General features: G+C 43.5%; 14 protein-coding genes across 17 annotated transcripts; 6 read left to right on the top strand and 8 right to left on the bottom strand.

Annotated features, from left to right (window-relative positions):
- Positions 1 to 1,555: 1,555 nt before the first annotated feature.
- LOC119387389 (DENN domain-containing protein Crag) lies at positions 1,556 to 28,474 on the bottom strand (the record flags this gene model as incomplete). The annotated part of the gene is given in 20 exon segments (XM_037654763.2): positions 1,556 to 1,700; positions 2,363 to 2,403; positions 4,941 to 5,165; positions 7,575 to 7,762; positions 7,994 to 8,135; positions 8,215 to 8,379; positions 9,194 to 9,236; positions 12,727 to 12,808; positions 13,439 to 13,532; positions 14,373 to 14,517; positions 14,622 to 14,677; positions 14,739 to 14,805; positions 15,967 to 16,211; positions 17,991 to 18,160; positions 19,023 to 19,092; positions 19,528 to 19,584; positions 21,891 to 22,077; positions 22,758 to 23,212; positions 27,303 to 27,421; positions 28,221 to 28,474. Coding segments are annotated over 18 exon segments (2,421 nt in total), but the record flags the coding sequence as incomplete, so codon positions are not given.
- Positions 28,475 to 28,548: 74 nt separating this feature from the next.
- LOC119387390 (angiogenic factor with G patch and FHA domains 1-like) lies at positions 28,549 to 42,953 on the top strand. The gene is given in 10 exon segments (XM_037654764.2): positions 28,549 to 28,965; positions 28,968 to 29,146; positions 31,412 to 31,531; positions 31,815 to 31,943; positions 34,104 to 34,388; positions 35,734 to 35,835; positions 37,947 to 38,165; positions 39,486 to 39,601; positions 41,943 to 42,042; positions 42,641 to 42,953. Coding segments are annotated over 10 exon segments (1,602 nt in total). The 5' UTR covers positions 28,549 to 28,775; the 3' UTR covers positions 42,803 to 42,953.
- Positions 42,954 to 47,644: 4,691 nt separating this feature from the next.
- On the bottom strand, positions 47,645 to 61,752 carry LOC119387388 (vacuolar protein sorting-associated protein 45). Its single transcript, XM_037654762.2, has 13 exons — positions 61,297 to 61,752; positions 59,366 to 59,564; positions 57,614 to 57,762; positions 56,516 to 56,653; positions 55,321 to 55,431; positions 53,303 to 53,437; positions 53,126 to 53,236; positions 52,101 to 52,268; positions 51,467 to 51,625; positions 50,482 to 50,589; positions 49,859 to 49,974; positions 48,844 to 48,990; positions 47,645 to 47,996 (listed from the first exon to the last, which is right to left on the bottom strand). The coding sequence occupies exons 1-13, from the start codon at positions 61,387 to 61,389 to the stop codon at positions 47,936 to 47,938; spliced, it is 1,695 nt and encodes a 564-aa protein (XP_037510690.1). The 5' UTR covers positions 61,390 to 61,752; the 3' UTR covers positions 47,645 to 47,935.
- A 1,382-nt stretch (positions 61,753 to 63,134) lies between these two features.
- Positions 63,135 to 72,878, top strand: LOC119387387 (metaxin-1). The gene is made up of 9 exons (XM_037654761.2): positions 63,135 to 63,368; positions 63,468 to 63,528; positions 63,740 to 63,819; positions 63,888 to 63,980; positions 65,507 to 65,686; positions 65,910 to 65,986; positions 66,941 to 67,092; positions 68,969 to 69,105; positions 69,962 to 72,878. Exons 1-9 carry the CDS (start codon positions 63,300 to 63,302, stop codon positions 70,031 to 70,033), a joined length of 921 nt encoding a protein of 306 aa, XP_037510689.1. The 5' UTR covers positions 63,135 to 63,299; the 3' UTR covers positions 70,034 to 72,878.
- A 3,354-nt stretch (positions 72,879 to 76,232) lies between these two features.
- On the bottom strand, positions 76,233 to 87,092 carry LOC119387386 (uncharacterized). Its single transcript, XM_049414164.1, has 6 exons — positions 87,088 to 87,092; positions 86,420 to 86,631; positions 83,939 to 84,238; positions 81,917 to 82,058; positions 79,718 to 79,911; positions 76,233 to 78,682 (listed from the first exon to the last, which is right to left on the bottom strand). The coding sequence occupies exons 1-6, from the start codon at positions 87,090 to 87,092 to the stop codon at positions 78,576 to 78,578; spliced, it is 960 nt and encodes a 319-aa protein (XP_049270121.1). The 3' UTR covers positions 76,233 to 78,575.
- Positions 87,093 to 88,513: 1,421 nt separating this feature from the next.
- On the top strand, positions 88,514 to 90,080 carry LOC119387384 (EKC/KEOPS complex subunit TPRKB). The gene is made up of 2 exons (XM_037654756.2): positions 88,514 to 88,563; positions 89,524 to 90,080. Exons 1-2 carry the CDS (start codon positions 88,515 to 88,517, stop codon positions 90,054 to 90,056), a joined length of 582 nt encoding a protein of 193 aa, XP_037510684.1. The 5' UTR covers position 88,514; the 3' UTR covers positions 90,057 to 90,080.
- Positions 89,971 to 99,705, bottom strand: LOC119387383 (BTB/POZ domain-containing protein 2). The gene is made up of 6 exons (XM_049413499.1): positions 99,206 to 99,705; positions 98,832 to 98,951; positions 97,251 to 97,391; positions 95,991 to 96,898; positions 94,771 to 95,005; positions 89,971 to 92,908 (listed from the first exon to the last, which is right to left on the bottom strand). The coding sequence occupies exons 2-6, from the start codon at positions 98,907 to 98,909 to the stop codon at positions 92,750 to 92,752; spliced, it is 1,521 nt and encodes a 506-aa protein (XP_049269456.1). The 5' UTR covers positions 98,910 to 98,951; positions 99,206 to 99,705; the 3' UTR covers positions 89,971 to 92,749.
- Positions 99,706 to 101,904: 2,199 nt separating this feature from the next.
- LOC119387381 (Golgi phosphoprotein 3 homolog sauron) lies at positions 101,905 to 109,986 on the bottom strand. The gene is made up of 3 exons (XM_037654752.2): positions 109,657 to 109,986; positions 105,421 to 105,667; positions 101,905 to 103,177 (listed from the first exon to the last, which is right to left on the bottom strand). Exons 1-3 carry the CDS (start codon positions 109,831 to 109,833, stop codon positions 102,753 to 102,755), a joined length of 849 nt encoding a protein of 282 aa, XP_037510680.1. The 5' UTR covers positions 109,834 to 109,986; the 3' UTR covers positions 101,905 to 102,752.
- Positions 109,987 to 110,221: 235 nt separating this feature from the next.
- Positions 110,222 to 117,591, top strand: LOC119387377 (tRNA (adenine(37)-N6)-methyltransferase). The gene is made up of 5 exons (XM_037654749.2): positions 110,222 to 110,450; positions 110,549 to 110,664; positions 111,082 to 111,271; positions 113,245 to 113,420; positions 117,077 to 117,591. The coding sequence occupies exons 1-5, from the start codon at positions 110,371 to 110,373 to the stop codon at positions 117,550 to 117,552; spliced, it is 1,038 nt and encodes a 345-aa protein (XP_037510677.1). The 5' UTR covers positions 110,222 to 110,370; the 3' UTR covers positions 117,553 to 117,591.
- A 1,976-nt stretch (positions 117,592 to 119,567) lies between these two features.
- LOC119387380 (heterogeneous nuclear ribonucleoprotein 27C) lies at positions 119,568 to 134,313 on the bottom strand. 2 transcript variants are annotated; one of them, XM_049413506.1, is made up of 11 exons: positions 134,119 to 134,313; positions 130,866 to 130,906; positions 128,679 to 128,842; positions 127,271 to 127,339; positions 126,635 to 126,751; positions 126,501 to 126,549; positions 125,683 to 125,765; positions 123,912 to 124,076; positions 120,986 to 121,064; positions 120,552 to 120,638; positions 119,568 to 119,755 (listed from the first exon to the last, which is right to left on the bottom strand). In XM_049413506.1, exons 1-11 carry the CDS (start codon positions 134,145 to 134,147, stop codon positions 119,670 to 119,672), a joined length of 969 nt encoding a protein of 322 aa, XP_049269463.1. In that variant the 5' UTR covers positions 134,148 to 134,313; the 3' UTR covers positions 119,568 to 119,669. The 2 variants fall into 2 exon arrangements, with proteins under 2 accessions (XP_049269463.1, XP_037510679.1); XM_037654751.2 differs by having other exon boundaries at positions 120,986 to 121,069; positions 123,920 to 124,076.
- Positions 134,314 to 134,815: 502 nt separating this feature from the next.
- On the bottom strand, positions 134,816 to 135,918 carry LOC119387382 (uncharacterized). The gene has a single exon (XM_037654753.2). The coding sequence runs from the start codon at positions 135,737 to 135,739 to the stop codon at positions 134,978 to 134,980; it is 762 nt and encodes a 253-aa protein (XP_037510681.1). The 5' UTR covers positions 135,740 to 135,918; the 3' UTR covers positions 134,816 to 134,977.
- A 623-nt stretch (positions 135,919 to 136,541) lies between these two features.
- LOC119387379 (probable electron transfer flavoprotein subunit alpha, mitochondrial) lies at positions 136,542 to 151,113 on the top strand. Its single transcript, XM_037654750.2, has 9 exons — positions 136,542 to 136,770; positions 137,116 to 137,268; positions 139,824 to 139,905; positions 143,744 to 143,826; positions 147,837 to 147,936; positions 148,084 to 148,194; positions 148,413 to 148,517; positions 149,145 to 149,296; positions 150,915 to 151,113. Exons 1-9 carry the CDS (start codon positions 136,561 to 136,563, stop codon positions 151,107 to 151,109), a joined length of 1,191 nt encoding a protein of 396 aa, XP_037510678.1. The 5' UTR covers positions 136,542 to 136,560; the 3' UTR covers positions 151,110 to 151,113.
- Positions 151,114 to 153,547: 2,434 nt separating this feature from the next.
- On the bottom strand, positions 153,548 to 168,797 carry LOC119387376 (asparagine--tRNA ligase, cytoplasmic). 2 transcript variants are annotated; one of them, XM_037654747.2, is made up of 14 exons: positions 168,551 to 168,797; positions 166,392 to 166,477; positions 166,261 to 166,323; positions 165,927 to 166,109; positions 163,104 to 163,253; positions 162,314 to 162,400; positions 161,801 to 161,887; positions 161,129 to 161,185; positions 160,143 to 160,298; positions 158,364 to 158,485; positions 157,711 to 157,846; positions 155,535 to 155,696; positions 154,918 to 155,001; positions 153,548 to 153,849 (listed from the first exon to the last, which is right to left on the bottom strand). In XM_037654747.2, exons 1-14 carry the CDS (start codon positions 168,588 to 168,590, stop codon positions 153,586 to 153,588), a joined length of 1,677 nt encoding a protein of 558 aa, XP_037510675.1. In that variant the 5' UTR covers positions 168,591 to 168,797; the 3' UTR covers positions 153,548 to 153,585. The 2 variants fall into 2 exon arrangements, with proteins under 2 accessions (XP_037510675.1, XP_037510676.1); XM_037654748.2 differs by having other exon boundaries at positions 168,560 to 168,732.
- A 3,040-nt stretch (positions 168,798 to 171,837) lies between these two features.
- LOC119387375 (uncharacterized) lies at positions 171,838 to 208,426 on the top strand. 2 transcript variants are annotated; one of them, XM_037654745.2, is made up of 8 exons: positions 171,838 to 172,313; positions 174,586 to 174,765; positions 175,356 to 175,522; positions 179,185 to 179,324; positions 186,739 to 186,880; positions 187,835 to 187,923; positions 189,960 to 190,060; positions 197,758 to 208,426. In XM_037654745.2, exons 1-8 carry the CDS (start codon positions 172,281 to 172,283, stop codon positions 197,899 to 197,901), a joined length of 996 nt encoding a protein of 331 aa, XP_037510673.1. In that variant the 5' UTR covers positions 171,838 to 172,280; the 3' UTR covers positions 197,902 to 208,426. The 2 variants fall into 2 exon arrangements, with proteins under 2 accessions (XP_037510673.1, XP_037510674.1); XM_037654746.2 differs by having other exon boundaries at positions 191,231 to 208,426.
- Positions 208,427 to 214,735: the final 6,309 nt, after the last annotated feature.

Genomic DNA, 214,735 nt, shown 5'->3' with positions numbered 1-214,735 from the left:
CGCTAAATCCAATTTGTGTTATCAACAAGGACATCAATTTCTTTCATCGCATTGATCATATTGATTAGGCAGGGCAGAACACTAAAGGCATGCATATTTCCATAACGATGTCTGTCGAAATCAACATAAAGTAAATGCAAAATGCATAACATCTAAAAATTTCCAGCAGGAATCGTCTCAGCGAGTTTTCAGCCGAGGGTAAATACTAGAGCTGTGCGAATAGCAAAATTCTGGGTGCGAAGCGAATTCGAATATTGAAGTGTGAGTGCGAATCGAATCGAATATTTTTCTAATATTTCTCGAATATTTCTAGAATATTTTTCGAATACTTCAAAGCGAAATTGCAGAAAAAAAAGTTGGAGAGGATTCCTAAGCATATTCTTATGAGGTAGCAACATGAAAGTGTTTCTTTTCGGTAGGTTGATGAAGCACTGGCGGAGTGGTGTTTCGTAGTTGTCTTATCAAGAATGAGGCAATGTAGAGCCCGAATTCTATTTATGTACATGATTTGGTACAACCAAAGTGTTGCCGACAACACTTTACACATGATAGGCAAAGATGCCATTTCCTCAGCCTCTCCTCCTTTTTCAACTTCTGTGGAAGCCCAACTGATGTGGCGGACAAGGGTGCACTCCCTTCAAGTCCAAGTTCTAAATCTGCCTCGTAGACGTCGATATATAAGAACATCTGAAATTTTGGATGCTAAAATGCTACGGCTTCCGATTTTTCGGACTTCCTGCCCAAATTTCAGGTCCAAAACAGCATTAATTGAGGCCCCACCTCCGCCACATCTTTCATCTCCATGTTGGAACCAGCGTTTTCTTGAGTTATTACATTTGCGACCGTAGCGAAGCTTGAAAGGCAGCTTTGCCGCAATGCGGGGGTGTGATGAGGTGAAGCATATTGAAAAATCTAGGGACCACTTTCAATCGGACGTTGACTGTACCTTGGCAAAGTTCGACCATAACGGAGCTTTAAAATGCAGCTTTGCCGCAATACCGGGCTGTGATGAGGTGAAGCATATTGAAAATCTAGTCTTGGCAAAGTTTGACCGTAACGGAGCTTGAAAGGCAGCTTTGCCGCAATACGAGAGTGTAATGAGGTGAAGCATATTGGAAATCTGGAGGGGTCACTTTCAATCGGACGTTGACCGTATTTGTTTTTGGGAAGTTTGAATAGTTCGAATAGTAAAATTCCAGTGCGAATCGAATCGAATAGCAAACACTATTCGAAAAATATTCGGAATTTCGAATATTCGCACACCCCTAGCAAATACCTAATGACTAAATCGCCCTAATAAATGTTTAGTCATTGGTGTTTTTTTAAAAGCAACACGCTTGCTGTCTTCCCTCAAATTTTATTTTTACAGTACCATATAAGATCTTACTTTCGCCACAGCACAAACCCAATACCACAAGAAAGGCCAGGTAAAAGACTCGCAGGTATTGCTGTATATTAGTCTGAGACTATACGACACAAAAGGGCAAAAAGTAGCAATATCAGGGTGACATGCAGTTGCACAATGGAAGATACATGATCACAAGGAAGAGCTAACCTCATCAGGAGCTGGTAACTTCAATTGCTGCATGCGCTGCAGCACTTCATCAGCTACACGTAGGGCCTTTGCTTTGGATGCAAAGGTCTTGGTGTAGGCCGGTAGATGCATGAACCAGACACTATAGCTTGTGCCAGCAAGACACCTGTAACAACACATATGGACCAATAAAGTAAACAATGAAAAACACGTGAAACATCTCGGAAACATGCTCAAGGCGCGTCGCACGGGCTAGTTGGTTATGATCCATGAGACTGTTTGGCGTAGCGCACACCCACAAGGACGTGTGTGTGTGCGCGAAACTACGTGTGTGTGTGTGTCCTTCTTTGTCCTTGTGGGTGTGCGCTACGCCAAACAGTCTCTGGGAAACATATTTGGGCCTAACTAAGCAAACACAGCAGAGTAGAAAACAATGTAGAGCGGAGGCTGCTCACACAGCTGGCTATTGGAGTTCTTCCATTCCAAGAAGAACGTCTCATGCATCCAAAACTGTGTCCCAGCGTGGAAAAGTTCGGTATCCCTGTTGCATTTAGTGAGGGCCTTCACAATGCTTGTGAACCTTGAAATAGTTTAACAAGAGTCTGCTACGTATATCCATAAATCTGGCATATCAGTGTCCTCTATAAAACAAGGTTCGGCTGTATACAAGTAAAAACAAGCCTCATTTGTTACCACAACCCTGTCAGGATTTACACTAGTGGGTCAAAGAATATGAAATGTCAAAAAACACTTGCCTCGCTCGCGTATTAACATATTCATGAGCATGAACTAGAAAAATAAGAAGGTGAAAAGATAGCTTAAACTTACTTAGCCCAGCTAACAGGACATTCAGCTTGTATCCGGGCAGCCTGCAAGTATCGTTAAAATTATTTTCATCCAACACCACTCCATAGCAAAATACAGTGCAGACCACTTATGACGTAACCGCATATAGTGCAGGACCGGTTATAATGCGGTCTTTTTCGACTCCCGTTTACCCTCCCATAGAACCGCATGTATACGCATACCGCTTATTGTGCAATCCCCCAAGACGAAATACCGTTTATAATGCGGTTGCGGGAAAATATTTCTGACAAACGCGGTAGCGAGTGCGGTTCTCAAAGGAGGTACGCCGCTGGGGAGGGAGCGAGCGCTGTGCGGGTTCGCCGAGTGGGGAAGGATGGTGGTTGCCTAGGCGACGGAGTAGCCTTTGCACCGGCGGCGGCAAGGCTCCGCGGCCGCTAGCCGGCAGCGCGTTCCGCGTGGAACGTATGATCGCGTCCTCATCAAGTGCGCTTTAAAGTAAGTTTGCTGGCGGGAAAAGCGTCGTCGTTATCACACTTGCTACAGATATCGCGTTTGCTACCTCGTCCGCAAATTGAAAAGTTTTGCGGCTTCATGATGCGAGCTTTCGCCTTTTCTGCTAGTGTGCGGACTTAAACGAGCTTGGCGGGCTTTTGTCGCCGTTGATCTCCCGGCCGCGAACACAAACTTCGTATCACGTGCGCTGTTCTTGGGTTAGTGCTTGAGTGCGATCTTTTCGACGTCCGATCTTCATGCTGTCTTGGGCAAACTTACCGCGACAACATGCTGAACCGCAGGCTAGGCCTAATCAGCGTTGGTTGCTTTTCGGTAGCGGTCACGGGCGATAAAAGTTGCGGTTTGGTGCGGAATCAACGAAACTTTTTGCGATGGCTGCACTTGAAGGGAAGAGAATCATATCGTTAATGAAAACGAGGGCGTGGTTGGCACATGCAACTCTCGAATGGTGGTTCCGGATTCAATTGCAATGTCTTGGACATCGCGTGCGCGCCCGTGAAATCGAACGATCGGTACCGCTCAGCACGTGAAATTTCGGTCGCGATTCGACATGGTTTCTGTGTAATGCGCATACCTCGAAGTGGCCTGAAACGTAGTCGGCGAATTTCCGCGATGGCGCTTTGTTTTGTTTGCTTTTTTTCCCCCGTGTTCATTTCGTTGGCAATGCGGGTCTTTGGCGGTTAATTTTTGAACATTCGGAGATTTATGTGGTTGTAAGCGCCCCAAATCGCATATGTCGATTATCGGACACGCGAGGCTACGTGCTCAACACGTTTTGTGCAAGTGCAGCCTTTGAAGAAGGTTGTTTTGGTTATAGTGCGGTACCGCTTATAGTGCGGATATTCGCGACTCCGGCGACTTACGTTATAAGCAGTCTATACTGTACTGCTAAAGTACCTGTGAGCACTATCACTGAAGCTTGTCACATGAATGCATGTGAAAACCACGTGAATGCATGTGGGCTCACATCCAGCAAGCCATAACACAAGATATGCTTTTACTTTTTAAAGGTAAACATTAACATATTTCTTTATAATTAAAGAAACTGTTCTTTTCTTCCCACTGTATGACAAATTGAATTCCATCTGTTTATCACTGACATATCCTTGACACACCATACAATATTGGAAAGATCTGTCTCCAGGTGTTTAAATCTAATTCACCCAAACTCATATGTTCAAAGAACAAAGTTGCACTAAGTGAGAAAAATGACAAAAACTCAAGGAAGAACTGGTAGAGCCACTGTAAACAATATGGTGCCAGCTACCATCATGCAAGATATTCCTTCCGTGATCAGTCAACTGTAGTCAGGCTTGGGCATGTGCAGATATTCGAGCTCTTCAAAAATTTGAACGAATATCACAGCATTCAAATTCACTTCAACACGAATTTAAAATTTACGAAATTTCGAAGTATTCAAAATGGACGAATAGTCATTTTACAGCAGGTAGCCCGCCTGAAAAAGTGGTTTCACTGCAGTGTGGGCGCGCTATGCAGTGAAACCACCCAATCAGGATGAAAACCACACTGCCGCGAAGCCACCCTTCATGGTTAACAATAATATCTGGGGTTTTACTTCCAAAACCATGATATGATTAGGAGAGATGCCGTAGTGGTGGGCTCCGGAAATTTCGACCATCTGGTGTTCTTAAACGTGCACTGACATAATACACGGGCCTCTAGCATCTCGCCTCCACTGAAATGAGACTGCTGCGGCCAGGATCAAACACACGGCCTTCGGGCCAGCAGTCGAGCACCACAACCACTGCTCCACCATGGCGGACACCCTTCATAGATAATGCCCCAAAGCACCACTGGCGCTGCAAGATGCCATAGTAGAAACCTGTTAAATAATTTTGACCACTTAAAGTTCTTAATGATGCAATTCGTTTGATGTACATGGACATTTTTTGCATTTCGCTACCATCCAAACGATGAAATGAACGCGCCTATGCCAAGAATCAAATCCGCAACACCATGCTCACCAGCAGAACGTAACTATCACTTAGCCATTGCAGCATGTTCCTATACATAAATCACACCAATTAGATTGTACGGACAAGTTTTGCATGGCTGCTGAACTCACTCGTAGGGCAGATTTGACCTCTTGCTTCGTGCGTCGAGCAACGGGACTCGCAGATGGTTGGCACTCAGGCACCACTCGCAGCAGTGACATAGCGGGCTGCCGGTGGAACAGGGCTGGGTTGAGAGCCCCAAATGTACCAGGGCTCCCATTCAGGCCATCCACCAGTGGTGGTTCGGGTGCTGAGATGAACACTGTGTGCTCGTGGCTCTGCATGGATCCTGCCACCTGAATTTGGGCAGAAAGGGAATATTTTTAGCCACTGGCAATGGGTGACATCAAGAGAACCTAACAATTTTCATCATCATCACTAACCACAACTGTTCAATGTTCGCTAACACTTATATGTACAGACTGAAGGCAATATCAAGAGCACAACTTATAACTTTTATATAAATACCAGTATATTCCGAGCAAAAGGAAGATGACACACACAGATGAGGGTGAGGAAAGTTATGAACAGTGCTTACAATGCTGTTATACTTTCACTTGCGGTTCTTTTTGTGAAACAGTAACACCTGCGACTTTTCTGTGTGTCATTTGTGCACTGACAAGAAATCATTTGCCAGAAGAATCTACGGATGATTCCACAACAATTTTATGCACTAGTTTTGTCGCCCTTCTATGCTTTAAGTCTTCTCTTACTACCCCCTTGCATCTGTATGCCACACTAATCTCCACTAGGAGGAGCTGGATGGCGCATCGAGCACGCGGGCGTGAAGCCACCGGAAGAGAGCTTTTCTCTTCTTTTTTAAAGAAATACCTGCATAAAGCGCAGTAAACTGTACGAATCGACCGGAAAAGTCGTCAGGGAAGACATTTCACGCGTAAGTACCTCAAAGTTGCATTACTTTTTATGCATTTTGTACGTTGCAGCACTCCGCCGTATTCGGACGGTGTCGGCAAGGCGTCTGTCATCTTTCGTGTAGCGTTCGTCGGCGTCTAAAGTGAGGCGTAATCGCAGAGTTTGAAAAAATAAAAAATAAAAACGATCATAACAACAGCTGCCAACCGAGAATATTTGAATTGCGCGACTGAGACGGACAAAAGACGCCAGCTTCCGGGACAAACAGGGGACCTTCCGGTGGCTTCACAAGCGCCCGCCTCGCAGAGCGGGGATGCGCCGTCCAGCCTTTTTAATGGAGGTCAGTGGTATGCCACTCCTATCATCTACTATCGTATATACCTGTACTAGTCTTGGAGTCAAGATGATGCAGCACGAAAAGCAGCAATTCATTTTTAAGCAAATTCGTTCTTTATTTCTTAAAATTAGTTCTCGGCACAAAATCTCCAGCAAATGCTTCAGGTACTGGCTGAATTCAATTATACATTTACAACCAGGGTCGGATCCAGGTGCCTACTTTGGTGGGGGTGGTTCGTTCCTTCATCCGATAAAGGGAGGAGGGGGGAGGTGGAGGGAGGTACACAATATTCTCCTTCCCCCTTTTGGGTAGCGGTAGCCGAGGCAACCTGACAAAGGAGGTGTACGACAGGCACTGCAGGGAAGGGGTGGGAGCGGGAAGGGAGGGGAGGGGGCTAACACAGGCTTTGGGGGGGGGGGATCACCCCTACCGCCCCCCCTCTGGATCCGCCACTGTTTACAACATGCCCAGTTAAGTTACTAATTGTTGAAATTGCATAAAATGTAAATGTATCACACAAGTACCATATTTACTCGAATCTAACGCGCACCTTTTTTTCGGTAAAACGAGTCCAAAAATCGCATGCGCGTTAGAATAGAGTACCGAAAGAAAAAAAAGAAATTCGGTTATCATATTGCCATCGGCATTTCAAAATGGCCGCCTCCTACGCGCCCCGGCCATTGTTTCAGAGTTTCAGTTCGTACGTGTGCTGAGGAGCTCGTCATCCCGTTCTGCGTTCGCATCGACGGCGTGGAAGTGCCGACTACAAATACTCGACGAGTGCACCACGATGCCGCATTTAAAGGAAAAGTTATTACGTGTGCAGAGACGGACGGAAAGCGGGCCGCATCGCGGTCGTTCGGAGTTCCCGAAACGTGCGGGCGAGACTGGCGAAAACAGAAGCGGAAGATTTTTTACAGCAAAGCTTCACGAAAAGGTTTCAGTGGACCAAAGCAGGGCCGGTTTCCCGAAATCGAAGAGCGTTTACAGCGACAAGGTGTTGTCCGACAGCGACGAGGACTGATCCATTACGCGACTCGTATCGCCGCCGTAGTGGTGACAGTTTAGCGGCAAGGACCGCTGTTTGACTTTGTGTTTTATTTTTTGAAACTTTAGTTCTTTAAAACCCAAATACTTGTTCTTCGGAATGTGCGAAGGTTGACTCCTACGGACTTTTTTTTTTTGTTCTTTTCTCTTACGGAAAATGGGTGCGCGTTACAATCGATGTTTTACTTTTTTTTTTTGGGTCGTGGAAAACTGGTGCATGTTACAATCGAGGGCGCGGTAGAATCGAGTAAATACGGTATTGATATCTGCTGCTATTAAATTTGATCAGTGGAAATTAATACTCTATCCTGAACCCTTCATTCAAGTAATCAGACAAGTCTTTGCTGATACAGGCAATAGCATTTGTAACAATCTCCCATGCAGATTCAACAAAGGCACAAAACTTAAGAGCCATAGCTGCAACTCTGACGAGTTCATAAACACACACCTCCAAAAGCAGATGCTCTGCAGATTCACCAGCAGCATCAACCCTTTCTGTACATTCATCGAAGAAAGCCAAGCTGACATCTTTGTCCGAGACAAATGAGCGCTCTTCGATGAAACGGGTGAACATCTGAGTGTGCATCATCAGTTGATAGAAGCGATGGTACGCTCGATCTCTGCTTTTCAGGAATCCTGAAATAATTTGGGAAGTTGGAAATTAGGACGCTGTCTATGGTAAAGTATAATAAGCATGCACACCCTAAGCAATTCGAGCAAAGAGCACCCACTGCTAACATCAGAGAAATTTATACTTGATCTAAAACTGCACTTGGGTACTGCGGCTGATACACACAGTAACGATGCCCGTGAGTTCGCAAGTCACACTGCAGTACATTTCTGAGCACCGATAATTAATGAGCTTACCATTGATGTCAAACAGTGAATTTGGGTCAGTGACACCTGGCTTTGGAGCTGTGGTGATGGGTCGCAGGTAAGAACCAAAGTCTTTCAGAATGGCTGCCATAAACCGTAAGAACGCCTCTTGGATTTCCAGCTCCAAACGACGCTGTGGACAGATGCGGTAACCGTTAGTGTGTCATTACAAGGCTAAAATAAATCACTGTGCAAGCTTTCATAAGCCATACCTCCTTCCTGTGAAGTCCAATTTCACGGTCAAAAGGCCCCAGGGCACCACCAGCTGCAGTCGGGTTCTGTGCAGCCGCAGCCGCGATGCTGGCAACATTGCTTTCATACATGCAAACCTTCTCATACAACGATTGTAGGTTTCCACGTAATGTCCTTGCTGCTTTCTGCACAAGACAAAAGCAAACATATTGTTCTAGCATTTCACTGCTACCCTGTTCAAATTCCCAAAGATGGGGTTTACATAAGGCAGGTGAGGAGGGAAAAAAAAAGTAAGAAATATGAATGTGTGTGCATCAATATGATTAGGTTCACAAATAAATAATAGTGCAAGCACTCAATGCGTTTTTAACATCATCTGCATTTTACAATGCAACGTACAAACACGGAAGTCTGTTCCTCAGTCTAATGCACCACTTACAGTGAAAAAATGTTTAAAAGCATGTTTGAAAACTATTTACGTACAAACTTGCACAAACCAGTTCAGTCCCCCTCACCAAATTAAGAAAAGTAAATTCTCCACCATAGCATATATTGCATGCTCCCTAAAACAAAGGCAATATCGTCCGAACTAGGCCATCACTGATGTTACTCAGATGCCAGCTGTCAATGCAGATGTCAGGCTACACAAATACACAGTCTTGCTACTTATTTCTGCATTCATCTAGGTACATAAATTACAACTAAAGACACAAAATTGACGTAAGCAATTCAATGAAGAAACACCAACATTTAGACAAATAGAAAAATTAAATTTTCGAGGATGAATATCTTTCCCAGGTCACTTTCCACGAAATAAGATGCATTGACAGCACCTATAGCACATATTATTGCCTACTAACAATGCACTGCCAGTTAATTTATCGCCAGCCATTCAAGCTATGCCATATCAACACTAGTGAGTGTGGCTATATAACTTTTTTTTTAATCCCCAAAACAAACTTGAAAAGCGAAGTGAGAAAGGACGAGTCAGCTACATACCTTGGGTAGAAGCTTTAGGGTGAGAAAACTTTTTTCTTCATTACTGGAAAAGGCAGACATCAAATTTCTGTCAAGTTTTGAGCAGGACACAAGGTCGGTTTATTGATTCAGTTTAATGCTCGCAAGCAAAACCTTCATGTGACAGCGATGCCACGGAGGAGAGCTGCTGATCAGATTCCAATGGTTGGAGCTCTTCATAACATGAACCTAAACCCAAGTACTCAAGCGCGTTTGCATTCTGCCACCTTACCACCTTCAATCTCGTAAATGCGTTACAAATTTTGGGATAACTGCTTGAGGCTTTTTCATTGGTGATTAGTATTTCAAAGATGGACCGGAATTGCTGTAAAAATACTGAAGAATTCAATGTGAGAACTTTTGTAGGCTTTATTATAAAAGTTAAGGGGACATGCGGGTTAGTATATCTACTGTTCCAAAAATAAAAATTAAAGTCGACACTCTACTGGAAATGCGTTAAAATTGCGTCTAAAGAGCACAAGGTGGCTGTTAATCTTGACCGAAAGTGTGACGTCTTCTAGCGCATCGCGGCCGATACCGCGTGGCCGCTCACCATTGGGGATCGCATGAGGAGATCTTCAAATAACCACGGCTTCCCGTGCTGCAGAAGCGCAAGAAATAATAAAGAAGGCGTGCTTTTGCCACGCTTTTCGAGCGCTGCGACTGGCTTTTAAATCACATGGTATGAATCGGGGACCGCCATTGGCCGCGCACGCCTTGGGTGTTGTGAAGCCTGCTTGTAGGGTCAGTGTTTGATCGAGCTGTGCAGCTGAACGTTTCTCTCGCGTATATATTTTTATCATGGATGAAGAGAGCCGTAGCAAGTGCAGTCACCAGCCAGTGAAGTATCGCTCGGTGAACAAATTTCGAGGACGCCGGCACAAATCGAAGCCAAACACTCGCCGAACGGCAAGTGCATCTGCTGCCGCGAGGCCTAGCGACGGTGACGGCGATGCTTCGGAGTTTGCCGCGGCGTTCGAGTATGTCAGTGCCTCTCAAGGAGAAGATCAGACTCTTCGACGACGAAGAAAGATCACGGTAGAAAGAGTCTTCCTTGATCGCTGACATAACAGCACTGAACATCCTCTTGATCGGTGCAGTGTGTCCAACGTGTCACCGTTCCGGGATATGCGTCCGGGAACTAGCTTACAAACGCAAAGGCGTCGTTTCTGGAACTGCAATGCGTGAACAGCGAGTGCCCCGAAAGTATTCTTTCGATGACGTATACATTGCGGCGAGTTGCTTCGAGCGAGGAAGCCAGCATAGGGGTGGCGAGTGACGGACCGATCGCAAGCAGAACCTACGGCAGCGGGAGCTCGCGCAATAGCTACTCTGCTCGAAAGAGCTGTGAAGGAGAAACTTATGGCGCTGGCTCATTTTAGTGGCAGTGGCTACTAGAAGAACAATTTACCTCCTTTGTGTGCAATTTTGATCAGATTTCGTTACATCTTTCGTAAATAAACATCCAATTTTATCTTTAAACTTCGTTTTTCTCAAAACACACTTTTTGGCAACTTTTTCAACGTGCCCCTCTTGTTTTTGATACTTCTGGTGCTCAGATCTGCATAAAATTTTGCCCAAATTTTCTCTAATGTGTGAAGAGTGCAGTTATCTCCTCGAAATCTCAATATTGTGTTATGCATATTAGAAAGTTTGCAAGTAAACATTTACTGGGGTCTGGGTAATATGGACTTCCCCATGTTTGAATTTTTCACGTCTAGTAAATATTTGATATGCACTTTCTGGATAGTTTTCGGCACTCTACAGTTCAATTGGAGCAATATAAGCCATCAATTGTCAAAATATATAGAAGTTTAAGGATCGAAATAGGGGGGCTACAAGGCCTATGTTTTACACATTTGTCATGGTGCAGAACAAAAAGTATGTAACTTACAAGAACACTAATTATACATTTGAAATCAGCATAAAAATCTCTACAAATACCCCAAGTTTCATTGCTCTAAGATGAATATTAAAAAAAAAAGTGTTTTCGAGCCGAATCTCCCCTTAATGATCTGAAAGCAAGCACATCGGAGATTTTGATGGCATGACAAGTAAAATACCACTTTTCTTTAATATCTACCATTCTCACTTGAATGGTTCTGCATTATTGCGAGTTGCATGCTTTGAGACGTAAAAAATCTGTAAATCTTGCAGTCTTTCATAGCATATTTCAATACAGCAAAAGCTTGTTGACTCACACCTCCCTAATTTGAATCTTGTGATAATTAAACTGTGCCGGGCCAATCTGGCCAAGCTCCATAGAACTTCATGTATTAAAAAGTTCATTGATTCATGTGCAAACCGGGTCTGCTGCCACGGATGATTCGAACTGCATGCCACTTTATTGCTTTTTCGTGATGTAAAAATGTAAAAGCCGCACTTTCAGTGGTGCCTTATTACATAGTCAGTAATGTGCTGTGAACGTCACTGAATGTGAAGTGCCATCAAGGCTAATGTACAATGGAAATTAGAAAAAGAAGCTGTGCCTTCAACTGTAACTTTCACTGGCTAGAGTGCAGTCAGTTCTTATTGCGCAAACAATGAAATGGAGCGCTCTGCCATCCTGATCTAATTTCTCTCTAAATTAAAGTGCTTGCAGAAATAAAGAGGGAAAAAAAAACACAAATTAAGGGGGGACACTGGTCTTTCAAGATGTAAAATCATGAAAAAAAAGCAGTTTTTTTTAAAACAGCATTTTTGTAACATACAGCCATTGCCACAAGTACTGACCAAGTTTCTTGCACCTTGGATTGATATTTCGGCCACAGCATCAATTTGTACCACAAAAACAGGCTATTTTCTAAATGAAAAAAAAAAAGCACAAAAATGGAGCCCTTGATGCTATGAGGCTGTTGAATGATGTATGCTGCAGCAGTACTCATGCAGGTTATATCCCTGCTGGCTACTAATATCTAACAAAAAAAAATTTAACATTTAGTGTTGCATGAGGTTCAAAATCGACATTATTTGCTTTTCTGCATTTTCTCAAAACCTGAGTTTTTGACTCTTTGCAACCTTTCGGGAGTGGTCTTTCAGTAATCAAAGCACCTAGAATTGTAATTCTTGTTGCACTACTGAGCTACATGAGTATTGCACACAGGGGTATCAGCAGATTTTTGTATTTCAGTTTTAATGTTTTTTTAATTGTCTGTGCATTAAACAACTAACTAGCCACATCTTGAACAGAAAGCTTTGATATGCTGTATAATTCTTAATAGTTTGCACATCAAAAAAGTATTCCTACCCCTGTGACGCTTATGTTTCCTAGTATCCGGCTATGTGCCTAAAGCAAGATTTTGATGAGTAGTTCTTGCTCCATTGTTCCCGAAAAACAATGCTAATTGATTTTAGTTAACTTAGGAACTAATGGACATATTTGAAGAATAATTGCATATTTGGAATCAGCAAAGAAAACTAAACAAGACTGTGCAGTTTCATTAAATTTGGTAAAGGGAATCTTGATGATTTTTAAAAACCCACTTCCCCCCTTAAGGCCAGAACGAAACACTCACATGAAGATGGTGTTGGTATCGAGATCAATGCAGGCCACTTCGAGTGGGGGCTCATACATGTCAAAGTACCTTGAATCCACGCCTGTGCAATGAAACAAGGTTGCATTGACTTGCGCAGATGCTGACGAAATCGTCTTTGATACAGCACTTTTCAAACATAGTCTACGTTTGTAGAAAACAGCAAAATCTAATCTGATGTGACGATCATTCGCTGAGGTCATCTTTTACTGCACACTGCATAAACCTACACGACATGGCACTAAGGCTAACAGCAAAATAAAGCATGCCTGACTACAGCTCTTCAAGCATCAGCGTCTCTCCTTGGTTTAGCCAAACAGTGTGCGCTGTGTACGAAATCTTTGAGAAGTTGAACAAAAGCAAGCTGAGATTATTGCCTTTAATCCCAAGTTAAGCCCCCCCCCCCAAAAAAAATATAAAGAAATTTATTATTCTTTAATTAGTTTAAATGTCTTTCAAAGAGAACACGAAGTTACCAGATGCACGCTACACCTGTGGCTGACCAAATTATATAAGCCCAGCATCTCAGGTCCTCATTTATAAGGCACAACAATACTCACAGAACATGAATAGCAAGCGTGAATGTGAAAACGGAGCGCTAGTTCGATTGGACAATTGGACAAAGTTCAAAGCTGAAGACACCTGCAGCAAAATTTTAAGACAATTCTGTGTTGCTGTCTTTGAGCAAACTCACCAACAATAAAGGGCAGTGGAGCACTAAGTACATCAGAGAGGCCCAATGGACACAGTGGGATGTAAGGGCACTGCCAATGGAATGGGAACATCAACTGCAAGGAGGCGAGAATGGGATCAGTGCTACTTAACAAAACAAAAACAAGTGATACTAAAGCTTTATTACGAACTTACTACATATGGAGTATTAATGAAAGAATCATAGGCAGATCAGCTAAGCATACTAAGACGGTCTTTTAATGAGCCTCTCCTTCAAGAGAAAAAAGATAAATTGAGGATGTCCTACAAACTAAGCTGTAGATGATAAAGGCAACATAAGAGGACAATAATAACTCAAACGTGTTTAAAAATGTGTGAAAAGAATAGCAGCTACAATAACAATGCAGTTTCAGCAGCTCCGATGGCAATAACGACATATGAGGGGGAACAGTCAATTTAAAATAAAATTGTGCTGTAATGTAGTCACATTGATGTCAATTTTTGTGAGGCAGAACATCTACAGCAATAAACTTTATAAATACCAGACAAAAGAAAGCAACTAGCTATCTATTCTCTATTTAGATTCTAGCTTTTTACAAGGTAGCAAATGCATATGACGCTTAATCAATGGCCTCACATACTGATAATGCAAGACACGTGCAGAAAAGGCATCAACAAACCGTTCAACATGTACATACTTTGGAGCTACTAATATAGTACTCTTAAACCGCAGTTTTGGCCGCGTCTGGTGTTTCAATGTCACTACAATGTGACAAATCACAGGAAAACATTCAATTCGTTCTCATATACCTTTGATCAACACACATCATGTCTACAACTAACATCTCTTTACCCCCCTTTCAAACAGATCATCATCCATAATTGAACAAACGTGGTATAACTGCTGAAATACCATTGGTAGAAATGCAGAGAACGGTATACAACGAAGTGCCTACCGCCACCAAAGCTTCTGCCACACTGGTAAGCACATCTGGCCGCAAGGAGTGAAACAGCATCTTCTGCTCAGTCAACGCCAAAAGCAGAACACATAAGCAGTTGTCGGGTGCTAGTGTCTTCAAAAACTCCCTGAAGGATGCACCACTGCAAAACGGAAGGGGAGGGGGTGCAAGACATTCAGTTTACGCAAGGCACCGTTAATGCGACAAAAATTCTAGGCAACCAAAGCGGCAAACCCAGTGCCCTACCTGAGTGGGAGCGGTGTGTCTTCCAGTTGGGACAACGATATATGATCATCTTCCAGCTGAAAACACAGAGCAGTGGCTTGTTATGTTAACCGAGGTTGGACTGTACCGATACCTCACCTGTATCCATATCCTCGGTCGTTGTACAGAAGGAAATGGGATATCCAACATGAAATGAGAGATGTACCTGTGGTAAAGGATAGAAGTGACTTTATGCATCGTCAATTTTTCTGGAAGCAACTAAAAGCATGAAACAGTTCCTCACTTCAAAGTTATCAGCATGTGTTACTTCCCATGTTTTACTTCTTATGCATTATTCTTCAAGTTTCTCATCATGTGACAACTGTTTTAGCATTAAAAAAAAGTCACAGTTTCGGCGGAATGGCGAAGCAATGAATGCGATAGCAACAAATTGGAATGTAAAGCGAAGAACGGAAAGCAGCTTGAAATTTCCGGTGCGTTGCTCACGCGCAAAAGACGCATGAAAAGAACACACACAGGACAAGCGCGAACTATCAAGTGTCACAGCTCAACAATTAAAGCACACTGCTTAAACATAAAGAAGCACACACGAAACGAACGCACAGGTATACACAGGACAAGTGCAAACTAACAACTGTCACAATTGTGACTTATTTCTGTTTGAACAGAGCACTCCTTTCGCAAATGCAAATGCGCCCGCTGCAGCAAGCAAAGTGACCTTCGTACACTCTGTAACTTCAGTGTGGACATCGCGGATCAAGCACAAGACATACTAACCCCCCCTCCCAACATATACGCGACATGACGGCGCCGGTGACGACAAAAACCAGCAGAGTGTGTCCATATAATTGCTATCGCAATAAAAAAAAAATGTGACACAGCAGCACGTGGCAACAGGCCAATATTCCGTTGCAGCTAGCTTGAAGCTTTCCCCCTTAGGAACCAGCATACACATGCTTTTATTTAGCAAGGTGCAAACCATTGCGGACCACTGTGGCATCTGTCATGACTACACACTTTTCTCAAATTGTTGTACCCGCTGCTTCATTTTGTGCACTTTATTGATGTGAGCAAACTGATTCAAAAGCATTCAAAAGTAGTTTTGGGAACACAAAAGCTGCTAATACTATGCACAACACAGGCAAGCAGTTTAACTTTGCATACCAAGTTTTAATACACTCGGACCTCATTTATTGAATGCACATGTGTGTCTGGCGTTACAGCATCAGTAAATATTCAATACACAATAAGAGCAGAGACACCATAAGTCCTCGTGTCAGTGAAGTAAACTGAACTTCCCAGTTAAGAAAGCACTAGATTTCATTTTTTGGTAACTCCCTTCACAGACAGCTTATGAAGTACTGACCTTTCCACTGAAACTCGGGGGTTCTTGACAAACGACAGCCGGTAGAGGAAGCGTAGGAACTTTTCAAAGGTGCGAAAGAAGGGCCAGTGTGAAAGCAAACAGATGGATTTGTTGGCTGAGAAGACCTCCTCTTCAGTTGGCTGGGGCTGGCCTGACCTGTTACTGCTGCTCAGCTGGGCTTTCTGAGCATCAGTCAGCTGCTCCTCGGGAAAACGCTCGTAGAAAGTGATGGACGCACCATACACCTGCACACACACATGAACGTATAAAGGACAATACTGTAGGCCATTGAAAATACAAAGCAAACAGTACAGCAGATGCAACAAAGCCTTTAGAATTGGAGCCTTTCATGGAGAGTCCTGTGGTTAGGAAAATGGCGATTCAGTATAACGCTAAAATTAAACCTTTTGCAGAAGGATATTTACAGCTCCTCAATGAATTACTATTTCAAATGCCTGGCCATGCGCCTGATTTCCCCAAATGAATATTAGTAAATGTAATTCATATCTGTTTTTCAAATAAAATTTCAAACATCAAAACGCAGTACACAGTTGAAGACACAACAATAAAAACAGTCTCAGAGTGCAATTACTTCAGGGTGTACTTTACACCGAAACTTAAATGGGACGTACACATGCAACATATGATATCTAAAGCAAGAAAAGTGTTTTTTATTTGTGGAAATTTCAAATCAGCGTCCAAAGATGATACTATACTATACTTTCTATACACTATACTTTCTATACGTCAGATCTATCCTGGATTACGCCTCTATGATTTGGGACCCTTATCAAGACTATGGCACAAGTAACAGAAAAACTTCAAAATCAGGCTGCACGATTCGTCTCCAGTATTATGACTCTTTTCAGAGGGTCACTGAGTTAAAAGCATTGCTGGGCTGGGAAACGTTAACCACACGAAGAAAAAACTCCAATTCTTTCACCGTATCTTTTATAAACAAACCGGCATCGACCGCCGCACCTACCTGACAGAACCATCCTAGGTCTCAACTCAGCACAACCACTCCAAGAAGGTGAGCACATAGTTCTAATACAAACCATTTTTCCAAATCTTTTCCCACAAACTGTACGAAATTGGAACTTGTTACTGGAAGAATATGTTTCTCTATCTGATAATCAGGATTTTTATTCCCGACTAATTTACGATAATGTATTATTGTCCTAGTTTTGTTTGAGCTTTCTGTTACCTTTGAAAATGTTAACTTATTGTCTTTTTCACCTTGTTTAACTCGATGTTAACCTTGTTTTATATATTTTTGTTGCTTATTACTGTAAAACATGTAGCACATAGTACTAAAACTGTCTCCCCTACAATAATGCCTACGAGGCAATGCATGTATTCTGTAAATAAATAAGTAAATAAATGCCAAGAGCTGAGAGACTACTTTCAATTCACCATCTGAGGTGCAGCATTATGCCTTACTGTGGGAATATGTACTCTTTGAAGTAAAAAAGTTTTAATTTCCCTTTCTTTCTTAGTAGGCTATTATTGTCGACCCAATATTTAATGGACAAAGTCTCACTTTCCCTAACTAACAAAAAATATAATTAGTTACACCATATGTTAGAGGGGCCATGGTCACTTAACTGACAATCATTCAGAGCTGTCTATAATGCTGCTGTGACCCTGAGAAACAATAAATAAAAATGCATCCCCCCCACCACTTTGTTTTAGGAATCTCCCAAATTTCAATATCTCCACGTTGCCAAGTATGTATATGTGAATGTTTCACTCCAACACAAGTTGGTATGTTGCCCTGACTCGCATTTCTGATAACTTCCAATAGTTCCAACAAACTCCAGAGATCCCTTCAAATTTGAATTATCGAGAGCCTATTGTACTTCTCATTCCTCAGCCAACCATGCAGACACCGAAAGCGTCATCAACAGAAACAGCCACTTCTTCCCATTTGCTCATGAGTGAATGGCGTATTGTGCACTTGCTCAGATTCTTTCTTGTCAACAGATGATGCCAGCTATCATGAGTGGTAACAACCCTCGTACCTTGTCTGCAGAACCAAGGGTTAGCACAAAGGTGGAAAATGTTGGCCTGGGCTGACTGGCTTTCTTGGGCCAGGCCTCGATGGTGGCACCCATGGGAAGGCAGAAGAGAGCCACTTGTTCAGGCAAGGGGAAGCTGGCATAGTCTTCCCGTGGGAAACGCTCCAGCACAGCTAAAAGAAAAGAAACGGGTACCGAAACAATGAACAAGCAGGGCCTTTGCTAGTTTCTATGAAATAAATGAAATTCTGGTTTTGATATTGTTAACCGGGCAATATTATCACAGTTTACAACAGCGTTCAAGGGACTGCATTGTAATGGAGTCCCAATTATGCTTACAGAATAATCATGCAGTGAATGAATAACTTAATCAAGTGGTTATTGAAATGCATCAGTAATATTCTGCAACTCAAACACCTTTACAAAAAATGCCAGGCCTGCGCGCAACACAGCACAGTCACAGTGAAAGCTGGAAGAGCGGCCTTTCTAGAGCCTGTTCTAAACTCCCTTAGGACAACTAATACAAGTAAACATGCAAGGTACCCACTAAGGCATATATATCCTAATTTTTGTGAAGTAGGGCAGCACCCACTATGCCATTATTCATCTTTCTGTGGATAAGCAATGTAGCCGCTACACATCTGTAAGGCATCATGTGCACTTTGTTGATGCTGCATGTGGCTGATGACTTGGCCACTGACCGCTTTGCCGGTTTCTCTCTATTCAATCATACATTGGAAGAATGCAGCGCGATTTTGACGAAGGAGACAGATAAACACAGACGAGCGCCTCTTCATCAAAATCGAGCACCTGTCTACGTCAAAATCGCTCTGCATTCGTCCAAAGTATGTACTAACTCGTCCAAGTCACTCGTCCAAGTCAAAGTATTATTCAATCATAAAGCCTTCCATGCCTAACGCTAAATGCAGACCATCAGGTGCAATATTTGTGACTGGAGGCTGTGAACAGAGCACAACGCTGGGAGAAATGACAATAAAAGATTTTTAACTGGTTGCGAGAAAACAAATGGCTTACCTGGCTCGTAGCAAATGAGACTAGGCCTATTCATAGACTTCTTGTAACAAAGAAAAACATCTGAGCCAACCTGCAAGTATGAGAACATGAACACTTTATTATAGGATGTGTTGACAATTCTTTCTGTTGCGTCTTATTTTAAAATGAACTGTGAAAGTTGCGTGGAAATGAAGCAGCCCAAGGGGGCTGTGATAGTTGGCCACACAACTACTCTAATGCAGAGGCTCTTAAACTAAATATTTAGCTTTTGAGGACCCCTTTTAGGTGCACAATGTAAGTTAGCATATACAATAGTATTACCCTACAATTTATTGCAAACAGTGCCACCACAATTCCCCTCCCACTGAGGGGAAGCACCTCGCTGTAATTCATCCTCCCATAGATATAGAGTAAAAACTGTAGGACCGTTGCATGTTCTGCACCGTTCTAATGGAGAAGAAAGGTTTACCTATGAAAAAAAAAAAAAGGAAAGAAACGAATCAATTAGGAAATTTGATGCACTCACCATGCCTTTATTAAGATTGCGATCAATCTTGCAGTATGCATGGGGAGGCGTCTCACCCTGAAATTAAAGGAGGAAATTATTGCCCACCAAGTAACTACAATATTGATGCTGCACTTTAAAAAATATCCAGCAACTGCTATAAAACTGCGATACAACAAGCATCCCGTTAACCATATTTCTCTTGAAGTAAAATGCGTGACATTAGCACTGTAATTGTTCCTTCATCCAATTTCGATGTGGTCCTTGTCCCATACAACTACACTTTGCTGCAAGCAATAACCTGCATCCTTTTTGCATGAGGTCATCATAGCTTGATTCCAAAACAGTAAGTTTATTTGCTACATTCAAATCTGTTCCATCTTTTTCAATGCATATTAAATGTTTCTCCCAAAACTTCTAAGTGTCACTTTCACACTTTGGAACAGTGCTTATTCGTGTTGCTATCACACATCAGTAGCAATAAATAAACAGAACAGTTACGCATGGAGCTCCTCCAACAAAACCAACAAGTCATCTTAGCCAAAATAAACAAGTCTGCAAAGCGGTGTCCCTAACAATAGATACCAGCAGAAACTTTCTATAAGCACACTTACATAAAAAATTTACTCATTTTTGCTCAAGATATACCCTATTTCCACACGCATAATTTGCTCTTGGATTAAACTCATAAGCTCAATCACAATCCTGACAATATATATGCATTGTTAGATTACGACCTCTGAAGCATGGTACAGCCTCGTAGCAATAGCTACTCAATTAGCATGCAATTCGTACGTCCTGATGCAGCTTACATCTCTTGTGCTGGTTGCTGGAACTGAATATTTGAGGGCTCAATGAAATTACATAAAAGGCAAATGATGATTTCTCTCTTTTACTTAAACTATATATAAATGACAAACAGGGCTTTAAACAGTCATATACTCATCAAGAAATAGTTCATTACGTTTGGCTACAAGACAACCCTATCAAGATTACATTTGAAGTATGAAAGCGATTTGTTCTGGTTTGGTCTGTGTCTGCCTACTCTTGTCAATTATAGGTAGGATGCAGAGCATTAATCATCGAGCTTGAAGCACTTTATCACCAATGTGATGTTAAAGCCTTGCAAAGAATTTTTTGTTTGCTTCATCGTTTTTGTTACGGTATTTTCGTGTTCTAGATGTCTCCTATATTTTATTAATCTTTAAAGGTGTACTGACACAATACAATAGCTTGAAGGCGAGATAAGTTGTCGGATAGATTTGTGTAGACATGCAAACATCATATACAAAATATTTATTTATTTATTTATTTATTTATTTATTTATTTATTTATTTATTTATTTTATTTTCAATACTGCTAGTCTCACATGGAGACCAAGGCAGGTGGGCTTAATGATACAACGTGACCATGCAACGGAATAGAGCACATTGCAAAGTACAGTTGTGTATTCATACATAGAAATGGGATACGGTACATGTGCCTAAGAATGTATCGTATGCATTTAAATCGTAGTTATCTCTAATACAACATTAGTATTACAACCTAACAATCAAACTTAATACAATCTAATACAACATAAAGAAAATTCGCTAAGAAAGAAAACAAGAAAGAAATAAAGAAAACAACGAAAGAACAATTTTGCATATACATGAAACTTTTTTTTTGTGGTTATTGCTTATTTTCTATCTCGTCACAAAAGGTTGATGGTGATTCAATGTTTGCTATTGTTGGGTCAAGGCGGTTCCACTCCCTAACAGCAGTAAGGAAAAAGGTATATCTAAATGTGTCAGAGTTGCAAAGTATTCAGCTAGCAATTATTGTGTTTGTTACGTGACATCCGGGACGTAGAGATGGATAATATAGTTAATATAGTATAATATATGATATAGATGGATAATTAACGGACATTATAGCCTAGAACATATTTAAAATCAATGAGTCGCCTCAGTCGGTTTCCTAAAACAGTATCAAGTTCGAAGCTTTTGCTTTGCATAGAAAGGCAGCTCTGATGCACCCGGATAGCTCACTAATAAGCTCTCAGTATGTCTTTATAATTAGTGGCAAACTGAGGCATGTAAATAACATGAACCTAACTTACTAGCTGAAGTTTCTTAACGAATCTTACCAAGGTAATTTACAAGGTACTTGTGGCGTGCATAATTTTGCATAACAACACAAACGACCTAGTAGAACTCATGAAAACATACAATGATTTACAAAAAAATGCCAATATATGTACTGAGTAGTCTTCAAAATGCCGCTAAAATTTCAAAGAAGGCATAGTTGTAGTCCAATTTATGGAAAATTTGCTAAACTGAGCGAATTTCTCGCTAAGTTAGCAACAGTGCTGATCAGCTGGTACTAAGAACAGAGCGCTTGCCTTGTTGGCGAGAATGACGCAAAGGTCGGTGACAACCAGCTGATTGCATGGGGCATTTTCAGAGGCTCTGCGAAAAGTGAGGAATGTTCGAGAGCCACTGTTGTTGACATTGGCTGGCCTCCCATAAGGTGTCTTCTTGAGAATCTCACTGTCAGCCATGACACGCTGCTTGTTTTCGTACAGGACCCTGCTCAAATGCATAGAATCATAAATAGAAAGCAATGAGCTTGTGGGTTTGATTCCCAGCTGCAATGGTCACACTCCAATACAATAGGCAGAGTGTACAAATGCACTTGGAGCCCCAGGAAGCCTAAATTAGTTTGAAGTCAACCACAACAGCATGTCAAGCATTGCAAGTAGGCAGGCTCTGGGAGGATGCAGCTGACACAGGACAAGAGAGATTGAGAATAGTATCTGGTAGACTCTTCTGTTCTGCCTAAGTGGGCTCGAATAAGCTGGTGATAATGATTATGAGCAAGCGTGTACATAGTTGCCCGATTACAGAAAACAGCTCGTTGCAATTTTCGGTGAAGTGTGCAAAACAAATTTTCGTTAGTAGTTATCTGCATTAGTAACAACTTGATGGGGGCTAGTTGCTTCATAATTATGGCAGAGGAAGAATCAGTGCAATTTGAACAAGGACAACAAAGGAACAAAGACCTTGTGCTTGTCCCGTGGTCTCCGTTTCTTTGTTGTCTTGGTTCAAATCGCGCTGTTTCATCGTCTGCTCTAGTTATCTGCATCCAGTGCCTTTTGGGCGAATGCCAATAACACAGAAACGTTGCAGTTATACCAAATGCTAATTAGTTGTTTCCAAACTTCACAATACGAATGAAACAGTACACGAGGAAGGAGCTAACAGCTCACCCGATGTCCACAAGTGGAGGCTTGTCCCTGCCCCGGCGGTAGCAGAGGTATATGCTGGGACTCCTGAGGCTGCCGTGGTTTAGGTCGGCCGGGAATCCCATCGGAGTCTGCTCGATGCATTCGAATCCGGGCGGCGGTGTCTCGCCCTCGGTGCGCACTATCACGGCAATGTCTGTCACGGGCATGGACACGTAGCTTGCCCCAGATGACTGCATCGCTACGCAGTCCTCTTCCAGGGGCCGCGGGTTGGCAGGAAGCCCAGCCACCACAAAGTAGTCTGCCACACGCTTCTCCTCCATGGCGTCTTGCAACCTCGTCTCTTATGTGCTATGACTTCAGGTGGCAGGCAGCAAGCTGCGCAAAGTCTTACTTCTCCTTTCAGGCAATAATGTCATTTCCAGGCGTCGAAAAGTTTTTGATTTCAATGACTTGCAAGCAGCTCCACGTCAGTTTCACTGCAAACCATGAACAAAGAGCACGAGTAAGGTTTTTCCTTGAGACACAGATTTTTTATAATTGCCTCATTTTCTATGGTTCAGCCATCTGCCAGCAAAAAAAGAAGCTGCGAAGTTTTCAGCAGCTACTGCTAAATTTTGTCTACAATTTCTCCTCAAGTTCTGTAAACAATGTACCATACGGAGCAAGCTTTGAATAAAGGGCAAACATGGTAACATTCAAATGCACCCTCCTCGCAAAAAACAAGTAACTTTCTGCAAAAAAAAAAAAAAAAAGCTAGGCCCTGCCTTCAAGAAAACTAAATTTTTTTTTACAATCATGTATTGTATAACTACTACACTTCCTGCCCTCTCCCAAGGGGCTTCTATTGCATTACACAATGCGTGACTGAAGTCTACTCATCTTCCCTTTCACTGTAGCATAAACAGTCTTCTTAACTTGAAAGAGCGTATGCTTGGGCATGTTGGTAATTCATGCTTCACTCTCAGTGCTGCGTCCGCGTCGCTTTTCGTCCATATTCATTTGTGCGCTAAAAAAAGTGAAATATGAAGTTCTCTTAAGATCTTGCCATAGATATACAAGGGTGGTAAAAAGTTCCCACGCCACTACCCCATTTAATGCTATGGAAGCATGGCCTGGGAACTTTTGACCACCCCTGTACGTCACCAGAGAAGGGTTGTTCGTTTTGAAAACCAGACGCGGGCTTGAGTAAAAATGTAAAAAAGAAAAGAATCCCTCAATTTTGTACAGTGGCTATAATCAACCATCCCCAAACTGCCGTTTCTGGTTATCAATCCATGTTGGGGCATCTTACACAGCAGTGATGAGCAACAGGGCACTAACTGTAAGTACATTTTGCGCAGTCAATGTTTCTAGCGTGACGCAAGATGGACGATGCAGCGAGAAACCCAACTCTGAGGGCAACATGCAAATATGGCCATAAAGCTGGAATATAATCACAGGACTATTCCAGGCATAATTCTGGTTACAGGTGCTCTTCAGGCATGGTGGAAGCAAAGATTCGGAGGAACTGTCACGCAACACAATTGAAGCCAAGGGAAACAGGTATCCACCCAGCTCATGATGCCACGTCATAACATGCATTCAGTGCAGTTAAGGTTACGACAGTGCAGCTGCACAAACATACTCGGTCAATATGATGCACCTCAGATGTACCATGTGTCTGGACAATACTGCTAGGAAAAGAGGCTTCACAGAGCATTCATTTGGCAGGACTGGGTGCACGATGCAGTGTTTTCTACTAGTTTATTCTTCCTTCATATCTTCAGCTGTGTGCCAGCATAAACAAAACCTGACATGGCCATAGGAAAAGAGTAGCCCAGAGGCTACATACTTATTCATGGCACTACACATATATTTACTCTAAATTACCTGCTTCAGGAGCAACTGCAGCATGACAGATGGTGAAGAAGTGGTGAGTAAAATCTAATACTTTAGTAGAAACACTATCATGAATGTGACCCTTCAAAATAAACACAAGCCCAGTCCCACACAATGAAGACAAAATTTCCAAAGAGGTGGAGATGATAAAACTCAAATTATTAAGCTCCAGAACTCTCATAAGACACTCTTTCAAAATAAAGTTTCCTGTTCTGAAATATGAATGCTCCCTAAAGACTGCATGCTTTAGCTGCCCTAGACAGCTGGTTGTTGTAGGCAGCAATAAGACAATGCTTGATACATACAATCCTGACCGTTTATCATTTCAAGTGTTCCATCACGCAGCTTATCACTTCATGCCATATGAGAGTTGAAGTTGTTTTTTCCAAGATGAAATATGCACAAGTCAGACAGTTTTATCAATAGTTGCATGTTATTACTCTCTGATAAAACAAAATTTTTTCAACACCATTCACTAAGGTGGATACCCATTCACTAAGGTGTGCAGGGGTAACACAAGAAATTGGCACATTTGCTATTTATAATGACCTTTTAGGTCTGCAGGAAATGGTACTGTGACCAAAAGCATCTGTAAAGCCAATCTGAGTGTAGCTGAGATCACCAGAGCCTAAAGCATTTTGAAATAATGCATTCACGCAAACTGACCTCACTGTACCAGTTACGTTCACATATAAGGTAAAGAGTTAAAGTTTTCACTCACACAATGGCTATTCCATGCTTTGAAGTCACTTCTAAAAGTAAACTAGTCACTACCACCCCAAAGGAGACAGCCATACAAATAGAGTGATGTTCCAACTTGGCAAACTGAAATCAGCTGGACCAGTAAATGTGGGACTCTTGCTCAAATGTCCTATAATGTACAAAAATGCTTCATATGACACATCAATACACTTACATATGCCACCGAGTCTACCAGGTGCCGAAATTCATTCATATGTTGTCGCTAAGTATGTGTGCTCCATGTAAGAAGCAGTGATACGACCCTGAATTGTTTGCGATTAATGTGACATTGAACAAATTTATTTCATAAATTACATTTCTGATATATCTGCCCTTCTGTGTAAAGAGGGGGGTGGTTAATTTTTTTTTTTAATTAAGCGGTCCACACCTTTTTTTTTTCATATTTCTAAAAAAAAAAAAGCCATGGTGCCTATGATGTGGTGTCACCAAGACACCTCCCATTCAGCAGCAATTTCCCTAACTTACGGTCATTTTCATGCAAGAAATGTCTACAGAAGTTGCCAGACTGAGTTTCTGTTGGATGTCCAAATGTAATGTAGTCTCTTTTTATTACTGATAAAGAATTGTTTTGCTTCTAAGACATGATATACCTTTGGCAACACAGGGAGCTTTTGGTTAAATTGTAAAGTACACTGCTGCCCCCTGCATTCCATTCTGGCATCCTTTCAGGCCTATCGAGGCTTTGTTCATAGCAGCGACAAAAAAGGGCAATATAACAATCTAGACAGGCTAATATTTCTGTTGGCGTCCATTTAACATCAGTGTATCATTGTAAAAAGTACCATTTCTGTTGTTGATTGTTGTGCCCTACAGTGGTGTCCTGTGCAATCTGTGAATGAATAGCCCAACTTCCATTTTCAGTAGCAAAGCCATGAGGAGAAACACGAAAGAAAAACTGCATCAATTGCTTAATTTAAAGCACACTTGCATAGAAAAGTAACAAACCTCTCCCTATTTCTTCTGGTTTTGATCCCCATTTTTACATCACCTAGGAAAGATGTCATTGTTTCCAGTTGAGGAGGTTCTCAAAGCACATCAGTACACTTTTTAACTAGAAGGAACGGTAACTGCTCCATAAAATGACATCCAGTTGCGGTTTGAAGAAAGCCATGATTCTGTTACTTTGGCTTATGACAATACACGTCAAAGCTTACAAACAGTCCACAAAACAAATGGCAAAATAACAGAGAAAGACTCGCTGTAGTGACCTCAAAAACTTCAAAGTAAAAAAGAAACACTAAACACATGTGAATGACGTCCAGCTGTTTCAGTCTGTATTTTGGCTGCCATCTTTTATGCATGTGCATTGCCCTCTTGCCATTCTCGCAAAAACAAACTCAATGCTGAACATTTCTACGGTATGCCAGAAACTGGAGGACTAAGCAACCAAACCGACCACACCCACCTGTCATCTCATCATGCCGTAATTTCTTGAATTAATGTTCATTCTTTCCCTGCTATTAACTTTCTCTTACGTACAAGTTCTGTATGGGTACATCACGTACCCATACAGAACATATGTACCAAAAGATAGTGCTTCAGACCAGAAAAGCAAGCAAAATATCCACAGTTGCGTAATCTCTTCTGAAAAGCTAGTTGCTGTTCTCATAGACCCAAACATTCCTCTGATTCATGAACTTCAACACACTGGCGATGCTTCGCAACTTAGTGAGGCCAGCAGTTAATAGGTGTAATCGCACAAGCCCCATGAATCCTTACACCAGAATAAAAAATATATAGTTAGGTTAGTGTAAAAATACCAGCACCGCCAATAAACTTCTCCACCGTTTTAGCACATTCACTTATAGAATCATTAATCTTCATGAATCCTCTAGAAATGTCTAGTTGAACATCTCACATTTTAACATATATTTAGCATTTATGGCCACGTGGCCGTAAATAATTAAGAAAATGCAGTATGCTCACAGATGAAGCGTTCCTCTGCCTTCTTTCGTATTAGAAACATCCATCAGGCTGTGTTTCTCTCGCAGAGGCATCTTGTCGTTCATTCAGGGAACCTCCATGCTGGCTTATCGGCGGCGGTCCTGCACAGATTTCAAACGCAGGCTTCAAGCGCTGAACCGGTTCGGCGCACTTGGTCGAGCATAGTTGCGAATCGTATCCAGCAGAGATACGAGTATGCGTTTGTTCAAAACATGATCAATACCCTACCTTTATCTCTAAAGAATGCCCACAATATTTGTGCGCGCAGCGACAACAGGCGTGTTCCGTACGAACGTCAAACGCTTCGGTGATGCAAGAGATGGGCGCGTACACAACGTAAATCCCGACGGTACGCAAAGCACACTAGCTAAAATGAACCCGCGTTGTTCGCAACACGCGGTACATAGCAAAAGCTAAACGACACCGCTCAGGTGTTCTATAAATTACATTTAAGTAACCACTTAAGCGTAATCGAATTAAAAACCAAAGGAACGCACTAAATTTAGGTGAAGAAAGGCGCACAGATCATTAAAAGCTCACAAGTGAGCATCGGACGTGCAGTACTTTCGTTACGCTGAACAACGAAACCGGGACCTCTGAACTTGAGTACCCGCACTTGTACGAAGGCTTTTGAAGAGAAAGAAACACACTCAATCAACGAGTCGAAGATCAAGATAGAGGAGTACGACACATGCCGCCCCTTAGATGACATCGCTGTTGACAAATATTGTAGCCGTGCAGTGACCCTTTGACTCGGACTGGCAACGAAGTGTTATCGGGTGGACTGTCATCTACGCACTTTAAGGCTCTGATCAAGGTCTCTATGTAAAGGCAATTTACGCGAATGTCATCCTTGCGTTCGTACAGACGCCGAAAATAAGCCTCGCATTTCTCGCTTACTTGTGTTTGCATGCTTATCCGCACCTCACGGGCACGACGCAAGAGCACATCTGAGAGGCCAGAAAAGGAGCTTGTACCTCGTAAGGTCACTGAAGACAGTTCAGCGGTTATATATACGGGGCCTTTACTCTGATTTTTTTATACGCACAGGATCTCACGAGTATCACCGCACAGGGCATGAGTCATTCAAAATTCACCTTGCGCACACATGCCTGCCATGTTTGTTGAGTTCCGCTGTGCCTTCAAAGGTTTCCGGTTTTCGGCTTCGGCTACTAATCGCACGTAGCGCGTTGGCGCTGCTAGACTTCGTCTCTGGCAGCGCTGGCAGCACCACGGCACCACAGCCGCCGACGCCGCTTCTCGGCTACGCCATGTGTCATTTGCGCGTATTTTAAGCAAAGATAGTGTTGATTGCCCTGCATGCTGCAATCATCTCGTTATTAACTGTGCCGCTGCAGCTTTTTGCTCGAGCTGCTGTACCCACACGTCGTGCGCGCTACCGACTAAACTGACTTCACTGCGTCGGTACGAAGTGTGCGTAACCAGAACGTGAAAATGGTCCAGACAGAGTGCGTCGACCATTTCTTGGAGAAGATAAGCAACTTGGAACGTCAACTGTCCATCAAAGAGCACATAACCAAGCTGGAAAGCCACATGTCGCTGATCAAGGACTTTCACGACACTGCCACACGGATCGAAACTGATGTGCGCTGGGTGCTGGGGCAGCTTGTCATTATGCTCACTGATGTAAAATAAGTGCCGGACAGGAGGACGGAAAGGACGCGGTGTTGCTCGACCTATCAATGTTGACCAAGAGCAGTGCCGGCGACCGCTGCTGTCCGTGCCAGTGTCATTCAAAGAACGAAACGATACCGTCAAATAGTGGTGATGGCACCCAAGACTGGAAACCACCGGAGGGTTCAAATGTGAGGGGCTATTAACTAGCTAACGTGACTGAGTTTCTGAAAAAGCTCAATCTATGTGCGTGCTGCGTAATACGAATGCTATCATACGCTGTTGAACGAATAATTGCCCCGGCTGTCAAAATGCGACAGCTCTTTTAACACTACCGCATTGTTGAGCTCTAATTTGCAGCCACGCTGATTGATGTGCGTGTGCAATGGTCTGGTATTTTTAAGTATGGTGTTAGATAACCCATACAAGAGTTATGCTTGATTGGAGCTTAGTGGGGCTGTTTTTCGCATTGGAAGAACATCAACTTTATTGTGAAGTGAATTACAACGTGAATCTCATAGACAGATCACTAGTGCTCTTTCTAAAACTAATACACAAGGGTGTGAGATGTTTGCATAGTGGTGGATTACTCCAAGACTTATAGCTATGTTCGGATGATGTAATTACTTGGACGCTCTATGTATACCCTAATCCCATGAAACATAAGACCTCTATAAAACGTCTTTAAAACGTTTAAAACCTCTATAAACCTCTATAAATCGTTTCATAGACGTTTCGTGGGATGCCACCTAATCACACGTGCAGTAATGGAAGCAACATTTTGTTTTCTGGAGCAGAAAAAATGCTGGTTTGGAGCAGCTATTGGTGTTTTCGGAGCAGATGGCAAAATATTCTGAACCACTCCTGGAGTATGAAGCATCATTGAAGCATTCCATAAATATTAATATTTGGTATTAAACATTGCCCGTACAATAATCACTGCAAATTTCAAGGAACAAATAACTAAGCGGATGGATGGTCATTGAATACTAAGATGAGCTATATAGTTAAAATACCAGTGCTGGCAGCAGAAATGATATAAAGCAATAAAGTTGAGCACCAAATTATAAAAGTAACCACAATCACATATAACTGCCGTCAAAGCAGCAGTTTATAATTGGTACGAGATCAAAGCAATCTATTTTCAGATTTCACCAAAATGGCCTGCATTGAAAATTTAAAAAAAGATAGAAAGCTGAATGAGCTATACACTTCAGATGCCAGTTCTCGTGGAATAAATGAGGCTGGTAAAGTGATAAATGCAATCAACCACACATCACAGTTGTCACTGCAGCAGTTAGTAATCAGTATGATATCGAACTAATCTGGCACACTTGTCAGGTACAAACATACAGCTAAATCGAATATATATCGTGCCAGTACTTGTGGCATTGTCATTGTGATAGTATGCAGCTAGTATATAATCTGCATACTAGCATACTAGGATGATCGTATACAGCTTGTTCTTGGTTTCATTTAGGCTTGCTGGATGGTCATGTGGCTAAAGTTCATTGTTTTCAGTTTCCCAGCACCATTTCGGAGCAGTTCCTAACAAAAATTACACTTTGGAGCAGCATGGAGCAGCATTTCTCGTTTGGAGCAATTGGAGCAGCACTTGCAAGTGCAAACAGTTAGACGTCGCCCCACCTCACAGTTATTTCATGCGCCGACTGGCTTTACTCATGACAGATTTCTCTCTATCTAGGCTTACAAACTTTCACTCCTGTGGTTAGCTGGATAAAGCTTGTACAGCAGCTAAAGAGAAAAAGGAAATGCAGGGAAGTAAGCCTGGTGCATATGTGATTTGCTACCCTACACATGTGTACAGTTTGAAGTATGAAAAGGGGGAAAGAACACTGAATGTGACATTTTATACAGAGTGCACACTGACACCACAATCGTTCATGATCTACATAAGATCTTGTTAGACGAAAAACTCATAGCGCAAAAGGAACAAGGACGACACAAGAACACAGGACTGGCGCTAGCTTCCAGTGTCCTGTGTTCTCGTGTCATCCCCTTGGCCATCAAATGGCCCTTGCGCCAATAAACAACTCGTGTCGTCCTTGTTACTTTTGCACTACATTTTTTTCATTTAAAGTCATGAATCAACTCGCCCAACAAAACATTTTATAGAGGATGGTTGCCAAATTTGCGGGAATGGTTCTTAGTGTGAAGCCACACAACACTGGGAAGTGACTTCGATGTTGATCGCCCCTTGTACAAATCATCAACTTGAATGGATGTGGAAACAACGCTTTTGAATTTGTAGCAGACAGTTGCATAAGATCATCAGGCTGCTAAGCAATTATTTCCACGACAGCACCAAACGTTCGGCAATATCATCCTTCAGAAAAGGAAAATGTGCATATTACAGTGGCATTGCTAATACCACATTAGCCATGAGCAACATTATGCAGATTTAAGTGTCTTGCTGTGTTTCTGTTAATACGCAGGTCACAGTAGCAGACTTGGTGAAGGCAGCAGCACAGGAGGCAGTTGACTCTTCAGACTATGTTTTCAATGAAGAATATCAGATGTACTACAGTGTCTCAACTGGTTGCTACTATGATCCAGTAAGTCTTCTGACAACACCTACTGCATAATAATGCTTGATTTGTACACTGCTTGTTGATGATGACGACGATGTTGTAGGTTGCTGGTGGACTGTTTATTGACACGTGTTTCAAGATGTTTACTTCTGTGTCTGCTGGCATATGGTGCTTTAAAGGTGCAGAAACATGAATAAAGTCTTTTACACATGCTTGTTTCACACGGTATTACGTGTTTTGTCCGTGCCTTCTCAAACTTCCCAGAGAACTTAACATGTAAATATGTTTCTTTTTTTTTTCTCCACAGTCAACACAGCTTCTTTATGAGCCAACTTCAGGAACATACTACCGCTATAATGCAGACACGGGAAGCTATGAAGTGCATTCTCAAGTACAGCCCCACAAGGCACGCAAAGTTAAGAAACCAAAACGCAAGGTGGGTTGGTTTTACTCTATTTATATCGTTCTTATGTTCAGAGACCAGAAGCTATATGCTCACCAGTGCTGATGTGCAGTTTGTTTGTTTTTCATTCTGAACCACCAAGATGAATTGAGGTACTAAACTTGGGCTGGATTTGCTTGTCACTGACAGTTTTTAATTTGGTAAACCAGCTTGTACTAGTACATGGATACTGTGCAGACACACTGGTGTAGACCACGACCTACTGTACTCCTGACCTGCCCAGATGTTCCCTCTCCAGCGCCCACGTTCTAGTTCATACCTCCTGCCGCTAGGGACGTAACCTGCGAGCGTTGTGGCGCTAGTCAGCACCTGTTCGCTGACGTCAGCTTTAGCGCTCGTGGTGATGTTTCGCCAGCGCAGAGTGCTCATATCGTGTAATTATTGTGCATAAATGCAAAATACTTCAGAAATAAAAATGTGGAAAGTGAATTAGAACGTTTTTCTTTGCATTTAAAAGGACACAGCCGTCCTACACTATGCAAGTCTAAGGCTTCTCACGTTAGTCAACCAGTGCGCAGTAAATATTTAACCGCACTGAATAGCTTACTTGACCCTCGGTCTAAGTTTGCAGAAACAGTCACATAATGCCGGCAGTTCGTCACACAATACAGGCGTTTTTACTCCAGCGCCGTCCAAACGGCCGCAGAGTAGCAGACGAACAGGTTATAGGAAGCGCCACCTACGGCGAGTGGTTGAACGAGAGCGGGTACGCGCGCTCCCATAGGACCCTCGCTATCTGGGCAGGTCAGGAGTACAGTAGGTCGTGGTGTAGACGAGAACGGCATGTAAGGTACATCTGAAGACTCATACGGAAGTGCACTAGCAGCTGACTTTTGTAACATTCCATGTGTTTATATGGCTAACTACCACAAAACCACGATAATTACCGCTAAGTTTGGGAACTGCTTTCTTCTTATTTTTTTGACAACAAAAGATAAATGTCACACATGGAACCATCATTCCATGATTATTACCAGCGCACACAGAACCCTCATTGGCTATGGCTTTTTCTTCTTTAACATCTTGTATGTGAAATTTAAAAAGTGGCATTCATCCATTTGTAGCATGAAGCTACAGGGAAACCCATACAGGTTTCTCTGAAAGGGAGCTTCTCAATGTAAGAAAAATTTGTCCTGGTCTGGTGTCCACGACCGGGACGACTTACAGTCCAACCTGACTTGCATAAGCATGTGTGTCAGGTTAGACTGACTATAGGCTTTCCACTAACCGGTTGACTTTGCTCATATAGTGGCAGCATGATCAAGCATGGGAATATTTATGAGTATAAACTACCATTATTTAATCATAAGCATACGTTATTAATGCTTGCACATTTATGGTAGGGAATAAGTTGCCACTCAAACATCGTGAATTCATTATACATACAGCCTTCATTTTAAAAATGTTTCCAAAATTTTGTACGGGCTAAACAGATAGCAAAGAGAACTTGCTGCTTTTACTATTTTATGTTAGTGCTATGACATATGGCCTTGCACACGCAAGATGCTGTGTGCTTGGTTGGTTATGCACAACCATGACACTGTCATGCTCACATATGACAACAGCACGACTTTCAAATGCACATTGCACATGCTGCTACACTCCTATAACAAGGCTTCTGATTAGATAAAGTATACCCTTGCAATTTTTTAATAATATCACGCGAGCGTTGACCCCTGAGACATATAGCACCTAATATAGGTGAGAAGTAGTGAGAATTTCTACATGACGTGCAAACGCAGAGAGCACACTCGTGCGCGAGCGCCGTCTGCTACACTGTTTGCTTAGAGAAGCATATGCACTATATCAGCCTTTCCTGTGCGATCATGTGTTCAGAAAGCCAGTGTGACGCTGATCGTCATATCGCTGATCTTGTTGCTTTTCGCTGATATTATGAACTGCCGTATCCTGGGGTCGACGCTGGTGCGATATTGTTTAAAAAATTCCAAGGTTGTACATCTGACAATGCACTTATGGCTTGCAACTACTGTTATTTATTATTTTACATTAGTTGTACAGTGTGGAGTGGCAGTTACTTTCTGACAGTTAAACAACAGTATAACCAAGTGTGAAAAGAAACAGCAAGTAAGTCGGTATTGTAGGCCACTGCAGAATACCTACTGCTTCCAACAGCGCAAGAAGCTCGAGCTGAAAGACGAGTTAGCCGGGGAGCTGTCTATGGAAGAAGGGGAGGTTGAAGACAGCTGCAGCGACGAGACTGCCAGTACAACCGACGAGAGCAGCAGTGCAGGCGAGGAAGATCCTGCCAGCCAGCACCCTCCGTGCATTCGCCTAGTACTGAAGGAGCCACAGGACCTGGTGCAGCATAGGCTGTACCTGGTGACACTTCCAGGTGGCACCTTGGGAACCCACACTGATCACGCACTCTGTCTTCCCAATGTGGACAGCGTAGATGAGGCATGAATACCTATTGTTTGAGATAACCTCAGAATTTATTTGTTTTTGTATGGTCACACTAGTCCTCTGCAGCAAGTTCCATGATGGTGGTGTTGACAGTGAAGCCTCCATTTTAGTACATTGCAATGGAAAAACCCCAGTTGACTTATTTACTGCCTACTTATTACTAGTAGAGTAGCTCTTAAAGGGTTTTGCTTCTAATCAGTTGAATAAAAATAGTAGGGTATAGGAGAGAAGGTTACTCAATCCTGGTTAAAAAAGGTGTATAGTTCTTTCAACTATTAGTAAAATTGCATTGTGAATTCCTTTCTTTTATTCATTTCTTGTTTCACTTTTCTTCCTAGATAAACAGCAAAAAAAATTAAAAAAGAAGGCTGTATTCCCCCCCTTCAGGTAATGAAGGATGAGAATCTGACGACATTCCGGGAATCATAAACACGTGGTCATGTAGGATGAAAACTGGGGAGGGGCGAAGCATGTAGGGAAGGGTGTTTCAGCTCCACTAATTTGAAACCTGGGGGTGAAGCATGCAGATTGCGCCGGTGTTTCCCACAGCAACAGATGGACAGTCACTACAGCAGACGACACGCCGAGACCCTCCCTAAAACTGGGGGCTTCGATGATACACAGAAACCCGCAGTTCGCTTTTAGTTAACGCACACGCTGGGAATCTTTACTGTTCAACTACACACAAGAGAAATCTCCCACCGGCACTACGTTGCAGGTCAAGATCCAGTGCCTATATATATGGGGTAGCTGGTGAACGGTTGTGCAGCGCGAGCAGTCAGTATTTTCAAACAAGAAACTCGCTAGCAGACGCTGCCTGCGTCGGCGTTGTCTCTCACGGGCGAGGGCGCATTCTCGTTCCTTGCCAAGTGGTAGTTCAGCGTTCATTGCTGAAAGAGTGTTTCCGTAGTCAATGCACACCATTCGCTCTGTCTCGCCACACGGCGAGTGCTAAGGCGGTGGCGCCCTCTCTTGCACTCAAGCAAATGGACCGTCACGACAGCAGATGACGATGCACGCTGACACGCCAAGATCCTAAGGTGCTTCGCCCCTAAAACCCGCAGTAATACTTCCTGAAAGTAAGGACCATGAAATCAGAAGCCATGTCAGAATTATATTACATCTGGCTATCTTTGATGCACATATGCACAGCCTGAAAAGTATGTTAACCTACAGTTTGCAAAGGCTGTCAAAGGCTCTCTTGCCACAGACACTTCATTTCACCTGTTTGCTTGCAACACATGTAATAGTCAGCTGGTGCCTTCACTTTCCTTGGAAACTTGTTGAAAGGCATTTACAGTAGATTTCAGTGGCCTAAAACAGCCATTTTGTATTCCAGAATCATGCAGAGCTACGTTATTCCGAGGATCAAGGGGGCTACCTTCTGAAAGACCTTCAAAGCCAGGCCGGAACTTCACTGAATGGCATTCCATTAGAGCAGGTTTGTTTAGAGAAAGCTTGTTATATAAAAAAAGAAACAAACAAAGAAAGCCTAGTAAGCCAGTTTGTTATGCGTAATATAGAAACGGTGCCAAACGCAAAGTGTGAAGAAGAGATGGCAGTAAGCTGGCTTAAGGCTGAAGTCTTCTTTAGTTAAACGAACAATGTATAGTAACTGTAAAATATGAATAAAAAAAAGAAACTTGATTCGTTTGAGCTACACTCACAGAAAAGATTGAGTAAAAAGGGCGTCTTTTTGTCCCACAACAATAATCGTCATCTGGCTTGCTTGCGTTTCCTTTCTTGAAAACACTGTGCTGGCCACTTTCTTACCATGAATGCTATGCCGCAATGATAGCGCACATGCCGTTTGTGACCACGAAGTGCCGGGCGCACGGCGATAATGCAAGGAAAGGAAGGCAAAATAAATGACGATTATTGTTGTGGGACAAAAAGACACCCTTTTTACTCGGTCTTTTCTGTGAGTGCATGGTGCTGGCATAGTGCTGTGAATTCCATGGACTTATCCAACTAACAAATATCTTGGTCACAAGTGAGAACAGTCCTGAATGCTTTTTCGAAGCAGAGGTAGTGAAATTATAACTTTCTTACTTTGGCCATGTCATGCAAGCTAGCAGTTCAACGGAACAGATTTAATGATAGGCAAACTTGAAGTAACATGAAAGGAGGCCGCTGACACACAAGATGGTGATGTGGTATTCTGGGGGCCACAGGGAAATGTCTGGATGAGCTTAAAGAACGTGTATTAAATGTGTCTCACAGGCAGTCAATACTCTTAGTGTCACCAGGAGTTGCATGTGAATAGATGGCACTAAACAACAAAAACTCATGAATGAAACTCAGCAAGTTATGGCTAACTAATCTGTTTACTTTTGTTTCTGCCATGTCGAGTTTATTGAATGACTACATGCCCGTGTCTATTCTTACCTCTGGCAAAAAACAAAAATTGGCCGCGTATCTGCGTGCTCCGCTGCAAATGCCGTGTAAAGATGATAGAGGAGGCGCGTCTACGCTGCGTTATAGTTACTGTATATGCCAACTTTGGGTAGCAGGGTTGCGCATAGGTCTGGCTAGCAACCGTGGCTATGTCGCGAAGACTCACTCCGTTTTTGCAGGCGACATGCCTACCGGGTCACCGGTCGACATGTTTGGCGTGTCGAAGACCGGTGATTTACTTTAATGTGAATGACTAGTGTCAATCCCGTTCGCTGCAGCGGCACCATCGAGAAATACAAAACATGGCCCCAGCGTCAGCTTCTCCGCAATGCATGTTTGCTAGCGGCGTTTGGAAGACAGATGCGCAACTCTGCTACCAAAAGTTAGCATATGCAGTAACTCTAGCTGCGTGAGATATGGAAGCCATCTGGCAATACATCGGGAAACATGAGCTTGTGTAGAGGGCTTCCTTCCTCCGTGGCAGAGGGCGTTCGTCGGCGCACATAGCATGGTATTTTCAGCGCAGCCGCAGCTTAAGAAACTAGGGTCTTTAGAATTATGCATCTATGTATTTTCTATTAAAGGAACACACCATCTAATACTTACCTAGTGATGTTGCGCCTCAGATATGCGTAATATTTACTTTTTGATCGACAACGTTCACAAGTATGAACAGCCGTACCAGTTCAAGATGGGTGGGCGGTAAGCAAGTGGTTCAACTTTGGTTGGGTGGCTGAATCGGGTGACGGACAGACAGACAGACCAAAATTTCTGCGTTTAAGTTCCCCAAGAAAGACTATCGTCTTTAAAAAAACTTAAAGGCTGACTTGCCAAAACGTTTTCGTATGAGTACTTCTCAGGTGTTCTCTACAGTCTTCAGTAAGCTATCCACTTGCAAATAACTCATTCTGGGGTGTCATTTAACAAATTGGCAATTACTTCATTAAACCAAAATAATGTAATTAAAAGAAATTCTGATGACTAAGATACACAGCTTGAAGTGAGGTGAGACTGCTTGCATTTGCTTACAGTTGTGCATTACTTCTTTAAAAAAAATGATCTCTTTCATTTGAGGCAACCTTTATAGTGTCATTACAGTGTCATAAAGAAAAGTCATGACATTGTAACTCGACATGTCCGTCTGTGTTGTGGCAGGGCCAAGAGTCACTGGTGCAACATATGGACCGGCTTCAGTTGGGATCTGTTCAGCTGGAAGCACACATCCACAAAGGCCACAACACATGCACTCGCTGTGAACCAGGACTCATGGACTCACCCTCGGGAGATCAGGAGTCGCAGAGTGCCCCGCCGCCCAGTTCCGAGGCCATACGCCGAGCGAATGTAAAGAAGATGAAAGCTAAATACGGTCTCAAGGTAATTTTCACGGTTGCTAATACCAGGGAGTCACCAGTATGTGCAAGTGATGTATTTGTGATTCATTGATAAGTGTTTGTACGTTGTGAAGGAACTGCTTTCTTGCTCACTCTGTGCGTGTAGAGGTATTTAGACAGGACTGAAAAGGCACTAAGCATGGATAGTGTAACAAGAGTTTCACCACCACCTATACTGGGAGAACGCATGGAAGAAGAGGAGAACGACGCAGGGCACGAACTGTGATCTGCTCGATCCCTGGACTCTCGCATCCATCATCTCTTGTAAATAAACGCATCTCACCGTAACAATATCATATAATTATACACTTGATCACAATATACGTAGAGAGGACAGGTTGATGAATACCTATCTGTAGTTTTTTGTGTCATGTGCAGTGCTATTAATAGTGGCCAGTTTTTCCTTGTCTTTGTTTCAACTTTCTGGGACTACCACGATCAAAGATCACAGTAGTTCTCGGCAGTGGACTGCAAATTTACTGTAGGCAAGAATAAGCACTGTGAAGGTTAGGGCAGATATTAATTGGTGCCTTCCAGCTAACTTGCGTGCATCTAATACCATTTCATTGTCCATGTGCATGCACTAGCTAAGAGCCAGCATGCTTGAGAGAGCCTTTGAAGCAGTGTATTCATAACAACAAACTTATACTAAAGATCTCTTACTTTTTAAGTTTTTCATTTTTAATGCAATTGCATTCCTTCCTGCAGTAAAATGTGCATTCTTAAATGATTGACAGCATTTTTTTGTGCATTGAACATTTAACAATACCCTGTGGTCAGGTTCTGGCTTGTATTTCGATCGTGGTGCAAAAGAACTAGGTTTCCATGTTTTTACACATCTGAACTACACATATCTACTTATTTAAAAAATCAGTGCCTACCTACTTCATTCATATCTTAAGCATGAGGAGATGAGTATTTCACTGCACAGCTGCTACTTGGGTATAAGTTCACAAAAGCTGCATATGTACAATAGTCTAAACTGAAGTGTACAGAAATGTTACACTTTCAGCAGCGTTAACATGGTGTGCCTTTTTTTTACGTTTCTTGCGCATTCTGGCTGATAGTCTATTTTGTTTTTCAAGAATAGAAGGCTATTACCATTGGCTGAAATTCCAAAATCAGCACTTTGTAATGGTTACGAAGTAATGTGTTCACTTTTTCTAAAGACCACGGAGCATCATATTAGTAAGCAGGTGAGAAAACGACATCATGATCACAATTGAAAGTGTGCTTGTTTTTTGCTGTGAATGTATGTCATTGTAAGTCAGTGGATGTGTTTCTTTTTAATGCTGATTTGCAGGGCATGGAGCACATCGTTCCACCAAAAGGTTATCATGACCGTGCTCAGCAACGCAGAGAAGTAGTTGGAAGCAACTTCCCTCATGAACGGGACTCTGAGCCAGCCAGTGTAGACAAGTACAGTCATTTCTTTTCAAACTTTGCTTATCATTAAGGATGTGTGCTGTACTATCGGGGTAAAATGAAACTCGAACAGCGGCAAGCATTAGAAATGGTATAGTGCGTGCCGTCCAGTCATCACCATTGACAGGTGCACAGAATGCCGGTTTCACAGCACTGCGTATGTCAATGGTGATGACTGGACGGTGCACACTATACCATTGCTTATGCTGCCGCTGTTCGCTTTTCGCTTGATGCCGATAGTACACCCACTAACATGGGCACTGCACCATCTTGCTCAGGCCCCTGGATTGTTTTTTCGGTTATTTGTAGGGGTGTGCGAATATTCGAAATTTCGAATATTTTTCGAATAGTGTTTGCTATTTGATTCGATTCGCACTGAAATTTTACTATTCGAACTATTCGAACTTCCCAAAGACAAATGCAGTCAACGTCCGGTTGAAAGTGACCCCTTCAGATTTTCAATATGCTTCACCTCATTACACTCTCGTATTGCGGCAAAGCTGCCTTTCAAGCTCCGTTACGGTCGAACTTAGCTAAGAGACAGTCAACGTCCGTTTTGGAAGTGGTCCCTAGATTTTCAATATGCTTCACCTCATCACCCCTGTATTGCGGCAAAGCTGCCTTTCAAGCTCCGTTACGGTCGAACTTTGCCAAGACGCACTCAACATCCGATTAAAAGTGGTCCCTAAATTTTCAATATGCTTCACCTCATTACACCCCGGTATTGCGGCAAAGCTGCCTTTCAAGCTCCGTTACGGTCGAACTTGGTCAAGAGACAGTCAACGTCTGATTGGAAGTGGTCCCTAGATTTTCAATATGCTTCACCTCCTCACACCCCCGTATTGCGACAAAGCTGCCTTTCAAGCTCCGCTGCGGTCGCAAATGTATTAACTCAAGAAAACGCTGGTTCCAATATGGAGATGAAAGACGTGGCAGAGTTGGAGGCTCAATTAATGCTGTTTTGGACCTGAAATTTGGGCAGGAAGTCCGAAAAATCGGACGCCGAAGCTTTTTAGCATCCAAAATTTCAGATGTTCTTATATATCGACGTCTACGAGGCAGATTTGGAACTCCGGACTTGAAGGGAGCACACCCTTGTCTGCCACATCAGTTTGGGCTTCCACAGAACTTGAAAGAGGAGGAGAGGCTGAGGACATGGCATCTCTGCCTATCACGTGTAAAGTGTTGTCGGCAACACTTTGGTTGCACCAAATCATTACATAAATACAATTCGGCCTCTACATTGCCTCATTCTTGATAAGAAAGGACAACTATGAAATATAACCCCATCAGCGCTTCATCAACCTAGCAAAAAGAAACACTTTCATGTTGCTATCTCACAAGAACATACTTAGGGATTCTCTGCAACTTGCAACTTTTTCTGTAATTTCACTTCGAATTATTCGAAAAATGTTTGAGAAATATTCGAAAATTATTCGAAAATTATTCGATTCGATTCGCACTCAATCTTTATTATTCGAATTCGCTTCGCACCCAAAATTTTGCTATTCGCACAGCTCTAGTTATTTGATGTCTAGACGTTAATTTCATGGCAACTCAACAGCAATAGACAGCCTCTGAATAAAATCAACTCTGTTAATTTGAGTTTCTGAAAAGAAAAGCTTTTATGAATTAAATTTTTCAGTTAGGCAATGCTTAGAAGTTGGTTACACACGTGTCACACACAGAGCATTTTTGGTTGGGATTGGATATCTCTACTGCGATTTGCTCCCTCTGTTTGCAGTGAGGAGTTAATCGTGATTCTAAGTGCGCCATGTGACACCTGTATTACATGAAGAAGCAGTTACAGTAGGGCACCTTTGGGCACTTTGATAGGTGTCATTGTGTGCATGCTTTACTTTTCATTTTGTTTGACAGTGACAGAAAAATTTACAAGCTTGTTTTGCTGCTCTGCTTACTTCAAACCCTATCTGGGAAAGTGCAGCGCCTTAGGGAAAAGGGGTGCTATTTGGGAGCAGGGGAACACAGGCGAAGGTCAGCAAGTCTCGGGGGAGTGGTCGAATGTTGACGCGATGACAGCTGCTCTGAAGAGTGTTTTTGATGCATTTGGAAGTGGTCTTTATGCAACAGTAAATATTGTAAACTAAAACCATTGCCCTCCTCAACAGGAGCATCAAATGACGACATGACAGCCTCTAAGAAAAAAAAAACAGATTTCTAAGTTCCCTATGTTTGTGAATGAGACGATTGATGTTAAGTTACCGTTTACCTAGATGGCCATTATTCTGGTTGGGTGTGTGCCAGACAGTGTGCATTGATTCCAGAGGTATTGACAAAGTATGTGCATTTAATATTGACGCATACCTTTGTGCAGACCACTGCAAGAAGACAACGTAGGCTTCAAGCTGCTCCAAAAAATGGGCTGGAAAGAAGGTGCCGGCTTGGGAAAGCAGCAACAGGGAGCCACTGCACCTGTGAGCTTTCTTAAATTTTTCCGTGGGTTGTAGTTGGGGGTGCGGTTTATATGCAGGGGCAGGTTATGCGCGAAAAGACACGGAATGTCTTTTATTGCAGGACTTACGTTGGGTTTTCTTGCACCACAGCAACAAAGGATATGCTGAGCCAGTTTCTTGCAGGAGTTTGAAGCAAGTTCACCTTGTCGATCGTGTTCAGTATGACTTACAACAGAGGAGGGCGTGACCAAGCTAGCTCCGAGATAGCGCATGGCTTCCCACTTTTCCTTATGGCAACAACTAAAATGCTTTTCGCTTGTTATGGATCACCCCCAAATGAGGAAACGGCATTGAGTTGTGGAAATAAGGGTAGGTTGAAGCCGAGCGAAGTCTTGGAGCTCATTCTGGCATACACTCCCATGTTGCAAGTCATATTGAGCAGGATAGTACATGGCCAGACTCCCAACAAGCATGCTTTCATTGAAAGTGCTTATTAACGGGCAGACAGTAAAATATGTTTCAGTGATGGGACGATTACTACCGAAAATGTCACTGCCCTTCTACGCTTGAGAAAATGCAAACTTCGGCACATTGCTTAGGAATAACATTTCAATTGCAGATCGAGGTGAAGTCCACAAACACTCGCAAAGGATTGGGCCACAGTGGCCCCAAAATGGAAGACCAGCGATCCCAAATTCTCAGCAAGACACGGGAGCGCTATCAGGCCATTACCGGAAAGGAAGCGACCACCGGATCAAGTCCAAAACGAGAAAATACTTGATGTGCCTTATCAGCATGCATCATCTGTTGTTCCCATCATCATTTGTTTTATTATTACCGTTTTCCTGGTAAGGGTGAGGGGTCTGTACATAACATACACCCCTGCAGTTATAGATTTTTTAATGTAAGATTGGATGAAAGTGACTTAGCATATGATAGGATGCAAATAAATGTTGTGGTGGAAAATGTTTATATGGTTGGTCTGTTATGTTTGCCTATAGTAGTAATTTCTTTTAATACATACTCTGAAGCGGTTAATCCTAAAGTTCTTTTTTTTTTTTCTCACAAATCACCACATGTGCATGCATTTATGAAGTATGGCAGTGTGTCTAGCCTCAACTGTAACACTTCTGGCTACCAATCTTGCGAACCTTTACAGGCAAGTTCCAGTAGAAACAGAAATGCTGCCAGGCTTAGCAGATAACGAAAGTGATCAATCAGTTTACTGACGAATACTAATCAACCAGTCTTGTAAATATATATTTTACAAGACTGCTTCATTATCATAATTCTAACTGCACCGAGACAGTAATGGCTAGCACAGCGTACAAGTTGTGAAACACCAATTTCATGGATAAACATAAAATGTTTGTCGCGTGGAAGCATTATTATAAATTTTATTGAGTGAGGATGTGTCTTACGAGCAATGAAATGCAGTGGGTTTTAAACTAAGCATGTAAACTCATATCTTGTTATAACGAACTATCGGTTGTAACGAAGTAAATGAAGAATAGTCTTGTCATAGCTACAGTGTTACAAGTAAATGTTTATAACAAACTTTCGGATATAACGAAGTTATTTTTGTGGCAGATGCGACTGTTATAATGAGGTTTGAGTGTAGTTGCAGTGAACGCACAAGCTGCAACAAATATTCGTTACTGGGAAACGGAGCAGCCACTTCCAAGTGATGTGAACTATCGGTTATACTAGTTATCCACTCTAATGCACGAATAATGCAAAACGGCAGACGTGGAGCACAGAGGAAAGGTGAACCATTCTAATTGCACGTATTTTCCTGTTCCAAGGAGGCACTGACATGTGTCAACCAGCCCACACCAACGCAATCTGGTCAGAACAATATACTCAGTGTGAGCTTCCTGAAATGTGGAAATATGCAAGGGCATGCTTTATTGGTGTTTTTACCACACCTCCTTATGTAGCAGTACAGCCCCTCTGCAAATGATGATGATAAAAATAAGATAACTGCACGCAATTTGTTAACATGTCCAGATGCTGTTCTGGTGTATAGTATATTAACAAGTATGGTGGCCACTCTTACCGTGCTCATAGGGATGCAGATGCATCTTGCCCTCGCAAGCTGAACCTTTCCTGTGTTAGGAAGTGCAACGAGAGGGTGACGCTAGAAAGTACATGTCCTTTCTATGACAGCCAACCGCCTCGCACGTGGGTCGTTAGGCTTGCTTTTCTATGTATGGAAAATAAGCCACTGGGTTGCAAGTGTAAATTCTATAAACCGTTTAAGGGGAGACACTGGTCTCGAAACGAAAAGTTTTATTATTGGAGATATTGTAATGAAATTGGGTGTGTATATGTATTTCTTCCTCCTGTTTTCAAAAATATAATTAGTTTTCATGTACTTCAATTAGTTATCAAATTGTGAGAGCATAAGTGAAATCTAATTAGGTAATTTCTTACGGGTCATTAAGACACTTTCCCTCAGTATTTTTAGGTTCTGTTTAAGATGCAGCTGTAGCCAAAGACCTGCCATGTGGAGCTATGCTATTTATATTGTCACTGAGATATATCATCATATAAGAACTTTCAATTGTATTGACATTGTGTAATCTTGAAATGCAATTAGCTCACATTATTGTTCACAAAATTTCATATGTTCATCTTAGCCACAAAAAAATAGCATAGCTCCACAGTCCTATTTCTTACGAATTCAACGGTATAAAATTTATCAAAATTACCTTACAAAAACATAATGAAAGATCCGTAAGGCTGGTCAAGTTGGCAAAAAATGTGAAGCTGAGAAAATCGCGTTTGAAGATTGACACGCACTGTATAAATTTCTAAAAGGAACCTTTAACCATAAATTTTATTCACATGTTTCCCCATCTGTTTCCCTTCAAAACAAAACAGAAAGTGTCTTGTTCCACCCAAGGAATCATATCTAAAAAATTTTCCAATGTGCAAAGCATGATCAAAACCCCACCATGACAAGCGGCTGGGGGGTTCTGGAAAAGCCATGGGGTATGAGGCTCAAGCGACTGGCTGCTCATGTCTTTTCAGTCTTTAGGAAGAACCTTCTAGATGTTAGGCAGCATGTTACCCTGGGTAATAGGTTGCTATGCTTGAGAGAATACCTTCAAAGTAGTCCAGGACTGTAATCTTCAGTTGCAACCCGTTTTGTGTCTCCTTGCAAGAGTCTTTTTGTGTTGGTGCTCTTCAGATGAGTTGCATTTGCCTTGCGTAAACGCAGAGAGTCTTTTTCTAGGCTTCGTCGAACAAGGCAATCCCCAGCAATATAGCCCAAACTTGCAGCAATGGACTCGTTGGTTGCCCTTCTTCCTTGGTTGTAGATGGCAACAGCCTCAGCGGCAGCTCGCTTCACACTTCCAGCGAAGCGTTCCCATTCTTTGAAGTTTGGGTCCAGATGACCGAATGAAGACTCTCACTCGCGTTCTGGGTCTTCCCTTCACAGCACCGTGCCAGCAGGCTCTCATCACTGAGCCTCGCAAAGACTGGCTCCAGAGCAGCCCCAACACAAGCCGGCAGGGCATTCTTGTGTGAAGGTGGACTCTCCCCATTGGCCAAGGCTCTATTGTACTTGCACCAAGAGCTAGCACCCTCGGGGCACTTTGAGTGCTTTGGTGCATCATCTGTCGATGTCATGTGCAGCAGTGTAGCTTCGACTGCCCTCTTCATAGCTGGCACGTCATTGATATTGCTCCTCAGGGCATATCCGTAGTAATTCGCGATCTTCTTGATCTTCTCTTGTGTGAGCTTTCCTCTACCCCCAAGAGACTCACCCTGAGCCTTCTTTTTGTCCACAAGGTTCCGTAAAGCTGCACCCATTCGCTTGTGGACATGGTTGATGCAGTCCTTTTTGTCTATTTGGATAAAGCCGTACACCTCGGCTTCGGACAAGGCATGAAAAGTGCGGCTGTCTCCATCAGAGAGCACAGTCGTGTAGCGCAGACCATGCTTGGCCCAGGACCTCTGAAACATGGTCAGCGCAGCCTCTACTTCCATGCGGCCAGAGTTGCATTCGATGTTTCGTTGGCACTCGTGGGTTGCCAGCCAGTCGGTGTACCCTTCGTCTTGCGGCTGTGGTCCCAGGGCACAGCCGAGACAAAAGTTTGAGTAAACAACATGGTCAATTACAAGGCCAGCGTAGAGCTCAATGATGCAGCCCACACCTATGTGTGAGCTCCGACCTCGCGTCATCCATGAGCCGTCGAACACAACATCGATGTTCCCTATGGGGTTCAGGAAGTCTGTATACAGCTCTTTTATTACTGCCACACTAGCAGCTTCACTTTCAGTCGCTGTGTTTTCGCAGGCTTTCACTAAACTTTTTAGGTGTCCCTGAAACGTCTTGTGGTGCAAGCCTCGGTGCGAAAGGTTCATACACGCACAAAAGTCCGAAAGGGCAGTAACACCTTTGCCTATCATCTGTATCCCCTTCATGGCCCTCATGTTGACTTCGAAGGGAGTGATGGTGGCAGTTCCGCTCACTCTCGGAGAAGAAAATTGCTTCTTCTCGAAATCACAACTGCTGCAAGAAAAAATAAGCTTTACCGCAAGGCCGTACTCCTTGTCCGTTGCCTTCCTCACGCTGAGACTTTTTGCGTCGCATTTGTCGCACTTCGCTTGTGCAAAAAAGTTATTCAAAACTTTCATATCGACGAGCAAAAAATCGGTCCCGGCGTCACCGGTCTGGCACTCCGCGCTTACTCCAAGAAGGTCGAACTTGCGCTGGGTAGCCGACTTTCCAGACAGAACGGTCTTCGTTTGCGCCGATCTCTCAACTCGCTGCGCCTGCTCCGCCGTTGAGTAGTACGCGGCATCAACCCGAAGTGTTTCGCTAGTCGAACTTGGTCCCACGGTGTCGTCAGTTGAAGTTCCCGGCAGGTCCAAAGGGTCCGGCCGCGACTCCAACTCCGCTGCCGACGGTGCACTTGTAGCCGGCGCCTTCTTGTTGCAAGCCCGTTTTTTACGGCTTCCAAAAGCTCGTTGCGTCGATGGTTTCAGACGAGAGTCTCCAGGCATCTCGATCGCGTGGAAAAACTACCGGCACAAAGTAGAGACACGGTCCGTCGAGAAACACGCACGATCGCAAAAGCAGGCGCACACAAACGGACAGCCACGGCGGAGAACCAAACACAAAGAAAAAAAAAATGACGTGTCGGTCGCGCCAGCCAATGGAGACTCGGAAAGGCGCGCTTGAAAAGCGCGCCGCGTGAGAGCCAATCAGTGGCCTGGAAACGACCTTCAGAAAACCCGCGACGGCGGCCGTTCTGCTTGAGCGACGCCATTTTGAGATGGCGCAAAATGTGCACAAAGAAAACAGCTTCAAATGGCCCGCTGCAACGCTCATGGCGCGCGCGGGAAGTTCGAACAAATTTCGTCCTTTTGGGGACATTTTAGTGCTGCCGGGGTGCTTTGAAAGCCGATTTTATCGCGTTTCCCGACCGAATTTAGCGTTAGCAATTTGAGAGTAGGTGCTCAGAAGTACAAACGCCTCGAAAATAAGCTTTGCGAAAAATCGATTTTTTGACCATTTTTGACCGTTCCAAGACCCGCGTCTCCCCTTAAACTATATTAACAAGTCAAATCTCAGAGTTTTAGCTCATGTACTCAAGAATGAGAACGGTTCTTATTTATACAATATTTAATTGTACGCACTTGCACACAACAAGAACTTTACAATATTCACACGTTTAACAAAGTTGCTCTTGGTGTCAAAAAGACTCCTCTTTTAACGAGTGCCGGTTGGGGGGCGCTGCCACACTCAGTTTCTTCGCGTCCATAGCGGTACTTCAGACCACTTCCTAATACACAAAGAATATCTCTCCAGGTCCAAATTCAAGTCCTTCTTGTGAAACGCCATACACTAATGCCAGTTAGACAAGAGTACATACTTTCAAAACATGGAATGTCAATGTTACAGACGTCTTCCCGACCTCGTATATTCACTAGATGCAGCTCGAAGTTCGTCCAGGAAGCTAAGAAAAGACAAAAAAGAGCACATGGTTGCAACCACCGATAATTGTAATAAAAAATATTATGCCTCTCACAAAAACTTCCGATTCCATCATAACGTCACGTTGCTTTTAGGGCTGCACGCAAACAAAAACACTGCAAACCAGCTATACGTGGCAAAACCACACAACTAAGCTCTTTTCTTTGCTGTTCTTTTAGTTCTAGAGATACTATTATGCACGGTATTACTGTGAGCCAAATGCTACTAATAACCCAGTTCAGCAGTGCAGTAATGATGCTGTGGCAAATGCACGTCAAAAGAATTTTCGTGCACACACAAGCCAGCCTTGGTTTATTTTCGTTCTCCTGCATACCCAACAGTGTGCTTGTTCTATGGATACTGCCAGTGGAGAGGAAATATTTAAAAAAGAAAGGAATTGCATGCATGAAAGTAGCATCTAGGTTCACATTATTTAACGAGTCCAATCACTGTCTTCATCTGCAGGCACATGGCTTACTACTGAGTGAGAGAGAACCTGAATCACCTCTGCAGATTTCTAACTGACATGCATGATTGCTATGTCACTTTGGTGTCAGCCTCTCATGACCTAATGTATAAAGGCATAGTTAACTTCACAACTACAATATGCAATAGCTTGTATGTTGCACCGCGCATGATGCCCGGAACATCACGCCTACAGTACTTCTGCTAGTGCTTCAAACATAGTGATATGCCGAAGCTAGCTTTGTTGAGTGATCTATATAACTATGATGCTACTTAAACCGGCGAGCATCCTATCGGCAACCTCTCGTTCGAAGCAGGTGACACTAACGTCTTAAATGAAAGCATTCTTTAAAGAACTTCCTTACCTAGAGAAGTTGTGGATACACGTTCCCCCCAACATGATACGAACTGTAGAGTTTGCTACATTGAGCTTGTATATGGAAAGGGATTCCTCGTATGTCACCCCACCGGCAATGAACACCGTTATGTCTTGGTAGCGTAGAATGCTGCCGCTGTAAAGCAAAAAAAAGACGTTTGAGTTCATACCTCGTGACAGTAACTTTCACAAAGCTCAAAATACAATGAGCAGGTAGTCGCAACAAGGAGAAAAACACTAAAAATGGAAACAGGGTGTCTTATCTGAGAACTTGAGATTCACTCCACTCAGAACAGCATACCCCCAGCAATTTACATACAGGCACATGCAAAGCCACTCAGCAGGAACACTAATGCATGCATGTGCAATATCTATTCATTCTAGCAGAGCAAGTCAGAATGCTGCCCTAGCTTTACTGTACAGCCAACTAGTGGAGTGCGAGGATGAGTCCACTTGATTTCTTTGATGTTTTAAGACAAGCTGACTGAGCATCACTCGTGACGACAGGAGACGGGCACATTTGTAAAATGACGGGAGGTCAACACAGTTCTTTGTAATGCCCTAGCAGGTAAAATGCGAATGGAGAAGGCCATTAGACACTCGCCCAAAACCATCTAACGTCATGATTGTTGCTTGCATGTGCTTCATGGGAAACTAGAGGTGTACGAAGGCACATCACATTATACTGACAGTGAATACTTTGTCTGGAAAGCAAGATGCAAATGTTTTCAATCAATACTATGTCACACATTTGACTTTCCAAGCTTGAGGTAAATCTCATCATCCGTTAATTTTAAGTTTGCTCCAAAAAAAACTGTCTTCTCATGATTCTGCAAGAATACATTCCTAAACAGTAGCTCTGTGTGCATATCTACATAAGTAACGTACTGGACCCAGAACATTTAACATCAACAAAGTATGTAAGCACTTTTGGTTTACAAAGATGTGCTGGCATTGCTTAAACCAATTTATTTTTTCTGTATAATTAGTTGTTCCAATCTCACCTGTCAGACGGTGCATAGGCTTGAGGATAAGCATTGTCTCTTAGCCGACCTCTCAACAAGTCTTCCAGTATGTCGTAGACAAGTGGCACATGTTGTGTGTAGATGTTTTCCACACCCTAAGAAAGACATTTTAAACATTGTTTAGCAAGATCCAACTCTGGGCTGCAATCGAAACATGCAAAAGTTCACTATTAACCCCTAGAGGGTCAGTTGGTTAAAGCAGTATGATAATGGGCCATTTTTTTTGTAACTTTAGATGCTTAAATAAGATCGATATAACACAGAAACACGGCAGCATATCTTGTACAGAAAAGAATGTATGTTTATTTCCAGACACGATTCACCCACTTCCCTTCTTGAAACTTTGTAAGAAGACCGTGTACTGTTCTAAATGAGAGTAGTAAAAGTTTCACCACTGCTTCACAGTTGACGTCCGGGGTGATTGACTGTGACGTAGTTCCACTCGCAACATAAAAACGCAACAGTAACAACAGTCTCGCTCAACGTAAGACTAGTACGTTTCTCCCAGCCTATTAAGTGCTTTTCATTATGAGCAATCATAGGCCTAAACATCTTCAAACATGAAAAACACACTTACTATACAAAATATAAAAAGAACTAACCTTTAGACCTTTGATGACTTTTTTTGTAAAGGCGCGAACATTATCAGCGCTGAACTTATCATTAGGCTGGAGCTTGCGTTCTTGAAAGTCAAGTGCTGCTGGTATCATCTGAAAAATATATTACTGATTAAAATAAAATAAAATGTAGTTTGCTGCACTTAATCTCCCCAGTGCAAGTATCTCACGACAATGAAGTGATGATAATGAGCCTGACAACTAAAATGTACCGAATTACAATACAAACTGCACAAGGCACACAAGCCAGCTCTAAACCCATTCTTTATGCCTGAATCTTCAACAATAAGCTGAAAGAAAGAAAAAAATAAAGAAAACATGCATAAGAAAATGGGAAATCTTACTGGTTTATTTCTTTTTCTCATGTGCCACAGATTTAGTGCTTCAGAAAGACATCACATGAACACGAGAAAACAGTGCTACCTAGGTTGAATAACTTCACCATAATGCAGTCCAATTTACTCAATAGGCTTTCACACTAAATAATGGTAACATAAACCAATTCAAAAATTATGATGATCATCACAGTGCCACATTGTAGTGGTGGCAGTGAAGGGTGAGAAATTATTTCCAAATGTATTTAAAAAAAAGAGTTTAACTCATTATTGAATGAAGCTGTACCTAAAAATACAAGAAACACACAAGCCAAAATGTAGTAATACACAATGCAATGTTATGTAATTAATTTACAATTACAATGCTAAGTAATTTACAACAATATATTGCCATAGCACACACAAAATGACTAGACAAGACCCTTTTTAGAAGAGCAACAGCATTAAAAAATCATGAACACAGTAGATGAATCTTGTAAAGCGATAACTTAGTAACAGTGATGCTACTGAGAAAGCCAGCAGTAAAAAAGATAAGAGGTAAAATAAGATGTGTGCATGACAATATATTTTTCTTTTTTTTTGCCACTTCCACTTAAATATTACCAGTACACGTGGTCACTGACTTTGATACTCACTCGTAAAAGGGTTTCAGAGATGCCTCTGTTTTTCATGAGATGCACCAGACCACTGAGGTCACTGCTGCTATGTTTATCGAAGTGCAAGGCATACAAAATGACCAGCCGAAGGCAGTCAATGTCACGGACTTTGCTGCTGCCAATCAAACTTCGTACCCGCTGCAATAAACAATACAGAACAAAACAAAAGACTGTTAATCTAGTACTTGGTTTTGGAGGAACACTACAGACATGCATTTATTAATCAATTTGGTCTGTCTGCTAAAGTATACTTTCAGAAGTAGTATTTTAGCTAGTTTTTGAGTAAGACGACTTTTGCCAGCAAGAAAATGAAGGTCAAAGTTCTATTTTTAAAAGTTTTGCACTGAAACTCTAGTAAAAGAAAACACAGACAAGCCAAACTTTTGGGGTTCAAGAGAGGTGCAAAGCTGAACCAAGAAAAACACCACTAAGTTGTACATGCTGGCCCTGTTACTGCCAAATACCGTAATAAAATATGTAGGAAGGAACACGGGGTTCTATATTTATATCTATGTTCCTTCAAACTTATTTCATCAAGCTGCTAGAACAAATATTAACGTTCCCTAGACTGAAACAAAGAACACAAATTCTTACAGAGTTGCTAAGAACTCACCTTGAGAAGATCCGAGTGGTCCCTGGTGGCCACAATTTCTTGCTCTACCTCGGACACCTCCAGTAGGCTGTGTGCACCGACTAGACGGGACAGTTCACCAACCAATGTGACGTGTTTGGCCACCGTCCCTTGAATCTTCTTGAACTGAGGGTAATGCTCCACAAATGCCTGTGCAGTAGGGCAGAAAGCACCACCTTGATGAACTCATGTTTTTTTTTTTCCACCACTACAGTACTATCTTATCTTTTCAGAAGTTTCAACACAGGACTGCTGTTATCTGCAATCATTATTACACTAATAAAGCACCTCCGACACTCAGACTTGACCTCAAGGGATTACAGCTACACAGAAATGCACCCAAGTTTCCTGTCATGCACTCGATTTATATTTCCATTTTTAAGACATGACTGAGCACACAAAATTGCACCCCCTCTAAAGGAAGCACATCTGTATTCATTCGATGACATTTGGCAAGACTCTCCTGCACAGCTCAGTCATACAGTGGTTGAGCTTGTCACACACTTAAGGGTTCAAGAAAATGAAAGCAAATTTGGGTACAGAATGTTTTCAATATAAAGCAAAATGTTTTGTGGAGCTGGCAATCTCGCACAATACAATGTGTTATATTCATGCAAATATGGCACATCTGCGGTGTGCAAGTTCAAGCTAGCTCGTCATATAACTGCCACTTTTACCTGTCTGCAATGATTGTTAATAATCCAATTGTCGCATCGCTGTTATTTGCAGACATTGTGTGCATGCATTTGTCTAGGCTACCACACAAAGGTCTAAAACCTGGTTTAAATTCAAGCTAAACAAATACCTAGTAGTATTTGTATAACTACTTACATTAGACTCACATTTAATGCCTACATCTTTTAATCATGTCATTGTCAATGTTGTGGGGGACTTTAATCTAAACATTTAACGCTCAATGCGTAAGAACTAAAATTTCAGAAAACAGTGAGTCTGCAGGCATGCAGCTCTAGAGTTATCGACTGTTGAAAACTTTGCATTCCACATACCTTCATGTCAGCTATAGACTCGACTTTCTCATGACTTTTTGTCTTGGCTTGGAACTCTTCCATGAGGTCCTTGATGTTGGAACCAATCTCACCAAAGTTCTTGTACATATTCTGCACAAAGAATGATCTATGTTTAAAACATATGCTGTCCTGTACTAAACACTGCAGAAAGCTTACGTTGCTGTAGAACTCATCATTATCTTCTGACAGTACCATGTCCTGCAAGTCTCGTGAGAGGCCAGGAACTTGAGAAAGGTTGACTCGGTTGTTTTGGATCTTTAGCAGCTCATGAACCATTGCCTGATATGTCCACTGAAAAAAAAGAATTTCACATGGTAACACCTCGTTTTTCAATTAGAAGCAATTCACATAATGTTTGACATCAAAAGTGACCCAGTGACAGAAAATCCAAAAGCAAAATCTTAATGTGGTGATCATTGTTGTTAAGATACTTTAAGCTATGAATCGGCAAAGGGTGCCATATTTTCACGATTCCAGTGCGCCCCCTACTGCAGCATGCAGGCAATTTTACATTCAGAAAATTGAAGAAAATAATAACATAATCCCGATTTCACTTTTCAGTAGGGGTGTGCGAATATTCGAAATTTCGAATAATTTTCGAATAGTGTTTGCTATTCGATTCGATTCGCACTGGAATTTTACTATTCGAACTTCCCAAAAACAAATACAGTCAACGTCCGATTAAAACTGATCCCTTCAGATTTTCAATATGCTTCACCTCATTACACTCTCGTATTGCGGCAAAGCTGCCTTTCAAGGTCCGTTACGGTCGAACTTTGCCAAGAACGTCCGATTGGAAGTGGGTCCTAGATTTTCAATATGCTTCACCTCATCACACCCTTGTATTGCGGCAAAGCTGCCTTTCAAGCTCCGTAGCGGTCGAATTTTGCCAAGAGACAGTCAACGTCCGATTAAAAGTGGTCCCTAGATTTTCAATATGCTTCACCTCATCACACCCCAGTATTGCGGCAAAGGTTCCCTTCAAGCTCCGTTCCGGTCGAACTTTGCCAAGAGACAACGTCCGATTGGAAGTGGTCCCGAGAGTTTTAATATGCTTCACCTCATCACACCCCGGCATTGCGGCAAAGCTGCCTTTCACGCTCTGCTACGGTCGCAAATGTATTAACTCGAGAAAACGCTGGTTCCAACATGGAGACGAAAGATGTGGCAGAGGTGGGGGCTCAATTAATGCTGTTTTAGACCTGAAATTTGGGCAGGAAGTCCGAAAAATTGGAAGCCGAAGCTTTTTAGCATCCAAAATTTCAGATGTTCTTATATATCGACGTCTACGAGGCAGATTTGGAACTCCAGACTTGAAGGGAGCACACCCTTGTCCGCCACATCAGTTGGGCTTCCACAGAAGTTGAAAGAGGAGGAGAGGCTGAGGAAATGTCATCTCTGCCTATCACGTGTAAAGTGTTGTCGGCAACACTTTGGTTGCACCAAATCATGTAAATAAATAGAATTTGGCCTCTACATTGCCTCATTCTTGATAAGACAACTATGAAACACCACGGCACCAGTACTTCATCAACCTAGCGAAAAGAAACACTTTCACGTTGCTATCTCATAAGAATATGCTAAGGAATCCTCTCTAACTTTTTTTATGCAATTTAGCTTCGAAGTATTCGAAAAATATTCTAGAAATATTCGAGAAATATTCGAAAAATATTCTATTCGATTCGCACTCACACTTCAATATTCGAATTCGCTTTGCACCCAAAATTTTGCTATTCGCACAGCTCTACTTTTCAGCCCAATTCCAAAGGGCACACAAATTTGAAGTCTACATTTAGCAAAAAAAGATGTGCACTAGAATTACGCAAATATGGTACACTGATTTTGTCTGTTTCCTGGGCCAAACCACAGAGTATCTTAAAAAACAGACATGTTTCTATGAGCCATGGAAATTGCTTGAGTGTGAGATCCAATTGAACATAAAATATTAAAAAAAAGACATACAAGTCCTTGTGCTTTTGCACATAAAGTGTCACTGAATGGTCAGTAGGACATTACATATGCAGACCAAGGGTGCCATAAAGCAGAACTCTTTTTCTGTCTTTTATGTCTGAGGTGGGTTCGGGAAAAATTAACAAATCAGACTGCAGCAGCTTTTTTATTTATCTTCAGTGGCAACCTTGCGTGCAGTATTAAAATGTTTAACTACAGCTTACCTGATTTAGAAGTGGTGTCACTACATCACTTCTACGGTCCAAGATTAGCAGTAATGGGGGCACCTCTGGTTTCCTGAAGTCAAAGAGCTTCGCTTCTCTTTTCATCCATTGCTGCAGATTAGATAATGTTGAAATGAAGGATGAAACATGCTGCGCCTATTAAGACGTTGATCGATGGCGAGTGATATAAAAACAAGATAACAAAAGCATAGGAGCCTATAAAGAAACAGTTCACTATAAAGGAACAGACGAGTACAGTCAGCTAATTGAAATACTCATAACTTGTCACCATCAGCAATTACTGCATGCAACTAGTACATGAAGATAAATACAAGAATTTGTTTAGTTACAGCCAGTAACACAAGTTCTAAGTAATGTATTTGTTAATGTTAAAAACAATTAGAGCAAACATCACACTGCACTGAGCTACAAGAAATTTGTATGGCCATGCTCTTAACATTTTGGTGTATTGTAGACTTCACGAATGCGCCCTGTATAAAGCATTAATGTTAAAGCATGCTATTTTCAGAACATCAATAACAACACAAAAGTGTCATTATCAATGTTCCGTACTTATTAACATTGTTTGATGCTTCACTGTGCCAAAACAGTGCACAAATCTATTTCGTTATACCAAGGGCACAAACCTATTTCGTTATACATGCACTTCAACTGAAGCAAGAAATGGTAATGAAAAAAGTTTGTTACATCATAAACTTCTTCATAGCACTGAGGCTTGACTGTATTAGGTTTCAGTCATGTCCTAGGTTTCAGAAATGTGTCACACCGCTCATCTGCTAGTAAATATATGATTGACTTGTTCCTTCAATGACTATGTCATACCTTGTGACATAAAGGTATGAAGCTTAAATGTTCCATGAAATTACATGACCTGCATAGTTCATATTTACGAAACAGCACCAAGAAGTAAGAGAAAAACATAAAGGAGCTTTTTGGTACCGTTTCGTACATATGAATCCTTACCAACTAGCCCAATTGTCAGTCCTACTAAACTGCATAGTTCATTTATGCGTTAAGCATTAGTTTTTGGTCTTGAATGCAAAAAGTAAGAGGTATCCGCATCCTATGTATGGTAGCCTGTTATGTACGAACTAGAATATGGCGAGTAACCCCCGGAATATGATAGTAAGATGGCGCAGTTGGAATGGTGAGTAACACTGGAAACTGTCCTTACCGAGACGCCTTCAGCTAGCCGCCGAGCTGGCTCCGAGTTGCACTGATAGCGCACCACTGGAGCCTTGCGCAGGCTGAGAAGCAGCGCCACCAGACCCTGAACGCTCCTCTCAAAGGCAGCCGTACTCCAGCGCTGACCCTGGATACATGGGGACAATTATTCAGACAGTCTGAAACATCCCCTCGCTTCACAACTACCGGCACATGCTGTGCTACTGTAGCACGAATCAAAGGGAGATATTTCACATGTAATAAGAGACAAGAGAAAGAATTAATGAGACAGTGGATACACAGCAAGAAAAATGAATGGAACTCATGGGATTGATCTTTTTGCAGGTTACAACCATATGGAGCAAGAGACAAAGCAAAGCATTGTGTGCAATGCAGAAGATATGGACCAGCTTCTGTCTGCGGCTAATTATCCTTTCGTCACGTTCTGGTTCATTTTTCATCATTACATTTACATTAAACATAACTATTAACCTACCCACACACTTTTTGAAGCTCCACTGTCTGTTGTCTCCATATGATGTAGCTATCAGATTTAGGACAGATTTAGAAATATGCATTTTATAACACCACATGCGAAACAAATGCTGAGGGAAAAGAAAAAACATGTGACGCCATAAGCTAGATGAGACAATAAAATTAAGCAGCCTCTCGTCTGATTTCACTCAGCAAGGGAAGCAGTTCATGTTTTTATTTGCTTACTACTTTTATCGTTCCAAACGACAAGATCTTATTTTGTGACAAGGGTGTCATTTTCACCAACGTTACAGCACTCATGTTACATTTCTGAAGCATGCATCACATGGAACATGGCAAGCACACTACACACAAACGAAGCATGCGTATATTTGCCTAAAAGTGTACACAAGAGTGCGCATAGAAATGTTGTTCCAGAAACAAGGAACAAAAAGAAAGTAGCATTTTCTCAATAGACGAGGTACTGCATAAACTAGTACATACTTCTCGACAAGACACTCAATCTTGCAGAGAAATGGAGATGAAATCATCATAATATTCCACTGTTGAGCAACCATATATGTATCTTTGCATAGAACCCTTTTTGACCGTCGTATCAAAAACAGACCCTCACCTGAAAGCAGCCAGTCAGGTTGAATGAAAATAGGTGAGGTGCCAAGGCCACATAGTCCCCAAAGAACTCCTTGACTTCCTGTATACACTCCTGGTCATCAGCCTCCGCAAGCTCCTTGATGTCACTGCGGTTAACTGTGTTGCTAAAATCTGCAAATCAGGGACATCAGGATGCACCTTTACATAAACCCACTAAAGATCCTTCTTTCGGTTTTCACTGGAGGGCGTGCACCATCTTTCTTTCTTTCTTTCTTTATTGGCTTATTTAGAACAATATTGACATTGTCCTAGGGGACACGGCTAAAGGCAAACATTGCCTGACTGGGCTGTGCCACCCATACAGCAGCAGCGGCAGAGACGACATTTGCAAACCAAATCATACATGAAAATCAATTACTACACTTGTTTTACACAGATTAGATGTACAATTCATCAAAATTTAAGGCAATAAACAAAAAGAAACAAAAACATCAACGTTATACAGTTTCATAGGTACTTATTGAGCACGACAAAAGTAGAAGCGCATACATATACAAAAAAATGCTCATATAACCATCGAAAAAAAAAAAAGATGAATGGAAGGCAACCAAGAACAACCTGATAGAGCTCCCGAGCCAGATGCAGGACAAAAAAAAAAGCCATTGATGCGGAATAATAGTCTTCTTAGGTTAACTTTAGCTTTAGTCCTCTGAAATTAATAATTCTCTTATCGTTTTTTTTTATGTTTGCTTTGAGGAGATCTGTAGTTAAGATCTTATGACACAAGAGTTTATTTTACTCTTCAAAGTAAGCATTGGATCTGTAGGAAAAAATATTTCAAAAGGAGAAATCAATCTATCTCAGCGAAAAGTTTATTAACATCCCTAAGTATAATTGAGCTTAGGGAACTTGCAAACATCATGAATGTGGTGTGACAGTCCTGAACTGCAAAACTGTGCACTGCTCCTTAGCAATAAGAACACCAACTGTTGAGAGCTTGCATATAGCCAGAGAACTTGATCTAGTTCTTACAAAATGATGAATGCACTCACAATAATGTTTGCATGAAGCAGCACACAGAACAGAATAAGGCAGAGAAAACGTAAGTAACAAAGGTACTTGCAGCAAGTTTCTTGAATTGTGCTTTCTCCCTTTAGTTCATTTCCATGTACTGCTTCACATGCAAGGTTTTGATGATTAATCGCCAACTTGCTCAACTGTCAACATTGATGAGCACTTCTAAAAAGTTCACACTTCTGGATCGTGGTCATGCCATTGATAAAACTGATGTGCCAGTAATGTCCATTTATAAAAGTAAACTTGTAGAAGGTAAGGGTAAAGCAGTGCCAATGTTTGGGTGAGCAAGATTTATGTAGCTGAAACTATTAGTCATAACTATCATGCCTTCATGCTCAATTTTACTCCTTCAGTTGGTCACTGTTTCACTTCTAAATGAATGGTTGGCTTGTTAACCTTTATTTCCAATTAAAGACGCTTAGTTCCTTCTGTCTACGAGCATCATCAGTGGGGCATTTTTCAAGGAATTGTGAACTTCTATGGAAGTGATGAAAATTAAGAGCCTTTAAAAAGAACGAATAAGGGTAGGTAAAAAATATGTATTTACATGGATGCCCTCAAGCAGAACCAGCACATGCTGCATTGATATTGCCGAATACATTGTACGCTTTAAACGAGTTACGTATATTATGAGCATGCCATAACTCAAGAAACAACACAGAAAAGACTGCTCTACGTCCACACGTGTTTGACTCACAGATGTAGTATTGACCGTAACGAGGATTTCTGAGTTCTTGGACGAGCAGCTCCACATTCTCCCGAATCGGCCGCAGGAATGCAATGCATTTCATATGCTTCATCGCTTCAGTGCCAGCGCACACGTCGATTCTCTCAAAGAGGTAGACTTCTTTGAGCAGCATTTCTGACTGGGCATATACCACGCTCACAGTGGTCGTCTGAAAAAATCCAACATGCAAGGCAGGTGTTGCATGGTATAAATAGCACTAAATATACAACAATGCCGTTAGACCTACAACTCAATTTTCTGTCTCAGTACACAGTGGTCCAGTATAAAAAGAAACAAGTGACTTGTGTACCACACTAAGATATCCTTGCCTTTTGCAATGAAATGTTAGTACTATCATATTCACATGACACATAGTTAACTCAAGAGCTACATGGCAGATGGTAGGTTCCAGCTCATTTACAATGTGTTCATTTACACAGTGCTAAGACACAAGATACAAATGCCAGATTGGATGAGAGGTTCTGTGTAGGGTATATAAAATACCATATTACTTATGCTCCTTAGTATTTTCAGAATGTGACCTGCTAGAATGTGACCTGCAGAATGTGACCCAGCTCACTCAGTGGCAAATAGGTCCAAATATGTGTCACTTTGCATGTAATAATATGTCACATTTGGCAACATAAATGTAATTGAATTAATTTAGATAGAGTCAAATGACACATACCTATATATTGCCCTCACACATGACATACTACTACTAATATTTTGCAGAAATGCATGCAGTAAGAGAGGCCTTTCTACCCTTCCCAGCATTGCCTCTCAAGCATGAGATGGAATATAGACGTGTTCCATACCAAAAATAATGCCCCTCTGAGAAAGTCACACCAGCGTGACAAATGCGAACGTGGAGAGATAAATGCGCTTTCTAATTTGTTTGGGCATGTTTGCATTTTGTTGCTTCTTCTAAAACTATAGAAACCATAATATTGCGCCACTGATAGCCAACGCCATAGTATTTTCTTTTTATAAGTCACCTCATTTCACTAAGTAGCTGTCCTAGAGGTTAGCCAATATATCTTAGTTTCCTAAAAAACCAAATAAATGCCTATTGCACTAGTTTTTCAACTAACTTTAAACATTCATGCAACTATATAGTACAATGTGTAGCAATGGCAATTTTTCACTCAAATAGATGTCCTTACCACTGCGTTGCGAACGTGTTTGCATGCTGTCTATGGAACAAGTGTTTACTGTTACTGCTCCTAAGGTTACAAATCAGCTGGTCAGTATAAATGACTTGGCAGCCTTGGTTACATGTCGAATGAAAACTGTCTAAAGGGTGTCTTAAGTACACACCAACGATGATAATGGGTAAAACGTGAATGATACGGTTACTTTATTATCTCCAGTATGGATATGACAATAACCATAAAATATGTTCGATGGCTGTCTGATTACTCAACATTACCATTGTGCTTCTACTACCTTAAAACATGCCCCGGATATCATGTAGGAGAACAAGCTGAAGGCATGCATGAAAGTAGTTGTTAGGCAAATAGAACTATATCCACATATATCCAATAGGTAACAACATTTTAGCAAAGGCGCAGAACAGTAGATCTAGAAACAATGAAATGTCTTTGAACTGCCAATGACATAGGATGTCTTTTCCTCACAACAGGTGCACGCCTAGGTATCTTTTTTTTTTTTTTTGCGTCTGACCTTTTACGAACACAAATTAGCACATATGTGCCAACTGTTCGCTACTGCACTTACAGTAAGCAAGTTAGCCCCACGATTAATATGCTAAAGCCGGTATTAATATGCAGCGATTTGCATAGAACGCCCCTTCGAGACCGTTTTACACGGTGCATGCACCTCCACAACACAGCAATATTTAAACACGATTAACCAGTTCAAATAGATGGCTAGCTTACGGTTTCTTTGTCCATCATCAACACTTTCATTCCCGGCCCACTTTCTTCTATCATCTTGTCAATGTAGAGTCGAATTGCGGCGACGGCACTCATCTTGACGTTTCGTAACCGGCTGAGTGTTCAAGCCGGTTCGTTAAGTATGAAATATTACACAGTGTACAGAAACTCCAGTGGCATGTGGAGACACTGGTATCGTTCGGCGTTTCGAAGGTTCCGACTTGTCTTCATGAAGACGTGACAAAACCAAACGCTCGACGGCACGCAAGCACAACCGAAACTGCGACGTGTGGTGCACTGAGAAACGCCCTGCACCGCCTGCTCATTCAGATTCGCATCTGTGCGTCTTGAGAACTACTAGGAAGCTACTAGGAAGCCGTTATAGCTGCTTAACGACAGGAAAACAACTTTCGCCGAGTGAAACAGCTTCAGTGCGTACAGTACCGAAGTGATTAGGTGGAGCCATAGAGTTTCATACAATAACCTAGAGAGGAAACTGGCGCTGCGATCGTTCAACCACCATGGGAATGATGGGAAGTACAGGCTTCGGTATGGATAGCGTTAGCTAGCGAACTGTCTACGGATCTTTTTCTACAGTTTCAGTTTCGTTCTTCGCGAGGTGTGGGTAGTGGGGTGCGTTTCAAAGCACTCAAGCAGCGCCTTTGTTGTTCAAAGAGGCTGAAGACCGCTAGATATCTTAATTTGCTGTTTCGTTGCAGCTTTACAGGTTGTATATGACAGTTTTAGTAAAGCGTCGTGCACTCACCGCTGCGCATAGATGTAGCGTCCCATGCCAGTGAAGGAAATTGCTTAGAGTTCACGTTTTTCGATGAGCGCTACTTGTCGAAACTCTTTCAAATCGACTGCAAAACGACGGCAAAGCTTAGTAGACGTGCCGTCACGCTCCTCTGACTTGACTTCGCAACAAAACGAGAGATGCGTTAGATGCAGACCACTTGGACAGACGCACCTGGCATCGCAGCAGACGATACGTTAAGTGTTTGTCACTCAATACAGTACTGTTATTTCCATAAATAGATAATGCGTACTTTAGAGGGAAAAACAAGCGTGTTTGTTTTCAAGTGTCGTAAAAAAATAATTCATTATTTGGTGATGCCAAATCTGGAGCGCATTTGCAGAGCAATGTATACACTGGTGCTTGAATTTGTCCAGGTTTCACTTCCATCTCACCGTCAAGCGATCTTTTTGTAACAAGTTTTACGTGCAAAAGAACGAAGCAAGTTTTAAGTGGAAATAATGTTATATCGCTTTGTTTTACACTCGGCAAACAAGCGTCACGAATCTCAAGAACGAAAGCCATCCGAAGCAGATCCGAAGCCTGTACTTCCCATCATTCCCATGGTGGTTGAAGCGCCGCTCAAGGAACCCGCGTAGACACTAGCGCCAGATTCCCCTCTAGGTATTATTGTAAGAAACTCTATGGGTGGAGCCATTGCTGTTTACATATGTATTACAATGTTGATGTTTTAAATAGCAATCTTATGCAAAATGAAAGTGTTACTTCGTACGTATTCGTGTTTTGTCTCCTCTGCCTAAGTATGAAAGTATTTAGCTTGAGAGAAAGCTTTATTTGTGTATCACGCTTCACGCACAGGCGCCATGCTCACGCACGGTTATCTCCGAGTCTTAGACTCTTAGCTACAAATCTCAAAGGTCATGTTTTTGTGTACTGCAGTTTTGGAAGAAGTACGTCACGGCCGCCATATTTTAGACATTTTACTAGCCATGTTACTAGCATCTCGTGCTGCTCTTCCGTCCAGCGACCGTAACGGTATCGAGGTCAGCACAAACATACGCACGCACTGCACGCACTCCGGCCACTCCGACTGCTCCGACGATATGTGTTGCCGAACCTCGGGCGGTGTTGTTGAGCGGCGTGCTATCGTGTCCAATTCTAGTACACAAACGGAATTATGAAAACGTGTGCCTTTGCTTACTATATCGGTACGGTTACTCGCGCCTAAGTTACTCACGTAGCCGATCCGATGGAGGTGTACATTTGGAAAGGTGACTGGGGCCTGCCCAGCATCGACACAGCGTGCTTGGAAGTTCTGGTAATTCATTTCGCGGCTGTCCCCGGTCGCAATTCACGTTCGCTCTATGTGCGGGAATTTTGATGACCACAATACGTTACTTTGTTCATTTCTGCATAGGCGTACGCGAAGTTTTCTGGGGCGCCGGTGAAAACCAGAGAAGTTCGTCGACCCTGGTTCGGTACGTAAGCACTACAGGCTAAACTGCTTTACGTGCGCTAAAAACAGCAGCGCTGGTTTCCGCCGCCGTTGTCAAAATCTATAAAGTTCTGTTCCGGAAATTTTCGATTTGCTGGCTCCAGCAGCCGAAAAGTTCCCGCTTGCAAACGTTCTTTAAAACAAATTTTCAACTAGCTGTTTGATCATTATGCAATGGCACAATATTTTTACAGGATCGTTGCCGGTGATGCGACATGGGCCCGAGACGAAGCTCACCAAGTTTCAAGATGTCGTGGCCTACCTCCGAAAACAGGCAAGGAAGCATGAAATATTGATTGCAGAGCATAGTTCATTTATTAATTGTTTTCATTTTCGTTGCAGAATTACAGCGCGGATGTAAAGCTGACACCACAGCAAGCTTCAGATGCAAAGGCTTACATTGCCATGCTAAGACAAAAACTCAAGCCCGCTTTGGTACGTGTAAACTATTCCTTGCAATGTGAAGAGTTTGCATGCGAGGTAAATTTTGTCCGACACTGTTCGTATGCCTTCATGCATGGATCGGTGACATCATAGGCGAGACTTCACTAAGAATAGTGGACAGGGTTCGAAAAAAAAAAGAAAGAACCTGCTGAATTGCAATAAGGTACGCATTTGGGCTGTGTGGTTCATGATTAACTGTAGAAACAGCGCTAAAAGACGGGACGAGGAAAGGACACAAACCACGGCGCAAGTGCTCACCAGCTGTTCAATCAGTGACACACCCGCAAAAAAAAGTAGTGGTCATACCTTATGTGCACAAGGTGGCACATAATCTCAAGAAAGTGGTCAGCAGGGCAGGCGTTAGACTGTTGTTTTCTGCCAAAAATAAGCTTGGTAGCCTGTGTCAGCAAGTAAATCGAGAGACCAAGATGAAAAGATGCAGCAAGAAGCATCGCCAAAAGTACGTTTAATGTTGCGATAGTATTGTGTATAAGATACCTCTTTCTTGCGGCCGTTACTATGTTGGTCAAACGGGGCGGTGTGCTAATGACCGCATGCGCGAGCATGCGAATAACGTGCGTAAACAAGCCAGAGATAGTCAATTGTCGCTTCACTGTAATGAATGTGCATCTTTTAAAGATTCGATTTTCCTGTCGAAGTACCATGATGAACGGGCGCGTGTCATTTCTGAAGCGTACCATATCTATAACGGCGGAGAGGCATGTGTCAGCCTCCCCTCGATCTCCCTCCTTCCGAAGGAGTTAACTTTTCTGTCCGATTGAGTATTTTTTGGCCTCTGCGCAGGCTAATCTTTTTTCTTTCTTTTTTCTTTGTTTATTTGCTTTTTGTTTCCTTGAGATTGTGGCGGAGTATATATATGCAGACTGGAAGAATAAAACACATTTGGTTGTTAATCAGCGCCGTGGTTTGTGTCCTTTCTTTGTCCCATCTTTTAGCGCTGTTTCTACAGTTAACTGCTGAATTCCATGCAGAGCTGCTTTGGACACCATGTAATCTAGTAAAGCTTCTTGACCGAGTTGGTCTATACATACAGGACTCTGTAGCACAAAGGAACATGGACAGAGGAAAAGACAGGACACTACGAGTGCTCATGGTGTCCTGTCCTTTCCTCTGTCCCATGTTCCTTTGAACTACGATGAATTCTGTAACATGTAATGTGTTTGGCTAAGCTGGATCGGGCCCAGTGACTGTGCACACACAGTCACATTTTATTGCTTTTATGGCTGCACTAACCAAGGCCAACCACTAGCTCGCACACGTCGTTGAAGTTCATTTACTTGGGAGTGCTAACTGTCAATGGCACACAGACTGAAAACATACAATAGATCACACACAGTCTTTTTTTTTTCTTTCAATGTACCTCTTAGTGCTTTGTTGTAAAGTCACTTTAGGAATGTCTATTGGAACCTTCTTTGCCTCTGAAGTAGAAAAGAAAGGCAGTGTACATCTTGAAGTTTCCTGATGGCTTCAGAAGCTAATGCTTTCTTCTGTTCCAGCTCTACCAATGGTGGGTCGATGCACAGAACTATGTGGAGCTCACAAGGCCCTGGTATGCAAAGGCTCTCGGCTTTCCCTTCAACTACGTAATCCCTGGACAGATGCAGCGTGCTGCCGCTGCTGTTCTAGACTCAAAACTGCAAGGCTTTGACCTCGAAGGCGACCAGGCACAGATTGCGGTATGTGTACATTGCTTAAATGTCGGCTTTATATAGACCGAGTGATAGTGTTATTCATGGCGAAATGCGAGCTTCTCAGTGATGGAAACAACCATTCTATAAAGGTAGAACTACCTTTTTAAGTAACCTAGAAAAGTTGTGCCGAAAGACATGATGAGACTCTGAGGTTAGCTTTGTCATTGAAGCGTTCATATTTTTAATGGCTGCAAACAATTTTTCACAGCTTTTCAAGGAAGCGCAGGAGTGCATGACGACGCTGTCGCAGCGGCTTGGAAAAGAACAGTTCTTCTTTGGCCAGAGGTGAGTGATCTACTGGTCAATTCAGCATAAAAAAAGTTGCCAAGTTACTTCACAAGTACTATTACATATCTTGTTGTTTCCAATACCCGTTGGTTTTCAGTGTTGGAAAACAAAAGCTTTTATCAGCAAGGGCCTGTAGTAGCTGCGCTATGTGAGAAATTAAATTTGTAAAAAGAAAGGAAAGACGGCATGCTATTTTATGCTACAGTGTATTTCAGAACTATGCTCCTGTATCGGAATCAAAAGGTCAAGAATGATGGGATCTGCGAGAATGCTTTTGTTTCCACAGCATGTGCACAAAACGGAATCAAGATATGCAGCCCGCACTAGGGTATGCAACTAACACAATTTTGCACTGTTTCGCTATGTGCAGGCACATTGTGTGCTGGTATTCAGTGTTTCTACAGAGGAGCAACTCCGTACGCATGCAGACTGTACATTTTGCCTCATTATGGTTGCATAACAGCTCTGCGACATGCGAAAAGACTCGGGAGTAAATGAAACCATAGTCACATGCAACTACCTTTCTAGCAGTTCTACCATTAGAAACGCTGCAAGAAAACCAGGAGGTTTGTGACAGAGTTAAAAAGACGCTGGAGAGTAACAAAGTCATAATGATTTGTACAACTTGTATTTAGTTTCACACCAATACCTGTGTGCTGGTACATCAGTGTGACATTGCAAATTTGTGTTTTATTTTTATTTTTTACATGCTTGGGCGACTGTGTCTCATTCAATGTTTTCACTGCTTCCCAAGTTTGGTCTTTAGCTGTTTTTGCATTTTAGGAACCACAAGAAAATTACCTTACTTTTGTCTCAGCCGTATTTTCCTGTGATTTGGGAGATTTTTTGTGTCGGTGTCACCGATTGTGATCTGCTAGCTTTTGGTGTGAAGAGCATACTTCCTTTGCAAGCTAGCAAGTGCATTGCCCAACTGTGCCGACACCATTTCAGCCCCACTTCCTTGGACGCCATTGTGTTTGCCCACCTGGCTCCTTTGCTGCGTGCACCATTTCCAAACTGCGCCTTGCAGAACCACCTCAAGGCGTGTGACAACTTGGCGGCATTCGTTACCAGAATTACGCAGCGATACTTCTCTGTCAAGGGTGAGTTCTTCTGCGTCATTCAAGTCACATTAAGTTGACAAGCTTAGCAGATGCTACATTTGCACAAATTTAAGGTGCAGAAGGTTCAGCCACTTTGCATCTGAGCCATTGAAGAATGTCAACCTTAGAGACTGTGCGTATTTTCTAAATTAACTTTTTATAAACTCCGAAAAATGCTAGGTCACACAGCATAGTATATGGCTTGTTGTAGCAGAGCAAAGTTATTAAAAGGACGAGACCTCTTTGCCAAGTTGCATTGTCTCTGAGCAGAAATCTGTTTTACAAGCATTTGCAAGCACCACTTATTTTTTATGCCATTAGCTGTAGGCTTGTGCGAATAGTAAATTTTAGGTCTGAAGCGAATAGTGATTTGGTCGAAGCGAATTTTGAAGTGAATTCGAATAGTTTATATCACATATTATAAAGGAAAATGAGCATATTTGTCATGACCCAACTACATTGGGTGCCCCCAATGTAGTTGGGGGCACCCCTATGGGTGCCCCCAACCCAATAACATTGGGTGCCATGTGCCAATTCCTGATCCCGATTTAGCCGCAAGTCCGCTGAAACGATGGCCCTTAGGAGCCACAAGGCAATGCAGTGTAGCGATACTAATGAGTGACAAGTGAAGCATCCCAGCCTCGCTGCTGCGAGCGCAAGAAAAAAAACTAAACAAAAGGCGGTCTCGTGGTCAGCTGAAATGTGCGCCTGCGGAAAAGACGTGCTTCACTGCAACACAGCGGTGACACGCGGGCAGCATGACGCATGCTTCTTTCAACGTCAGCGCGTCATGATTTACCCATTCTTTCTGGGAAAGTAGAGAAATTAGTAAAGGGCGGTCTGACGGAAATCGCGATGTATGCGAACCTCCGATTGGCGGTTGTTCCGGCAATTTGCGCACTTGCACTGCTGGCGGAGTACTTGCCGGGAACGCCTACTTCGAAAACTCAGTTCAAAAACTTCAATGATCATCTTTTCCACCAAGAACACATCGCGAATTCCGTCACACTGGTCATTATTAAATTCTTTATTTCACCAGAAAGAATGGGCGAACGGTCGCATCATGAAGCGCTCACGCCGCGAGGGCAGGTGGCATGCTGCCTGCGTGTCACCACTGTGTCGCAGCGAAGCACGTCTTTTCCGCAGGCGCACATTTCAGTTGACCACGAGACCGTTTTTTTTCCCTCTTTCTTTCTTTTTTTCTTGAAATGGCAGCAGCGAGGCCCGCCGTTTCGCCGGTTTAGCGGCAAAATTGGCACCAGGTATTGCTGGAAGACATAACCCTTGTAGCCGCAACCTAGCAGGCACAGCAAACGACCACCTCTGATTACTTCCAGTAATTCAAAGTTCCTTGCATCCCGCTTTTTTGTATGTTTAGGTAATTCGAAAACCCGCTTAATTAGATTTTTCACAGTCCCAGTGACTTTGAATTAACGAGGTTTTACTGTGTTCATTTAAACTTGAAATGGGGCTTCGCGGCAGTGCGGATTTCTCCTGAAAAGGTGTATTCACGGTACAGCACATTTCCACTGCAGTGAAACCACCTTTACAGGGGGTTATATGCGGTTAATGTGTCTATTTGTTCATTTCGAATACTTCGAAATTTCCTCGAATTTAAATTCGTTTCGAAGCGAATTCGAATACTGTAATATTCGTTCGAATATTCGAAGAACTCGAGTATTCGCACAAGCCTAGAACTTAGCTGGAGTTAATTTTCCTGTGTGTGTGTTTTCCTTTCTTCATATGTTGTCCCATACATTAAAGTTGGTTCCCACATTACTCTACGCATTCAGGTTCAGTACCTTATGATATTCAGTACAGTTCCTACCTTACACCATATGGTTACATGAAGGGATGTACCTGTTTCGTTTTGCAGATACTGGCAGTGGAGACTCGGGGGCTTCAAAGGTGTCATCAGAGGAGTTCTCCTTCTCATGGCTCAACTCACTGATATCAGTTGGTGTGGCCACAGTCGCCATGGTTTCATATGCTCTGCTATCAGGGCTTGTGCAAGTAAGTACAAGACACATCCGTAAGCTCAAAAGATGCATGAACTGCGTTTTTGTTGAACGTTGGGTATCAGGTAGTGTCTACATTACTGAAAAGGTTACAGCCATCTTATGCTTAAATGTAAATGCTGAAGTGATGCAACCACAGTAGTCATGAATTAGTTTCCATTGCTTTAACTGTCATACCACGCATGATATTTGTTTCTTTTCCCTTTGGATCTGTGGGGCATACTTCACACTGCATACCGCTGTGTGACATACGACAAAAAGGGGCCATGCACAACATGGCCTCTGAAACAGCTTGAACATCTCTATTGTTACAGATGCACGAGTGGCTTTACCCAAAAAAAGGAAAATCGTCAAAGTAGACATGACAAAAGCAAAAAAAAAAAAAATTGTGCCCATAATATGCACGCAAGCACTAAGAACGAAAGCATAGACTGGTTAGTTTCGATATGTTCATTAGACATGATGGGCTTACCAATTGAAGCAAGAATTAAGTGAAATAATAGATTACTCCCGAAGGCTGCTGCTGTGAGGGCCGGTAAGGTTTTTCATAACCTTAGCTTTACATTTATGTGTGCCATGTATAGCACTTACTGCAGTTAACTTTTTACTACTTCGCCATTCTTGTTCCATCATAATCGTGTGAACTTTGCTCTCAGTAAATGTTACGTTTTTTTTTGTCTTAGAATATCCCAACCACACGTTCCATGCATGGCTTAGAAATATATATGCCGACACCGGCATTTCTGCGAAACGAGCTCTCTAACGCGATCGTGTTAATATGGTGCCAGCCTTTTGCGAGCTTATTGGCAGCAAACTCTTGCTAGCGCTTAATTATTTGGGACTTTTTTCAGGTCGAGTACACGGAAGAAGAGCCACCGCCCATGGACAGTAGGGACAAGACAACAAAGCGTGCTTCAGAATGACAGTGTTTAGAGACAGTGCATCGCGTAGTACTATGGTGTCTAACCCTGTGCAGGACTGTGGTGCAGGGTTGCATAGTATGAATGACTTTTCAAGCATCGGTTCACCTCACTGCCTGACTGACAGCGACGACTTGCAATGCTTCTGAAGAGACGTTGCTGCACACAAGTGACGTGATAATTTGTGTGTGTGCCTGCGGCACTCATTTGCCTTGGAACTGTGCCCAAAAAGTGTGCGTTTGTTTGACCAGCAGAAGCACATCAGCTAGAGGAATTTGCGAATGCCAACAACAACAGTGCAAGAAACTTTGTTAGTGTTTGAAGAGTGTAGATGTAGGTAACAAGAAGCACAGAAGGAAAGATGACTAACAGTGTAAACTGTGGGGGGGAGGCTAGCTGAAATAGGTATGATGTTTGTTTCACATTCATCAAGCGACAGTAACGCATTCTTGCGATTGTGCCAGAATGATGCATCCTTTCAGCATGAAGGCATGCGATGAGCTAGTCCTTGCATGTACAGGCACCTAGCTATATCCATCGTAAAGGTCTGTTGTTAAATCGCCGCTTGATGGGTAGAGGAAGTCACCCAATTTTAGAAACAATGTTTCATTCGTATTTACGGCAAGCGCCACTTGGTGTTTTAGAACACACCGGAATATTTGACCATGGGCTGAGATTTTGTAATGTATATATCCTCTGGAGAACATACCAAGCCCCAGAAGTTGGACCTATACCTATAGAGCAAAATAAAAAGAACTACCGAGCGTTGCTTTGTTACAACATGAAAAAAATATTTTTATCACAAGACAAGACAAGCTGGTAGAACTTATGTCTTGCCTTAGCACAATGAAAAAAAAAAGAAATTGGGGGGGGGGGGGGGAGGCAGGTAGGGTGAATGCTCTGCACAACACTTTTGCTGCTGTGTATAAGCCAAACATCATTTTACTGTGTTACCATGCATGCAGTGGCAATTTGACAAGCTGAAAAAGTAGTGTGCTTTCACTGGTTTTACATGTTACAGTGGCAGCTGCATACTCAATCATGGGATTTAATATTTCAGTGCCACTGGTACATATTTATCAACAATGCATGCAGAAATTCTGTAGTCTGCTTGATACCATATTGTTCTTCATTATTCTTTGTTGGAGTAGGGCACCGAGCGCTTTTTTTTTTAGCTAGGTAAAGAACCCCAGCTGTTGGAAATTTCCAGAGACCTCTATTATGGCGTGCCTCATAATCATATGGTGGTTTTGGCACATCAAACCCCAGCAATTGTTATATTCTAATTAAAGCAATATGGTAGCAGTTTCAACGGAATTCATTTTTGAGAATTCGCTAGCAAATATACAATGTGGATTGGGCATATTAAGGAGTTATATGTTGTATTAGTCAACAGCATACACGGTGAACTTTCATTTATAATGAATTCATTAAAAGTGCAAAATGCTCCAAGTTTTATTGAGATAAACTCAAAGGGGCAGCTGTAGTGATGCGCAAAATTCATCCTAATGCAGCTCAAGTGAATAGAATATGTATGTGACCATGGAAAAAAAAAGCCTTTTATGCACTGTGTGGTAGCGTTCTTATTTATGTTACAATAAAAAAGAAATGGATACAAATAGTGTGTAGACTTCTATGAGGTGCTTCAAATGTTTTACTTCTCTCACCTTGTGCAAAATATCCTGTTAAACTACATCCACATCAGCAGCACTCAAGTGTGTTGCTAAGTAAACGGATGGTTTGTGTTTCCAATCACTTTAAGCGTGCAAATTGACGTAATCACACATGTTCAATCGCTTATCTGTGTTTTTATTTCAGACTGCCGTGACATGTCCTAATTTCTTTTCAATATTTTTTTTTCCTGTTTCTACTGCACCTACTTTGTGGTAAATCAGTTCTGCAGAAGCCCCCAAAGTGTAGGAAAGTTAATGAAAGGGAAATACGATCATTTGTCTATTCATAACATGAGGCTACAGAGAAAATCCATATGGATTTCTGTATATGCATACGTATCTCTGTTTTACGAGTGGATGGATGACAACTTTTCCCTGTCGTAGACCCACTTTGTGCATTTAGTCTGATCTAACGCAACTGAAATTGGTACCATGCTGTCACAATTTGCAAGTGATCCCTTGGAATGTGCCTCTTGTCTCAGACATCTGATCCGGCATCAGAATGTGATGAAATAGTAAGACGTATAGTTGTAGTACTATAGCAGTGAGACTTAGGCTTTTTGCATCGACCTGAGTGGAACATGGGAAAGCAGAGAATTCTTGGCACTCCTTCATGCAGTTCTATGGAGTTTTTTCATTGGCCTGTAGCTCTGGCCCTATTTATGGGCAAATGTCAAAGTACACTCACAAGTTGGTATAAAGCATCCACTGACTACGAGTCCTTCTTGGATGACTTTGCCAAGTGTTCAACTTGTAAGTCCTCAGAGTCTGTCGATAGTAATAAATTAACATTCTCGTACTGTTGGCTAATCGTACAACTTGGCATATAGGTCTAGTGTAGTCCTGTCTAAGACACACTATTGCACAAGTAGGGACCATGTCATTTTATTTCAAATAAAGTGACCTTGGTGTAATGAGGGTTCGTTGCATTTCTGCTTATAGACTAGACTATGAATTGCTGCTTTGGAGTGTTGACAAGTCAAATAGCAATAAATGTACTTACGATAGGCCACTGAACTTTTTCACCAGCAGTTAGGCTTCAGTTCACATGGCAACATTCAGTTCTACAGTAGTTTACTTTTAATTAATCATTTTAATTTACATTTGCATGACTAAGTCAGTGCAGTTCCAAATGTGACAAGTGCAGCTGGGCATGCACCACTCATTCTTTTTTTTTTATTTTTGCAAATAGCAATTTCATGAGAGCTAATAAAGCAAATGAACATGTCCATGAATCTGCGAGCATTTGAAACGATTCTTGCATGACATAGAGAAATTTGCTGGTGTGTGAGGAATTAAACTATGCACCTTCAAAAGGGCCCTTCGACACGAATTAAGCATGTCGTTTTCACCACTTCTGGTACTGTGGAATATGGCAATACCGCAGTGCAAGTGGGAATGCTGAAAACAAAAATGTTATAATTTACATGAATGGGAAGCCCATCTTCTGCTCCAAGTACAGCGACACATGACAGCAATTTTTGCCATTGGAAGTCTCGTTTTGTCATGTCGCAGTGACTCGTGCTGTATGTTCCGAATGGCTTGAGAAGCCAAGTCGTGCGCGACATTCGTGTGGTTCCGGCTAAGCCACAGTAGTGTGCACTAAAAAAAAAATAAAACCGGTCTTTATACTTTACCAGATACAAAAGGATTTCCGTTTTTAAATATCATATTTCAAAAGCAATTTCAACGCGACGCTAGGTGCGCTGTGCAATGGCCACCATGATGTGAGACTTCTGGTAGCTCTCTTACAAGAGGTGTGCGGCGGTTAGAAACAGCCAGTGGCGACATTGGCATAGTGAAGTGCGGAAAGGAAGAGTTTGGATCCCCACACAACAATTGTGATTGCTTCTGGTTGTAGATGCTGAGACTCTGCAACCAGAAGCACAACGTCTTTAAATACTAGCAGTCGCCAGGAAAGAATGTCACACCGCTCTGCTACCCTTGCCACTGTGCAGTTTCTTGCTGCTGTGGTAGAATGTGCTATCTTCAGGATTGGTACACGAAAAATGCTAAGGAAGCTACAAGAAAATGCGGTTAGTTCCCTATCCTAATACTAAACGTATTGATTCTATCTCATGCTAAATGCACTGAAATTTATCTTTTCCAGGAGGGGTCGGGGGGAAGGGGGGGCTTTTGCACAGTTGATGCAAGGCCAGAGATGATTGTAGAAAGAGTGGATGCTTGGACTTGCTGGTACTGCGTTTCTGAAACCATACACAGAGACAGAAATGAACACAACAGTGCCCTCTTGCATTCTTGGAGAGCATTTGTATTCATCTTTAATGACAGAAATTTTGACGATGGCTCTTGTCTGTACAGTACAACATCACGGAAAAAAAGATATGCTACATCACACAACATTACAGACTAAACAGACGCAAATACCCTCCACCACGCGACAAATTAAACAAAAGACAGGCCGTAACTTGGAGATTACTACAAACAGACACTTACCCCAGCCCGGCGATCCTGCGCATCTGTTATCCAAGCTTATACCCAACGGACGCGTGTAAAGCGTGCGGGGAAAGAGCCACACTGCGGCACATGCTTTGGGAATGTGCCGGGAGAGCTAATGTCGCTGCCGCCACTCACTTCGCGACGCATGTTAGGCAGGGACGAACTGCTACCACCGCACGAGGGCAGGGGCCGACCGCCGCCGCGGCTGTGGTCACTGCTGCGGATCGGCTGCGTCGGCGTCGCTGCCGCTGGGAGGCGGCACTCACCAGTGACAAGCTGACCGACCAACTTTGGGCCGTCCGGCACGCCGAGGATGCTGCCCGGGTCCAAGGGCTTCAAGCCGTCACCTGACGTCATCAACATCGACGGAGAGTGGGACGGGACAGGGGTTAATCCCCTCTTCCCCCGCCTCGCCCAGGCTTTCAATAAAGTTTATTCACTCACTCCCTATCCAAGGCAAGGATGGACAGCTGTAGCCAGAATTGTCACGTCTACTGACATGGGCTAAATACAAAAGCTTGAAAGATGACAGTCGGAGAGTACATGCATGCTCCTCAATAATTCCAGGCAGAAGAAAGCACGACAGTTTGCGAGAAGTGGCCCAGCAAAGGAAAAGAGCCATGGGAGAACTCCTGTTAACTATTGTTTGCAGGAACTGAGTCTTTCAGTATGCAATGTGGTGTGCAATTCAGTGATGGTTACCCACAGACAGTGAGACGCTAATGCCATGTGACGTTTAAATGTAGTAGTACTCTGCTGGTGTTGCCAGTTGATATTACATAAATATTAGGGGTGTGCGAATATTCGAAATTTCGAATATTTTTCGAATAGTGTTTGCTATTCGATTCGACTCGCACTGGACTTTTACTATTCGAACTTCCCAAAAACAAATACAGTCAAGGTCCGATTGAAAGTGACCCCTTCAGATTTTCAATATGCTTCACCTCATTACACTCTCGTATTGCGGCAAAGCTGCCTTTCAAGCTCCGTTACGGTCGAACTTTGCCAAGACACGTCAACGTCCGATTGAAAGTGGTCCCTAGATTTTCAATATGCTTCACCTCATCACACCCCGATATTGCGGCAAAGCTGCCTTTCAAGATCCGTTACGGTCGAACTTTGCCAAGAGACCGATTGGAAATGGTCCCTAGATTTTCAATATGCTTCACGTCATCACACCCCGGTATTGTGGCAAAGCTGCCTTTCAAGCTCTGCTACAGTCGCAAATGTACTAACTCGTAAATGTACTAACTCGTAACTCCTACAGTCGTAAATGTACTAATATTTCTAGAATATTTCTAGAAAAATATTCTAGAAATATTCGAAAAATATTCGATTCGATTCGCACTCACACTTCAATATTCGAATTCGCTTCGCACCCAAAATTTTGCTATTCGCACAGCTCTAATAAATATGCAAAAATACTTTTCACTGCATTATTGTTCATGCTACAGGCAGAATATGCATACCGTCAGTCTTTGGATGCCGAGTTCTTAAACAAAGATCACTCGCTCTGGAGAGGAGTACGCTAGTAAAAAGGCATGTAGCAACAAAAATACTTTTTTTTTAATTTGTCACCAGTAATATATGTTCTAAAACTTCCTTTACGGTCATCTGCACAAGATGACCGTATGTATGCTTTATAAAAGCATTTTTTAAATTTCCACTTTAAAGATGGATATTAGGACTGTGCTCATTCATAAATTATAATCACAAGTTACATTCTTTCAAGTACTTCTGATATATATGACTAGATGCCTACAGCAGATTTATGATGCCTGATATGCACAGTGTTCACGGAACGAAATGCGACAGTTTGGGGCTAAGCAATGCATGTACTTTTCGTTTTCGCAGCCTTCAGTTAGTGTCGCATTAATGTAATACAGCCTCACACATTAAAACCAGAGCCAACGTCATCTTCGGTGGTCAGATTCATAGCAACATGGCACGGTTATCTCGAGCAATCACCCATAACACCTGTTATAATTGAAGTCTTGAAGTTGCGTTTCATTTCGTGAGCACGGTAACCACTTCACTGTTTCAGATGAAAACCCTCTGTACCAACAAGAGTTCAAACAATGTTTGGTATGGGTATATTTGTGATATCTGGAGCTACAACAACGCCAGCAAATGTGATTCGAAGTGGGTTCGGCCAATATGTCACCAAAGAAACGCCATGCTATTGTCGTGTGCCCACGACTTGGATGACAGCAAGGAAGTGTTGCATGTAGCGCGACATCCAAAATCAAACTTTGTTGTGCTCATCACTACGTCACCTGCAGCTTAGCATCAAACACTGGAAGCGTGAACGTTATAGAAACCACATTGCTTGTCACATGGCAGCATTGTCTGTCACATGGCAACATGACATAGCATTTATCCAGTGAGCAGGTTAACACTTTCGTGACCGCGGAAAAATCGGTTGTTTTTGGCTAGTCCAGGAAGTATATTTTTCCTGCCACAGAATATAACTGATGCTAACGTGTAGGGTATCAAATGATAGAGGAAAAATTGGTCTTTCCAACAGTATTAATTCCAAACAACGAATTTATTTCGAATTCAATAAAAAAATTATCAAACAAAGAAAAATACATCAGAAAGAAAGAGGGATTCATAAAAACATCAATGCTACTCTGCAATGGTTCAACATTTGAAAAAATCGAAATATACATTTTGAACGCAAAACCCTCGTAGAATAATAGTGGAAATATAAGCTCTGTAAGTGCACAGATAATTTACATAAATACAAGAATATAGGCACTAGTGCCCATCATGCCACCGCGCGATGCAGGTTCTCGACGCGGTGAAACAAAGGCTGGCTGCGCATGTTTTGGGAAAAAAAATTTTATTTCTGTTCAACTTTTCTAGCACAGTTTGCAGTTCTGGTATTTTTTCAATTTTCCTGTGTATTTGTTGAAATGAACAGTGTAGTTTGTTCCAAATCTGCAAAAATCCATAATTGTACCTTCATTCGACCTCTTTCTTGCTCATATACTGCCGGATACCATACCGACCTTCACATTTCACCATTTTCTCATCCACTGAAAGGTTCCGAAGGGGTTAAAAGATAGCGTAGAAAAATCGTTCATGTGTTGCAATAGAGAAGACACGGGGTGAAGATTCTCATGGGATGCGACGGTCGTCTTCTTCAGATCAGAGACACTCAAAAACCTTGAACCTTTTCCGTTGCATCACTGACGGTGGACGAAGGCCTGGAAATATGTGTCGTCGACACCAACACCAATGCAAGCGCTGGACTTCAACGATTACCATGTACACATGGAGTGAAACGAACTTGCTCATCTTCTCTTCAGTAACCTCCCTCCATAGATCCGTCCCTCTCACTGTATGCGAACTTTTCGAAAGTATGCATCCACGCATACTTATCTGTGTGGTTGCATATCTCTCTGACGACTTCTGCGGTAAAAAACAACACGAAGAGGACGCCGCGAAGCACACCGGAGCGTTGGGTCAAAGTGTGCTCCACGCCGTCTTCGCGAAGAGAACTGCGCTCTTTCTGCAGCTGGCGCTAAATGCTCCCGCCCGAACGAAGTTAACACCTTGCAGATAATAGCTGTTATTTTTAGAACACACCGGATACGTTTACATCGACGCGCGGCAGCGATAAAACGACCCGAGGAGAAGACGAAACTTACGGCGGATAGCTGCTGATGTTCCGGGGAGGTTTGACGCACTTTCGCCGTCCGTACTGAAGCCTGGCGAATCGAAGTCGTCTTCTGTGTCTGTGGTGCTACCATCATCCAGAGATTACCGCTCATATTAATCGGAATCCGTCAAAATTCGCTGTTTCTGTGGAGCACCTGCGAGCAGCGTCGACGCGAAGTCCGAAACAACGAGCGCTCACCTACTCGACTGCGAACGAGCTTTAAAAATCTCCCCGCGGTGGAAAAAACAAACTCGCAAACAAAAATGATAGAAAACATGTTATTTTATGCTTTGTATTGCGTTAGCTGTCCAGAACCGCTCAGAGAGTGCCAAAACTTGATCTTGATCGATGGGAATAGGCGTGGTCACGAAAGTGTTAATCATGAGGGTTGCGTGCATGGCTTAGTACAGTGTGTACTGCCACCTATCAATATGCATGAAGACTGTTTATAAGAATGCATCTTGCGTGCCTAGAAGCTTCACAAGTGCCTGAAATGTCTGCCTGAGTATCTGCTACGATTATTTCTTAGATCTCAAAGCACTGCTGAATAATATTTTAAAAAAAAAACATCACCTTGTTTCATGAAATCTAAAACAACTTAAAGTAAGACAAGATTAAAAGACGATATAAAAAAAGGAAAGCTGTACTTCTTGGCACTGTACGACCTATATACAACACTCACAGTTTACTTACATTATTTACACTGGTCACTTTCTTTTACATATATATACATTTTGGCTATTGGCTATTGGAAGGCAGTTAGATCAAGCACATTCTCACGACGCAAGTCACGCAGGCTCCAGAAAAGCAGCTCTTCACCAGGCAATGCATCCCATGCAAACCAGTGCCACCCTGCACAGTTTACAAAGCATCACTATGATTCTCAAGCACTGCTGAATTTGAAATATTTTGCCTATCTACACACATTTCCACAGGGGTACAATGAAATTCACTTTGGGGCCAAACTTTTATAAACAAGTAATGATTCAGGCAATGTTGACAAAGCTGATCAGCTAGTAATTGCCTAATTTTTTTTATTAATCATCCCAAATATCACTTAATCATACCACACACGCACTTCGTGTTTTATTTGGACACAGCACAAATATCCCGCCACCATAGGTTGGCAAAAAATGTGGAGCTTACTCAGACTAACTCATGAAATATATTTTGCCCTTCGGGCTCACTCGGACTCGAAATCATCAAAATTTTCCTCAACCGGACTCACTAAGACTCAGACTAACTAAAATTTTTCTCTACCAGACTCTGAGTAAGTCGAATCATGAGTGAGTTTGCCGACCTACGCCTGCCACGGCTACTGCGAACTTCCATGTACCACAAGCACTAGCTGATCTTGGAGTCAATATGTCAACAGCCACACTGGTTCTCAGTGTTTCGAATTCTGCTTTATTTTTGGTGAACAGCAGTGGCAGCGCTTCTTCCAATTCTGATATCAGAAATGCTTCTTGTCGTAATACATCCATCTGAATTTTAATTGTTAAATCATCTATAGAGGCTGCCCTTCATCTACACCACTTGAAATTACCAAGCTTTTATTAAGTGGTCCAGTATCTAACTGCAGTTGGCTTTTAAAAAATGTACAGTGCTTGCAGAATGAAAGTTGTTTTACAGGAACCAGCATTGGCACCTGTATTTTCTTCTTTGGTGTTTTCCAGCTCACCGAATGCGTTTTCACAGCGAGTGTGGTGCTTTTGGTGTTGTGAAATGGTAATACTAATTTACCTATATGAGAGAAATCTTTCTCTTTTTTTTTCAATGACCCTTTAAAGTTTCACATCAGAACTTCTTTGACAGGATCCTGTTGCACGCAGATGCTCTGTTCCCACAATGCCTCCGAATTGTAACAGTAATAAATGCAGAATTCACCTGTACATACAGCCTCGTTAGGTGCAGCCGGCTCGGATTCTGGATCGGCCAGCTTGCCCACCATGAATATGTTGATCCAGTGGTATCCCTCGGATGCTCGCACTGTCTCCACCACTGAGCAAACACGTGGCTCGACAAGATCGAGGCCAGTCTCCTCCTTTGCAGCACGTACGGCTGCTGCCTCCCAAGACTCACTGGAACGTTAAAAAATGTGCACAGTAGGAGCTCCCATTTGGCAAAAATGGTGCGATAAGACACAAGAGAATGTGTGCACAGCATATAGTAGCATGTGTCCGTTTTTCTCCCAACCAAGGTCTAATTGTGCTGTTTCTTTCAATACCAAGGGAGTACAGCGAGTGTAACCTCATTCATTCAAATTCCTGAGGGAACAGAAATCTCTTGGAATAAAATGGAACTTGAGCTAAAGACAGTCCCTTTGAATAGAATGCCCGATGTCCTATGTGGTAGTGCATGCTAGTGTGGAACAGTGCTCTTGGGGATGTGCATAGGCGTGTGCAGGATTCTCCAATACGGGGGGCTAAGTTCCACCACAGCGCCCCCTTGTTGGTCCAGTACAAAAGAAAATGAGCTCTGTAATGGATGCGAAAATGAAGCTGAAGCAATGTCACACTTCTCCCAAAGGCCTGCGATAGCTCCATGGCTATCCAGGGTAAAGATGGGAAGTATACAGTTTTTTTAATGCAACATCAGGGCTCTTTGGTCGTCATTAACATAAAAAAACATGTGTAGCCATAACCTTGCACTTTAAAAAATGATGCAAGAAATCCGACTGAGTAAAGGTATGGGGCAGAATCGGCGCCCTCCATTAGATGATTAGAGGGGGCGGCCCTGCACCCCTCGTGTGCATGACTATGGGGATGGGCACAGCCTGCACTGTATTCATGTACGTCTGATGCAGGCGTGGAAACGACAAGTTGATGAGAGGTAGACGTGGCAATGCACAAAGGGAGAGGGGGAGGGCATAAACTAGAAGAGGCAAAGGGTGGGGGGGAGCATTGTAGAGGATAGTGTGAGTCAGCCCGTACATGCATACTTCATTTGGCAACAGTCATGATGGCTGAGCACATGTAGGCGGCCGGCACTACCTATTTTGCAGCTGAAGGTCACAGGTTTGGTCCCTGCCGGTGGCAAGTTATCTTTTCGTCCACTTTACTTTCTTCACATTTACATCATAATTACTACAAATAACATCCCCTATACTTTCCTTGGCTTTCTTGTCTGTTAGTTCTAATTAATGTTGTGTCTAGCAAAGAAAAATGAGCCCTTAAAATTCCTTTTCTTTCGTTTACTATTGTAAGGATAACATGACCCTACCAAGTTAAAATATCTTGTTCAACCATCATGCTAGGTATGCACAACACTTTCATGTTTCAGAAGTATCGAAAACTTCTAAATGCCCTTTTTAATAGGCTCTGTGACATTTCTGGAACATAAATAAATAAATTTGTCTAGCTGCTATAAATTTCTCTCACAGATATCAGAGGTAAGTAATTACTGTACATGTAATCAATAACGGCATTAATTTCACTGATAGCATTAGTAAGTGCTAGTGTGAGCAGGTGTAAACATGATATCAACTTTTTCTAAAACATGCACAAACATGCAAGTAATGAAACACTGTACCAAGTCTCATGTGACATACAAACACCATCATCGAACTACAGTAGACTCTCAGTAAACGGAAATCTCTTAAACGGAACTGCTGCTTAAATGGAACAACTGCCTCTGACATGATTGGTTTCGTACTTGTATTCTGCACTCCTGTTCATCTCTCAATAAATGGAACTCCTGTTAAATGGAACACATTTTCCTGGTCCCTTCAGGTTCCGTTTAATGAGAGTCTACTGTACTCTAATAATTGTTGTAAGCATACATATACTATTCGTTACCGAGTGACATCAGCTAGCCGAAATTAATTTAGGCTGACTTCATTAAATATACAGTACATATACGTGGTCATACGTTATGTATGAACACCGTTACATACAAACACATTTGATTGCTACATTGAGGTTCAAACGTACTGATACACTCTCCTACACCATAGCTCTTAATACGTATGCAAATATAGATGTTGCCTTGAGCAACAGCAGATGCACACTATGTATGTGAAACATATGCGCTCAGAGCACAAGCAGATTTGTCAGCTGGCCAATGCACAGAGGTGCTAAGACATACCCAAAGTGTAAGAAGTCCCCAGGAACCATGTAGAGACCCCTTGCCCATGAGCATCTGGTGCGCAAGCCAAGCAGGGTGTGGCCTGGATGTTTCCTGCTTATCAAAAGGACTTCCACACGGACCTTGGGCTCTTTAGATGTGCCTGTTACAATGCAAGAATGAACAGGGTTACAGTATATTCCAGTCACATTTTGATCACTTATAACAAGTTTGCAGACCAAAATACTAGCAATTCGGATCGAGTTCTTTAACCACATAACAGTCAAGAGAGGAGCTTTGTTCTGAGGCAGGCATGCTGAATCTTTATTACTCACACATTTCTAAATAACTTAATTATGAGGTTTTGAAGGGGTAAAACTGCATTCTATGAGCCACACCACAAAGAGACTCCAAGTTAGTTTCGATTATCTGAGCTTCTTTAACGTACACATAAGTGTAAGCACGTCACTGAAGATTTGGCATCGAAAAAAAAAAATTTTTTTTAATTGAATCCACTAAACTAGTTATTGAGTAGAAGTGTGTTTATGTGAGCTATGGTATTCTACCCAAACACTTTTCCATTCATCACATTCTTAATAATTTGTCATTACACATGAAAACAAAAGTCTTGAGTTTATGCATTCTGCAAATGGGGCCCTGCATGTTTACGAGAGCAGCAAACACCAACTCATTCCCCAGAAATGTTTGTATGACTTATTACAAGAGTTGTGGGTATCTTAGCAGTACTATACTCAAATGTGTCATATTTTTTAATGAAAATAATAAACTTCCTTGACTTTAATAACTGGAGTAAAGTTAACGTCACAATGCAGCACCTTAGCTATGATAAATGGTATAGTGTGAGGCACCATATAAATTTTTGGCATTTCGCATTGTGCTGAAACAAAATTGGTGCTTTTACACTCCCCAGCAATAATACACGGCAGCACTAGCCAGGAAATGATCCCATGACCTTACTCAGGAGCAGGAAATCATAGGCATGTTTCTTTTTTTTTTTCTGTTCACGAAATGAAAAACGAAACTGAAGACATTACTCGTATAGCATCACAACACACTCAAAGCTAGATAGACAGACAAATGCATCCAACAAGCCACGGAGCTGCAGCATTGGAAAGCTCTACTTTTGTTTTGTGGCAGCTGAGCACCAATACACCACCACACTTATTGCAGGAACCAGCCAGCCCATGGACACAGGCATACTGATGCTGGCCATGGTGTAAGCATACATACAGGTCTATGCAGGCTTTAGGTGGGGACACAGCTTATGTGCGAGGTGAAATAGGCCAGACAAAGTAGCTACCACATGCATCTATCGGAGCACCACCTGCAGCGCCTGTCATCTGCAAGACGATGCAACTTCAAGAAAAAAAAAAAGGTTCTCTCCCATTGCTTTAAGAATAATAATAATAATAATAATTCTTGAAGTTTAAGGTGCCAAAACCATGGTATGATTATGAGGCACACTGTAGTGGGGACACTCTGGATTAATTTTGACCACCTGGGGTTCTTTAAAGTGCACCTAAAGCGAGGCACTTGGGTGTTCTTTGCACTTTGCTCACATCAAAATGCGGCTGCCATGGCCTGGAAACGAACCCGCACCCTCAAGCTCAGCAGCATGACATCATTGCTTTAGCAGCCAGCACTGTGAGGGAAATCTGAATTCAATAATAACAGCCATGTGGATCAATTTCAGATTTCCCTGTTGTTGTGGCAACAGTAGGTGAAACCTTTTGTCTTGAAGTTGCATCACAGGAGCTGCCAACAGTGGTCCAATGAGAACAAGCCATTACTGCTTTACCTGGCCAATCAGACCTCCTGAGTGTCCTCACCTATGGACAACGTGGTGGCGGCTGAGGGATTGGTGAGGATAGTGATTGTTGAGTCCGGCACCGAACCTCTATCGTGAGCGGGTGAAACTGTCCTCGTCGCCACCACGATAACGGCAACGCTATGTAGACTTTTGTTAACTACTGCCTATCGCTGGGCAAAAGGAGTTACACAAAAAAGAAATATCACATGTACCTTCATCCTGGTTCAGCTTCACAAACGGACTGAGAGCACTGACGAGCTGCTGCTGCTTCTCAGGTGGCAAAATTTTAACTTGACGGATCACACCGTCCACAATGCCATCGCTGCATTTCTCCAGGGCCTTCAGTTGCCGGTCCTTCTCAGCCAGCTGGCTCTTAAGCTCAGCGCAGAGAGCTACATAGTGACGCAGTGAGTCAGCCAATGGCGGTGCTGGTGCCAGAGGTGCTGGTGGTAATGCCACTGATGCTGGTGGCAATTCAGGCGATGAAACAGTGTATGCGTGGTCCACTCTCACTGTACAGATCGTGTCAAACCGTCAAAAGAACTGAATCAACAAAAGTATTACACCATAGTGTACATACAAACATGCATAAATGCAAGAGAAAAGCAATGTTAGCAACGATTTACATACCCACAAGAAACTCAGTGTTTTAGTTTATGGTGGTGCAATGTGATGATGAAGGATACAGCATCCCAGAGTGTAACTTAAGGGGAGATGCGGGTCGAAAAACGCGAGTTTTCTAAAAAATTATCGATTTTTTGTTTTCACCTGTTTTGTTAAGATTAGTACCTCTACTGTTCTGGAAAAAAAAAATCAATGTCGAGACTCAACTGGAAATGCTTTAAAATTGCGTCTAAAGAGCACAAGGTGGCTGTCAAAAGGCCGAAAGTGTGACATCTTCGAGCACCTTGCCGCTGATAATGGGCCGCTCGCCATTGTCGACCGCATGAGGCGAAGAGCCGAGCCTCACTCTTCAAATAGCGACGGTTTCCCGCGCTTCTGCAGCGCAAGAAATAATAAAGAGAAGCACGCTTTTGCCGCCTTTTTCGAGCGCCGCGACTGGCTTTAAATCACGTGGTACGGATTGGGAGCCGCCGTTGGCCGCTGCGCGCGTGTGTGCTGTGAAGCCTACTTGCAGGATCCGTGTCTCGTCGAGCAGCGCAGCTGAACAGCGCTTTTCTCGAGTGCTTATCCGTTATCGATGAAGAAAGCCGTAGGAAGCGCTGTCACCGGCCTGTCAAGTTTCACGCGGCGCACAAATTTCGAGGACGCCGGCGCAAATCAAAGCCGAACACTCAAACCACGACCTGCTGCCGCAAGGCGTAGTGGCAGTGACACCGATGCGTCCGACGAGTTTGCCACGGCATTCGAATATGTGAGCGCCTCCCAGGAAAAGATCGGACTCTTCGAAGACGAAGAAAAATCACAGGACGACGAGTCTTCGTTGATTGCTGATATGACAGCACTGAACATGTTGGTTTAATCGAGGGCACTCCAGTTTTGAACGTGTTCTGGAAGAGCTTGGCGTGCTCCTGCCTCATGATTTGGTTGCTCTTGGCACATCACGGGACAGCACACGCCAGAAAAAAAATGTCTCAAAAACTAACAGGAGAAGCAAGGGCTCGTCGGCGTGCGCTGAAGAAAAAATCTCTTGTCGAAGAGTCAGCCTGAAAGAGCCGTGAGGGCGAAACCTATGGTGCTGGCGCGTTTTAATGGCAGTGGCCACTACAAGGAGGATTGTTCTTTCTTGTGTACAAATTTTGTCGCATTCGCTGACATCTTTGATAAATAAACATGCAATTTGGACTTTAAAACTCGTTTTTCTCAAAACACAAATTTTGCCATTTTTGTCAAAATGTGCCCCTCCTTTTTCGGGTACTTCTGGTGCTCAGATCTGCATGAAATTTTTTTCAATTTTTTTCCAAAGTATGAGAAATGCAATTATCTTGTTCACGTTTCAATACTCTTATTATATAATAAAAAAAAGTCATGTAAACTTTTACTAGGGTAGGAGAAATATGAACTTTCCACGTTAAAATTTTTCACGTCTAGTACATATTTTGTATGAACTTCTTAATTAGTTATTTGCATTCCACACTTTATTTGAAACATTATGAACTATCAATTGTAAAAAATTATTGAAGTTTAGGTCTGAAAAGAGGGGGGGCAAGAGGCTTAAGTTTTTCACTTTGTCATGTTGCAGAACTAAAAGTATGCAACTTGCAAGAAAACTAATTATATATTTGAAATCAGCATAAAAAGTTCTATAATCAACTCAAGTTTCATTGCTCTAGGGTGAATATTAAAGAAAAAGTGTCTTCGAGTAGCATCTCCCCTTAATAGTTAAACTCTTTATTGGATGAACTTGTGTAAGCATTACAGAAAAGATGCACTGAGCATATAAAGACCATGCAAGCAGTTTCTATGTTCTGCTCTCACAGTTTAGTTATAGTAGGTGAAGGCACAATGCAGCTCTAGTTTGCAATATTATGCAGAATCTATTGTGTTTCTATTTGAAAGTGACAGTGCAAATGCGTGACCTCCTTGAAAGCATTTCACAAATAAGTGGCTTATTTATATGTACTTATTTGGATTAATATTTTTTTTAAATGTTCTTGTTACTAAAGGTTTCACTAAGTGCATAATGAAACATAGCATACTATATGTATATATACATACATGCTAGTACTTACCGGCTGCCTCTTTAGGCTCAAAGTCTTCTAGCCTGCGAACATCTTTGCCGAACAGTGTTGGAACAGCATTCCAGATTAGGCGCTGATAGGTGTGTGCATTCATGAACTGCGAGTCATGAAAATGAAGCTGGCACATCACTTTGGTGTACAGGCTCTTTTCAGAGTGGCCCTTGAGGTCCTGACGATCACAGTTTGCCAGCCACTGGTTGCGTCTGCATGCAATAGGAAAGGCATGTGACCATAGGCGTGCGCACAGGGGGGGTGGCCGCCCCCCCTAATCACCTAAGAGGGGGGCACAAAATCTGATCCGTACATTGACCCTTCTAGTCACCTAAGAAGGGGGGGGGGGGCAAAATCTGCCCCATACATTGACTTAGTAGGGTGCGGGGCGCTGCGATGAACTTTGCCCCCCCTAATGGGGAACCCTGCGCACGCCTATGCATGTGACACATCCGCTATTATCAGAGTCCGATGTGAAACTCATTCCACTAGCTGCTTTGTGCACTCTTGATATATATTTGAATAATATTGTAGGCATAACGTTGCATGTGCTCTATGTAGGACAGAGGGGATCCAAAGATGAAGGAGATATGTTTCAATTCTGGTGGCTTGAACAGGCTATTTCGCTATCCTGCACGACATATTCTTGTCTCCTGTTCACGTTGTACCGCATCACTGGTGGAGGTGCGGGGTGCCACGTCTACAGGAAACAAGAACAATATGCTAACGACACTAAAAGCAGGTACTAAGTATCAAACATGGGTAGGGTTACATACACTAGCTGGCATTAAGGAAGAAGCACAGGTGATCACATATATCACGTTTTTCAAATAAAAAACAAAAGTAAAAATTGACCTAAGGGCATATTTTAACTCTGTAATCGTACCATGAAAGGATGACGTGAAAAAATGTTGTCATAGACAGCTCTGGTAAAAATCGGCCATTTGTTTCGAATTAATGTCATTTCATAATGTCATTTCCACATGTGCAGTTCATGAGATATAGAAGGGACAGATGGTGCCATTTGCGTAAATATGTAATCCTACGAGTTAAAATATCAGTAAAAAAGGAACAAGGCGGTTAAGTATAGTGTGGACTCGCCTTTGTTGATCTGAAGGGAGGCGGAAATAGCGCACACGTCTTCGCTCTCCGATGCTCGGGCAACCTGGCACTATGCATTTGTGGTTATTTTGAGGCTTGCCAATTTGATCAGCCAGTAATGCCTTGTGCTTCAAGATGCTTGTCATCGCTGTGAATAGTGCAAGGAATACAAAATGAGCCAATGAATTAAGGGCGACCATAGTAGCCATTGTGACATCGATCGTCACGTCTATACAGTTATGAAAATGGAACACGTTTCATTTCAAGACAGGCGTGATGCACGGTCCAACTATGGTTGCATATAGCCAAGCAAAAGTCGCGTAATGCTTCGTGGAAACAGTAAGTGCAAACATTTAGCACTTTTAGTAGGCGCAACGAAAAGACAGCGGACACAGAATGCTAAACTAGAGTGCACTTGCGTGCATGGTCAATAATAATAATCCGAAGGTGGAGGGAAATGTTTAATGCACCGTGTACCGATCTGTCCGGCGACAAATTTGGAAGTGATGCAACAAGTTGCTAGCCAAAGTGCTGGCGTCTCTTTGGTGAGCTTAAATGAATTCAGAAGTCGGGCAGCCGTAGAGAAGTTCCACAGCAGCCGACCGGACAAGATGACGATAGCAGAACGAGCTGCCAGCTTCACTGGTCTATGAAAATAGATGTGCATTTTGTGATGCTGCTGTTGTGGCCGCAGCACCTGGCTCCCGTATCGCACTTCGTCAGTGTTCAGAGATTGGCTCACGTTATCAATGCCATTAGCCGACTGTGAACTTAAAAACTAGCATTGGGTCGAGCAAAAGTTCTTGCAGCCTGCACTGTACCTGTACTATTCTTGTCCCCTGTACTGTACTGGTACTGTAGCAGAAGACAAGACATACATACGTGCGTTTGAGGCTTCGAACTTGTCTTGGACCTAAACGTATTTTTGTATATCGCTTAACAGCGACTTTGCACGGCTCGTTTTTAGGCTTCAATATAGACGTATTTTTATCCGATGAGCGCTGGCGGAGCAGACGAAGGAGGCTCGGAGGAGAGCCAAGAAAGTAAGCGAATGTTTTTCATCGGCGAGACAGACGCTAGTGTTACAGTGCTACACGTCTAAGTGTTATACAAACCATCAACGTACGCTTTTTAAACACGCGGTAACCCAAGTGCCCAAGGCCTCTCATTTACAGTTCCCAAGCAGCATCTCAGAATTTTTATTGAAAAGAAATGTCACAAAGCGACAACTTATGTTCAGTGTTATCAGAATTAACGTTTCGCACTACATCGAGTACTACTTCCCACCTGTTGCCTGGTGTACGCGGCCTGAATAAGTGACGCAAGGAACTTGTTCTTTGCTGCACATAGCACGCGACTGGTTACATTCTCAGCAACAAATAAAGTATCGGCCCTTTCTAGGGCATTATGTTTCGTACCTTCATATTGCTTAAACAGAGCGTGAGCGCAGCAACCAGTGTGCTTTCGCACTGGTCATACATGTGGTTGGTAACTTAGCATGGCATATCGAGTAAACTAGCAAATCTGCGCAACTATTGCGCATACAAATAGTGGTGCGTTATTAGCATCTTGCGGTTTTTCATGTGCTTCACGAGCGCACATATGCTGAACGCCAAAACACTGGCAGTTTGAAGCACTGCCGGAGTTTCCCGATTATGACGTATGTATACGTTACGTACTACACTTTCCATTTAGCTAAATTTCTATAGACGCTGGAAGAGTAGTTTTTGTGCAGCAAACATGTGTTGTCTTTGCTAATCTCGTTTTGCTGAAATTTTCAGCGCTACCGAGTCATACATCTGAGAACATTTACAAACAAAAAAGCTTGATATTCTTGCCGCTTCGGCATTAAAAATGTATCTTGAGCGTTGTCATGTAAAAAAATGGAAAGCTCAAATATTTTGTAAACCATTTGTAGGCACTTATAAACAGCAGGTTCGCTCTAATGTCTAGATTTTGCATGCCCTGCTAGTAGACTTGCACAATCATGGCGCATTTTCCAGCTTGCAGCGCAATGGAGTTTGTCATGCGCGACCGGGAAGGCAAAAGCGCGGCGTCGATCCTGCTATTTGGCAACGTGGCCAACTGCGGCGAACTCAGACAGCTTGTATTGAGTGGCAGCCTGCAAGTCTGTCTCATCAGGGCATCCCTTGTGGCAGACATTTTCCAAGTGCAGTGCGCAGTCGCAAAGGCACTGGCAAATCAATCCAATGGGCGCATGAAAACAAGAAGCTTGCTCTCCGAGATTCTCTACGTTCTGGGACCCACTGGCAGCATCGGCGACTCGCTACGCCAGATGGGTGCGCAGGATGCCGACTCCACGATTGTGGTGGTGCGCCTCGATGACCCGGGAGACTGCCACCTGAAAACACTCACGGAACGCATCAAGGGCCACCAACTGCCCATGGACAGCATTCCACAGTTCACAGACACTCAGGCACTCGCAAAACTGTTCAAGGTGACCGAGAAGGAACTCACCGTGGGCACCTTACTGGATGCCGTAGTGACACGAATAGCTCTAAAGGACACAGTGTAGGTGTTGGGTTTAATAAAGTATGGTGTACATTTCAGGAAACAAGCATATTGGACTTTATTATTATTTTTTGGAACAAAGAAGGGAAAACCTTACAATATGTACAGGAGACTAGATGAACAGTGTACAAGTGAACAATTGATACATAGATGCAAATGGTAATGAGGTTCCACTTTTAGGCATGTGCCGGAGTGCTTATGCTGCAGAATTCCTGCCAGACTCTACAACATTCCCCACATATTTGTTGGACACAGCCAACAGAGTGTATGAAATTTTGTTACACAGCACAAAACATTATGGCAAAATTCGCCAGGACCATCTTTAGAGATTCACCCACTGCACATAGCAGCGCAACTGTCAGTTGAGTTAAACTGGTCAGTAGTATTTTTCGAGTTCATCCATAAACAACTTCATGAACATTAATGCAATTATAAATGCATGCATGGGATGATGGTAACAAATGCCAGCACAGATTTCCCATGTCTACTATGCCCAGTGGTAGGAGTGTGCAAATATGCAAATTATTTTAAACTATATAATAAGCATTAACTTCATTTGCTTCTCAAAAGAAACTTTTTGTCACAAACATTCCACGTCAATAAAAGATAAGAAGCGAATGCATTTTGAGTTAAAGCACCATACATTCACGAGCGCCCAAATACCATTCTAAATTACACGATGCTGTTTGTTGACTCTAATGTGCTAATATTAGTCAAAATATAAAATGCTGCTTGAAACTTTACAATTCACTTAGAGATTCCGGGATCTTTATTCATGGTGTGAAATATTTAAAGCTTCACTTGTGCTTAGCAAGCATAGAACATAGCAAGGTAAACTATGATTGATTGACCTTTAAGGCTACCAAGGCACACCTCAAAGGGCCCCTCACCATGTTTCGGAATCGAAAAGCATAGCAGATCACTTGCTGAGGATCATGTCTAGAGTTCTGCCGATATTATCATTACTGTTTTACAAATGGTAACACCCTCACTATAATGGCGCCTTGGAGCTATGAATAAAGCGTAAATAAAATAAATAAAGTATTAAACATTTGCACATTACAAAAATGGTCGAAATGTCAAACGGAAGGCCACATACCCTTCCTTTTCAAGGAGCTTTGTGTCGATCCGAAAAATACCACACGCAACAGGCACTGCTTGGAACGTTACTAGCCATGGCAGTCAAACTCTACTATATATCGAACTAAGGCTACGTCAAACAAAAATAGCCAGAACTCTTCATACATCATACAGCGCATAATGCCCCAAGAAGTTGGCTTTCCCTCACAAAAGGTTGGCTTTTCCTCACACAAAGGGACTTTCCCGGTCGTAACTACTGCTTGCCATCACATGCTTTCTCCCATGATTCTTCATTGTCGCCTCGTTCGCTTCTTTGAGATTCTTCGCTCCCTTAGCGCGATGGTAGCCATGAAATGAAAAACCTGCTGTTATACTCAAAGTTGGCGATAATCAATGCAGTCGAATGCGGAGGAATTAAGTCTAACCTTGCCGTTGCATACAAAATCGGCTTGTTCTTCAGTCGTACTGTGCTCAGCATGACTGAAGAACATGGCGGACAAGAGGCTTCCGATGCCCGACGAGTATGCACAGCTACGTAGCATGATATTGATGCACCGTTTGAATCAATACCATATTTTCTCACGTATTATTCGCCCCTGCATATAATCCGCACCCCAACTACAAACCGCAGAAAAATAAAAACTTAGAAAAAAATCCTTGCATATTGCCATGAAGCCACTTTCCTTGCAATAGCGTGAAGCAGTGCCGTGAGGCAATCTTGCGCACCAAAATTCGCATAGAAAATATGGTAAATTCTTAAAAAGTTTTATATCGAATTATACGATATATCGAACTAATTCTCGTATTTTTGACAGTTCAGTGCGGGTTTGACTGTACATTACTTCGGTTCATAATCCAATGCGGAGCGCACTATGTCACCACTTAAAGCATCACAAAGCAAAACAGTGGCTCTCCTTTTAGTAACATGCTAGAAAGACAATTTTTTCTAGCTCCTCCTATAATAAACTAATTTAAAAAATTATTCTGGTTCAAAGCTCCTTAGAGAACTTCAAGTGTGTCAACAAAACGTGGAATAAGTTGGTGAGGGGCCCTTTAAAGTAAGTTAAAAGGAAATGATTAAGAAGGGAGCAGAGGGGTTTGAGGCCATCCAGTTTAGGAACCAGCATAAGTATTTCCTATTTGAAAAATATTTTTAAACAAGTGAGAACTATGCGAAGGTATTGTTATACCCAACTCTATACCACAACTATAGAATAATTGCATTTGTTTCGTTTTTGAAGACCATAGTTCACAGATTCCTACCAACAGGCATTCTGTCCTACCGCACATGACAATACTTGGTACTCCAAACTTCTTATACACAACTCTTGAGAGGTGGGAAGAAATGCCATCGCATTTTAAGGGCACTAATGATACTGCTACTGCTACATAAATCAACATCTAAGCACACCCACGCATGGTAACACGGGTAATTCCAATTCCACATATGCAGATCATTCCTACCACAACCAAGGTATATGCGCATTTAGCTCAGGTAACGGTGAGGCTTTCACGCAATTTTCCGTTTACAGTCCTCAGGGACAGGTTACGCTAGAGCGCTGCTTTTCAGTCTGTCTTAAATGCACCGGCACAGCAGAGCCATTTCGGCCAGACGCACTATGTGAAGAAGATGATCTCTGGAATCTGGCCATCTTCAACAGAGGTGCCATTATTGTTTCCAGCGGCATAGGTGAACTGGAACGTAACCTTGCTCCCACGCGGGCAGTCGAGTGTTACCTTGCGCAAGCCCTTTGTTCCGTAGTGAGAGTCTGGTCCCTGTGGGGAGACAAAAGTTGCCCTGTAATTAGCCTAATTACCTTAAACATTATGAAAACATCACACCGCTCTTCATAAATGCGAGGGCTGCAAGAAAAGAAAATCGTTGACATAATCGTGCTTTCGCAAAGCTCATTAGACAGATTTTGTGCTCATATACAATTCCGAGTGTTAGCCTAGCACTCATAGCGCTCAGCTATAGTGTCATGCCAAGATGCATCCATCTGAACATTAAATAATGGTCAAAGGCAGAGGTCTGGTGCAAATATGCGCGGTTTGGAAGAAACTGAATGAACTCTAGCAATCAAGAACAACCAAACTTCTGCTGCTTGCTCTCTTTCCTTGATGATGAGATCACAGATGAAAAGGCGTAGAGTTTCAGTAAGGCCATCATCGTGACATTGCAGTCTTGTACCACTGTCACACAGGCAAATTTAGTGCTATTTCGAGCGACTGCCCTTCGCCGCTGGTGTCATTTGGAGGCTGCCATACAGAAACGTTTAGTGATGGGCTGGCACTCACTCAGGCTTTCATGGATAAAGCAGTGGGCAATAGTATCTGCACCAACACCATGCAAGACAAACCCTCCCTTCCACGTAGGGGATGCAAGTGAACAACTGCTAATAGAGATGGTGATCCGCAGTTCATCGTTTGCCTCAGTGATCATGGCAGCAAAGAAATGCGACAAATATGGCTATCTGTTTATCAAGAGGTCGGAAATGACTACTTTTCCATTTCATTTTGCTTTCTTTGCTCTTTTTTTTTTTATCCCACACTGATCGTTGGGAGTGGTATCCGCTCATTTAGGTCCAACCTAAACCAAGCATTTCCAACCAAGCATTTTCCAACCAAGCATTTCCAACCAAGCATTTTTCCAACCAAGCATTTTCCAACCAAGCATTTTCAGCATGCTGAACAGTACAAATTGAAGGCATATCCAGTGCAGATGGATTTTTGTGATAAAATAAAAGGTGGAAGTCTAAAGCCTAGCATTTAGAGATTATGCTGACAATTAGATGAAATATTTAAACTAACTTCTTTAAAAACAACACCTAATTAAGGAAAAAGAAAGCCAGAACTATGATCTGATTAGGAGGCACAACAGAGCAGTGTACACCAGACTAACTTTGATAACATGAGGTTTTTTAAGGTGCACACAATGCATTGTATATGAACTACACTGCGTTCCACACACATCAAAACTTGGCCACCATGGCCAGGATTGAACCCATGACCTCATGCTGGGCACTGCAACGCCATATTCACTGAGCTACCATGGTGGGTATGCTCACAGCAAAGAATAGCTATGCCTAAAGGGGTATTCACACGAGGGAGAAATCGGCGGGGGACACGGGGGGATTGCGGATCACGTGACCACGTCGTCACGGATTAATGAGTGGGCGCGACCCCCCCGCGACTCCTCGGAGGAGACGGGGACCTTTTTTCCGATCCCCCGGTGGTGGGGGATATGGCGGAATTTCGGGCTCTTGTTTGGCCACATTGTTGCACTTGCTCCTGCAGAGAGCGGCAGTGGGTGTCCAGTCTGCAGCTGGGGTCATCTGCACCTCGTCGTCAGCAGCTCGTCAAACGGGTGGTACAAGCCACCAGAGTAGTCTAGTAACACTGGTCTCCCCCTCCGTTCGCCTCGTCCGTGTGAGCGGGGCACATTTGTGGAGACTTCTCCTCGCGAGCTGACATCACTAGGCTCTGCCTTTATCCCCCAAGGATATGTCCCCCGTCTGAATACCCCTTTACGTGCACCACACTTTTGAAAGTGCTAACGCTATGTCAGTTGTGCCAAACATATCCCCTAGAGCAAGACAGCAACAAAAAGAAACAAAGAAGTGCAAGTATTTACTCACCTTGAGCGTGGCACAAGCTGTGTAGTTGACATTAGGAGCCACTTCCACTGGGCTCTTGAAGAGCACACGAAATCTGGCTGGTGATCCGTCACTGTTAAAGCTTGTGTCGTGCGATCCAAGCACTTGGCCGGAGCCTGTCTGAACGAGCTGAATGTTGACATCATAGTCCGAAGGGCCATGAATAGACCCGTATAAACCATAGCCCAGCACAAAGATCTTCCTGTCCACAGCAAACCTGAGAGAAGGGAAGGCAAACATGATATGGCTCAAAGGTCCGTGTACTTTGCAAGCAACTCGAAAAGCCAAAAAAGTTCTCCACACAAAGAATTATATCTCAATTCAGATTGTTAGGATTTTATATTCTTCTGGACCAACAGGACTGAATTTGGCTGAATTTTGCTGAATTTTCTGTGCTAGTTGACTGATCACAGCACTTTTATCCTCAATCGATCAGTGCACCATGTGCCGCCTGTACCGCATTCTTCTGTTTAACATTTTGCAAAACCCAGTCTATAAAAGTTCACAGTTCTCTCCCTTTACTACTTTAGAACTGGACATGCAGGCATGCCACAAATTCTTGAAAGTACACATAGTGCAGCACTAGTTGATTAGTGACATATAGACAAAAATGCCCGATACTTTATTACAACAGTCGGTTTAGCTTGCTTAAGGAAGCCACTTGCGAGTTCAATGTCTCAATGATTGTTATAATCTGGCAAAGGCTCATAACATGTGAGCCTTATTTTTTTATGACCATCTCTTCAAATGCAGCTTATGATGAAAATGACAAATTGATGAGTGCCAGGTTGAGATTAGAGTGCAGTACTACCATAATATACATAATAATTGTTGGGGTTTTACGTCTCAAAACCAGAATATGTCTATAGGGACACCGGAGTGGAGGGGCTCCGCAAATTTCGACCCACTGGGGTTCTTAACGTGCGCCTAAATTTAAGTACACGGGCCTCTAGCATTTCGTCTCCATCGACACACGGCACAAACGGGATTCGATCCCACGACCTTCGGGTCAGCAGTCGAGTACCATAACCACCAGTCCACTACGGCTGGTGCAGTACTGCCACGACACAGATATTATTGCGATAACAAAAATAAACTATCCTCCAAAATCCAACATGCACGCTCATTAAAAAACAAACAAGAATTGAAGAAATGCTGACAACCTAATATTTGCATGCTTAGCTGAAAAAAGTGAAGCTCACCGGATACGATCGGATGTTCCAGAGTAGCCCCAACGGCTCTCAGTCTGCTGAAACCGTGCCACCACCTGTTCTTTGCCCAAAATACAGCAGCGAGGGCTGTCTGGAAATGACACCGGGGGCTTTGGGTTCACCGTAAGGTGTAGGAACAGTGAGACCAGCTCCTTGTCTGTCAGTAAGCCACTCTGCGCTGGTCCCAGTGCAAACTCCTCGATGCTCATGAGCGGAAAGCGCACCAGGAACAAGGCTCGTCCAAGAGCAGCACGCTTGTTGTCAGCAGTGACGGGACGTCCCATGCGCACACACTCCGCCTCCGCCCAGCGCAGAGCAGCGGCAAACAGTTTCACCTCCCGTATACGGAGTGTATCTCGCTCAAGCACAGCACACAGGGTGTCCCGGTCAATGTCCACAAAGCCTTCTGCTGCGAGGGCTTCCGCTGTGCTCTTGTCGATAGTGTCGAGACAGAGCGCAGCCAGCTGAGGCTCGTCAAATAGCCGTGCCTGTGCTAGAAGCAGAAAGGCGTTGTCACTGCTCAGCTGTCGTTGAAGGAAGTCGACACAGGCCTTCTCGAGAGCCGGCACTGCATACTTCTTAGCCGTGTAGAGTGTGGTCATGACAGTCTCGGCACCAATCTGTACTTTATCAGAGTACAGGAACTTGAGCAACGCCAAGAAAGCAGCGGGTTCCACGTCAGGAAGCTCCACCTCTTCCGCATTTGTCGCCAAAGCCCCGTTAAACATTGCGTCAAAAACAGCGCTTCCCACGGACAGCACAAACTTGTGGGCGGGTAACCGTTGCTGCTGTGCACCTCGGCCAACCAGGAAGCGGACATCACTGAGAATTTCCTTGTTGAAGAGAAAAGACAGCCGCTCCTGCACGGTGCTTCTTGAAGCTTGCCAGTTGAATGGCACCTGTGTAGGTGAAGAAAAAATGAGATTTACAGTTATTGTAATTGTGATCTTCCTCAACTCCCTATTGCAAAATGCAATGTTCATAAAATAACATGTTGGGTACACCCATACCCAGCACGACAAACAATTTCAATCCCAACTAAACAATATGATTGTTAGCTTTACAATTCACAATTTCAGTACTCGGCTTTCACAACATTGAACCATTGATTGTAATGCCTGAGAAGTAGATGGAATAACTTGGTTGCTATTTGAATTCCACATTCATGTATGTAATGCACCTCTATCAATGAAAAAGTGTTTCAAAGTTATGGCATAGCTATGGGATACCTGACACGAACTTGGCACTTACTTGACTACTATTTGATGCAATGGATGCCAGTGGATCATCTGTGCGTGCTCGCACACCATTGGTTGTGAGACACTGTGATGCATCACTGCCTCGACGATTCATTGGTGGTGAGGCATTCGCAGGGCTCTGAAATGATTTTCCCTGTGAAGGGAGAAAATCGTGAAACAAAGGACCCCATTATTAGTTCTTGAAATCAGCACTGAACTACATGAATGTATCCAACAAAATTCAAGTGAAATGATCGTTTGCACAATGATTATTAAAATAAAGAAAGCACCTATAGTCGGTTGCAACCTAAGAATAAATACAACCTCCTCCCCCAGAGCTGCCACAGGCCTGCCATTCATGTTTGCAAGAGAGTCATTCTAGGTGGTTTCTGCTCTAACTGTAAGTACTTTGTGCTATTTATGTAAACACTGTGCATATTAAGACTTAAAAGTGCGTTGTCCCTGCTTAAAATATTACATTTGGCTGAGCACTGATGTTGGAATCTTTGCTGAAATCCGGCAGAAAGTTTAAGTTTTCGACTGAAAACCGGAGATACGAACATGTGTTTGTGTAGGAAAATCGCCTACCTGTAGTAAGCAACTGGTGCTTGACATCAGGGAAATTAGAAAAAATGTGACAAGATAGGCTACCTACGCAAATTCTCTCTGGGTAGTACATTGAGGGCGGTGGACGGAGCTTGCATTTATTCTTAGGTTGTGACCAACTATAGACAAGTACACGTCTGCAAAGTTCTAGAGCTTCCACGGTGCAAATGGAGTTGTTTTTTACTCACAGTTTTCAAGCATTAAAATATTTATGGTGGTTACCCATCAATTTGTGAAACCAACACTGACATTGCAATTTTAACCTGCCACCTGTCGCCTCACCGATTCGCCAGAAAGCTGAACATAAGCTAGTTTCTTCAAGGGCCTGTTTTCACCCCTGAAGGAACGTGCCATATAGCTGTACCTAAAGCTTGTTCCTTCATGGTGTTGGTGTTCTTGTAACTTGTAACTTGTTCTTGAAGGAAAGCACCAGAAAGCTGAAGTTAAGCTAGTCCCTTCATGGTGCCCCAGCAACTGAAGGAAAGCACCAGAAAGCTGAACCCAAAGCTAGTTCCTTCATGGTGTCCCTTCCCACCTGAAGAAATCACCTCCACCCTCAACACTCTCCCAGCTCTCCTTGCACCCTCAGGGGAATAATCCTGGCGTCACACCTGCTATGAGGTGACAATACACGTGCAGATTTTATGCCAAGGTTTCATATGTTTGATCAGATATCGGTAACTGGAACACATTGCTGGGCTGTTTTAAACGCCAGAATGGAGGACAGGACATTGACAGGCGCACATTGCCGGAGATTTCATCTAGTGCTTTCACACACACACACACACACACACACACACACACACACACACACACACACACACACACACACACACACACACACACACACATATATATATATATATATATATATATATATATATATATCAGCAGCGGCAGCGAACGACCGACAGACTGGTACCAAAATGTGATGCGTGACTTGACAAAGCAAGTCTGGCCTTAAAAAACAAGATCGAAACTGGCGTACCTGGACCGCCTGGGTAGCCGGTGCATCACTTTCGTTGGACGACAAGTTGCTGGGAGTGTCCTCTTCAGTACCAGCCATAATGCGGGTCCTGTACGCGAGCTGAACGGCTTTTCTTCCCCCCTACACGGATAAAGTACAAAAATGATGTCGCAGGCATACAATTACCCACCGTATCAAATGCACGTACGCCAACTGCTAACGCAATAAATTTTTCTGTGCTTTAGCAGTATCGCAAGGAGTAGCGCCTGGCATTTACAAGAAGGTGATGCATATGAAAAAGCACTAACTACTTGCGGGGTTCAGCACAAATTTCACCGCAATCAGAGTGCCACATATGCGTAGTGTGCGTAGCACGGGGCTGAGGATACTCACACAATCTACAGTTTTCCCAGCTTGAACGACAGTGGTGACAAACGATGCCAGGCAGTCACAGCATTTGCACGATGCGCGGCTAAACTGGTTCTCCGCGAGACTTCATTTTCCACCTAAAGGGAGGCGGACGTCGGGCGAAGTGACTGCAAACTCTTATGTAAACAGTAGCTTACACAGTAAGAAACTGATTTCTGCGCGTAAAACCAATACGGCAATATAACTGCGGATTCGGAACGAATCCACGAATCCTCGCTACGCTGCGGGAATCAGCTGTGCCTGGCTGTGCGCTGCTGCAGCTGCTGCTTCAACATGTAGATCGGTAGCACAAGATGCAGTGGATGCCGCGGATGCGAGTGATGCGACTGAAAGGATGATGTTAGCTCATAAGTGGAAGCAGGTTTTGTATAGAACATAAATATGCACCGCACAGTAAAAGCTTTCTCCAATGATTACATGCAGAGACGACGCACGAAACGCCAGTTAATCGCCTTTAAGATCGGAATTATTCGTGCCAATCACGGAGGACACACACTGCTGCCGTGATTGCGCCGCGTGCCGTTAGGTGAAAAGCACGACTCTGAAGCATCTGAAGCACCAAAGAAAGTTGTTCTAGTTTATCCAGTCGCACTAAGGCGATACATCCATAGCTGCCAAAGTTTGCACGTGTTTCATTTTTGTTCATATATACACGCATTATCGACGCCTTCGGCCTTATCCTTATCGCTCCGTGTGATTGTTTTCGTGCTGCTGCCGTGAGCAGAGTAACCTTTTTCGTCACCGTTTCAGCATTTGGTGCACGTTGAAGGTGATAAATTGTCATACTAGAACGGTGAACCTGCTACGACGTCTCAGATTCCGTGGCCGTCGGCTCTCGAGGTGCGCGACGTTGAGTGTCCACGTTCCGTTTCTGAAATTCCGTATTTGAAGCTTGTCCTGTAGCCGACATGCTCGCTAACGTCCAGAAATTGCGCTTGTGCGGGAGTACTTTGAAACGTACTTCTGGGTCTGTTCGGTTACATCACAAGGAGGCCGAACCTGAGCCAGTGAAAGCGCCTCCCGAACATACAAGCACTACTGACGAGAAAAGCGACGCAAGTTCATCCGACAAGGATCCGTTTGCCCGTTTTCCCGATAACACCAACCCGCAGACCGGTGAAGTCGGTGGCCCCACCGGGCCCGAGCCAACTCGGTACGGAGATTGGGAGCGGAAAGGAAGAGTGTCGGACTTCTAGCACACTGTAAAGCGAGACAGAGGTGGAACGTATAAAACTGCAAAGTACGCTGTAAAGTTGAAACTATTGTGTCCGTGTCCTTTCATCACCATCCTGGCTGCGCCCACTGCAGGGCAAAGGCCTCTCCCATGTTTCGCCAATCAACCCGGTCCTGTGCTTGCTGCGGCCACATTATCACCGCAAACGTATTAATCTCATCTACCCACCTAACTTATCTCCTGCCTCCCTCTCGCGTGCTTGCCTTTTCTTGGAATCAAGTCTGTTACACTTCATGACCAGCGGTTATCTTGCCTACGCTCTACATGCCCACGTCCATTTCTTGATTTCAACTAAGATGTCCTTAACATCCGTTTGTTCCCTGAATCATGAATGGTAGTTTACCACTATCCCTCAAGAGAAACGTGTATATATATAAAAGTGCATCTTACCAGTAATTACCAACAGAGCAGAAACCTGGAGGCTTACCAAGGGGGTTCAACTTAAATTCAACACAGTAAATTCAACACAGTAAGCCATGGAAAGGAAACAAGAAGAGAGCAGAGTGGGTCTGTGTCCTTTACATGCCGTTGTCTTCATGTGGTACTTGTGGTGGCGATTTGTTTAGTCTGGGCAATTGTTCTTGCGAACCAGTCTGTCAGTTGCTGCGCCTGAGTGCCCCTTTCTAAGTAGAGTGTTTCACCATGGATCACTCAACCCACACTCACGAAAAAATAGGAATGCCAAACACTCAGTCATGCACCATTCACGTTGAGGAACCCTCCTTTTCAGGACAAGAGTTGATTCCCAGCCACAGCAGCTGAAGTTCAATGGGGGCGAAATGCACAAACACTCGCGTATACCTACATTTAGGTCAAATTATAGATGGCAGAGTTTTCCATGCCGAAATCACGAGATGACTATGTGTGCACACTGTAAGCGATTGCTCCAGATTAATTTTGACCACTGAGGGTTCTTTAACGTGCACCTAAGTCTCGGTGCACATGTGTTCTTGCATTTCACCTCCATCGAAATGTAGCCGCTTGCTTGCTTGCTTGTGCCTTTTTTCTTGGCTCCTACCCACTTTGGGGGATCAGCCGTGAAACCGGCGGTTAATATAAGGAAAAAAATTGTGAATTAAGACCAAGGATAAGGAATAAATCGGTTGCCTAGGTTATAAACAAAAATTGAAGAATGACTTGTTTATATAGCCATAAAGATAAGCTATAACACAATGCTATGAAATACAATCAACTAGTGGGAGGAATTCCAAAGTACCAAATTTTGATTGGGAATAACACTGTGGCCGAGAACCGAATTCACGTCATCTTTTAAGGGCAACACATTTAGGCCACATTAAAGAACACAAGGCTGTCAAAGTAATCTATGGTGTGCCTCATTTTGGGATGTAAAACCACAGTATTAAAACCCCATTTTTATCGTGCTGTCCAGAAGCCTCCTTTTGTCAGCCTATGAAACAAACTGGACATTCAGTTGAGAGCAGCATGTTTATTTACAATCAGAACGACAGGAGAGCCACCTTTTACCAAAAGAATACAGCAGAAGAAAAAAAGATTGTTCCCAGCTGGCATTGAGCTACTGCAGAAGCCGCCAAGCTGACGGCAAGAGCCGCGCCCACAGGAGTGAAAGAAAAAGAAAGGCCCAGCTATGTACAAGGACAGACCTTCTGCAACGTGCAGCACAAAGCACACCAGGGGTCTTTTGCAGTTTCAGGCAGCTGGAGCTCTGGATTAGCACAAAGGTTGCCTCCCGCGCTCCCTTGGGGAAAAGAAAAAAAGTCTGGTCCAGTGCTTGGGGAAAAAGCTTCGGGGGCAGGAACTTGGGGTGGGCAGACATCGCTCCACCAGGGGCTACCCAACCTAGTTTCGAGCATTCAGTTTTGCAGTACACTATGGCGCTGTGAGTAGAAACAAGAGCAGTGGCAAAGAATACCGTACACAGACGCTGCTCTCGTCTCCCTTTTTTTAATGAAATAGTGACCGCGAGTTAACGCAGAAACGGCACCTAAATCTAACTGCCACTAATAGTAACAATGGCAAGACACCACATTCAGTGTCCGTAGTTTTGCAAACGTGTTGCAGATTTTCGCTCTGCTTGTTAAGATTTTCCAGCAACAGCAGCACCAACGTGTATGAGAACCGAAAGCTCGCAGCTCCTGCCACTACTCACTCCCCCAAGGGCTGGGCCTGCTCCAAAGAGAGGCATATGACCAGAGGCACTCGGTAGAGCTGGAAGTGTGCCCACGAAGGGCACTCCACCAGCCCGTTATCTTTCCCCTCTATCCTCCTCCAAGGTGCGGGGTGGTCGGGTCGTGGCTGCATCACTTGACAAAAGCGGCAAAGACACCCCACATGACCTCGTTGGCGTTGGGCTTGGCGGCCTCGGCCTCCATGTCGAGCTCAAGCAGCTCGCGCACCCGGCGCATGGCCAGCTCGTAGTCGTCGTCTGAGAGTGGAGCAAACGCATTCTCCAGCACGTCCGAGGCGTGCGCTAGCACCAACAGTGCCAACAGCCGCCGGTCCATGCGCTGGGGGTCGTTGACCCAACGGCTCAGCACTGCCTCCTGCACACGGCGCACTAGCTTGCCCTTGGACGTCTGGTCCACCAGTGGGTGTGTGGTCATGTCGAAAAGCAGAAAGTTTTGCTTCTCGGTGGTCAGGACTCCCTTTTCCACCAGGTTCTTGGCCAAGCGCTCGCGGACGTTGCGTAGCTGGTAACGCAGCTTTAGAGGATTCCACGTCTCCCCTGTATAAAAGCAAACCAAAAAATGTCGCTTGCACGCCGATTGCCTTAAAGGGGTCATGAAGCACCCCTTGGGCTTGTTGAAAAAACACAACCTGCAGAAAGCTGACACGGCTATGAACTGCTCTGCAAAATATTACAGTCGTGCGTGCCGCGTAAAGGCCACAAGCGGAGCGCGAAGTTGCCGTTTCCTCAGGCGCCCTCTTTTCAAACAGAGGCCGGTTCTCACTCCCGTCGGTGGGCGGGGCATCTGCACGTTGACGTCGCGGAGACATAGCATGCTTATTGGCCAATAGCCGGATGAGATGCGCTTCTTGCCACGGGGTGCCGCCACTTGCCCGCGCCGCACTCCTCAGTCTGCTAACTTTACACAGTAGCCGCACTCGCGCGTGCGAATCACAGCGGGAGAGCGATCACGTTTCATGACGCGCGCTGACGTAACTTCTTACCCCCGTGCCATCCCTCCCTGTCTAGCTTCCAGTGCGCTCGTCGGCACGAGAAGAGAGAGAAAGCTCTGAGAGCGTGCGCCAAACCCCCGTAACTCTGCTGATTCTTGACGGATTCGAGAAATTTTTGCGGCAATCGATTCGGGAGGCAGTAAACTCCGATACTAAGGTCATTAGATCACTACTTGGAAAAGTGGTTCATGACCCCTTTAAAGGAGTACTGACACAATTTTGATACATTGCAAAAGGGACATTTTTCGTTTCCTTGGTATGCAATGCCAACGCTATCCACACACCGGAGTCGGAGAACATGTGCAAAATATTTTAATTTGACTGACGTTTTCATCGGTGAGCATCTGCAAGCCAGCCCCACTGCAATGAACATTATCCCGATGAGTCAAGGCAGTTTCCCCGAGTTTGCGAGTTCTGCGTCCTGCGTGCAGCCTAAATCGCAGAAATCACTGTCAGGGTCACTGGACGACAATTCACTCATAATTGTTTATGTGCACCACAAGCAGATGACGGATTTGCCGCTAGTATGTCGCGAGTTTCTGTATCCCCGTGACGTCACTTTGCTATGAAACGTCACTGAGAAGCCGCCCCCTCGATATCGAAACCGAAAGTGTCTTTTTAAGGTAGCGGTAATTAAAATATATACAATGCATTCCCAGGCACCACAATACTCATTTTACGTTTCTCGACACCAGTATTTTTATTTAAAGCAACAATCCGAAAATTTTTTAAATTCGTGTCAGTACTCCTTTAATTCCACAATAATGATTATATCAAATGACTGAAACAAGTTTGTGAACCTCCACTGCAGTGAAAAATGCACTGCTGAGAAACACTACGATACTGTTTACAACAAAACACAATCTTTCGTAAGACAGCCGGCATATGTGCCGCACTGTTGTAACTTAATACTTCTTGTAAGTATTTCTTTACAGACTGGTGTACAATGGTCACATTAGCAGTGACAATCAGGAATGTAGCCAGGATATTATTTCAAACGAGTGGGAAGGGAGTGGGGGCTCAGCCCCCTTTATATATGTGTGTGTGTGTTTCTACATGTGCAAACTATACGTATATATATACACACACATACATATATACACTCATACTGAACCCCTTTATCTGGCCACGGTGACAGCATTTAGAACAACATCACTGCATACATTGTCTAAATAGATGCAGACCGTCAAACAGCAACCTTTGATTGACTTCTGCAGTGCTTCTGTTCTGCATCTCACCTTGTCTTACCTGCTACAGTCGGTGCATACATAGATCTGAAAACATGGCTTCTTGCCCCCTTTCACATTAATCAACACATGGATGGAGATGGCGTGGCAAAATACACTTGTCTGCTTTAAGCAGCGGCATGTGTTTGAAATGAATCCGAAATAGTCAGATAAACAAGTGATTTGCAAGTAGTGTGGGCTAAGAACAGAACTAGACTGAAAATCTCTGAACTTGTATCCTACAAAGGGCTCGACAAAATATAAAAGAAAGTGGGCCATTTGACTATATGTTCAGACAGCAATGTGACTGCACTGCATGCAGTTCCTGGACCAGGCCAAACGCTTACTTGTTTCAAAGCTTGCTTTTCAAGTAAAGGAGTTGGTCCCAATTACAGAATTCTGCTGCTATTCGGTAGAAGGTGTACTTATTTTTTTTTTTAAACGAAACATGACAAGCCAATGCGAAATGCATGCCCCAACAACTTGCCATCAGCAAACAGAGGAGACTCGTTTCTTTTCAGTGTGCAAGACATTTTACAAAATGTAGGAAGCACCCTCGTACCACTGAGGTAATCTATCCAGGCCTGCAGGGTCTCAGGGGGTCGAGTCTCTTTGAGGTGGCGCAGTGCCTCATCCAGAAGGACGTCGCCTGTAGGTGTGTCCGAGCGTAGCAGCACTTTGCGCAGCAGCAGCGACCGGCGCCGCACCCCGCATCGCTCCAGCTCGATGCGGCCTCGCAATGCCAGCTCTACCAGGATGCAACCTCGCAGCCCCGACGAAATGCAGTCATTCCAAAAGGATGTGTAGCCCTGCATGTGCCAACGACCTCTGTAAGGTCAGAAGCTCACCACGACATACAGTAGAACTGGTTTATTAAAACTTGTCAATATGTATCTGAGTAGGTGTCAACAATTAAACAGATTTAACACAAGTACATGCCTGTTTAATGCAAGATAAATCAAGAGTATATGTTTGCAGCCACGGGCGTAGCCAGGGGGGGGGTTGGGGGGTTCAAACCACCCCCCGAAATTTTTCAGTTTTGCTTGCGTATATATACACGCACACATACAAACGCACGCACAAACATACATAAAGTATGCTTGAACCCCCCCCCCCGAAAAAAATTTCTGGCTACGCCCCTGTTTGCAGCAATTTCAGAACAGTGTGAAGGAAACCTTTGCACCCTCTGTCACAGGAAGATGAAACAGCTGCTGTCAAGAGGACACTGTGTGGAATTGTTGTGCCCTTCAAGGAACGGGCAGTACGCCACTGTTCCTTTAGATGAGGAAACCCATCGTTTTTCTTTCCTTCTTTTTTATATACAGGTACTGTGTGGAACATGTAAGCAATGCACCAAAACTGACATTATAATTACGACTGGTTGATTTAAAAGCAACATGCAAGCTTACGACAGATGCCATAGCAAAAGACCATAGTAGGTAAACTATGTGAAAGCCAGTTAGCTCATACAGGGCTCAGTTTTTTTTTTATTTGACATTATATATAGTACCCCCATTTTCACATGCATTGTTTCTTTTCATGCGAAAGATCTGCTTACAGCATCTGATTGGTATTTCATTAGAATGACACTAGCAGCTGCAATGTCTTGACAATTCTTCCAATCCAACAAAATCCAACATGATCAAAGTTGACCACTATGTTCAGCTTGGTCCCCTTCGACACCCTCTTTCCAGAGTTTTCCTTTACAGACCAGAAATTTATTCAATAAAAAGGATGTGGAATGTTGGCAATGCAAGCTCTTTCACTGCCATTTAAATTTATGGAACTAAAAGAATAAACTAAAAGAATAAAAAAGGTGCTGTGCTTCAGAGATAAGTAAGCAAGTTCAAGCATTTCCAGGTCGATTTCAGTTTTTACAAACTACCACATTACTAGACAGCAATGCAAGCAGCTGTATTGGTGGTGCCATCTTGTGGTATAGATTTCTAAATTTCAACAGTGAAACTGAAACTGGGTGTGCGCGTGTGGAGCGCAAACTTTGTCCTGTGGCGCTGCAAGCGCCTGCCCCTCTGTGTGTGTGTGTGTGGAGCGCACAACTTTTTTTGTCCTGTGGTGCTGCGAGCACCTGCCCTGTACCAAAAGTGATCAGGAACACCTACTTACTTACTTACTATCCAGAGGGGGCACAGACCTGCTGCTGTATTTGCCAAGTGTGTTCTATTTAGTTGCTGGCATGGTATCTGTTAACATGCAGCCGTTTTTTCTTGTTCCTTTAAACAAGGACGCACATAAAACACAATATTTTTAAAGTACCGGTGTTTGACAAAGCATCACAGGGCATTGCTGTTAGCACTGTTACAGCATTCCACATTTTCGAGAATCCAGTATTTCACAAATGGCAACACACAGACATGCCAACTTCACTTAAAGGACAACACAATGCCAGTCTATGCTCGGGGAGTATCTTTTTTTTTTTTTTGTAATACCTACTTCAACATTTTTCGGCCTAAAAGGTTAACTATGCAGGGCAAACTTTGCCTTTACTTATTTTGCACACAGACTACAGTGGCAGGAAAATTTTGAAATGTCAAACACTGACAGCATATTCAAGCTGTTTTCACAGGACGTCAGCACTCAGACACTGCTGGGTTGAGAGATTCCTTAGAATACAATCCTCGAATATCATAATGCGCTTAGTTGTTCCCAGGCAGATGCTGCTCGTATTCGCTATGGCATGGAAGCTGATTGGGCACATCTAAAGTAGTTATGGCCATGGGTCTCTCATGCCTGCCTTCTTTCCAGCTTAAAAGTAGTTTATAAGAATCATCTCATGGTAGGCATTCCAGAAGTCAGAACTACATATCTGACTCAAATATTTTTTGAGCATCTTACTAAGTTTATGTTTACTAGCAGACTTAAAATTAATGCAGTGAACTCATTAGTGGGTCAGCTTAGATGCAGAAGGACATTGCCACCAACGCTAATTCTGCATATGTGTAGTCACTGGCATTTTAACAACCTCTGAATTATTTTCTTACTTTAACATAATGTTATTTTCAAGAAAAAGTGTGTACTGCAATGTACATTAGCTATGAATACTGAACACGGACAGCACGTTGTGTTAAAAGGCCCTGTGGCGGTGTGCGAAGCAAAACAAGCAAGCCTGGCTGAAAAATGAAAGCAGAAAGAAAAGTCATCAGAAAGAATGTATACATACACCTAAACTGAAGGCTTAAAGGCAACCTACAACTGCTTTAAAGTCACTGGCAATGTAGATTGCAAAAAGCACACAAGGAATACCAAAGCTACTCTTTGTGAGCAATGTAGCAACCCTTTTGCAGTGCAAATAAGCAATTATGGTAAACAATATCATGCAAATAGTGTCGTAAAACAATGCAAGGTTCAACAAAAATGCCAGTAAGTTGTGGCACAAGGTTACACAAACTCCAAAGTTTGTGGAATAGTGTAAGAGAAAAACATGTTGGTTGACAACCTTGAGTAAGAATTGCCTGTGTGCTGTAAAGCCTTTCAGTTGATTCTATTCCGCTTTTATCAGCCAGCACTCATGACCAGGCAATCCTGGCGATAACGCCAGCAATGGAGGGTCCCCTGAGCAGTTTTCACCAGAATTCACGACGGAGGCTAGTCAACAGATCCCACACGTCGACCCTGCACTAGCCTATTCAGCTTTTCAAGACCAACTAATAGATTCCTTACACTTTACAAGTACAGCAAAATTTACAGAAGGGCTGTCATTGCCTTCGTGACACTGTTCAACTTCATTAAAGCAAAGTTGATTTAGCGATTAATGGCTTATACCGCTTAGTAAGCAAGTTCCACTTACACGATATGAAATCAGACTCTGAAACCGTATTCTCGAATAAATATGACGTGCTACGACGTTAGTATTCTTGGAAAACATCCATCCAGAGAGAAAACTCGCTGCTACCCACGCTATTCATACGTAAGTATACGTTTTGTACGCGCTCGGCTGCAAGAGCGCTATGTTTATGCTGAATTCGCGAGCGGCAACGACGAAAGCACTAAGCATAACGGCATCGCAGTCGATCGTCAAGTGCCGGTTCTGGTAAGGCTGGGTATAAGGACGTGGGCAGCGCGGCATTCCCCACGTAATACGAAACGCCGCTACAGGTACGCCGCACGAGCGAGATTGCGGCTGTCACGAATGCCTGCGCCGCTTACTCGTCTCCACACACCGCCAGACTTCAACGAAGTCTGCCAATCGCAGCGTGGAAGAAACGACACGGCGGCAACACGCGTGACACGAGCTTGAAAAAAAAAAAAAAAAAAAAAGTCGCAGCTGCGGGGCATGGAGAAAAGTCCAAGCAGCTGGCAGAAGAAAACAGGTGGACGACGACAGGCCCTCAGAAGCACCATTTTTCGTTCACGAGAAAGCCCGACGGACGTCACTCGCGTTCGCTACTCGGTTCCCGCTTGCGTGAAAATGCGGATCAAAAGGTTAGGTCACGTGAATTCGTGCAACAGAACCCGCAGGCTATGCGGGATGAAGCCTTTCCGGATTAAACGAAAGCTGCAACAAGCTGTTTGCGAGGCAACGGAGCTGACACACGTTAAACCACATTTCGAGCGGCACCGAAACGACTAAGCTCGGGCACAAAAGGGGCCAAAGCGTCCGCAATCTCTACGTAACCATCCCGGCGACCCTGACATGAGGGCGGCTGCAGAGAGCGCTGCGCGAGGTTCCGTTGTGAAAGCTTTAGGCAAAACGAGCCACCGGAAGGAGGCCCCGCCACTGTAATCGTTTTACATTCGACTGTCCAAAGGCAGAGTGCAGTAGCAGCGTGTAATTACTTGCCTCTTTCTCTTTAAGCCCCAAAAGAAGCACTTCTTCCATCAGCGTTAGGCGAGTTTCCTTTGAATCGACATCGTCCTCGCTCTCTGGTCGGTTCACAGGTTCGTCCACGTCTTTGCTCCGACCGTCCGGGTTCGAACAAGCGTTCTTCCTTTGAACGAGTCCCTCTTTACGTAGCATTGTCCCTGGTCGGTGCGAAACCGCTCAGAAAGTGGACATACACGGTCCTTCCCTTATAAGCGGGGTTTCACTTGCCAACGCGTTCTGCACAAACACATAGCACACACTCCCAATCACGTATCCAAGAAAAAATACTGAGCAGCAGCAATGGCGGACAATGACGTCAAGAATCACTGCTTGCCACCGCCTAGTAAAAGGTCTCGTATCAACAAAGAAAAAGAAAATGAGGCATTTGAAGTTCCGACATTTACGAGCAAATTGAATGAACGTTTTTCTCTCATTTTACGCATCTATGAACAACAAACTGTGGATTATAACAGGACAGTCAGCATAACATTTATTTGCCGCGCTGATGAATGGCGTCGCCGAAACCGAAAGTCGCGAAGCTCGTCATCGCCGCATGTGGCAAACCCGGCACGCCAAGCTGTTTCTCGTGGTTCACACTACAGTTCACGCTTGAAGTTTGATCTTTCGGACGTTTGGTCAACGCTCAAGGTAGCAGTCGCACGGAGTGACGCCCCTCTCCGCACAGTAATCATGCCGCTGGCAGCGTTGTCATCCGTGGAAGAGCTACAGCAGCAGTTAACGATATGTAGAAACGAAATAGCCAATTTGCGGTAAGTGATATTTTGTATACCGTTTTGATCATTGATTGATACTATACATGATAATGGATATTGTTGCTGAATCTATTTGTCGTGCCGCTTTATTACAGGACCAAACTGCGGGCGATGAGCGCGCAGTTTAACCGACAGTGCAAAGAAATTTTGCAGGCGTTAGAAGTTCGAAGTGGAAACGTCGAAACGATACCTAACCATCCTCGAGACTGCGGTACGCATTCGTGCTTATTTTTCTGGCACTTATTTGCGGATTCGCGTGGTACTGTTCCCTGCGACGACAGATAAATATGAGATAACTTGAGCGCGATGCAACAAAGGCTTGCCAAAATGTATGCGCGATGTTTATGATGTTGAGAACAGGGGCAGTGGAGATATATGAAGCTTGTTGCACTTGCAGTAATTAATTTGTATGGGCGGATTGTAGGTGAGCTCATAGAAGCCGTGACTGCAACAATTTTCGTTACTATTGTCATCTTTGTGACGTGATTTTTGTGTGTTCTAAGGCCAGCACATGTTGAATTCAAACGTCTTCTGACGGTCGTCTCATATGTCATGCTGTGACTTCGCCTTAATGGCAGACAACTCCAACACCTTACAATACCGTCACAGCTGGTCAATCCTTTTCCAGAATCGCCAAAGAGCAACAGTTTCACGTTCCAGCCTATAGGATACGTTCAGACGGCATTCCCCTTCAAGAATGGAACACCTCGTCAAGGCTGCATTTGTCCCGAAAGCCAGGCAGTTCTGACATTAGACAAACGAGTTTTCACATGCCCTGAACATAGCCTGGAGGGGCTCGACAAGTTTTCCCATGTATGGTGAGTGCAGTTGGTGTCATAGTGCTTTACATAATAGGCTTGCTTTTTTAAACTCTTTGTTTAAACTTGTGAAAAGCCTCGGCTTAGACCACCCTACTTGCAGCATTGACAGAGTATTCCACAGTCTGCATTTCAAAGCACTGTCAAATTCGAAGAATAAGTGAAACTGGCATGTTTTCGCATACCCAGGGAACTTGTGAGGTGATGCACACGAGCGCGTTGAGGCTGGATTATTTGTGCATTCAATTCCCATGTCTATGGCTTAACCAAAACTCGCACGCACCTGCTCACACTTTTTATGTAGCATCCGTAACTAACTGCTCGAAGTGAAATAGGAGGAAATGAGACATTGTTCCATTGCACAACTCGTTCAGCATGAGCCAACTAGTACACAGCAGAGTATTTTAACATTTTTTAGGCACTTTTTTAGCTATTCAGCACTATCCTTGCACCAGTAGTCTTGCAATGCTGGTTGGCACAAGAGAAGGCTGCATCTGCATGTCAGTGGATTCTGGAAGGTGTACCCCCTTCGTTTTATTTGTCATCTTCCAAACATTGCAAGATTGGCTCAGTCGTAGCTTGTACATATATAGCTGGAGGAATCCACCAGCCATTGAGAGTTGTATACATACGAGTAGTGACGATTATGTCCAGGCTTGCCTTGACAGCGAGGCATATCGTCAAGCAAGCTTGTGTGCCAGGGAAGCCCTCGTTCAATCCTGACATTGGACAGACTTTCTATTGAAAGGACTAAAGGCAAGAAAAGATATGCACCTATCTAACTATGTAATCACTTACTGCACAGTGCCTGGTACAATGCAAGAAAATCTTCACGTTAATATAACCGAAAATATTATCTTTATTGTCAAAAAGTGTGGTGGAATGCACAGCAAATATTTCAGTGGTTTAAGCTAGCAAAACGGGTTTAGAATGAAGCACGAATTTCTAATACAAAGACCTACATATCAACTGCACACAAGACCGATTACGGTTAGCTTCTTTTATAGTTCTAGTATATTATTGATTGACCCAGCACGGTGGTCTGGTGCAGTGGTTCTCAAACGGGGGTCTGCGAAGCCATTTTTGGGAGTCCGCGAAACCCATCCTCAAAAAAAAAAAAAAAAAAAAAAAAAGCTTTTTTTTTTTGGAGGCACCGCACACTACGTACAGTGACAGCAGCCTCTTTGGATTTTTGGTACGATTCACAGCATAACCCCATTGCCTTGTGGCGGAGCTGACATGTTTCCCCATCTCTATGAGATGGCTGTAAAGCTTTTGTTTCAATTTTCTACGATATATGTACGCGAGCATGCTTTTCCCAGGCTTGCATGTTTGAAGAGCAAACACAGACAGCTAGAAACAGGTTGAATGTGTTTGCAGGCCGCACAGCTTATTAACAGGCTGTTGAGATCGAATTGGTGTCAGTTGGAACATTCTTTGCCAGAGAGAAACAAAAGGCACCTATTTCATGCTGCATGTTGTTAACTTGTGACCCCCCCCCTCCCCTTATCTCACTGCAAGGGGTCCCTCATCACTGCCACCATTCCACTAGGGGTCCCTGAAACATCCATGGCTGAGAACCACTGGTCTAGTGGTTATGGTGTTTGACTGCTGACCCAAAGGTCGCGGGATCTAATCCTGGCCACGGTGGCCGCACTTTCGATGGGGGCGAAAATGCTTGAGGCTCGTGTACTTAGATTTAGGTGCACATTAAAGAACAAGAGATGGTTCAAATTTCCGGAGCCCTCCACTACGGCGTCTCTCATAATCATTTTGTGGTCTTGGGACGTAAAACCCCAACAATTATATTACTATTATATTACTATTATATTAGCATTGATTGGGAGGGGCAAATGATGCTTATTTCTGCAGCCCATAGGGGAGCAAGGCACAGAGTCGCATAGTCATAATTGTGCATAGTGTGCCTGTACTGCGTAATAGCTTTCTCTCTCTCTTTTGTGTTCTTTGCGTAGGCTGCTGTCAGTGTTTGACCGCAATACCAGGAAGGAAGGCTCGGGGGAGTTTGCATACAAAAGCAAAGTTCAGCCACCCCGCCTAGGTGGCCAGACCTGGGGTGTCCTTGCCAGCCGTTCCCCACATCGACCCTGTCCCGTGGGGCTGACGTTAGCACGGTTGCATTCAGTCCAAGGTGCAGCCAGAGACTTTTACAACTCATTATGATTTATGTATATGGTGTTGTTCACTTCAGCATGTTTACCATTGTTGGATATCACAAGAAGCTGTAGTGACAATGCAAAAGCAAAATCTGGTTTTAATGGAGGATGTGACAGGATTCAGAAAGACTTTAGTCATCTGTCTTGTCTTATCTACTGCACATGATCCTGTGCTGCAATTGGAGAGATTGCGACTGGCTCGGATCATGCCCCGCTGTGCTGTAGCGAACCAGTTTTTTGTCTCTGTAACCAGCCTTTTATAATGCTCTCTCTCTGAGCTGCAAGGGGTTTTCAACGTGCATCTAAGTGCATGAGCATGCTGAGTTTCATTCCCTTTGAAATGTGGCCATCATGGTAGCACGTCAAGCATAATCATAGTATAGCGAGTAAATATCATTGTGCTGGTCCTCACGATACATTTGTATTTACAAATTTACCTACCGCATTTCCTAAAAAAAAATTGCATATAATGCGAGCGGTTGGCAGCATTTGTGCAAACCATTTTTGCTAAAAAAAAAGGGGGGGGGGGGGGGCTTGATAAATTGCTTCTCCGCTACACTAAGAAGCTGCCAGCTCCTTGGCTTCAAGAATATGCTAATGATTATCGACCCAGTTATGTAGGCCTGTAACAGTGTTTCAGTGTGATTACATTTCCAAGACTTCCAAGAAAAGTATGCATAATATATACATACAGATGGCAGTCTTGGATAAAAAGGTAGCCAGCAGAATGTTTAAGCCAGCGAGGGAAGACTGAGCCCTAAAGCACAGAGTAATGTGTGTAAATTTGCTATCCCTGCACATTCCAGTTATGCATAATATTTGCAGTACAATTTTGATGCCAGGTGATTGTGTGTGTTCTAAAGTGTTGTGTTGGCATGCATATAGTGCGTAAATGGCTTTGCTTCAAGTGGAAAACCACTGTACATGTCGCGCCACACTGTCGTACCTGTATTTGTACTATTGCACCCAGTACGAGCTACGACATGCCCACGCTTTGCTATGCGTTTGTATCAAAAACAATGTGCAAAAACTATGTAGGAAGGGGGAAAGTGGCATAGCAATCTGTGCACTATTTGCAAAACAATATATTGGGCAGTCAGCACACAAAGAGGCACCTTAGATAATGGCAAGCAGACCATGGAAAAAGAGTAGCTAGGAGTGTACATTACATCATGGCAGCCGACCTTTGCAAGCAATCTTTCTGTGCAGCTATCCCCTTCACATTTTCCATCACACGATTGGCCTAGCACGTGGCCTCTGAATGTACAGGGTTCACCACATCTCAGGTGAACATGTGATTTGTAGAGCTGTGCGAATAGCAAAATTTTGGGTGCGAAGCGAATTCGAATATTGAAGTGCGAGTGCGAATAGAATATTTTTCGAATATTTCTTGAATACTTCGAAGCGAAATTGCAAAAAAAAAAAAAGTTGGAGAGGATTCCTAAGCATATACTTACGAGATAGCAACATGAAAGTGCTTCTTTTCGCTAGGTTGAAGCGTAATGTAGAGGCCAAATTGTATTTATGTACATGATTTGGTGCAACCAAAGTGTTGCAAAGATACCATGGTAGGCAAAGATGCCATTTCCTCAGCCTCTCCTCCTTTTTCAACTTCTGTGGAGGCCCAACTGATATGGCGGGCAAGGGTGTGCTCCCTTCAAGTCCGGAGTTCCAAATCTGCCTCGTAGACATCGACATGCAAGGACATCTGAAATATCATGGTGTCAATAAAGTTTCTGCGAGGTCTTCAATACTAACAAGGTTGCACCTTAGATGTGGATGACCCTGTACGTACTTGTTGGGGATGTTTCAGTTACAGTATATTTTTTATTGATGCACAATTGATCACTTGCCGTAACTCTGCCGGCAGAACAGAAATTGACTTACTGCATGCTCATACATGACAATTGCATGTTGGGCCAATATGTTCGGCTTCAGTTGTGTTGTGCAGTGTTGTCATCCTGCGTTCGGATAATGGCTGTATGCTTATGGAGCAGCAGGCAGCGAGAATATCATCCTTCACCATAACAGTTCGTTTTCAAGTTGGACAAAGCTCTCCTTTCAGTTCACTTGGGCTTTTACAAGAATCTTATTTGAAGCCATGGCAATGCGCTGCTTTTTTCCTGCAGTCTGTCTCGTGCAGTTTGCTTTGTCCCGTTTAAGTTCATTTCCCACAATACTTTTACTCAAATAGCCCATTTTGCCGTTGCTTGTTCAGCAAGACTATCACCTAGTTTTTTTGTTTTTCTTGTCAGTCCGACTTGCATGAGTGCTTTAAAGGAAATCGTGGTTTCTATACCTGGCAAAACGACAAACAGCCACATTGCCAAAATATCAATTTTCTATGGCCCTTGGTCATTACTTCAAACAAGTACCACGAGTCAAAAACAACTCCCATCTTTTTTTTTTTTTATGTGATAAGTATATGCTGTGGACTTGCAACGAGGGCCTTGTGGTAGCCACTGCGTTGCCTATTCGTTTCCCTTCTCCTTGAAAACCTGCCTTTGTACCCCTGCTCAAGCCCAGGAATGGAAGTGCAGCCTCTCTCCACTCGAAACATCATTAAGAACAAACTATTTTGGAATTATGTATTTGTTACTTCTCTCAAATAACATTGGACGAACTGCTGTGTCCTTCCACCATCGGCACTTGCAGCAGTTGTCGAATTTTCAGACCAGGACTGGGTGCACTGATGTCCATGGGCAGTAGTGTTCCTGGAACTATGCATGCTTTCTCGAATGCAGCCTCTTCGAGGTTTGGCAAAATACAATGAAGCTACAGTTCAGTCCTATTACGTGCTCTGTGTTGTTTTCTTGTCGGTGTTTAAGAGTGCTACAGCAGCAGGTTAAAAATAAAGATTCCAAGCTTCAGAAAAAAAATACACAGCAATTTGTGCTGTTAAGAGATGTGACATGCCCCCATTAGGCTATGCTGATTATGGTATGCAAGTTTTTGTAAGGCATCAAATGAGTCTTCTGGAAACGAGATTTGTCATATCATTTATTCAAGATGGCTTTATAGGTCAAACACTGATCTAGACTTAGCCACGACCACAGTAGAAAGCTAGTTTCGAGCTCATCACAAGACAAACATTAGCAGTGCCATTTTTCACTGCATTCATATTAGATTGGCACATTAGAGGCAGAACTGTAAGCTGCTGATATTGCTAAGGAAGGTTTGGCAACATTTGCACTCTTATGGCACTATTAAACCATAGACTTTCTACCAAACTTATGCTGATACAATAACAGCCTTATGGCCAAAATAAAATGAACGAGTTTTGTTTATGTCAAGTAGGCGTGGCTACTAGATTAAGCATCAATTGCATGAATTGTGCAAATCTGCCAAAACAGAAGCACTTGCTGCAATTTAAACGGCTCAAACAAAGGATAATGCATAGCAGCCACTAAAGTTGACCTCATCTTGTAGCATGCTGCAAGACTTGATAGCTGAAATTCTGCAGCACTCAAGTTTGCCCAAAAATTATCCTTGAAGACTCTCAGTGACCAAGAGTTGTCAGAATAACGCGGAGTCTGCAGTTTAATACTGTGAATAGCCTCAACACTATGCAAAGTTTGTTTGTGGTGGACGTTAGCCTGCATGAAGCTGGTATTGTCTTTCAACCACACAGGTTCTGCACTGCACCTTTCTGGAGTGGACCTCGTGGACGGGACACCGATCCTCGACATTAAGCCCTACTTGCCTCAGTACGATAGCCCCCAGCAGGAGACCTCGGACGAGACGCCAGACATTCGATGGGCCCACTGGATCGAGGAGGCCACCAAACTGGCAGTTGACTTTACCCCGAAGGCCAGAGAGCAGCTTTCCCATTTTCACGGGTGCAACAGCCACCCCGCTTCAGAATCGCACTGCTGTTGGTGTTTGCAGCATTTTGAGGATTCGCACGCTGCAGCCAGAGCGCTGGAATGCCTTCTGAAGGCTGATCCACGTTCCATCCATCGCAAGGACAACTGTGCGGACAGGCTGTACTACTGTGTATTGGACAGCATCCATGTTACTGCATGGTTTGATGAAGGACGAGCAGAGGTGCTGAAAGTAAGACCTCGTGCAGAAGAGGAAGGAGGGGAGCTTGCTGGCACCTGTTAGCTACCCAAGACAAGTTATTAAAAAGCTGCTAAATTTAAAGGTTAGTAGTTATTAGCACACACCTCATCATGTTAATGCAAAGAGGCAGGTGTGCATTGCAACAAACTTTTAAGGGTGCTATACTACTGCCCTAGAAACTGCAGTAGAACTTCCTTTACATGAAAGCCAACTTGTCAACAGTGCCAATTTTCTCAGTGGTTCTCGCAAGGCTCTGCACCCTCACGAGGCCTGGTACATAAACTTACTCCCTTCAGCAAAAATGTGGCAGAATTGGCATACTACCGCATTATGCCATATGCTACAGAAAAGCCATTCTTAAGTAGCCACACGTTCCAGTGACTTTCCATTCAATATATTAGTAATCAAGTTGCGTCAGATGCACCGACAAAAACAGTTTCCGACCCCATTTGTATTGCATGGGCCACCACAAATCGCAATTTTTACTGCTTCCCCAATTGTTTTCCCCAAGTTTTTGGAGTTGCACTGTATGCCTGACAAGGTTTTGGAGCACGAATAAAGAGGAAAGTATTGTATACACACTAGTGCAATGTTAATGGAAAGTTGCAAAAACAACCCTCTCCTCCAACCACTACACACCTGAAGTCTGGGCTACGTGGAGCAGCACAGAGTTCTCATGCTCCAAAAGCTTTTATCGCAGGTAGAATAATTTCCCTTTAAGTGAAACAACCGTCCAACGCACTGCTAATACCGTGCCCAAGAAAAGCAGGAAAGCTTGCAGCAGGGAGTGCAACAGAACCATGCTTTTTGCCTCGTACATGTGAGCTTTTGGAAAGGGCAGGCAGTGGCGCAAACTTACCTGGGTGGTGGGTGTTCTTTTGCCTGGGAACTTGCCACCAGGCTCATGTTTTCCCGGATTCAAAGATTTCGCCTGCAGACACTTTCTCAGAGCAGCAGGACACAAACTTCCATAAGGCCAGTAGATGTCAAGGACAGTGCAGTCGGCAACATGCCAACTGAAGTGTTGGTTTCACGATTTCACTGTACCACAACAGCTGTGCTAAAGCTGTGCAATGATTGCTGCAAGAACAGTATTTTTATTCGATTTAACTAACCTAATGAAGGCTATTAGTTTTTCTATGTTATGGCCAGTCAGTGACATCTACAATCTTATGTGAAGCTTGCACTTACCTACATCAGGCAAATGAACATCCAAACTTCGAAGTCGTAAATGTTCTCCACAGCAACAGCATTTCACACCTTGCAGGTTCATTGGTGCACAAACTCTGGCCCCTCACCCCACAAGGGAATATACCACATTTCAGCACTTATAACCTGCCCCTGCACTTCACCTGAATTCACAGTCGCAATTGCAGTATTGCACCGAAGGAATAACTGCAAGATCCAAGATGGATAGGTGGGCTATTTTGGTATTGCATTGTTTTGTAAGGCACCTAGGGCCCGATAGATGACAAACGAATAGTATCAAAAGATATACGCTCATGGATAAGTCACGAGTGAAAACTCTCGTCCGATACTCTTCGGCAAGTCTTTCCTGCACCCTCGGTTGCTTACAGAAAGATTGAGACCTTCCTGTGCAATGCAACGTTTGGAAACAATTTTGTCCTTTACATGTTCAGTCACCACCACCTTCGCTGCTACTTTGAAGAGTGATTTGGCGTCGGTGCACCGAGCAGGAGTATGAGAATGTTGAATCGAGATGCTGCTTTACGACAAACAGTTGCAGTGAAGTTGCGCTTCAAGGTAAAATGAGTACATAACCCACATCAGTGCTTGGCAATTCTGTGTGAATTACATGTGCAAAAATGTGGTATGCGTAATCGGGAGCACCTCTTGGATGTTTTTGGGCAGGAGACACCATAAGTCATGAAGGTTGCTTTACAGCACACAACACATTCAAGGAACCCTGCTCGCCAGTAAGGGAGAATCACTGGGCAGTGAAGATGGGGCACTGCTGTGCCATGAGAAATGGCTTCACAGTCACAAATGACACAATGAAAATGAGTCTGAACGAGTCTGTAGGCAAGTGAGTGTATAAAAAATCCAGGGTGATGAGGTGGATCTTATTGAGAGGACGAAAAAAAAAAAAAAGACAAGGGGGAGGCGTGAGGAATGTACACTCGCTGGTGCCTTCAGATTCACCTCCGGTACGGGTGGTACGAGCCGTCAGCTTGGCCAACAGTAGCCCCTGCCATGCCATTGGTACTGGCTGCATTGTAGCCACCTGCAAAGCACCAGATATTGCAATGTGGTTAGACCATTCCATTTCTCAAAGCAGGCAGAACCCTTGTCACACAGGCAGCTAGAGCAAGTTCACGAGGAAGCTATCACTCGTCACAGTCAGCCACAAGAATGCAGTTTCAAGTGCTGCTACATTCAAGCAAAGTGCAAGCAGAGAGAGTTATACAGCTTTGTTGTCTGATGGACGATTCATTTGTTAGACTGATGTCTGACCGGCATAAATCTAAATCACCTCCAATAAATTTCTCACATTTCAAGTAAACGCGCGCATTGAGTTCAGTTTGCAGTCACCATCAACAATGCCAAACGCGCAGCACTACAAGCCGCAGACGCCCACGAATTCCAAGAAACAACCCTTGTCCTCTCTGGGCCTTTTGGTATCCCCAGCATTGGCCGTAACCTCACCATTCGCGCCCACAAAAACGTGCTCGCTTCTCTTCCTCCTCACACAGTGAGAAGGAGCACTCAGCCACATGAAGAGACAAGCCAACGGACAGAGTGTAGCGAAGGAAAGAGCTAAACTAGCATGGGCCACTTTTGGATTATTAAATGCGTGTAACTGTGCTATTACGGCACTGTTTGGAGAAATTCTCTCGGCTTACATGTTTGTTGAAGACTCATGCACCAACTGCAACACCACAACTAAACCTTGACTTCAAGGTTAAGGGGCCCCAAGGATTGTTTGCTATTATAAAAAGGCGATGTACTACGGCGAGACTACTTATTTTTATATTTTGCATCTCTTCATATTTACAAAATGAGAGATAAAATGCACTTACCGGTAGCTGCTGGGGTTGCGGTGTATCCTTCAGTGTAGTTGGTGCGCATGGGTCCATAGCTGGAGGGCTGCTGCTGTCCATACGATCCTAAAAATCAAGAATAAGACACTGTACCACAGCTGGTAGCCACACACTATGTGCTGTGGTCACCAAGCTAAACACGACTGACGGGAACAAGTGTGTACTGCGTCTCCTGCACAGCTGATAAAGCCAAGGTTTTATGGAGGCAGGCTTATCATATTCACTGTATAATCCATTTGAACATTACATACTGGATATGAAAGAATTTACATGTTCAGTCAAGATACACCGGCTAAACTTTACTATGACCAATTAACAACCACCTTCAAACCTGCGAAGAGAAGTTTTTCTGTGTGCATAACGCACACAAAAGCACTGGGAGCGCTGCAAATGAAAGATAACGGAGAACCTACCATAACCACTGTAGGACTGGTCACCGGCTCCTCCATAGCCATAATTGCTCTGGTTGTTTCCCCAGCTGTTGTAGCCACCGTAGCCTGCATTTAAATTAGATATTAGCTTCAACATTATACAGTCGAACCCGGTTATAACGAACTCGAAAGTGTCGCGAAAAGTGGTCGTTATATCAGTAGTTCGTTGTATGTGGACTCGTCCTTAAAAACGTGCGCTTAGCGGCCAAGCCGTTTTTTTTTCTTTGTGCACTTTTATTAAAGTTCTAACAATCCCTTCGGTGACAAGCTAAGCCTTTTCGCGTCGTGAAGCGACACCCGCTGCGTGCTCACGAGTGAATTAACTGCCTTTGCAATGAGCTGACACCGTTTCACCGAAGCGCGGTACCGCGACGTGGAGCCGATCATCCCTGGCTAGTTGCGTGCAGCGCGTCGCCTACTCGGCTCGCGGAGTCGCTGCCGGGCCGCTTGCTGTATGCCGTATGGGCGCGTTTGTACATTCTCGCTTGCTTCACTCCGGACCGTGCACGGGTGCGGCGACTAGCCCCTTCGTTCAACGCGGCGAAAACAAGCATTTTCCAAGCAACGCGCACTCTACGTCTCCGCGATGCTCTCGCGGCCCTGCACGACGACGCGCGGCGCACTTGAGTTGTCACCTAGTCAAACACGCAGTATACGCTCGCTGTCAGTGCATCGACGTTTCTCGGTGCCCGCGCCGCTCAACAACAGCGAGCTACTTTCGTTTCTACAAAGCGACGCGCACTTTAAAGCGGTCTCGCACGACGCGGCGGCGGCGAACTTGCGAACGGCAGCATAACTAAGCATGGCGCGCTCATACCGCCGTCAATCCGCAGTGTACGGCGTACGCCACACGCGCAGCCGAGCAGATATCTACAGATGACCGTGATAAGGTTGTCAGCTATAAGGCATAATGGCACGTTCATCGACGGCCGCCACCTCACCTTCGCTCTTTTCTGATGCTCATCCGCGAAGGCATCGCCGCAGTCGCGCGGAAGTCGTAATCACCGATCGACCGGTCTCTGCTGTTACCGAAAAGACTGATGACTTTTCGCGGCACGTTGTGGCTTCGACGAGTTTAGGGACGCAGTGAACCTTTTTGCGATGGAAAGTTATCGAGGTTATCACTTCTTGCATTAATGCCTTCTCGCGTTCCAAGGCATTGTTTGGTTCATCGCAGGCGGTCGTAGCTGCAGAGAACGGCGTCAGGAAAGGTTACTGTGCGAAAGCTGACATCAAGGCTTCGTGCTGCCTACTATTTTTTTTCCCTCACTGCCATTCTACCACTGAAGAAACGCCTGGAAAGTGAGCGATGTCGCTCGCAGCGTCCGAAATCTGCGTGCGGTGCTCGCCGATCTGGGTATCTTAGTCGCGAGTAAACTGGAGCGGGGCACACGCGAGCGCGCGCCCCTGCACGCTTCAGAAGGCCTGTTTTAACTTTTTTTCGCTTCGTATGCACCATATTTTTACTGCGACCGTGTCTGAAGTGTTCATTGTAAAAGTAGGAGGCTTTGAAAAATGTTCGCTATATCTGGATGCAGCTTCAATGGTTAGCATAGGAAAATCGTAAGTGCACCCAAATATGGTCGTTATAACCGATAGATCGTTATATGTGGGATCGTTATAAGTGGGTTCGACTGTACTATGAAGCAGAACAGTGCAAAAAAAGAGGAGACAAGTCAGGCAAGGCCTTCTGACTGATGGCATTCCTTGAAACATCTAAAAAACAATTTCTGCAACACGGCTAACAACAAAAACTAATTTTATTTGCTGAATTTGTAGGTAATCGGACCCATAAAACCACACAAACAACACGTCTAAATGGCCAGAAACTGTCCAGGTTTGCAGCTTTCAACTTCCCACAGTACTTCTAATGTCCATGGCATTTGTTATGCAGGAATTGCTGAAAATATATGCAACACTACCAACTTGCAGAAGCAATACATACAAAGCATCCATGATGCAGGTGCACCTAAATTAATGCCAGCCTTTCCCCTTTACTGCTCCCAAGACTAGTCTTGGGAATCACACTGCTGTCGCTGGCACGTGCCTCTGAGCTCCCTGAACTGTCCGAATTAACTAAGTACAACGAAATATGCCCGAATTAACGACTTTCGTGCCATAGCCTTACGTACCTTTCCGACGGGACCAGTCAGCGTCCGAATTAATTAAATTTCCGAATTAACAAGGTCTTACTCTATGGACCCACCGAAGTCACGCTGCACTGGTAGCTCTTGGTCGCTTCACCGGTTTGGCTACCGGCACCGTTCGTGCATTCGCATGATTTGCAGCGGCGCAGAAACACATCACCGTTGTTCGTGCATTTGCATGATTTGCAGCGGCGCAGAAACACATTCAGAAAAGCCAATCTTTTCCGTATTGCAAGCAATTCATTTCAGCCAGGGAACATTACGAATTCATATCACATCGAAATTCATACCAGCCGTGATCATATCACCCGGGGTTTACTGCATACTCAACTTGAAGGTCACAATGTAGTCCGATCCCATAATTGATAGTGTAAGTTTATCAGAAAACGACTTCATATCTCCTACAGTTTCCCCTGGGATTGTGCCAAATTGTAGCACACCAATTCGTTTCATGCTAATGATGCGTCGTCTCCGCAACAGTGCTCATAGTTTGGGTAAAAGCAACGAATATTCATTTATTAATTGCGATGTGAACGAGCAAATCTGCAAGCACTGCCCTTTGAATTGGGAGCGTAGTGAAAGCATGGCAACTGTATACATCGATGCCTTTATGTAGTGCGAGTGGAGAAACAACTGCGGGACAGCTTGACGGGGCAACGGGTGGGTCGCGCAACCTTGTCAATCGCCAACAAAAAGGCACTACAACTTGGGTGCTACAGAGTCCGCAATAAATAAATACTACAAAATGTACAGGCGAGCAGTGCCTCACCCTGGTAGCCGGTGTTCATGTTGCTGCCTGCCCCGTTGGACGAACCCCAACCCCACTGTTGCTGCTGCTGCTGTCCTCCCCAGCCACCACCTCCACCAGGGCGGCCACCCTTGTTGGCCATCCTGCTTTCCTTGGGCTCTGCCCGCTTGCACTCAACCTGTGAAGAAAGTCGGGTACTTAGTGCGAGCTGTGGTAACCATTGTAGAGAAGATACCATACAATGCAAACACCCACAGTACTTAAACCCCCTCTCTAGTTGGAAACTTATTGCAAAACTGTTCAAATTTAGCATTCCTTTGTAACTACAGCATAAAGTGTATTCTGGACATGTGGAATAGCTTAAGGGGGGACATGGCTTGTGGAGACCAAAAAATCATCAAAGAAAAAAGTGTTTTTTTTTTATTACATTATTGAGATATACAGCTATTATTTCGCATGTAAAGCCTAAGATAAGGCTTATAAGATAAGTATTTCATCTGCAGTTTAGATCTGCGCAATGAGTACGAGCTGAACGTTAAATGTTTTTGGGTCATTTATTTAGCTTGTCTCATGATCTAGAATAGCAAGAGCTGTAATTACATTTTTGACATAAAGCCCAAGCTGTATATCACAAAGTCCTGAGAGCAGAATTCTCATTTTCTGCTCAGATTTTTAGGGGCGAAGCTCCTCTTAGTCTAACCTTGTCACGTCTCCGTTGTCCGGCGTAACCACCTTTGCAAACTGCCCACTACTTCGTCTTTGCAAACATCCCACTACGACCCATCACCGATCCTTTGCAAACTGCCCACTACTTCGTCTTTGCAAACATCCCACTACGATCCATCACCGATCCATTACTTCGCCGACCATAAAGCCGTTATAATGAAGGGGGAACGGAAGCCACCTTTGCAAACTGCCCACTAGTTCGTCTTTGCAAACATCCCACTACGACCCATCACCGATCCATCACTTCACTGACCATAAAGCCGTTATAATGAAGGGGGAACAGAAGCCACGTCTAGCTACCACTTACGATTAATAAAATTTCTTGTATAAATATATGCAGTGTTTGTCGCGTCTGATGATGTACTGGGCTATCGCTTTGATTACTGCTGGGCAAAACCACTGAAGATTTCACAATTCAGGAGCTTCGCCCAAGCTCTTCATCATTCACCCGTGGATATGCTGTGAATTTTTTAAAACTTGATTTTGTTTTTTCTTTACGGTATTCGTGGTACAAACATTGAATTTTGATCATCTGCAGAATGACTAGATATGATTTGATCTAAAAACTGTTTGCAGCGTTGCACTTATTGCATATAGTAGTATCTAACTATCTGATAATATGCACTTTCTGCTGAATGGCTTTTTCCCTATTGTCTCCGGAAACAATAGAGAGGCAGCTTTGTGTATCTCGTAAACCAGTTTACTTACAAGAAAAATTATTTGAAATCAGCATGAAAAACCAAACAAGGATAATTAGTTTCATCAGGTTTGGACATAAGATACAGCAAATATCTCCACACGCCATGTCCCCCCTTAACGCACATTTAAATTACATCTGCACAAGTCCTACTGTGTGCCCTTTTCATCGAAACTCGACAACCCTGACCTGGAATCAACACAACAACCATCATCTAGTGCTGAAAACCACGAAGATTACTGAGAGCACACTAATGTGCAACATATTACCAACAACAAAACAGAGTAAAATCTAGTCTTTTTTTTCATGGTCACAATTTCAATAGCAACACTACTAACATGATTTACTCTTCATAACATACCTGCTTTCCACTGATCTCAACGTAGCGCCGCCCAGTCAACTGGTTGACTGCATCTTCCGTCTCAAAGGACACGAAGCCAAAGCCTGCAAACAGATAGGCAAGTCAACAAAGTGATGTGCATCCACTGGCGGCAAGTATCAATGCCAGACCCTCCTCGCGATTGTAAGCCTTTCAATTTTCCTGTTCAAAGAGGTCATTGTGGGCAAACAGTGCACCTTATGCAAGGTAGACAGTTACCCTTTTGGGGCCAGCGAACGCTGGCCCTACAAATGAGTGCCTCCTGGGAGTTGAGGGTGAGGTGTCGCGACATTTTCCCAATTGTCACAGGAGAAAAAAGGCAGGGCTGCTTTTTGGACAGGCACTGACCAGGCATTGCTTTGACTGGGCACTGCTTTTGGCCAGGCTCGGGCAGCTGCCGGTCCGACCACACTCGGGGCAGCAGACTTGCCGGTCACCCGGTCTTTCCCCCCCACACGCACAAGATGGAGGAAAAGAAAATAAGAGGGGGGATGATGGGCCTATCAGCAAAGCTAACTATAGTCATATCCTAGGATTAATTAATCTCCTTATTGACTACAGTCTCACGCCATTAGCGCCAGGGGGCAGTCCATCCATCAAGAATGCATTTTGCAGGAGTTGAAGGTGGCCGCACATTTTCTCAGGCGCTTGCTCGCACACTGAAACAAATCGTTTGGGGCACGCACCCTCCTGCAAAACCAGAACAACAGCACTGTCTGGCTCCCTCAAGAGCGTCTTCATCTTCACCATAGCCGCCTAGAAAAAGAGGTCAAAGCCTCGCGATGTGCGAACCGACTCACCTCGAGAACGACGCTGCTCCTGGTCATACATGATAAGAACTTCTGTCACCTGCAAGGCCACAAGGCACAAGCTAAGCATTCAGCACAGAAAAACTCATTCACGAATAGAAGTTAGATAGCGCGCTGAAACTTACTTTCCCATATTCGGAGAAGAAGGCATGCAAGTCTGTTTCTGTCACAGTGGCAGGAAGGCCGCCAACAAATATCTTAGTTGTGCTGCCTTTACCACCACCACCACCACGGGGACCACCCTGTCAAAATACAAGAACAACTTACAACAAGCACATGGCAATAAATACAATGAGACCAGCATCTACACAGCAACACAGAATTAGCAGGATGTAGCGTGGTGGCATTCTCGGCGGCGTTTTTCATTTCCGCACAATTCCATGTGAATAGAAGAACCAGAGCCACCACTGTCCGTGGATGACTGCTTTTTTAAATAATAACTGTTGGGGTTGAACGTACCAAAACCACAATTTGATTATGAGAGACGCAGTAGTGGACGGCTCCGGAAATTTTGACCATCTGGTGTTCTTTAATGTGCACCTAAATCTAAGTACACGGGTCTCAAGCATTTGAGCCTCCACCGAAGCGTTCCCAGCTATGTGTCAACTGAGCAAAGTACACCGATCTAGGCGTTGCGCCACTTGCTGCCGACGCATCCACAGCCATCCACAACGGGCTGCAAGGAATCTCGCGAAATAAAGCCCAAAAATGCCGCCCAAGAATACCACCACCGAAAGTTGTCAGCACAGACTGCAGCTCACCCTGGCCCCAGGACCACCTCCTCCACCAGGACGGCTGGCGCTACGAGGATTACACGATTTGGGATCCACCTGGGAAAAGGAGCTTTGTGAAAATGTGTCCTATACTGTACAGCGCATGGAAAGCTAACTGTGGAAGCTCCTAAGGGCACATCAAAGGGGAACTGACACGAAAATTTTCAGTTGTCTTTATAGATCAAATGAAAGACCAAGTCCTGAAGAGCCCAGAAAATGTACTGGTATATGTTAGTGCACTCTGAAAAATTACAGGGGGACGTGGCAATGGGAATGGTAAACTTGGTCAAAATGTTCAATTTTTCTTTTTTTTTTTTTTTTGCTATCATCCAACCACCTTTTACATCATGATGAAATATTAGAATAAAATAGGCAGTAGAAGTTGCAAAAAACTGAGAAAATAGGACATTAGAAAATGCAAATCTTGCAGCTTTCCCTTGGCACAGTGCTGCCATCTTGGCGTCGTCATGAAGAGGAGAGATTGCAGTTCAAGGTAGCCGCAATGCTGCATTTTTCCAATGAAAAATAAGACCAGCTCCCTTCCGAGTTCCGTTTTATTAGCTTTGAGCTCCGTTTTCTCAGCTTTTATTTTTTATGCAATTGCCGTCAGTCATTCCAGTGCCATTTCACAACAAATATAACCATTCCGTTTTTCGCACTTAGATCCTGAAACTTCGGCGAGTCCCGTAATGCTGTCCATGTTTGTCTGCACATCATACAGATTTTTATAATTGACATTTAATATTTACAGGCAATTTCAAAATTTTTGTGTGTGCTCATTTGAATATCAAAAATAAACCAATAGCTCAATGGCACAGAATGAGCCCTGGTGAATATCCTTATGCAAAAATTTTCACGAACTTGTGTCTAATTCACATTGGGATGACAATGAGAGTCTATTAAGTGTTTTAACTCAAAAACTACAACAGATATCTCCCCCCAAAACAGATGTCAGTTTTGTTATCAGCATAACCAATTGCGACATTTCATCCCTTTATCCCAGTAAATAACAAATATTCATTGCCACGTCCCCCCTTAATTATGTCTATACAAGCTACTTTCAGCTTCGCGCTTGCAGAGAGCAGCCTCTTGCCTACAGAATTGTATCACGGAGTAAACTTCGCTTCGAAAATTCGTGTCAGTACCCCTTTAAGCGATAAGCATCAGTGAAACAATGACAGCACCGAGATACAATAAACTTATTAAGCTCCCCCAAGTTTACATACGAACTTGTGATATTCATGCTATCTGGGAAAATTAGTTTTGGATGAACAGAAAAGTTAAAAGAAACATAAAAAAACTGACTGACTAGATCTAGCACATGGCTGGCACCTGACAGATACAGGAGATAACATACAGGGCTCCCGCACACAGCAATAAAAGGGAAAACACTGACCGTTCGTCCATCCAGCTGGTGCGGTCCTCCCGCCAGCACAGTGGCCACACAACTGGGGTCACGGAAAGTGACGAAGCCAAAGCCACGAGACCGGCCTGTCTCATTGCACATCACCACACTGTCCACCACTTCGCCGAAACGGCTGAAGTAGTTGAGCAGGCTCTCTGGAGGAAGAAGTGCAAAGCGCCATAGTTTGCAACCAAACGTATTTTAGTCATCCTTTAGAACTTGTAAGGAACCGAAACTGAGCTCACAGAATATGAGTCAGATAAAGACTGCCAAAACACAAATACCAGTTCACAAAGCTCGTAAAATTTCATTAGTTTCACTTCCCATGTGAATATCAGCGACAAAGATGGTACAGATGGGTTAACATTTTAACACATTAAAGGGGCCATGACACGGTCGCCCAAAGATTTGTGGTTTTCAGCGAAAACGAGAAGTAGAGGGTCTATTATGCCTATACAGATTTCAAAAGTGGGCCGTAAAAGAATATTTCAGTGCAAAACAAGTCCTAGAAGTCGCCTGCTGTAAACCCCGCCCACCGCCGGCGACTGCCATTTTGCCATGGCGCGTGTGACGTCATGTGCAGCACGGAACGAAGCCGTCGTCTTCTACCAAAATGTCAGCCGCTGCGAATCGTTCAATTTCAGTGCCAAGCTCAAGCAAGTTAAAATATCTCGATATCACGTGCAGCTGACCACGGAACAATATCGTTCGCCGCAATGCAGACGCTTGCACAGGTAGTTGCTTGTTACGTCACGGCTCGCGAGTGCACCAATGTTGCCAGACTCTCAGGCCGCTCGCGTGTTTATAAAAATATTTGATTATAAATTAAGTGCTCGACCAAATGCGCTAAAATTTCGCGAGCTTATTTGTGAATGCCCGAGGATTAATCCACGTAACACAGATTATGATCGAAAATCGGGTGTCATGGATCCTTTAAGCATATGGCAACTGGCAACGCTTGCTCACTGAAGCAAAATAGGTTATGAAATAACTGTTGAAGAATAAAATGCTCAGTTTTTACACGTATAAATAAGAAAATATGGGGTCTTAATATTCCAAAACCACGACATGATTGTGAGGCATGGCATAGCAGGGGGACAATTAATTTTTCACCTGGTAGCCTAACGTACATCTATACCGAAGCCCATGGAAACTTTTACATTACCCCCGCCCCCCATAGAGAACTTACAGCTTATGGGGCAGATTTCAGATTTCTACAGAAACAAATAAATAAGCGCAATCCACCAGCACAGCACTTGCTTAATTTTTATAAACGTGTATGGAAACACAGCATATGGTCTCACTGGCAGGAAACCAAGTGCTGACACAGCTGCACAGATGAAGAACCTAACAGCTGTCGCATATCAGACAGGTCTCATACCCGAGCTAGAACAGCCAGCAAACAGCGAGGATTGTACAGGTTGTCCAATACAGAACCCTCCTCTGTACGTTTGTAGATCCCCATTTGCAACTTTGTTATGTGCAACAAACAGAAACCAAAATGCACTAACACTAGTTACATGGGCACAAACATTTGCATTACGTTTAAGGTGATGTAGTCACCATGAATCTCAATATGCTAAAGGATTTTATTTTTACAATCAGCAGTTCCACTCCAGAATATGTAATCATCATGGCGAATGTTGCTGCACTTAAATTCACTAAGGTGAATTGGCATTCTCCCGCAGCACCATCTAAATTAAATGTCGCCGGTGAAGCCAGTAATCGAACTTGATATTGTACTCAGCTGTATGTCAGCAGTATTGACAAACTCACAATGCCACAAATCAAAGCCTCAAAAGCTGGAGATAAGATCTCAAGTTTTGCATACTACTTACAGTATATTCCAAGTTTTTCTTGGAAGAAAGGTACAAATATGACAACCAATAACTACTAAAATAGAATAGCATTGCAACACGAATTAATATTGGTGTGGCACAATGTACTTTGTCATTGAGCCCAAACTGGACTGAATTTATTGGACACTATTGGCTCCTTTGCACAGCCTACAGAAGGAAGCTAATCATAACAAAACCATGAGAGACTAAGCAGGCTCAGTAGCGACAGAAAGAGCAGTGGGACATCAAGTACAAGGTTAAAAGAATTACAATGCACGGATCATGTTCTTCTCAAACATTTAGACAATTTATGCTAACTCTAAAACAGAAGAAGAATTACCTTGTGTGGTTTCCCAACTGAGGCCCCCAACAAATATTTTCCTGAAAATAAGAACAAATAAGCACAAATGTCACAGTATGGCCACAACATGGAGCAACAAGGTACAAAAACGATATCTTGGCATAGTACTTTAAGAACTGCAATGTCATCATGACAACAATATAAAACAAAAAGTTTCATGAATTGCAATGAGAACTTGAAGGACGCTTGAACTTTGCATTTAAGAGTGCAACGTGATAGTGCAATCGGGCCCTGTTCGCATCACCTCATTCGCTTGCGATGCTCCGCTTTTGGGTGGACACCTCAATCGTGTCACGAGGAAAGTAACGCTCTGTGTGCAGGACATTGGGCATTGAAACTCTCCTAAGGTGCCTACTGCAAGTAATGTTGCAAAGTGCCCACCATGCGTCTGTAAGGGAACACAAGCACCTACGCAACTGCACACTTTGTTGATGTTGTGGCCGATTATGGCTGGGCTCTTGGTAATGGGTAAGCCTTTGTACCACCCACTCGTGCAGTTCAGATGGTGTGATGCCTCATGAAATTCTACACTTATGCCACGCAATATTACATCTGGAAACGAGACTCCTTTCCCTAGAGACGCCTATAAAGGATTTCTTCCCGAAGCAGCTTCAAGCGCTGACATGACTTTGCGGTAGAACATCCGACTGCCACTCAGAACGCCTGGGTTCGATTCCAGCTCAAACCTCTGATTTTTATACTATGCATCTATCATGATTTTTCGCTCACGGACAACACCACTGACACAGGCACTGGAATTTCTGCGACACGGGCTCTTTAACACTCCCGTGTTACTATGTCCAACAAGATACTTTTAATATGCAGTTAGCTGCATTTACTGTAATGGTGTTCCCGATTTTATTGTACTTAAATAGCAACTCCTCACTTTCCAAGGAGTACGAAATACCTTACTAATGATGAGCCATCACAACACAGCTAACAAAAAAGCACAGATGGTGCGATGACATGCACAAAGTTCATCACATAAGGCCATGCTATACACTATGAACTCAAACCACAAATTTTGCTGTCAGGGAAGTAGGTATATTGTGCTACCCTGTAGTCTGTTCAGTGGTCAACATGATCTGCTACTACGGTATAACTATGTTCTGGGGAACGAACTTATGCTCTAAGAAGAGGTTCATATATCAAGTAATTCAAGATACCCAAACTCACCAAAGGCAAAATCAAAAAGCCTTTGTAACGTGCTTATTATGTACGGATTTATCTCCAGCAGAGTAAGAGAGAAGGAAGGATGAAAGCTAAGACATGCAGAGTAGCCCATAATTTTTTTGCCTCTACCTAGGGAGATTTTCTCAGCACAGTCACTGATAACAGCATCACCAATATTCAGATTTACACCTGCTCTAGTTCACGCATGGACAAAGGATATCCCCCCTCCCCCCACTTCCATAATGCACTCAAAATGCATGCAAATTTATGGCATTGGCAGCAGCCCAGCTTGTTATTTCTTTTACAACAGTATCAGACAACGTTTCACATGTTCCATTACAAGGAGAATACAAATGCCAACAAAGGCACTGAGAATTACATTGCATAGCTGTGCCTTATACCTTAATGCCATCAGTCATGGAGCAGGCATAATTAATGTTATTTGTCTTCATTTAATGCATTTTATACGACTCATTACACCAAGAAATTTATATTATCACAATAGCTTGCACAGTGGCGTGCACTTTAATGATACCTGTCATAGTCACTCGAGTCTACAATAACGCAGAAACACAAAGTGCTGTCAACAGCTATGCATGTCAGGCCGTCGCTGAGGCAGCCAAAACACGATAAGCTCCGTTATTTCTTTGATTTTAAGATAGACAGTTGTTAGTGAAAACAACCCTAAGCTGACCATACTAGCTGCAGTTCGTGCACTATTGTAATATTAAGGGTAGCTGAAGCTGTAGATGCATACTCATCAAATTAGCACTAAGGTTGTTTTAGAGGCCAGCTGCCTTTTAGCTGACTAATTACATTTAATTTTTACATATGGAAGCATCGCCGAAAATAATGTTCTTAAGACGCTTAAGCCATTAACCATTTACTGATAATTTTTAGTGCCGATTTATTTGGTTCGCTATGTCTGGGATCTACTGTACATTTAACACAATAGTAAGGCAATGCACATGGTTAAAGCCTGCATATCTGAGACTGTAATTAAATTGAGAAAATAAAACTAAACGAAGTAGCCTATCACGTAAACCTTGCCATACTTTGTAAACGGTTTAAGACATGCTAACCAAGATAAAAAAAAAAGTGCAAAAAAGCTGAGTGCCACCTGCCAATAGTGAATTGGGTAAAACAAGGTTCAACGACACTTTTCTATCACACCAGCTGCAACTTCGAAGCGCTAAACATGTGGCCACCCCGCATCGTGCATTTTATGAGCCATATAACGACGTTCGCGCCGTGAAAACGCCTCCTGTATTAGTACTACGCCACATCTCGCGGCTAAATTCATTAACCAGTCGATATTCGACAATTCTTACACGATTAGACATTTACTTGAGGTCTCTAATTAATCCATGGTTGTAATGATTCCCGAAATTCTAATTTGTAATAGACGCATTCATTACTGTAATAATTCCTCAACCTGTATTCGCACCTTCGTTGCAAAGAACGCAATCAACGGCCTGGTCGACAAAGATAATACGCGAGTTTGGTATGCGGTGAGTGACCGAAGCCGGTATGATGGCGAACCGCGACAGCCAACGATACGATGGCCAAGCGGTCAGGCGCTCCGTATCAAACATACTTCGCGAACGAGGCTTCGCGCTTCGTACACTCTGACGCAGGCTAATCGAGCCCAGTGGCGGAGAAAAGCTGGAAGCGAGACTCGAGATTATCATCAGACAGCGCACGACTCGTGCAGCTGAATCAACAAGCAGGCATTGGGAGGGTTTCCTGTTGACGAGGAAAGCTCCCGCCAAGCGGCATCCCGCGGCTTCACACCAAAGACCGCGTTCGGCACCATCTTACGAACGATGACGCCGCGCTATTCGAACACTTCGCAAGCGCGCTCTAAATCTTGAATCGTACTCTAAACGAGGCGTTTACGACAAACCCAAGGCGCAATGCGCCACAAAGGGCCCCGAGCGCTGGCACCAATCATGTAACGCCAACACCATGGGCGCTGCTAGGGAAGATAGGCCATGGAATGGCCGCCGCTCGCCGCGCTGACTAATGCCGATCGACATTTGAAAATAAAAGTGCTCACCCTTGCTCCTCGTTATCCCGGCGGGCCATTTTGGGGCTTTTGTGAATAACAGGCTCGGAACTCTAGTTGCTCTCAAATACTGCTACTTCACCCCAGCACCCAACTTGCGACACGTTCGGTCCAAACAACGAAGAGGAACAAAAGAAACTATCGAAGTAAAAAATGTCAGCAGCGTCGGCGCGTGCGCACACAGTGTTGCCCGACCAACAGGTCATTTCTGCTGGTCCGTCACGGTGCGTCCTATATTAGAACGATTTGCCAGTGTCTTTTGAGTTCGCACGAAAACTGCCCATATCATGCACCTGCCCTACGAAGCGATGCTATTCGTAGGTATCTGCGTTGCCAGGCAAAGCTCTTAATGTGTTCATGAAATTTTGTCTGATGACGTGCTCTGCAGCAGCAGAGAAGGCACAATGATGTCCTCTGCCGAGGTTGAAGCGACAACAGTTGATCAAATACCTCGTTTCTGAATACGAAGCACAGTTCCATGCTATATCAAAGTGTTTGGCGTTTGCTTTCTTATAGCAATTTACGCTGCGTACTCTCTTTCACTTTTATACATTTTAAACATCAAGATCACATCGGGCGCGTTGCACGCGAATCCAACTGTCAGAGCCGTGAGTTCATGCATAGAGTTTCCTAATAATTAGAAAACTCTATGCGCGCATGCATTCAGCAGACAACAAAACACACTGTGTCACTGCACACTAAATAAAAAACAAAATTTATTATTAAGAAAAAACTGCGATCAGTTTGGGCAACATAGACTTCATTTAAAATGGAATCGAATGAAGTCGGCATAAAGAAAAAATATTTTCTTTTCCTTCTTTTTCATTTTCACACACGTCGCGCTGAACGCCTAGGCAGACTTCTTCGCACATGACAGTGTTTTCTCTACTTGAACCATGGTGTCCTCTGGAGATTTCACCGAGTGTCCCACGGTCCTGGGGTCTTCGTAAATTTCATAATCGTTGCCACCCTCAGTGGTTTTGTCCCCAAAAAAGTGTATGGTCTTGTAGCCGTCTCGAACAAGCTGGTCGAGGCAGTAGGTCTTGTCCCAGCCGTGCGGGAAAACGTCGAAGCTGATCTGTCCTCCAATGGAGCACTTTAGGTTGTAGTCGGCAAAGTTGTCAAGCAGGGCCTTCACGAATTTCGTCCTGACGCCGTGCTCCTTGTCGTACGCTTCGAAGGCGTTTCGTTCGCTGAGACTGCAATTGCGCCCGATAGGCGACACGTTGAGCATTCCCGTGCGAAACTCGACGAAAGTTCCGCGCTTCTGGGGCAAAGTCAAGTCGGCCACGTAGCGTAGGCAGAAGTTGATCACCTTCTGCAGCTTATCTTCCCCCATGAAGTTGAGCATGCTCTGCTTTCCGATCAGTTTACCGTTCTTGTGTGTGACCAAGCCGTTCTCCGAAAACACGTATTCAAATTCGGATATGGCATGTGGACCCCCCATTTGCTCTTCTATCTTCGCTAGGTCCGAACCACCGACCAGAGCGACGGCAACTTCTTGCTTCAGTGTTTGGAGAAACCCGTACATTTCGTTGGTGATAACTTGCCTGCTCTTAGTCAAGGTTCCGTCCACGTCAAAGAGGAATATTGTTCCCGGCAGCTTGCCCATCCTTTTAGAAGTTGATGGGTTGATGCTCTTGTTAACTCAATGTTATAATAGAGTGCTCCACTACGTGTAGAGGAAGGAAGCCAGGCACCGCACACAGTAAACAGCGCATAGACTGCACTCGAGCGAGATTGCAGTTTCGTGTTCCGTCGCAACACGAGCCACGTCAAATGCACCGCTACGAAACCAACGAAACCGACTCGAGCTGCGGCTTGCAGCCGGCTAGCCATGCGCGCCGCCCCGACAGGGCCGCCAACAAAAGAACTCTGGGAAATATATGCAAGTTTTATCAGGACCAGTGACGTTCTATCAGTAATTCAGGCACGATGAAAGGAATCGCACGTTGCGAGAGCGCAAGCTTAGTTCAAGACACTTCGCAAGCAAATCCCGCGAATGCCAATGCACAGTGTGTTGGAGAAGCAACATGAAAACAAAGTCTTCTCAGCAGCTTAAGCTTTGTTTTTGCTTCCGTTTTTCTGGGTTGTAGGAGTTGTAACAGTTGTTCTGGGGTTGTAGTCAACCCATTCTAAAAACCATACTAAAAACGGTGGCTGCAGTTTGGTTGCAGTGGTTGCAGCGCGATTCTGCGCATTGTTGACATTACCTATTCTCAGCAACACATGGGCCAAGATCTTTCAAGCATGCAGTGTACAATAGCACAAAAAAAAGAGGGGGTACCGCCAAATATTGACGCTACCGACTGGTGCTACGGTTGCTACTTGGTTGCTACGGTGCTGAATTAAAAAAAAAAAAAAACTAAAATGCAGTATGAAAGGCAGCACACCTAGCGGCCGTCAATGTCAATCTCCTGAGTGTCATCGTCGATGGGCTGTCATAGATGCAAAGAGGCCAGCTTGATCCTACCTTCGCCCATTGCCCATACACTCAGGCGCGCTGGCACGCTGCTTGCTGGCAGCGGCGTAGTTTCATCTCTGAAAACCTTCGCAGGGCGTGACTGCAAACTATTTACACAGGACTGCACAAGAAGGACGATGCTGTCGCTCAGGCACATCCACAGAGCAGGCCTCCTTCAGGTAATAACCCGGAAACGTCTATCCCGGATTTATTGGAGGTCGACAAGCTTTCCGCAAGGAGAGGATAGCGTACGCGTAGATAAGCGCTGTGGGCAAGAAAAACGCACGTGAGGAAAACTAGTTTAGTGTTCGCTAATGATCTGTGCCGAGCCATGCAGGCGCTGGGTCGTTCTTACCATGACTTTGTGTGTGCTAAACAGCACTGGGCGAAACGGTAGATTTCAGATTTCCCGAATTCGCGTTGTGTGACTTTCGTCAGCGCTCTGAAGATGTTCGATTATTCATGTGCGCTCTTTCCTTTACGAGATGCTAGCTAAAACGTACGTCCGTAAACTCTCGCCGCAGGCCTTCTCTACAGCGTGCCGTCACAACAGCACGCTCGTCATTGCTGACCACAGCGGGGGCCAGATGCTGCCGTCGACATTGAATGCCATAGCCGCGGCCAAAAAGATCGGCGGTGAGGTCGCGTGCCTCGTCATTGGAAAGGATGTGTCTGGTGTACGTATGTGTTCACTGTTGACTTACGGTTTGAAACATTCGTGTTTCCGCGATCATTTGTGTAAAGAATGAAAACGAGCTTCAGGATCCTATGCTCTTGTCAAAGGACCTTGACAATACATGCGATACGTGGTATACGAGAAGGCTGCAGCGCAGGTTACATCAAACTTAAGATGATACGTTGACACGTATTATCACTTCTCAGCTGTATACTTCTAGGTGTTTCTCATTTAATAAAGGCGAAAGTTTTGTGTTTCATGTTATCCAAAGGTGTATCACTGGATTCTTAGTAATGGTGTTTGAATAATTAAATATTGTAATCGAATGCGAATATTCGAGGAAAACTAGCACCAAACATTGAATCACCAATACTTTATTTTCTTAGTTTCTAAACAGAGTGGTGTATAACTATAATGAAGAGTGCTTTGAAAAAAAAAAAAAAAAAAAAAAAAAAATATATATATATATATATATATATATATATATATATATATATATATACACACACACAGACACACACACACACACATGCATGTGATGCCATCAACAGCTATATGCTAGCTCAACTTAGGAACAGGACCTTCAGCTATCCAGTGTACGGTGGCAATCGAAATAATGAACGTTTTAGAAAGATGGTGGAACAGGGCAAATTGCAGGGTGCTTAGCCTAAAATCAGATGGCAAATTCACAGGCTGCATAAAGGTGAGGCATTACTATTGTATGACCAGAAATTATTGAGCAGAATTTATCTGAATAGTGTTTGTTGTCTAAGAATCAGTGCCTCTATGCTGCAGCTGTGCTTTTCTTGCCACTTATATGGAACACTACCCCTTTCACCATTATTTTTTGCTAGTAGTTTTTGTTAATCTCCCATATTTTAGCAGAAGTGAATTTCCGTAAATTTATTATAATTATTTGTCCAATAAAGTGAAAATAAAATGAGAAGACATTAGGAATTCAGAGCGTTACAAACTAAGGTAGGCCAAGGCCGATTACAGCCTGCTGCCCTTCATTTCCGGTATCTCGGAGAAAGTACTGGCGGCATGAGGATATCTCGGTGCTGATAGCAAATAAGCAGATAATGCCCATTCAGACTCGTAGATTGATAGCCTGCTTGTCCCTCCTGTACAACTTTCCTTTCAAGAAGATTGACATAATGACAGTGTCCTTGCCAAAGCAATCAATATGTAGAAAAACACATCACACTCCGAGCCACGCATTAAAACCAGTCTTTGCTTGAACAGTTGCTTTGCGGAATAGTTTCTTTTCAAGAACAATATCAGACCTGAACAATCTTCCAGAGCTCACCATTCATGCAGTCGATTTACAGCAAGGTCTCAAACAATACCTGTCATTAAATGTTTGGTATTATTGATGCGTTTGCTGCTGTGCTCTGTCTGTATGCTCAATAGTGATACACGTGTGTTGTGTAAAGTGTATTAAAAACTGGCCAGCATGGTTAGTGCCATGTGTGTCCTGTTTTGTTGTATTTCTTCATGCACTGATTAGTAGCTCACTTATGAATCTGTGAATTCTTATCCCACGTGCTGATGTTAACGTTTGTGTGTTTACTATTTCCCTCCTGCTATGGCCAGTAACCTTGGCCTGAAGTGTATTGAATAAAAAAATATCTCGGGCACCATCATTGGCTAGTTTACGCACAAAAGAAAGGCGGGAAAAAAAATCATAAATTGAACATACGGCTTCAATGACAAAAGAGTTCCTAACGCAAGCTCCCCACCTGCTGTCTGTAATCGAGAGAGCTAGTGTAGGGACTACTGAGCAAAGAATGGCGTATAGAAACACAAGTGGCAAAGCCTACAGATATAAAGCTTGGTGCAGTGCCAGTCGGGATTGTCACCAATATACATCCCTCATTTGTTGCACCAGCGCCACCCAACTCAAACCCATGGCCTCTCTGCACTCTCAAAGGAAGAAGCATTCGCATGCACAAATACACACACAGAAGGTCACATTAAATTTGATTGAAGGTACACAAACTTGGTGTTTCTAGTAGGCACACTGCAGCTGCAGTGAAAAAGCTGGTAGTGCTTTGATGTGAAAGAAAAAAGAAAAGAACTTTGCATGGTAGTCCATCTTATTAATTTTGCAAGACACCTGTGCATCATAGCGATTGATATAGGAGTTGGTGTGCTTTCTACACTGCAGTACTCCTTTATACTCATCTGGTGGTGTCCTCTGCAGTACAAAAAAGAATGTTTGCATCACAGAAGCACAGGCATACGAAATATGACTTTGTATAACTCGCATATGTGGAATTACAAGGTGACCTGTGAAACACAAACAATAGAGTCTCAAGGAACAGATGAAAGTTTTTTTTCTTTTTTGTCAATTAGGCAGCTGCCTTGAAGCATTTGTGCACAGAGCTTTCACACTAAACTATGTGGCCAGTCTATTGATTTCTTTGATGAATTTGGCTGTTTAAAATTTTAAGCAGGCGGTGACAACTCTGAAATCTGTCACAGCTCAGTCTGCTGTTGTCTCCAACAAATTGGAAGCGTGTTCTTTGCTCTTTGACTTGCACTACAATGCAGGTTGCAGCTCAAGTTGGGAAAGCTGAAGGGCTTCAGAAACTCCTCTTGGCCGATAACGCCGCCTTTGACGGCCTTTTACCAGGTCAGCAACTAATTCCTCTCTTGGCACTTGGCAGTCCAAAGCGGGCTGTTAAATGTTCATAAAAAAATTTTTTTTTTGTCTTGCACATCCTTCCCGTACCATTTTTTTCTTTTCTGTGGAAGTGGTTTAAAGACCAACTGCAGTGAAATCTTAGACTGCATAAAAAGCCTACTTTGCAATAGTTTAGATACAGCAGAGCACCGCGCAATATTTTACGTTTTAAAATACAGGTGAAAGAGTTAAAATTTGTTCTGAAATATATTTTTATTTATTTATTTATTTATTTATTTATTTATTTTTACATACTGCAGCCTCAATGAGGCTATTGCAGGTGTGGGAAAAGAAAACAAAACAATAACAGCAAATCAACATTCATGAACATGCTTCCAGAAATTCTTTGAGTGGTAAGCAACACGCACTTCCGGGCAACAAATTCCAGGCTTCTATAGTTGCAGGAAAAAAGCTATATTTGAACATGTCAGTGCGGGTGAAAAAAGTTGTAATGTTAAGGGTGTGGTCGCTCCGCGTAGATAAAGGTCTGGAGAACTTAAGATAACTGTCTAGAGTGTCAAGGCGGGGAGAATTGATTAGATTGTAAAGAAATTTCAGGCATTCAACGTGGCGACGCCTCACAAGTGTAGTGAGACCTAGTTGAGGAAGAAAATTCGACGGAGAAAAATCCCTGTCATATCTTTTGCATACAAAGCGCACAGCTCTTTTTTGAATGGATTCTAGTTTTTTAATGTCACATTTCTTATGTGGGTTCCACACCACGCAACCATATTCGAGGATGGGACGAATGATAGCTTTGTAGGTAAGCAGTTTGGTTTCTTGAGGAGCAAGATGGAGCGTACAATGTAAATCCGTTTCTTATACCGATACTGAGAAAAAAAAAATGCTGCAATTTTTGCTGTTCTCCTGAAGTGATGCATGACAATGCACGACCTAGAGCATGTGTGTTTTTTGGCATGACCTCCAGCCAACGTTTTTAGATTATTTCAGTTTGCAAACTAGCTTCGAGAGGCGGCCAGGTTTTGTCGCCGTCGCGAGAGGTGGCGCTGGCGTAGCGTTGAGATCGGTTGAGATGCAGTGCGAAGGGCGACGCTTGCTTCAGCCGCGTGCTTTTGCTGCGTTGTTGGTGCTCGCGCTTTAATCACTCAAATATTCTGTTCCACCAAGGCATGAGCTCTTTGCTGTGATCGTGCGTACGTATTTGAGTAGATACCGCGAAGTGTAAGCGCCGATTCTCGACATGCCGAGGTGCAGCGCGCCGTGTTGTTCGGGGTACGCTTCGGCTCCGGCAAGTCCCGTACCGCGACATTTCTTCATGGGAGCTTTTTATATGTTTAGAGGCATTGAAACCAAGTTGTTTTCAGTTCAGCTGCAAAGGAACTGGGTCTGTTTCGACACTTTTTGAACACTTCTTGGCGCACTTCGGGACTGTGATGGGACAAAATAAGTGTCGGTTGTCCCGTTCACAAGGACACCACTGGTGCAATAATATCTGGGGTATTTACGTGCCAAAACTACGATCGATATGATAATGAAGCACGTCGTTGTATTTCCTCCGGAAATTTAGGCCATCAGGTGTTTAACGTGCAGTGGCTTCGCACGTCACACGGTCCTCTAGCACATCCATCGAAATGCGATCGCAGCGTCTAGGATTGAACCCGCGACTTTCGGGTCAGCCGTCGAGCACCATAATTACCACTGCACCACCGAGGCGGACCACCATTGCTGCAGAGCATTTTGCTGCCAAAGATGCTTGCAAAAGCCTAAGGTCTTCAGAAAAGGTCGCATCCGCAAAAAAGAAATTAAAGCTAATGTGAAGGCTTCCCGTACAGTTCCGTCATCGTAACGAGCTTGAACCGACGTAGCGGTTGCGGGGTGTGTGAATAGTGATTTTTGAGGCCGAATGGAATAGTGACAGAAGCGAATAGAATTTAACAAGGTATACTTTTTAAATAAGCCATGAATTTATGAAACAGCCGGTCTTAATTAGAACAAATGTAAATTGATGTTCACGTCCTCGTATTCATATCTTCATTCATTCATTAATTTTGTCGGTATGTTTATTATCGGTATGAATATCCAACTAGCCCAGTCAGCTACCTTAGTAGCTCGGCAAGTTTCAGGAAATTTTATTGAGCCAATGAGGTGAAAATTTATTTATTTATTTATTTTGCTCAAAGGTCTCAAAACTAGACATTACATGAGAAGCAATACCAGAAAGAAAGGTCGGTTAGGACGATGGCATATAGAAGGGCATTCCATTTTTTTTTAAGTATACAGTAGGCCCTTCACGGCCCGTGTGAGTGGGTACATAAATACATGAAAGTATATACACTGCCGAAAATTCATGTTGAAAATTCAGGTTTCGCCCATACTCCTATACAGCTTTGCTGTAAAAGAAGGTCAATACGTATTAGAATGGGCGCATGCTATAGGTACACAGCATTTGTAGGCGTATGGCGGGAGGAAGGCACTGGAATGACAGTTATCAGGATGACAGTTATCGTACTTTTGCGCCAATTTTGGCCTTACTTCATTGCAGCTTACATTTTGAAATATTCATAAAATATTCGGGCTTACAAATGACAGCTATTCGATTCGATGATAGAATCGAAGAAGGCACTGTTCCATTTGAATATCGAAATTTTCGAATACTCGCACACACCCGTGAATATGTCACTGCAAATAATGTACCTGTTGCATTCTGTTTCACGAAATCGGATGAAAATGACAAGACTTGTTTTTCTGGCTTTCTTGCTGGTTTTTGATTTGGTATAGGCTTTTCAACAGCAGACGTAATACGTATTCAGGTGATTTTGGAATATGATTGAGCATTACGGGAGCCTAAGATGATTTGCGCATATTCTGGCGAGAAATTAATGCCGGTTACAACGGGAAACGGAATGAAGTTAAGCGCACTGTGCAGTGCTGCCTTATCTTTAACTTTTCATGTCCTGTCTTACATGCTGCTTGTTTCTTGTTATAATGCTCAGATACAAATAAAACGCGTGTTTTACTCAAGCCAAGTGAAATGAGAGCGACTACCACATCGAGTTAATCGTTGTGGTAGTAGCTTGTCGATCCCTTTCAATCAGTAGAGCAGTAGCAGACGACGCGCCGAGACCAATCCTAACTAAAGTCCCTTTAATCCTAACGCGACCGCAGCGCCCCCGCCTGGTTGGCGATCGCGGCGAGCCGCTCTGCGCCACTGGAAAGCCGCGCTCTTTGCCAACTGAAATAATCTATAACGTTGCCTCCAGCGTAAGTAGGCATTGAAACATCTTGGAGGTGGCAAGCCTGAATATATATCATTGCAACAATTACCGTGTGCACACATCGTCTGCTTAAGTACTATTTAAAGGCTGCTAAAAATAAATACTATATAGCAATTCCAACTGTGCCCTCTTGCCAAGATTGGTTCCGTGGTTTGTACAAATTGCTCACAGTTATTTTATGCAAAATGATATTTCGTTGCAGTTGGCCTTTAAAGCTTTATGAGGTGGTACAAAAACTGTTTTAACTGTTATTATTACATACATTTTCTGTTCTCTCTTTTTTCAAATGCTTAATAGCAGCCCATGTGTATGCATGTTGCAAAGGCCATTTGTTCACTATTGCAACTCTCACAACATTCATAAAGGTAGTTGCATTTCAGCATGTGGTAAACGCCTTTTGCTTAGTTCAAAATCTGTTAGTGTATGGAAACAAAGACTGTCTTTGTATTCTGTCACATGTAATATCTTTGGAAATGTAAAAGTCTAAATCTCGCCAGTGCGTCGTTGTAGTGGTGTGGCACGCTGCTTATATGGGCCTGTGATCTTTGCAGAACGTCTCACACCTGTAGTGCTGGCCACATGCAAACAGTTCAACTTTACCCACTTGATCGGTGCATCGACGGCATTTTCAAAAGCAAGTTTTTTCTCTTTCATATTCTTCATTGCATTGGAATTGTACTACCGAGTTCACAGAGTTTACATGCGAGGTAGAAATGTAGCGCTAGTATTCATTTACATCACAGCAATGGCACTTTAACCAGCACCAGAATTGTGAGTACCAGCATTGGCCTGATTTATCTGATGGCTTATTACTAGAGCTGTGCGAATAGCAAAATTTTGGGTGCGAAGCGAATTCGAATAATAAAGATTGAGTGCGAATCGAATAATTTTCGAATAATTTTCGAATATTTCTCAAACATTTTTCGAATACTTCGAAGTGAAATTACATACAAAAGTTGCAGAGAATCCCTAAGTATGTTCTCATGAGATAGCAACATGAAAGTGTTTCTTTTTGCTAGGTTGATGAATCGCTGGCACGGGGTGGTGTTTCATAGTTGTCTTATCAACAATGAGGCAATGTAGAGACCAAATTGTATTTATGTACATGATTTGGTGCAACCAAAGTGTTGCCGACAACACTTTACACGTGATAGGCAAAGATGCCATTTCCTCAGCCTCTCCTCCTCTTTCAACTTCTGTGGAAGCCCAACTGATGTGGTGGACAAGGGTGTGCTCCCTTCAAGTGCGGGGTTCCAAATCTGCCTCGTAGATGTTGATATATAAGAACATCTGAAAGTTTGGATGCTAAAAATCTTTGGCGTCCGATTTTTCGGACTTCCTGCCCAAATTTCAGGTCCAAAACAGCATTAATTGAGCCCCCGCCTCTGCCACATCTTTCATCTCCATGTTGGAACCAGCGTTTTCTTGAGTTAATAGATTTGCCACCGTAGCAGAGCTTGAAAGGCAGCTTTGCCGCAATGCCGGGGTGTGATGAGGTGAAGCATATTGAAAATCTAGGGACCACTTCCAATCGGACGTTGACTGTCTCTCGGCAAAGTTCGACCGTAACGGAGCTTGAAAGGCAGCTTTGCCGCAATACCGGTGTGTTGAAGTGAAGCATATCGCAAATCTAGGGACCACTTTTAATCGGACGTTGACTGTGTATTGGCAAAGTTCGACCGTAACGGAGCTTGAAAGGCAGCTTTGCCGCAATACGAGAGTGTAATGAGGTGAAGCTTATTGAAAATCTGAAGGGGTCACTTTCAATCAGACGTTGACTGTATTTGTTTTTGGGAAGTTCGAATAGTTCGAATAGTAATATTCCAGTGCGAATCGAATCGAATAGCAAACACTATTCGAAAAATATTCGAAATTTCGAATATTCGCACACCCCTACTTATTACCAGTGTCACATGGGCACTTTCAATAGTGATGAGGGCTAATCCGGACAATGATTGCTGCTACACGGTCAAAACTAATAGAGATCGAGTTCGGTGCTGACATCAGCCAAATTACAATGCACAAATTGTGATTGTATTGATTCTGATCTGGCCTGATTGCGATTAAAAGTGACTGTGAAGAAGCAGCTGAATTGGATCAAGTGTATCCGAATCAGCCCTGATCATGATCAGAAGTGACACCGGTATAATACATACATATTTGTAATATGACTTCGACTTTAGAGATGTACCTTTTTGTGCGTGGTGTAGGGAAGAGACGGAAAAATGTGTTCTATGTTGCCTGCTTGGTGAAGAAAATTCAGAATTACAGATGTCCCTCGCAGTGCAACTTACTCTGAAGTTGCCGGTTTACAAGTTTTGTTTCTGTAAACTGGTCTCATCTGGTACTTCACGAGGATGCTGTGTCAAGAGTATGTTACAAATTAATGTGCACGGGAAATCCTGCAAAACATTGCTAGGATGACGTAAAGCTACTAAGCTGTGTGAAAATTGTATGCAAAACCAGCATAAAATATAGCTCACAGAGCAGGCCCCCCCCCCCATATTTTGGTAAACTAGGTGTTTTTACCAATAATAAATAATAAAAATAGGTGTTTTTCTAAAAAAAGTCAAGGTTTTCAGCATGGGCGTCGGCAGGATTTTGTCTTGGGGGGGTGCAAACCCGTGTTGCATCGCGATTGGGGAAAGGGTGTCATTGGCTGGGGGCAAGTGCTGGTGTAGCTTGAGGGGGGCAAGTGCCCAACCCCCCCACCGACGCCCATGGTTATCAGTAGGCTTGTGCGAATAGTAAATTTTAGGTCCGAAGCGAATTCGAAATGAATTCGAATAGTTTATATCACATATTATAAAGGAAAATGAGCATATTTGTCATGACCCAGCTAACCAGCGCAATATTTTTAAAGTTGAAACAAGGCATATGCATGTCATTCTTTTTGGTTCAAAGGGAAGTGGAAGCAACTTTGAATAGAAGCAGGATTTGACTTTCGGTAGAATGCAAGTGATAACCTGTAAAATATGTTGCGTTTTAAAATTTACTATACTTAGAGCATATAAGCCGGTATAACAAGCTTTTAAACTTAGAAAAATGATGACTCGATGTGAGGGTAATACAGTAAAACCTCATTAATTCGAACTGTTATTTCGAAATCCGGCATAACTAGAAGGATTTCTGCGGCCCCATATTTTGCAATGTAAATTTAAGTGGATAATTTGAAGCGGCAGTGAGTACCAGCCCGGTTAATTCCAAAACATTGGGTGCCATGGTGCCAATTCCCGATCCCGATTTAGCCGCAAATCCGCAGAAACGATGGCCTTTAGGAGCTACAAGGCAATGCAATGTAGCGATACTAATGAGTGACAAGTGAAGCATCCCAGCCTCGCTGCTGCCAGCGTAAGAAAAAAACAAAACAAAAGACTGTCTCGTGGTCAACCGAAATGTGCGCCAGCGGAAAAGAGGACGTGCTTCACTGCAACACAGCGGTGACACGTGGGCAGCATGACGCATGCTTCTCTCAACGTCAGTGCGTCATGATTTACCCATTCTTTCTGGGAAAATAGAGAAATTAATAAAGGGCGGTCTGACGGAATTCACGATGTATGCGAACCTCCGATTGGCGGTTGTTCCGGCAATTTGCGCACTTGCACTACTGGCGGAGTACTTGCCCGCAACGCCTACTTCGGAAACTCAGTTCGAAAACTTCAATGATCATCTTTTCCACCCAGAACACATCGCAAATTCCGTCACACTAGTTATTATTAAATTCTTTATTTTACCAGAAAGAATGGGCGAATGGTCGCATCATGACTCCTTGACGCTGCGAGGCGCAGGTGACATGCCCGCGTGTCACCACTGTGTTGCAGCAAAGCACGTTGCAGCAAAGCAGTTGACCACCGAGACCGTTTTTTTTTTCCCTTTTTTTTTTCTTGCGCTGGCAGCAGCGAGGCCAACCGTTTCCCCGGTTTAATGGAAAAATTGGGGCCAGGTATTGCTGGAAAACATAACCCTTGTAGCCGCTAACTAGCAGGCACAGCAAACGACCACCTCTGATTACCTCCAGTAATTCAAAGTTCCTTGCATCCCGCTTTTTGTATGTTTGGTTAATTCGAAAACCCGCTTAATTAGATTTTTCACAGTCCCAGTGACTTTGAATTAACAAGGTTTTACTGTATGTTCATTTAACCTTGAAGTGGGGCTTCGCGGCAGTGCGGATTTCTTCTGGAAATGTGTATTCACGGTACAGCACACCTCCACTGCAGTGAAACCACCTTTACAGGGGGTTACATGCGGTTTGTCGTATATGTCTATTCGTTCATTTCGAATACTTCGAAATTTCCTAGAATTTAAATTCGTTTCGAAGCGAATTCGAATACTGTAATATTCGTAGTTTTCGAATATTCGCACAAGCCTAGGTTTCAGCAAGTGCCCCCCCCCCCCCCCGAAAAAAATTCCTGGCTACGGGCCTGTCACAGCGTCTAGAAACAGAATCATCATTGCAGTATGCAATGCAATGCTAATTCACAGTCAGTGTAAGCCTATTGAGGGGTGCTAAATGACCCTCTCAAAGAGCATCCAAAGAGAAAAATTGTGTTCTTCAGATGTGATTTAGTGTCTGTTTTCATCATGCTCTAAAGTTTTGAACTGCATAGTAGCTGGGCTACTTCTAATGCAAAAATTCGATTTCAGGGTCTTCTGCCCAGGGTAGCCTCCAAACTCGATGTGTCTCCTGTTTCCGATGTGCTCGACATCAAGTCCCCCGACACCTTTGTTCGTTCCATCTATGCAGGCAAGGTCTTCAGTGCTTATTGAAAGTTTGCTGTGTGAAATCACTATCTATAATCACAGTGTATCTGGAGAGCTGCTCATGCTATGTGCATCATAATGTAACCTCTATTAAATTGTACTGCTATTCAGACTGCTAATTTATTCACAGGTAATGCTATTCAAACGATCAAAGCTAAGGATCCAGTGAAAGTTCTACTTGTTCGAGGGACCTGTTTTGACGCTGTTGGTGTTGGCGGCTCTGGTGTCTCGCCTGAAAACGGTAAGTCTGGGCTGGGGCATATGAGAAAGTAACCCTGTGAGTTAAAGAAAAGAGAAAACCTTGTTGTGTAGTTCACAATAGGAGACATGCTGTCATTAGTAAAATATGTCGTGTGGCCAAGTCCATGGCTTAGGTAACTTGGCAGTCTTTTTGTGTATGGGGATTTCCTTTCTAAACCGTTCTGTTTTGATGGTCACTCTGATTGTTTTGTCGTGCAGCACCGACGGCCGAGTTTGACACCAGCAAGTCTTCTTTTGAGGGGCAGGAACTGAGCAAGAGTGAACGGCCAGAGCTGACCAGTGCCAAGAAGGTCATCTCCGGAGGTGATGATTTTGTCACATCAAACAGTTTTACTGTTATACTGTGGCCGTACTGCATATCTATGACGTGTAGTGGCAATAACCTGCAGTCTGAGTAGCAGAATGGATTCCAAGGAGAGAGAACTAGTAGCTATTTACAGAGCTGCGATAAGGTTTGTCGGTGAAATTGAGATGTTCAAACACACATGTATACATATGTGTAGAAAGAAGTGAGGTACAGTACTCACGGATTCAAATGAGACATAAAATGTTTTAGTATAACTAGTGGTATTCGCAATTGGTGGAGATAACCACGTCACGTTGCAATGAATCTGGTCTCTAGATGTTATGTTGGCTCTGATCTACGTGTTCGAATCAAATTACGCCGATCTGACCCGAATTGAAGACGGTGGAGACGGAAGTATGTGCGTTAGTTAGCCCTAAATTATCCTATTTCAATCCGTGAGTACTGTACAGTTGGTACAGCAAAGAATTCGACAGCCTTTGAAGGTCCTTTTATCCTGCTATGTGTCCTGCTATGCTATGAGGCCGGGTATGAATGCAGATGATCAGGTCCAGCTTGCTTTGTATCCGCTTGATTTTGATGTGAATTACAAGTTTTCACATCACTGCAAATGTTCTCCAACCTAGGACGAGGCATGAAGAGTGGAGATAACTTCAAGATGCTCTATGATCTTGCTGACAAAATTGGAGCAGCTGTTGGTGCATCTCGAGCTGCTGTGGATGCTGGTTTTGTGCCAAATGACCTGCAGGTTGGGCAGACGGGCAAGATTGTCGCTCCGGTGAGTTGAATAAGCATTTGTGTGAGGAATGGCCTCTCTCTTTCTCTTATAATTAAGATGGCTAGGTGCAGGTGTACTTACTATGAATAGGGGCATTGCCTAATGCCACGTGCGTTGAAACTGGAACAGTTTATTTTGTACTCTGCTAAGGGGCTCTGAACAGCTATTGATCCGAAATCACAATGTATTTGTTGCCTTGCACTTCATTGTGCAGCTGCTTGTTCGTACACGTACACATTGTGCCAGTAATGAGTGTCTTCATCAGTACTGGCAGATTCGTATTATGCTGCATAATATACAAGAAGGTGCTTGAAGTATGACATCAGTAAAACATGCAAGCTTTGCATTCTTGTCATCTTTGCCTTGCCAATAACCGGCCACAGTAAGTAGGCTTATGTCAATTTTCACCGCCTAGAGACCACAGGTTTTACTTTAAATTCATATTTCACTGAGAAGGGCAGCAGGTTGGGTTAGTTGGTTTTCCAGACTGAGTGCAAGAAACAAGATGGGAAGACTAGAAAAAAAAAGAAATGAAGACAGGTGCTTGTCCTTGCCTTTCTTCTAGTCCTGCCATCTTGTCTCATGCTGAATCACTTAGTCATACTTGACTCAAGTGTCGTGCTGCATGTGTGAGAGGCATTGATGAAACTCTCATACAAAAGTGCAAGTAACCCATTAGTAATAACAATCTGCAGGCCAACATGCATGTACAGTCGAACCCACTTAAAACGATACCGGTTTTAACAACGTATTGGTTATAACAATGAGAAGCTGCTGCACCGTCAACTTTTCTATGTTTTCTATGGTGAAATAACCCGCTTACAGCAATGCCTGCATGCCGCATTATCTGTTATAACAATGCACTCTGGCTGTTGGGTGTCCATGCTGAAAGGTAACGGAACGGGAAATCCTTGAAAAGAAAGAAGAAAACGAGAAATGCAAGCTGCTGAACCCCAGCCCACAACCCCAACATCCCCCAGCACCCCTTCAGATTCACGGTATGCTTGACTGACCGCATAGCGTTGTGGCATTGCGGCAAAGCTGACTTGAAATCTGCTATGGCGTAGCAGCGGTGGCTTCTGCACTTTCGGACGTGCAATTTGAGTATAAAGTTGAGGCTTCAAAGAGTTTCAGCGTCCGAAACTTCAGAAGTTGTCATACATTGGCTCTATGGGGCTTGTGGCGGTCCCATGAAAGCGTCCGAATTTTCAAGCATGTCCGAAAAATCGGCAGGTTTGTCATCCTCATCACTGATGTTTGTTGGCACATCCCATCCGATGTTATAGCTTCCTCACTACAGCCTGCTGTCCCCTTATTTTGCTTTTTTTCATGCAACCAGTTTATAGCAATTATCGGTTATAACAATGAAATTTTCGTGGCACTTGAGTATAGTTGTAAGTGGGTTCGACTGTATATGAATTCATTACAGAACTACATCAATAAAGTTTAGGCCACTAAAGGAGCAACCTTGTCTTGATTGCCAGAGCTCCTGCAGAGCATAGGGATTGGTAGCACAGCAACTTAAACCTCATAACAAATGAGCCAATTGTGTTACGCTCTGTGGTCATTTTTGCTTGAAGTGTGGCCTTCATAAGCCTGTTTTTGATGGCCATTGCAGGAGCTCTATGTGGCAGTGGGCATCTCTGGTGCCATTCAGCACCTTGCTGGCATGAAGGACTCAAAGACCATCGTAGCCATCAACAAGGACCCCGAGGCGCCAATCTTTCAAGTGGCCGACCTCGGCCTCGTAGCGGATCTCTTCAAGGCTATTCCGGAGATGCTCAGCAAGATAGACAACTACGTCACCAAGTGATAATGGCTACACCGTAACTAATAAACACATTTTCCACATACGAGTCGAGAACTCAGCATTGCGAAAGGCCAGTTTGTCGGAGCTTCGTTCTAGGCCAGTGGGGTCGTGGCAGCACATGATGCGAAAGGGACCAGGCACGGTAAATGGAGCAATGAAAGCAGACTGTTCCTTTAGCCTTTTAAGTCCCCTCGTTCCTTTATAACATGCCAGTCGTCAGAAATGAAGCTCATTGCGCAGTTAGGTATGCAGCCAAACTGTGTGGGCATGTGGCGAAATAGATAAGTGTGATATTCAGCATTTCGTTGCATATTTTTGTGTTCGAATTACCACGTATGCTACAAGCAGTTGTAAAAAAGAGAAAGTGCATGTGTGCACGTAGCCGTCTGCGAAACAAATGTTTATGTACGTGGTTGTTTGATGAAAGTAAATCGTTTTCTATTGCACAAATAAAACGTTGTATAACTGAAACGTACAAAAACTGTTTCTTGATTTCTGTGGCTAGAGGTGGTTGTCCCTAATTGCTTCAGCCAAGACATTCCTCGTAGTTCCTTGCTAAGGCCGGAGAAGCTACAGACTATTGAGAAAGATTTGCTCGGCAGTCTGCAGCAGTAAGTAAACATTGACAGCATCCACGATGTAACATGTGGATGAGGCCAACAGGAAATGAAGTAGAGGAAAACGTAAGTGAAATTGGAAGCTAAACAGTTTGACAATTACTACCTGTCTAGCTGGGCTAATTATTTGATATTGTCTCCAATCAAAAGGTGGATTTGTTGCTTGACAACCATCTGGCCTGCCTGAATAAACCATGCCTAATCGGCTCATTTAAAGGGACGACACTAAAGCCAAATACTAGGTTGTTGTGGATTGTTGAAATAGCGTTACAGAAACATTGTAGTGCTTGTTTCATGACAAGGAAACGTTTAGTTTGAAAGAAAATCATGTTTTAACGGTCCTCGTACCGTTAACGCAATTCAAACAACCAGTCTTCAAGGATGGGCTTGTGACGTAGCAATTGCCATGCCTGCCCCTTACTGCCCGACAACCGGCGCAGTGCAAAAACGAAACTCTTCGGCCAGCCGTGTCATTCTCGTGAATCAAACTGAAAAGCACAAACTGCATTTTATTCCATCTTGAATTGCACTGCAATGTCCTTTTTTATCATGGGTAGCTTGGGTACTAGTGATTAATTGTACTGAGGTCCTTCTACGTCATCGGGCTATAGTACAAGAATGTCCCACTGGTGGTGCAAATTGTCCTATACTTATATTAATTTCTTATTTACTAAAGCACTGCTGAGCATAATGTTGACATTTTAGATGGTCTGAAGTGCTGACCTTTCACTCAGACATAAATTGTTATTTGCCTTTGGTGTCCCTTTAATGATGATGAAATAGTTTTTCCTACCTAGAATGGTTAATGTTAAAGAGCAGCCTGCCCAGCGCACTTGTCCATGGCCTTCAGGATGAAAATAAAAGGAAACTGTGCTATGGCATGGCAATAGCCTACCACCACCAAAAGATATGCCGCCAGCCGCTAGTCTCTGCGTGCATTTCTGATTTCATGGCAAGTTCTACTGTTGGAGACAAAGACAACATGTGCATAGCTGTAGATGGTCGTGTCCATTGTGGGAGCTTGCTCCTGTTGCAATAAAAAAGCTTGCAGCCACACTTGCTGAAGCCTGCCAACATTTTTTTATGTTTATCGCGTTGAAAGGCATTAACTTTGTAACTATACAACCCACAGCACGGCCCACTGACTTAGTTGGGAAGCTGCTTTTTGGGACCGAAAAGGGTAAAAAAATTTATTTTTCATAAACGTTATTTTTGGGTTTTGCCATTACTGATGCATAAGCTCACCAATTTTTATGCAACCAAGATTATTATTTTAGCCATAACAGCCTTTTATATCGCACCAGCACCCGATGGCATATTGTTTTTTGCTGTTTTTCCCGTTTTGTTTTTTCGTAACCTTACAAACTTCTGAGATGCTTTTCTCAGCTTAGGCAAACTTAAATTTGATGTTTCTGTCATACTGAAAAGCTGAGTGTTTAGTGAGTGCTATAGGGTGCTAAATGTTACTTTGGGAAGTTTAAGAAGTGATTTTCTCAGTCATTCAAATAATTTCGAAGCTTCATACCTTTTTCTCTGAGAAAACTAGAACCACAAAAATCAATCTTGCTGCACTCTTTGGCGTGTGCAGAATTCAATGACATTTAAATCGGCAAGACCTTTGCAGCCAGTGACCAAATGATGTTTCGTTAATAATTAATTTTAAATTAAATCGCATAGTCTATACAAAAATACATAATCACTGACGTTTTCATCCTAGCTTAAATAATATAGAATTTTATGTCTAAAAACCATTTCCCGCCTTAGGAACATCTAAGATTAAATGTGGAATTTAAGGTAAAATTTTTAGCAGGAAAGTTGAAGTCAGGAAATAAGCCATTCTTTTATGCAACCCGTGTGCGAAATCAGGGCTTGCAGCGGCCCACAAAACGTGGGTAGAGGCAAACGTCTCTGATGTGGTTGCGCTTGAGCACCCAGGTGAGGAAGCGTTCGAATCCCAGGCCATAGCCACCGTGTGGGCAGGTACCGTACCGCCGCTGGTCCGTGTACCAATAGTAGTGACTTGCATCGATGCCTTCTCGCTGGTATCCCTTGAGCAGCTCATCGTAGTTCCAGATCCTCATAGAGCCACCCACAATCTCACCAACGCCAGGCATTAATAGGTCAACCTGCAACATAAGGAGGTGGGGGTAACAACTTGTTAGCACAAATTTTCAACGAATAGTATGAGATGCGTGAAGATCACTAGTATTAGTATATGTTTCAGTTGCTTCTGCCGATGATTGAAACATGACAATTTGAAGCATCTACAATTCTATTGGTCACACCGATATATACAATTCTACCAGTGACTGATATATCAATATACCGGTCACACCGATGTTCTGAAATCGTTCAGCTTCCTTCAATATATTGAGCTTTGCACCGCTGTGTGTTTCAGCACCACAATAACTTCTTGTGTCATAAGTATTTGTGCCAACACAACAGCACTGTTTTGGCAGATGACATCAAACAAGGCATTTAATCTGAAGAGAACTGCAAGATATGGAAGGAAAATGAACGAGGTAAATCTTGAAATATGGATGAGCTCATGCAGCAAGGGTCTTATTTGTGCTCCATAATGATAAATTTGCTTCAAGAAGCTCCACTGCACGACATTAGAGTGCACCAAGGTATACTAATACATAAGAAGTAATGAATGTGCAGTGAAGTGGACTACCCAAGGCCTACATCTCTCATATTGAATTACATACCAAAATATTAAACTATTTTGTGATACCCTTTAGATTTAACATACGCGAGTCTGACTGCACCATGTTTTAGTTAGTAAGCAGATGTTTAATGCAGTTTGGGTGAAACTGCAACATCGTTTTAGTGACTTTCGATAATTTTTTCTAGATGGTAGTTATACAGTTGTGTTTTTATTCCAAAGTGTATGAATGAGGTTATACCTTTCACATTTCCATAACTGCACAGCAGCACACATATAAAGGCAGCAGGAGTCAAAACAATAAAAGCAGCGCAGAATTTAGTTATAAGCCGATTGGTCTGGATCTCTAGGACAGTCAGTTTCTCATGTGGTGCCCCTGAAAAAATAGTGGCTTTCCTTTTTTTTTATGTGCTGTGAAACTACTCACTCAACCTACTATTACATGAGGTAATACAATACCCTTGAAGACAGATAGTTTGCACTTAGTTTTCTAGCAGGCTTACACTAAGGCAGATGGGACACATACCGACTCTGTCAAACGAGGGTCATCAGCACACCGCTGCATGTAGAAGGACTTTATCTCCGCAGGGAAGCGGCACAGAAGGATCGGCTGCAAGAAAACAGAGAATAACACTGAGCTCGCATCTTAACAGATAAGTTTTTAATCACATGCAAAGAAATAGCACTAGTACAATTATGTTCAATATGGAGTGGAAGAGTGTTTAGAACTGGCATATTTCTTTCAATAAGGAAACTGGAAGGGGTGTGCACCTCGTATAATTCTTGCAAAGTGAGATAAGACAAGTAGTTGAAAAGCTTTTAGTCCATACATTTTTTATGTCCCATCTGTTCTAGCACACAATAAACAAAAACACAGAAGAGACGACAGGACAAGGCCCTTTCCGATGACTGAAAGATTTTTTTTATTCGGTTATTTTATTGTAATAATATAATACTTGCTAGAGTTTTATGAGCAAAAACCAAGATATGATTACGAGGCACATCGTAGTGGGGGAGTCTGCGTTGATTTCGATGAAGTTTTACTAACTCTTGAATTTGAATTTTGACTAAATCTAAGCACACAGGCTCTCTTTGCAATTCGTCCCATCGAAATGCAGGACAAGGATCTTGGCAACAGCTTACCTTGTTGATCTTGTCTGTCATCTGGCGCTCTGGAAGCTCTGGAATGTCCTCACCGAACTCATAGAATGAGCCATCTTCTTTGGTGATGTTATTTTCACGCAGGTACTTTATTGCATCTGAGTACTGTAGCCTCATGAACGGTCGCTCTGGAACAGCAAACTCCTGCAACCGACAAAGTACAAATTTCAGTGCAAGATGATAGCAAAAGTCCAACACTGCATGGTGCATTCAAAGGAAAAACCTAGTTGGTGTTGCACTGATTACAAAATAAGATTTCCAGAGTAGCCTTTCCTTAGTAAGGCGAAAACATTAGATGCCCCATCAAACGTGAAAATTGGCCGGCGTCCCGCATCGGCAGCGTGAACACGAGTGATGCAAAAAATCATCACTAGTGATGACATCACAGATTGCCAAAATTTGTGACGTCATCACATGACATCAATGCTTGGTCGCAGTTGGGTTGATCCCGGAGGAAGTGCAAAATGAGGTGAGGTGCAGAAAGCTAAAATGTAGAGCTGTGCGAATAGCAAAATTTTGGGTGCGAAGCGAATTCGAATAATAAAGATTGAGTGCGAATCGAATCGAATAATTTCGAATAATTTTCGAATATTTCTCAAACATTTTTCGAATATTTCGAAGTGAAATTACAGAAAAAGTTGCAGAGAATCCCTAAGTATGTTCTTGTGAGATAGCAACATGAAAGTCTTTCTTTTCGCTAGGTTGATGAAGCGCTGGTGGGGTCATATTTCGTAGTTGTCTTTCTTATCAAGAATGAGGCAATGTAGAGGCCGAATTGTATTTATGTATATGATTTGGTGCAACCAAAGTGTTGCCGACAGCACTTTACACGTGATAGGCAGAGATGCCATTTCCTCAGCCTCTCCTCCTCTTTCAACTTCTGTGGAAGGCCAACTGATGTGGCAGACAAGGGTGTGCTCCCTTCAAGTCCGGAGTTCCAAATCTGCCTCGTAGACGTCGATGTATAAGAACATCTGAAATTTTGGATTCTAAAAAGCTTCGGCGTCCGATTTTGCGGACTTCCTGCCCAAATTTCAGGTCCAAAACAGCATTAATTGAGCCCCCAACTCTGCCACATCTTTCATCTCCATATTGGAACCAGCGTTTTCTTGAGTTAATACATTTGCGACCGTAACGGAGCTTGAAAGGCAGCTTTGCCGCAGTACGGGGGTGTGAGGAGGTGAAGCATATTAAAAATCTTGGGACCGCTTCCAAACGGACGTTGACTGTCTCTTGGCTAAGTTCGACCGTAACGGACCTTGAAAGGCAGCTTTGCCGCAATGCGGGGGTGTGAGGAGGTGAAGCATATTGAAAATCTAGGGACCACTTCCAATCGGACGTTGACTGTCTCTTGCCTAAGTTCGACCGTAACGGAGCTTGAAAGGCAGCTTTGCCGCAGTACGGGGGTGTGAGGAGGTGAAGCATATTAAAAATCTTGGGACCGCTTCCAAACGGACGTTGACTGTCTCTTGGCTAAGTTCGACCGTAACGGACCATGAAAGGCAGCTTTGCCGCAATACGGGGGTGTGATGAGGTGAAGCATATGGAAAATCTAGGGACCACTTCCAACCGGACTTTGTCTCTTGGCTAAGTTCGACCGTAACGGAGCTTGAAAGGCAGCTTTGCCGCAATACGAGAGTGTAATGAGGTGAAACATATTGAAAATCTGAAGGGGTCACTTTCAACCGGACGTTGACTGCATTTGTCTTTGGGCAGTTCGAATAGTTCGAATAGTAAAATTTCAGTGCGAATCGAATCGAATAGCAAACACTATTCGAAAAATATTCGAAATTTCGAATATTCGCACACCCCTACTAAAATGCCTCCGATCCTGGAGGCATTGCGAAACCACGTTAGTTGCAGAAAGTTTTCCGAGGAGGGCACGGAGGGTTGAATACATTAACTTGGAAGAAAAAAAAGAAGATGGCATTCGCCTTGGAGTCGACTGAGGCGGATGCATAAGGAACCATGTGAGTTTCTAAGCATCTGTTTGATGCACAACATCTTCTTGTGTGTTCCGCGGTAATCATGCATAGGACACGTCCTTATTCATCCTTTTCGATGCAACATTTGGCACCAACAAAAACAAGGTACAGCTGCCCAATTAAATTTTTTCTTTACAACAGAAATGAACTGATATCAGAGACAACTGACTCACAGGGTTGAGCTCGAGTACAATGGGAGCAACGTGAGATTTGAGGATGCGTTCGCACACGCCCACCACCAAATCTTCTATCTTGTCCATGAACTCGTCAAAGGTCAGGAAGGGGCACTCTGCCTCAATGTGCGTAAACCTGCAAAGCACGCCCTGGGTCAGCAACTAAGCCATCTGCAACACTACCATCACCACTCCCTCCCCAATACACACACACACGCACACACACAAAAACACTAAACAACATTTGCCAGGTTGCAATAGTACAACAATTAACCAAGTGTATTACAAATATTAGCAAAAAAACATGCCTTATAGAATGAGTAATAATAATAATAACGATAAAGGCTTTTATGCACAAAAGCTGCAGAGAGTTTTATATATTTCCATGCTTGGCTGTGCACAGTGAGCACATGGGAGTTGACGGCTAAGCAAAAGCCTTTTGTTTAAAGGCAGCTTTTCAAGAACCCTGTCCACAACAGTGAGCTATGAGAGTGCTGTAGATCAATTAAGACCACTCGGGTTTTAACATGCATACGGATCTGAAAAAATACGCAAGTGCTTAACAAAAAGATGCAGAACACAGAGAATGCTTTGCAACATGCCTGAGTGTTCACCATGCATCAGCAAAAAAAAAAAAAAAGGGAGAGACATACTCGGACAAATGTCGCCGTGTCCTAGACTGCTCTGCACGATAGGACTGTGCCACACAGAAGACATCTCCAAGAGCAGGCACAACTGTTTCCAGATACAACTGCGAGGACTGTGTCAGATAGGCCTGTAACGAATGAAAGAACAACAATGGTATATAAAGTCCTTAGTAATATAACATGACAAGCTTTTTCAGAAGCTTGACAATACATGTCAGTCATTCGGTACAGCTAAAATCCTCTAAGGACTTCTTTCAGAGGAAAGTGCTAACAGCGCTCTTCCTATGCAGTTAATTATCTATCAACACTAACAGAACAGCATGAGTAACAAGGAAAAGCGATCCAAGTTTTTCTTTAAAAAAATATTGCTAGAGTTTTGCTTTTTGAAGCAGTTTTCATGGTTTGACGCAGTAGTGTTCTACTGAAGAGAAAATCAATATGAACACATTGCAGACTAGATTTCAATAGAATCACCTTGTTAAGCACCATTGTTATACTTTGATATATGGGTGAGTTGATCACTGGAGACAGAAGTGCTAGTTGGTTATATATACAGTGTTTCAGCCATTATGCAAAAAGTTAAAAAAAGAAATAATGTATAGTATAAGCCAAATTCGCCGCTTTTGAATGGCAAGCTTGAGAGAAGGTTGCTTACTCGCAATAACTGTCTGATGGCATTGGCATTCTGTGTGCACAGGTGTATAGTCGCACGGTATTTTTCTTATTTCACAAGCTTTCTGTATTTACTAAAAAAGCTATACACGATGTGTACCTTGATGGAAGCATCTGGCTTTGATGTGGGTTTAGTTTCATGTAAACAGTGGCGTAAATCCAGTTAAATCACAAGGGGGGACACACATCTTGCCATAGCGGCCATTTTTAAAAAGTTTTTATTTATATAAATGCTAAAATCATGCTTTGAAATAAAATTAAAAAAAAAAAAAACGAGCATGGGTTCCCAGTACATGTAATCGCACTGTTCTATTGAGTCTTCTCCGAAAGCGGTCAAGCGGCAGTTGCGATTTCATTAGTCTCACATAGCTGAAGGGTATTGAACACCAGGGCTACACACACTACAAAATAAACACGCATTAGCAAAAAAAGTTGATTGCACTATACTTAACTCTCAAGCAATTCAAATATATGGCGTTTGAAAGATAAATCTCAAAGGGGGACAATGCAAGGGGTGTCCCCCCCCAGCCTGAACACTAGGGGGGTTAGGACCCCACTGACCCCCCCCCCCCCGTGATTTACGCAAGTGCACGTAAAATTACTTATAAGTAAATAACTGGATGTCCAGTATTAAGGAATAACCGATGGTTTCTCATCAATAATTTTACAATGCAGACTTAGTTTAATTTTTATAAAATGATTCATCTGCTTTCTTTTTCCTTTAACTTTGAGGATGATATGTGGGACACCCTACATACGTTCTTTCCAAAATACACTCTACAGTTGTGAGTAGGTACTGATCTGGTGTTCTTGTCTCTATGTCTTTTGATGCTGCAAATAGGTGCGTTAGTTATATCAAAAGTACCACCAATACTTGTTTATTTTTAGTTTTGTGAACCTAAAACTAAGCGGAACACACACAGGTAGGCATACATACCAGTGGGTTTTTTTTTTCTTCTAAAGTCATGAACCAACTCGCCCAACAAAACCTTTTAGTAGGCATACAAAAGAACAGAAGCAGGGAGAGGGGCTTTGGGGACACAAGCTCGCGTGGATGTGCTGCTCTTAACGCCCTCTGTTGTCATACAATGATAGTGCACGCAGTATACCTACCTGTTCACCGAAGTAGTCGAATGCAAACAGTGTCGAGCCTCCTTCAACCTGCGTCTGCACCATGGTTGGTGGGATGACCTCAACGTAGTGGTTGCTGAGGAAGTAGTCCCGGAAGCAGTGCATCACAGCAGACTTGGCAGTCATTATCTTAGACAGCTGCAAATGAAGAGCAAAGGAATGGACAGGGCTCCCATGTAAATACCACGGTTCATTGATAAACAAGCAGGCAGCCATCCTGGCTGAAGGCCCTTACTGCGTAGCTGCACCCCCTGTCAAACAAGCAAATTTAGTGCCTCCTTGAGCGAGTACACATCGCTATTGCTTTGATTTGCAAGGTAGCACATGGAAAAGCTTAGTTAAGCTCGATGTAGAACAACTGTGATTGTAAAACGCAGTTGCAGACTTTTAAAGTGAGTAGCCTCAATGACAGTGCTTTTGACATTTTCAAAAATATCGATGAACTGTCGGCTATAATTCTGAAACTGATATTCCAGAAATGTTCTAAGCATCCCGGCTTACCAGCCTTGTCCTTCCTCTGCCAACAAAATCCATGCCATTTTTTTTGTGTGCTGACACCTTGCCACTGCTTTCTGAAGTGCAGTGCATCGCTTGGGTGTCCGATGCAGTGTTGTGTAGTCCTCGTTCATGACAGCTGATCGTGTTGACGTTATATGTGCGTTGCAAATATTGGCCGAACAAATGAGTGTACAACAGCTGGTTGATTTACCAATCGACACTGGCATTGAGACATCGATTCCAACATGAGGTCAGCATGCCATTAATGGCACTGAGCAGAGGGCATTTACTTTTCAGTAGGGCAGGTATCAACATGACCGACAGACTGAAAAATGAGCCAATTAAAGGTTGAAGGTAAAAAATGCTGCCAAAGCTTTTGACTACCACACTGATGAGTGATTGAGTGGGTGAATAAACATTATTACAAGAAGAAAACATATATTTGTAATTATGACATTCTTGCTGCTTACCGTGTCTCCCCGCAGTGCAAGGTGGCGGTTTTCAAGCAGAATGTCAATGTGAGACTCCTGGGGTAAGAGAAATAAAAAGTGCGTCACTGAGATCAGACAGAGAAAAAAAGAAAGCTACTTTTGAGAATTACAGTTAAAGGTCAACAACATCAAAATTTCACTAAGCAAGGGTAGTGCATGCTATTGAAGTACCCTTGGCAAAGCCTCGGAGCTGATTGTCACTTAATCTTTTTATTAATAGCCTCTAAATAGCACAAAAGACAAACAATGCATGCATCTGGTGACACAAATAAATGCAAATACTAGGTCACTGCCTCCTAGATGTTCCAGTGTGCTAAAGCTACCACAGCTACCTCAGCTAAATGTGACTCATCTATTTTTACCTATAACACTTAAAAGTTTGACTCAAAAGTTTGACTTAAAAGTGACTCATCTATTTTTACCTATAACACTAGACTACCTGAAACTAGGCATTTTTGCACAGTTCAAACTTTTGTTCGAGTTGGTTAGGTTAGCATCATTATACGCTGTAAGAGTTATACGACAGCACTTATTCCAAGTGCCATATTTACATGTAAACCCTTCTTCACTGAATTGACAATCCTGAAGTATCCAGTCAACTAATAATTTTGTTTGTGCACCAATCACTCTTATTTACAGCTGCATAAATACCTTGTTGAGAACATCGTCCAGGCCTCCAGCCGGAGCATCTCCGACAAGTTCCCAATAGTCAACATGAAGTTCATGGCCACCGGGTGCCTGCAAGACATGATCAGAAAGCAATATGTCTACACAAAACGACAACTTAAACAATATTTATCTTAAATACTGTCTATGTGGATCTAAAGTACTAATACGAATTACGGATTAACAGCTAGTACATGTAAACAATGCAAGAAAAGTCATTTTTTTACAAAGTGCAATGGTATGCCTGCTGCTCTCTACAATTTGGACTTACAATCGCTTAAGCCAGAGTGCGATTAAACAGACAAACATATGCCAAAATAAAGCAGCTTTTAAAGTAGAATAACACTGAAGCAACAATTCATATTTTACTATGATAGGATGCATTGCTCTTCTTGGTCTGACCACAATGCGAGCACTGCTTGCCTAACTATAAAACACATCTTTGATTCGAAGCCAGGTGCTGGGCAAAGGCACTGTGTACAGTCATTAGAGACTTACCGTTTTGCCTTCAAGAACAGCACGAAGCTCTCCGTAAAGATGGACGGACGACTCCGTAGATAACATAAGTGCTTCGTACGTGTGGCACTGGAAGATACAAGCGTGTAGCTCGCAAAAATGCACATAACTTGAAAAAATGAAACACAAGTAGGTGCCATAACAGCCAACGAATCACTGGAAGATTTCGATAATAGATACACTTTAAGCTTTATGTTACAAAATTTTGAATTATGAAAAATGCCTGGTTCCAGATAGCGTAGACCAAAGCAGCTTCCATGGAAAATCAGCCCTGCAGCTTCGTTAAAATAACTTCTGTAGATACTACTCGCTTATAGCTAAACTAGCCAGAGTGAAAATTTGTTCTAATGGTTTTTAATTTAGACAAGAAAAACACCCCAGAGGAATGGGCAAAAACATTTTATTATTATTATTATTATTATTATTATTATTATTATTATTATTATTATTATTATTATTATTATTATTATTGCTTTCACTGTTGCTGAACGCTGTGAAAAGAAAAGGGCACAAGGGAACTGACGACTGTAGCCGGGTTTTTATTGGGTCCTTTTCCCACTACGTATTGTTATCCTTACAGCTGTTGTGACCGCCAGGATAAGCTGCACAATTGCGGCAGTACAAGCAACATACTGCTTTGTGTGGTACAATTGAAGTGTACGTATAAATATGTATAGCGAAAGCTCATTAGTTTATCATTCAGCATGCATACTAGTTCTCTGTTTTTGAGATCTTTGTGCAGCAGTCTGTGGCACATGCAGGAATGACGTACCAGCTGGTCTGTGAGGATGCATTGGAGAAAGCCCGTGCCATCCCGCAACAGGATGAACATGAGCGAGCGGCCCTGCCTTCGCAGGTGGTGGACCCAGCCATACAGGTGCACACGTTTGCCCCGATGGCCTTTGGCTTCACGGATCTTAATCTGTGAAGAACCAATAAACCAAAGACGGTCATTGCTCGACGTCGACAGAATAGCTAACTTTGTTGTTAGCTGTTAACGAGAACTCACACACACACACACAGTTTGCATTAAGCGAAGTGGCGTAGTTTCAAACCACTAGTCCTAAATTCAGCCAAACAAAGTTTGTGCTTCGTTTCTATAAAGGAAGACACTGTATCAATGTATATCATTAAAGTGAGTACTCTTTGGAAGTTTCGTAATGAAAGTGATGACTTAGTCACAGAGACAATTAGAAATAAGTAATCTCTTGGTTCTTGCTTAATCCAAACTTCCTACAATGAATGATCGTTACAATTCACCAGACCTGCTCTGGGGCATAGGAGGGGCACCTATGGCAACCTCATTAGCCATTTCACTTAAAACTATGCTATGAAGGTTAGACAATGAGTTAAAAACCGAAAACACAAATACCGTTTACAACTGAACATTTAATGTTTGAAAGATGACATATGTATATACACAGTGAACATTTGATGAAATAGGATCATTGGACACAGATATGTCTACGTCACAAAGTGGCACCTAAATATTTCAGCTCACAATCAGCAAGAGATACTGAAGGTTCACTTATACACCACCGTGTATCGTTAATCTTGAAAGCCTCGAACAACTCGCGCGTGCACCGGTCCTTGTGACGAAACAAAATCTTAGTTTTATTCACAAGCGGTTGGCACAACTCGTTGCTGCCCACTTTCCACTCCCTACAGTGTTTGGACACGTGCGAGTAGACATCTGTAGAACAATTCCTAAGATGCTCTTTCAGCCGAATATTTATACACCTCCCCGTTTGTCCCATGTACACCTGCCCACAAGAAAAAGGAAATTCATAAACTACTGCACAGGCGCATGGGACAAACCTGGACCTATGTTCAATGCTGCAAATAAAAGGGCTGTAATTAGGTGTTTTGTCAATGGCATTCATTACCCTGGCACACAATCGCGACATTTTCTGAGGCACCGAAAACACAACATTCACACCGTAGCGCTGCGCTACGTTCTTCAAATTATGAGCTACCTTATACTGATATGGGATAACCGCAAAGCCCCCACCGTCGCTGGCGCGATTTCGGGGTGGCGTGTCCTGTTTTCCTCGTCTTTGAGCTTTTAGCGCAGTTTTAGTCGTCATTATGAATTTAAACCAACTAGCCCGACTTGGTGCTCTACCGTTTACAAAAACCAGTGACAAAGAGCTACCGACTAAACTTAAATTAGTTTCAATGTCCCAAAGCAAATTTCAGGCCAAAAGAGAAGCCAGATGAATTTTGATGACCAGGGTTTCTTTTGATTATGCACTAAAAACAACAAATATAAGAAGAAGCGAGCGAGCTCGCCGACGACTTTTAAATGCGCTCGTCGCGCTCCTAGCGCCATCTCGCTGGTAATGAAGAAACGCTTATGAGCGTCGGCCATCTCTGAGTCCGTACAGCGGCAAAGGGTGTGTATATAACGCTCGCCGTTAGCTATGCGGAGGACCTGTGTTCCGTGGCGTAGTGGCTAGCGCCACTCGCTGCGGAGCAAGAGGTCCCTGGTTCGATTCCGCGCTTCGGAAGCATTTTTCTGAATTATTTTTCTTTGGGGCTTTTATATATATATACATACTTATACATATACGGTGCATGACGGCGACGGGGGCGGACATTTTCCAGCCGAGACTGTCCATATAATTGCTATCGCAATAAAAAAAACATACAACAGCACTTTCACATTTCACCTCCATTGCTATGTGGCAACCATGACCAGGAATAAAATGTTTGACCTCACGCTCGGCAACAAAATGCTACAGCCACCAAGGTGGTTGAAAAAAATACAAAACCATGCAAACACAAGGATGCCAATAGCATTACTCCTTTTTCATCAATGTCAAATAGCATTCAGGAAGCGCATTTTTTTTTTGTCCTACAAATTAATATGATATCCAGGAAATAATACCATAACCAAATCCTAAAGCCCCAAAACATGGCACGACATCAAAACACACAACTTGGAGACAAACCACAAGGCGTTGAGGTACCATAGCAGAAGCCCCAAATGGAACTAACTCGTTATTCTGACATTTTATTAAAACAATAAAACAGAAATGAAAGGAAGGGATCATGCTAGATAAAATCCTCTATTTTCTTGAAATGAGCTAATTTCTGGTATACCCTGAGCTGTTTGATTGCTCGAAATCCAGTGACTGCCTCTCATAACATGCTTGTTGATGACTTTCTATTTTAGTTTCTTTGTACTGCTGTAGTGCACAGCATTGATCAAAATAGTGTAATTTGGCTCCTTTCTTTCCATCTCCTCTAGATTGCTAGTGCGCTATTCTTGCGAGTCTTATCTGTCTGACTGATGAAAGAGACTATTCAAGCCATATGTCAGCTCTTGCACTTGAGCAATGCATGGTATTCTTAATACACTAGTGCCACCATTACTTTGTCGACAAAATTAGATTGGAGACTGAGTCATTTCCATGCTTCTTGTTGCTTACTGTCTGCAATAGCTATGTAATGGGGTTTCTCATCTATGGAACTTACTAGTGCTACAGCACTATATGCAGATGTTAGAGAGTTAGAAACAGAACATCAGCCATACAAACTTATATGGTGTAATAAAGAAAAACAATCCTAGATGAGAATCAATACTACTTACCTTGACTGGGTCCGGTAAAGATGGATCAAGCTGTATTTTCACTTTCTTGGCTTCTTCAATGTTCTTCTCACGCCGTGCCTCATCTTCCGCTTCCCTCTGAGTTCGCTCGGTGTTTTTATATTGTTCCCGAGCCCAGATCTTCCGCACCTTTTTAATCTGAGACTGAGACACTAGGGTCCACTTCTGAAAAAGAAAACAGAACGAAGAGGGCGCAAATTTTACTTGTTTCCACATGCAATGGGGTGCAGCGTATAGGGGACCATGGTAGCCTTGTATACTTGATCAAGATCATGCAATATCTCTGTCAAGGCATGAGCTTGGAAGCCATGCTTACCTCTCCATCTTTGCCGTCCCCATAGAACCCAGGGAAGGGCTCTTCAGCAGCTATCCTCATTGCCTGCATGAACAATATTTTTGTAAGAATAACTGCGCTTACAGTTTATTACAGGGAGCAAGAACACACACCTGTAGCAAACTCTTGACTGGCTTCAGCTCACTGCCATCACCCGTTTCATCGTTGCCATGTGCTTCAGATATATACAGTGGCTTTTCTGCAAGGTCAAAACATGTGCACTTCAGCTTATTGTGGATTATATAAAACAAATGCCTACCAAAATTACTGGTCGTAGCACCACCGAAAAATTGTGAGATGGAGGACCAAGCCGTAATTTTAGAGCAAGCAGCAAACCAGAGCACTTTGCTGTACACACTGCTAGATATGGCTGTTAAATGGGTCTTTGACGACGATCAATTTGGATAAAACATAGATGTGGCGATGCACTCAAGAAACACATGGCCAGCAAGACACAGATTGAGTGATTGAGATTGCAACATTTGACCTTCAATAAATTTTAACTCTTTTAGGCCTTTTTAAAGCCAGTCAGAAAAGGACACCATGAAGGAATTTTCAGTGGTTGGCTGCCCGAAATAAGTCTTAAAAAAAAAGTCCTACAGACCACATTTTCACAGGTTTCTAGCGGCAACCCAGCGACAAAGAGCAAAGGCATAACATGAGCGTGGACTTATTCGAATGTTTTATTCGAAATAAAGCTTTTTGGCAGTGGACCGTATTGCTGTAAATTTTTTTCGAATTTCACAAGAAAATGTACCTTGGGAATAATATCAAAGTAACAAAATCCTCTACTCAAATCCTTTTTTCATGCAATACACTGTAACTTATGTGAAATACATTTCTGAAGCATCTTGTACAGCTGCTGTTGCAATTTATATTGCACACGATAGGACATTGATAGAAGAGAGGCCCAGTACTAGTTTTAGATTCATACAAAGGCACCTCAAGAAGTCCAATTTCCATGCAGGTTGTACTGGGCGACATTGAATAGCTGCAGTACCAAGAATGACGTCAAGAACTTGGTCAACGATGCCATGAGTACCAGCATATGCAAACACTGATTTAAAAATGTTTATATTTCTGAAACCTGCTTTCTTTTCATGATTCTTCTTGATTGGTGCCTGTTCAGTCCTCAATCATGGTCATGTGTCGTCTGTGTATGTGTTACCCACCTTGTTTTCAGCTTCTACCTGCTTTTGTTTTTTTTCGTGATATGTTGCTGTTCCAAAGACTCTGCTGCTATTCATTCTTCATTATCCATTAATATATTACTTGTCATTCATGGCAAATCTTTCACTGACATGTATCTGCTGAACGCATTGCAGATGTGTTCAATTTGGTGTGTTACAATTAGTGAAACAAAACCTAAGAAATCATTCGAGTTCAGCAGCTGCCATGCACATGGAATTTTTTAACACAAGCAAGGCACTAAACCATGAATATATAACTGGATCAATACGTAATGGCTCCGCTATACTGAAAGATGTCCATATGACAGGCATACAAATTGCTTCCTCGCATTCATCAGTGAATACTTGCTTTCTCACAAGGAAAGTGGCTCTTTGGAATAAAACTTTCCAAAAAACTACTTAGCTAGCCACAATTGTTACACGTATACATTTTCTGACTTGTTTGCATCATGTTCAACTTTGAATTCGTTTCCTTGTCAATTATTTGTTTCTACATATGTATGTAAAGCAGTTGACGGTTGTAGTACACACAGCCCTCACTCCACGTTTATCGTAACGTATGTATGCAGAGAATCCACGCGACATGCGACTTCATCCAAGTGTTCCCGAATGTATGCCTGATCAATTGCGCTAATGTGATAAACAATTGAAAACGATAAAATGGTGACGTTGGCAGTCTGCAACTGCGCCTAGAAATGCGAATTACATTTTGATCGGCAATGTTGGGTCGCCACAACACTGAACTATGACTGGTGTTACGTCCACTTTGCTTGGCTAAAAAATTTGGCGCGTAACCAGGCACGTGTGTTCGACGACAATGCGAAAGCCACCACTGCTTCTCTCCATCCGAAAGTACCAGCCCTTGAACCACGCGACAGTGATCCAAGACGGGCATACGGCTATTCAGAGTAAAGCTGGTGAAATAAGTCTCTTTACGGCTGAAAGCAAATGTGCCTTTAGGCTACTTCGTTCTGCTGCTAGACGTGAGAAAACGCACATCAATATGTACTAGTTAGCAGCGCACGATGCCGGTAGTTTGCCATGACAGCACGTAGTGTGGCACGATGAACTTCGTAACTCACTCGACTCACTCTCCTCTGTCTGTTGGGTGCCGCCACTCATGTTGTGCGTTAGAAGCTTGTCTATAAACTCCGAAAAGTGGATTTGATCACGAATAAATCGTCCACCTGTAGCGGACCAAACACCAGATTTGGGCTTTCTTTCACTGACTGCAACAGGCTAACAGGCACCGAGAAAGGTGATGCAAGGAGTGGAACAGTTGGGGCGAGTGAATGGAGAAAAGATGTGTTGACAACCCTGTAGTAACCTGCGCAACTCTGCGAGCACATTACAACGTTATTACTGTATCACTGTATTTTGAAATTATAAGTGGCTCAAAAGTAAAACACGTGATGAAAGCTGCACACTTATTTGTCGTGTTTAGAGCTCAGACGCTTGCTTCGTCTGGCCACAAGTAACTAAAAAAAAGTTTTTGTTGTTGTTACTAGGTGGCGCTACAAATCGCGCGGTATTTTTGAAACGAGGGTATAAGGTCGTATTTTGCAAGGATTGTGTTCTATGATTCTATGTATATCACCCTTTATGTGGGCCTTGCCGGCAGCGTGGTTGCGACTCCATTCAAATCAATGACGTAGTGTAAATAAAGTTCGTCACTCGTGACCGTTCGTGAGCCCGTGCACGGGATTACATGCGCATGCATGCACGAATTAAGGCACTTTGTAAGAGGACAGAGAGAGAGAGAGAGAGAAACACGCTCATTTTCGCGTGCACATTACCTTTGGTGCAGCCACAAATATTTTCAAGCGTCAACGTTTCACAGTAGTACATACCAACGCGCACATGTTTATATATAAGCGCGGTGTCGCATCACTAAGAGAAGCATACCAGTTAGGCTTCAGAGGCGCTCCATTAACCATTAATTTTCAAGAGACGAGGGGAAGCTGTGAAGCACACAGAATAAATCATTGCTGAGATCGAAGTTTGAAGTTCAACTTCGCCAACTGATCCATGTACAGAATAAACTCAGAGAAGTAGACGGGAATGGGACAACGAGCGCCCGATTTTGACAAGACTACGGCATTGCGGGTTGTGGGTTGGCGGAGGGTTAAGGGGGCAGTGTGGAAGCGGGCACCTTGCATAATGCGCCGTGTCCTTGCTGGAGGAATCCTAGCAAATAAGATGCCAGATAAGAACATCAAGGATGATGATGATGATGTTTATCGTTTCACCGAAAGGTCTGAAAGAGCTTGACAGCTATAGGACCAAGAAGCCGTCCTGCAAACACGTGCTACAGTTTCTCTTGGTTCGACAACATTGAAACTGCACTAATTTATAAATTTTTAAAAGAAATTCGTTAAAAAGAAAAGCGCGTTTCTTGCAAATTTGTGACAGTACAGACAGTTACCCGTCTCAGAAATGCTCTGTTGCCGTGATCAAGGGCTCAAGGATGGAAGAGGGGCCAATAATTAAACTGCCAACAAGTGCATTGCGAAAATTACACATTTCTTTTTTTTTTTTCGCCTAAAGTTGCTTCAGTGGAAGCGAACGCAGTGCCACCGAGCGTGTGGCTTGCGCGTCTTCAGCTTAAGAGTTAATGAGGGAACACAACCAGAGCTTAAAGTCAGAGGGGGGGGGGGGGGGCAAGCCCCCCCCCCCCCTCCATTATTTAAGGAGGGGCTCGGCCCTTCCTCCGCAGGTCAATTGTATAGCTTTGCGGCACCCATTTAACAAGCGCCGGGGCTGATTTTTTGCCAAGAGTGCCTTGTGCGGGGAAATTATAACTCTCCAATTTTCCGAATAATGATTTAATCGCGATTATTCGGTTGATGTGGTGCGTGAAAAATAGGAAAAGTGCTATCGTCGTACTGCTGCATGTATTTCTCCGAGACACTGCATACGACGGGTCACACCGCGTGTTCGACTAAGCTTCTTGGCACGGCATACGGTTTCATGAGGCACCTGAACGCGAAGCTACCTGCTCGTGAATCTGTGAAGGTTCACCTTGGTGTCTATAGGATACCACTCAATATTCATACAGAGTAGCATGTAAGCGCCTTTATATACGCCGGCAGTACACACACACACACACACACACACACACACACACACACACACACACACACACACACACACACACACACACACACACACACACACACACACACACACACACACACACACACACACACACACACACACACACACACACACACACACACACACACACACACACACACACACACACACACACACACACACACACACACACACACAGGCCGTCGCCCTATGAGCCCCCCCGCTCCCCCCCACCCCCTCTAATGAAAGGAGTCTTTAAGCCCTGAAAACAACCCTTTCCTATTCAATCAGGAAAATTCGACCTCAAGCCACCTCTTGAATTACAATGAGAACGTCGATCAGCAGAAGGTTTGAAGGTATACGTTATACTTTCGGTGAAAAGGACAGTATAGGTAATGAAGGGCACCCCCCAACCCCCGAAAGCGGACACACAAAAACCGATACATGCACAAAGAAGTATTGTCATCTTACCGACTGGCGTACTAAGCGGTATGCGGGCTTCTCCTGCACATAATTCTTCAGACAGTGAAGCAAACGTTCAAGTGTTAACTAGTTAAGGTTGAGTATAGCTCACCTTTTTTCACGATTAACTTCAGCGCTACTAGATGAATTATGTTTAATTACAAACCATACATAACTAGGTGTACACACAAGAAAAACTACCATTCACCCGACTTTCGTTTACTACTCGAAGTGTGGGCTTCTCCTGCATTATAACACGTACGCAGTGAAGCAAGCTTTCAAGTTGACATTCGAGTTATATATTCGCGACTCGCGAACATGTATATATCATGAATATAAAGTAACTTTATCCACCAATTAACTTCAGTGACACTGGCCAAAATGTTTAATAATAACACCTAGCTTTATTTATTGGTACACGTCTATTAAAACTTACTTCTACTCATATTTTAATGACTGTTCACCTAGAGCGCTTTGAACTTCAACAAAGAAAGCGCTAAAATCATTTGATGATCAAGCGAACCTCAAAACAAGCATTGTCGCTATCAACAGAAGCACACAATAAACATAAAAAAATGAAGAACAATTTATGAACCGGGAATGTAACCAGCGGGCCTGCATATAATACAAATGCACAGGACAAATTGCTAGCTTCACGACGTCGTTAGTGAGGCATGAGTGCCTGACATTTTACGCCCGCAGTGCAGGATTGGCTAGTACACAAGCCATTTTCTAAAGACGCATGGTTTTCGGTTCCGGGTTCCTGCTGTGGGCGCCTGGGAACAGCCGCAGACTGTGCTGGCAACCACGGGCTACTGTTTATGATGCTCGCCGCCCGTTCCCGTTGCTGCGACGATGTAACGAAACCGAAGGCATCGCTGCTCTTCGCAACAGTTGCAGCCTTTGCAGAAACTCTGCCCTCCTCGTTTGTGAGCGAGTGCTGTGACGGCGTCGTAAAAATTGCCCTTCGCTCGAAGATGGCGCCAGGGAATGCTTCTTCGTGTCTATTTAGGCTTCCCACATTAGCCGACGACGGACTATTTGAGGTGCAGTGGTAGGGCTGGCTTCCGTCGATTTTCGGCGCCTGTTGTGCTTTGCGGGTCCTTCGAGTCGTCAAACATCGGAGCCACCGGATCCGAAGAATGGCTCTGGAGAATTTTCGGACTCCCCCGGGACCCGCATAAATGAAAAGGCGGCGTTACTGGCTTTTGTCCAAAACAGACTGCCCCCCCTCCCACCCCTTTGTCGTGAAAAATGCTTTCCACTCGCAATGGCTCTGATACCAAGGTAAGTGCCAAAACGTTTTGTTACGTGTGTAGTTGTAGACTCCCATGTGCACCGGCGCGTACGAAACCAATTCAGGCACGCTAGCTTCAAACGTCGATATCGTGTGCCCTTCAACGGTTGACGTTCCTTGGCGCAGTTCAGTGGCTTGCTTTCTTGCGATTTTGCTCGCAATGAACAGGTACTCTAACATCTAGAAAGGCTTTTTTATTGACTAAGCAAAACGTTATGTTTGTAACCGAAAAGGATAGGCAGATTTTTTTTGTACCCATATGATCGTTAATTTAGATATACATTGATTAAATTACTGCGTGCTCACTCTAGTATGTGCACTTTGAATGTTGTTTATCCAATATTTACGCGCATACCGTTAATTACACTTGTATAAGCATCCCACGACGCACAACTGCGATATCTCAAGTGGATGCGACTGAAGTAACTCGAAAATAACGGAATGTCCGAGTGATTTTGAAAGGGAAAAATCAAAACAAAAAAACTAACGTCATTACGATATTTTTCTCGTGAGCAGTAAGATAGGTAACACTTTCGTGACCGCGAAAATGTCTGTTGTTTCTGGGTAGTCCAGGAAATATTTTTTTCCTGCCACAGAAATTAATTGATGCTACAGTGCAGGGTATCAAATGATAGAGGAAGAATTGTTATTTCCAACAGTTTAATTTGAAACAACAGATTTATTTTGAATATTATCAAAAAATTATTCAAAGAAATATATAACAAGAAAAAAATTAAAAATATAACAAGAAGAAAAAAAATCATAAAAACATCAATGCTACTCTGCACAGGGTAAAAAAAAAATCGAAATAAATGTTTTGAATACAAGGCCCTAATATAATAATATTGCAAATATAAGCTCTGTAAGTACAAGATTTAGTTACATACATACAAAAATATAAGCACTAGTACCTATCATGCCACCGTGCAAAGTAGTTTCTCAATGCTGTGAGACAAAGGTTGGCTGCACATGTTTTGCATAAAACATTTCTTTGCTGCTTAACTTTCCTTTCCTAGTAGCAGTTCTAGTATTTTTCAATTTTTTTTTTGGTTAGTGCTGGGGACCCTGAGGCGCCTTCCCGTGTATACATTGATTTGAACAGTGTACCCCGTTTCCAAATCTGCCAAAACCCATAATTTGCATCCTCATTTGACTACTTTGTCCCTCATATGTACTGCGGAATACCAGACTGACCTTTTGATTTCACCATTTTCTCATTCACGGAAATGTTCCGACACGTTTGAAAAAGTAGCGCAAACGAATCGTTCATGTGTTGCGGTAGAGAAGACACGCGGTGAAACTTCCCATGGGATGTGATGTTGGTCTTCTCTAGATCAGAAACTCCCAAGAAGGCAAGCAACGGCTTGAACCTTTTCCGTGGCATCACTGACGGTAAAAGAAGGCCTGGAAAAGAAGGCCGGGACTTGGACGATTCCCGTGTACACCAGAAGTCTGACGAACTTGCGCATCTCCTCCTCAGTGACCTTCCTCCAGGATCCGTCCCACTAACTGTGCCTTGGTTTTTCGAAAATATGCATCCACGCATACTTGTCATTGTTAGCATACTAACGATGTTAATAGGCACGGTCACGAAAATGTTAAAAAAAAAAAAACTGAGTTTTAATGTGTATCAATCTCTCGCGAACATTAATGTGTGTGACCTATGTGTGGTGAAAAACCGATGAATATTGGTATGGTAGAAAATACAAGTTCTCACAATTGTAGTGACTTGTTGGCAAATAATGGCTGGAAAATAATAATAATGAGTTCATGTGTGTGTGGCCATAACTGCTGCTTTCTTTTAATCAAAACTCGGCCCATTCAGTGCACGTTAAAGAACATCATGTGGTCGAAATTTCCGCAGCGCTCCACTACAGCGTGCCTCATAATCATATTGTGGTTTTGGCGTGTGAGGCCTCAGATATTACTAAAACTCGGCCCATGCTGCTCGTTTTCTGCTTAGAAATAAAGGAGGTTACAGTGGGCCAGGAAATTGAAATGAAATGTCAATAAGTACTACAATCGGCTTAATGTTTGGTGAGTCATGAAGTTTTGGATCCCTTTCATAAAAGCCAGATAAGTGATTCATTGACTGTGCTCTTCTTAACTGCCACTACTTACTGCCCCAACTTTGTCAATACAGCACTGATGTCACCTTGCATTGCAAACCGTCATCTTGACATTGAGAGGATGTTCGTCTAACTGTGAGCAACCAGCAAGCACTGCCTGTGGTCATTGTGTGATGTACTCCTGTGGGTGCAGGGTGCCATGAATCAGGAGCTGTCCATAGCACCCGTGTCTTGCCATCGCTGCTTCCTGGCCAAGTCTTCCAGGGACCATGTTGTTGTGGTGCCCTCTGGTGGAGCCAACCAGGAATACCATCGATTGATCCCTGCCCTTTTTCGGGATGTGTCTACCATTTCTACAAAGTCACTGCTCAAGGTAAATCTTTCCTGCTAGGCTCCAAGCCTCTTTCTTTCTTCCTCTCACATCACATGATGAAAAGGAAGCTGCCATGACCTTGCAAAAGATCGTAACATGCTTTGCATGTTGGTTGCCTAAAAGAAAATATGAAAGAAAGTGAGTAGTAACAACTCCTTACTCTGGGTGCCTATACTGAAGTTTTAACTACAAATAGAGTCATTGTCTCGACGCCTTTTATTCGGCAGAGCCGCCTGGCCAACACTCAGAACGAAGATGACGCTCACAGTGATCATGAATACATCCAGGTGAAGAGGATGAAGGAAGAATGTTGTGAATATTGTGCTCACAAGAATTTTAATTTGTGTAATGCTCTTCTGTCATGGTTCTGCAATATGTGTAATTGCCATAAGCAGAATATGCTATTGATTTGGTAGTTGCATACTTTGCGGTGCTCATCTGTATTTCCTTCTCGTGCAAGTCTTGCTGCAGCTCACTTTATTTCCAAAACACATTCCCTCAGTGACCACTGCTTTTGTCACCCTTTCTCTTCTACTTCCCTCTTCCTGTCCTTCCTCCTCTCCTTTTCTCATGGTGAATACGGTACTCAGCTTGTTCAAGAGCTGTCCAACTCACTGACGGAGCACAGCCTACTGATGCGCCTTGTGGGAACGCCCAAGGATGGCCTCCTTCACCGGAGCCGTATGTCCGCTCTGCAGTGCCGCTGCTGCCAGATGGCACACTGCCTGAAGGCACACTTTGTGGACATCTTCCGCGGGTGCGCTCTTTCTTCCTTTTCTCTTTTCTCACTCCTCCATTATAACCAGCGCTCCATGTTTTCGGATAAATCCGAAAAAGTCTGATAAACACTCGCCGGTAGAACTTTGGCAATTCGGATTTATCCGATAAGCTCCGATTTTAAAATGGCATTTTCAACGTTCAAAGGGCATTTTCAAAGCTGAGAATCATCAATCGAGAGGAGCGCACCTCCATCAGGGGCAGAACCTCGTAAAGTAGACTTGTGTCTATTACAACAAGCTTGAAGGTTGCCATACGAACAAACATAGGTGTTTTGTATTCAAGCATTTGTATGTATATGTGTTGGAGCGTTCAAACCTTCCAGACATCTAAAATACACTTAGTGTGTTCACATGTTTTCGTGATCTGTTATCATTTCATCTAAGATTTCTCTTAGATTTATTATTACTATTATTATTCGTCGAAGAATAATGATAATAATAGGTCCTTTATTTTTCATCAGGAAGATGGAGGCTGGGAGAAAAAGCTGAGAAGCAGCTTGACTAGCTCCTCCCCCCCGTCACCCAGAAGTACACTTCGGCGAGTTTACAGCAGTGCACATCAACAGCCTTATTAAAGGGACACTAAAGAGAAACAATGAATTGGTTTAGATTGATAAAGTGTGCTCGGAGAACTCTTGTGTAGTTTATTTCACCACCATAGGTTTATTATTAGAGGAGAAAACCAAGTTCAAAGTTTCATTTTTAAATTTCGCGCCGAACTTTGTAATTCGTGACATAAAAGACTTCAAAGAGCATTTAACATATTTTGGCGCCACTGGCTCAACGAAATTTCCACACACTCGTTATGTCAAGTCTCTGGCCCCCTCAGAGGACAATGTACTTCGATTTAACCGATTAGGAACTACGTAGGGCCAAGCAGGCGCCGTCAAAAATATGTGATGTCACGGGAAATGGTGCGGGAATTCTAAGGTGGTGTCGCCACCTGTATTTTCTTTTTGCACGTTTTCTCGCTTATTAAACGTCTTCTCGCAGCAAGCGTGGTGTTTTTGGTATCGTGGAAGACTACTTTACTAATGTGAGAAAAATCGTTTTATTCTTTAGTGTCCCTTTAACAGGGTAAATGAACAGGAAGTGAGGAAAAATGAAAGCATAGAGAAACAGGATTATCAGAAACAATGCAATGCATTTTCAATGGAAATAAGATTAATAAGGAGACATTGCAACAACTTATAATGCAATATTAAATAACAAATTTCAGAGAATTGGATATTTACGAGAAATAAACTCCGATAAACACCAAATTTCCCCCAAAATAATAAACTCCGAAAACGCGAAGCCCTAATTGTAACAAAGCTACTGCCCTTTGATTCATGTTTGTTGTTACCTGCTGCAAACATCTCTTTCTGTCTTTGGAAAATGTTGCAGCGCATAGGATTATTAGTTCCACCAATAAAACTTTGATGGGGTGATGAGAATAAAGGTGACCATTCGATTGACTAAGTTTTCAATGTTGACCCGTCACGGTGGTCTAGTGGTTTTGGTACTCAACTGCTGTCCTGAAGGTCACGGGATCAAATCTCAGCCGCGGCAGCTGCATTTTCGATGGAGGCAAATATGCTCGAGGCCCGTGTACTTAGATTTAGGTGCACGTTAAAGAACCCCAGGTGGTTGAAATTTCCGGAGCCCTCCACTGTCACGTCTCTCATAATCATATTGTGGTTTTGGGACATTAAACCCCAACAATTATAAGCTCTCGTCCCCTGTATAGGTACAGTCACGCTCACTACGACTTGCAACACGCGAGTGTGTGGCCTCACAAGCTCAAAGATTCTGCATGGCTTCAACTTGCCCTCATTTGCACAACCGAAGGATATTTTATTATTTGGCATCATCCCCGAGCCAGAAAATAACGTTTAGTTGTGAAAACAATGGCTACTGGAAGCCATGGGTAGTGTTGGAGCTCGCGAGGCCATGTGCTGCCGTGTTGCAAGTCATATTGAGCGAAACAGTACATCAAGCAGAGGCTGGGGGGGAGCGGGAGGGCAATAGAATACATGGTGCTATAAGTAATTACAGTTGTTAATACTGCCCCCAAATCTAAATTACATAGGCATAAAGCACACATTGTTTATAGTAATTACACATGACAATTTATTCTCAGAGCTCAATTCTTTCTTTTTTTAATTGCAGTTTCATATTATGGTTCTGTATTGAAAAAAAAAAACAATGCTTGACAAACACGAAATTTAACAAAATAGCCAGTACAAATATCACGAAATAGAGAAGGCCTAATTGGCTGAATTGTATCCATGTATGATGATTCATGAATAAGGCTGCACATTAATAAATGTCGTATGAATATTTGAGTGCAACTTTGTCATTGCCTTACATTAGTCCTTGCCACATGTCATCTAATTCTCCCTTTCCCATCCTTTTGTTCCTATCTTCAACTTCTATTTCTATTTGTGCCTTGCTAAAGAGTACGTCGGTGTTGTGCCCTTTCAGTGGCAGTTGTTGGCCTGCTCCCCCCCATTTCCCTTTCGGCCCTTTGTGTATGTGTGTTTTCATATAAAATTATAGTAATAAATATAATAGAAATGTTTCTTGTCTTAGCCATATTGTGGACACCTTAATGACGGAGTGTGTTTTCATGGTATGTAAAACCCTTAGTGAGAATTTTCGTGAAAATGAATGGATGTGAAAGGAAGGAGGTTGTTTGGCTGTTGAAATTTCATTTTTATGACATCACAAATCATCTGGTCCAATTTTCTGTTTGGTATAGGGTAGTCATCATAGGCATACGCAGGGCTCCCCTTCAGGGGGGGCAAAGGTTCATTGCAGCCCCGCCCCCTTATTAAGTCAATGTATGGGGCAGACTTTGTGCCCCCCTCCCCTCGTGCACACACCTATGGTAGTCATATTGTTTACTATAACAGACAAGTTAATTGTGGTCCTGTGTAATGCTTTCGTACAGGTCGAGCACAAGACTCAACCTTACGGTTATGGGCATGGACCTTTCACAGAACGTTGGTGTGGACATGTGGGCTTCCAATGGACTCGGCTGTGGCCGTTAGGGATGATGCAAAACCATTAGACACCAATGCTTAGCACCTATATATCCCGCGAATCTAGCTGAGCACTGTTCGCTGATACCTCAAAGACATATGCATGTGTAGTAAGCAGCACAGATTCATCCAGTGGCTGCTCAGATGTTCCCAACATTATGTATATTGTATATGACTTCTCCACTCTTGTGTCACCTTTTCACAACGTTTTGAATTCTGGCACTCCCTTCGTGTGGGTTGGTTACTCCATCACTGCCTCTGAAAATTGAAATCATGTCCTCACCTCAAGCCCAATCCTTTGTCACTATGATGAGACCGCACAGCCATCCTTCACATTGACACCTGTGGACACGGTATCAGCGCAGTTCTTCTACAACGCAATAGTGCAGCTGGAGAACGAGCCATTGTGTACACTATACAGATGCACGCTATACATTGTGTAGAATATTATATAGAAATGAAAAGAGTAAGGTGCACCAAAACTGCTAACAATGTTACTGTTGTGTTCCCTAAGGTTTGCCGATCATGTCCCCCTGATTTTGAAATTGGGCCGCTACAGGGCAGGGTTGGCACGCTCGTCAGTTTATTTTGATCTCTGTCTCATGGTCCTTCAGAATGGAGACCTTGTCGCAGCCTGACATTGTGGAGCTGGGCAAGTCTCTGCGCATCTACATGGCTTGCCTGCACTCCATGGAACAAGAGCTTCTCCAGACTGCCCACCTGTTCCAGCTGTTCCCTTTGCACCCCACCCCAGGTAAGTAAAGTGTGTTTCTCACCTGACTTGCTACCTTTCTAGGGAAAAAACAAAATCGTAGTTCCGATGGCTGTTATGAAATGCCTACTGCTACACTCTGAAGCAATCACTTTTTGATGTAATACGCTGCATTATAAATTCATTAAAGGGTATGGGGGTGCTTTCAACCGCTGTAACGTCGTTTTCGCCTCATGGCACACGTGTGTCTGGCGGATTAGTCGTAGTTAGCGGGGTTAGTTTTGCCACCGAGTGAGAGATGGTGCTGTGGTCATGTGGCGGCGCTGCTTGATGGGAAGAGAGGTTAAGCTGGCACTTGAGGAAAGGCGCTTGCTCTCTTTTTGGGTTTGGCGCGACCCTGCGGAAAGCCCGTAGGGACAATTCCGCGGCTTAGTCCCACGGGCTCCTGGGGTGAGTCGAACGTCAGTGACGCTGCATTCATGGTACAATATATGTGTTATGCTGCTTGTGTGCATTTTCTGTGCGTTGTATTGGCAATATATTGGATTATTTGGCACGTTACTAGTTGTTTCTAAGATTTGGCTGGGGAGCTCGCCGTTGTAAAAACAGTTAATAAATGCCACGTGTTCGTTTGCACGACGGTGTGTACTGTGTCCATTTGTTCCGAGAGTGGCGAGTCTACCAAGATCCCACAAGGGAAAGGTAGTGTCTGATGTCAATGTAGCATGAAGCAAGCTCATGATTTTTTCTTCATCCTTTTGGATTTCCACAAGTTCATTTGGTCATTCAATGTCTACGCTCTCTCACTTGCATTTCCTTAGCTCTCATTGTGCCATCTGCTTAGCACAATGGCTAGTTGAGGTGATAGGGCAACTTCTCTAAAGCAGTTGCAGTGCCAGGGTCAAACCAGAAGAGTTTTTATTTGTTCATGAAGCTTTTCTATTGTGGAAGACAATTACGTTTTTTTTGTAGCCTCATGCTACTTTCACGTCATTTTCCAATACTTCTACAGAGAGTCAACAACAGACAGCAATGTGAACAGTTGTCATCATAAGTCTCTTTCTAATTTTGTTGAAGCCAGCAAAAAATATAAGCATTTCAAAGATGGTGCCCAAGGTAAAGAAGAGTCTCCACGGCCATGGCATCAGTCCAACGCTGAAGAAAAACAGCCCTGCTTTCTTATGGGCTTAAAATGAGCTATGTTTGCTTTTCACAGGCTCAAAAGTGCTGTGAGCACAATATTCACAACATGCTTCCTTCATTCTCTTCACCTGTACGTAATCATCATCACTGTGAGCGTCATCTTCGTTCTGAGCGTTGGTCAGGCGGCTCTGCTGAATAAAAGGCATCGAGACCGCGACTGTGCTGCGGTCTTTCAGAGTGGTGGAGGCTGCTTTCGATCCCCAAGTTCTCTACGGTGTCGAGTTCCCATGGAGCTTCATTCGGGTCGCCGCTTGCTCCGCCTATCAGCTGTCATGGCCCAAGACACGCTGCCTGGACCATCCGGCATCCCCGCCCAGCCACCCGCCCCCGCATGGACCGTCACCGCCCGGCAGCGGGACCCACCTATCTTCTCCGGTCTCCCACGCGACGATGTCGAAGTATGGCTGAAGGAGTACGACAAGACCAGTGTGTATAACCACTGGGACAATCCTCAAAAACTTCGCCACGTCGCATTCTATCTGTCAGACGTAGCGAAAATGTGGTTTTTTTAACCACGAGGACATCTTTGCTGATTGGCCTACCTTCGCCCAACAAATCCGGAGAATTTTCAGGACACCCAACATTCATTCTGAAGTCTCGAAGAGAAAGCTCGACGGACGGGTACAACACCCAGGGGAGAAGTACACTTCGTACATCGAAGACGTCCTTTCCCTTTGCCGCTGCGTGGACTTTGCTATGACGGAGGCTGATCGTGTTCGACACATCCTCAAAGGGATAGGCCACGTCGCGTTCAACCCTCTGGCCGTCAAAAACCCCAGCACCGTCGAGGATGTCATCACGACTTGCCAACATCTTGACGAACTACAAGCCATCCGTTTGCACCCAGACACCTGTGACAGCCGACCTTCCTTGGATTCGGATTTGCATACGCTGATTCGCACTCTGATTCGCGAAGAGCTTCAAGCGCAAGGACTGTCCTGTCCGCCCGCCCCTCAGTCTCACTCCTCGGCTACTAGTCTGCGCGACATCATCAAAGAGGAGCTGTCCTCAATGGCTTGTGCTATCTCGCCTGACACTCCGACGCCACCAACTCCGCCCGCGACGTATGCGCAAATTGCTGCCATGCAACCTGCCTTGGTTCAGTGCGTGCATCCTGTGCCTGCTCAGACCAACTTAGCAGCATTTGCGCCACGCTCACCTGTCCCACCTGCTCCTGCATTTTACACCCTCTGGCGCTCATCTCGCCCAATATGTTATTATTGTGGCATTCGAGGCCACATCTCATGATTTTGTCGCAAGCGCCAGCAGGACGAATGCCGCGGCTACGATATTTACGAAAGGGATTCGACGTCCTCTCCTAACCAGTACGAGCGCCGCGCTTCAACACGTTCCTTCTCCCCGTCCTCTCCCGACGCACCTCGAACCTACCGTCCAGGACGCCGCCGCTCCCCTTCCCCTCTGCGCTGCTGAACATCGCCTCTACAGCCGGTCACCCATACCTCTGAATACCGCTCGGAAAACTAGGTGGTGCAGTTTTTGGAGGGAAAGCTGCATCGCTCGGACAAACACCAAAACCTCCAGAGGGCCCGGCCAATTTGTTATTAGTGTATGCTGAAGGGGTGCCTGTTCAAGCATTGGTGGACACTGGAGCCGCTATTTCTGTTATTCATGCTGATTTGTGTCATCGTCTACGTAAGGTTACTACACCTTATACTGGCACTCCCTTACGTAGCGCAAATGAGTTTACGATACGGCCGTCAGCACAGTGCACCGTTCATGTTTTCATTGATAAGATCCGGCACCATATTCAATTCGCCGTGTTGACTTCCTGTGCTTATATGCTAATTTTGGGTTGGGACTTTCTGATGATTCTGCCTTCATCTCTTGTCGACAACGCCTCGTACACATGTGAGAGACTGATGATACCGACGAGGAATATTGGTCACACCACCATTTATGAACCGTCCAAGATTCCGTGGTGCCACCTGGCCACGAACAAGTTCTCACGGTTGTTTCAGATATCATTGACCATGGTGATGTTCTAGTCGCTCCATCAGCCCGTTGTCTCTCCAAGGGAATTGCACTAGCGTCGAGTCTTCTTTGCTTCACCAACGGCACCGCCTGTCTCGCTGTAGTCAACGTCACAAATGAGCCGATTCTGCTTCCTAAAGGCTCTGTTGTAGTTTGCGGCGTGGACACACAACCTCTCTCTATAGTGGCTACGAATAGTACTGATGCGCCGCAACCACGCTCACTTACACATACTACTCCTGCTACGGCTCTCGCCAATGCAATCAGCACGGATCTGACTCCGCCGCAAGCAGATGAACTACTAGCGCTGTTGTCGAAGCATAAATCTTCCTTCGACATACATTCCCCTATTCTAGGACAGACTTCGGTGGCAGCTCATCGCATACACACTGATGGAACTTCTATTTTCCGCCGCCCACCATACCGTGTATCTACTAGTGAACGCGAGATCATCGACAGGCACGTTACCAATATGCTCAAGCAAAATATCATCCACCCCTCCGCAAGCCCTTGGTCCTCACATGTCGTTCTCGTGCGCAAGAAAGACGGCTCGGTGCGATTCTGCGTTGACTACTGTGCCTTGAACAAAATAACCAGAAAAGACGTATATCCCTTGCCTCGCATTGATGATGCCTTAGATTCGTTGCAAGGAGCGGAATATTTTTCAAGCCTTGACCTGCGCTCCGGTTACTGGCAAATTCCCATGCACGAGGATAATAAGGAGAAAAGTGCCTTTGCCACACCTGACGGGCTTTGCGAATTTAACGTCATGCCTTTTGGGCTCTGTAATGTGCCAGCAACCTTTGAACAAATGATGGACACTGTACTGCGGGCCCTTAAGTGGAAGACATGCTTATGGTACCTTGATGACGTAGTCATATTTTCTTCGAACAACACTTGCAGCGCTTGGACGAAGTTCTGACGTGTTTCGCAGTTGCTGGTCTCCAGCCGAATACCAAAAAGTGCCACTTTGCAAGCAAAACCATTAAAGTACTAGGACATCTCGTTAGCAAAGAGGGAATTCGGCCTGACCTCGACAAGATTGCCGCCGTTCTTCGCTTCCCGACACCTCACCGTTCCAAAGAGCTCCGCAGCTTTCTTGTCCTCGCCTCTTACTTCCGGCGCTTCATACGCGACTTCGCCACCATTGCCGCACCGTTTCACCAACTCCTTTCCTCGGGAACTTCATATGTATGGTCGGACGAGTGCCAAATGGCTTTTCACACATTGAAACGTGCCCTCACGTCTGAGCCAGTGCTTTGTCATTTCGATGACACTGCGCCCACTCTCCTCCATACTGATGCCAGTGGTCATGGAGTCAGCGCTGTTCTTTTGCAACGACACGAAAGTTCGGGAGAATGTGTGATCGCGTACGCAAGTCGGACCCTGACATCTGCTGAGAAAAACTACACGATCACTGAGCGGGAGTGTCTCGCCGTTGTCTGGGCCATTCAGAAATTTCGACCTTATGTCCACGGCCGCCACTTTACCGTTGTGACTGACCACCACGCTCTGTGCTGGCTGTCGACGTTAAAGAATTTGTCTGGACGCCTCGGTCGCTGGATACTTCGTCTTCAAGAATATGACTTTGACGTCGCGTACAAATCCGGCAAGAAACATAACGATGCAGATGCCCTCAGCCGCTGTACGTTACCTCCATCGTCAGACATAACCGGCCTGTCGCCATCCGTGAGCGACCCCGTCCACGAGTCTTAAGCAGTTCTTTCACTCGCTGCTCTCAATGTGCTTCCTTCTTTCCGCAATGAGACGTTTGCGTCTCACCAACGCAGCGACGTTTACTGCCACTCCATTATGCAATGCCTTCATGGCTCTTCGCGTCCTCCTAACGCCCACGTCCGTCGCCAGTTGCAGAACTTCAAGATTGAGAACTCAATCCTATACCGCTATATCTTCCACCCCGAAGGGCAGCGTTGGGTTCCCATCGCTCCTCGCTCACTTATAGCACAGATATTGGCAGCATTTCACGACGACCCCAAGGTTGGTCATCTCGGCTTTCACAAAACCTATGAACGCATCCGCAGTCGCTTTGCTTGGCCTGGACTCTCCACCTGCGTAGCGCGATACGTTGCTTCATGCTCGCTCTGCCAGCGCCGCAAACGACCCACTTCATCTCCCGCGGGACCCCTACAACCTCTTCCATGTCCTGACGCTCCATTCGAGGTCATTGGGATCAACCTCTACGGACCACTGCCAATATCAGCAAGCGGTAAGCGATGGATTATCACAGTAGAACACTTGACAAGGTACGCCGAAACAGCTGCACTCCCTTCCGGATCAGTAAAGGACATTGCCATCTTCTTCCTGGAAGCTATCTTTTTGCGACATGGTGCGCCGCGTGTGCTTTTGAGTGACCGCGGCAAGGCGTTTCTGTCGAAACTACTCGAGGACATTCTCCATGCCTGTAACACCATCCATAAGACGACTTCCAGCTACCATCCCCAGACTAATGGCCTCACAGAGCGCTTTCATTGAACTCTCTCCGATATGATCTCCGTATATATCAACGCAGACCACACAAACTGGGATACCATCTTGCCATTTGTAACCTTCGCATACAATACCACTACGCAGCGCACCACGGGCTACTCACTCTTCTTTCTTATCTACGGCCATCAACCGACATCTCCCCTAGACGTCTCTTTTTTTGATGTCCCCGTAGGGTCGTCGGTGTCGTCGCGTGAGCACTTAATTTCTCGCCTTGTCGCTTCTCGCCACCGCGCCCGCCTCAATACCGAGGCGAGTCAACAGGATCGGAAGGCTCGCTACGATGACTTTCACTGCGTCGTTCACTTCAATCCCGGAGATGAAGTATTGCTGTTGACCCCTACGCGAGTTCCTGGCCTATGTGATAAGTTTCAGCCACGTTTTATCGGCCCTTACGCTATCGTCAAGCAAACTTCTCCCGTGAACTATCGGGTAACTCCCGTTGTCATGCCTTCCGACAGCCGTTGCCAAGGCACAGAGGTTGTCCATGTTTTCCGCTTAAAACCATTCCTACGACGTACACAACCCTCATAAACAGCGGCCAGGTTGGCTGCTTCAGTGCGAGGGGAAATTAGTTTGAGCACAATATTCACAACATGCTTCCTTCATTCTCTTCACCTGTATGTAATCATCATCACTGTGAGCGTCATCTTCGTTCTGAGCGTTGGTCAGGCGGCTCTGCTGAATAAAAGACGTCGAGACCACGACTGTGCTGCGGTCTTTCAGTGCAAAGTATTGAGGTGCAGTAATATGAATCTACCATCAATATGTTTACCTTAGATTTTCATGGGGAGGTAGTGTATGCAATAACTTGTGAAGCTGTTGCAGAATATGAGGGTTGTACCAAAAGTAAGCTTCCCATATTTTTTACAAATGGAAAACATTGTTTATTGTTAATAATTTATACATCGTTGAAAAGCCTACACTTTTGTCTATTTTTCAGCATCGCTCCATTGTTTTCGACACACTTTTCAAGACGGTGCTCCAGCTTTTGTACTCCTAAATCGAAGAAGCCTCCCATCAAACTGTTGAGGAAGCGTGTGACCTCTGCTTGGGCTTCATCGTCGCTCTTAAAGCGTTTGCGACCTAAGCTAGTGTTCCTTTACCTTGGGGAAGAGGTTCTTTCATTTGTGCCGTGGGAAGCTCCAGGATTGCGTTCAACAAGTTCACGGAGAGTGACCCTCCGATCTTTCAGCAGCTCACTGTTGATCTTCTGGACAATCGCATCCGAAACCACCGGTCTTCCCCTTCGTTCTTCATCGTGAACTTCCGTGCGACCCTCAGCAAAAGCCCTGCGCCATTTGCAGACGTGCTGAACGGACGTGCACTCTTCACCATAAACATCAGTCAGTTGCCGATGAATCTCCATGGGCAGTAACTTCCTTGCGTGGAGAAAACAGATTACTGCTCGAACCTCGCACTTGGTGGGAACGGCAATCAACACTTCCATCTCTGACGGCTGCAAAGTGAACACTGTGCGATGTAGCGGTTCGCGGACGGGAGGGCTCGAGAGAGGGGGAACCACTGCGCACGGCACTGTTGTCGGATTTAGCCTAGCGCCTTCCCTCGAGGCTGTAGCTCAGTGGGAACCTTACTTTTGGTACAACCCTCGTATATGGGGGGAAATTGTCCGAGAGGCAGCACATTGTCAATAAAAGCATAATTCAAGGTGGTTGTCACATCGCTGATTGTCACACTGCGTGTGCTACTGATGATATCCTAACATTCCTGGCACGGTTGCGATTTCTCGTTGCAGATGGTTCGGTGAAAGCTCAGTTCGTGCACACGGGGACCACTGGTGGCATGGAGCAGATGTTCAGCGCTGTCTGCGAGTCCCTGATGTTGTCCACGGCTGACAAGTACCGGCAAGAACGAGATAGCTGGAAGCAGCTGGCAAAGTGAGCACTTAATTGAGTGTGTTTATCATTTGTTGAACTGTAGCGCGCATAATAAATGACAGTGTAACAAACAAATGCTGGTTTAATGCCGGTGTGCTCTGTTTTTCTGTGCACGCTGCAATTGCAAAACGAACTATTACCAGTGCACCCAACTTTCATTTCTATTGCAGTTGTGTTCATCATTAGCATTGCATTCAGTTCGTATTCAGTGGCTTACTTAATTGGAGGAAACTTTTTACTGCATACAGTTGAGAAAGCCAGAGTCAAAACTGCAAGGTTCATTAATTGGAAAGAACACTAATAGTACACGTTTAGGGGCTAGTTGGTGCATTCTTTCAGAAAGGAAGGATTGAGCAAAAAACACAGCACATAGACAGAAACGATGACACCTGTGAAAATTTGCAACTGTTTTATTCACATCTTAGGCGAGTGAACGTATAGGACACAGAGAAGGCAGAAACCAGAAAGGAGGTACCCCACATGCGCAGAGCAAACTGCAAGAAGGAAATAGGCGATTAAAACCTGTAGTTTAGCACATTGCATGTAAAAACGCACACTCACTTTGATTAATAGCAATCGAGGGGGACTTATACATTCACTGCTGCTTCTATCAATATGTCAATATCAATATATCGGTACCTTCTTTCTGATGTTCCTTTCTGATAGAAAGACACCCTGTAACAAGTACTCTGTGGTAGCCTGGTTCGGTCATATATTCCAGCAGAATGCATTAACAGTATAAATGACGTGCATTCATGAGGTTGCATGATGCGACTAGGAACAGTCTTTGTCCAAAATATTGTAATTAGTGCCATGAACATATCCTCCCTAGCTTTGTAATCTTTCCAGCGCTATCACAGCTGGTGCTTTCTCTTATTTGCCTGCACTGGAGAGGCTTTATCTAGTTACATTGTGTGGTGTACCATTGCAAAATTTTGACGTTCTTGTACCCAGGCTTACTATGGACATACGTGCACTCAGTGATTCGTTGCATACGGATGCGGTTTTAGGATCCATGGTTGACTACGTCATCTTTAATCCAGGTGCGTCGTGTTTTTCTCATGTAACCTTTCGATTCTTTATCTTGGGGAATCTGTGATTGCCTTGCTTTGAACAGCTATGTATATGTACTTTTGTGATAGTTTGTTTTAGGTTGTCTGAGCTAAACAACCTTCTTGGAACGTTTTTGTGTTTGGATGTGCTTAATTTATGGCTCCCTTAAAGGCTTGAAGGCAATACATAAGGCAGTAGTTTAGTTACAAGAGAATATTGTGGTCTTATACACCAACCCTCTTTAACGTTTTATTTACAGTGTAATCATTGCTCATCATAGCATCATTATTGACACATGAGAGTTATCTAGATCTTTTTCTTTAACCCAGTAATCAATTCACAAACGCAATATAAATTCTTAGCACTTTTGAGCGTAGAATCTCATAGCGTTGGCACACTATAGCCAGTGTAGCCTTTTTGGCCATTAAACACTGCCAACAATAAAATAATAATAACAAGAGAATTGTTTAACGTTCATGAAAGAAAACGTCAACTATGCTTGAGAAATATGAGGTGGTGGAAGCATATGAATACTATTTGTTTATTATGCTGGTACTGAAATAAAAAAGATAGAGAAACAAGCTGAAAAGAAAAAGAATAAGAAAATTAAAAGTAATGAAAAAAACACGGGAAGTTTTCACAAAGTCGCGCAAAGCTTGGTACAGCGAAGCTAGTCGAACTTTCTCGCCGCCTCCCTGGCATTTTCTCGTCGAGTGTAGTCGGGATCGGCTCATCACCGCCTATTCGCGGATGCTTCCCCGACCAAGTAGGCTGCATCGGCCCATTGCCGCTGTTGCTGTTGTCGTCAACCGACATGTCTCCCTTCGAGATGCGACTTCCTCCTTGCAAGTGCACACTTTCTTAGGACGCCCCATGATTGTCTGGGCACGATCGGGCGCAGCCATTTATAGCTGCGCCCAAAGCTGTGACGTGGCTGCAGCTGCTAGGTAACATGATGCGAGGCTAGGCTATGCACTGCAGAGCGAAAGTTGTGCGCGATGTCTCTGTTTGTGGGTGTGACTTAGCTAATGTGCATGCGTGGCTTGGCGAAGTTATGGCAGGTGTTGCCCAGCTGCGGCGTGGCTGGTTGCTAGGCAACACGAGACGAGGTTTTTGAGTCACAACAGACATTTTACGCCGAGCTGAACAGCTTTGCTGTTAACAGTGGTAACATCCGTTTGATTATGAAAAGAAAGAGTGCTAGAAGAGTTGAAATGTGTGCTGACAGCAGGCTGTGTTGGGTTTGACCTGATGAGAGCAAATACTATTCTCTTGTGAATGATGATGATGGACAGTTGTTGCAATTGGAAAAAGGCACAGTTTGCACATAAGGTTGTGCTATGGGAAAAGGCATCCCACAGGGCTCTCGCTGCTGGAAACGAAAAAAATGGCCATTGCCGATATGCATCTATGCACACGCACTGTGTAGGTGATCATGATCGAGGCAAGATAATGACTTTGGCAGTCTCTCCTGTCCTCCTGCTTCTGAAGCCCCCGAATGTCTTGATTGCAAATTGCAAAGGAAAGGGTGCAATAAGCAAAGGTGAACAATAAAACAATGGGAACGAAGAGACGGCAGATCATCAATGTGATCTCGTGCATTCACTTAAGGATTCATGCAACATAAACAAAAATGTAACATTTTTCACATCTAGAGGGAAATGAAAGTGTTCTCATGTTCTCAACTTGGCTGTAGTGAAAAAAATGAGCCATACTTGAAAGGTCACCACTGTTTGTGTAATTTCACAGTAATCATCATTATGAAGCAATTAAATATTAATACATGCATTCTTTAAGCTTGGTTGATCAAATGCACTAGGATTTTTGGCTCGGCTGCACTTACCAACTGGGACTGTGCAAGTATCGTTGGCTAACAGTGATAGCCAATCATGCATCGATGAAGTTCCTTTTACCTATTTGTGTACGAATCCAGGCTGCTGCTGAGAGTGCAAAAACTAGACAATGAAACCCAGGTTTGCTTATCACGCGATAGTGTCTGTGAGCAAGGAATGCCTTGGCTTTCCAGATGACAAACTGTCCAAGGCTCACCAACCCAGTGAAATGGCACAGTCCAGCAACCTGAGGCTGCTTGGGCCTGCCTCTGCCACCAGTTCTGAAGAGAACCTGGTGAGCTTGTTCCCAGTAATCTGCTTCATAAAATAATTAATTTTTTTTCCACTTTTGAAAAAAGCAAAGCATGTTGGTCCTTATTTATTGGCTTGTCCTTGTTGGGCAGGAATTATTTAACTGAGATTACACTGTGTTGCCAGCAGAGGATCATAGCTGCACTTCAAAGTATATTATAGCATCACAAATTGACACTAAGCCATAAATTGGAGTACCTTCTATCGTGTTAGGAAAAAAGAACAGCAAAGAATTGATGGTATTGAGAGCACCAAGAGCTATACTACTCTTATCTTGCACATCCTCTTGGTCATAGAGTTTCCTATAGATACACTAGAGAGAACTGTGGTGCTAGTGTTTATGGGACCTGCAACGCATGGCGCTTCAGTCAGCATGGGAATGATGGGTAGTACACGGATATTTCTAAACTTCGTTCTTTCGGCTCCGTTTGGCTCCGCGTCACCTGCATTCGCTTTGTCGCAAGACGAAGGTGAGCTAAAGTCAGCAGTTCCACTTCATCACTTTAACCTTTTTAGGCTCATCAATTCAAATCTGGTCACGAAGTTCACAACACTCCATTCTTTTATCCGAAAAGAACGCCAAAACACAGCAATAAACAAAGCCACAAGTGCGTTCGAAGCCATAAGCACAAAGATTAGGCAAATCCGTGTGCTACCCATCATTCCCATGGTGGCTGAACAATCGCAACGCCAGAGTTCCCTCTAGGTAATTCTAGGAAACTCTGTGCTTCTGGTGACCGCGCATACCTATAATTTTAATTGATTTTATCGTGACCTTCAGATGACCTTGTTCACTTTCTAAAAGAGGAGGCTTTGATCAATCAATATACCTAATCATAATTTCATGCAGAAAGGACAATGCTAGCAGCATAACGATGAGTTTCAGAAAGGATGTTTCTGATAGATTACATTCCTTAATGTTACTCCTTTCTGAATGCTGCCTTAGTGCAGCTCTTTAGCCATTCCCGTAGCACTGTCAATCTTTCGTTATATTGCAGTCCCATCCTTTCGATGAGAACCACCCAACCGAGATTAGCACCATTCTAATAGGATTTAGTGTGTCCAGGTTAGCAGCCAAGTAATTAATCCATTTCTCTTGGCACACCTCTTTGGCACCTTCCACCTTTTTACCCGAACCTTTGCGAACGAGCAGGTGGCCAAGAAGAAGCGTCCCTGCCAGCTAGCCTGCCTTGTCGCGTTCATCTTGCTCATCGTCTGCGTCGCTGTGGCTGCCATCGTCTTCTTTCTCGTCTTCTCGTAGCCTTGACTGTGGCGTCGCAGCTCTTGCTGGCACCTGCCCACTGAGCCCATCCTCGTCCTCCTTCAAACTCTCTTCAACTGCACCTTCAGAAACATTGTTCCATTTTCCTCACATTGCTCACTTAAGCTGTTCCGTCAAAGCGTACTTCCCTGTGTGGGCATTGTGTGCAGGCCTCCTTCCCGAGGCACCTTTGTAGATACTAGACGTGCGCACGTGCGTGTGGCATTGCTGCAGAAGCGCAACGAGAGATCATTGTGGAGAATGGTGAACGGAGGCACTTGTGTGTCTCTGTGCTTACTTCTCATCATCACTGAGCCTTCTTTCTTCTTCTGTTTGTACAAAGGACATCTGCTCAACAGAAACTCGGTCGGTAAGAGGAAAGTCTTGTCCACATTAAAGCTGACCCTAAATACAGCTTGACTGATGTGACATGGAAATGATAGAAAAAAAGTGGCTTCTACCTTTTTCTCTTCTGCCTCCGTGTTAGTTGGTGTATTGTATATGCATATATATAAAGGAAGCCAGCTTTTCTTTTATTTCACTTCATTACAACGGTACCTATGCTCAGGCAATTCTCAGGAGTGCTAGTTCATTTCTATATAAGCTTCTGTATTGTTTGCTTTGTTCCCAGTATTTACAATGCAATAGTTTGCTGGAGAAAAGAAGTTCGAGGCCTGTATACAGAAAGAAAAAGCATGCATTTTCAGGACACACAGGAGAGGTTTAGTATCCATACATTTTGTGCCAGATTGCATAAGTTGTATGCTTAAATATCAGAGCAGCGTTTATTTTTATACATATTTTTTTTCTTTAGAGGTGTCTTATTGACATGGAGACCTGTGACCTGATTTTTTGTTGAGCAGGGGTACACTATGTGTTACCTTAATTCACTACTACTGCTTAACAAATTATTTAAAAAGAAACATAAAGGAATGTAGATGACAGAGAGAGATAACACTAACTTACAATATTTTCTTAGCTTGCCCTCTTTCTCAGAGCTTTCACGCACTATGACCTCCTGTTTGTGCCATATACTATGTGCTCTGCAGGTATCAATTCGCTGTTCTTTCAATATGGATGGCCCTTTGACCTTCAGGGGGATGAAGACACCACGCTAGTGATAGCGTAAGGCTGGAGGTTACGAAATATGTCTATACTGCTCCATGAGGATATATGCTTTGGAAGGGGCACAGTGAAAGTGCATAAGCTTGAGCAGGGAGGTTAAATTTCACGTACATATTTATATAATGTAGTCACCTTTACTGATGTATACCCACATCGGTCTGTTTTAAACGTGTTTAAGAGTCGCGTTTCTTCGCTACCATGCTCATTCTTGGTAATGGTTCAGGTATAACATTTGCTGCGGTGCTCGCAGAGCGCACTTCTGCTAGCTTAGGGCTATTGTTAGCCTTTGTAGCTGCACGATGTTCCTCAGAGCGATCAGCCTCAGTTATCACTACCTTCTAAACTTGTGGTATTAGCCCCGAGAAGTTGGAGTGGCGCCGCCTGGCGGGAGGCTTGGATGACGTCACGGCAAGGACTCTTCGACGCCCGCCGAGACGCGCCGGGATATCACGCGCTTGCTTCGTGCGCTGTGCCGCTGTTTACGTTCGCTTTTTGCCTGTCTCAAGAACAGCATCGATAATGTTCCTAGTAAAACGGCAAAAAGTTATATGCATTTTTTCTTCACAGTCCCCAACGGTGCCCGCGCGCCGTCGTGCACACTTTGAAAGCGGTGACCAGGTTTGTTGTTGTGCCGCGCTGCTAACTTCGGGGATGGGTCTAATTCCCAACCACAGCAGCCGCATTCTGACGGGTGTGAAAAGCAACATTCATATACTTAGATACAGGAACACGTTAAAGAATTCGAGGCGGTCAAAATTAATCTGCAGCGTGTCCCACAATCATATCGTGGTCTTGACATGCAAGACACCTTATTCACATTATTAGGTTGCGTTGTTCACGGGTGATTCCTTTAAAAAATATGATGGCTTCGCCTCCACAAGTGTTATTTGCATCGGACGCATCCGCGATTGGCGGACAGCGTTCTTGCCGGTGTGCCAAGCCCCGCGCACGATTAGGAAAGCGCATGCAGTATTGAGCTTCGCAAAATATCTCGAAAGCGCTCGCCCGAGAATACTGCCGCAGTTGTGTTTGTTTTTCTTCTGTACTCGCTCACTCGTGATGTTGTTTAGTTTCACGTCTTTCTCGCAATAATTTCAGAGCTTCAGAGCTTCGCAAAATGTCTCGAAAGCGCTCGCCCGAGAACACTGCCGCAGTTTTGTTTGTTTTTCTTCTGTACTCGCTCACTCATCATGTTGTTTAGTTTCACGTCTTTCTCGCAATAATTTCGGGGCTTCATTTCACAACATAAAAAAGTTGAGGTTAATTGCGGAAACTCCTTATTGCTGTCAGATTGTGTATTCATGCAGCATCGTAGCAACGGCGCTGTTACACTTGTATAAGTACTATAGTTTAGATATCCAGCTCAGGAATTATTATTTTTTTTGCATTTGATATACTCCTGAGCATCATGAACCTTTATGTGGACATGACGTGCGAGACCATTAATTGACTCATTAATGTGAAGGACGTTCAATTAATACGTGGGCCACATTACTGAGAGTGCCATCGAAACAGTTCAAAACGCTCATTTCGACTTTCAGGTGTTTGTTTTGCAGACGATTGTTATCAACAGTGCTCCCACGAGAATTTGACATTACCGCTCATGACCCGGCGGTTGATCGGACGAACAGTTCATGCAAATCAGGGTACACGGCCACATAATCCCAGACGAGTGTTGAGAAGAAATGCTTACATAATCCAAGTATACTAACACCTCAGAATTTCCGAAACCATTGTGTGCATGGCAGTATTATTTTGTTTAATTTCCCGGATGTATTAAGTGATTATTTACGATAGACAGATTCATCTAAAGTCTTCTGTAGCAGAAAGTGCAATTCTGTCAAATCATCTAGATAATCTGCAAAGGCATACATAACTTGTACGATAAGCCGCAATGTAGTTAGTGAATTGAAAACGTCCTAATTTAATTTGTAATCTTCGGGACGTGTGTTCTAACCGTGGAGTCTACGCCAAGTTGTAATGAAGTTAGAACCATTAGCGTAAATTTTTTTAGCACCGATGTCTTGGAGCACGCGGTGAAAACAACGAATGTCTTGCTCTCGTGCATCACCATTTTCACGGTGAAGCTTCCGTTCGGACGGAAATTCGCCCATTATAAGCTATATTATCCAGACTTCCTACAGCTTACTAAACTTTCGCTAGTAGTGTAAACTCCTACCTTCTCCCTTGGGAGATTTGCATTGCAAGAATGAGCAGTAATCACCACCGTATCGCGAAAGAGCGGGTACGTGGCGGGCGCGGCGGGTGCAGAAAAAGGCAATCCTCGGCCGTGGCGCAAGCGAGCCCTTGCCGTGACGTCAGATCGCCGCGACTGCCGCGCCGCCAGTGTTCGTTCTCGGGGCTAATAGTCTATGATCTCATGTTGAACGGACACATCAAGCTGGCAGCTCCAAAGCATAGACGATAGGCTTACCTCTTTCTAGCAGATGTACTTTGTATGGTCACTGTAGGCACATAGGGGCAGGGGCAGTGCTTTGCCTTTGTAGTGCCTGGTTAATACTTCAAGGAGGAGCTGCTGCTTCTTAAAATGTCTCAATTTCCGTAAAATAAAAGGACATCAGCTCATAACTCCCACATCTTTGGACATTAAGTATGGCTGGGAATAATGCTTGCTTGCAGTAAAAAAGGTTAGGAAGCTGGTGGTTGGCAGCATACCACTTTTATGGCCTGATTGCGGGCTGTTATGGTGAGTTTATTTAAACAAGTCAAAAGCCAGTTGTTTAATTGGTGTTGTCTGGATATACCAGGCCCTTGTTTCAGCTGATGAGGACCATGAAGACACGTTCGCAAGCTTTCTTGTTGCGTGTTTCTTGGTACTCGTACTCTGCATGCTTATGATGAGACTAATGTGATAGCTGTGGAGATAGCTCACTTTGAATGCACACTTAATTTTAATAGCGATGTTGTAAGGCAATATAATTTTTTAAATAGTTGTGATAAAAATAGGGCTACTTGTAGAATCCAATGTGAACAAAAAGTTATAATGGTTAATCTCTTTTTCTTTTTTTGCACATAGATGCTTCTTGTCAGCATAATGTTACAATAAACAAGCAAACATTTCATGCGCTGTGGAATCATTACCCTTCTTAGGTGAGATGAGAAAATTTATTGTAATGTATGACACACACATTTTTCTTTGTTATGAGTGTTTGTATTTAAGGGCCACGCTGCTCATTGAAGTAGGAAGTAACATTGAAAACTTCATTAGCATTTCATTTGAATGCTGTGTACGAAAAGGTATGGAGTCCAGTGCTGGATCATACACCCCAAGCTAATGAACCTGCCTATGTTCGGTTCCTTGTGATATACATGATACTATGTGTTGCTACAAAGTATTTTTCTTCCATGGCCGCGCACGCAATGTTGGTGGCCTTGTTGGCTAGTGTAGTTTTAGAGGAGTGGGCAGCTGTCGTTCATGTTGCTCACTGAGGCACCCATTGTGTCGCAAGGCTTGTCCTACTTCTGCTGTTTTGCATTGTTATCTTGGCAATCTGTTTATGTGGAGTCGGTTCTGTTGTTGAAGCGCCAAAGTCTGTGTACCTGCTGTTTCGAGAACAGTGTCCTCCATGATTTTAGTGCTCTCTTCCATCAAGATTGTTTGTCTTTTGTGGAAGTGTGAGCTGGAGTGAGATCAGCCGCTTCTTATTAGCACACGACACTGTCTCGAGGACTTTGTGTCATCGGTTTCCTCTCCTAGCGTCAGTCTTGCTTTACTGGTATTTCTCCTCAGACACTTTCCTGTGTCGTCAAGAAAGGCTTGTACATAAAGAGCTGTATAGCAGTTGTAGGCATTATTATAGTGTGCATATAGCATACAGTCTTCCTTCATAAAATAGAACCTGTACAATAGTACATACAAATATTATACATATATATTATGTATATTGGTATGTATATACATGGTGTTTTCTTTTTTTTCTTTTTGCAATTCACCTACCACTGAAGTTGAGTGACAGCTGCACAAATGTATCGTTAGCGGCAATATACTATTCCTGGGCATGTCAGAACATGAAGGAAGTGGGCGTGACTGTTTCACTAGATCACTTCATTTTCAATCATCACTCATGCATTCTGGCCATCACTTGATGCTGCCGTCATTAAAAAAACTGTACCTAACAGATAACGCTGCTTTTCAGTATGTACTACGTCCTAGATGTAATATGTACGCTTCATAGAATATTAGAGTGGCCTGAAGGAAGGTGAATGTTTGTGGAGGCGCTAAAACAAAAAGACAAGTGCCAGTATGGTGACTTTTTTTTTGTGCATTCCTCAGGTTATTCATCATTCTTGCATCATTTCAATGTTAATATTCATTTTACCAACGTTTCTTCTTGGAGCCACAGCAGTGCAGGAAAACTTTCACGCTTCAATGTGTGAAAATAGTTAAAATGCGACTGGGGCCCATATTGCATTATAAATGGTATTGACTGCAGATAGTGACTTCACTTTTTTTTATGTTTAGTAAGGCTTCGCATGCCTTGTCATTTTTTAACAAAGTCCCGTGGCAGTAAAAGTGCAACAAATGTGAGAGTTGTTCGCCAGTTTTCGTTTGCACACCCAAAGCTAACTGAAAGTTCTATAAAAAGGTACATGTGTGCAAACGTTAGAACACCAAAAATTTATGTAATAAATAATGAAGTCCTTTATGATGAAGCAGCAGCATTGCATTCAAATGCTAGGAAAGTTTGTCATAGCGGCCAGTTGATTTTTTGGGCATGCATGTGATTATAGAGTTCCAACTAGTGCGGCAGTGCTATAAAGTTAACTTAATTACAGTAAAGAAAAGTAATTCATTGCCTTTTACAATGCCGGAAGCATGGAAAGCTTATCAACTAGAGTTTTGCTCAATCTTGCGCTTTAGTGCAATAATATCATCTACTTTACATTTCGAGATAGCTGCGCATTTTCTGTTAGCCCAATGCCATCTGCTCGATGTTTGTTGCACTGTTACTGCTAGTGTGAATGTTGGCATTCTACTGATTATGCCGTGTTGCATGAACTCGATTTGCATCTTTTTGCTGCACGCAAACTTCCTTCATTGAGGTCTGTAAGCAACCAGCAAACTTTTTGAAAGCATAGGCATGCCATGGAAATTGCTGAATGATTGAGTGCGTACTTATGTCAGAGATCCCACCTCTGAGATGATCACCGATAGCACAATAAGCCTACAATAACTGGCGTGATTTCCGGTGACGCGTACTGTAGCACTAAAAGTGTGCTGTAGTGATAGCTGTTGTGAGCTGGCAAGCCTGCCCTCATAAAACTTTATGCAGGCTTACCAGGCTTGGATGTTACCTATGAAAACAGCCGCACAAAATGCATTTGATGTTGCCAATCAAGCTCAAAAGCTTACTTGTGGAGTGAGCCACTTTCATGCTTCTACCTATGACCACACCATTCCTACCATCCGACTATAGTGGGAACCTTGCTGCCTGACAGCAATTTTTATCAGTTGTGACATGAGGCATTACTTGATCAAAATTTGTCTCATCGTATGATAATAAGCTGTGCTTAAATAAGTGTATGCATATGTATCAGATTAGAGTATTCGTGTCACTGAGGCTCTAATTGTAAGAGATGTTGAGTAGTATTTCAATGCATACTTTTTCTTACCTCTTAGTGCAAGAATTTCTCATTTCTGTTTTTGCTTCTGATGAAAGTATCGAGTGGATAGGCTCGTCATGGCAACATGCACCACAGGGATTGTTATGATCATTTTAACTTGAAAGCCTCCATTGTTGAAAACCTCCTTTAAAAAAGTTTCCCGCAATACACAATAGAAATTGAAATTGAGCATCAACATTATACTTGTGCTGCTGCCGTTTGCTTTTTGTGGCAGCTCCAATGAACAACCAAGGGCTTTAGATGCATGAAGAGACCTCAGGTATGACACAGGCATCTGGGGCGGTATTCCGAGATCACATTCAGCGACGGTGTCACATTGCATGGCATAGAGTCTGACGTGTTCAATGACGGAATCAACTACTTGCCCATAATGTTGTCATTGCACTGGCCGTTGGCGTTGTCGAACTTCTCGCAACACAAGAGTGAGCACACTGTACGAGTGCAGAACGGCTTGAGTTTGGCATTTTCGAGTGAATACTCGCTTTTATGCCATGGCTAAGCTTGGCTCTGGCTGCTCAAGGTATAAAAAGTGTTAAAAATGCTTTTAACGTCCTTTTGTGTTGTTGTGTAAAGTGCAGTATAATTTTTGAAGAACGCACGCTTGCGCTAAATGTATCTTCATTTAGAGTTTAGAACGGCATATTCACAGAAGTCAGCCAAAATGCTTTGCACATCTGCCATGGAAGAATACTAGAAATTGTCATCTATGTCACTGAAATGCTAGCCTTAACCACCAACCAATGTTGATAAGGTGAGCTCGTTTACTCCAGGCATGTCAAGAGCACTGCAGAGCACCGCGACATAAAATTGGCGTCGCTGGAACTACTAGATGGCACCGTCAGTTTTTCTGTTTTTGTCACCAGCCACTCAGTGCGCATCTAAAGGGACTGTTTAGCGATGTCTCCAAAAGCGATCATCTCAGAATACAGTCACCTGATGTGTTACTCTGAAATTTGCCATTACATCTGCATGAGCATAACATGACAGCTACTATAATGTGGGAGCTGACTTTTTGGTGTTTCAGAAATAATTGAATGACTTGATGCAGCATGTGACAGCCACCATCAAGGCTTAAAAATAATATTGATAAAAGTTTGCTTACTTCATATATACCACAAGTATAGCAAGTTAACGTCACCTGGCTGACCATGCTATGCTGCATTTTGCGAAACTTTGTGGTTGATTACATTGAAAAGTCTGTTTATGTAGGTGTATTCTTGGGCTGGCTTTTTTAATCAGAGCTTCATATGCCTGGTCATTGGACTTGGTGCATTGAAAAAACAATAAGAAGTGTTACCTTGTTGTATTTTAGCATAATTTGTAATGTAGTGTCTTAGCATAATTAGCATAATTTGAAATGTAGTGTTTTATGTTTGAAATTGCCAGGTAAGAAAAGGACCAGAAGAGGGACATCGACGAAATAGTGGTAACTCATAAGTAAAAAGCTGCAGTGCTAAATGGCTGGGGACAGAGGAAAAGAGAAGCACGACAAGCGCTTGCATTTTTTCCTCTGTCCTCGTCCTTCTAGCACTTGTCAATTGTGAAAAGGTAAAGCATTTTAATTATTTACAGTTTATGCAAATACAGTTTGTAGGGAGTATTTATGTAATGTCATGTGTACAATATTATTGTCCTATTCGCAGCTTCCAGTGGGCTGCTTCAGATGACATGGGGTTTTTAATAGTTCTGACTGTTCAACAATATGGTGTCCTCCATTGTGTCATGCATGCCTCCTATATTGTTATGATATAGTCTCTGCCTTGCAACATTGGGCTGCATCTAAGGCTTTAGACAGTCATATTTATCCTTGTCATTTGAATTAAGTCGCTGTGGTTACCCAGAAGTCACTTCCCCAACCTTTGCTTCAGGCACTGAATGCTCCATTGTGAAATTTTATCAACAGTAATGCTTCAAAATCTCAAGAAAGATGTCTTGTGTACAGAGACAGTCGTGTACCCTATCCAGCATCTGGCATGCCCATCAACTGGTCAGGAAAGGTAGGTTACATGTTACGGTTAGTCAACCCTCTCCTTTCGTAACAGATCTGTGTGAGTAAAAACAAAACACCCTGTATATATATATATACATGCATAAGACACTACTTTAAATACAGCACTTTACTTAAAGCGCTCGCTCAGTGGAACTACTGTTCAAAGTATCTAAACAATGTCTTGTTTTAGGCATAAGCTCCAGTGGGCACCGATTCCGTTGTCTTTCCTTTTGTTTTTCTGGTGCCTTTTGGCTGCTAGTGGTTTGATCGCATTGCGAGAGTCTGTGATATAATTTTGAATGTGGCAGCTAGTCCCGAGTGCTCACAGCCAGCTCCTTGAAACGGTAGTGTTTCAGAATTTTCCTCTGTCACTGTGTTTTTTTCTGCTACTGCATTTTCTCGATTTGACTCTGCCATCCAACACGCAACTCATTGTTGAAAAAAGTGAATTCTTGCACACACAGCATGTTCACCTGCCATCAAGGCATCTTGAGTTTCTTTTGGTCACGTTGCCTCAAGTGTCCCCAGGAAGACTTTGTATTGTCAGTCTTTTTTCAGCGTTCCATTGGCTAGTAACATCACTCATACCACATTGTGTGTGAACAGTGTTTTCATCTTTAATACATAGCTAAAACCGTTTCTTTATTTTTCACTCTTTAAAGTTAAGTATTGTGAGGCACTTGGAATATTTGTACCACTCAAACATTCACCAAGCTATATTCATTTGAGGCTGAGCAAAAGAGTGCCATCACATTTTTCACTATGTATGCGTGGTAATGCGTACAGTGATACTGCACCTAGCATTCTCACTTATGTTGTATGTTCTCATGTCTTGTTGACTTGCGAGCCTTGTTGCGGTTAGACCACTGCTGAATACCCCTCATACATTCCACAGAATGTGTTGGATTGCACACGTTTTGTATGCACAGTTCATGACAGGTTTTTTTTTTTTTTCACCTTTGACAACACTATTTAAGCATGCACACGTTTAAGCGAGATTAACTCAGTTCTTGGTTGTGCAATGAAACATTCAGTTTGCATGTGCCTAGACGAGCGACGACACAATTCCACATTCCATTTGTCAGTTTCCTTATTAAAGCTTCTTGGCATGTTTCATCATGTTGCACTGAGCTTTTAAGGAATGCATGCTCGGTGTGACGATGTGGAAAATGCAATAGCAAGTTGCCTAGATGGCTGCGCTGCTTTCGCAGTTAGACAGCATTGCGTGTGCATGCGTGCTTCCGTATGTGTGTGAACGTGCTTTTGTCCCAATAGCATGCCATACGTGAGTACTAGTGTTTTTTTCAGGAGAGGCTTGGAAGATGCTGCCTATGTGAAAGCTATGTTAACTGCCTGTGTTTCGTCATACATGCATTCTTTCTTGTTACCTCCGAGTGAGGATGTACTTGTAACACCATTAACACAGTGTTGTCCACTCTATGTGTGAAGAAATGTATGTGCCTTACTTACGAATGAATTCATTCACTCTCTGTGCAACTCTGGGGTAAGCTGTTTTTGAGTCATGATTGAAGCATTGACCCAAGTGCTTCTTATTGTGTAGCTTGCACATGTAACTCTACACTGCTAGCCCTTCTGTCTTATTAACACTGCTACTCCCTGCAGCAATCTCTAGTGTCGCCACGCTGTAGAACGGCTGTGCATGTGCACTGCAGTTCCACATGTAATGCATTTGAACCACTCTGTAGGTAGGTAGTGTTGGCTTTATATAGCAGCCAGAGTACAGACACAGCATTTAAAGAAAAAAGAAAGAAGCCTCTGTTTTGTGGGTTGTTTGTTTCTTCACATTGTTCTGGTGTTACGAATTTTTCTTGGAAAGTGTGGCAGACCTGGTTGAAATTTTTCAAAGCTTATGCCGAGGAACACTTGCACGCTGTTGTGGAACTCGGCTGCACATTATGTGGCCAGGCTTCAGCACAATGCATTTGGTTGCTGTTAAGAAAGAACGCTGATCACTGTAATCTGTGAGGCAGAAAGTAACTGTTTGACTTCTTGCTGAGGCATTGTCTTTCCGATAAGGTAGCAGTCCTTTGTTACATGCTCAGTGCTGTTTACCCGTATTGCTCATTGGGACACGTTCATGCTTATGAACAATCCTGGATGCGATAATTCACCAGGGGCATGTGTTGCCCATCTATAGAAATGGTAGTGTCTTCTAAGAATCATGCTTTTTTATTATTACCTTGTTACACAAGCTGCTTTGTTGTACGTCATCAAAAACTTGGAAAAACGAACAAAAACAGTGTTAATACAATTGAGTATAGCAATATGATTATTGCGTATAATAAATGTATGAGGTCTTGGTTGGGCAGACGTTTATTTGGCCCGAAGACCCGGCAGCGAACAGGCACGGTGAACCCACAATGATGATGATGATAATGTAAAGATGAAGAAGATGTGTATCATAAATGCCCACAATATGAACAATTTTGGGAAATTGGATATTTGTTAACAGCGGCATGGTTAAGATATATTTCTTAGTTTAATTTTGCGATATTGCTGGAATGTACTACTAAAGCACTCTGGGATCCCCAAGTGAACTGGTCTTTGAATTTATTAATCATGCTTTCTCCCTGGCTATGGAATCAACTTTGCTACTTTTGTCATGTCCACTTTTGAGGAAATGGGCTTGCGTCAATAAAGTGAGGAGGATGCCTTCCTAGATCTGGTTGATAATTCCGAGAAAAATGGAATGGATGCTTGTTTGGTCGCGCAGCTGCAATACGGATGAAGTCATTGATAGTTTGAGAAATGGAAATTGCAACCGTCAGGCATCACCTAATATTTTTTACCGTCTGCCTAGCGCCTTATTTCAAGAGAAAAAAAAAGTGGCAGAATTGTTACTTTTGAAGCATCTCAACCCTCAGTGTTAAGTGATTAAAAGTCGTGTTGTATTCTCGTTTGCTTAGTCTCTTGATTAGCAATGTCTGGGTAAGAACAAAAAGTGAAATATTCTCAGGCTTAATTTAATGACACAGTAGTCATTAATAGCCAGCAGTCAACCTGGGAGCTCAACATATTGTTCCCAGTCAGTTATGTTCTTCAGCACTTGCCATGGCATTTTGTTATATCAAAAACATGTGTTAAACTTTTTCTGAAATCACTTTGAAAACGAGGGATTAATTGATTTCTTATTAAATGTTATTCAGTCATGGACACTTGCTCAGCACTTTTATGGCATATGCGTAAGGCTGTATAAGACTGGCGTGATGAGCTGGCGTGATGAACTGTTGCTATGTGGGAATGCTTACTTGTTACAAAGAAAAATGGACAGCGGTACACAGCCACAGCATAGAGCCTTTTGAGGCAGGCACACGTATGTTAGGGTTAGCACATGGCTGTAAAGATGAGTGTAGCAACCGGGGAACACAGAAGATTTGTATGGCCTGAAACACCTGTTACTTGTGTGGACACCACTAATTCGTCATTACTGCATGTGCATCATGACCCTAAGTGTCACTGGCTAATCCAGCACTTGGTCTTTGCCATGTGCTTGTCATGATGTTGAGTGTTTCAGGCTTCAATGAGATGAGGTTTCACATTAGGACTAGTGGTCAGAGTATCTGAGGCTTCTGATGTTGGCATGATTGTTGTACATAGTTTAAGAATATCCTTCAAAAACAAGCCCCATACCAACTTCTGATAGAGTGTACTCAAATCTCTTTTGTTCGTCTGTTGGGTGTTGGCCTGTGTTTTTTAATTGTTTTAATTATTAATTATTTAACTACTTTTAATTAATTTTTATTAGTTTAACATTTGTGTCTTCACAGGCTTTTCATGAACTGTCATAAATACTGCTATACTAATGCAAAAGTGGTGTTGTGCTTTTATAATTTGACTTTAGTGAACTTACCTCATGCCATGCAATATCAAGTAAGTTATTAAAATTTCGTTAAAACATAATGAGCCTGCACATTTTGTGTCTCTGTGCATGGTATCTCTATTCTTGAACATTATTTTGTCTTTTTAGCAAGGCTAATTAACTGTGCAGGCTTTTGCTAAAATAACTTATATGGGTAACTTATAGTTGCATCATATAAGCTTCACTAGTTTCTGTGTATTTTGGGTTATGTGAGTTGTAAAAAAAAGCAAAGAGCCATTCTTTGCTATAAAATATAATAGTTGTATTACTTGATAGTTAACCTGTAAGATATGAGAAACACTTGTTATCAACACATCACCTTGTTTGTAACCTCATCATTTGGCAAATATATTTATACAGAGCCATTTCTTACATGTGGTTCCTGGGTGCAGTTTGAGTGTGCCATCTCATTATTTATGTCTCAGGAAAAAGAAAGTCAGGAACATGCTGATGTGTTTTCACTGCATACATGATTCAGAGTGCTGGAAAGATGAAGTTTGCTCCACCAATACAGATAACATGTGGTCACTTGTGATATTCATAAGCGCTATGTTATATAACTGCATATTAAGAACAGAAGCTTGAAAATTAAATGAAAGTGTGGCAGTGTCATTTTATAGAACGGCTCAATTTCAAATAGTGGTTTATTTGAAGCTTTGACTCCAGAATACTGCAGGTATCTTTTCAAAACACTTCCGCTTTATGAGATGTCTTTGTAACCTTGTTGACATTGTTACCAAGCTGATCAGTTGTAACTTTTCAAGCCCTTGTTATGTACATGCCCCTCATATTTTCAGATAGCAGCATTTACTTCTCTTCTTGCAACTGGTCATGTGTGACAGCTAATGCAGGAATCTGTGAGACACTCCTTTCATTTTCGCTTGCTTCGAGCAAGCTCTGCCTGCCTTGGGGAAAAAAATGTTATTGAGAAATTGTTGGTGTCAAGAATGTTCTGGTAATGAAATAGCTTCATGGTTTCCCATTGTAAATGTTTCTTGTTGGATGTTTGTCTAAAACCAATTGATTATGTTATCCTTCGGCAGTGAAATAAACCTGAGGTGGCACCAGAATATTTCATCGGAGATGGGGAAGGGGGAGGACACTTTATCACTTGGCACTGCATATGATAGGGGCAATGGCAGGGGCTGGCCTCCCCTCCTCCCTTTAGGGCTGCCCCTGAAGTCAGCTGCTGAATTGCTAGATAATTAATGTTGTTCACATCTTATGAAAGGAGCTGCACTTGAAAGCAATATTACATGTTAGGCTTTTGTTGTCGCGAGCAAGAGTACAGCTCGGCAGGTTACTGCTCTGTGCAATTAAGGACTGCTGCTCTTGATGTATCTCTAGACTTTGCACCATGTGCATGTTTTCATTGCATCACTGTTACATGTATGTGGAGAACGAGGCATGCTGAGCTCCTTTGCGAACAGAAGCCCACGTTGTTCGTGCATTTCTTAACACTGCACTGCCAGTGTTCTCAGTTGATGCTACGTCCTCTGTCTTGTCCACTGTTTGAAAGCTTTTAACGTGCCTTTTAATCCGTTTTAACAGTGCTGTCTAAGGGAATAGCATTGCTAGATTATTACTTTCTTGACTTTTGTTACACTGAAACCACTTACGCAAAAGTTTAAGCATTAGCTTTATGGTGAGGCCAAGTGTAATTTTTGCACGGGTAAATTTATCTGGGTTGTACAACTCAACGGTAGAATCAGTGCTGTTGTTCATGGGCAATGCGGTAGGTGTGGGCTACTTAATACTCACGGTACTAACTTCGTTCTTTACTTGATGCGTTTAGTACCCATTATAATTTACTTCTTCCCATAGAAGGCAGCACATGTGTGTGAATTTATGCCCAAAACGTTAATGGCCAGGTGATTCATGTGTGGCCATTGTCCTATCATGGCCAGGATGTCAGGCTATGTACAGTGGATACTGCTCTGTAGCATGAATCTTCTTTTTTATTCAATAGCCTATGTCGTCTTGAACTGTCAGTGTCTTTAGTACAAGTGAGGCTTAAATATGACACATGTGGAAGAAAAGGAAAATGATGATTGTTTGTCAAGATGCAATTTGTTTCTCACGTGAGTTTGTTACTGGGATGTGCTTCGCAGAAAGATGTCTTGGTATCTGATGAAGTGCCACGAGTCGCAAACATGAACATACTGCATCTTGCATTACTTTCTCGAGCAGTACAGCACAGTCATTGAGCTGATGTCGATGTTTTTAGGACCGTAGCAGTACAGGGTTCAATTGATATCAGCGGATTAACAAAACAGTGAACTGGGGAGATTAATTTAATTGGCTTCAAGCATCTTAAACTTTCCTGCTATGTTATCTCAGGATGATCAGGTTAAAACCTCTCTTTGATATGCAGTGATATACAGATATCTGTTGCTGCTTTCAGGTTCTCCACCATGATCTATTGCTTTTCTTTAAACATATATGAACTTAAGTGGCTGCCACCTCATGTTCAATTGTGAAGCATCTCTAATTTAATATAGTTTTATTTCTGTCATGCTTGTTATAAACCAATCCAAAAGAGTGCTGCAATTGACATATAATTGACATTATATATATATATATATATCAATTTATTTGCACGAATACAGTGCAACAGTTTCTGTTTCAGGATCACCACCTTGCTTTAAATTTAGAACCATGTGCTAAATACAGTGCACAACTTTTACATTCTCAGCTGCAAGGCGACCAAGCTGTGTAGGAAAGCCAGGTTTGGGGTGGCTGAAAGCGTGTATTATTGAATGCTAGCGTGTTCAGCAAAACGATAGTTAATGGTGAATATGTCGCGAAGATGTTCACTGCAGCATGAATTCATATGCTGAAACGTTAGTTACAATGTCCTGATCACATTACAGTACGTGAGGTTAAAGCTGTACTCAAATGCTTCATCTTCCACCTTTGAGCATGCTAGCGCAGCAGCAACTTTCATGTCTTAGGTAACACGCACAAAGCTGCTGATGACGACTGTGGTAGTGATAGCAATGTGTGATGTGTGACATATTAACCATGATGTGCATCCGCACTGACACCAGCGCATTTGGAGGCAGGCGCGCTTATAGATAATGGATTGCTAATCGTGCTGAGGCCCTGTGTGTCAAAGCGACGGACACAGCTGCATTATGCATCATTAATTCATATTGTTGTAATGTTTTCTGGGTACAGTCTTACCGTATATTCGTATGCAATTGCTTAGTATTTGTGCAAATACGTCTACAGTGCGTGAGATAGTGCGACTTAGAGATATAAAATTAAGCTATTAAACAACAAACATGGGAGAGGCCTTTGCCCTGCAGTGGGCATAGACAGGCTGATGATGATGATGATGACTTACTGTTCCTTTTAGGCTTACTGCGAATGTCTCTCCATCCCTGGTAAAAACACGTTGAACTGGGCTATTGTGCAATTTTCAGCCGGTAGCATTTTATTTTGGTTGGTTTTAGATCACATTCTTGTCAGTGTATGAGTGTAATCTCAAATGTCGAGCGAATTGCATTTAAATGTTTGTACTTGGAACTATGACAAAAAGAAAAGTGTCTCATAAAGCTGTGTTTGTTGTTTGTTTTGAAGCAAACCTGTGCAGTAACATATTGAACTCAGTAATGCAGTGCGCGACAGCATCACACCCTAAATTGAGATTCAGCACTTTAGACAACCCTAATAGTGACTTCAGAGCTGTCCGCATCTAGTGTAGTGCTAACACGTACTGGTTTTTCTTTATGTTCCTCTAAAAAACACCCAAAGGCTTGCGTATAGGTTTGCCGAACTGTAGGTGAAAATGTAACGATGAAGACGAACGAGTGAAAGATTTGTAGGCGGAGCATTTCTCTCTTTCTTTTTTTTTTAACGATGAAGCCCCAGGGACCAACAGTGCATGTTGACAAAGTTAACAGTGTAGAAATTTGGGCCCCATATGTAAGCACCGTGCAGTAGTGGAGCTGTAGTCTTTGTTGTGCAGCAGAAACTTGATGAACCATACGTACACTGTGTGGTTGCCCTGTAATACGGATCGATATGCAGTATAGTGACACGGCTGTGGGTGTGCCGTATTAGTACAGCACACCCCCGGCATTAGTACGGAGGAGGTCCGTGCCTCACCACCTCTGCACGTATTTTATATAGCTTACCCCACTGTGGTAGTGCAGGTACAGTTGAGCGGGGTGCGATGAGTGCATTGTGTTGGGTTTCTTCTCTCCTGTAGAATAATCAAACTCTCATGCGCCAGTTGCTGGGCATTGTAGATTGCCGCTTCGCCGCATGTGACGAACTGTGTACAATGTGCTGTGTATGATGAAGCTGTACTCACCTTTTTGAATCTGGGAGCGTTGCTTGTCTCATTTATAAGAGGAGGGGTGTGTAAAACGTTATGGTTTCTTTTTTGTCTTGTTTATGAACTGTTTTAGCGATCAATAAAAAATATCGCTCACTTGAACTGTGACGAGCTGCTGGTTTCTTTGAATATTCCAACTCTGTGGCAAGTGCCGGCTAGCACACCATGGCAATACTGCAGATGTTGACAGGTACGTTACACGCTTCAAGGGTGGCATATGCAGTGTGACATGCCTTCGGGAAGTTGGGAAAGGGATGTACTTTTTAGTTATTGACATCATGAGCAGGAACAATGCCCACAATAGTACACATGTTTTATTGCATTTTCATGACATCCACCTAAGTACGACCAATGCTATTCAACGAAAGCTAACGGTCAGTGTGCCTGTTGCGAGAATTAGGTTGTAACTATAGAATAGAACAATTTAAAATATTATTAGTAGCAATAGAGTAATTAGAACTAGTTGTCTGTCTCATTGAAATTCTAAACTTAGAACGGAAGATCTTGTTTAATTACTTGAAGGCTTGAATAAAAGAAAATGGTGGCAAATTGAAGAAATTCAACGATTATTATTACTAAAGGTTCTGTAATGTTGCTGTGCTACTTACGCTGAAAACGCGGCTCAACCGGCTCGAGGCAACGAGCACCGACATCTTTAAACCCAGCTTGAACAAAGAAGAGAAAAAAAGTTCTGAAAGGCAAACTAAGTCATCATCACATATATGGAATCAGTAGTGCTGTGTTCCGAATTTATTGCGTTTTGAAGGTCTTGTAACAGTCGTGCACACAACATCGGCTGGGGTCGAAATAACTGAAGCCGGCCGCATGCCTTTGTTTTCAAACGTATTTAAATAAGTTTTCCAAAGCCATGTCGACTGCAGTGAAAGTATTGCGTAAGGAATATTCTGCTGATTAGTGAATTTATCCTATCTTGATATGTTAGCTCATGATATAAATGTTCAGTGCAAAGCTTTATAGCTCTTAGTTGCAAGGCACAATAACATGGCAATTATTTTAGGCTTTAAATGCGCAAAATTCAAGAGAAGCCCAGACTGCCTTGCTTGCATTCATTACACACTGCTGATGAATAAACTCACATGGCCTCTTATGCATTCACTTAAGACGACTCCAAGGTGAAAGCAATCTTCTTTTTCTTCTCAGTCGATGTATTGATCCTGCCCCGCCACATTCAAAAGCTTTCTGCACCTAACAATGGTTTTGCACTGCCTGGAAAATCGGAGACATCTCACCTGGTTTTGCACTGCCTCCGTGATCGGACCACCTTTGACCAAGCTTCGATGTCATGTCATGTGACCTCACAGTGACGTCATAACGATGTCACAAATTCTGGCGACCTATGACGTCATCGTTACGTCATAGGGTGACGTCATCACGTGATGATTTTTTCATCACTCGTCCCCGACGCCGCGGGACGCCGACGGTCAAATTTCGCGTTTGATGAGGCATTTAAGGCTTTCGCCTTAAAATCCAACCTTTCTCCTCACCGTGTGCCAGGAGGGACAGGGAGCGGCCTTTGCACATTGCAACTCCTCCGTCCCCTCTACTTCTGACGTCACCCAAACGTGGGCGGCGTCCATATCTTATCTCGGCTTGCCGCTCTTAAAGGGACACTAAAGGCAAATATTAAGTCGACGTTGATTGTTGAAATAGCGGTCCAGAAACCTCGTAGTGCTGCTTTTGTGCCAAGGAAGTGCTTATTTTGAAATAAAATCACGTTTTTAGTGGTCCGCATCGCGTTAGCGCGCTTCAAATCTCCCGCCTGAATATACGACTTTCATACGTCACTGCTGCCGTGCCCAACGTTGCCCGCTTTTACTGCGCGGCCGCCGACACTAGTAGCAGCCGAGCGGAAGTAGCGGGACCCACAGTAGCAACAACGGCGCTGCGGCAAAGACTTGCTCAGATGGGCACATTCAAAGCCTTCACCAAGTTGCGGTTGGTCTCGTAATCCTCAGTACGAAAGTGAAGCGAGCACACACGCAGAGGTTTTGACTGTTTAGCATACTGGCGCAATGGCATGACACTAAGCCACTTCTAGCGTAAGGGTTCATTCCGCGGCACCCAGTGAAAAGACACACCGGTTTCCTTGCTGCAGCACTGGCGCGTTGTGCACCATTCGGGCATCCGGCAATATCACACGCATGCGGCATTTTGTCGAACTTTCTGTCAGAGCGACTTTCACGAGCGCGCAAAACACGCACGGCAGTACGCGATGCCGAAACTACCACTGAGACGGGCGAGGCGCAGGTCGGCGAAAACGGAACCTTTGAACCACGCGCGCCGTTCCCCATGGCAACGCCACGGAGGTTTTGTTTTCCATGAATCAAGCGGAAACGAACAAACAGAATTTTATTACGTCTTTTGATGCTCGGAATATTCTTTTTTTACTGCTGCTAGTTTGATTACTAGTGATTTATTGTAGGCCGACTTCCATACGTCATCGGGATCACTTCGAAAATGTCCCACTCGTGGCGCTCATCATGTGATACATTTAGCTTAATTTCTCGGTAAGTAGGGCACTGCTGTTGATAATATTGCCGTTTTAGAAGTTGTCATACATTGGGCTTTCACTCTGACATAAATTGTTATTTGCCTTTAGTGTCCCTTTAATATGGCACTCCTATACTATGCATGTATAGCTGTTTGTTGACACACCTCCTCCTGTAGACCCGTGCGAAGACTCTTCAAAAGTGTAACGCTGTCACCCCACTAGGTGATGTCCGTGGAGTAGTATGTAATCGATTTTTATGGCGTCGGCTGAAGGGCTGTGCTGAAGATCAGAGATATGCGAGGTTGGGGTCGCTTTGATCTGCCGATGTAATTCATGTGGTCTTCAATCTAAGAAAAAAAAAGGAGTCCTTTGACTCTTTTTTGTGAGTCCTTACTTGCCACGTATATGACTCTCTTTAAAGGGACACTAAAGGCAAATATTAAGTCGATGTTGATTGTTGAAATAGCGGTCCAGAAACCTCGTAGTGCTGCTTTTATGCCAAGGAAGTGCTTATTTTGAAATAAAATCACGTTTTAGTGGTCCGCATCATAGGCGTGCGCAGGGTTCCCCATTAGGGGGGGCAAAGGTCCGTCGCAGCGCCCCCCCCCACTCTACTAAGTCAATGCACGGGGCAGATTTTGCGCCCCCCCCCCCCTTTTGGGTGACTAGAAGGGTCAATGTACGGGGCAGATATTGCGCCCCCCCCTCTTAGGTGATTAGGGGGGGCGGCCCCCCCTGCCCCCCCCCCTGTCCGCACGCCTATACATAACTTGCAATTGTGACGTCAGTTCCTGTCTTCCGTCCGCCATCACCGAGCACATACGTCTCAGTGACCGCGCTGTGTTTACGTTCGTGCGCGGATCGTGCGGCGTAGCGCACGTGTTTTGATCGTTTGCCTTGCGCTTATGACGAACGAGAATCGTTCAGCACATTATGCAGCCTGCAGTGTCGTCAGTGGTGCCGCACGTAATGGTTGAAAAAAACTTCGCACGAGTCACTACAGCGGCGCTCTTCGCCGCCTGCATTTTGCGGCGCACAGACTGCACAGATTTCGTCGCTGATTGCTGCATAAAACCATGGCCCAATAACATGTTTGGCACCCAGTCGGGGTTCGTTTCACCGAAGAGCTAAGAGGGCCTCCCGAAAACCAAGGCGCGATCGCTGTGTTCAATTCGGTGCTTCACGTTTCGACAAAAATTAACCTCGCGCATAATTCCGTGGCGATACACTCGGCGAAAAGGTGAGGAGATTCGGAAGCATAACTTGCCTGTTATGAAGTGACACACGCAAACGTTGTGCAACGTCTGAGGTCCTTCTTGTTTACGCGCGCATAAGCCATGTGCTCCGCTTCTCGGACAGCTCTTTCGTGCGGTCGCACGGGGTTTGTGATCACGTTTGGCAAACAGTACGTCCCCGCGTGTGGTCTTTTTTTTATTATTATTGATTTACACTTATCGTGCAGCAGCCAAATATCGCACAAATCGCCGTTGCTATGTGCAGCGTTGACGGGAAATGCGAGAGCCGCAAAGCTTGAGTCGGTGTCGCGTGCTGTCATGTGCTCGGTAATGGCGGCGCATGCCGCGAAATCGTATCCCAGAGTTCCACGATGTGACGTCGTTGCAAGTTATGTATGGTCCGCATCGCGTTAGCGCACTTCGGATCACCCGCCTGCAATCCGACTTTCATACGTCACTGCTGCCGTGCCCAACGTTGCCCGCCTTTACTGCGCGGCCGCCGACACTAGCAGCAGCAGAGCGAAAGTAGCGGGACCCACAGCAGCAACAACGGCCATCGGAGCTTGCCGCAATCGCCGCAATGGATGTGTACGGAGAACTTGACAACGAGACATTGGCTCGCGACGCTGGGCTCCAATTCAGCGACCTGAGCCCCGATGAACGCGGTATGCTGCTGAGGGCTCGTAATGCCGGCGTCGTTGCATGCGGGATTTTGTCGAAATTTCTGTCAGAGCGACTTTCACGAGCGCGCAAAACACAAGCGGCAGTACGCGATCCCGAAACTACCACTGAGACGCGACCGCGTGAGCGAAGTAAGGCGCCGGGCGAAGCGCAGTTCGGCGAAAACGGAAGCTTTGAACCACGCGCGCCGTTCCCCATGGCAATGCCACAGATGTTCCTTTTTCCATGAATCAAACGGAAACGAACAAACAGCATTTTATTACGTCTTTTGATGCACGGAAGGTTCTTTTTTTATTGCTGCTAGTTTGATTACTAGTGATTTATTGTAGGCAGACTCTCATACGTCATCGGGATCACTTCGAAAATGTCCCACTCGTGGCGCTCATCATGTGATACATTTAGCTTAATTTCTCGGTAAGTAGGGCACTGCTGTTGATAATATTGCCGTTTTAGAAGTTGTCATGCATTGAGGTTTCCTTCTGACATAAATTGTTATTTGCCTTTAGTGTCCCTTTAAAGGGGTCATGAACCACTTTTCCAAGTAATGATCTAATGACCTCAGTATCGGAGTTTACTGCCTCCCGAATCGATTGCCGCAAAAATTTCTCGAATCCGTCAAGAACGAGCGGAGTTACGGGGGTTTGGCGCACGCTCGCAGCGCTTTCTCTCTTTTCTCGTGCCGACGAGCGCACTGGAAGCTACATAGGGAGGGATGGCACGGGGGAAAGAAGTTACGTCAGTGCGCGTCATGAAACGCGATCGCTCTCCCGCTGTGATTCGCTTGCGCGAGTGCGGCTACCATGTACTGAGGAGTGCGGCGCCGGCAAGTGGCGGCACCTCGTTGCAAGAAGCGCATATGATCCGAACGCCGCTCTCGATTTACGTCGGCTATCGGCCAATAAGCATGCTATGCCTCTTGCGACGTAAACTGGCAGATCCGCGACGTCAACGTGCAGACGCCCCGCCCACCGACGAGAGTGAGAACCGGCCTCTGTTTGAAAAGAGGGTGCCTGGGGAAACGGCAACTTTGCGCTCCGCTTGTGGCCTTTACGCGGCGCGCACGACTGTAATATTTGGCAGAGCAGTTCATAGCCATGTCAGCTTTCCACAGGATGTGTTTTTTCAACAAGCCCAAGGGGTGCCTCACGACCCCTTTAAAGAGGCAAATGAACTCTCTTTGGAAATCATTATAGTCTCGTCACATGCCTCTTTAAAGAGAGTCATATACGTGGCAAGTCAGCACTCGTCGAAAAGAGTAACACATACTCTTTTTTTTTTTTTTTTTAGGAGCTCGATCCTTAGGCCGTACCCTGCCGTCGCCGTCGAAGCTCCCTTCTCTTAAGCATCGCTTTTGTTTAGGTTGCAGTGGCCGGTGATTTAAGAGGAAATGTTTAGGCCTTGAGCGGTTTGGTTCTAGCGCACCAGAAATTTGAGGTTAAAAGAAATAAGCTCTGTGCACAACTGGTTAAATAAATGGTCGTCTTCGCTTTCACCACCTTTATCGTGGATTGTGAAATGACAACCATCATTCTAGCGCTCTACGAGTGCTTTGTCGAAGGCAGTAGCAGATGCTCTCCCCACCAGGCGCTGGCACAAAAAGACAATAAAACGCTGCGCGCGGCGTTCCGTCGCCGCATCACCGCTCGCACCGTTCCCCCACCTGTCTCCCTCTTCCTGCGCTGCGCACGCCGCACACTCACTCGCTCAGTCGTTCCCGCCACCGAGCGCAGTAGACACTCTCCCCACCCTACCGCCTTCATGAAAGCCAGCAGCGAGATCAGGCGCATAGTCGTTTGCGTCCCATTTCTAAGAAGCTTCGCTCATAGGTTGTATTCGTACACGGAACAACTGCTAATTTTTTATAGAGTGTTGGACTGTAGAGTAAGAAGAAAAATAATTAGTCATAGCGTTGAACTGCGCAGCCATATGTGATATCCAGGAGCCATGACATCTCCGGAATTCATACCTGAACCGCAGTATTGC

This window comes from Rhipicephalus sanguineus, chromosome 3 (genome assembly GCF_013339695.2).
Source record: "Rhipicephalus sanguineus isolate Rsan-2018 chromosome 3, BIME_Rsan_1.4, whole genome shotgun sequence".
NCBI classification, from domain to species: domain Eukaryota; kingdom Metazoa; phylum Arthropoda; class Arachnida; order Ixodida; family Ixodidae; genus Rhipicephalus; species Rhipicephalus sanguineus.
The sequence above is the reverse complement of the archived record's forward strand: the minus strand, read 5'-3'. Positions and strand labels throughout refer to the sequence as shown.

Coding starts and splice junctions, on each gene's coding strand:
- LOC119387379 (XM_037654750.2), top strand. CDS start 136,561: ATGGGCTGTCATAGATGCAAAGAGGCCAGCTTGATCCTACCTTCGCCC. Junction 136,771..137,115: donor ACAGAGCAGGCCTCCTTCAG/GTAATAACCCGG, acceptor CTCTCGCCGCAG/GCCTTCTCTACAGCGTGCCG. Junction 147,937..148,083: donor TGTTCGTTCCATCTATGCAG/GCAAGGTCTTCA, acceptor ATTTATTCACAG/GTAATGCTATTCAAACGATC.
- LOC119387388 (XM_037654762.2), bottom strand. CDS start 61,389: ATGAGTGCCGTCGCCGCAATTCGACTCTACATTGACAAGATGATAGAA. Junction 55,432..56,515: donor GGCTAGCTGAAGGCGTCTCG/GTAAGGACAGTT, acceptor TCTAATCTGCAG/CAATGGATGAAAAGAGAAGC. Junction 49,975..50,481: donor AAGTCATCAAAGGTCTAAAG/GTTAGTTCTTTT, acceptor TGTCTTTCTTAG/GGTGTGGAAAACATCTACAC.
- LOC119387381 (XM_037654752.2), bottom strand. CDS start 109,833: ATGCTACGTAAAGAGGGACTCGTTCAAAGGAAGAACGCTTGTTCGAAC. Junction 105,668..109,656: donor TGGGGCTTAAAGAGAAAGAG/GCAAGTAATTAC, acceptor TGGCACATGCAG/GGCTACACATCCTTTTGGAA. Junction 103,178..105,420: donor CTGGATAGATTACCTCAGTG/GTACGAGGGTGC, acceptor GCTTTTATACAG/GGGAGACGTGGAATCCTCTA.
- LOC119387387 (XM_037654761.2), top strand. CDS start 63,300: ATGGAGGTGTACATTTGGAAAGGTGACTGGGGCCTGCCCAGCATCGAC. Junction 63,981..65,506: donor AAAAACTCAAGCCCGCTTTG/GTACGTGTAAAC, acceptor CTTCTGTTCCAG/CTCTACCAATGGTGGGTCGA. Junction 67,093..68,968: donor GCGATACTTCTCTGTCAAGG/GTGAGTTCTTCT, acceptor TTCGTTTTGCAG/ATACTGGCAGTGGAGACTCG.
- LOC119387377 (XM_037654749.2), top strand. CDS start 110,371: ATGCCGCTGGCAGCGTTGTCATCCGTGGAAGAGCTACAGCAGCAGTTA. Junction 110,451..110,548: donor AACGAAATAGCCAATTTGCG/GTAAGTGATATT, acceptor GCTTTATTACAG/GACCAAACTGCGGGCGATGA. Junction 111,272..113,244: donor GACAAGTTTTCCCATGTATG/GTGAGTGCAGTT, acceptor TTCTTTGCGTAG/GCTGCTGTCAGTGTTTGACC.
- LOC119387375 (XM_037654745.2), top strand. CDS start 172,281: ATGCTTTCCACTCGCAATGGCTCTGATACCAAG. Junction 172,314..174,585: donor GCAATGGCTCTGATACCAAG/GTAAGTGCCAAA, acceptor CTGTGGGTGCAG/GGTGCCATGAATCAGGAGCT. Junction 187,924..189,959: donor CTACGTCATCTTTAATCCAG/GTGCGTCGTGTT, acceptor TTGGCTTTCCAG/ATGACAAACTGTCCAAGGCT.
- LOC119387382 (XM_037654753.2), bottom strand. CDS start 135,739: ATGGGCAAGCTGCCGGGAACAATATTCCTCTTTGACGTGGACGGAACC.
- LOC119387380 (XM_049413506.1), bottom strand. CDS start 134,147: ATGGCCCGCCGGGATAACGAGGAGCAAGG. Junction 130,907..134,118: donor CGGGATAACGAGGAGCAAGG/GTGAGCACTTTT, acceptor TCTTATTTTCAG/GAAAATATTTGTTGGGGGCC. Junction 121,065..123,911: donor CCGGCTACCAGGGTGAGGCA/CTGCTCGCCTGT, acceptor AATGCAGGCTAC/GGTGGCTACAACAGCTGGGG.
- LOC119387384 (XM_037654756.2), top strand. CDS start 88,515: ATGAGCGCTGGCGGAGCAGACGAAGGAGGCTCGGAGGAGAGCCAAGAA. Junction 88,564..89,523: donor CTCGGAGGAGAGCCAAGAAA/GTAAGCGAATGT, acceptor CGCATTTTCCAG/CTTGCAGCGCAATGGAGTTT.
- LOC119387376 (XM_037654747.2), bottom strand. CDS start 168,590: ATGAGTGGCGGCACCCAACAGACAGAGGAGAGTGAGTCGA. Junction 166,324..166,391: donor CAGTCAAGAGTTTGCTACAG/GTGTGTGTTCTT, acceptor TTGTTCATGCAG/GCAATGAGGATAGCTGCTGA. Junction 160,299..161,128: donor TTGCACTGCGGGGAGACACG/GTAAGCAGCAAG, acceptor CTTCATTTGCAG/CTGTCTAAGATAATGACTGC.
- LOC119387386 (XM_049414164.1), bottom strand. Junction 82,059..83,938: donor GAAGCTGAACCAGGATGAAG/GTACATGTGATA, acceptor GCATTGTAACAG/GCACATCTAAAGAGCCCAAG. Junction 79,912..81,916: donor GGGGACTTCTTACACTTTGG/GTATGTCTTAGC, acceptor TTAACGTTCCAG/TGAGTCTTGGGAGGCAGCAG.
- LOC119387383 (XM_049413499.1), bottom strand. CDS start 98,909: ATGGCTGGTACTGAAGAGGACACTCCCAGCAACTTGTCGTCCAACGAA. Junction 97,392..98,831: donor CGGCTACCCAGGCGGTCCAG/GTACGCCAGTTT, acceptor CTCCCTTCACAG/GGAAAATCATTTCAGAGCCC. Junction 92,909..94,770: donor CAGCTTGTGCCACGCTCAAG/GTGAGTAAATAC, acceptor GTCTCCCCACAG/GGACCAGACTCTCACTACGG.